Below are 288358 nucleotides of genomic sequence, written 5' to 3'. Positions count from 1 at the left end.
ATTGCAAAGATTTATCATCAGGGTGATCCCCAGTTCTTCAAGAATTCCCTATCTCTTTCGATCCCTTGCATGCATCAAATTTATTATGCACACAAGTATGTCCCTTAGCCCCATTCCGCCCCCCATCCCTTCTTTAAAAAGGAAAACTAGAGGCAGTCAAAAATAAGGCTGAAACATGCATAAAGTAAATAAATACCAGCTCCTACTCACTGTTTGCAGCATGCATATGGCATTACACTACTTACCCAAACAGGAACTCCTTGAGAGAAAGAAACATAAGGGAAAGAAAAGGGGGAAATGGAGAGAGACAAGGAGAAAAGGGGAAAGAGAGAGGAAAAATCCAACAATTAATTTCCAGACAGAGTTTTAAAAAAAATGTTGTGATGTCCAGGTTTTCTTCCACCCGCGCTGGCTTTTTATGCCAGTACAGCCCTCGGTCTATTTCTGGAACACGATCAAACCCTGATGCTATTTTTAGCAAGTACTGAAAAAAAATCTACACACAAAGGCATTTCGCTGGAACGTTACGTCCAAAACATTAAATGTGTATTAAGTCCCCCCCTCCCCAGTTATTTCTGCACCACTATCTACAGTTGTATTATTAGAGAGAAATTTTCTTTTTAAAAGAAAATCACCCAGTGTTTTCTGTATTATCAGCCTACACTAACCCCCATTCACACTTCCATCCCTGTCTCTGCCTGTTGCCATCCTCCCCTAGTCCCTCTCAGGGAGGCTGCTTTCTCTGTCTTGAATAACATGCCTCCATTGACCAGATTAACTGTGTGCTTGGGGAGGGGGGGAGGATTGTTCCCCGTGGTCTTTCTTCAGAGGGGCTTCCGGAGATCCGTGCTGAGAGAGAGAGAGAGAGAGAGAGAGAGAGAGAGAGAGAGAGAGAGAGAGAGAATCCTGCCCACCCTGCCCACCCAACACACCCAAGCTTTGTAAAAACGCTTTGTGTTTGGAGCACAGTGCCTCTGGAAAAATGTATGTTTTTAAGTGTGTGTGTGTGTGTGTGTGTGTGTGTGTGTGTGTGTGTGTTTTGCGTTCTAGTAATTCACTACTGGGGGATTGGAGAAAATAGACTCATTAAGGCGCTGCATAGAAGCCGCCTTGAGTCTCCTTTGCAAGGCTGCGTCAGTTATCAGCTATTGACGTCACGTGCAGATTCTCCTCTTTAGAGGGTCCAATTCAGCAGAGAGGATGCATCTGCCCAGAAAGCTTTGTGCTCTGCAGAATACATTAAACGAGGCGGGAGAGAGCGGCAGCAAACCCCGGGATCGGGGCTGGACAACTGCCTGGAAACAGGCGACCCCTTTTGCAATCTAGATTCTGCAATGTGTGCGGGGGGGGGGCCGGCTAATTGAGCTGCCCCCCCCCCCAGACGCCCCTGCCCCCCCAGAGCACTCCGGCGCTCAGTACGAGACTGCTCGCTCAAGACTTCAGCAGAGTTTCTCCCATCCTGTTGGATTTAGCGACTGTAGCAAAGACAGATATCGATAAAACTCGAATTCATTCCGTTTGTTTGTCAGGCAGATAGCCCCGTCTCCTAGAGTGACGCAAATAACAGATTCTATGGCTCTCTCGCTCCCCCTGGCTCCCCCTCCCTCATCTCCCTCTCTTTCTATTTCCTTCGCCCACGCACCCCGCTTGGTCTCCCACGGAATCAAGCCTGCTACAGCTTCTCGAGAGGAAAGATCCAGGTTCTAGACAGATAGACAGACTGACTCCTAGGGCCCATAATAAATAAACCTGCAAACACCTCACACACACACACAGGCAGAGACATACAGAGAGATACAAAGAGACAAAGACAGAGACAGAAAGAGAGAGAAGAGACAGAGACAGAGAGTTTATAGGCAGGGTTGCACCAAAGCTTTCCATTTACAAGACCAATCCGTTATCTCCAGGAGATTTTGACAAATCACTGGACACAAATGCCAGTAGAGAAGTGAAGAAATACGTGCATGTAAAGTGTGTGTGTGTGTGTGTGTGTGTGTGTGTGTGTGTGTGAAGAATCTGATCCAAAGACCCACTTTTTACTTTGGAGGGCCCAGGAGAATGGAAGGATGAGAGTTCCTGTGGTGTGTTTTTTTCCCTCACATTATTAACCAATAATAAAACACACCTCTCTCTATACCCAACCTAAGGGCATTATTGAGCAAATAATTTTTGTCTGTAGGTGTAGGGAGGGGAGAACACCAACAAAGATATCTCTATAATCTCTTGTAAAATTAGCAGTACTTTTCAAGAAAAGTGAACTGTTTTCTCTTTCCTTTTTTTTTCTTTCTCAAAGGCCAGGGAAATCTTTCTTTTCCTCCTTAAAATAGCCCCCCTAAAAGGCAAGTTCATTGGATTACTGCTCTTTTTAAATTAATCTGAATGGATGTTCTTGTATGTTGGTCGTGACAAGGTTTGGGCCTAATTTTTAAAAATTTAATAATAAAAGAATCATGGGGTTTCCATATCACACACTTAAAGACAAAAGATTTGTGGATTAATGGAAGTGGAAATAGTCTTTCCAGATAGGAAAAATAAGATGAAATCACAAATCACAGATATAGACACTAGCCCTTGTATCCCTCCCTTTCTCCCTCCCTTCTCTTTCTCTCTCTCTCTCTCTCTCTCTCTCTCTCTCTCTCTCTCTCTCTCTCTCTCTCTCTCTCACACACACACACACACACACACACACACACACACACACACCCCTTAGTGTTGCCTAAGTTCCATTTGGCCTCGGAAGGTACACAATTCTTAAATAAATAGAAACCAATATTGTTGTCAATCCACTCTGCTTCTTTTCTTTTATCAGCTAAGCTTATTGTACTAACTTATTTCTCAAGCTGTGATTTTCCTTGAAGCCATTAAACTGCATTCAAGAAAGTCACACTAGAGTTTGGGGAATCCAGCAGAATTTGATTCGGATAGATCCCAAAGCATCAAAACCATGTTCCTTGGAACTTCCTGAGACACCCTGCTCCCTAGTTCTTCCCCTCCTAATCTAGTTCCTTCTTGGCTTTGAGAAAGATAAGTACTAGTTTTTAAAGTCTCCTTCTCTGCCCCAAATTTGGCCACCATTTTCATCATGTTTTTGAGAGCAGAAGGTGGATATCCACACTGAGGTTACCATGAGTGGATTGCGTACAATTCTTTTCTAATCCTCTCTTCTTTCTCTCTTCCCCCTCCCTCCTTCTTTTCCTCCCTCTCTTCTTCCCTCTTTCTCATTCCTGTCTCTTCTTTCATTCCTCTCTCTCTCTCCCCCCTCTCTCTTTTCTCTTCTCTCTGTCTATCTCTCTTTGTCTCTCTCTGTCTCTCTCTCTCTCTTTATGTGTTTGTGGGTGTTTTTATTGAAGTGGAAGATCTTGCACTGGGAGAAATCAATGAGAGGAAGGTGCTTCTAGTACTTGCACTGGTGATGGATTTCACATGGAGTCACCAGATGTAGCTAAACAGCCTGAAAAACATACCACATTCACAGAGTTTCAGTGAAGTCTTTTTGGATTAATGAAAATGCCAGGCAAAGCATGAACTTAAAGGCACAGTGTATGTATGTATATTTTTAAAAATAGATGTGAGTTCATGTATATGCATGTAAGTGCAATCTATACCCAGGCATCCACACAGGAAACAGGATAAAGAATATGAATAATTTTTTTTCTATACAATGAAATACTCTGTATGATCAAGTGAACCAACTTGATGATGCCCATGTTCAAAGAGCAAGGGGAATTTACTCAAGGTCCTGCTGGGATCTGAAGTTCCATAATCAGCAATAATCTTGGGCAACTAAGTAGTACAGTGGATAGAGGATTGGGCCTGGAGTCAGGAAGACTCATCCTCCCGAGTTTAAATCTGGGTTCTAATACTTTAGCTCTGTGACCCTGGACAAATCACACAAAATTAGCTAGAGAAGGAAATAGTAAACCACTCCAGTATCTTTGTCAAGATATCCCCAAATGGGGTCCCAGAGAGTTGGGAACCACTAAACAACAACTTGCAACACTGAGCAAGTCTTTTTGATCTTAACTAAAATTCTAATCCATGGAGAAGTAGTCTGAGACTCACAATCTATGGTTTCAAATGCAGAATCCAAGGTTTGATCTTCCTCTCTTTCTCCTTTTTCATTTTCTTCTTTGCAGAATGGGAATTCCCTTTATCATTAAAACTTCAACATCAGCCCTGATTCCTTTATCCAGTTCCAGACCAGAATGGAGTTGATGATCTTGGTCTTTTCCAAGACACTCTACCACCTCCTGTTCAAAACTGACATACTCAATCTAGTCTATACTGCCCTAAGGTTCAGTCAGGAAAATTAATAACCCTGGAAATTATCCAAAATGGAAACCACTTTGTGAGCTACTAGCCCTTTCTTAGGCATCTTGAGCCTGAAGAAGATTCATTTCCCCTAATGTCCCCCCGGAGTGGTTGGTGGGTTGAGTTAATGTCCCTCGTTGTTTGGAAAGAATTGAACCTCCCTTCCATTTTGGAGACTGTGAAGTCAAGAGATATATTGTGTGGCTCTCCTTTCATCTCCCCAAATGAAAGAGAAGCTCTCTCAAACTTCAGATAAAGTACTGCATCTGAAGAAGGGAAGTTATCTCTGAGTTTTGTTTGTTACTCTAGCAGCCAGCTCACTTCCAAGTTTGCCCTGGGCTACTTGTGGCCACTCCTTTTTTGGAAATGACCTAGCCTGATTCTATTTCGAGTTATTTGGGCTTGGCAACAAGATTTAACCCAATTCTAGAAAATCCCTTGCCCCTAAAATCACCAGATGAGCTCTAGGTTCCATGCCAGAAATCAAGGTCACTGGATTCAGGAGTGTGGCTTCATCAGGGGCATCAAAATCCTTCCAAACTGACCTAAGCTGCAAGTCTGATCTAATTTCTTTGGCTTTTTCCTATCTTTTGGTAATAGTGTCAGACTAGACTTTCCAGAACCACAGACCAAGAGAAAATGTCTTCCCCCTTTCTTCTCTGGAGGAATCCTGGCTAAACCAAGCTGAACCCAAACTCTGGAGATTTGAATGGAACAAGACCAGTTTTGGAATGCAGGGAGTTGAATGTCAAATCTACTTTGTTGCATCAACTGTGTTTTTCACTGGTTCATGAATAAGCAATCATGAGTCCAAAATCTGGGCAACAGAGTTAAACTTCTGATGCTGCTGTCTATGGTGCTGAAAAAATGCTTTTTTATGTTGCTTACCTTCCTAAAATCACCAATGAATAATTGGCTCTAGGATCATTAAGATTTTAGACATAGTGCCATTAACACTTTGGTGGAATGTAGCCTATGGTGTCTCAAATGGAAACAATATCCACATTTTCTTTCCCCTACCGAACATAATTTTTTTTCTCTCTCCCTCAGGCCAAAGAATACAGTTAGTTGAGGGGGGTGGAGTTGAAGCTGGGTTAAATACTTGTTAGTACAAGATCCAGGACTTTGGAAATGTGAATGGGATATTTTTTCAGACAACTCAGATGCAAAATAGAAATCCCTGAGACTCTTCTATTTATTCCTAACCTTTGTCCACCTTCAGGGAACTCCAAATCAACTGATGATCTCTGAAAGAGAATATGGAGATGTATCTGTCCCCAGAAATAATCATTGAGGAGCTGTATTAAAATGTTTGCAGAGCTAAGGACCAAGTTGATGTCATCATCTTGCTCTCCTTTCAAGGCTCCAATTAACAACGGGAAGTTGTCTCTTGAAGGATCAGATGACAAATCTTCCTGCTCTAGCTGGTGTCCTAACAAGGAATTTTAGATTAAAGAGTCATGAAAAACCATCATGGTGCTTGTAGGCTAGTAATTATGCATCCAGTGGGAATGGTTTTAGGTTTAAGGTTAGAAAACAGGAGTTAAAATCTTGCCCCTGACATTTACCATGTCATCTCAGGCAAATCATCTAATTTTTCTGGACTTCAGTTTCCCTGTCTGCAAAATGAGGCTAGACCAGATGATCTTTTAAGATCTCTTCCCCCCTTATTCCAACATTTATAATTCTATGGAATGGTTCCAAGCGAAGCTAGGGCAGCTAGAGCAAGCCATGAAATTGTGACATGGGGTGGGAAGAAGGGGTGGGGTTAGAATTCCTGTTGACTGTAGTTTGTCAAGGAAGGGATGGTGAAGACAAACACAAGGCGTGAAGGATTCAAAACTTGATTAGAAAGGAGCAAACAGATGTCCTTACCATTTGAGGGCTTCTCGGAAGTCAGCTGGAGAAGAAAAGCAGTGATGGTATGGTTAACATGGCATGTACAATTTTCAATTGCTGAATCTTTAAGTGAAAAATTTGAGCACTAGATTGCAAAGTTTGAGTGGCTGATTTTTTCCTTAGCAATAAATTTCCAGTTCAGAATAAAAGGCACTTTTAGGCAGAAGCCACAGACCCATGGAGGGAGGCTCAGCAACCGTCTGGTGGGCCAGCCAGGGACAACATTTATTTTATTCCTAGTCTAATAATACAGGTTAACTATCATGGAGAGATTGTGAAGCAAAAATATATATATGTGCATATATATATTCCAGGCTGGACAATATTTGCATTAATCTACAAGTTCAGTGCACTGAACTCTGGGCTGGCAGTTATCTGCAAGGCTCAGTTAAAGTTCTATATGTGGTTAAATTTAATATTATTCTGGGAACAATGTTTTAGCTTACATGGCTAAAAACTTGGCACATTAAAAGAATTTTAACTTTACTTTGGAAAGTAAAGAAAAAATTGACAAAGAAAGGAAGAACAACAGAGAGAGAGGATAAAAAGCAACTGCATACCAATACACAGTCAAACTCACTGTGTGCCTGACTTTGTGAATGAGGCAAAATACAAGAGGGTGTCAGTGGGTTCTTATTGGACTAGACCTAAAGGTCAGGAGTCCTAGGTCATCGTCTCTGGCCTAATAAATTCCTTTGGTCTTAGCACAGTGGCCGAAACATAGGAGGTGCTATGTAACTGCTTTTTTCATTTTCTCTTCCTGAAGTCTTTCTTACTTATGTTGACAAAGGAGCAGATCAGACCTGAAATTCCCCCAGTTGCTGAAGAGGAGGAAGATGCTACTGGGACCTTTCAGTAATGGCTCCCAATCAATCTGGGGCTCCAGGTTCTCTATAACACTCTGTCTGCTTCCAACTTCATCCCAGGAATTTTTGGACAAAGAGGCACTTGCCTGGTAAACTCTTCTCATTTCTAAACTTTGAGAAAAAAAAGAGTTTTGTGCATTAAATGTTTCAAAACTCTAGAGCAAACCTATTATAATTTGACATCATTGAAAACTGTATATTTAAAAGATGTCTTGAAAGATCTAGGCTACAGTACAAGGCTGTCCCAACTTCTGCTGATTTTTCTATTTTCTTTTCCTTAGCCCCACTCAGTAGCAAGTGAGCTCACTCACTTCCTGGCTGGGATTAAGTGATTTCTGGGTTTCCCATCTGGTTGGAGGGTATGTCACAAATCAGAAGCCTTAGGCCACATCAGTGAGAGAGATCTCTGTGTCTAATAAGCTGTCATCTCTCTCTTGGGAAAAGGGGGAATATTGGCAGAGCTGTTTTTGGCAGGGTCTTCCAGCCCAAGGTACAACTGTTTATTAAGCTTTAAGAATAGGTTGAGTTTCAGGTAAAACAATTTATTCCTTTGAATTTAATTCAAACTAGTACTTCCTACACAGAGACCAAGTCTCAATCTGAAAGCTGGATGGCTTACACGAAGTACTAACTGATGACAATGGAGGTGGAATGAGGGACAGGAATGACAGGAAGGGAAAAGAGTGAAATAAGGGTAAGCTGTGACATTGCAGAAAGCGCCAGGCAAAGGATGAACTGTATTTCCTGGGGGTGTGAGAGCTGGTTTGAAAACTCATCTGGTCTCCTCTTGGTCCTTGGTGCTCCTACAATAGGCAAGAATGAAAGGGACAAGGGGTCAGCAATTCACACAACTGTGGTACACACATTTTGTCAGTCATTTCTCCTTGGAAACTGTGACTTTAATTATTCCCCTTTCCAGAAAGTAGGGGGTTGATTGCAGGTCTTTCTAGCGTCACAGAGGAAACAGATGCCACAAACATTTTGGCTAGTTAAGAGATAGGTTAAATGCTAGGCAATCCTCATCAGCACGTGGCCAGGTACCAAGTCACACCAAAATAGAAGGTCTGAGATCACTACCTATTCAAAAGTCAGACTTTTGGAAAAGCAGGTTCCTTGGAGCTAATATTGGGTTTTAGTTTGAACCTGTAACTTCATGAGTATTGGGAGCTCCCATGGAGGAGACCTTCCAATAATAAGGAGCAGCTCATGTTTGCAATTTAGAGTCTTAAAAGAATTGTGGAGAGCACTGAAAAGAAAAATGAATTGTGCATTCACATAGCCAGTATGGGCTGAGGTAGAATTTGTACCTGGACCTTTCTCACTTCAAGACTGCTTCTCATTCTCTGAAGTAACCAGCTGATCTAAAATAACAGCTTCAGTTGGGAATAGCTAAGAAAAGGGACTCAGACCATGGACTATTCTTCTACTGGAGTCATTCTTTTGAGAGACATTTAATGGGACAACATGTCGTAATGGTTGCTGCACTTGGAGTTAAAAAGATACAGACTGAAATACAACCGCAGATGCTTTCTAGCTCCATGGGCAAGTCACTTAATCAATCAACATTTTATTAACTGCCTTCTACTACCTGTCACTCTCCTACATGCTGAGGATATGCATTTAAAGAAGGAAACAATAATAACTCTAAAGAGCTTATATTCTGAGCCTTTTAACCTCAGTTTCCTCATATGAAAAAATGGGGATAATAATAGCCCCTGTCTCATAAGGTTGTTGCAAAGATCAAATGATAATACAGATAAACCTTTGCAAACTTTAACTCATTATTGAAGTGTTAGTTATCATTACTCCCTTATGAAATATTTCATTTAAAACACACTAAAGAAGTGTTCGATTTGATTCAACAAACCTTTGCGTGGGTCAGCAATGTGACCCAGTAGATAGAAAAATGGCGCTGGAGTCAGGAGGACCTCGGTTCAAATCCAGTCTCAGACATTTGACACTTATTAGTTGTGTGACCCAATTGCCTTGGCCCACCTCCCAACTCCCCCCACTAAAATCTCACGTCAGTTATTGAGCAACTGGTTATATTCAGACTTTGTGCTAATGAGATGCAGTTTTCAGCATTAAGGTCAAGGTTCTAATTTCATTATGATGTCACAATGATAGTTTCAAGCATACAAAAAGGACTCAAGTCCCAATTTTAATACATACAAGATTTGGGACGTTGGGCACATCACTTAACCTCTCAGTGCCTCAAGCAACTATCTAGTACTATAGAAGTTACAGGTAATCATCCATATTGATAGTTTTCCTACCATGAGTGTCAATGAAGTCACAGGCTTAATTTAAAAAAAAAACTTTATACCCAACAAAGGGAAAAAGAGGGAAAAGGAGTGGTTAAAATATGAAGTGGAGGTTAAACTAGCTGGGTTTCACTCAGGATGCTAAAACTTCTCCACTGGGCACCTTTAGGCAAAAGGCCAAATTTGATATGATAATGAGCTAAAAAAGGAATGGGAACCATACAGCTTACCAGGGTCTTGTAGCTGTCCAGTTGGCTAATTAACAAGGGCTTAAATAATCTTGTTTAAATAGTCACCTTGTGGAATGGAATAAACTAATATTTTGAAAGGACCATCTGGCTTGGTTCAATGCTAGACTATCCACTGGGGCAAGTCCATCTTGGGTAAAAGAAATAATTGTATGTTCTCCTATTCCTACTAGTTATAGGCAAATTCAATTAAATATCCTCTTCTCCTTAACTAAGAGTAACCCTAAAACCAAGGAAGCTCCCAGTTTTAAAAACTCTGTATAGTAGATAGGTTAGGCATCCCTCTCCCAGGAAATCTCCTCAATTAGTTTACCTCTCATTTTAAACCAACAGAAAAAGAAACATGAGTAATTTTTTCTAAAGTTTGGGCTAGCTTCCTGGAGGGCCTCGGGGTCAGTCAGAGTCAGGATAAATTAAAGTCCTTGGTCTTTAGGGGGAGAAGTGAAGGAGGCAGACAAGCAAAATCCTGGATTCTGGAGTCCAGAGTCACCAGCCTCTCTCCTCCTTGTCCTGCTACAAAGTGACTCTCACTTCTCTCCCTCCACCCTCCAATCCTTGCCTATGATTATCTTAACACCAAACATTCAGCAAACACCAATGGTGAGAAGAGCCATTTATCCAAATATATGCTAATAGAATAATTGTCTGACATCGAATGGGTAATTAGCTTTAGGTGCTCGGTTGTCTGATTCAAGCACACCTTTTTGGAGCTTCAGCCCTCTACGATTTTTCTCTCTAGAACCCAAGCTAGAAGTTGTGTTAGTCAGCTGTCACTAAACTGCAATGAAGACTCTTACCTATTCACTCAACCATCCAAATTTCCCACCTACAAAATAGGTTTTGACATCTTTCACAGGATGACATAAGAAAACAGATGTGAAAATCAGGAAGGTAAACTCTGTGAGGGCAGAGGCTATTTTTATTTTTTCTGAAGTATCCCCAGTACTTAGTACAATGTTGGGTGTTTAGTAAATGTTTTCTAAATCACTGAGAGTGATAAATAAAAATGGAAAGAGAATAAAAAATAAAAGGAAATAATAAATAAAAATGAAAAGAGGAAAAACTATGTCAATAAAAGTAGCAATCTTCCTCTTACTTATTACTCCTTGTGGACTTTGCATTTGTCCTGAATTGGCACCTAGATGGTTGCCATTTGCCCCTTGATGAATCATTGCTGAATTCACAAGAGAAAATAAGACCCAAATCCTCTGCTATACAAGACAGAACAATCCCTTGGGTCTCAGTGAAGCCAGCCCCATTCTCTGGCCAATTCTTTTTTCCCACTGGGTTGTCTAAGAGGTAGGGGATGGGGACAGATCTCTTGTTTCTGAAGATGCTAGCCGTAAGGGGAAGTATGCCCAAGTTGAAGAGAAGCTGGGGCTTTAAAAGCTTGCCAATGTCTCATTGGCTCCATTTACACTGATTCCTGAAGAGAAACAACAATGACAACCAACAAAACCAACCAAAAACCAGCACTGTTTTTCTATCCACTGGGTCACCTGGCTGCCTATTGAATCAAGTCAAACACTTCTTTAGTATGTTTTAAATGGAATATTTCATAAGGGAGTAATGATAACTAATACTTCAAGCATTATTTAGTAGCTAGAAGTCTGTCATTGATATTAGAAAGATCCAAGTCCAAGCCTTATCTCTGATACCTATTAGCTGTAATCATGGACGGATACTTCACTGAAGTCATTTCACTTTTCAATGTCATGGGTATCTTTTGAATTTTTGACTTATATGGGTAGGAACTTCATCACCCAGTCTTCTCTCTTCTGACAAAATTATAGATCTGGAGCTGATACTAAAAGAAATTATCTTGAGATCTACTCAACTCCATAGATAAATCTTCTTTACTGTAAGAAACAATATGCAAAAAGTATCTTCCAACCAAAGTCCTGAGAAATAGGGACTTGCAGCAAAACTCCAGAGTACAAATGCAGCCAGTACCAGATTAAAATGTAATAAGGAAATGTTAAAAAAAAAAAAAAAGTAAAAATACAATACAACATAGATAATGTTAATTTGTGGTTTTCTAAGTTAATGTTCTGCCCACGAGAATCATTTCTAGTTGAGTCTGACACTGTTGGTCCCAAGGGTGGGAGAGAAAAAGACCAGATTGATGAGAAAGGTAGGGACCATCTTTTGTAGGGAAAATTAATTTAGAATTTCTAACAAAAGCCAGTAGAGGGAGCCCCACAGCAAAATTGCTTTTCCATTGCCCTGCAATCAGTCCTCACTCACTGCCTTTTTTCCTCCTTACCTGTTATATCTGTATAGATGTAAATAAGAGAGATTGAGGGGAAATGAGGGGAAAATAAGAGCAATCTAAGAAAATCAAGAAAATTTTTAAAAAAGAACATCAACCAACTTGAAATAGTGAATCAAACATTTAAGAAAAAAATGATTTCCTGAAAGCTAGAATTGGGCTAAAGCAAGCTAATGACATTCTCAAATACCAAGAAAAAAAATAAAACAAAAATCAAAAGAATGAACAAATAGAAGAGAAAGTGAAAAATCTCATCAGAAAAATAACTAATCTGGAGAATAAAGAAGTAACAATAGTTGGATTACCTGAAAATTACAATAAAAAGAATCTTGATACAATCTTACAAGATATTACCAAGAAAAATTGTTCTAAAATTCTAGAACAAGCAGGCAAAGCAGAAATAGAAAAAAAATCTACCCATCATCACCTAAAAGAGATCCCAGGAGGAAAATTACAGGAATATCATAGCCACATTTCAAAGCTCCCAGGTTATTGGAAGTAACAAGAAAAAAATTTAAATATCATGGAGCTACAATAAAGATTACACAAGACCAAGCACCTACTACATTGAAGGACCATAGGTCTTAGAATACTATATTTCATAGAGTAAAAACGAAAGGATTACAACCAAAGGTTGCTGGTGATTATGACCAAGGTTAACTTACCTAACAAAGTTTAGTATAATCCTGAATGGAAAAAAATGGATATTTAATAAGCTGAAAGACTTTCAGATTTTTAAAACAACAATAGAACTTAAGAGAAATTTTGACATATAACATTCAGGAGAAATATAAGGTAAACATTAAAGATCAAAATTATAAGACAGTCAATAAGGTCAAATTGTTTACTTCTTACATGTGAAAATGCTATCAATACTTTGATGACTGTTGTCATTATTTGAGTAGTCTGAAAAAAGGCTTAGGCTGAGCTGAGTATGATGGGATGATTCTAAAAAAATAAAATTATGTATGCAGAGAGAAAAAGGAGTCTCATACAAATCTCATCATCTCATCTCATCTTATCCAAATGAGTTATAAAAGGAAAAATTGATACGGAAAAAACTAATAGGGGGTAGGGCAGGTAGTACTGGAACCTTATTCTCATTGAAAATGGCCTAAAGAAGAAACAACATATATATCTAGAAGCATATAAAAGTCTTCTAAATTCAGAAAGAAATAAGAGTGCAAAGGGATGGAGGGGAGAGAGGCTAATCCAGGGACTCTTGAAGGAATGAATAGGTTAAGGAATAGAAGGGCAAATTAAAGGATAGAAGTAAAGCAGAGGAAGGAGGAGGAATAGGATAGAGTGGGAAGGATAGTGAGGAAAAATATGAAGGAAAAATACAGAAGTAATTGTAACTCAGAATGTGAATGGGATGAATTTACCCATAAAACAGAAATGGAAAACAGATTAAAAATTTGAATTAAATAATATATTGCTTTCAGGAAACACAATAAAAATGAGAGATACACACAAAGATAAAATAAAGAACAAGAGTAGAATTTATTATGTAAAAAAAAGGCAGGGGTAATAATCATGATCTTAGACAAAGTTAAACCCAACTCAAAAGAGAAAAATGGGGAAACTCTACTGTGTTAGCAATATTATTCAATAGTGCTTTAAACTATTTAAAATAACCAGACAGATAGTATAAAATATATGAAAGTATATCTGCCAAAACAGACATAGGAATTACATAAACACAAACCAAAATGCTTTTTATACAAATAAAGTCAGGTCTAAATAATTGGAATACTATTTATTTTCATGGTAGGTAAAGCCAATAATAAAAAATGACAATTTTACCTAATTAATCTAACACCATACCAATTTAATTACTAAAAATTTATCTTACTGAGGTAGAAAAAATAATAAAGTTCATTTGGAATAAAAAAATATCGGAAACCTCAAAGAAACCAGAGTAAAAAGGAAGCCAAATCAACAATATCAGGTTGTAAACTATAAAATAAGGTGAGAGCATTGTTGAAATGAAAAATGGATAATTTTGATTACTTTAAATTTAAATTTTCTTGTATAAATAAAAACTATGCAGCAAGAATACAAAAAATGCAGAAAATTGGAAGAAAAACTTCCACAGACAATCTCTTAGACAGATGTGATTGGTTAAAATACTACTGGTATAGGAAATGAGGAGTTGGTTGATTTAGAAAAGCATGGAAAGATTTATAAAAATATATAAATACATACATATATGAGTGCACACATGTAATATGTGTATATTTATAAATATTTATATTTGTAAATACATATAATTCACAAATAGACACACATATATCTCCATTAATTGTAGTCTTCTTTAGGATGGAGTAAGGGGGGAAAGAGAAAAAAATAAAGCAAAAACTGCAGAGCAGAGAACAAAAGAAAACCTATAAGGAAGCAAAGAAAAGCTGGGCAGCTTTGAAAACAACGTGTAGAGTTTTTATTAATAGTCTTTCTTGAAATGGTAATTTATTGTTTTATATTGAATGGCAATATTTTTTTCTTTTTTCATTTTGTATTTAAGTTTAAAACAAATAAAAAATTTACCCAAAAAATGATTACCTGTAGGCAGAAAAATAGAGAACCAATGGGATCAGGGCCAAATTATTCTCCTAGTGCCCCTTCCATCCCTTTTCCTTTCTGACCTAACAGTTCAGTGTGGGGAGCCATTTATTAATCATTCTAACAAGACACAGCTCCCCCTCCATTAAAAAAAAAGACTCTCCATATTTTTCCCAGTCGAACTCACATTTAATTGATAAATATTGATACTATTTAATAGTAAATTTTATTTTTTATTTAATTGATACTATTGATATATCACTAGTTCAGAGGAATACCTTTTCAATTATTTTTACATTTTTCATCTGAGCTCACAATCTGATTATCATCATCATCATCACAATCCCTGGCTATCTCTGTGCTATCTCCCACACTCCTGTGCTCTAGCACATTATTCTGACCTTGGACTTGTAGTTGATGAAGATATGTGGAACAAGGAGCCACCATACTATCCCTGGTCATCCTTTATGTCATGTTCCCAACATCTCTCCCTTAAGCTCTCCTCTTTCCTACATTAGCTCTGAGAACCATGATCAAATTAACACTACCAAAATACTCTTCCCTCTGTGTTTTCTTCCTTTGTAAAATATAAGATCCTTGAGGGCAAAAGTTGTCTTTCTTGCCTATAATCGTATCTCCCGCTCTTAATATAGTGCCTGATATAAGGTAAGGACTTAATACTTTCCCATTTTGTGATGTTATCTAGATAATGAATAATTATCGTCTACGATTAAAGTGCAGGCTGGTCTTCCACCTGGAAGAGATGGCAAAGAGCCATCTCTTCACTTTCCAAATTATCAGGGACAATAGAGTGAACTCTTAAGGATGGAAGGTCTTCAGGGAGAAAACAAAGAAGAAATGAGATCTGGATTAGAAGAATAAGGTCCTTACAGGTATGAGGAATTGGAGAGTGGAAAAAAGTGACCCAGAAGAGTAGGGATGGAGGATCATCAATGGTTATAAACTCAGAAGGATAGGGAGCTGTGACTCTCTAAGGATGAACCAGAGGCTTTAGGAACTCCAGGACATCATGATGACATGGGTCCCCAGATGCTCTTAAGGGAGAATTCATCTAGTATGAGCCAGAGGGAGAAAAGACTAGTAATTGGCGACTCCTTGCTCAGGGGGAAGGTGTTTGTTAATCTGATGTAACAATAGGAAGGTCCACTGTTTTCCTGGGGCATGTAACCAAAACCTTCCTAGAACTTGTCAGATCATATGACTATTGACCACTTGTTGACTCAGTCACTTATGTAGGTACAAATGATACTTTCAGAAGAATATGGAAAGCTTGGCTAGAGATTATGAAAGACTGGGCAAGAATTTGAAGGCTGGTGTGATAGTAGTTGATTGTTGCTGTCGATTATGTTGTTGTTGATGATCGTAGTAGTGGTGTATGTGTATGTTATTCCTATGCACTGAAGACAAGGATTTGTATTCCGTACAATGGCTGGAAATAGAGGAAGGACAGGCTCCTGATGAGGAATAGAGTGCAATTAAAAAGGATCAGATTAACCTAAGAAGAGGAAGGGGAGATTGGATTCGGATGGGGGTGGATTTGCCTGATCAACAAGATGAGTTTACAGAAATGAGCTTTATTTGGAACCACTGATGGTCCATACCTTTCAACATTAGAGAATGTGGAAGTGCTCATTGGCCCCTTGTGGAGGGAAGCAATAGCAACTCCTGATTAAGTTTTAATGAGTAAGACAGTTCGATTTAGTGGAGACCCTGCCCCTCTCTCCCCCACACACACAGAGGATATCTCTGAGTAGGGTTTTAATAACTGAGGCTACCCTCAAGATGACTTGATTGAACCAAACTCTTAAATGGACAGATTCTTCATCAAGATTTTGGGGTTTCTCTTTCCTTCTGCTTTCCCTCTGCAGAGAATGAGAAAGGGGAGTTCTCTTCCCCCATTCCTCCACCAGGAACAATTAGTGACTGCCTCAGTGTAGAAAGGTAGATCTGCTTGCCGGAAGATTGCCCCAAGCCTGGAGATCATAAATGAAATCATTCTTGAACTTCTGCTTTATCGTAAGAAGAGGGCCAGTGGGAACCCAGAATCTAAACTTCAAGTCATAGGAAATTGATTTCTCTGGAAGCACCTGCTTTAAAATGTCTCATAACTGACCTCAAGTCTTGAAAATTGGGAAATCTGGTTTTTTTTTTAATCAGAGGAATCTCCTGAGCAGCGTGACTAGAGATGATAGGAAAAGAGATGATAGGAGAGATCTTGGAGAGATGATAAGAAAGTTCAAATGGCCCTGGATGCTGGAGAAGCAGCCAAGCTCCCCTTATTTCCTAAAATCAGGACAAGAGGAAGCAAAATACCTTGACTTTGTCATCGCTGTTTAGTTGTATCTGACACCGTGACCCCAACTTGGGGTTTTCTCGGCAAAGATGCTGGAGTGGTTTGCCATTTCCTTCTCCAGAGGATGAGGGTTCTAACCCAGACTCATTCTCACTATCTCTGGGATCTAAAGATAGCCTCGATTTTTTCATCTGTAAAACCAAGAGGGTTAGACTGGCTGACTTGTGACATCTCTTGTAACTCTAAAGCCATGGAGTTTAGGGATCAACTCATTCAATCACTTAATTTCACAAGGGAGCAGACTGAGGTCCGGGGATGTAGTCAAAAGTCGCAGTTAAGTAATAGGTAGCATAGCCACGACTCACCCCCAGCACTTCTGACTTGCAATCTGCTGCCCTTTTTTCTTGCAGCCTGGAGATCTCTGACCGTTAGCAGGGGCACATTCTGTTTCGACTCTGCTGGCTTCTCTGGGAAGTATACTTCTAGTGGGAGTGATTTTCGGATGCCAGGCAAATCTGGGCAGTGGGACTCCCATCGCTCCCTTGTTAAAGAGCAGCCAATAACCCGGCATCCAAAACAGCTGGTGTTTCTTTTGGGTCCATTTTAATCACAGCCCCGCTAGGGAAAGATAATCTGTCTTTCAGGCAAACAAAATAGGCATTAAGGAGTGAACAGGTCACTTTCTACCTCTCACTGTTGGCATCTAAAGGGTAACTGACTGGCACACATACTCATACAATGAATTTTTTATACCACTGGGAGAATAGCTTTTGACACATATGAAAGAGCTGGGCTGGATGGCTGGAAGTTGGGTTTGTAGCTCAAGGCCAGATTTCTCTGTGCCCTGGGAAGACAGGGTGCACTATGGGGACCTTCTTTATATGAAATCCATTCAGAGTCACCTTTCATCCCTGGATGTGGGGAGCAAGAATGAACTTTCTCAGTGGCTTGCCCTTCATCTCTGTTTCTACTAACTCGACTAAATTCTGTTTATGTTGTTACAGTCAATAAGTAGATGTCATCACTATTAAATAAAGGACTCATAAGGACTGGTGGATTTAGGAGGAAATCGGTTTGAATCCCAGGTGCGCCACTGTGTTACCTGCGTGACACTGGCCAATCATTTTCTGGGAATCAATTTTATAGGATCCTACATTCAGACCCAGATGCCATGTCAGAAAGGAGTGATGATCATCTCCCTCCCTCCTTCAAAGTGTACCAGAAAGAGCACTGATTCTAGAAAAAAAAAGATCTGATTCTGGCCACGGATTACTACTTGGTCGAATCATTTGACCATTTAAAAGCCACCATTTTGGTTTCCAAACCCAAAAGTCAAATTCCTCATTTTAAAGATAATTCAGTCTAAGTAATTTGCCTATAATAATATAATACGACAGAATTTGAACTCAAGACATTTTGACTTTGAGATCAGTGCTTTTATTCACAATACCGCATTGCCTCCCATCTCCCACTGGAGAATATGACTTCTTCAATCCCTTCCAATTCTAAATAAATGACCCTACATGTAGCAGAATGGATTGAATCCAAAGTCATATAATGCTTTCTGGTAAGCAGATACATATCCCATGCTCTTTGGGATCTCTTTCCTGCATCCAGAAAGAGAATATAAGTAGGAATGATGAGGAGGGAAAGTATTCAAAGAAAATCCAAAGTTGTGGGGGAAAATGATTCCCCCGCAAAGTTCCAAGGACTCCTCCCTGTAGTCCTGGTCCACTGTAGCTGCTCCTAACCCGTTATACCTTTTTAGAAGGAAGCAAGAAGCTAAGTTTAGGGAGGCAAATTTTAAAAAAAGAAAATAAAGAGGATTTCACTTGATTTATAGATGTGATGTGCAACAGAATGGGGATTTAGAGACCCAGATGCCAATAGAATGTCAAAAAGGAGAGATGATCATCTTCAAACTTCAGGACCTCCCTCTCTCCTTCAGGGTGTACTAGAAAGAGCACTATTCTAGAAATAAAAGACCTGATTCTGACCATGGATTACTTCTTGGTCAAATCATTTGAACATAGTCTGGCCCCTTTGGCCTTCTATAAAGTGAGAAGTTGGACTAGTGAGACCTCTTCCGATTCTACTTCTCTGATCTTATTGTCCAAATGGCCTTTTTTTTTAAAGATATAGGCACTGAATTCAGGGAATATTCTGATATTATTGTCTGGTTGTAGCTCAAGAATTTAAGAAAATACATGTTGAGTTTGGTTCTAAATGAGAAAAAAGAACAAGGAAAGAAAACAGTTGTCCTGGTTTTTAATTTTTCCAAAATTAAGGGATAGAGATTGAATTTCTGATTTCATTGGTATAGGAAATGTTCTAGATCGAGGTTCTTAAGTTGGGGTCCATTAACTTGATTTTTTAAATTGCTAACTGAATTTCAGTGTATTTGTTCCTTTGTAATCCTAGTTATTTTATGTATTTAACAACATGCCTCTGAGAAGGCTTTACTAGATTGCCATAACACAAAATAGGTAAAGAACCCCTGGTCTGGATGAAGGAACCCCACTTAGCCATAGAAGTCAACATTGGTAGCTTTTGGTTATACCTTATCGGTGGCACCATATTGCAAAGAACCCTGGGGCTGAAGTCAGGAAGACTTATCTTCCTAAATCAAATCTGTCCTCAGACACTACCTGTGGGACCCTGGTCAAATCGCTGAATCCCATTTGCCTCGATTTCCTCCTCTGTCAGATGAGCTGGAGAAAGAAATGGCAAATGTCTTTGCCAAGAAAACCCCAAATGGGGTCGTGGAGAGTTGGACATGATTGAACAACCACCACAGTCTTATAGTCTCTTTGACCACAGTTTTAGAGAGTTCCCTAGAGCACTGAAAGGATGAGTGACATATACAGAATCACTTATGTGTCAGAGGGAGGACTTGAACTCAGGCCATCTTGGTTCTAAGAAGAGCAATTCATCCACTACACTTTGATGTCTCTTTTCTAAAATGACAATTTGGAGCTCAGTAAGTCAGTGAGTCTCTGCCCTGATTTTGGATTGATGGTTCAATTAAATCCCTGGTTGGAATGGACTTCTCCCTTGCTGAATACCTAATTCTCTCCATCTGTTCACATGGTCTTCCTGCCTGGATTCTCCCAGAGGGAAGAACTGCAAAGAAAAGATTCCTATTGACCTTAAATTCCTTCTGCGGAAGACTAAGCTCCTGAGGGGCATCCAAAGAAGTGGGAGATTGGGGATAGTGACTACCTGTTCAAAAACAAGAGCAGTCCAATCTCACAACGGTTAAAATCTCCATCAGTGGCAAAGTTCTATGGATTTTGGGGGAATTCAAGTCTCCCTGAAATCTCTGTCTCCCGAGAAGTCAAGGAATCATATCTTCAGAAACTGTATTGCCTTGAGCCTGGACTGAAACATTAGCAGGATGATAGCTACCAGAGGAATCTAAAAGCCTGTTGCTCAAAAACTTTAGCAGCCCCTGAAAAACCAGCCCTCAGTGTTTTAGCAATGGAAAGTGGTGCCATATGATCTTTCATGCAAAGATCCTGGGAATATCCCATCACAGGAATTAGGTTCATCAATATTGCTCCGGTCCCTTAATATTGCCCTCCAGAATTGCATCAAGTATTCATAGGCAATGATAGGACTCATTGAATTATAGCTTCTCTTTTAAGCATTAGTCAGGGGTCCTCAAACTTTTTAAATAGGGGGCCAGTTGACTGTCCCTCAGACTGTTGGAGGGCCGAACTATAGTAAAAACAAAAACTTTGTTTTGTGGGCCTTTAAATAAAGAAACTTCATAGCCCTGGGTGAGGGGGATAATCGTCCTCAGCTGCCACATCTGGCCCTCGGGCCGTAGTTTGAGAACCCCTGCGATTAGACCATTAATAGACCAGTCTGCAGACTGGTAAAATCAAGATCCAGAGGGCAAAGAGGGCAGCTAACTGGTGCCATAGTGCATAGAGTGCTGGGTCTGGAGTCAGGAAGACTATCTTCCTGAGCTTAAATCTGATGTGATTCTGGGCAAGTCACTTAGCCCTGTCTGTCTTAGTTATCAGTAAATCCTTATCAGTAAAATGAGTGGAAAAGGAAATGACAAATACTCCAGTATCTCTGCCAAAAAAACCCAACAACACCACCTAAATGGGGTCACAAGGAGTCAGACACAATTGAACAACAGCAGAAGGTAGAAGAGAGTAACAATAAACACTTATTTTTCAATTTTAATGAGGGTCACATATGTACAAAAAGATCTGCAGCAGCTCTTTTTATGCTGGTAAACAATTGGAAGCCAAGGGATACCTGTTAACTGGGGAGTGATTGAATAGAAAATGGCATGTGAATGGGATGGAATACTATTGTATCCTAAAAAATGATAAAAGATGTTGCATGGAAACATTTGTTGCAGGGAAGAATTGGATGAAATGATGCAGAGGGAAGTGAGAAGAACCTGGAGGACTATTAATAAGACAACAACATTATAAAGATAAAAACTCCAAAAGAATGAAGAATTCTGGTCAAGGTTTCAGAGGATCTATGATAAAAAATATTCCCTACCTCCTGACCAAGAGTGATAGACTCAAGATGTAAATTGAGACATTTTTAAATATGCACAATATTTGAATGTATTTTGTTTGATTATGTATATTTGTTAAGAGGTATGTTTTTTTTTTTTTATTTGAAGGAAGAAGTGGAAGAGAAAAAAAGATTTTTGTGAAATGGAAAAAAAATTAATTTAAAAATATTCAATTGGGGGCAGCTAGGTGGCGCAGTGGATAGAGCACCAGCCCTGAAGTCAGGAGGACCAGAGTTCAAATTTGATCTCTGACACTTAGTACTTCCTACCTGTGTGACCCTGGACAAGTTACTTAATCCCAATTGCCTCAGCAAAAAAAAAAAAAAGAAGAAAAGAAAAATTAAAAGAATTAAAAAATAATAATATTCAATTAGGATCATCAACCATCATGGGGCCTATGTCAAAGTTTTTCTTTCACTGTATCCCTCCAATTCAAAATGACATTTGGAGATAATAGGTGGATTTATTTGTCCATAAAGAACCACATGAAGTGGGGATTCACAAGTGCACCAGAAGGTGCTCTACTGGGTGTGGAAGTTCCTAAAACCTCTTGGACAGCAGCCATCATGGCCTGCTCTCTTGAAGCCTTTGGGACAAAGTAGCAGAAGACTCAGTTTGGCTCTGAGTTTCTCAGCTGTGTCCACTACAGGGGTCACTCACCAAGCCTAAGCTGCCCATTTCAGAAGCAAGGCTAAGGACTGGATCCTGCTTCATCCTCTCTTCCTGGCCTAGAAGGCATTTTTTTCTGGTTAAGAGCAAACACAGGGAATTAATTCCTTCAGTGAAAAGAGTGCAGGATTTTAAAACGGAGCAACTTGGGTTTAAATTTTTGTTCTGCTAGTTATTGTCTATGCGACTTTAGGCAGGTAACTTCCTCTCATTCTCCATCTATAACATAAGAGAGGATAGACTTGAAAGACCTTTTTAGTGTTGAATCCTCTGACATTTATAATTGAATCAAATCAATCAATTCAAGAAATATTTATGAAGTGCCTACTATGTACAAAAATCTAAAACTCTGTCCTTAGAATAACCTCCCTACGAGGCCCAGAGAAGAGGCAACTAAGGGACTAACAGTCTTCAAAATGCCTCTTCCTCTCTAGTTCAACTCTAATTTTGGAACTGAGAAAACTATCCATATCTATCTTTAAAGAATGGCACTTTCACCACCATTTTAATTCAATTCTAGTTTCTCTCATATCCTTTTTGTGGTCCTCAAAGTCATCAGACAGAAACAAAAGAGAAAAAGAAAGGTTTGTCATGAAAAATAAGTTGAGCAAGAGAAAGTAAGAGAAAGAAAGAAGAAAAATAAAAAGAGTAAGAGAAAAAAGAGAAAGGTCTGATAGAAGAGAGATGAAGGCTTTTTCTCCATGCTTTTTCTTCAGTCAAGCTAAGGATTTAAAGACATTTTAACCCATGACTTTGACTGTCTATATCATTAGCTACATTCAGTGCTCATAGTGTCACCTCTGGGACATTGTCATCCTGGATCTCAAGGGGTTATTGGGCAGCTTTAGGTCTAGTAGAAGAAGAATTTTTGTCAAGTTCTTTTAAATGATCATTAAGTGGAATCAAGATGGTAGCCCTCCTTTACCCTTTGACCAATGGCAGATGACAAAAGCAAAGTTCAGATAACGTAATCGTATTGAAGCATATTGTTAACTACATTGATGATCAGACACAAATTAGACCCCGGATTCTATATCTTTCAGGTCTGGGCTCCATCCTTTGGATTCAGATGGTCCTAGAGGCAAACGTATCTATCTTCTCTGCTTCCTCTCCTCCCCCTCTCCTCCTTATCACTTCTGTGATATCATTACCAAGGAACAGGTAGGACTATTCTTCAGCCAGGACTTAAAAAAGAAGAGAGAAGTTAAAGGAACAAAATTGGGTAATTTTTGGAGAAAGAAAACAAGCATTTATTAAGCACCTACTATGTGACCACCACTGTGTGAAATGTCTTATAAATATTACCTCATTTGATCCTCACAACAACTTTGGAAGGTATCCATTTTGCAACTGAGGAAATTGAGTTAAGCAGAAGCTTAAATGATTTGTCCTGGGTCACACAACTGATTAAGTATTTGAGGCTATATTTGAACTCAGTGCCCTATCCAGTATTCCGTCTAGCTGCCTTGGAGTTCATAGTTTTCTGCATTCATTTAAAGATAAATACACCTGCTTGAAAGAAGAAATGATTGGTAATTTAACAAGCCAGGGCTGGGAAAACAAAGACCAAGCCCTGGTGCCTTATATCCTAACAGTGAGGGGGTGCCATGGTCAGGGAGATCTCAGTGTCAGATATTTATTAGCTCAGAGGCCCTGGCAAGTCACTTACATCTCTGTTTGCCTTTGTCTCCACAGCTGTAAAATGGGAATAATGATCATCTAACTGAGAATTGGTGTGAGGATCAAATGAGAGGATATCTGTAAAGTGCTCAGCCAGATACTAAAAAAAGGCTTATTTTCCTATTCTCCTTCCCCAATAACCTCATATGAAATAAGAAGGGTTTCTGGGCTGCCACAAAGAGACAAAAGGACCTGGTTCCATCAAAATAATAAGAGTTTCTAAGATCATAGATCATATGATCTTCTAAGATCATAGATTGAGAAGGGGCAGAGACCTTGGAGGTCATTTTGTCTGTCTTCAGATGAGCTGATTTGGCTGCAAGATGATGCAGGATATGTGGAAGCCTTGTATGCTTTCCACTGTACCACACATGCATGCTGGGAGCCCAGCTAAATCTTCCTTCACTTTACCCATGAATAGGATGATGAGTGATCCCCCAATTTCCTCATGGGACATACAAAGGGGGAGGAGGTTCAAAGTCCTGAACTGTTGGAGTAAATCCCCAGAAAATTCAGGCTTGTTGCATGACTCAAGTATCTTCGCTCTGCTCCTAATTTTCATGTTATCAGTTACAAATATTACCTCATTTGATCCTTACAACAACTTTGGAAGGTATCCACTATTAGTAATTAACCTCATTTTGCAATTGAGGAAATTGAGTTAAGCAGAAGCTTATCAGTGGCTGCCATCCACAGAAGGTGTGTATGTGTGTGTGTGTGTGTGTGTGTGTGTGTGTGTGTGTGTGTGTGAGAGAGAGAGAGAGAGAGAGAGAGAGAGAAATTGAGAGAGAGAGAGAGAGACAGAGAGAGACAGAGAGAGAAGAGAGAGAGAGAGACAGAGAGAGAGAGATAGAGAGAGACAGAGAGAGAGAGACAGAGAGAGAGAGAGAGAGAAGAGAGAGAGAGAGAGAGAGAGAGAGAGAGAGAGAGAGAGAGAGAGAGAATATGAGAGAGAGCCCATGGATAGAATGTTAAGAGCTAGAATAAATCTTTATGATCCCCTCATTTTAGCAGTGAGATGGAGGCATTTTAGCATGTTAAGATTGAGGAATATTGGATGGAGTGAAAGGTTTTCCATCCCTTCCAGGGGACCTTTGGTGAGCTTAGGGCAAGAATCACACAAAATGTGCAAGAGTGGGGGAATGGATGTAGGACTGAGGTCTCCGACCTCTTGGAGTGTGAAGGTGTGTACCTGTACATGTATGGGATGTGCACATGTGTGGGTGCTTGCATGGACCCAATATACCCATTTCTATGTTTGCATGTATGAGAATGAATCAAGGTTCAGCTCCTGCCCTGAGCCGGTGGCAGGTTTGAATCTAGTAAATGAGGATTTCCAGCCTTACTGATGGCACCTTCAAAACCAGATTAAAAAGGATAGCAAAGCCCTTCTTAAAAAAACAAGTCCCCGAATCACAGGAGCTTAGTCAGTTTTGTTTCTTTTGGGGGGGAGGGAAGAAGTTAAGAAGGGGGAGAAGGTCTAAAGAAAGGTTTTGGGGGTTTGTTTTGTCTTTTTGGCTAGAGCTGTTTGCAGGAAACATCAGAAACCAGAAAAAATGCAAACGAGACTTGGGTTTAGAGAATCCTATCACTCAGATAAATCCCCTCAGGCTCCCGGCACCCCTAGCGGCGATCAGAAGCACTTTCCCCGTGGGAGGGTATGCAGGAATGATGTCATTGCTTCCCAAAGACCCTCAGACTGGTCTAGAGCCTGGCAAAGCAGATGGCAAATGTGGTGAGAGGTCTGAGCAGTGGGAGTCTCCCTTCTCCTCGAGTGAGCCCCTTCATAGAGGATGATGTCAGTCTAGCTCCCTGATTTAACCCCCTGCTGAATAGGGAGATATTGGGAGTCCTCTGCACCAAAACAGGCCTCGAACCAGGGAGGCTCACTTCTCAAACTGAGACCTGCCAGTGGGACTGAGATAAATGAACCTGCTCATTCTGGACCTGCTAGTCTGCTCTTCCTGCCCAGCCCTGTGGACTTCACTTCACTCTGGGGCTATGTCTGATGCCCCTTTATTATCCCTGCCCTCATAACATCATGGTCTTCCCCTGCCTCTCTGATCCTCCTCAGGAGCCATCTGCTCCTCAGCACTGCTCCAAACCTAATCGGTGCTGAAGCAGACCCTGATGTGGTCAGAAAAAGGGTGCAAGAGGTTCCCGGTCCAGCTGTTTCCCCCCTTTACATCACCCCCAACAATCTGGTCCGAAGCTCCCCAAACTAGAAGCCAGCAGAAGTCTTGGGTACCAACATCTATCTCCATCCAAGAGAAGCTGCCCTGCCCACCCCGCCCCACTGCCAGCAGATCCTGATTGTGCCCTCAAATGACTGTTATGCTTTTGGATTACTTCATTTCTCAAATAGACATCATGCTTTTCTCCCACCCCCAGATGTAGCTGCTCCTTGGAGTGGTAGTAGTGATTCAGCTTTCCTAGAAGCCATTGCAGGGGAGAACCCTGCATCAAAGCCCGCTGCCCTGTTTCCCTAGATAAAAAGTAAAATCCTGCTCTCAAGCACATGGAATTCCCTTTGACTTTAAGTCCAAGATAACACAGGGCGCTGGATCCTTTTCCCTGATGGTAAAACTCCCAGTGAAAGGTTCACACACTTAAGTTCTTCCCATTGCCTTGTGCCCTGGATAATCTGTGAATCCCCTGGATAATTTGAACCCAAGTCTCTGGGGTGGAATGATTTTGAGCTTCCTCTCCTTCCCCTGACCCTAACTCCCTCCCCTGACAAAAGTGCAGCTCCTTTTCCTCCTAACACTAACCTCCCTGGCAGATTTACCAGGCTTAGAAAAACCCTTGAAAGTCTGTTACAACTAATCTTCTCAGGAGAAACACTTGTTGATAACCACCTCTCAATGCGAAGCTGCAGTCAAGATTAACAAGAGAGACAGGAGATATTTATTCATAGATTGATTTTCCTTTCAGGCCCACCCACGCTTTATAGGCAACCCTTTGTCTTCTCCCCACTGCCCCCCCCCCCCCCTCCAGCTTCCCCTCCTTTCTCCATAGATCTTTTTTAGCTCCAACCTAAAGATGCCTGGGATCAAACTCCAGAGATTCCCAAATTAGAAAGGACTTTGGCACCCAGCCAGCCCGCCCTCCCCTTTCCCCTGCCATCCTTGCAAATTAGCCCCCACACCCTGCAGAGAGAGCATCTCTTGTCTCAATGCTGCAAAGTTTGCCAGTCACAAATGCAAGCTGTTTTTCCGTTTAAAAACAGCCATAAGAAATCATGCATAAAGATTTCCCTCTACAGGTGGTTGTAGACTGTAGCAGTTTCTGCTTCTGGAAATGGCAGTGGGCTTAATTTTCTGCTAGAGTTAATTGGGGGGGGGATTATTTTGGTTACACCCACTAAGGCCCCAGCATTTCCCCCCAAACGGTGGGAAAATGATCTGTAAGAAATGGCATGTTCATGCTCTTTCCCCCCTCCCAATCCAACTAGTCCTTTCACTCTCTCTTCCTCCTCCTCCCACCTCCTTCTACTTTCCCCACTTTGCTCAGATGCTGCTGACTTGAAGCCTTTTTGAAATTAGATTTTAATGTGCAAGATAATTACAAGTCTGAAGTTGTTCGCTGATTGGGAGCTAATCCAAAATATGGGCAAAGTAAAAAAGTGGCCACACAAGAGATTCCCTCTCCCCAGGAGGCAAACTAGCAGGGAGGAGAGGGAACAGGACCATCTCTTTCCCAGTTTAAGTCCAGAGGATGTGATATCCCCACTGCAAAAAAAACCAAATCCACAGGACACCCAGAACAACCTGTTCCAACATTTTGTAAAAATGCACTTGTTTGATGAGAAAGACAGTGAACATGGCTAGCCACAAAAGTCTACCCCTCCAAACATTTATCAACTGACACCATAAACTTTGCAAAAGCCAAATACAACACACAGTTCACAGTGGAACCTACCTTTGGCAAAAGGCTCCTCACTTTTTTTTTGCAAATGTTTTCCCATCCGCAATCCTTACACAGATTTCTAGGGAAATTTGGAAAGACTGGTGAGGGGATGGGAGAGGTGAGTGAAGCATTTTAAATGCACCACGCAAAACGCTCTGGATTTCACGTAATGTGTCTGTACTCTTCCCGGGAGCAAGGCAAAACAGTTCGCTGTTCAGTGCCAGACTTGGAGAGAGAGAGAGAGAGGGAGGGAGGGGGAGGGAGGGAGAAAGGAGGGGGAGGGGAAGAGGGAGGGGAAGAGAGAGGGAGAGGAGGGGGAGAAGAGATGGAGAAAGAAAGAAAGAAAGAGAGGGAGAGGGGAGGGGACAGAGGGGAGAGAGAGAGAGAGAGAGAGAGAGAGAGAGAGAGAGAGAGAGAGAGCGAGAGAGAGAGAGAGAGAGAGAGAGAAGAGGGGGAGGAAGAGGGAGGGAGAAAGAGAATGTGTGTGTGAGAGAAGGCAGCCCCCTCCCACGCACCCACCCCCACACATCCAAGCACCTCCTGAGTAACTGATCAGAGCCTAAGAACTCATCACACCCACGTTTGAAAAGCCCGTTTGGGGACCAAATTGCAAGGCGCGCATCTCTGGGTCTATTTATAGCCGGAGCCCAATGATATGCATTGCATTCAGAACGTAAATGTGCGCCTATGTGCGTGGATGCATGGATTACATACGGTTGCTTTGACAGGTGTGGGGTTTTTGGACCTGCAGTGCGTCTGATTGCATCTGTTTGGATTTCTCTTGCCCCCCTTTTTTTGCCTTTGAATCACACGCATTAATATTCTTGGGGTTCAGAGGGGGGAGACAGTGGGGGTCTCAGCCTGCAACCCACTCAACCCCCCTCCTCCCCCCGCCGCCCCTGCAAAGCCGGGATATTTGCAGAGTTGGGGCTGTTTGAAAAGCTTCCAAGCTCTGGCTCTGTGTAGCACACTCGGTTCCAGCAGTTTGTGCTATTGACCTGCATTGACGTCAGTGCGTCATTAGGTCTCCCTTAGAAACACTGACTTTCAAAAATAGTATCAAATTAATTCAGTTGGAGCCTGGTGAAGAAAGGCTACTAGCTAGAATCAGCCATAAGCTCCAGAATTTTCAGCCCTAGATCTGTTCTTTTTCCAGAAGCCAAAGAGAAATCAGATTGTATGGAAAATACCATTGATGGGATAAAAAAAAAAGAGAGAGAGATAAAATTAGATCGAAAAACCCAGAACTGCTTCTCTCCCCCCCACCCACCCCTCTTTCCCTTTTTTTTCTGATCTAAAAATAACCCCCTGCTTGAGCTGACTGCAGAATCTTTTGTGCTCTATCTTTCTGTTTTTAGCTGTGTGGTCCACGGGAAAGTGGGGAACAAGAGATCATGGAGGAGAAATTGATCTGTCCAGAGAAAGGGAAAATTGGTATTAATGAAATAGGTGCACCTTGTTGCTATGGGGGAGGGGAGGGGAGAGAAGAGAAGGGGGCAGGGGGAGCTTTAGCTTTGCATCCACCATTCATGATCTGCCATTAATTTTTTTCTCAATTCATTTTTTTAAGTCATAATTCTCCACCCCACGTGTCTCACGTGTTTTCTGGCCAGCACATGCAGCCCCCATTCATACAAACACAATGCACCAGGGCGTTCATAATTTACAGAGACAGTGCATTCATAAACACAAGGTCTGGAAGGCTCCTTTCTGCATGTTTATTTTTGACAGAAAGGTCACAGCAGTCCACCAAAATGGGATTAAGTTTAGTGGAGAGAGGGGTAAAGGGGGGGACGGGACATTAAATCTGTAATCTCCTTATTTGCTCCTTGTTGGGCTGGTGTTCCAGTCAGAAACCTCCACTTCCTTCCCATACACAGGGCAGTCTTTTTTCATTCTCTCTGGCTTTCATTCATTCATTCATGAACACGTGCATTCATTCATTAAACATTTATTAAGCACCTACTATGTGCAATAAACTGATCTTAGTTATAAAAGAGATCGCATGTGGACTGACTAGCTGAAATTACAATCACTTCTCTCCATACACACAGAAAATATGAAGGAAATACATATATGTATATCTCTCCTTTAGCCAGTATTAGGATTGAGCTAAAGGGAATTGTTCTGGATGGGTCAGATTTAAGGGTCTCTGAGGAACCTTTCAATGCTGAGATGGAGGAGGAGAGAGGGAATGGGAGAAGGAATTGACTGGAAGAATTGGGGGGGAGGGTTCAGAGTAGAGATCCTGTCTCTAAAGAAAAAGGTTAATTTTTGGAGAGTTGTCCCTTTGCCTCGTCCTCCCCAGCCCAGCCCCACAAGTGCCCCAAGTATGCTGCAGTCTTGCCCCTGGGGGAATTTTTGAGGCGAGAGGAGGTTAGTCCCTGTAGCTCATTCAGCCTTTGGCCTCTGCTAGGACTGAAAACGAAAAGGCTAATTAGGGTTGTTTTGTGCTAGGACAGGGCTCTGAGGCCATCTTTCTTGGACAAGGGAGGTGGCGAGAGCTGGAGAAAGGAGCGGAGGGCCAGACATTGCTGCATTTTAAGTGGTAGCATCTGATTTTAGATCAAATGAACATCCCCTCCTGCTCCCACCTGCAGCAAGGATTCCCTCTTTCATATACCCAATCGCCTCCGAATCTCAGTATTTTCTAACAGAGAAAAAAAAAAACCCTTTACCTTTCATCTCTAGAAATGTAGCTAGAAGAGAGATGGGGGAGCTGAAAAGATTTTTCTTAACACGCAAGTTGGGAACCATGAATGGAATATGTTTGTTTCCACCTTCCCTGGGGTGACGAAGACTAAAGGTGGGGAAGTCTCCAGTCCCAGCCACTAGGAACTTATTGTCCCTAGTATCAAGGAGTGGAAGTGGGGGGGACCGGGGAACCAGCAGATGATGTGGGCACGGGGGCAGAATACTACTGCCTGAGTTTCCCCGAGTCTAGTCCCTAGTAGTTGGAGGAGAGCCCAAGCAGACTGACCACATGTTTCCCCCCCTCTCTCCACCCTCCCCTTCCCTTTTGGAGTGTCCAAGAAGTGACGGTTGCCAACATCTTGTGCATCACAGGGGCAGCGGCAAGGCAGGTGTTGGGGGCGATGACCCAGCCACACCCCACTTAGAACCGAACAGACTAGGACTCCCCAGAACCCTGCAGCCAGCCAGCCAGTCAGCCACCTGCCCATGGCTGCAAATACATCCACCTTTCATCACAAATGCATTCATTCACAGAAACCTAGAAGCCATTCAAACACCTGCAGACTGCTACACCCATTCATGTTTCAGCCTACAACTGCAGGCAGACATACGATCCCCTGCAAAAGCCTGCCGAGTGTACCGAATGGGAGCATCCCTGGGAAAGGCTGCACACACACACACACACACACACACACACACACACTCCCACTCGAAAAGATGCTCCCCCTGTTTGTCCTCCTGGCTTCCCTTGGGGTTTCGTCTCAGAGCTGTGATGGAAGAGCTGGGAGCAGAGAAGTACCCGGGCCATCCCGGGTGATGTTCTTTTAATGGTCTGGTTCTCCTTGCCTAGCATGCGGGGGAAATAAAAAGGACCATGGCCCAAGACATGACACATGGTTATAGATGGTTTTTCTTGGAGCTGGAAGATCTTGTCCATTCAGGAAGAAGTTAGGAGAAGTTTAAATGCAAAATAAAGCATTCCACAGGAATTGAGATGGAAATAATTCTTATCTACAGCAATAGCGAGGACCCCCAAGTTAACTGAACTTAACTAAATGTCAATATCCCAGAGAAAAGAGCCTTAGAGAAATGCATTAGGGGCTTTGCTGTCCAGCGATGGCTAACTTTGGGGATTCCTGTTTCAATACTCAGGAAGGGGAAAATCAAGAAAAACAGAAAACGAACTTGCAAGTCAGTTACCTTTTGGAGTTCCCTTTGTCCCACTGGGAACCCTTTCTAGAAGAGATTAAACTTATTCTATCCGGCTCAAATTGGCCAAGTTTGCATCAATCTGTAGGTGAAAGGGACAAAGAAAACAGTTGAGGTTGGATGCCAGGAAAGATTCCCAAACAATCACAGCATCTCAAGATGGAATGGACTACCCAGGCAAGTGGGGAGGGGGGGTTATCTCTCATTGGATGTCTTTAAGGAAAGGCTGGGCCATTATTTGTTGGGTTGTGTCTTTCAGATACAGATTGGACTAAGATGGCCATGAAAGTCCCTTCCAAAAATGACTTTTTTTGATATTTTGGTATAATCCAAAATAAATAGACACAATAGGTTAAAAAAAACCCACCAGGAACTGCTTTCTCTCCTCCCTTTCTATCCTTCACTTCATGAAGTGACACCACACTAAAGGCTGGATCTGAGGTCACTGGATACTTATGGATGCACAATTAACGCTAGATTTTTAATTTTTTCCCATCTGCACACTGCATTAGCAAGGCAAAAGCCCTCAAGAACTTCATAGACTATTTTTTCCAACTCGCTACCACAAGAAAAGACTTCCGCAGAAGGTAAGACACGGAGTAAATGATAAACTCTGGCCTGTGAACAGATTTAGTAAGTACTGGAGTCTGGGAGCCCCGAGTTCAAATTCGGTCATGGACCCTACTAGCATTGTGCCCCTGGGCAAAAGTACCTTAACTTTGTTTGCCTCAGTTCCCTCATATGTCAAATCAGCTGGAGAAGGAAATGACCAAACCACTCCAGAATCTCTGCCAAGAAAACCCCAAATGGGATCATGGAGCACGACTTAACTCAATCACCTACTGCGTGCCCGGGACCATTCTAGCACTATGCTTAGTCCTGGAAAAACAAAGACAGATGTGACCCAGGCCCTACATTCAAGGACTTCGCATTCTACGGGAGAGCTGACATTTAATGTAAGAAAATACAGACACGGTTAGATTGCAGATATAAATCCCTTAGGTGACTAGCCTGGGAACCATCCAGGGGCTGCTATAGCATCTTGTGGGAAAGGGGAGTTTATCAAGCCTCCATCCAAAAGAGAATGATGTCTCAATCTCTTCCAGTTAGGAAGGATTGTCTGCACAGCCTGATATGGCTTCCTTCGAAGAAGATCCAAGGGGCGACATTTCTATAATGAACAAAGAATTAGGTTTTCCAATGTAAGGATTAAGCCGCCTTTCTCACCCACCAATCAGAGAAAGTCAAAAACTCTTGCTAGGAAAGTTGAGTCCTCCTCCCTCCAGAGAGAAGTTTGAATACCCATTATGCTGCCAATTTCCTAGCAGCTTTCCCCCCAGAAGCATGAATCAGCATCAGTCCATAGGCCCTCAGTCCTCAATCCTGAGCCTTCTAAGCAAAGAACTCTATATAAATCCACCAGGCTTTGTTGCTTGGGAAAAGGGCTCTCTTATTTCTTCCACAATATCAAATTCTCCCATAGACCCTGTGGGCCTATTCCAGTCATTCTCCCTGACTGCCTTTCCTTTTGTATCTCCCTTTCAAAAAGCTGGCTTGCTTTACTGTTTTGTTGGGACCTCCGTGTTTCCTTGTACTGTGATATTCCCCAAACCTTCTTGAGACTGTTTTAAAACTATTCCTTGATATATAAATGTTATGGAATATTATTGTTCTGTAAGAAACGACCAGCAGGAAGATTTCAGAGAGGCCGGGAGAGACTTATAGGAACTGATGCTGAGTGAAAGAAGGACCAGGAGATCATTATATACCTCAACAACGATACCGTTTGAGGATGTATTCTAACAGAAGTGGATTTCTTCGACAAAAAGAAGATCTAACTCAGTTTCAATTGATCAAGGATGGACAGAAGCAGCTACACCCAAAGAAAGAACACTGGGAAATGAATGTAAACTCTTTGCATTTTTGTTTTTCTTCCCGGGTTATTTTTACTCTCTGAATCCAAGTCTTCCTGTGCAACAAGAGAACTGTTCGGTTCTGTACACATTATATTGCATCTAGGATATACTGTGACATATATTGGAGGGAGGGAGGGGAAAAATCGGAACAGAAGTGAGTGCAAAGGATAATGCTGTAAAAAATGACCCTGGCATGAGTTCTATCAATAAAAAGTTATAATTATTTAAAAAAAAAAGAAAAAAGTCATTGAAAAGCATGGAAAGTCAAGGGCAAAGTCACCAGGTAGAATTCAGGCTCTTCCCAACAATGTCATTGGACTCTGAAGACTGAAGGACAGAGGGAGGCTGGCAGCTCTGCACAGTTCTGCCTTATTTTAATGCAATTCCCTTACACGTCAAGACATGGACAAAGGACGAGAAACCGCCATCCCCAAGCACAAGGCTTCCTCTCCCTTAGTTTTTGCTTTTGTTCTCCGCCCTTTGCTCTGATGACTTTTTGCTTAATGGCCTAGGAGATGCCATGAGATTGTTTAAGCTGTTAGTCAGCACCTAGCTCCTTTGCCACAGAGCTTGGGCTAGTAGAGCTGTGAGAAAAGCAGTGGCAGTGGACACATTGGGAGGGACTTTCCTTATGGGTGGCCTTGAGGCAGTGGGGACTGGCAGGGACTTTGTGAGGAACTGAGGCTCTTTTGACAAGCATGCCCCCTGCCCTTCATTTCTATAGAACAGCTGCTCCTTAAGCTAGGTCCCTGTCCCTAATATGTAACACAGCACAGGAGATGATTGGCAAACACTCATGCTTTAGTTAGTCAACTTGGGGGTCTACTCCCAGCTCACCAGCTCTTGTTTTTTGGCAAATCACTTCACCTAAACTTCAGTTTCCTTGCTTGAAAAACAGGGCTAGGAAGAGAGAGGCTAAATTCTCTTTCAGTTTGAAATTCTGTAATGCTCCCATCTCTGTGGCTGCAGTTGGGTGCTTCTCTCCAAGGTCGATGACACAAGCACATGAGCTTTGCTGGAGTTAGCTTACTTCCCTGGTCCTCTGACCATCCCCCATGTCCCAAATCAGGCTGACTGGGCTCCCCGAATCATGGTAAACTCAAAGCCGTGGCAGTGTCAATCCCAATTCTCCTGGCAGCAGCAAAGATGGCACGAAACCCTTGTAGCAGCACCTGGCATCTTGGGGAAGAAAGGGAATGGGTCATTTAGGGACAAACCAAGCCAGCTTAATAGATGCTGCCATTTTCCCTCCTTTTCTAGGGACATTCGATTTGGTTCGTTTTTTACTATTCTTCCCTGGCTGCACTGGCTCTTCCCAAGCCTCTGTCCCATTCCTCTGGAAGGTCCTAGATCTATCGTGCACATGTTGGGAGCATGGGGAAGAGTGATCCCTATTAAAGGCAGTTTGAAGAGGCAAGGGTCCCACACACCCCAACAGCTGAGCACTTAATCTTCCAAAGGATTTGGCACTGGAAAGGACCTGAGAATCCAACTTAATCCACCCCCCCCCCATATTACTGATGAGGAAATAGCCTTAAAGCAAAGGGATTTCCCAAATACCAGATTTACCCATTGTCCAGCATTTGAACCCAGATCCTGTGACACTAAATTCCAGGAGCCTGGTGAGAACTGGGGTCAGGGTTGGAGGAGTCTTTCATCCTCATAGAGAGAATTAACATGAAAACTTACAGACTTTTCAAAGATCAAAGGACAAATGAGATCATATAACTGAATTTCTTTATTTTACAGTTAAGGACCCAATGTTCAGAGGTTGTGACTGGCTGAAAGTCCTACAAAGTTTCTGTCAAGGCATTTGCCCAGACATCTTGCCCAATTCAGCATTCTCCCTGTTTTGTATGACCTTGTTCCCCATGCAGGGCTTTGGAAGGTGGGAAAATGTGTGAGTAGTGGAGTAGCCGATCCCAGGAGATTTTCTTGGGGGAGGAGGGGGGCTTCTGGCCTCTCTGCTTACAACTTGTGGCCCTTGGGGGAGCACACATCCTTGTACCTGGGACACCAATTTAAATCCTTGCTTCAGAGGAGTGAAGAACTGGAAGAGGCTTCAAGGACCATGAAGTCCAACTCCACTCCATTTTACAGATGAGGAAACTGAGACTCAGACTGGAAGAAACTTGCTCAGGCTACACAAGCAAAGGGAAATTCCAAGTATGACTCCAAATTCACACGACTAGATGGCTGCATTTATGACTTTAATTCCTACCCACCGGGGCGAGGTTTGGGGGAAGGGGAACTTTGTCATTCATTCTAGCCTTCACTATATGGACCCCCCCCCCCCTGCCAATAACTCTGCTCCGGCCCTTTGGTCAGATCTCAGAATTCAAGAGCTTTCCTTGGCTCCAGGATCGGAGGGGTCTCACTGCTTCCACCTTTGCTGTAAATATGGAGGAGTGCTACTACTCGGGAAGCCGAGGCTGGGCTGGGAATGGGAGTCCGGCTGTGGGGGCGGAAGACGGGGACGAAGGGAGACTTCAAAAGAAAGCAGAGGGGGCTGGTTAGTGGGTAAAGGGCTGCAGAGAAAGGGGAGGGAATTGCGGTGAAGGTTGCAGAACGGAGGCAAGGGAGAAGGGAAGGAATGGGCTGCAGGAGGGAAGAGGATAAAAAAGCACAGAAAGGGCTGCAAAAGGGAGGGGGCTGCAGACAGGAGGGAAAGGTAGCAGAGGCAAGGAAGAGGCGTTTCGGAAAAGAGGGAGGAGGCTGACAGGAGAGAGGGGGATAGGGAGAAGGGGGAATCAAAAAGGAGGGAGAGGATGAGAGGGGTTCAGAGGGGAGGACGGAAAGTTTCGGAGAAGTGGAGGGGGTTGCAGAGGGAGGAAGATTGCAGAAGAGAACGAGGGGTTTGCAGAAGGAAGAGGGAAAGTTTCAAAGGAAAGGGAGAAGGATTATAGGGAAGAGGAAGGGGGTTGCAAAGGAGGGGATTACAGAGGGGAAGGAGGAAAGTTTCAGAGGGGGGATGACAGAGGGGCTCGGAAGGTTGCAGAAGAGAACGAGGGTTTGCGGAAGGGAGAGGGAAAGTTTCAGAGGAGAGGGAGAGGGATTATAGGGAAGAGGAAGGGGGTTGCAAAGGAGGGGGTGGGGTTACAGAGGCGGGGGTTGCGGAAAAGAGTAAGGAGTTTGCAGAGGGGAGGGGGGAAAGTTTCAGAGGAGAGGGAAGTTAAAGGGGGAAGAAGGTTGCAGAGGGGAGGGGGAAGGTTGCCCAGGAGAGTGAGGGTTTGCAGAGGGGAGGGGGGAAATTTTCAGAGGAAGAGGAGTTGAAGGGGGAGGAAGGTTGCAGAGGGGAGGGGGGAAATTTTCAGAGGATAGGGGAGTTAAAAGGGGAGGAAGGTTGCGGAGAGGAGAGAGGGTTTGCAGAGGGAGGGGGAAGTTTCAGAGAAAAGGGGAGTTACGAGGGGAGAAAGGTTGCAGAGGGGAGGGGGAAGGTTGCAGAACAGAGCGAGGGGTTTGCAGAGGGGAGGGGGAAGTTTCAGAGGAGAGGGAGAGGGATTAGAGAGGAGAGGGAGGGGGTCGCCGAGAGGAGGCGGATTGCAGAGAGCGGGTTTGCTCAGCTCTGGCGCCCCCTGCCCCCCGCCCCCCTGTGCAGCCTTAGTCGTGCACGATCCTCTCCTCCCCTCCCTCCCTGCTCCCTCCCCAGGCTCTCTCCGTGCCCTTCCCTTTCTCTGCCTCCCACGCGTGGAAGCCAGGCTGCCTGGCCCTAGCGTTCCCAGCCGAGCCCGGCAGTCACGCGGCCGGCATGCGGCCCAGCTCGGGGGGCACGTGAGGGGGCGGGCCCCCCACCCAGGATCCCCCTCTCGCGGCTGCTTACGTAGGAGCCTGCTCCCCCGCCCCCCTCTCTGCGCCGCTGCACCCGGCTCCCATCTCCCTCCCCCCCTCGGCTCCCCAGCCCCGGGGACTGCGTGGGGGCTGTTGGGCTGAACGCAGCAGGCGGGGTTCGGGGACTGGAGGCTTGCACTGCGGTGGGAGGGGGGAGATACACCCTCTGGGGCACCCCTACACCCCAAATCCTTACCCCAGCCTGGTTCCCCACCAAGAACGCCCCCGCTTTTTTCTGAATAGTTGCGGGTATCTGAACCGCACCCTGCCTCCTGGGATGCAGACAAGGCAAGGGAGGTGCCTGAAGCTGGTGCCCCCCAAACTCCTGCTCCTAACGGGGTCCTGTTTTGTCTCCTCTTCTCTCCCCTCATTTGCTAGCGAACCTAATCCTCCGATGTTGCTATTGCAGGGCAGGACCCTCACTCAGGTCTTTCCCACCCCTCCCACCCCCGCTTCAGATTCCTACCTGGCTGTCCCATACCCATTCTCCTGTTGGCAAATGGGATTTCTCTCAGCCCCCCACTCCTCCCCCCTCCAGACGAGGGCTCACTTCTGCCTCTCTCTCCGCCCCTCCCCCAACCTTGACCTCTGCCAGTTCATGCCCTGGGGACCATCTCCCAGGAAAACACTGAGGTGAAGGACCCCCACCCAGCCCTTCTTTCTGACTGCACCAGTTTCTGCAATAAGCCTAAGTCTGGTTACAGGAGCTCTGGAACCTTGTCATCCGCACCATCTCGGGACCCATCAGTGGAAAAACAAACAAGAAACACCTTGGGAGGGAGGAGAAAGAACCCGAGCCCCATCTCCACCCCCTCCTCTGGGCAGTCACCCGGCCAGGGCCACATCCCGGGGTAAACACCGAGATTCCCCCCAGCTTCAGGAGTTGGGAGGGGCGGGAGCCGAGTTGCTGTCCTTGGTAGCTGCACTGAAAGGCGCCTGGCCTGGGCTTGGCTCTCCTGAGGTAGTTGTTCCAGTGACACAGGGTTTGCGATAAGGTGTGAGTGTGTGTGTGTGTGTGTGTGTGTGTGTGTGTGTGTGTGTGTGTGTGTGTGTGTAAGCAAAAGTACTTACCCAGAAATCAATGGGAATGACTTTTTGGATTACAATGGGCAACTTTAGGATCAAACTGGGCGAGGGGAGGGAAAGAAAAGGAGGCATCCAGGAAAGATCCTTCAGGATCAGGCTGAAAGTGATATTTGTGCTTGTTTTTTCAGTGGTGTTTAATTCTTCGGGATCCCATTTGGGTTTTTTGGAGATGATGCAAATAGGGTTAAGTGACCTGTCCAGGATCATACAGCTGGCAAGTGTCTGAGGCCAGGTTTGAACGCAGGGCCTTGGAACTCTGTCCACTGAGAGCCACCTAGTGCCCTGTCAAGGCCCTTGCAGACCCTCCCCCTCCCATGTCATCCCAATTCAGGTCAACTCAACAAGCACTTATGTGGCAAGCTTTGTGTTAGATGCTGAAAATACACAAAGGAAATTGCCTGCCTGTAAGGAGTTTATATTCTACTCTTCTACCTACTTCATGCAAGGCTAGAATATATCTATCTATCTATATCTATATCTATTCTAGCCTTGCATTAAGTAGGGAGGAGTATATGTATATATATATATGTATGTATGTATGTATGTATATTATATATATATATATATATATATATGTGTATATATAGTTGATAAGTAGGTGGTTAGGACAAAATGGGGAAAATTCACAAGAGAAGGTCCATTCAGTACATAGAGAAGATAGAGATGGGGAAGATCTCTACTTTATATGCAAACAGCTATGGGAACCATAGCCATGATGATCAGAATGGTTGCCAGTGGCCTCGAATTTGTAATTGTGAAGATAAGTGGGAAGAACTGAGGAAGAGGAAGGAACTGGAGGAGATGTAGAGAGAGAACTGGTAGCTGTTTGAAGGGTTGTCACATGGAAGGATTGATGTGCGCCTCTTGGTCCTCATTAGAAAGAGCTTGGGGCAATGGGTGAACATTGGAGAGGCAAATTTGGGCTTAATAAAGAACAACTCTCCATCATTAAAGCTGTCTAAAAATGGAATGGGTTTCTTCAGGAGGTAGCTCAAGAAAAGACCAGATTTTTGAATAAATAAAGCATTTACTAGACTTAGGATGAGCAAAGCACTGGGCTAAGCACTGGGGGTACAAATAGAGCAGGTGGTCCCTACTCTCCAGAAGCTCACATTCTAATGATGAGACAACATGAATGTGAGGTTTGGGCTGCAAATCAGTTGGAGAGGCCCATGATCCTAAGATTCAGCAGCAAAAAAGATGGTCATGTCTCTTTTTAATGCCATTTCTACTAATACGGTTTTTGATGTTTAACCATTTGACAGGACCAACCAAGTTGGAGACAAGAACTTTCTTTTCTGGGTCTTCAACATTTGCACAATACTGGTGATATTTATCACTACAAATGTTTCTTCTCAGGCTGACAGCTGTGGACGCTGGTGTGGGAAGCATGGCTATTTCCATGGCTCTTGGATTGAAAGTCCTAGGCTATCCTGTCAAGATTTGAGGAGGGAATGATGGTTGCCTTGCCTGATCCATGATGTCCCTCCCTCAGAGTGCCTCGATTTACACCCTCAGAGTAGCTGTTGGTTGACAGCTAGTGGAGATGGATGGTCCCTTCTCCCCCCTCACCTGGATGATGACTTATTAGGCACATCCACATTCCGTGCCTCTGCATCCAGTCTGTCTTGCTCACTCCCCACTCCTTTGCTAATTGGCTCCTGATCTTATCACTCAACTGAAGCTTCTCCTCCAAACTTACTTTCCTTTATTATTTCAATCATATCTGACTCTCTATGAGCTCATTTGGGGTTTTTCTTGGCAGAGATATTAAAGTCATTCGTCATTTCCTTCTCCAACTCATTTGACAGATGAGGAAACTGAGGCAGAGTTAAGTGACACTTTAGTAGGATGTTTCCCAGTAGTTGAAAGGAAGTCAAGATTCAAACCAGGCTCCCTACCTCAAAAGCAAGAGCTCTTTCCATTATAACAATTCACAATTCACAAAGACATAACCAGTGGCCAAGATGGTGGCTGGGTTCAAGAATTCAATGAAAATATTCGCTCTTTGACTGTGTTTTCACCTATTTTCACCCATTTTCTTGAAAGGCATTATGGTATGGTGTCTAGAGAGTCAGCCTCAGAATCAAGAAGATCCAGACTGAATTCTTCCCCCTGAAGTTTGCCCATCAGGCAGCTTCGTAAATCTCTGAGTCTTAGAGGATGGTAGAGAGGGAATCACAGGCCTGAGCCAAAACCACAACACATTGTTGCCTTATTTAAATAATTGATTCTAATTTGCATTTTCATTTGTATATTTGGGCCTCCCCTCCTAAATTCCAAACTTCCTGAGTTTAGACTATTTACTCCATCTTTGTAGCTTCCGCACTGCATCTTGAATGAGTTGAACAGTTATTAGTTGATGGTTCAGCAAACTTAAGGGGGATGTTTGTAATACACACAAGTGGCCGTACTGTCTAGAGCCACATTCACATTACCTACCAATCTCTGACTTAACTAGTCCTCTGGGGCCCGCTGTATGAGACATTAATGGAAGAAGTCTTGCTAAGCTATGTGACCTTAGGAAAATCATTTTACTTCCAAGGCCCTCCCTGTCCTCATTTGTCAGATCAGGAAGCTGGATCAGAATAACTAACATTTCATGATCTTAAGTATTTTGCCAGTGATTTGGCTCCTTCTTAATCTTCCACCATTCCGTAGCAGACCTTGACTTGATCTGTGCCAGTTAAAGTTTCCCTGCAAGGTCTTTGTAGATTGCAACTCTGGATTTGATCTAGATTTGAATTCTAGGTCTGTTATCCCCTGTGTAAACCTAGACAAGTTATTTAACCAATTTCCTGATTTGTGACCTTAATTCTAACATGTGGCCCAGAACCCTGGCAGTGGGTTTACAAATTAAAAAAAAATCTGGGCTCATTTGTGCCAATCTGAGCTGGCACAGGCAGGATGGTTCTCTCAAGGAGGGTTTCTACTATTTGAAAGGTTCTAGAAGGTAATCCTATTTGGCATCCTACCTTGTAGCTCATAAAGCCCTACTAGTGTGCTTCCTTTTACAATTACCTAATAGATTCAGTTCTTTAAGGACGAATAGCAGTTATAAAGCATTTCCCCCTAAAAACTGAGGGGTTCTCTCCCACAAATACCCACAGAATTAATAGGAGAAAGAGTGAGCTCAAAATTATATTTCATTGGTAGTAATTAGGGAGTATACCTAGCTAGAGCAGCTCATCATTCTAGAATTATAGGACCTCAATGTCCTTTCTTTCTCCAGAGCCTCCTCACTGAAGGTGTATTATTCGTGATGGAGAAATCCTTCATCCCACTGTTCAGCTGGCTGACTCATCACAGGGCACAGTGTCTGAGCATGATGGGTCACTCCGTTGTAGTTTAGAACAAGCCGATTTCTTGGCTGCTCTAGGTCTTCACTGGGCTCCCATAGCTCAGCTGCTGCTGGACTAGGCTCTGCAAATTGCTTAGATGCTGAGTTCTCTCAGGGTAAGAAATCTCTGCTAAACAGGTCAATCTGATGGCTTATTCTTCACTGGACAGCTGCAATCTTTCACTCCCATCAGCCCCTGGCTTGGCTGGATGGCAAAATGCTCTCACCAAACATCATGTTACAATCATCATTTCGGCTGCTGTGTTCTTTTAGCCTGGACAATGTCCCCTTACTTGGGGATTGGTGTGATGGGGGGGGGTCTCAGAAGAAGTAGCGAAACCTTAAAGTAAGCTAAGGATTCTTAGAGGGGAAGGGGTGTGTGTGTGTGTGTGTGTGTGTGTGTGTGTGTGTGTTCTGGGTATGGGGAGCAGCTCATACAAAATCAAGGCCATTTAAATGGGAATAGAATGTAGGTCTTCTGAGGGGGAATAAAGGAGCCAGATTTCTCAGTCTTACTTCCACCAAGGTTAATCTACAGGCTTCTGGAGTACTAACTACGCACTCTCTGGTCAGTACTGCCTCCTCCAGGGACCTGTAGAGGTACCTAGATGTATCATTCTGTCCTAAGGCTTGAGCTTTCCTCCTTATCCACAAAGGAGAAAGAATTGAAGGAGTCACTGTAGCTACTAATATTAGTAGTAGAGGACAAATTCTGGGTTTGCACCTTTATTCCATGACTTTTCTTTATTTCTTAGACACAATCACTTAGTTCTGAAAGTCATGGTTTTTCCAGGAAATCATTCTCCTCTCTTCTGAAGGCTTGATTCAGAAACTCCTTTGCTTTTTCCCCATTAGCACCACCGTTGGGGGTAAGATTTGTAAGATTCTGCTTTTGCCTACAGGGACCCAAGTTGGCTATTTTAGCCCCTGTGTTATTAAGAGTTTTTAACTTTCATTTTTATCTCTTTCCCAATTTATGTCTACTCCCTGAAGAGGTCAAGTCCAATGGCTTTTCTCTGACCCATACTCAAGCAATCATTTTCAATGTGGTGTTTGTAAGCCTTTGTTAAAGATGTCTTCCTATTCAAGGTGCTCAAATCTCCAGTGCTGCCATATTTGAAATTTGAACCTATTTCTTTTATAAGAGTGAACAAGCACTTTTGCCATTGGGTCCACTAGGCCTGCAGAATATCCAGCATCAGAATTATAGAGGATAAGTGCTGACCTTGGGATGACATCCATTCATTCATCCACCTATCCACCCCTCCATCTATTTAGCCACCCACTTACCCATTTATCTATCCATCTATCTATCTATCCACCCATCCATCCATAGACCCACCCACCCACCCATCCACCCCTCCATCCATCCACCCAACTATCCATCCACCCATCCATCCATCCATCTTTCTATCCATCATTCCATCCATTTATCCACCCACCCATCCATCCATCCATCCACCCACCCACCCACCCATTTATCCATCCATCCATCCATCCATCCATCTTTTCATCCATTTTTCCATCTTTCCATCCATTTATCCATTTATCCATCCATCCATCCATTCATCCACCTTCCCTTTTGGGCATCTCCCCAAGAATCTCAAGTTGAAAAACAGGTGCAAATCTACATTGGCAGAGTTTCTTCAACAGAATTGCTTACTCTCCTGAATTTCCAGATAGTCAGGGGCAGGGGAAAGCAGTGTTCTAGGTGCAAGAAGCTGGCCCCTTTGTCTCCCCTTGACCCATGCCATGCCACGCCTTTGGTTGCACTTGATCCTGTTGCTAAATTCCCAGTTTCTGCTCTGCTGGGAGGCCCTGAATGGCTGGCTTAGTGGCTAGGACTTTCTGCATGAAGCCCAGCCCAGCACTGATGCATGATTGCAGGAGCCCCTGCACAACCACATCTCATTAAAGAGTTGGGAAGCCTCATTCCAGACACCTCATCATTGCAAAGCACAAAATGAAAAACAAAATAAAACAGAAACAACCCAAACCCAAATACTCAACAGTTCTATGGGGTGGGGAGAATTCTAGGCTCTTGAGAATGCTAGCATAGACCTGGGCTGCCAGAATGGGAGACTCCCAAACCATTTTTCCCCTATTCCCTTCTCCCGATCTAATTTAGTTCCTAGGCTCTTAGGGAACATGAGGGGGTGTGAGTCAAACCAGTAAGGGTCCCTTACCCATTGCTTTATTTCTCTGGAATAACAAACATTATCATTTCTTTGCTAATGCAGGGAGGGTGGAGTTTTTTTTTAGGGGTGAAGGGAGCCCCCAGTTTCTGCAACCTTTTAATGGAAAGGCATAAAGCTGGTGAGAAATGTACAGGTAACCTCCATTTCGCCCTCCCCCCCTCCCCCAAATCTGTCTCAAACTGCTTGGTCTGTGGTTCATTTTCATCTGGGAAATTCCTTTGACTCCGGTGGAAGGAGGAAGATCTCAGACAAAAGGGTTGGGAGGGGGTGGGGATATGCTTGTGAGGATTTGGCAAAAATAGGGAACTAAATTCATCTATCTATAGTCTGCTTGGAGACAAACAAGTCCCCCCTCCCACGTCAGCCCCTCCACCTTGCCTCCCCCACCCCCTGGAAATAGAAGAGCCAGAGGGGAGAGGGAAAGAGAGAAGAGGAAAGAGGGAATGAGAGGGATTCTGCTCTCCTCGGACAGCAGAGGGTTAATCCCTCTGGGGAGCCCTAAGACGTCAGAGCAGGTTCTCATCTGTGGCAAGGAGAGCTCAACTTGGTTGGAGAGCTTTTATGCCTTGTTATTTTCCCTGATGTCTTTGTTTTTTTATTGAATTTGGATTTCAGGATCTGGCTTTTCTTTTTAATGTTTAAAATATTTAAAGGAGGTAAAGACAATTCATTTCCATGGAAAGGATAGGAAACCATCAAGCCCCAGAGTGGGCTAATGAGGGGGAAATCTTAATTCCTGGTTCAGTTCTAGGACTGGGAAGCAGGGGACCTGGGTTCAAATCCTGGGGCTAGAATGTAAGCCCTGGGAGATCTTGAACTGGTTCCTCTCTCAGCTGTTCCTCAGTTTTTTTTATGTGTAAAATAAGGGGATTGGACTCAGTATTCTCTAAGGTCCTGAAAAGCCTCCATCATCCAACACTGGCTGGTCCTGAAAGGGTTTCCATCCAGGAGAAACCAAAGCCAATATGCTTCTAATGAAGCTCATCGCCCCAAAGGGTGGTCCCATGAAACTCCACAATGCCTTTCTGCTGAATGACTCACCATTGGGCACTCCCAATACATAATGGCTGCAGAAGGCAGAGATTGGATGAGATGTGAATTGTAGGGAAAAGTGGGGAAGAGGACCAAGCTGGCCAGAGTTGTTGGGTGATCGGGGGGAGGGGAGGGGCAACTGGCCAGCCTGCCTCCTGCCTTTTCCCCAGACCATCCAACTTCCATGCAGCTGCTGTTCTCCAACCCAGGTCTGCCATGCTCCTCTCCTGCCAGGGAGCTCCTGTTGTCTCCTGGATAAATGACCTAATTCTCTGGCATTTCAAGCCCTTTAGCTTTTGTCCCAGTCCGTCCTTACAGGTTGATTCCCACATTCTATAGTGTTGGTACTGGTACCCTGAGGACCCACCCAGACTTAGCACTTCAGTGGCAGTGTGAGCCTCGTGGACTATATGGGAAGGGTAGCATTTAACAGAGTGGATGGTTGCCCAGGCCCTCTCGAAAGAGAATGGTTATCTTTTTGATGGCCATTGCATTTACCTGTCAGGTCAACAAGCATTTATTAAGCACTTACTGTGTTCTAGGCCCCATGCTAACAAAGACGCAAAGTCAAAAATAAGTCTCTGATCTCTAATGAAGAAGACAATATGAAAACAACTGTATACACAAGATATAAGCAAGGTAAACTGGAAGTAATTTCCAAGAAAAGGCATTAGCACCTGGGGTATGAGACTAGCAAAGATTTCTTTCTTTCTTTTTATTTAGTATTTTATTTTCCTCAGTTACGTGTAAAATTATTTTCACATTTTGTTTTGAAAACTTTTGAGTTCCAGACTTTTCCCCTTCCCCACTTCTTCTCTTTCTGTCCATCCCCTGCATTGAGAATGCAAACAATTCAATTTAGGTTACGCATGTGTAGGGCATGAAAACCATTTCCATAATAGTCACGTTGTAAAGGAAAACATAGGACCTCCCCCCAAAAAGACCTCAAGAAAAATAACAAAAGTTTTAAAAAAAGATGCTTCAATATGTCTTTAGACACCATTCTTTTTCTGGGAACAGCTGAGCATTTTTCATCACAAGTCCTTTGGAGTTGTCTTGGATCATTGTATTGCCGAGAATACCCAAGTTGTTCACAGCTGATCATCTTACAATATTGTTGTTACTTTGTACACAGTCCATTTCACTTTGCATCAGTTCATGGAAGTCTTCCCAGGTTTTTCTGAGAGCATCCTACTTCTCATTTCTTATAGCACAATAGTGTTCCATCACAATCAGATGCCACAATTATTCAGCCATTCTCCAACTGAAGAGCATTTCCGCAATTTCCAGTTCTTTGTCCCCATAAAAGAGCTGCTATTAATATTTTTGTACACATGGGTCCCTTTCCTTGTTATAAAAAATCTCTTATGGTATATAGATCTAGTAGTGATCTTGCTAGAACAAAGAGTATGCATGGCTTTGTAGCCCTTTGGGCATAGTTCCAAATTGTTCTACAGAATGGTTGAATCAGTTCAAACCTCCTCCAACAGCAATAATGTCGTATTTTGGGGAAAGACTTCTTACAAAATGTAAGATGGGTTCTGAGTCTTGAAGGAAGTTGGGAATCAGAAGGCTCTCTGTATTTTAAAAATTGGGTTGAACCAAACCCTACCATATAAGATGAAGGGTTTTCTCCTGGTCCATAGCCCAAAAGTTTTCTTGACCCCGAATGCCAGTAAATGTATATAAGAAATGTAAGACTTGTGACTGCTGGATTCAAAGGAGAGACCTTGCAGCTCATGTTCAAACCTCCAGAGCTGCTGGGCAGAGGTTTCTTGTCTTTGGATGGGGCCATGTTGTGATGAACCATTTCATCATGTAGCATGAAGGTCTATTCAAGTGGACAACCAAGGACTTCCTCAGGAACCATCATTAACAAGCATTTATTAAGCACTAACCAAGGCTGATCACTGGAGATGAGAAGCAGGGCAAAGACACTGTCCCTGTCCTCAGTAAACTCACAGTCTAAAGGGAGGGGGATGGCATGAAATTATTAAGCACATACAAGATTGATACAGAATAAATAAGAGGACATCTCAGAAGGAACACACTAGGATGGAACCTGGAAAAAAAAGAACCTGCAGAAGGTGAGGTGGGATCAGAGAACTGAAAGAAGCCTGAGAGATCAGGTTCTAGGTGGTCAGGGGATAAGCACTGAGTCAGGAGATGGAGTAACATGGTATGAGGAACAGCAAGGATGGCAATGTCACCGGCCAGAGACTTATGAGCATATAAATTAGCATGTGGTTTGTTAAACAAGGTTACTTCCAATCAGAATTGAGACATGGAGAGCGGGTGGCTCAAGAAAGTAAGCATATATTCAAGAAGAACCATAGGCAGGACATTAGCATTGAGGGCTGTTGACCACGCTGGGGATGCTGAAGTTAGAGGAGGCAGACATGGCTCAGTATCTTGACGGCAACAGGAGTGACCTGGAGGTTTCCTTTGACATTAATGTTGATCTCCAAGCAAAAGTTTTGTCTGCTCGTTTACCTTTGTCCTATAGTCCCAAAGGATGGGGAAGATCCAAAGATTCACAACTGGTGCATCGCTCAAATGAAAGACTAGACCGAAAGATCCATCACCTCTCCTATAGTCCCAGCTTAGAAGCACAAAGCAGGGCAAATGCACAGGGTCGGAATTCCCTCGCAGAAACTTCATTCAGGGAAGAATCCAGCTTCCACATGTTGGTGTCCCAGGAAAATATAAGATAATGGACTCATGGTGAGTGACCCCTGAGAGAGTGTAGTGTAGTGGAATGAGAGATGGATTTTGGGTAGAATTTAGTCAAATTCTAGCTCTGCTACTTAACCACCTTACACAGATTATTTTTCCTTAATTTCCTCATCTGTAAAATAAAGGGCTTGGACTAAATGATCTTGGAGTTCTAGATTTGTTCTAGATTTGTGGTTCTATGATTCCATGAAATCCTTTTGCTTCTCTGGGATTCAGGGTCCTCAATTGTCAAATGAAATTAATAGAATAGATGAGTTATAAGATGCTTTCCACCTCTAAATTATGAACCTATGATGTGGTCAAGAGACAGCATAGTCTACCATTGTATAAACAGCTCCATTCATGGGAAGATGGTATATAGCAACCACTAGATGCTTCCTTGTATCAGGGCCTAAATCCATTCCTTTGAAGACACTGAGTTTCTGAATGAGATGGAAGCTTCTCAGCAGGCTCGGTATTTTTAACTTCCTCTAGGAAAGACATTATTTTGCCAAAAATACCAAAAAACTGGAATCCAATTTAATCTAATTCAACAAGTATTTCTTAAGAACCTACTATGTGTCAGACAGCTTGTTATTGGAGATAGGAAGGCCAGAATGAAAGCAATCTCCTCCCTTGGGGTTCTTTTATTCTATTAACAAAGAAAAGGGGGAGCAGCAAGGCGGTGTAGTAGTTAGAGCACCAGCCCTGAAGTCAGGAGGAACTGAGTTCAACTCTGACCTCAGACATTTCACACTTCCTAGCTGTGTGACCCTGGGCAAGTCACTTGACCCCAATTGCCTCAGCAAAAAAAAAAAAAAAAAAAAAGGAAAGGAAACGTCAATCAATCAAATACTTATTGTGGCCTTCACTTATTATTCAAAAAAGAAATGTTTGCACAAAAAGATTATGAAGAAGGTGCTATCCACCTCCAGAGAAAGAACTAATAAATATGTATTGATTATTAATATTAACTTAATATAAATTATAAGTTAATAATATAAATATATTATTATATAATAATTCAATATAATATAAATATAATATATTATATAATAATATAAAATATAAGTTAATATAAATATTAACTAAAAAGTATGTATAGTATACTATTTTACATACTTATATATAAACATATATGTATATATACACACATATACATAAACAGACATATGTATGTATATATACACACATATATACATAGTTGTATATGTATATACAACTCTATAAGTGTGGGGTAGGGGAAAAAATGACAGCAGAGAACAAAGGAAAAATTGGAAGGAAGCACAGAAAAGCAGGGTAGCTTTGAAAACAATGTGTAATGCTCCTTACATATATTTTTTTAAATAAACAGTGTGAAATAGAAATTCATGGTTTTTTTTTATGTTGATTGGTGTAGATGGAGATGTTCTTTTTTTCTTTATGTATTTAGGTTGAAAATAAATTTAAAAAGAGGTGCTTGTCTACCTAGTGAAGTAAAGGTCTTAGAAAGGAAACAGACACCAGAGGCATAAATGATCTATCATATTTCCTTTTAAAATTAATTATAATTTATAATTAATAAATCAATAATATAATGAATAAATAATATATATTATATATCAATATATAGCAGGCATTTCCAGATGAGCAAGCAAACGCCTCTTAACTTATAAAGTAACAGCTTTATAAAGTGATAACTTTAACTGTGGAGATCTTTAATATGGTGTCAAGTCGAGTCAACAAGCACTAACTATGGGCAGTCACTATCCTAAATTCTGGGCTACAAATAAAAGTAAAATAAAGACAATTCTGGCCTTCAAAGGGATTTCTATTCCAATGGGAAAGATAATGCACAAAAGGGACATGAGAAGTAAGGCATGGGGCGGGAAAAGGTACTGGAAAGGGACCATGGTGACAAAGTCCAGGAAGTCAGAGGCAGTGCCCTAAAAGTCTCCCCCAAGCAGAACTGTGACTGATGGATGGGGAAACACCTTCATCCTGATGTTCGGCCGTAGGTGGGAGAGCGGATTGATATCAAAGGAGCTGGTGAGGAGGAGAAGAATAAGCGAAAACGACTGATGAGAATGACAACGGAGGAGAAATGTAGCATGGCTAATCAGCAGTCTTTATCAGGTTATGTCCCAACAAGCTCCGGATATGGCCCTCCCTGTTACTATTAGTTAACTGAATTCTGTTCTGATCACTCAGCAAAGTGAACTGTGGTTCCCTTGCTAGATGGTGCAGTAAAAAGAGCACTGCTTGGGAAGACCTGACCAAACTGGCATCAAATACTAACTGTGTGACCAAACTGGCATCAAATACTTACTAACTGTGTGACTGGAAAGTTACTTAACTTTTACCTTTCTTAGTGTCTAAAATGGGGATAAAAATCCCTGCTTTTCAGAGTGGCTCTCAGGACAAAATGAGATAATATTTGTAAAATGCTTTGCAAATCTTAGAATATTATATAAATACTAGTTATTGTTGTTCTTATTATTATAATACACTTGTAAGCTATACATAAGTTATTATGTAGTTTACTTTGAGTAGGAATTAATCATATATCCTAAGCCCTAATTCCTATTATTTGTATTGAATATCTTGTTCTTTCCTTATTTTGGAGGAAATCATAGACTAGTGCCCAGATTGGATCAATGAACCAATGAATATGAGAACGAGGGAAACCCGATCCGTTGAGAAGAGAGCCCACTCTCCTAGCAAGGAACTCGTGGGTTCACAACCACATGACTAGGTCACAAAGCAGAAAGGATTGGGAATCCTGTGATCTGTGAGCCATAATAGCAGTTAGTTATCTCTAGCATGTATGGCAAACCACTTTTCTATATTACTCTGAATCTGCCAGATTCTCCATATCTTGGGACACAATAATATTCTATTACATTCATTTAGCACACTTTGTTCAGCCATTCCCTCACTGATGGGTCTCTATTTTGTTTCAAGTCTTCGCCACCATGAAATGAGCTGCTATAAATATTATTAGACATATGGTCTCCTTTCTTCTGTCCTTGGTATATGTGTCTAATATATGTGGGTCAAAGTATATTTACGGCTTAGTGAATTTTTGTGTGCAGGGCCAATTGCTTTCCAGAATGGGGGAACCAATTCCACAGCTCTACTAACTGAAGGCCTGGGTGCCCTTCTAACAGCAAAGTATTGGACGTATTTTTGGCTTCACACACACACACACACACACACACACACACACACACACACACACACAAAATTTCATCTTTTAGAAAGTTGAGAAAGCTATAAAAAGAATAACTATTCTAGTCTTAATTTCGATTAAGAAGAAAAAACTGAATCTGAAGTAGACCGATGAGAAGGGATGTGGCCATTTATTAATGCCTGAGGTTATTTCCTTTAATACTATTACCAATGACTTTGGTTTTATAGCATCATAGATTTGAGAGCTGGAAGGGACTTTAGAGGCCACTGAGTCCAGCTCCTTATTTTCTAGATAATGAAGCTGAGTCCCAGAAAGGTCTAGTGTTCTAGGCTGACGGCTTTTCTCTCTCTCCCTTTCCCTTTCCTTCTTCTTTTCCCTCTCCCTCTCCCTCTTCTTCTCCCTCTCTCTCTCCCTCTCCCTTTCCTTTTTCCTCTCCTTCTCTCTCTCCCTCTCTCTTTCCTTTTTCTTCTCCTTCTCCCTCTCCCTCTCCTTTCCTTTTTCCTCTCTCTCCTTCTCCCTCCCTCTCTCTCTCTCCCTCTCCCTCTCCCTTTCCTTTTTCCTCTCCTTCTCCCTCTCCTTCTCCCTCTCCTTCTCCCTTTATTTCTCCCTCTCCTTTCCTTTTTTCTCTCTTTCTCCCTCTCCCTCTTCCTTTCCTTCTCCCTCTCCTTCTCCCTTTATTTCTCCCTCTCCTTTTCCTTCTCCCTCTCCTTCTCCCTTTCCCTCTCCCTTTCTCTCTCTCCCTCTCTTTCTCTCACCTTTTCTTATAGGACAATTCAAGAGAACAAATGAGGTCTTAAGGTAAAGGCAGAGAAGAAAAACTTCTTTAGGAAAGGAGATGTATGATGGGGCCTGAAGGGTAATGGGGGCAGGTCTGTGATCTTAGCAGAGAAGTGCATCTGGACTCCCTGCCTCAAGCCTCTGCCCACTCTACTCATTTTTTATTCAGCTCACTATGAGATTTTTCTAAAGCATAGGTATGACCACGGCCCCCTCCCTGCTCAAGTGTCTCTAGTAGCTCCCTATTGTCACCAGGACCAAATGTAAATTGCTGTTTGCCATTTAAGGTCCTTCACAAGTTGTTTTTTTCCGACCTTTCCAGCCTCCCTCCCTTTCTCTCATGCTGTGATTTCACTGGGATGCATGGGCTGTTGCAGGACTAGCATCTCTGGCGTGAGTCCTTGCTAAGTCCTTTTCAAAGCTGTCCATCCATCTTTGGTGTCCAACCGGTCACCCAGCTCTCACCTGTGGCTCCACGAAGCTGGGCCACGAGCATTGTAACGGATGGACTCAATCAGGTGGAGGATGCCCTGCGGTGATTTGGAGGATGGGACTGTTCCAATGGCCATGAGGTCTCCAATGGCCACAGGGGCACTTAGAGCTTGGTCAGAGATCAAAGGCAACCGTGATGTCTTTGGTCCTTTCAAGAACGAAGGACAAACAGCAGCAACATGACCTAATTGCACCAACCTAATTGTGGTTCTTCAGATAATCCATTTTCCTTCTCTAGATCATCGAATGGGCTGTCCCCCCACCCGGAATGCTCTGCACTCTCCCAACTCCATCCCTTAGTTTTTCTGGCTTCCCTTTAAGATTTAGCTCAAACTCTACCTTCTGCAGGAGGTCTTTCCGGACCCCAGGCTTAAATGCTATCTCCTTCCTGGTGACCTTCATCTCTTGTGAACATTGCATGTACCTAGATATTTGCAAAAATTCAGATACTACTGCAGATAGTAATATTGGTTCTTAGAATGTGATTCCTTAAGGGCGGAAACCATTTTGGCCTTCCTTTGTACCCCTGTGCTTAGTCCAATACCTGGCAAACAGAAGGTGCTGAATAAATGCTTGACTACAGTAGAGCCAGGATCCCATAAAAGTGGGTGAATTTGCAAACAGGGGAAGTCTGTTCTGATTGGTCCATAGTTCTTAGCTTGGTGGAATGGAAGGAGTGTTATGAAGATATGGGTTCAAATTTTACCTGAGCTGCTCAATAGCAGTGCGCCTACAATTAAACCTATGGAAATATGGGTTCAAATTTTACTTGAGCTACTCAATAGCAGGGTGCTCACAGTTTAATCTGTGGAAATATGAGTTCAAATTTTACCCGAGCTACTCAATAGCAGGGCGCTCGCTCACAGTTTAACCTATAGAGATATGGGTTCAAATTTTACTTGAGCTACTTAATAACAGTGTGCTTACAGTTAAACCTATGGAAATATGGGTTCACATTTTACTACTCAATAACAATTTAATCTGTGGAAATAGGGGTTCAAGTTTTGCTTGAGCTACTCAACAGCAGTGTGCTCAGTTTAACCTACCTGAGTCTCAGTTTCCTTTTTGGTCAATTGCAGAAAATAAGGTAAGTGCTCAGCAAACTTGGAAGAACTCTCCTATTATTTCTTGCATTTCTCTCCTGACCATCACCAGGATTTGGGAATTCCCAGGCTCTGAGTAACATACTGTTTGGTAAACAGGATTTTCTTCCCCTTTGCTTCCACCCCAACGCAGGGGGTGGTCATTAAAAGAATTCGAATTAGCTTCTGCCTACTCTACCCTGGGAGGGAGAAGAAGGTTTGCAGATGGGAGGGCTAAGTTGCTGAGGGATGCAGTGCGAGAAGCCCATTGAAATCATGGTGATGTTACCATGGCAACCACAAGCGGAGGCTTCTTCCTGGGCCTCCAAGCTTTAGAATGAATCCTGACAGACAGTCCTGATGAGAAGGGCTTGGGAGGGTGGGCTTGGTAAGAGATCACCTGCAGATGAGGCTGCCCTGCAGGAAGGAGTCTCCGGCTGCCATGTTGTAAGAGAAAGCATTGCATTCACTTCTGAGTCTTCTTCATCTTCCACTCCCCCTCCCCCCCAAAAATCTTTTGTTTTCACAGAGAAGTAATTTCTGGATACATCCTTTTCACTCATTCCCTAGTGACAAGGAAAAGCAGTTAAGTCAGACCAACTAAATGAGACTGCAGCCTTCCTAGCCCCAGAGATTTAAGAGGTGGGAAAGACCTCAGAGCTATCTCCTAGCTGTCATTGTTGTTTAGTCCTGTAATCCCATTTGTTTTTTGTTTTGTTTTGTTTTGTTTTGTTTTTTGCAGATATTGGAGACGTTGGCCATTTCTTTTTACAGCTCATTTTACAGATGAGGAAACTGAAGCAAATACAATGAAATGGCCTGTCCAGAGTCATATAGTTAGTAGGTGTCTGAGGCTGGATTTGAACTCAGGGAGATGAGTTTTCCTGATTCTGGACCCAATTTTCTATCTACTTTACCATGTAGGTGCCCTGCTTCATTTTACAGATGAGAAAACTGAAGCCGGGAGGAAAAGTGGACTGTTTGAGGTTACAGGGAATAAAGGAGGAAGGATTTGAATTCAGGTCTTTTAACTCCCAAACCACTTTTTAATCTCCCTCCAACAAAAAACAGAAAACACACACACACACACACACACACACACATATATATATATATATATATATATATATATATATATATATATATATATATATATTCTATATTTTACTTCTCATCCAGTGTCAAGACTATTCGTAATAATTATTCATTTTTTTGTGGATTGATAATATTCCATTTCATTTATATGCCACAATTGGTGGGGTCATTCTCTAATTAGACAGGTGTCTGCCTTGTTTTTTTTGGGAAGGCAATCAGAATTAATCCTGTGTGATGAACAGGATCACACAGTCAGTGTCAAGTATCTGAGTCTGGATTTGAATTCAGATCCTCCCGACCCCAAGATCAGTGCTCTATCCATGGTGTCACCCAGCTACCCTGCCCCTCTTTGTAATATTTTTTTTCTGAGGCAATTAGGATTTCTCTTTGTTTTCTAACTTGTTTTCTTCTAGTCCATGGCCAGCCCCAGTCTTGGACTGCTGAAGAGAAGTGGGAGAGTGGAAGACAGAAGGGAGGGACTCCTTGAAGAGGGACTGTTTCTTTTTAAAAATAAATAAATTTATTTGTAGGTTCAGGACTTAGCATAATGCCTGAGTTTTGCTAGATCCTAACTGAAGGAAGTTCAGAAGGCAAACCCAGACAAACAATGGGAACACGATTGGGACCACCATGTGAAATGAGAAATTTACCTGGAAAATGAGCTCTGTATAATGAAGTTCACAGTTTTGTGTTCATGTTTACACAGGGAAATGTTTGTTAATGATTGTCAAATTCCTAATAGTCAGTCAACTTTTATAAAATGCCTACTATGTGCTAACTTTTATAAGATGCCTACTATGTGCTAACTTTTATAAAATGCCTACTATGTGCTAAACACTCGTGCTAACCACTTTTTACAGTATCATTTCATTTGATCTCCCCAACCACCCTGTGAAGTAGGTGCTGTTATTATCCCCATCTTATAGCTGAGAAAACTGAGTCAAACCACAGAGCCTGGGGGACTTGCCCATGGTCAGATGGCTATTAAGTGTCTGAAGCTGGATTTGAAAGCAGCTATTCCCGACTCCAGCCCCAGCAGTCCGTCTACTGCACCAACCACAAAAGGTAACACTTGCTCTCAAGGAGCTTGCAGTCCAAAGGAAGAGAGAGCATGCAAAAAACCGTTGCAAAAACGAGCCCTCTCTCTTTGTCTCTGCCTCTTAGATCCCCCAGCTTCGTTCATGACTCCTTCGAAGCAGTCATTGCTGGCTCCTTGCCTGGGATCCCTCCCCAAACGACTTTCTGTGCATGTGATTTCTGTGTCCATGTTGTTTCCCCCCAGGATTTGTGAGCAGCTAGCTGGGTGACATAATGGAAATTCAGAGCGGACAAGATCTATAGTCAAATCCCACCTCAGACGCTCTCACTGGGTAAGTCACTCAGTTCCCTATCTGTGAAATGGGGATAATAAAGCACCTACTTTCTAGGGTTGATGTAAGAATCAGATGAACTAACACATGGAAAGTGCTTTTCAGACCTTAACTTGCCCTAGAAATGTTAACTAGTATTAAGCCCCTAAAGTACAGGGTTTTTGTTTTTTGTTACTTTGTTTTTTGGGTTTTTCTGTCCTTGTCTCCTTAACACCCAGCACGGTCTAGACACTAAAGGCTACGTTGGAAGTGTGTACCCAACGCTTGGTAAATTGGATTGGGTTCCCACGCGTATACAGATAGTTGGTACTGAAGGCGGGACTAGAACCCAGGGCCTTTAACCCTGACTCCCCATCCCACGCTCTTTCCATTAGACCCCGCTGCCTCCCCGATCTTAGTAGAAAAAGAACAGGATTTTGAGTCAGAGGCTTGGCAGAATCCTCCCTTTTTTGGGCCTCCATTCTCTTAGCTGTCAAAGGCGGGAGGCTGATCCAGGTGACCTCTCTGGTCCTTCTAGACTGAATCTTCTGCTTGAGGATGTGCTCGCCATTGTTTGTATTTACCTGCTGCCCCCTGCCTGGCTTAGCCACTGAGGCTGATCAGCATCCTAGGTGACGTCATCCTAGGATAAGGGGCCAAAGGGAGGAGACAGAATTGCTCAACTATCCCCTTTCTTCCCTTTTCCCAGAGATCCCCTGGGCCTCAGGTTCCCCTCTTTAAAATGACCAACATTGGGGTAAATGACCCCAAAACAAGGAAGCCAAGAAAAAGCAGGGTTCTGGGGGCCTCCAGCCTAGCAGCTTCTCCCTTCTCACCCCTCAAGGCTCTGATCTATGATATAAGACATTCTGGGAACGTGGGACCAGCTGGGGCCCCCATCCCCTCCCCACGGCCGCCGGACTCGAGTCCTGCCCATTCGGAAGCTGGCCGACCTCCTTCTAGTTCAGTCCTTTAAGCTCCCCCTTGTGGCTGTGAAACCGCACGGTTCTTTTTATTAATATTATTATGATTATGATTACCTTCTCTCTCAGTGATGGCTGCTTCCACCACGGTGGGCGTGGGCCCTAAAAACGAGTCTTGGAGCCCGCTCCTCTTGGTCCTCCGCTCTTAGGGGAATCACCGCCGTCCCAGTGCTGCTGAAAGAGCCGGCCAAAGGACCCTGGACATTCAATTCAGTGAACATTAATTAAGCGCCTGCTGTCTATCCAGCACCGGCTAGGTTCCCAAGCCCCTGTCTCCCAGAACTGAGGCATATGATACAGCGTGGCAGTGAGTGAGGGAAACCTTTCTATTTCCTTTCAAAATTTCCTTTTTATTCAAATGGGTCCCAGAGAACCAGAGATTATCATTCCAAGAACCATCAGTAAATCTCCTTCACTGAGTGCCTACTACCTGCTAACGCAGTCCTAGCTTGGGAGGACCCAGAGATGCAGAGTTACCGAGTGTCTGAGCCCCCAAGGACCCCAGAGGCCAGTTAATTAAAACATATCTTACTGATCCTCTCCCAAGGTCTCCGAGTTAGGTGTTTGTATGTGGAGCCCTCCAGGAGGGGGCTAAGGCTGGAGGGGAGGCTCTCTGAGGGCAGCACGTCCAGTGCTGGACAGCTCCAATCGTTAGGAAATGCATAAAAGCTTGCCTTTTACACTTTGTGCATATACACATAGATGTATATTATTAATATATATGTACAAATTAATAAATAGTACTATATATAATATATATCTCTGTGTGTATATAACATATGTGTACACACAATAATATACATATATACCGAGATATGTACATATATACACACATATATACATATATGAATATATACACATATACACACACACATATATACAGACACACATATATATATACATATATAAAAATATCTACACATATATATATACACACACACACACACACACACACATATATATACACATATATATGTGTGTATATATATATATATAAATAGACAGACAGACAGACAGACAGACACACACACACACACATATATTAGTTCTCTCTGGAGCCAGAGAACAGAGCTACTATCCCTGCCATTTCAAACACTGGATCCAGAGGATCTGGAGGAGTCTTTAAGATCATCAGGCTAACCACAATCCCTGCCTTCTTAGGCCTAGAGTCCAGGTAGGGAGACAGACTGAATTTGCAAACAAATTTGGAATGAGATTTCCCTTTCACATCGCCAACTTGAAAGGCCTGACGTTCACCCCGACAACGGCATCCTTTCTTCAGCCGGCCTTAAAATCAGGAAATCTTGACTTCAGTCTCCCTGATTCCACTCGCTACGGATTTTGTTGTTCAGACATTTTCATTCGTGCCGATTCTTGGCAGAGATACTGCGTGGTCTGCATTGCCTTCTCCGGCTCGTTTTTACAGAGGAGGGAACTGAGGCAAACGGGGTTGAGTGACTTGCCCAGGATCACACAGATAGGAAGTGGCTGAGGTTAAATCTGAACTCGGGAAGTGAGCTTTTCTGGTTCTAGGGTCAGCATGCTGCACCCTGTGCTACCTCAGCTGTCTCCTAGGAAAGGAAGACTTAAAATGGCAATCTGAATTAAAGTACCTGGGTGGAAGAGGGGATTGAGTGCTAGACTCGGCATTAGGAAGAACAGAATTCAAATTCTGTCTCATAGACTTGCAATAGTGACTAGCCACTGAGATTTTATAAGCATGAGCCGCTGGTAGAATATCTTCGGTGTGAGGGAATGGGGAGCCTGGTGTATAATCCCGGAGAGACAGATGTGCTGGAACTGGTTGCGGCCCATTTCCCAAGGGGCGAAGAGCATCCTCTGCCAGACTGCCGCTGTGCAGCTAGAATCGAGGGGACGCTCACTGGGATTGTTTGGCTTTTGGTTCTTTCTTCGTGTGATCTCTGCCAGGCTGACAGCGCCATAAGGAGAAAGACCTTGTGCCCCCCCCCTTCCAAGGCCAACAGGAACGTTGGTCTCAGTTCTTTTCTTTGGCTTTTGTTCTCATTTTAGATGGAGGACACAGAAGCTACACCTTGTGAGTTGTGAAAGCACAGGAGCCTGAAGCTGCCGAGGTTCAGGAGAACAGGAGCTGAGAGCCCACCCCGTTCTGCATCCAGCCCAGTGACCTTGGGCATCCACCGCCGTTGACGGCTGAATCTAAGGCTCATCTGGCTGAGATGGAGCATTTGGACATGGATCTGGGTGGAACTAGAGCGTTCTGAGAGTGCTCTTCCCAGAGATGTGGATGGTGCAGGAGACGATGTGCCCCCCAGATGATGGAGAAAGGAATATTTATATTTCTGTCCTTGCTATAAAATAAATATAAAGTCAAGTGGTTAATGGTCAAGTGTGTGTGTGTGTGTGTGTGTGTGTGTGTGTGTGTGTGTGTGTGTGTGTGTGATGGATACACTGAAGTGGGGCTTGAGCCAATGGCACTGAAGAACAAACAGCCCAACCCCAGGGATACCCCATGAACCCTGTAAAAATGGGGGGTGTGGACTAGATGGTGTTGGGGCTCGAGCCTTTTTCAGCTCCAGAGAGGAAGGACTCTTTCTTGGGAGCACAAAGGAGAGAGGGATTTGTAAGTGGGGAGAGGGCAGGGGTGGGTGGGTTGGGAATTTCCCTTTGGAGAGGGCGGATTGAAATGCAGGGGTGACCTTCCGTCTGCCCTGTCAGTTTCTCCATCTGTCATCTCCAGCTTCCTCCCCCCCTGACGTCCCTTGTTTCTTCATCTCTGCTCCTCAAGGACACCGTTCCTGTCAGAACCGAGTCATTACCACCTGGGCCGCCCAGGCTCAGCCCACCGACGTTCAGCCTTAGGTCCAGCTGCCACCTGCAGGATTTTAAAAGCAATGGGCCTCTCCCTGCAAAATGAACCGGGGCCAAGTTTGCCGGGCGCCACCCAGCCCATGCTGATGATGTCTGCTCTCTCAAACCAGCCCCTTTCCAGATGCAGGGACTCGAGCAGCGTGGGAATGAAAGGATGCCCTCCAAAAACTCCAGGCCCTTCACAATCTTGCGGATGAAGCTCCACTATAAGAACTGGGGCTCAGCATCTTTTCTGAGAGCCAAAAAACATCTTCCTGGGTATTTTCAGGATGTAAGACATAAATGGTTTTTAATTAATTGATAATTAAAGGCCCTGATCCTCTGAAAACCAGGATCACTATCAAAGTTTTCTTATGGTGTAGAGGAGGGGAAAAAAAAAGCTTGGCCCTTCCTCCTGGCAAAGCCATGATGTCGGTGGTCTGTAAGTGCCCCCGTTTCACAGAGAAGGACGCAGAGACTCAGAGTGGGTCTTGCCCAGATACTTAGTACCAGAGCAGAGATTCAGATCCCCCTCTCTGTCCATTCCTCCCCACTGCCTCTGGCCAAACTCAGACACAGAACTACCAGGACTGTCTATCCAAAGCTTAGGGCTCCCCAGGAAGAGTTGGGGCCCAACTCAAAAGGAACCCATTTGGTGTACAGAACTGCTGTCAGTTTTGAAAAGAAAGCTCTGCAGGCTTTCAGGCCAGACACCATTGTCTCTGCTAAGAGAGGTGGGCAGGGCTGGCCAGAATTGGGAGCTCAGCTAGTAACAGCCACAGTCTCCCTCCCTCCACGTTCCAGGTGGAGATGGAGATCACTTCCCTGACTCACCTCATCCTCAGCATCCCCTGATGGTCTCTTAGAGGCTCAGTCAGGTCGAGGGCTCCCACCTGGCAGAGCACAGACCACCTGCCAGTCCAGGTAACTCTGACCCGACACAGGTCGGGCTCAAGCCTTCCTCCCAGTCGCCACTTTCCTTGAACAACTTCTTTCCCACTAAATTGTTGAAACAGATCTCTTTGATAGGCATATCTCTACGCTTGCTTGGTCCCTACAGTGCCTACCTGGCTCAGGATGGGACACACAGGTGATGTTTGCTGAGCACGAGGTCACCACATGAGTGCAAACTGCACTGTCACGTGTGTGTGTGTGTGTGTGCGTGCGTGCGGGCGCAGTCGCACTCCAGTCGTGTCTGGCTCTGTGACCCATTTGGGGTTTTCTTGGCAAAGCTATGGAACGGTTTGCCATTTCCTTCTCCAGCTCATTTGAGGAAACTGATGCAAGCCGGGATAAATGACTCGCCCAGCATCACACTGCCAGCAAATGTCCGGGATGGGATCGAATCCAGCGCATCCTCCCACGAGGATACTTACCCAGTGCTTTCTTCTCTATAAAACGAAGGGGTGGATTCCATGGCTTTATGATTCTAGAGCTTACTCCGAGGGCCTCCTAGGTAGCACAGAGGATGGAACACAGGCCCTGGAGTCAGGAGGGTTCAAATTCAGTCTCAGACATTTGACAGGTACTAGATGTGTGATGGTGGGCAAGTTTAACCCCAGGGGGAAAAGCTTACTGTGTTCTAAGCACAAGCCGTACAGATGCAAAAGCCAGGGACCTGTCCTCGAGGGTCTTACATTCTACGGGAAACCCCATTTGGTTGAGGAAGAATCTTGGTCTGGTAGTCACAAAGAAAGTGAATGGAAAACAGAATTATCCAGAAGTATAATCTCATGAAATTTCATGCTTCTCCCTCTCCTAATAACAAAACTGGCATTTATAAAGCACTTCACACTTTGTGAAATACTATACTAAGTGATCCTCATAACAACAATCCTGGGCTATTCTGAGTTTAGAGGGAGAAACTGAGGCAGAGGAAAGCTAAGTAACTTGCCCAGAAGTTATACAACTATTAAGTAGCTGAGGTGAGATCTGGACTCAGGTCCTTCTGATTCCAGAGCCGATGTTTTATTCACTGTGCCCACCATTGATTTTAGCAGCTGTGAAAGAGGGGGATGTTTGTCCTCTTTGGTTAGAAAGGGAAGGATGCAGCAATGGGTTTGGGAGCTACAGGGGCAAATTTAAACTTGTTTCCTAATAATGAGAGTGGCCTCCCAGCGGGAGCCCTTAGAAAACTGGTTATAATCCCTTCCCACTTCCATCAGTCAATCAACAAACATTGATTAAGCACCTACTATGTGCTGGGGCAAAGTACAGAAAGAATAATCTGAGAGAAAGGTGGGAGCCCTTAGAAAACTGGTTATAATCCCTTCCCACTTCCATCAGTCAATCAACAAACATTGATTAAGCGCCTACTATGTGCTAGGGCAGAGTAGAGAAAGAATAATCTGAGAGAAAGCAGTAAAAAAGGTTGGAGGATGGAGAAAGGGCTTTCCCCAAGGTAGAATCTGAGCAGAGTCTGGGTAAACAGAGGAGGTGAAGGGCTCCTTGAGGTCTCCTCATGAGGGTCAGTCAGTACAAAATCAGGGCCCATTTGGAGCATCATGACAGAAGAATCGTAAGAAGGGCAGCGTCTGAAGGCAGGGAGGAAATCTAAGGTCACCAGCGTTCAGGACGGGAGGGTTTCTGTTATGAACAATTTTACATCCAAACTGAGGTTCTATTTGGTCCTGGAGGCAACAGTCCCCTGAGCAAGGGCGCCGACATGGTCAGATTAGAAAAATGGCTTTGATGGTGGAATGAAGATGGATGGAGTGGAGAGAGCTTTGAGACAGGGAAACTCGCTGGAAGGCTCTATTAGTGCATGACCAAGCATGATTCCCGATGAAATATGTTATCTACCTTCTGACGGAGATGGGATGGACTCAAGAGAGCAGACAGATGTATCTGTTTTAGTAACATATTTGTAACACTTTAAAAAAATGTTTTTTCTTTTACTTTTTTCTTTTTTTCACTGGAAGGGAAGAAGGCAGATTTTCACTGACTGAAAAAAATTGCAAATTAATTTTTTAAAAAATTAAAAAATATATAGATTAGGGCTTCCTGGTCATTTTTTATCTGAGAAGTTTTTACGTGATTGCAGGTATATAAAATAGGTGTACAAACCAAATATTTACTGATAACAAATCATAATTTCACAGCTATGAGGCCCCATATGGGATGAAGACCTACAGTTTAAGGAGCTGGGGTCTGGGTGAAAGACAATGATAACCTTAACTTGGGGTTATGTACAGAAGGGAACACACTCACCTTCTCCAAGTCTACATCAAACCTGGCGTTCTCTAGCAGCTGCAAAGACCTTACACCATAATCAATGGCTCTTGACCAAGGACCCGCTCAGTGAAATCCAGACTCATCCAAAGACAGGCCCAGAGTGAGGAAATCTTTGGCCCCAAGAACTCGGAAGAAAGCTGCCTGCTAAGCCCTAGTGGAATTGTTGCTTAGGAGAGGGAAAACTCGGGGACATGACCTCATGTACCCCTTAAGTGAGAGAGAGTGGGTATTTTTTGGAAGGTCTCCCAGAAGCTCGGGATTTTCATCCTGAAAAGAGAACCCAACCAGTGCTGGAGTCACCAAAGACCCCATGGACAGTGACAGCTTATGAGGAAGTGGGAGCGGAAGGGCCTTTCATTTGTGACTTACATGATCCTTTAGTGAAAAACCTCTCAATATCTGCTGACTGGAGGTTGGGGAAAAATCTTTCCCAGCTCCCTGTCACAACGTGAGTCTGTCTACAGGAACTATATCACTGTCTGGCCTGTCTTGGGCAAGGAGGGAGATACTTTAAGTCTCAGAGTTAAAGCAGGGGCTTGCAGGTCCCCAATTAACGCGGGGTTAACAAAAAGATCATCACCACCAGGAGACCCGTATTTTGCTCATGAAACAGCTTTTATTTTTGTTCTCAGTATGTGCCCTTGAAGATTTCACATGGTCTGGAGGTCTGGGTCCTCTCCAGACCGAAGGGAAAAGCTTGATTTAGATTTGAACAGTTCTAGGCAGTTCACTTGGAGTAGCATTAAGTCAGAAGGCCTCAGAGAGAGGGAGTTTACACTTGTACCTTTTTCTGAGATGGGTAATACAGTGAACAAAAAAAAAAATCAATAAAACAGAGATTCAGGTCTGCGGAGGTCTGCAAATATCCACACACACACACATATATACATAGCTGTGGACGTCCATCTCTATGTATATATGTATGTCCATGTATGTATATTTACACACGCACTTAGGTATAAACACCTCCTATGTGAGATTTCAAGTTACTGGCTTCCCTGCGTTTTGTGATCAAAATACAAATGGTTCAGATGTTGTACATCGCTGATTTTCCTCGTCTCAGTCCCTCCCTCCCACCCCACCCCCCAACATAAATAACATTACAAAAGGTTGGATGTTCCTAAGGTTTTTTTTTTCTTTTCAAAGATTTTGTTTTTTTTTAATCACTTTCCCCCCGCCCGCCCCGGCCCCCCCCTGCAAACTACCTCTGGGCTTGTAACACAGCAGCATGAATTGGACAAGACTGGGTAAAAAGCATGGATTTCCAATGGATGGACAGCTGGACATGGTATCTTGTTATCTGGTGTAGGGATGGGGTTTTTGCATTTCCACCAACAGATGCTACAACATTAGGAAGCAGATAATTGTCGGGACTGTCCCAGCGCCCTCCCCGGGCGGTGGGGGGACACTGGTCGGACCGCTGAGAAAACCCGAAAGGTGTTTAGGGATGTGACATCTCCGGGAGTTTCTCAGCTCAGTTATTTACAGTTTTCTTAAGCTACGTTTTCTGTTTGGAACAACTGTTTCCAAAGATGTTTCTTTCTGAGAGGAAGGCAGGGAGGTGAGGGGGTGGGACTGGGGAAAGGAACCAAAGAACCAAACCAAACCCCCTGTTTTAATCCCCCGGCTTATCATCAACACACTTCATTAAGAGTAGATACTGGACAATGATTGGTTTCTTTCTTTAAAAAAAAAAGAGGAGCATGAGAAAGAAAGAGAGGAGAGGGAGGGAGAGAGAAAAAAAAAAACAGAGAGAGAAGAGAGAGAGAGAAAAAGAGAGAGAGAAGAGAGAGAGAGAGAGGAAGGGAGGGAGAAGAGGAGGATTAAGGAGAACGTCGCTCTTTTTTCATAAGTAAATGACACTGGATGGTTCGGATTCGGTTCTTGGCCGGTGCAAATTCAGGCTGCAGTTTTAGTGTTGACTCATACCACATCATGGCCTTTTCAAACTCCTCCTGCATGGGACAGACGACCAAAGGTGAGGAAGAAAACCGTCCCGCCCCCGACTGCCCCAGCCCCAGCCCCCCCTCTGAGGTCCGGCACCGGGACATCCCATCGCCTCAGACGTCGGAGGGAAGCGGGGCAGCTGGAGCTGGAGGCGGCACTTTGGCCTTTCAGAACCTTTGAAGCACGGCCGGCTCGGAGCCCTGAGCTCATGCCCAGCGCTCCAGCCGTCACTCCGCCGGGGTTCTCGCCCGCGAGGCAAACAGGAAGCCCCCGAGGTTCCAGGGGGCCGGTTAGTGGGAATCCCACTCGTGTCTCTCCCGAGCCATGTCTGAAGTGGGGAGTGCCCCCTGCCCCCCTCCCTTCCACCACCAGGGGCAGGTCACACACCCTGGCGCTGGGAGGGGCCTCTTCGCTTTACATGGGAAGAAGATGAACTCGGGGAGCCGGACGGCTGGAGACGGCCCCTCGTGCCCGCTGCTACTCACCATGGCCACGTAGACGTTGGCGAGGGTGAAGTGGTTCACGACAAAGTGCGGCGCGATCTCCACGGCCATGGTGGCCACCACGATGGCGTCCTGCCAGAGCCGGGCGTTGTGCAGGATGTTGGCCAGGCTGATCAGGGGCACATCCTGGCAGAGGGGAAGGAAGTACGCGATGGCTACCCACGCCCCCCGACCCCCCGGAGGCGTCTCGGCGTGGCTGCCCCTGCCCAGCTCCGGGGGCTGCAGCGGGTGACTCGTCCCGGCGGCCCCGGCCATGTGCTGGGGGGACCAGCCGAGGACTCGAGAAGAGTTCGCATCAGGACACAGGAGGGGCCCGCACCCCCCCGGCCCACTCTGGGAGTTAGAAACGCCGCCATCGGGCGGTGGGAGGTAGAGCTGGCGGAGACTAGTGAGCTGCACTACAAACGCCGCCGCGACTCCCTCTCGCATCCATGCGCCATTTTGTGAAGCATCCGGCTCCTTGCTCTGACTTACTCTCCTTCCCCATGGTCGCCGGACTTAAGGAAGAGCACAAAAGGACTCCCCTCCCCTTCCTCTCAGTGTCCCCGAAAGCAGGGTCTCAGTCCCTACATCCCGACCCCCTCCCCGCCCACCAAATTCTGTGCCAGAACCAACGCCCAAGTTCCTTGGCTCCCGAGCACCTCAGGCCCAATCTGTCTCTGCAGCAGCGTCACTGCCAAGTGACCCGTCTGGGTGCCAGGAGCCGGAGGTGGGCCGCAGGGGCTGCACACTCGGGCCTGTTTCTCAGTGCCGAGCACACAGTAGGGCCCATAATACACGTTTGTCGAGGGAAGTGGTGCGAGAGCGAGGGGGAGAGCGGCTGAGTCTGGGCGGGAGCCTCCTCCTGAGCCGACGCTGCTGGCGCGCGGGGACAAGGTGGGGTGAAGCTGGGAGTCAGCGCTAGCCTGGCCCTAAATCTAGACAGATGGATGTGTGTGTATGTGTGTGTGTGTGTATGTATATGTGTGTGTATGTGTGTGTGTATATGTATGTGTGTGTATGTATATGTGTGTGTATGTAGGCATGTATTTGCGTATATAAATATAAATGCATGTATGTGTGTGTGTATATGTGTGTGTGTGTATCTGTATCTAAATTTCTGAATCCAAGCGGAGGAGCTTGGTCCTGTTTCCACCCCAAGTAACGTCACCGAGAGTCGTGAGTCCGTTAAGGAAGCACTAGCTGGCCCAGCTGCACGCCGGGAGCCCCGGACGATGGGTGCAGAGCTGGAGGGGCCAGAGCCGCCACCCTGGGTGCCCTCCCTCCCTCCCAGACGAGGACCCTGGGTCTGCAGAGGCCCCACAGCCCTGAGTCCGGGGCAGGCCCTGACCCTGGAGGCCGTGCCCAGCCAGAGCGGGAGAGGCTGCTGATGCAGACGGAGACTCGCCCTTGCCCTGCGGCGACGTCATACAAGGCAGAGGTCCTGGAACAAAGCGAACCTCGCGCTCGTCTCCCTGACCGACCAATGGGAGCGGCCCCCACCAGCCCCGGCTCTGGGGGCGCCCTGGACAACAACGGACCCTCAGGGGTCTGGGGAAAAGCCAGAGAGGCCTCCCGGGGCGCGGGGGACACAGGGTCTGGGGACTCTGCCAACGTCTGAGCGCGTCCAAGAATAACGGGTCCTGTCTCTCGGGGGATGTTTCCTGCTTCTGGGCGCAGGGGAGGCTGAAAAAGGGGTAACGGACTGTGCAGGGGCCCCACGCTGAGGGGGTCAGAGCCCAGCTCGTCCAGTCCCCTCAGAAAGCCGGCGTGGGCCCTTTGCCCTAAGTTGTGTCAGGCTGAAAGGGGAACGAAGGCGAGACTGAATCTGGGTTTTCCTGACTCCAAAGCCTCACTCTTTTCCTTTCCATTGGTGAAGGGAGTTTTACATGTAGGGAGTAACTCTTAGAGGTTTACAGACACACACACACACACAGTCACACACACACAGTCACACACACACACAGACACACACACACACACAGACACACACACACACAGTCACACACACACACACACAGTCACACACACACACAATCACACACACACAGTCACACACACACAGTCTCACACACACAGACACCCCCCCCCACACACACACACACAGACACACAATCACACACAGACACAGTCACACACACAGACACAGTCACACACACACACAGTCACACACACACACAGTCACACACACACACAGTCACACACACACACATACAGTCACACACAGACACACACAATCACACACACACACACAGTCACACACACACAGTCACACACACACTCACAGTCACACACACACAGTCACACACAGACACACACACACAATCACACACAGACACACACACACAATCACACACACACAGTCACACACACACACAGTCACACACACACAGACACACACACACACAGACAGATACACAGACACAGACAGACACACACACACACACACACACACACACACACCCCCCAGGAGCCGGGAGCTGCCCCGCGGGCGGCACTCACTTTCATGTGATGGGGGGCGTAATGCAGGGCCTGCCTCAGACAGTCGATGGCCTTCTTCCCTTGGCCTTTCACCCGCCAGTAGAGAGCTGCCATACTGGAGAGGACCCAGGAGGTCTGGTTCTGAAAGGGAAGGGTGGCAGAGCTGACGTCTCTGGGACGCTGCCCGCGCCCACGGGCTCTGCGGTTCACGGGGAGCGCGGGGCCGGGTCGTGCTCCGGGGGCCCAGGCCGCAGCTGCCCTCAGCCCTGAGCCCGGCAGGCCGGCGAGCCCCCGGAGGCCTCTGCCTGCTGTGGACGTTAAAGATTTCAGAGGGAAAACCGGAGCTTTACAAGGTCCATCCCCCTGCCTAACGCTGCACGGGTGAGGAGGGTCTGCTCTCCTCCACAAAGCACAACTGTCCCCCGACTGGGGGTTCTTTATGCTTTGTGTGTGTCACGGACCCTTCCGCCAAATTAGCCCATGCACTTCTCCTCAGAACAAGGCTTTTAAATGCATAATATGGAATATGTAGAATTACAAACTCAACTAATTAAACTGAAATAGTTATCAAAATACATATTAAGAGCCCCCCAACACGCTCACAGACCCTGGTTAAGAACCACAACCTCTCTCTTTCTCTCTCCCCCTCCCACAGGAAGTGCCCGTTCTAGGAGAAACAAAAAGGGGCTCAGGGAGGGGCTCACAACCCAAGGTCTCGGAGGTACAAGGGAGAAGAGGTTTTTGACTTCGCCCTTCCAGCCCCGAGACCCCTTGGTGGCTGCTTCCCGGTGGGGGAGTCGGCGGCCCCGGGCCCAGCCCCAGCTTCCTGGACCGGTGACTCACCTTTTCCAAAACTTTGGCGATCCGAGTGCCAATTTGCTCAAACGACTGCTGGGGGTACTTGTCCTTGCCAAGATTCTGTAGCACCTGGAAGGGGGGAGAGAGAGATGGGGCGTCAGAGGAACGGAGATGGGAAAGGGATGCAAAAGCCCCGTGAACCCCGGCAGGGAAAAATGATGGAAAAGGCCCAGAAGCGGAGACAGAGGTTGGGGTCCCAGAGATCTGGATTCGAGTCCTGGCTCTGCTCCTTAGAAGCTGTGGGACCCCAGTTGTAGGAGCCTCGTTAGAAAGTGAGCTCGTACTTTTCCATCTGGGCCCCGAGGGCTTCGCACTCTACCTCTTCACCTGCTGCGTTTGCTCGTTCGTTCTTTCAGACCAATAGTAAGACCATGTGTTAAGGGGTCCCAGGCAAGGCTTACTGAGGCCGGCTTATGGGGATCCATTTGGCCAGAAATGCCCACAGCAGGGCTCCCCGCTGCCGGGCTCCCCACCTTTGGGACCCTCACCGCCAGGTTCCCCACTGCTGGACTCCCCACTTTTGGGCTCCCCCCACTGCCCTGGCCAATGGCTGGGTCGGGGCTCGCCCGCCTTGCTCTCACCACTCACTGGCAGAGACAAGCAGGGCCTGAAACAGGCCGGGGGCCGGGCGAGGGCCCAGGCTTCACGAGCTCCACGGTGAGGAGGCTCCAGGGGGGAGGCCGGGGGCTCCCGCGCCCGCTCACCTCCTTGAGCTGGCTCTCGCCCGTGTAGTGCAGGCTGGCCCGGTTGGCCACCCCGTGCAGGTGGTCCAGGGTGTGCATGCTGGCGGGGAGGTTGCTGTTGCAGAGCGGCTCCATGGCTGGCTCCTGCAGCTGCGTGGCGAAGTCTATGTGTTCTGTGATGCTGAAATGGAGAAAACGCGGTGAGCCGTGGGGGCAAGGCGTCCGTCAATCAGTCGAGAAGCCCTGATTAAACACCGGCTGTATACCGGCACTACGCCAATACTGGGGCTACAGATAAGAGCCGACGTTCCCGGGGCGGCGGGGGGAGACGTGGAGGCGGAGCGGCTGGGAGATCCTTGGGGAAAAAGCACCAGACGCCGGGAACCGGGAAAGGCTCCCCGCCGAGGGGGCGTCTGAGCTGTCTTGGGGGAAGCCAGGGACTCGCCAAGAATAGGTTAGGAGGAGAACTAAAGCAGCCGGAGCTCTCAGCTTTGGTGACGATTCCCAGTGTTATTTTCAGGCTCCAGGGGAGTCTTCAATGAGCTCCTTTTCCTTCCAGCCCTTCATCTTTACGCGGAGCCGGTGAATGGGGACGCCTTCCCCACATCACGTAAGCGTAAGGGGCGGCCGGGGAGCGCCGAGCCTGCAGGCAGGAAGGCTCCCATTCGTGAGTTCAAGTCTGGACTCAGGCTTTTGAGGGAGTCGCTTCCCCATCTGCCTCAGTTTCCTTATCTGTAAAATGAGCTGGAGAAGGAAATGGCCGACCTCTCCAGTGTCTGCCGGGAACAATGTAGTCCCCCCCCTTCCAGACGTCCTTATTTCCTTCACGGGTCGGCTCAAAGCCTCCTTCGGCGGGAGCTCTCCCCGGTCTCCGTGCCCCCACCGGTAAAGCTCCCCGAGGGTAAGCCCTGCTTCTGGGGCTCCCCTCTGTAACTCGGCACCGGGAGCCCGCCTGCCGAGCGGAATCCCCCGCGCCAGCCCAGAGGCTGCCCCCGGTCAGGTGACTGCACAGACACAGTTCCAGCTTTAGAACCGTGGGGTAAGCACTAAAATAACGAAATACATTTTGTAGATCAGTGAGCAGGAGGTTTTGGGACAGTGTCTGCTGTTCTACCGGCTGCCTTAAGTCAGCAAAAAAAAGTCTGGCCCGGCGCCTCCCCAAGGTAGGGCCTGACCTTCAGGAAGTTTCCCTGTTAGTCCAGGGAGGGGGCCGGGAGAGAAAGGGCTGGGGGGACCACAGGCCATTCTGGGCCGGGGGTCAGAGGCAGAGCATCCCCAGGGAGCACGGCCGTCCCCAAGGCCGCAGGCGGCCGTCCCGCGGTGATACTCACTCTATGTTCTTGGCCGAGACCGCGAGCCAGGTGCTGGCCACGGTGGTGAGCTCCACGCGGCGGAGCTTGACGCACTCGTCGGGGCTGGGCCAGCCCAGGCTCTCGTAGTCCCGCTTTTTCCCTGGAGGACACAAGGAGACAAGTCAAGACCTCTCTGAAGGAGCAGGGCTGGAGGGGGGGCCGAACCTCGGGGACGGTCTAGACCAGGGGCCCTCAAACTACGCCCGTGGGCCAGATGCGGCAGCTGAGGATGTTTATCCCTCTCACTCAGGGCTGTGAAGTTTCTTTATTTAAAGGCCCACAAAACAAAGTTTTTGCTTTTACTATAGTCCGGCCTCCAGCAGTCTGAGGGACAGTGAACTGGCCCCCTATTTAAGAAGTTTGAGGACCCCTGGTCTAGAGCCAATGGGAAGTGGAAGGGAAGGATCTCCTGGATCTCCAGCAGCCTCCAAGTCAAGCAAGGCGGGCGGGAAAGCCCAGATTTCCCTGGATTTGATCCCGTGCATCCTCACCAAGTATCACTTAGTCAATAACCTTTAAGAGCCAATTATGTAATTATATATATATTTTATATATTACATGTATATATATTTTATATATGTATATATTATACACATGCACATGTATTATATGTATGTATATATATGTGTATGTGTGTATATATATATATATATGTATGTATTTAATTTCCTAAGTACAATGTTCTCCCAAAGTTCTAACATGATAAATAAGGCACGTTCCCTGCTTTCCATGGGTTTATATTATAGTGAGCAGTGGTGATGTGTCCAGAGAAAAACACGGCCCAAATCAGAATATTAGTGCACATCACAGGAGGAATCTGTGTGTTATGAGGCAGGAGGAAGATGTAGCCAATGCAGCCCTTAACACCGGAAGAGTTGTCTTGTTCCACCTTTTATTCTACAGATATGGGAACCAAGGCCCAGAGATCATAGCGGTATAATAAGAGGTAGAACAAGGATTTGAATCCAAGGCCTCCAAACCTAAATCCTCCTTTTGGTAGCAGAGGAATGAATCATATTTAAAGCTTTGGCTACAGGAAGGTGTTTTTCTAAAGAAGTCTAGCAGAAATTCAGTTTCAATTGATCAAGGATGGACAGAAGCAGCTACACCCAAAGAAAGGACACTGGGAAACGAATGTGAACTATCTGCATTTTTGTTTTTCTTCCCGGATTATTTATACCTTCTGAATTCAATTCTCCCTGTGCAACAAGAGAACTGTTCAGTTCTGCAAACATATATTGTATCTAGGATATACTGTAACCTATTTAACATGTAAAGGACTGCTTGCCATCTGGGGGAAGGGGTGGAGGGAGGGAGAGGAAAAATCGGAACAGAAATGAGTGCAAGGGATAATGTTGTAAAAAATTACCCTGGTATGGGTTCTGTCAATAAAAAGTTATTTAAAAAAAAAAAGAAAAAAAAGAAGTCTAGCAGAATAACAAGGAGGTAATGAGGCTTTTAAATGAAGAGCATGAACACCTCTCACTGGCACCGTTTTGGGAAGCCAGGGTATTTTCCATGGGTCACAGTCTGAACAAATAAAAGAATTAGGCGTTTTTGGAATGGAATTCCAATGAAAACCTAAAAATCTAAGGGAATTTAAATGAGATGGGTGGGAAGCAGGACTTCTGCTTTGTGGAGGGCCTCATTTATTGTAAACATTATGAATACAGCCACGTTGTTACAGGAGGACGGGATGGAGACTAAAGGGGAGCATGGGTAGGATTTAGACTTCATTAACTTTCCTAAAGTCCAAGTGTGACCAGCTTCTCCCATCCTCCCCCTGCCGTACCCTGGTGGTCACCAGCTTGACCCTTAAGGCCCAGTTTTCCAGTGCTCCGTCCCCTGTGCCACGCTCCCTTGGCAGTGTGGAGAGAGGGTGAGGAAAGGGGATGGTGCGTGTGACACGGAAGCCGCAGACCTGTACGCCTGGGAGGATGGGGATGTCCCGGACAAAAAGAAGGCAATTTAGAGAGGGATGGAGTCTGGGGAAAGATACTGAGCTGAGTTGGGATGTGCTCAGTGTGTGATACCTGTGGGACATTCAGGTGAGTAGCTGGGAGGTGGTGGGAGATGGGTCCTAGAGTTGGAGCACGTGGGTTCAATTCCTCCTATATTTACTTCCCACGGGACCTTGGCAAGTTAAACTGCCTCGGTCTCAGTTTCCTCATCTGTAAAATGAGAGGTTGGGATGTGGATGGATTTTGGTTCCTTCCATCTGTGTCTATAATAACATATTTATTAATTATAATAATATAAATAAGATGTGTGATTGATGTCAGCTAAGAGATGAGACCTGGATCTGTAGATTGAGGAGCCAGAAGATGAGAATCTAACTCATGGGAGCTGAGGAGCGGGTCTTGGGCATCCATGGGGTACAGTTCTGCATGTTAGAGTTCACACATGAATGGTGATCCTGGAGACCTTAAGGGAGACCAGTATCAAATAATGCCGAGAGAACAAGGAGGAAGCTGAGGGAAGGCCACTGGATTTAGCCAACAGGGCTCTTATTCATCAGTATGCCTCTTAAAATGTGGTGTGCTAATCAGAATGCAGTTTTCTGGATGTGGTCTGTCCAGCAGAGAGTACCAGAGAGCCACTCTCTCCCTTGGTCTACACTGGAGTTCTTCATTTTTTCTGTGTCATGAATTCTTTGGGAAGTTAGGTAAAACCTACCTCAGAATAATGTTTTACAATAGCTGAATAAAATGCTAAACTTTGTTAGAGGCGAGTGAAAATGAAGATGTAACTTCTTCCCATCCAGTTTCATGGACAAGAGTTTTATGATTGAAGTTTTATTATTTTTAGAAAACTCTATCATAACTTTGGCTCATATAGAGTTTGTGATCAGCTAAAATTCCAGATCTTGACTACATGAACTTCTGTAAATTCAGTTCTCCTACATCTTGTACCAGCTTGCGCGCTTTCTCTCTCTCTGTCTGTCTGTCTGTCTCTTTTTTCTCCCTTCCAGCTCCCTTCCCCATATATATATACATATATACATATATTCATTCATTTATTGTCAGCTATTAATAAAAGAATAACTATAACTTTGCAGGAAGTAAATAATATCTATATTGACACTCTCACTGTAAATGAGTCCAGAAAACATAACAAAGCTACAGCTTAATTGAAAGGACAGATCAAGGTTCTTCATTCATTCAAGAGTTGGAGGAAATGGCTTCATCTTTTGCTCAAAAGTAATAAGAAAGATTATTTCATGGGGTACTTGGGCATTTCTCCTCGCAGGGTTCCTAATGCATAGGTGAATGCAGAAGGCAGACCTAGTTTTACTTTTCTATAAAACCTCAGGCTTAGCAGTGTTTCTGATAAAGTAAGCACTTGATGACTGAGTGATAAGCAAATGGACCATCACAAAGAAAATATTTGCTTGCCTACCAATATCTGCCACAAAGGATGAAGAAGTCGAGAGATTTTTATGAATACCTGAAGAAAATTCTACTAATGATCCATATTTACTGATATTTGGTGACTTCTATGTTCAAGATGAGTATGGGGAAGATGCCAACAAATACTCTGGAAAATCTGGTTCAGAGTTTAAAAATGAAGGAGAAAAGATTCAAAAGCCTCATGACTTCATATTATGAATATTAAATGTTAATATGTGGTTTTCTTTCTTGCTTTCTTTTTTTTTTTTTTTCTAGTTTAACTCTTTAAAAAAAAGTTTTTTTAATTACTTATTTTATCTCCCCTCCCAATTACATGTAAAGATAATTTTAACATGATTTAAAAAAAGAATTTGAATTCCAAATTTTCTCCCTCCTTCTTTTAGATGTTAAACATTTTGATAGAGATATACAGAATATGCCCTTTAATAAGAAAGCTTAAAGATACTGAACTTGACAGGCACTGGACAGCATCACAAAAAATAGAAGCTGATTATCAACAAACAGGAAACCACAAATTATCAACAGAAGTCATTTCAAAATCAATTGTCTCTGTGCAATCAGTCTTAACTACATAGGACAATGGTTACTATTGCAGCGGGCAGTACTGGGGAGTTTTTATAACAGGGGCTGAAAATTAACATATCCTCTACAGACTAAATACTTTGTTTTATATATAGACACAAACATGTATATGTATGTATACCTATATATATATTTGTGTAACTTTTTCAAATAAAAAAGGTAATATGATATAATGGACAGAGATCTGGTATGGAAGCTGGGGGAAAGGGAAAGATAAGGGAAAGACCTTGATCAAGGAGAACAGAAATAATCCCAGAAGACCTCCTGGAAATAGCCATAAATGATCCTGTGAGTGGATGGCTCTTAGAGCTAAGGCTTCAAGTCTGAATTCACAGATTTTAATGGAATCAGTGTTGGAAGGATCTTCCCAGTCATACTTGAGCAAGAATCCTCTCTGAAACATGCCAGATAGGTGGTCATTTTGCTCTAGCTTGAAGCCTTCTGGATATGGAGGAGGAGGGTGAGACCGGAGATACATTACCTTTGGAGGTAACATGTTCCATGTTCCCATAGCTCTAATTTTTAGGGAGTTTTTCCTAATATCAAGTCTAAATGTTTCTCTGAAAATTTTACCCATTCCATAATTATTCCTTGTTCTGCTCTGTGAGGTACAGCAGAACAAAACTAATTCTTTTCCCCCCATGAAAACTCACATTTGGCGTGTCCCGCCTTGAAGTTTTCTTTTCTCCAAACAAAACAATACTGACTTCCTTTGACTAATCCTCATATGAAATGATACTGGGGATTTTGTGTATTCTGTTCTTGGAACCTCTGATCCATTTCTAGCTTGTGGTTGTGTTTCCTTAAAATGCAGGACCACCCAGAACTTTACACAATACTCCAGATATGCTCTGACCAGGGCAAAAAACAGCATGGCCCTCACTTGTCTCATTCTAGACATTATGCCTTAGGTTAGTTTCTATGCAACACTAAAGAAAAGATATGGCCTATAATTTCAACAATCACAACCTGACCTATGGTGTTTCAATAGGTAACAACAAAACATGAGAAACAGATTGAGAAATGGATGCCATCAAAGATGATAACAGTTTCAAAAAGAAGTTTAATTGATGTAAATTAGTTGCTAGAATGAGAAAATCTAGAGCTTAGAAATCGCCTTGGTCAGTAAATGCTGGATTTCTTTGCCAAGCAGAAAGAGATGGCAGCCAAATGTAAAACTAGTTTAGAATATAACCTCCTTTCACAGAGCAGAATGAGAGAAGATTGTGAACTGTACTGGCTTGCAAAACAGTGGAAAAAGGTAGAAGGAAGACTATGCTAATTGAAAAGTTGGGGAAAGGTATAACCAAATAAAATCATCCCTCAAACATTTAAGGATAGAACAAGAAGGATAACAAAACAGACATAAAATAGAAAAGATCTGCAGAAATTTCTATCATAAACTCTTTTTGTCATGAGGGACAGTAAAGTCTCCAACTTTTTAATCTATCATCATAGTCCTGAATATGCTGAGAAAGTAGAAATGAGAAAAAAAATCATGAGATTATATTAATACATGCAGAAAAGGCTTTTAATAAAATTCAACACTAATTTCTGTTTAAAACACTTGAAAATATTGGTATAAATGGATTTTTCCTTAAATTGATGACAACCAATTGGGGAAATGGCTGAATAAGTTGTGGTATATGATTGTGATGGAATACTACTGTGCTATAAGAAATGATGAACACAATGAGTTTTAGAAAAACACGGAAAGATTTGTATGACAATGAAAAGCAAAATGTAGAACCATTGTATACATTATTGTATACGTTATATCCATTGTATTGTATACATTAATAGCAATATGATTTTAAAAATGACTTTAAGTGACTAAGTTATTTTATCTATTATAAATACCCAAATTTACTGTAAAGGATACATGAAGAACTATCTGTATGCAGAGAAAGGACTGATAAATATTAGTATATAAAGAAAAATTTTACACACACACACATATATACATACATATTTTTACATACATATACACAAATGTACACATACACACACATACAATTTATTTCTAAGGATAGCTATGAGAGGGGAAGGAGAAAGAAAAAGGAAACTAAAGCAATTTACATGATAATTTGGTTAAATATTTGAAAGGAATACTAAGTTGTGTATAACAGTTTGGCAGTTTCCTGTATAATCATCTCTTTTAAAAATTGTACTCTGTTATGGAAATGCTTATTTTATTCCATGAATTGAAATTTTAAAAATTTTAAAAGTTTTTCTGAATCTAAGTGTAAGACATGAATTTCTCCTAAATTGTCTTATTAGATTCATCTTACTGTTTTTGCCTACTAAAGTCCTTTGGAGCCTGATTTGGTTACTCAATGTGTTAGCTATTCCTACTCACTTCTTATCATCTGTAAATCTGATAAACATGTCATTTATACTTTTATCCAAGTCACTGCTAAAGTTTAATTATTAATCAGCACAGGGCTAACGACAAATTCGTGCCACACTCTGCCTCCTTCTAAGTTGACTTTAAGTCATTAATAACTATTCCGTGGCGGGGGGTGGGGGTGGGGGTCTAACCCTCCCACCAATTTTTTCCACAAGGACTTTCTGTCAAATACTTTACTAAGATTTAGTTGTGATTTAGCTATAGCAGTTTCCAGTTAAAAATTATCAAAAAAAGAAAAACAGGTTAGTCTTGGTAAAGCCAGGCGGGTTCTTTGGGATTTGTTTCCTTTTCTAGATGCTAATCAATCACATGTTCAATAACACAATCTAGAATTTTGCCAGCAATCAAAGTCAAACTCATTAGCTTGGTTCCTATTCTCTTCTTCTTTTTTTTTTTTAAATAAAAATTGAGACATTTATCCTTTTCCAGTAGGATGCCATTTCTCTTATTCTCTATATTTTTTAAAAGATTACCGATGATAGCTCCATATCTGCTGGTTATTTCAGGACCCTATAATGCAATTCCTTTGGACCTTGTGGTCTGAACTCATAAGGTGTGTGTTTATTAGATTTCCTTCTTATCCTTGGTAAGAATCTACTATTCCGATATTTTAACTTCCACTGGGAAATACATATCTCCTGTTCAGACTCCATATCTGTAATTAGTCAGTCACGTCCCAGATTTTCATTTTTCTTTTAAAGCCTTTGTTTTCTACTGATGGAAATGATGAAGTCACCTGTGTCCCTTAAGGTCCTTAGTTTCTGATGCAAGAATTCTCTTTAATTTTGCTTTCTAGATTTTGTCTGATGGCACTGCTTACTATGTACTGGAAAATAACAGATCTTTCTATGGTTAATATCAGGCTGACCATCAGTCAATTGCCTCAGTATTCTCCAGCACTGAGGTTATCAAATACAACTATAATTTTTCTTCTTCTAATCCTTAAGAATGATCTCCCTCCTGATAGGAAAATATTCACTGGATTTTAGAGTGGGTGGCTAACTGGAAGCTATATGTCCTTTCTGCTCTCTTCAGTTTTGGAGTTATTTTAATAATCCCACTTGTGCTTGAAAACAAAATTTTCACTAAGAGTCTATTCATGTAAGGCTATTTTATCTAAATCTAAAATCTAAAATCAAAATCTAAAGTCTTTAGTCAAAATCTAAATGTCAAATCTAAATTTGACAAAATGAAATCTAAAGTCAAAAATTTAGGACCCTGTGCACTAGGACTTTTAACAGAACACTGGACATTCAGTGATAAAGACAGGTTTTGTGTGTTGCTTTTGTAAGTTGTAAGGGGAAGGGAAATAAATGTAATGTCTATTATGTTCATAATTAAAAAATAATTATTCTCAGCTTTGCGTATTCTGTACATTTGAAAAATGAGTTTTCTATGTTCTTCATCCAAGTCCCTGGTTAAAATTTAAGAGAAGATAACAGAGCTGTCAAGTATAAAGCTCTGTGGAATACTATTGGCCATCTCCCTCCTGGAGGACCCTTATGGGTATGCTTGCTCTGCCAACTGCAAACTCTATCAGCAATAGCACATATTTTCAAGGGTGTCAGGAAATACTTTGGTCAATGTCTTACTGAAATCAAGGTGTACTGCCGATGGCATTGGTATGTACAACAATTACAAAGTCCTAAACCAAGAGAAAAAAAATAAAAAATAGAGTTGGCTTAGCATGATTTATATATTCTTGTTCACCACACTCCTAACCTGCTATTTTTTCTGCTTAAGAAAACTGGTAGAATGGACAGCAGTCCACGAGCACCGTTTCTTACTTCTCTACCCCTTCCTACTTTTCTATGGGGAGAAGGCCGATACCGTTTATTGTTTGCCCTACTACAGAACAGGTAAAGCTTAGAAATGACTCGTTTTTGTGAACTCATTGTAGATATTAATGATCACCCTTCCTTTTCTCCAAGTATTCCCAGTTATTCATCTTTTCTTCTTTGAAGAGATCATTGCCCAGTTTACCAATCTGTAGTTTCTACCTTTCCCATCTTCCATTCATTATGATTTTTCAACCAACGGTGATTTCACTGGCACACTTACAAATGTATTTCTGAATACCTTAAAATGTATTCATTTGGGCTAAGAGACTTGAATTCATTAAACCTAGTTTGATGCTTTTAAAAATTATCCATTCCTCTATCTTTGCTTTCAAATTCATCTTAATGATATTCTTTCTAGTGTAAATAATTTCTTCTTAGAAAAAGTGGAACTAAATTTGGATTTTAAATTCAACCATTTTCCCCAAAGGGTGAGGTTATCTTTCTCTTGCTTTTAACTTAGTGCAATTGTTTCTGTTTTGGCCAGAAATCCTGAGGGTCTTCCCCTGGACGCTAATTGTTTTTTTTTAAATAGGTAAAAGAGGCCATTTTCTACCTTATTTCTTACCTAGCCGTAATCACTGAATGGGTGTTGCCTCAGTCAAACTGAGACCTGTTAAAGCCCTTGGTCTCCCTGATGTCATGGTCCTCTTTGAGAATGAAGGACAAACAACAATAGCCACCGTGCAAACACTGAGCTGGCATTCCCAACTCTACTCCATTTCCTCATTCCTTTTTTATTATGTTTTTGGCATCCCAGCCTTCCTTTCCAAAACCACCGGTACAAATACACATCATCCTTTTATATTTGTTCTTGGATGTCACTCCTTTATACTTGTTCTTGTCACCCAGCAGAGTGGAAAATGACCTATGGTGGCTATTAGGAGATCTAATCTCCCGTCTCTCACTAACTAGCTCCACAACAATTCATCTAATCTCTCTGCTTATCGATCTTTTTATTTACCAAGAAAAAACTGGTTGACCTGGACAATTTCCTTCTAGGTATACAGTTTTTGATTATATCTCCATCTTTCCAGCTTTTGAGCTCTGTTCCCCCTACCCTTAATCTGAATTCTTCACTTTCCTATATATTCATACTGTCATTATCAGATGCGTAATCTGTCTGCCAAATAGAGTATTTCCCAATAAAACACAAAATATAATGGAATTTGATGGTGGTAAATCTAATTTTGAAAGACAAAGATAATGTTTCTTAAGGCAACTCTATCACAGGATCCCTCGCTTAAGGATGAGTGAGACCCCCGTTTCTCCTTCCTTGATTCTAATGCCTTCCCTCTGTTCATTACCTTCCATTTACCCTGTTTGTACAGAGATCCTACATATTGTCTCTTCCATTAGCGTGTAAGTCTCCTGAGGACAGGGAGTCTGCCTTTCTTTGTATTCCCAGCAATTAGTACATTGCCTGGCATGGGGTAGGTACTTAATGTTTGCTGACTGATAGATTTGAAAAAGTAGAGAATACATGAAAAGACATTATTTCAGGTTGTGGGAACAACATGAACATAATCTGGAGGAATGGAAAAAACATAGCACTTAATGGGAAAAGAAAGTCAATTTGTCTTGAGGTCCAAGAGAAAGTGGATGCAAAACGCAGCCAAACAATAAAATGGTGAAAATGTTTGTCGATACAGAAGTGAATTTATTTTTTAAAATCTTAGTTGTCTGCTCAGTTACAGAAAGTAAAATAACGCTTGTTCTCATAGCCTGAAATCTTCCTGTGATGGCTGATTGGACAATACAGATGACGGACGATAACTGAGTCCTAAAGAATGTAGATATTTTTACCTTGTGGTCCAGGCGCCGGTATCTTGGGACCACTAATTTCCAGAGTCTTTTGGAAATGGCGCTCATTTTCTGCTTGAATGTGCTCCTCGTTGTTTTTCCCAGTGGGTTCCTGAGTATCCGAGCTTTCTACTTTGGGTTTCTTTAAACGTTTGACCTGGAATGTGATCTGAGAAGGGAAAACATAAGGAAGAATGAAATCGAGGCTTTGGAGTCTCCTGGATGATGGACACCTGACCTTGGAATAACTATCGAATGCAGGACGCTTGGGCAGTAAAGCAAGGCCTGTGAAACCTGAATAACCGTCCACTGTTTACTTCCCTGAGACCACTCAATAGATGCAAAAGGCAAAAGCAGTGATGACCTGACTAGGTATCGACACTCTTCATTCAAGTTAACCCAAGTCCAAATTTCATCAGGGTCCCATGACCTCTGACAAAAACGTGGCAAAGAGAATGGGGAAAGGCTCAGAGGATGCTATCAAAGACATAGCCGCCCCTGACCTAATGGCCAACTGGAAAGTTAATTTGATTTTAAACACAAGGGGGTTATCCCCCAATCTCAAACCCTCCGTACCAGCCACCCCAAACAAGTCCCGTGTGTTCGGCCCCTGAGTTGGCTGCTTACCCATTCTGTCTCATCATCGTCATCATCTCCACAGTCACCAAAGCAGGAGGAGCTGGCCACTCCATCTTGAAGGCCTTTCTTCAGCACCCGTATCCCCTGCAAGTCCATCCGTCGCCCTTTGACTTCCAATGCTCCTTCAAAGGCTTCGAGAGGCCACGCGTTTTCAAATTCATCCACCAGAGCCAACATCTCTTCTGACATCTGGGCGTCGCTCAAACTCTCCAAACCATCAGAATCATTGCTTTCTGCAACCACTGTACCTGAAACCCAAAGGCCGGCAGGTTATTGCCCAAGTGGACACAATGTTTGACAAGTCTCTGTAGCCTGCGCCCTCTGGCTGGTGCTTGTTCTGCTTCTGGTTCTGCTGGGCTGCTGAGGGACTGCTGACCGATACCGGCTTACACCGCACTGGGGCATGTGTGGCCGCCCTTCTGATGAGGGGGTGAGAGTCCTGGGCACAAGTTTCCTGTCTGAAACATATGTTATTAATTAGGGGGCCTGGGGGAAAGAGGAGGAAAAAAGGAGAGGGGAGAGAAAAGGGAAGATAGGAGAGGGAAGAGGAAGGGAAGGAAGAAGGGAGGAAGGAAGGAACAGAGGGAGAGAAAGAGAGAGAAAAAGATAAGGAGACAGAAACAGAGAGACAGACAGACAAGGAGACAGAGAGAGAATGAGAGAATGAGAATGTATTACTTTAAAGACATCCTAACAAAATGGAAGAAAAACAATTTGAAACCTTATCGAAGATGGACTTAGATAAGAATGTGATTGTTTATTTGCTTATTTAAATGGAAAAACTGTCCTGTGATCCCTCCTCGTGGGATGGCGTTCCCCTGGGTTTCCAAAAGCAACGCCGGCAGAGCTCCAGCTCTGGCAAGCACGACTCCAACACCTGGCATTCATATTGCACAGAAAGTCTCACAATTTGCTTTACACACATTTCCCCATCTGATCCTCACAACCCTGGGAAGCAGGTACTATTATTATCTCCATTTTCCTGAGGAGGAAGCCAAGGGTCAGAGGGCTTCAATGATTTTCCCTAAAGTCACAAATCATGGGGATAATTGGAACCTAGTCCTGTATCTTGTATGTGATGAGACCACAAGTTCTATCAAGCTGGAGAAGCTTCCAGTGTGTGACTGGTAAGATGTATTTATTAAGTGCCTACTATGTGCCAGGTGCTCCAGGAATATCTCAGACAGGTAACAGATGGTAAATCTTCTCAAAGGAACAAAAGTCTGGCCATGGGGTGGCTGGAGGGGAACCACGCTGAAAGCCTCAACTTTGCCAGGGGGGATGCTGCGGGGGCTCCAGGAGTCGGGGTTACTGAGAGCTCGCCCCTGACTTCTAGCTGAGGAATCAGAAGCCTTAAGACTCCTTCATTTCCATCTGGTTTTCCAGGAAAGTGGAAAAAGGCTCGGGCTCTGCAGCCCCTACCAGGTTTTGGAATGCTCCTTCCTGGAGCCCTGGGAGCTGAGCTGGGGGGGGGGGCGACCACCCTGGGAGACTGGCAAGGTGGCTGGCTTTCCCTCACAGAAGTGACTGGCTGGAGAGTATCGATACTGCTTTGCTGCAAAGAATCTTATTGCACTGGTTCCAAGAAGCTAAAGCTGCAGTGTGACCCGCTGACTCTCAAAGTTAAGGAAAAGAATGATCTTTTAGGGGCTGAAAGGCAGACAACTAAAAGACATGGCTGAAAACTTTGGTTCTGCCCATTTTTACTCAGCACCAAGAATCCCAATCTGACCCAGATTTAGGGAAGAGGGGGTCCCTTAAGCTCTGAAACAGCAGGGGGTGGATGAGGGACAAGGGATTTCTGGGGACAGATTTATGATTGCGAGGAAGGGGCCTTCCATCTCTGCCTTCCTTTGTCCAAGTCTGGAAGAGGCAGCGTGGCCAGGTGGGAAATCATCGGCATCAAGAGACGTGGAAGGACACCAGATCTGCTGGAGGACTGGATCGTGCTCAGTCTCTCTAAGTATGTTCTTCTGCTTTAAAGACAGAGAACATTTGCACTACTGAGTCCAGGCTGGTTTAACTGAGTGACAAACCCTGTACCTGGAAGAGGGTGAGCCCGATGAACCTTATCTGCTTGTTCGCCTCCTCTACCTGCGAGCTGGTCTAAGGGGAGCAGTTACAGGGCGGGCGTCATCCTGGCTGGTCCTGGGGGAAAAGCAGCATCGGAGCGGCCATGTGGCCGAGGCAGGGCAGCCAGGCTCTGTACGAGCCTCCTGGGGATCTCCAAGCTCTCAAGCTTGCCTTGTTTCCCCCAGGTACCATGTACCTGAGCAGGTGCTGCTGGCTTCAGCCCTGCCCCAGTCTGTTCTGGCACAGGATGCTGAGACTGGGTGCCTCATTTGCCCCGGGGATTTCTAGAAACCACAGCCAGCAACAGTTTCTAAATGGGAAAGCTTAACAAATTATGTTTCTCTTCAAAATGGGATGAGAGGAGGATGAAATCCATCAGTAAGCGTTTGGACTCTGGCTTACAGCTAAATGTTTTGAGAGGCAGCATAAAGCCCTTAATTTGTAATCAGAAAATCGCAGATTCAAATTTTGCCATAATATTTGAACCCAGGTCCTCTGACTCCATAGATAGATGAATCTTTTGGGGTAGAAGAGGAATTAGCAAAGCAACAAGATACAGACTGGTCAGAAATTAAGAGAGCTACAAAAGTTGTAGTTTCAGAGAAACCAAATGGAATGGAGTTGTCAATTTTGGTTTTTTTCTGAAAAGCTGGGGAAGATGAAGATTGATTAAAGCCTGATGCATGTGACCAGGAGGTAATTTGGGGGGAATCCTTGCCATGTGGCTTCTGTCCCCGAAGCTCTACTATATGGAAGTTGGTCACTCAAAGGTCCCTAAGAGCCAAAGCAGTGGGTGAAGCCCACAGATTGAGGGAGTCTGGCTACAGAAAGGAGAGAGGGTGAGAGTTAAAAAGGAACTAGAATCAAGAGAAAGGGTGATTTTTTTGGCTTTTCTTTTTTAAGATGGAAAAAACCAAAACATGTTGGAAGTTATGAGGAAGGGAAGACCAGGAAGGGCTCACGGGATCATAGATCTGGAGCTAATGGGATCGCAGAGGACAACTTTCCAATAACCTTATTTTACAAAGAAGGAAACAGAAGTTCAGGGAAAGTTTAGTGACATGTCCAGGATCCTGCAGTGATTGAATAAGTAGTGGAGCCAGGGAAAAGTGGAGGCTGCAGCAGGGGAGGGAGGGCGGTGCCATCCCAGAGATGATGGGGGCCATGTAAAGATACAGAACTCAGCTTCAGAGAGAAACCCTTCCTTCTCAGACTGGAGGAAAGGATGATGGAGGGATAACTATGCTAAGGTCCATACGAAGCTGAGATGATGGGGACCACAAAAGATAAAACCCTTTGGAGAGAAACCCTTCTCCAACTGGAGGAAAGGATGAAGGGAGGATAATTACGCTGAGGACCATGCAAAGCTCCCAGCAGATGAGACAAATCTGTTACCCAGAGAACTATCTCCATGTTAAATATGGAATTTCCAATATAAGTCTCCTTGTAACCCCCTCAGCTGCTGTAGAACACGCTTCAGAAATCAATTCCTTCCTTTCCCACCTGATTTATTTAAGTAACTGCTCAAGGCTGCTAAAAGGTAATTAATGCTGCCGAGCATCCATCCCTAATCTTTGAGGATGATGTCATGAAAGGAAAAATAGCACAGTGTCTCAAACTGCATTTGGATACCATTGTCAGAGTGAGAAATTTGGGTCTGGAACAAAGACTGATGGTTTAGACTCATGGTGGAAAAAACCAGGATATGAAATGATCTCCACAGACCCCAAACACAGGATCAAATCTAAAGTGGGAAACTTAATCAGCCAACAAGCATTGGTTGGTAAGTGCCTGTGTACCAGGGACTGTGGTAGGCTTTGAACAAATGCAAAGTGCTGTACCCGGGCTAAAAAATATCAATGTTTATTCCACCTTGGTCTGCCCTGGCCAGTCCCCATCAGGTATCTGTGGTTAGTTCCTGGTATTGTGTTTTAGGAAGGAGGCAGATAAATTGGAACGGGTGCAGAGGAGAGCAAACAGGAGAACTTGTGCAATATGAGAGCGAGCTGAAGGAATGGAGGACATTTAGGTTGGGGAAGAGGCAATTTACTTAGAAGAGAGGGGATGGGTCAGCTAGGTGGTACGGTGGATAGGACACTAGTCCTCGAGTCAGGAGAACCTGAGTTCAAGTTCAGCCTCAGACATGGACTAGCTGTGGGACCCCCGGCAAGTCACTTAACCTTGACTGCCCCTTTCCCCAAAAAGGAGGGAACAGATATCTTCAAATAACTGAAAGGTTATTATATGAGGAAGGGACTAGACTTATTCTGTCTCCAGAGAGTGGGTCTATGACCAATCAAAACTTCCAGATTTGGGTTCAATGGAACATGTTTCTGAGAACGTAAATGAGTTTCCTGTTAGGGGAGGTTTTCAAATGGAAGGCAATGACATTTGTCAGGGATGCTCTAAGTGAAAGCCATGTTCCAGGTAGAGGCTGGAGGAGGTGATCCTTTCAGATCACTGAGATTCTGATTCTATGGAACCATGGGGAATTTATGAAGTACAGACTGCTTGGCACCCTACTAGATGTGGTAGGAGATAAAAAAAAGGAAAAGATAGGATCCCTGGTCTAGAGAAAAGGGGTTCAATTCAATAAATCTTTATTAGAAGCAGCTGGTGGTACAGTAGCTAGAGCTGCTGGATTAGGGGTCTGGAAAGGATGGCTTTAAGTCTGTCTCAGACATTTCTTAGCTGGGTGATTCTGGACCAGTCATTTAACTTCCTTGCCTCTATTTCCTTATCTGTAAAACGGGGAGAAAGATAGCAGCACCTACCTCCCTGGATTGTTATGAGGATAAAATGAAAAACTTTGGCATCCATACAAAAATACCAGCTATTGTTATTATTACCTGAAACTCCATGAAACCAGCTTTAATACAGTAAAGAAACAGGTACATGTCACATGACAGAGCAGAGGTTGGCAAAATACTAATCTGGGGTCCTGCTTTTCTAAGACCCTGAACTGAGAATAATCCGTGTAGTTTTAAATATGATAAAACTTATATGAACATGCAAAAACTATTTTTAACCGGGCTGTACAAAAACAGGTCAAAACTGCTGTGGTTTGCTGATTCTGGTATAGAGAGAAATTGTTTGAATTAAGAATGAAAAATAACAATAATGATAATATTCATATTCATATTATTATTTTTTTTTATTTTGCTGAGGCAATTGGGGTCAAGTGACTTGTCCACAGTCAGAACTGCTAGGACTTGTTAAATGTCTAAGGCCAGATTTGAACAAAGGTTCTCCTGATTTCAGGGCTGGTGCTTTATCCATTGCTCCTAGTAATATTATTAATAAAAAATGGAGAGTAAGGTTAGTCAGAGAAGGTAGTAGATGTTAACTTGGGTTTTGAAAAAGCTGAAGTTGGAGAGGCAGAGGGGAAAAGGAAGGTGTTTCACGTGAGATGTGATCTGGGGCCAGGAATAGGACATGGGAAAAGAGAATTTTGTGGAGGTGGATTTGTCTGTGGAGTTCAGAATGGACTGGCAGAGGGAGACAAGGTAGGGGGTATATCTGCTAATTCTACATGAATCTATGTATGTACACCTGCACAAGTATGTGTCTGTGTAATAAATACACACATTATAAATCTGGACTCTTAAAATCCCTGTGGGTAGGATGTGGGGGTCTTCCATTTCCCCCTTCCTTCCACCCCAAGTGCCGAGTGCAAGATGCCAGCATATGCTATAATCAATGCTGACTCACTGGGAGAGGGAAAGATGGCGGGGTACTTCAGAAATGTAAATGACTGTATTTTACAATAATAATACCATGTGTTTATTAATCACTTTTATGATCATAAAGTATTTTTTCAATCCTCACCCTGATGAAGAAGTCATTATAAATATTACAATTTCTGACAGGGAAGGAGCACGGTATAATAGACAGGCAGATTGCCTGGAGGCACAGGCAGGAAGCCCTAAGTTGAAGTCCTGTCTCTGAACATCCTGGGGGATGTTTGTGCAAGCCTCTTAACTCTCTGAGCTTTAGGCAACTAGATGGTGACAACCTGTGTTGGTAGAGGGAACTATCTCATCAGGGGTTCACTGGGCCAATGTTCCTCAGTGTGGTCTGCAGACCCCTGAAAGTCCCTGAGTGGGTCCTCAAACTCAAAATTATCTTAACAATGATATTAAGATATTATTGGCTTATAAAAATAGTCTCATTTTCAACTATATTTCTGTGTGAAGCTGGATTTTCTTTACATATACTTAAGTCAAAGATTGAATGCAATGATATGAGAATCCAGCTGTCTTCTATTAGGCCAGACATTAAAAACATCTGAAAAACAATGCTAAGGTCACTCATTTTTTGGGGGAAATACTTATTTTTTATGAAAAATATTACATATGTTAATGCTCAATGGTTTTATTACTTTTAAATGAATTAATGTATATTTTAAAAATATATCCATTTTAATTTATATTATATTAAATATTGATAACTATAACCTGAATAAAAAAGCTCTCTGTGGGGAGGAGGGTCCTCAGTTATTTTTAAGAGGATAAACTGAAAGTCTGAGAACCACTGATCTAGCCCAATGAAATCTCAGGACCAAACCCAATCTGCAAACCTTGGTGACTGTGGGATGCTGTGGTGTAAGGGAAATCACTAATGAAGAAGCAGACTGGTAGATATGGAAGGACAACAGTGGAAATCCTTGTATTGTAAAAGCCTTTGGTGCATTGGGCAGAACCCGTCTGTGCAGGGCTTCCTCAGAGAAGAACCACATAGGAGGAGAAGGGGTGCACACAGTGGGGATCCATAAGCTATTTATGCCAGCAGAGAGACTGCCCATGTCCACATCCCAATTTTAGGAACAGAGAAGCTAGATGCTGCACTGGATAGAGTACCAGCCCTGGAGTCAGGAGGACTTGAGTTCAAATATAGCTTCAAAATCTTCAACACTAGCTGTGTGATTCTGGTAAAGTCACTTAACCTGCACAGGGAGGGAACAGTCACACAAAGGAAAAAAGGGAGCAATTTAGAGATTGAGTTCAGAAAATTTAAATCACACAGTTAGCAAATACCAATGCTAGGAGTCAAATCCAGGCCTTTTGTCCCAGGTTAATGTTCTTTCAATTAAACCACATTTTGCAAAATAAACATGCATTTATTAAACAATTACTTTGTGCCAGGCACTATGTTCAGCATCTCACAATTATTATTATCTCCATTTTACAGCTGAGAAAACTAAAGTAGAAAAAAGTTATAAGTGACTTGCTCAGGATCACGCAGCCAGTAATTCTGATTCAAGGCTCAGCCTTGCATGCACCTGAAAAGTCAGGCTCAAGTAGAATTTTTGTTGGGCTGCATCATATTTTTAGAGTACCAAAGGAGCTTTGAATTTTTTTTTTATAGAAAAGAATTATTTTCCACAGGGAATAAATCATCCCTACCTCATCTGGTTTGAGGTCGGGTTTTTCTACAGGAAGTCTTTTTTAAAGTGAGGCACACCTCTTGCAGTGAAATCATTACAAATCTCAGGTTGTGAATTCTTGTCAAGTTCTGTTTAAGTGGATCCTTTAATGTCAAGTTTTCTGAAAAGGGCCACAGACCCTCCAAAAGAAGGCAGCTTGAGTTAAAGGGAAAGTAGGAATAGCTGCAGTTTTGGGCACTGATGAATGCTTAATGAGGAAAAATTTAATTTTTAACATAGATTGCATTATTTGCCATCTAGGAAAGGGGGTGGGAGGGGAAATTTGGAACACAAGGTTTTACAAGGATGAATGCTGAAAAATTATCCATGCATATGCATGTTTTGAAAATAAAAAGCTTTTAATTTAAAAATTTAAGCATTGTATGCAAATTTTAGGCTGTAGATCAAAAAAGGGTTTTTTTTTTTTTTTTTTCCCAGCACAAGCATAAGGAGGCAGAAACGCATGTTATTCTGTTTGCCTCTTTTAATCACACCTAAGGTAAAGTCTAGCTGTTAAGCCACTGGGCTACAAATAAGGCACCATCATCCACGGGAAGGCAACTTTTTTGCAGGGTGTAGCAGGGTGGGGGTGAGGAGGTGAAGGGGAAAGCTGGAAGCAAATTTGCCACATGGCCCAAAGCAAAAAAAACTGCCAAAATAAACAGAGAATTAATTTCTCTCATAAATTCAACTATTCATATTATTAATTTCTCCAAAAAATTTACTAATTATCAATTACATTAATTTCTCTAATAAAAGAACATTTTATTTTTGTTTGCTTGTTTTTAGGATTTCATCTCCACCAATAGAGGTACCTACATTTTTGCATCTGTCTGTTTAACTGACCCCTCATGCACTGTAGTCCCGCAGAACTGGCTTGCTGCTTGTTCCCACTGGGCAGGCTTCTGCCTCCTACTTAGAAGGCTCTTACTTCTCACCTTGACCTGTTCCTCTCTTCCAAGACTTGCTCAAGAGCTGCTTCCTTCAGGACTTCCCCCGATTCCCAAGCTTGTTGGGGATTGAAGTCCGTCTATTGCTCCCTCTGCCCTCTAAAACTACTTGGTCTTTTGTTTATGGGATTTTAGATTTGGAGGCACAAGGAATCTTGGGAGATCTCTGAGTCTGACTCCTCTCATTTTAGAGATGAAGGAAATTAAAGCCCAGGAAGATAGTGGCTTGCCCGGGATGATGGTGGGAAGAGGCTTCAGAGCTGGGATTCATAACTGTCCTTGTCTGTGCTGGGTCTCCTGGAGAAGGATGGAGGCCTCCGAGATCTGTCTCCATTTCAATCCCCACACCTGGCCCATACTGGAGGCTTAATGAAAGCGTGTTGGATTGAATTGCCGAATTTGCCTAACTTTTTCCATGACCTCAGAAAAAGAGAAAGGAGAACTAGTAACTCTGAAAGATAAATGGGCTTTTTTTTTTTTTTTTTTCTCTCTTACAAGTTGCAAGCAAATGGTTAGAATTCATTCGCTTAGAGTCAAAGCTCATGGTATTAGAAAGCCCACAAAGGCTGTTCTTAAGCCCCCAAACAACAGAACCACAGTTCGTGAACATGCTTCATAAAAGTTGGAAAGAGAGAAGGACAGGGGGTGGGTGGGGGATGTTTGTGAAGAAGGGAAGGATTAGATTATCATTCATAACAATTAAAGATTAGTGAGAAAAGTGCCTGACACCTAAATACTTGTATTTTTTTTTAATTGCTTCATAATCTTCTTAGACTTATTATTCTTAAGAGCCTAAAGCAGAGCTCTCTTAAATGAGTTTTATTTTTTTCCAGCACGAGCATAAGGAGGCAGAAACACATGTTATTCTGTTTGCCTCTTTTGATCACACGTAAGGTAAAGTCTAGCTGTTAAGCCACCGGGCTACACACAAGGCACCATCATCCACTGGAAGGCAACTTACCCTCACGGCCGGCCCACTACCTAGAAGGAAACAGACAGCCTTGTGAGTGCTCACTGCAACTGTGCTGATCCGGACATGGCGAGCATCCCGGCTGGGCCTGGGGGGATCTCGGGAGGAGCCCTGGCCAGTTTGGGAACTGCACCTCTTAGTCCATTCAGGTCTAAGTCATTCACTTTCCAGATGAAGCATCTTTAATTAGCCACAATGAAAAGATCTTTAAAAATCTGGTTCAGGAGGGAAGCGTTCTGAAGCCCAGGGTTGCCCTCTAACTTGTCCTACTCTAACAAGAGAGACAGTGAGAAGCAAAGATGGGACATTACAGTATTTTCTGCTTTGCCTTCAGTGGCTCCCTCCTGATTCGCACTGCAAGGTGAGAGACTTCCATTGAGAAACCAGGAACTGACTTTTTCCTACAAGCCCCCTTTGAAATGTGAAGTTCAACTTACTTTGAAGTCTAAGGGAATCTGAGTCTCTCCCTGAATTCTCAATGGAGATCCTGGGCTCCTCTTGTCCATTCTCAGAAGGGTCATCTTCAGTAGCTTCCAGGGCCTCGAGATTGTCAAAATATTTCTCTCTGCCATGGTTAGTCTCATGACAATGACCTCGAGGACAAGAGACACAGACACATTAGAAATGACCCTCTGTTGGGGGCCGAAGGGACGAAGAAGGGATGATCATCTATCAGCAAACACAAACACGTTAAGGAGACGGAGATCCAGCCCAGACTTTAGCACGGCCCAAGTTTCTGCAAAGTTGTTTTGAACAGTTACAGTTAGTCGTCAGGCTGTTGTGTGAAATCAAGCACTCATGGAAAATCTTCTTCCACAAAGTTCTGAGCCCCCAGATCTGATTTTCTTTTCTATTTATAGTGAAATTCTAGGCCAATTTTTTTAAAAGCTGAAAGGTTTTAATAAATTATTTTCCCCTGCTATTTGTCTTTCTCTATTAGAGATGAAAACTCCAAAATTAGCACTGAAGCTACAGAAAGTATGATGGATTATGACAGATAGAGGGTCTATTTTCTCCTAGAACAAGCAATAGAAATCCAGGAAACATGGAACAACAAACCCGGGAATGCATTGTGTTAAGTTACCTGTAGACATGCTGATTAACTTCACGTGTATAATCAATATCATACCTCTTGAGTTCTCAAGGTTAGAAAAGGGGCAGGGAGAGGGAGAGAATTTTAAATTCAAATTTAAAAAGATGTTAATTGGTAAATATTTAACAAAATAAAAATATATTCTAAAAACCACTATTACTGTGAGAAACCCAGGTACCTGTAGTTTTATTAAGAAAGCAGGATCTTTTAAAAATACATATGGAAGTCAAATAATCTAGATAGTGACCATTTTGCATAAAAAACCCAATGTTCTAGGTATAATTCCCACATTCCCATTAATTTATTTTGCTGCTTTCTGTGACTCAATTCCTGCCCCTTTTTCTTCTCCCCTATATCTTAGATGAAGGCTCCTGAAGGGCAAAGGATGTTTACGCTCTCCTTTGTGACACATCAAGGGTGATTCAAATGTGCTTCCTTAGCAAATGCACGCTGTCTGACTTATGATTAAGGTTGATGGAATTGGATAAAGGTATGTTTTAGGGCAAGGAAAACCTGAATTTAAATTCTGCCACATACCAGCTGAGAGGAGGGTTGTGGGAATGCCCTCCTTCCCTGGAGATTGCAACCGGCTTATGCCATCCAGTCTTAGGGAATTCCTGAGGCTGAGTGTTGTGACATGGTCACAAACCTAGGAAGCTTCAGAGCCGGGAAGTGGAACGCAGATCTTCCTCAATCCCCATCCAAAACTCTTATCCATCAAACCCCTGACCCGCACACATGTAAACAGGTACTTGATAGATGTTTGCAGAACTGAATTATAGGAAGGCTGGATCTCATTCTCCTAGGCTAATGGCTAAGGCTCTTAAGTGATAGAAAAAGTGTTGATCTGCTTAGGGGAGGGCATTTCCACAAAGGGAGAGCTTGGCACTGAAAAAAAGTCACAGGCTGGGACCAAAATTAAGTTTTGAGGCTGATTGCTAGGAATGCTCAAGGGCTCTAGAACTCACCTCTTCTATTCCAAGGAGAAGTCCATAGATGGAGACCAATGAAAGGGTAGGATTCAGTGGGCTCTGGGGTCCTTTATAGCTTTAGGTCTATGATCCTAGAGATGATGCCATTTAACCCTTTCTTCACATTTCACAAATGAGGAAACTGAAGTTGGGAAAAGTGTTTGCTCAGAATCACAGTGGTGTTAATGGCCGAGATTTTGATTGATTCTGGTCCAATCTAATTTTCATCATCCCACGACTCTGCCAAGGATTTACCTATCTTACAAAGGTCATGGAGCTGAGACTTAAGTAGTTTGAACCTAATATTGTTAGAACAAGGAGTCATAGCCTGGGGCATGCATGGGGAAGGATGCTTAATTCAGAGGCTATGATGGAAGATGCAAAAGTCTATGCACTTTGATGGGGGTTTTGTGTCAACTGCTTGGGTCAACTCGTCCCAGCAACACACACTGACGTCACGGAATGACTAATCAGGGTATGGGAAGATGAATTCTATAAAATCAGACTTATCAGAGAGAGCACCGAGACAAGCTTCCCATTCATCTTCTGCCATTATTCCACCTCAGGAAGTGGTCCAAGGTTATATGGATAAAAAAGTTCCATGGAAATAGGCTGGGAAAAATTATTTTGGTTAAGAGAACAGGAGAGAGGCTTCTCAAGATAGGTTTTTGTTTATTCCTCGATGAAAATGGCTCATAGAATTCTCAAAATGTAGTAATAGCCCATGAATAGTGATGGTCAATCCTGTTTAGAAGCCCAACTTCCAGCAGAAACTTGAGGAGTCAAGAGAAACTCTATGTTACTTTCTTTGTATTTTGGATTCAGAATTTTTATAGACTTGTTCCATAGTGGGAAGATTGCTGGCAACATGAAGCCTGAATCTAAGAATCCTCAATCTCCAATAACAGGCACTTAATTTTTCCAACATTATTTAGCATGTCACTACAAATCTGGGCTGGTCGGAATATATATCTGTGAGTGTGTGTGTATGTGTGTGTGTGTGTGTGTGTGTGTGTGTATTTGTTTGTTTCTAACTAAAAAATCCCTTTCCCCCCCATTTTTTTATACGTGTATCTTGGTCTACAACTGACAAGAGAAAAAGGCTTTTAAACCTGGTAGTACCAGGAACTAAAGGCTGTTATTTCCACCTATGAATCTCATGCATTTATCTTCTCTAACTGTACTTGAATTTTAAACCAACACTTTAATGGATGTTGTATAAAAAACACATTTCTGTCTTGTGGGAGGTTCTTGCACTAGGTTCACTGAGGGGAGGGATAGTTTGAAACTGCTTTTCTTGCTATGCTGCCTTCACGCACATGTGTGTACATATACACACAGCAAATAGTGGCTGCCTTCCCCCAGAGGAGTTATCATTGTCCCCATCACTGCTGCCACTAATATCACCATCAAACTCATGTGAGCACCCACTATGTGCAGGGCGGTGCTGGAGCTCCAGAATTTTATGACAATCCTTATCCTCAAAAGACCTCATAATCTGGTTGTAGAATCAGGGATGGTCAAGGACTGAGCAATATTTGAAGGCAAAAATGACTTATCATTTCGGTTTCATTTGCCTTGAGCCTAGCACACAGTAGCTGAAGAGGGAGAAATGAATGATCATTTACTAATTTATTATTATAAATCATTATTAAATAATTAATATTATTAATTGTGTCATTATAACACAATGCCTACTATGTTCCAGGTATTATGTTAATAAAGACAAAATTGAAACAGCTTTTGCTTTCAAGGAATTCTCCATAGATCAGGCTCCTATTTGTCTTTCCAGACTGATTTCACACTACATCCCTCCATACACTGACCTCCATACACATCCAATTGGTCTACAAGCTGCTTCCTATTCCCAGAATTCAACATTCCATCTCTGTGATTTTTACCCAAAGGATTCTCCACTCTGGGAATGCCTTCCCTCCTCAGCTTTTGCCCCCTCTCCCCGATCTCTAGTTTCCTTTATAGCTCAGTTCAGGTCTTATTTCCTAGAAGTGCTCAAAATATCTTATGTGAACGTATGTCCCTCTAACGGTTTCTTGAACGCATTTCATTTCTTTGTATTCCCAGCAGCGAGCATGATACTTGGTACATACATATGTCGAATACTGTGGTTTTCCGGTTGTGGGAATGCCCCCCTTCCTTGGAGATCGCAACCTACTTATGTCATACAGTCTCAGAGAATTCCTGAGGCTGAGTTTAACTGTGGTCACCTGCCTAGGAAGCTTCAGGGCTGGGACATGAACCCCTAACTCACACGCATGTAGTGTTTGTGGAATTGACTTACAGGTGAGATTGAGCAAAAAAAAATTAAAAAATAACTTACTGGCCTCAGACACTTAACACTTCCTAGCTGTGTGACCCTGGGCAAGTCACTTAACCCCAATTGCCTCAGGGGAAAAAATTACTTGCATTTCTGAAAAAAGAATTGAAATAGGAATGAACACACCTAGCTCTGCTATTGACTTCTTGTAGGACCTAAGTTACTTAACATTTGGGTTTTTAATTACAAAATGGGGAGGTGGTGATGGGCTAGAAGACCCTTCAAGTTTCTTCCAGCCCTGAACCTAAGATCTGATGAATTCCTTGGGGAGAATTTCACACTCCGCAAAGATAGCTCTTAATGAGGAGAAAATAAAGAGGCTATTACAAATGGAGAGAAAAATAACAAGAATGATAAGACAGATACTGCGCTCAAAAGGAGTGATACCTGCCTTCTAGCGCTAAGAATTTTCCCACGAAACTCTTAACACCCTGACAGGGGTCCAATGAAACCAAAGAGACACAGCCACAAAGGCCCATCACCAACTTTCAGCATTAGCACTCGGTACAAGTCTGGCTGCTTCTAATGTTTGACTCCCTCAGCTTTGCCTCCTCTTCTCACCATGAAAATTTAATTGGTTTCATCTTTAAAAATCTCTGCAGTATGCACAGGCTTCATGGGTAATTTATAAGCTATGATGCGCCAAGGACCCCGAAGCTAAAATTAGCCGTCCTGCCTGACATCAGACCTGGATGCGTTTGGCTGCAGGTCTGCTGCATTCTAAGAATGCTGCCCTGCAGGAGAGGCAACCTCTCCCCTTCCCGTACCTTCCAGAAGGGGGGCAGAACAATTGGCTGGGGTGGGGGACAAGTAGGCAAGGGGGCTGGCCACCCAGTGACTGTGAAATCAATCACTTTAGAGAGCCAAGAAATAGGCAGCCCTAAAATAGAAAAAAAAAAAAAAACCCTTAAAGGGGGAAAAATTTACATGCCCTTAAGATTAGAACAGTTAATATTAACTTTCTTACGTTGACAGCTAAAAAGAGCCTGGGAAAAAGGTCTGGCGTGCTTTGGATGAGCAGAACACTAAATATAGAAAGCCAAATTGCCTAATTCTTTAATTACTCCTTCTCCTTCTTTGTCGGATGAAGCAGTTCCGAGTGCACCGAGGTTCCAGGCTCTTTGGCCATTTTCAGGTCAGGAATAAAGGTGCCTCCCATCAGATGAGATCCCCAGGGTAAGGGATTTAAGGCAATGGAAGGCAGCAGAAGCAGCAAGGACACCCGGAGAGCTAACCATTCATTTCTGAGGCATGTGACTGCTCATTTGCAGACTCAATAGTGAGGGAAATCTGCAGTTTGGGCTCTCCTTTATGCCCTGGACTTTCCAGAATAACTACATGGTTCTAATGAAATGCCCTGGGGAAAAAAACCATCATACTAAAACACCAATTAATGCTCTACCATTATTAGGCTGCAAATAGAAATAAATGCTTGATTATGCATCTTGCATCAGACTTGTCTCAACTCTTGGCAGTTTAGTTTTCCTTGGGAATAAAGTGATATACTGCAATGTCACTCATGTCTGTCTCCAAATTAGGCACTTCTACCTCTGGTTGTGGCACTCTCTTGCTGTATGATCATAAGCACAAAACCAAATGACTCTGTACTTAATATCAGGCATCCCACCAAATGGCCAAAATTTATTTGGGATCCCAGATTTTGATCCAGAGGGGATCTCAGAGATCATCCAGCCCCATTTTTTAAGAGACAGGAAAACTGTCAGAGGATATATCCAAGGTCATTTACCTATCAAGTAGCAGAATCAAATTTTGAGCTAGTTCTCTGGATTTCAATCTGGGGCTTTAAAAAAAATTATTACCATGCTGCTTCTCTTAAAGTACTCCCCTAGTGCACAATGGTCACCATGAGGAGAAAAGCATATGTCCCGTGGCTGAATAGAGAGGCAGTGTGGCCCAACAGTAAGAGAACTAGCTCTAAGTGAGGGCTTTCTTGGATTTCTTTCCTTGTCTACAAAATGAGGGATTTGGTTGGACTGCTGGATCTATGAACCAAGCCTCTAAATAGGCATTTTCAGATTATTTTTGAGTCAAGCAGCTGATAAAATTACCTCAAGAAAGCCCATGCGGGTTGGGACTGTTAAGCCAATTCTCCCACAAAGATTTGGGGAAGACTATTTTCTACGGCCCTGAGTCAAGTATGTTAAATTTACTAAAGAGATCGTTGTTCTTCTGAATCTGTTTAATGGAGGAAAGAATTCTGTAGATTGGACCACAGAATATTAGAGCTGGGAAGTGAATCATTCAGTCTCATTTATCCATTGTGGAGATGCGGACACCGAAGGCCACAGAATGAATGTGTTGTGGTCCATGGTTGTTCAGCTATTAAGTTTTAATTCCAAGTTCCATGTTCTTTCCGGCACATTATGCTTGGTGCCTTGGAATTCTTCAGGGCTGATCTAGTTAGAAAAAGGTCACATACATACTGAAATGCCTTAATTTTTTTAATGAAAAATGTCAAAGGACTCAATTATTGAATTATTAGTATGGTACAGTGGAAACATCACTGGCTCCAAGTGTCAGAGGAGCTGGGATGAAATCCTAGGACTGACACATACTACCTGTGTGATTTTGGGCATTGAGAGCTCTAGGAACTTCAGTTTCCTCCTTTAGAATATAATGGGGTTGGGTTAGATACTCTCTTATATGATTAACATACTTATTCTCTTGCTCTGTCTTCTTGGTAAATCAAGAGCCATACCAAAATGACCCACTTTTAAATGACATTATTTATATCTCACTCAAAATCACTAGGGTGGTCATGGGTTGAATGGGATACCTGATCAATACTTTTTTTCTTTTTTTTAAATATAGAGAATATAAAAGGTTAGACAATGAGGTTCCTCTAGCTGTCCAAATGGTAACCCATCAAAACATTCTTATCCAGCTCCTTCCCCAAACCCAGCATAGTGGTCACTGGTGTGCCTGGGGAAGGGAAATGGTTGTTTTCTAGTTTATATGGCACTGTATAGGTATAGAGATGATAATAAGTTCACTTTATGCTTCTGTGGGGGGTGGAAACGGTTCATGGGAATGAGACAGAATCTTGGGAAATCACTCAGCTCCTCATGTTAAATATGATAAAAATAGGTCTAGAGTAAGTAAATTGATTGGCCTAAGGTCACTCATTATATACTAGCACTAGGAGCTGGAACCAAGCATTCTTCCCTAATACAAATCAAGGTCAAATTGCACCAAAACAACTTGAAATTTCAGAAAGTCTTGTGGTATGCTTTCTGGATATTTTCCAGGATTCCATTTTTGGGGACCAAGGAGGAAGAGAATGGCAATAACCAACAGTGTCAAGTTGGGCAGGGGAGATTCACTGGTCTTCAAGAACAAAAGCTCCTCAAGAGCCAGGACTAATTTTTCATTTTGTCTCTGTGCTAGGCACACAGCAGGTACTTAAATGCTCTCTCATTTATTCATATACTGAAGGCAAGAAAGAGATTGTCTGGTGAACCACTGTTTGTCTACACTACATCTCTGCCATTCCAGATTGCTAAGGTAACTCTTCTTTCAATTACAAAAGTTCATCCCCCATCTATCCTATTCTAGAATGGGGTCCTAGGACAAAGGAGTTAAATTCTTTTGCCGAGAGAATTGGGGCTTGAAATGTTGAAGACAGATGTAGGAAAAGCTTTGCCAGTTGAGCTGGTGTGATGCCAGAACTCTGAATTTCTAGTGGGCAAGTTTGGGTACGAATCCCAATTCAGTTACTTGCTACCTCTCAGACTCTGGGAAAATTACTTGTCTCTGGATCTCAGTATTTTCATTTGCAAAATGATAAGGCTTGGTTCTATGATAAATAATATCCTTTTCAGTTCAAAGCTAAAATCCTAGGTTAAAGGGGGTCCACCTGACAAGGTAAATTTATAAAAGGGTCAGTCTCTTTTAGCCCCGACTTAGGAGGCTTATATTCAATCCTACAGCCTTTTCTCTATTATCTTTTAGAGAATATATCTTAAGAGTAGGCGTTTGGTACATTCAATTAAAAACAAGGCTCAGTGGTGAAAAATACTGGTAGTCTTCCTCCATACATAGTCATGTGTGCCTTTTTATAGTATTTCCCCCTTCCTCCCACCTCCCCTTAACTTACTGTACTCAGATCATGCAGCTCTAAAACTAATTCCTTTTCTAAACAAGAAGGTAACCTAGTAACACTTGATGTTAACATTTCTTTTGTTTTTATAATTTTTAACTTTATTGCAGCGTTCTACTGCATACATCCTACTAGTAAAAATGTTAGTGTCCAAAGCTTTCCAGTCTAGATTTTAGAAGAAATCGAAGAGACCATCTCTTTCTCTTTCCCTTTCTCCTCCTTCCATCTTCTTCCTTCCCTCTCTCTCTCTTCCTTCTATTTTCTTTTCCCTCCCATCCAATGTTCACAATTGTCCCAGGTATCTTTACAGAAGTTACATTAAAAAACTACGAGGGAACTTCTGCTATAAGTGTTTTTGACTTCACAGGGTTAGCAGCAATACCATAAAAACTTCCTCTAGAGCAATTCAATGATACAAAAGGAGACTAAGGCAGAAGGTGAGGAGGTAAAGCTCTCAGAGATGAAAGAAATCTAACTGGGGATCAGTCACATTATAACATGGAGCTTTGTTCAATAGCTTCCTATATACTGCAGTATCAGAGCCCAGTAAGCTATATAACTGGCTAAATATTCCACAGTGTAAATACTAATCTTAAATCGGCTTCTGGGAGATTTTGGGCAGGCCAATCCCACTCCGGCCTCAGTATCTTTATCTGCAATGTTTAAACTCCTGGCCTAACATATAGGATTCTTGGAAACCACCATTAATAAGATCACTGGCAATAATAATAATAACTGCTATTTATATAGTATTTTAAAAATCTGGCAAAGCCTCTGGGAAGAGATATATTTAGAAATGAAGATGATATGAAATTGAGAGCAATAACAATTTCTTTTTAAATTGTTTGACACATGTGAGCTCATTTGATTCTCACAAAGACCCTGAAAGGCAAGTGCTCGGGGTGGTATCTTCCATCCTGCCACATAGCCAGGATCACATAGCCAATATGAAGCTGAGGTTTTCCTGACTCTAGCCACTAGCTTTCCCTACTTCTCTGCCACATGACAACAAGCAGAATCATTTGCTTTTGGATGAAACCTGTCCTAGTGAGGGCTACTATGGTCCTCAATTTAATCAAAAAGGAAAGGTTCTTTTGGTCTTGTGTTCCTCCAACAATTATTGCCACAGAACCTCAGTGGGAAGCTTTCAGCCAATAGTCATATTTTGGCTGACCTTAAAGGTATCATATTAGGGAGAAAATATATCACAGTCAGAACTTGGCACTTGGCTCTCACACCCTCAGTCATGTAAATGACTCAAGAGAGTTAACAAAAAACGAGAAAGACTTGTATGGTTTTAAATTCTGTGCTGGATTTTCTGCCTCTTGCTTTATCTTCTTTGTTAGAGCCCACCCTGAGCAATATCATCCTTACAGCTCACGTTTCTCTGATGTGGCAGTGCCTACAAAGCACACTTTCCACATCAATCAAGAAGCCTGCAATACAAGTATCAATAGTCCCATTTTACAGATGATGAAACTTAAAAGTTCAGTTATTATTTCACATAACAAATAGGAAAGTAAGAACTTGAACTCGAATCCCTGACTCCAAATATAGTTCTTTTTCCCCTGTTACAAGATGGGAAGAGCCCATTGTGCCCAGCCATCTACCCTCCCCAACATAGTTGCACTGCCTTCTGAAAAGCAGTGCAATACAGTGGATATAGTATTTCCATTCAGAATGACCTGAGTTTGAAATCCTGCCTCAGTCTCTTATTAGCTGCCTGACCATGAGCAAGCCTCTCACCTTGTTTCTTCATCTGTAAATTAGGAAAAAATAGCACCTCAGAAAGTCATTTTTGAGGATCAAATGACATGATGTTACATGCTTTGCAAACCCAATGCACTCCAAAGATGCTAATTATCCCTGTCTTTATACTCTTAGATTTGTTTGGAACACAGTAGGCATTTAATGCTTGTTCAATGATTATTCTTCTGTGCTATTCTTTTATTCCATTTCTGCAGTAATGGATGTGAAAGTGAAACAGATGTATAGTTAGGTACTGTGGCAATTTAACTTACTCCTTGCCAATTCCATTGCCCGGTCTCTGAGTAAAACAGAGGGGTAGAATGCATACTGCCACATGCAGTGGAAACTGGCTGTGGAGTCAGAGGCCCCAGACTTAAAACCTGACTCTGAGGTTAATGACCTCTATGACCTTGGACTAAACAACCACTCTGAACCTCAGATTTTTTCACCTGAAAAATCAGAACGCTGAATTAAAGCTCTAAATCTATAATGTTTTAAATAGGTCCAACTGGGAATAGTCTGTGATAGTAAGTAGGTGGTAGATTTAAACCTGATGGAGAGCAAGCCAAGGAACTACTCTGGTGATGGGAATAAAACTGCCTGCTGCTGATTCTGCATCCAGATCAGGCTGTGAAATAGGCAAATTTAAAAGTTAAACAGAAGCTGAGACTCTTTTTCCCCCCCTCTGGGAACATCACATGCTGTAAAAATAAAGGAATCACCTTGCTATTTGCAGGTAGCTAAAGATTTCTGAATTCAAGCTGACTTCAGCACTGAGGACAGTGCACTTACTTCAGGAGTTTCAGAGAAACTTTATTGCTGTTTAGTGAGGGTTCCTTTCTTTATCTACCAAGGCTAGTTTTCTGTGGCATAGTCTGAGAAGAAGAATAGTGTTTCACAATGTGCATCAAAGTCATTGAGAATAATGCAGGCAAAAGGATGCAAATATTTGCCAAGAAAACCTCTGACACTAACACTGTAGTGGGGGGTGATGGTGGTGAGAGGGGGTGAGAAAGGGAGACATTTAGCAACTATCCCCAAACAGAATTCTATACAGATTTAAACACAAGGGAATTCTTTCTTCCTTCCTTTAGGATCACAGAACTATGAAGGACCCAGAAGATCACTTAGTCCAGGGTATTTCAATACAATTAATTTCCTTTGTGATTCTACACTTATAAATTTTCTGAGAAAGGATCCATAGATTTTTTTTACTGGATCAAAAGAGTCCATGATACACACAAAAAATAAAAAAACCTTTGACTTAATTCAAACCCCTCATAGGTAGATTTTACCTAAGAGGTAAAATGACTTGTCCAAAACTACAAAGATAAATGTCAAAGGTGGGATTTGAACCCAGGAATAATGGATGATGTGGAGTTGGATGGTCTGCATTCAAATAGTACCATTACCAATTAATCCTTACTGACCTTGGACAAGCCAATATTAAAGTGGCAACATTTAACCTAAGCAAAGTTAAGTGGCCTTGTTCTCTCTACCCTATACTTTTCTACACTGGACTACATAGCTTGGAGCAGGGAGAGGTGTGGGGCAGAGAAAGAAAATCTAACATCCAGAAGTACTAATAACTATTTGCTTTTCTGTTTTGCAAATGATGATTGTTTGCCACTGAAGCAGTCTAAGCCAGTCTTCCAAAGGAGCTGTTATGCTAGCTAAATATTGTTCAATCTAATTATGATATTTAACTGTTCTGGACCTCAGTTTGCTCATCTGTAAAAAAGGAGGTTGGAAGAACACAGACATACCTGATTCACCCACTCATCCTTTCAGTCAAAGTATTTTATGCTCAGTCCTTGTAGACTGGCTTAGCATAATTACACAAACAGATGAAAAAAAAAAGTTAGCTACCTCCAATTCCTATGGCTTACACAGAGATGGTAGCATGTTGCTATCAGGGGAAGGATGCTGGAGGTGAGCATCAAGGGCTGAGGATCTCTCTATTACCTCTGTTCTGACTTCAGAATTACTATAGGCACAGAGAAGTGGGCAGAGGCAATAGGCTTGTCACTTAGTAGCTCTTTTATGTACAGATACTGTGATCTCACTAGTGAGCATTTCCTCCTCTGGTACAGACAAAAAAAAAATCCCTATGCGATGTGACTTGTCCCAGCCTTCCCATTGTTCCTCCACCTACTGTGCTTGAGAGGGCAGGGGGTGTCTTCCTCTAAATCTTTTCTTCCTGTAATATGTGAACTTGGGGATTGCTTGACAAAGAGTTTATATTTAGAGTCCCAAGAATCAAAGTAGTATCTATAGATGGCTTAAAAAGTATGTTTGGCATGGATCTCACATTTCAAGTTCCAAGAATGAAATTAAAAAAACTGTTGGCAGTCTCTGTCCTATTCCCTATCACTTTGCTACTATCACTGTAGAGAAGAGGATACCATATTGAACTAAGGATCTTTTTTGTTATTTCACTTGTTTCATGAGTTACCATTACTAAAGAATCCATCATGTAATACCCAGACAGATGGTCAAAAGCCAGAAGCCTTTCCACACACTTTGGTAGGCTGATGCTGGGACCGTGTCAAAGCCTTTGTGGTACTGTAGTTTTGGACCTACTGGAGCTTAGACTCCATCAGCATAATCTCTGAAAAACTAGTCACCTTCACCCTATAATGAGACATCAGAACGGGACTTGTAGAACTATCTGGGGAATGTGGAGTCTTTAACTTTTTACCTGACTAGGCTGGTGATACAAATATTTTGGCAGAGACAATCAAACCCGGACCAACTTGGTCCATCTGCCTGGTTGTGAAAAGTGAATTTAAATAATCTCCTATAGAGATTTTCCAAATGAGGATGCAAGAACATCTTAACTGAGTTCAAATTTAGTGATACTTCATAGGTTTTAAAACTCGGTTCATTTTCATAGTGAATATACAGAAAGGTGCCAAAAAAGAGTCTTTTTTGTTTGCAAGAATGGGTATAATACTTAAATTATCACAGCTCCGTCAAAGATGTCCTTTCAATAAGTATCTTTTGGAAGAGGTGAGTGATCAATGCAAACTCCTTTTCTCCAATTAAAGAACAGTGTTTTAAGGGCATGGGACCATAATAAGCACTTTGATCACATCTAATTACCAGGAAAAATATGGCATAGCATTTGTTGATGATCAGCCTAGTTAAATCCGCATCTTGTGTATTTCCTCTCCCGACTTCCTTGAAGCCGCCAAGATTGGGGTTCCCTAAGAATTCTTTGGAAATATATGGCTCAGGTGCTACCCTCAGACATGGTTCTATGCTCTTCCACATCCCACATACTCTAATTCTTGCCATTTGTGGTTTTCAGTCAGAAGAGAGGAGAATTATTCAAACCCAGCATTCCCAATGCGTTTTCTTTAATTGGCTCTTGGCAGAGAGGGGGTTCCAGTACTGCAGGAGCAGCAAGAATTGGGAGGGCTTGCTCAGCACTGGCTGGCTGATCTGATGCTCTCCTTTAAATGCGATTGGCTCATTATTTTTTCATGTTCGTGACTTTGGCTCTTCGTGACCTGCCAGTGCTAGATAAGCAGGGGCTGGCAGTTAATGAAATTTAAGCAGCTTTGAAAAAAACCACTGAAGGGACAATTGGGATGGCAACATTCAGGACTGGTTCTAAAAAAAAAGCACTTAATGAGAAGATGAGACAAAGACTATCTGGAGTTAACATATTCGTAGCCTCTTTGAAAGGATTCTTAAGTTTTTCCTTCAGGGCCATGGTACAAACAAACCAACACAAGAGATCAGAGAAAGGAATTAGACTAAATTTTTTGGGTTCAAAGCTAAAAGCGGGATATGAAAGAAAATGATGACAGCAACAATGAACAGTGTGGGGGAACCCCTTCTCCCCCCGGCAAAGCGTATACATACAGTCTTTCCAAATGTCATTAAGCCAGTTGGACAGAATTTTTTGATGGACCCTTTTAACTAGGCTTAGCTGGTGCTGGTACATTAAGTCATGGAAATGAATATGGATAAATCAGTGCTATCAGAGTGGGCTTCAAGCCTAGTGTTTTGATGAACTTATTAAAAAACATTAATTTCAATTGGGTTCTCAAGGTACACAGTTGTCTGTGTATAAAAATTAATTAGAAATGGCAACCATTTCTATTTGTGTAGATAATGATAATTTTTAAAGCCCTAAAAACCACTTGTGTCATTGCACTAAAAGTAATCCTTTCCTCATCTGAAAGAGTCATGCCTATGGAAGCTATGAGATATCAAGTTCAATTTCTTGTTCCCTTTCGGCAGTACTCCATCTTTATATGATCTGGCAATGCATCCTTCCCCCTCACACAATATCTAAAGTCCAAAACTCAGCTCAAGCATCATCCATGAAACCTTTTTTTAAACACTTCAGCTGAGTGCCTCCCTGGCCCCTCATTGTATTGTAGTTGTGTGTCTGTTATGTGTGCATGAGCACATACACATTCTATCCTGATAAGAATATGAGCTTTTGAAGGTAGAGACTTAGGAAAATAAATTGGATCCCCAGTACTTAGCACATAATAGTTGCTTCAGAGTGACTACATAAAGCTTATACTGATGCCTCCCAATCGCTAGCATCTTCCCTCTTCCAGGAAACTACTTTGTATGAATTTTTCTATATTTTGTTTCCTTTTCTGTGTATATGTATCACCCTTATCCATCAAGAGAATGCAAGATCCTTGTGGGCATTTTTGTCTTTGTATTCACAGCACCTAGCACAGGGTCTAGGTCATGGCAGGCCCTTAATAAATTGAAAAGTATTGACATTCCATAAAAGTAAGTTTCTCTGCATCCCCTGCCTCCAAACAATATTATTCTTAGGGAATGACCCATGAGAAACTGAAGATTAAAGAGAAGGGTTATACTTTTAGTATGTCTCTTGCCTTAAAAATGACAGAAGGTGGATATAATATATAGCATCCCCCCACTTCTGCTCCTATCCTGAGGCAAAGTATACCTGCAGGGGTCAAAAATACTCACGGCAATGCCTAATGGGGGGTCCAGCAATAATAAAGATTGCCTTCATCCCTCCTGCCCCCTTCCTTCTTCTCTCTTGTCAGGAACTACAATGACAGTTTGTCCTTTATGATATGGCTATAGAAACCACGTTGAGCTCCTGGTGCTGTCTGGGAATGGGGCCCAAAAACACAGAGAAAGATATCTAAATTTAACTCTCCAGTCCTGTCAGCAGATAAAAGACTAAAATGTGACTGGAGATGCCTTTTACTGGGTGCCCTGGTGCTACATACAGAGAGGGAGGGCAAGCAGTCCTATGGCCTGAATTTTAATGAAGGTCTTATCGTTAACTTGGGTTTCCTTTTGCAAAACTGAAGGCAGAATGTGTGTCTACGCATTATGAACTTCCCCCCTAGGATGACTGGGCAAATGAACAAGCAAAGATACCTTGAAACACTGTACCTTCATACTTCCTCATCCTCCTGGTGAGTGGTGGCCGCCTCTCACTGACAGGCCAGAGTTCTGGGCCATCCCTGCTGATGACAAGAACCACTTCAAAGCCACCTGACAGTAATCTCTCTCCAGTTTCAAGGTTCTGTTGCCATCTTTGATGGAGGAGCTGTCAATCTCAGTTCTCCCTGGAGTACTGGCTACAAAGCAAGGCCAATGTGAGCCTGGTGAAACAGGTCCAAGTTCAAGAGAACCAAGTGGCTCAAGCTGTTTGGGTTAAACGCTGCGGCTCGCACAATCTACCCACTATCTCCCATCCTTTATTACTAGTGGATCTGCAAAACCTTTCTAATGGGGGATTCTGTTTGAAAAAGGCTTCCATTGGGACTGCAGTCACAAAGACCTGAAATCAAACCCCAGCTCAGATACTGAAAGGAAGCTGAGCAAGTCACTGAAATGTTCTCAGCCTCAGTTTCCTCCTTTGTCAAGGAAGGGGTTGGTGACGGGCTTTAAGGTTTCTTCGAGTGATACATTTACGATTCTGTGATCCTACGGGGCTTCTTTGTGTTAACATAGTCTATAAGGTTGTTGAAACTTGAATTAAAGTAATTTGGATCACAGAGAATGAAGGCAAGTGAATTTTATTTTAGGAATTGGAAAATTTAGGAATTTTATTTTAGGAATTAGGAATTTGTTCCTACAGGCAGATAGAACTTTTTTTTTTTTTTTTAAATTAGGCACTGAATTTAGAAAAAGCACTTATGCAGTTTTAGAGATTATGGCCAATTTTAATGAAACATTAAAAGTGGGTCTGATTTTGCTTTAGGATTCAAAGCAGGAATCTGGGTCTAAGATGTCATGGCTGATATTTTATTGACCTCATATATCACTAGCTTTCGGCTCCAACCACCATTAAGAAATAACATTGATCTGGACCTTTAGTTTCTTTCTAAACTGTCAGTTTCAAATAGTACTTTCCAACACGGTTAAGTAATTATCACTTTTTGGAAAACTCATAATTTTGCTTACCTCACAGACAGCCTTAGGTAAAGTCAAAAAGCAAATACATTGTTAATAGGTATATGAAAAAGCAATATATGATATCCATAGTATGAAGTGCTCTGTGATATCACTCCATGGAAAGATGTCACCTTGAGGCTTTGCCCAGGCCCACACAACCAAAGCCTGAAGAGTTGAAGGTCATTTAGTTTAAACTCTCATTTTATAGAAGAGGAAACTGAATCTGAACCTAGAGTCTGGGCTCTTTTCTAGTACAGATCACCCAATCAAGATCTCCTTTTACAAAAGAAGGCAGTGATGGCCTGCAGAGGTGTGATGGTCAGCCTGAGTTCACAGAGGAAACAAGAAAGCAATCAAATCAAACCAATTAACCATGCTGCTGAACTCTGAATTTCTCATTCTTGTGCCACAAACACATGCTAACAAGAATGGGGAGATATATCAGCAGTGAAGGTCCTGCCTGCATCAATATTATACTCTTGCTATTTCTCTTACTTCATCAGACACTTGTTTTGTGAAAGTCTACAAAAGAATAGCAAGATATGCTAAGTTATTTAAAATGGAGACAGAGGAAGGATATTGTCTTACAATTTTAAATTTTGTGGGGGTAGAGTGACATGTAGGCAGAATTAGGATTAACCACTCCAGGAGCCTAGCCAGGGAATCCCTGCAGAAAATAAATGTGATGATAAGCCCAGAGTGTGAAAGCAGGAAAGGAGCACTGGTGTGCTGCCAACTGTACACTTTAAATATTTCAGGATTTAACAAGGGGATTTTCCATTATTAAAAAACTACCAAAGCCTGCGCTATGAAGGATTCATTCTAGAGAAGATGGGGGCTTTGTAATAAAATATAGCAAGCTATGTTAGCTGAAAAAATTCTAGAAAAAACCTTTTCTGCTTGAGATTCAAGGATGCTGGAAACTCCAATGACAAAAACCCTGTCCAAGGTGCTAAGACACTGGGCTTAAGTTGTTTTTCCAGCAGTGTGGATCCACTTGCTCTGAACTACAAAAGGCAGCAGTGAATGAGGGGTATAGCATGTAGTCAGGAGCATGAGCTCCACATCCAAATCACATACAAGATTCTTTTGCTGCTGGAACTCTGAAATAAGAGATGGGCCTTCTTTTTTCCTCGTGAGACTTTAGGGACAGGAGTGACAAGGAGCTGATGATGAAATGAAGACACTTTCCATTAGATAAAAGAAGTACTTACATGTAATCTTTCATAAAAGGACTCAATTAGTTTTGTTCTTTTAACCCTAGAACTACTGAAATTGATCCGAAATGAGCCATAACTAAATCTAAAGCAGCAACATTTTTGGAAAAACGGGCTTCTCAAAGAGATTGCAATTATTTCTTCAATGGGACTAACTTAATGAGAAATGTGTTCATACTACAGAGTGGGTTACCAAATCGTGGCGAAGACTCTCTGAAGGAAGCTATGGCAGTGGTTGGACTTGGGAGGTTATTCCAGTGGGCTTCTATGTGTCTAAATTTAGTTGTTGTTTTTTTTTTTTTTTAAAGATGGTACTTAAGAGAGACAGTGTGGTCTCATGGCTAGAGAAATGCCCTGGAACCATGAAGGTGTGCATTCAAAATTCATTTCTGGCAACTTCAGGCAAGGTGCTTAGCCCTCAATGCTCTAGGATCGAGGGGGGTCCCCCACAACATGCTCAAGCTCAGCCTGAACCAGATGAAAATGTAGTTCCTGACTTTAATGTGTTGATGTGTTAGTTTAAAAAGAAATGTCCATGCTTCTTGTTTCCCAGTTAATATGCAGCCTGCAGAGATCCTTAATATAGTTCAGTGAACCCTGTTTTAATCTGAATTTGACACCACTGCTCAGAGAAGGTTGTAGAGGGAGTTTCTTTGTTTGGCAGTTCCTCCTTATTCCAAAGAACCCACAGGTCCACTCTATCACATAGGAATTACGTGAAGGTTCTGGTATCTCTGGATGGATTTTAAAGAGGCCAACTAAGTCAGTTGTTTTTTTTTTTTTAAATAAATGATTTGTTAAATAACCTTGTGGAAAAGTACCTTGCTTTAAAGTAAGAGACGGGCAAGAAGACAGTTTCTGGAACAGAATAGCATTTGTGTGGGTTCCACATTTTTTTTGGGCTAGTGGCTCTCCCAGGGAGAGCCTCTGTCCATAAAGCTGGGTATTACCCGCTGCTCTGTAAATGCAAGTCTTAAGAACTGCCAGGGGCCCTAGAGCATTACAAGGCTTGTCCAGAGTCCACTCGTCAGAACAGGGTGGTGCTGGGACTGGCCCGGGAACCTTCACCTTCCCCATTCTACTTCCTATCCACATCTCCACGCTGTCGCTTTAGGGTGGCAATGTCTTCAAAGAGGAAAAAAAGGAGTCACTGAAAAGAAAGAAACGGGTCTGCGAAGACTGTTCGATTCTGCCCAAGACCAGAGGTGGCTGAGTTAATAGTTTGTTCACAGAAGCTAAAGGAGAGGACGGAGGCAGACCTAACACTAAGCCAATCCCAAGGCCAGCTGCTAGGTCCTCAGCATAAAGCCCAGTGGTGTGAAGAGAAGCTTGGAGGTGGTCAAGGTTACATTCCAAATTTTGGGGATTGAATTTCTTAAAAGATGCTTTTGATGAGGCCCCTTCAATCACTTCAATGTCTGCATGTGCTCTAGATGGCCGGAGAGGATCCTTTCACTCTAACCTTGACCTACGAACCCTGCAGTTGCACACAGACCCATCGTGTCGTGTGGTTTGTGCTGAGGGAAGACCTACATTAAATGTTTCCTTCTTCCTACACATCTGCAGGACCCTTGGAGTGAGGTTTTGTGACACTTTTGTGAAAATGATTTACAAGTGCTAGCCAAAGTTAGAAGGCTTCCTAATACAAGAAGCTCTAGGTCTAATCAGAATTCCGCCACTGATGTGCTTCAGTGGCCTTCCTGAACCTCAGTTTCTTCACCTATAAAATGGGATTTTCGCTCACTCTGCTCTGCTGGATATGAGGTGTTTGTGAAGCAAAGAACTGAGAAAGCGCCCTGCGCTCTTGGACCAAAAACGCTGCTGCAGAAACCCAGGACGTGGCAGGTATCGGGCAAAGCAACATCCCAGGAGGGGGAGCGGCTCCGCATGGGACCAGCTGAGTTGTCCCAGCAACTGGCCAAAGGCCCCTTATCGTGGGGTCTGGTGGCAGTGGTGACGCTCTTGTGAAGGGCCACTGGCTGGAGCAACATTCTACGGGCCTCCGCCCAGACCCTCTCCGGTTTGGGGGCGCTGAGACAGCAGCTCGGTGCACCAAACCTGGGGCTGGCAGCAAAGGGAGGTGGGCATGGTGTGCGTGTGCTAACAGGCATGACATCGCTTTTAAAGGAAGCACTAGGATTTATTTTTTTTAAAAGGCAGCTACCTTTATTTGGAAGAATTTGGCAAACAAAGAACTTTGATTGCAGGGAGTGTGTGTTGGTCCACAAGAGGGCACTAGAAGCCAGGAAATTTTTTTCCCCAAAATTTGGATCATTTGCACAAATGCTTTAAGCGGCAAGCACTTTTGGAAATACAGAAACAAAGGCGAAGAACACACAGACTAAAATAATAGGACAGAAGGCAATGAAACGAGTTATAGAAAGAGAAAAGATTTATGTAAACAATAAATTTGAATATGGAAACACTGTGCTATGAGAATACATTTTGATGAAATGCAGACAGGATAAACAAATCACCTGCACACTAGATTGGAAAAAAGCACATGCACATGAACTGGAACAGACTTGTACAATTCAGCAATGAAAGTCCATATGGATACATTTTTACTGGAACCCACACATTACTGAGCGGCACCGGAACGCCCCGGCACCGCAAGCTCTAGAGGAGGTCTGCTGAGGACAGTGAAACATTTACCCACAGAGAGACAGCTCTGGCCCACGAAAAACCAAGGGTCACATGTTCAGTGGGCGAGAAGCCCTGGACTCTGGAGCTTCTGCAGGGCAAACCTGTCAATCGAGAGGCAGGCCTTTCCCCAAGGCCACTTCATCATCTGTTAAAAGCAGATAGCTCAACCTCCCCGACCCAATCGAGGCCAAAAGATGGCAGAAGGGGAGGTGAAAAATCCACACCAGGCTTCGGGCTTACTCACTCCCCGTTTAAATGTTTATCAAAACAGGGCCCTGAAATCAGTCTGGCCTTTCAACCACAGGCAAGAGGTTTTCTTGACTCAAGAAGAGAAGTTGAGTTCCCTTTCAATGCTAATGCTCTAGGGAGAGGCAGGAAGTGCGGGATAGGAAGTGTTCCAGAGCTGCCCAGACTGACTGACATCAGGACACTTTCCAAAAGTGAAATTAAAAGCCAGATTTTCAAAACTGAAACACAAAATACTCAACTGAATGATGGAGCAGTGTGATTATCACTGAGGCAGAACTGCATAAGCTGACGCTTTTAAATAAGGCCTATTAATACAACTGCCCTTTATGTCCTGCATTTTCTAATGCAACAGAAATTGTAAAGTACTTAGAAAATGAAGCAATGATATGCAAATGCTACAAACACGATGAATACCATGGAACACCACAGAGAGAGAGCTTTTTGCCATGGTTGAATCCAATGAAAACATCAAATAATGTTGAATATTGCCAAGTCAGTATTATTATTATCAACTTATGTGTGACTGCTTTTGTTTCTCTATTCTGGCCCTTGCTGACTTCAAATCCTTACTTCTAACTCTCCAAGGACCTGCTACTTCCTGGTGAGGCCCTCCATTGGTGCAGACGCAATTCCTTCACACCCTAAATGGTCTTCATGAGTTTCTGTGGCCAAAAACTTTTATCACTTGGTGGTGATGAGCCCTCAGAACTGCCTAAGCTGGTCTTTGTAAAAGAGAAACCGAGACTACACAGGCTCATGCTTAATACTTCCAGCCCAGTGAGCCCACTCAGGGCTTGTACCCAATTAGCAGAGCCTTATGGCAGAACAAAATTGTTTGTTATACTTATATAATTCTTAAATCATCAATTCTAGATTATAAAAAAAAGTAGGTTACCAGTTTTTTCCTTGATTTTTTGGGTAACAACTTGTCAATCCTCCCTTCCTGCCTCTTAGCAATTTAGTGTAAGGCATCTTGGGTCCTGAAATGTAGCTTTTGCTTGCTGTTAAATAGTACACAGCTTAGTTCATTAAAAAAAAAAAAAAAAAAAAAAAAAAAAAAACAGGGGAAGAGACAATGAATAAGAAAATTTCTGATTTTTTGTTTTGTTTTGTTTTGTTTTACGAAATCTTACACCTAATCCAATGCTAAATTTGGGAAACTAAAAAAGGTACCACATTCCACTGACATTTTTTGGTGTATGTGAATGTGACCAACTCATTTTCATATACATTTTTAATGGAATCGCAAAAAATTTCATCAAATGTAGACAACCAATCTGGCTTTCACGACTGCCAAACTGAATGCTTATCAAAGACAAGGGGAATAAATTCTCACTTTTGCCAAATTTATAGGCTGAACAATTCAAAATGGCTCCACCACATTATTCTTTAAAGGATCCTTGAAATTAAAGCAATGATATGGCTATAAAAACTATCGACACAGGAGAAATTTGGTCTCTGATTAAAGCTGCGAGAGATGAAAACAAACATGTAATTAGACTGTATAGTACAAACACACAATGGAGCTGGACACTGGAACTATCCTCCAAAAACTTTAAACTTGTAAAATAGTTTCAGGAAAGAAAATAATTTTGCATTGATTTGGGCAGATTTATATAAGTAATGTGAATCACTGCTAATTCTGTCATGACATTTTAAGGTCATTTATTTGCATGACGAATGAATTAGTTGCAAAAGCTATTTATGGAGGCTAAATGTACATAATACCCACTTCTCGGGATACTGGTAAAATCTGTGAAAATAATTGATGTGTGAAATCGGTAAAATACACAAATATTTCAAGATCTACTCCCTTTCACTTAAAATACTAACCTTATACTCTCTGAAATGGTATACAATATTCATTTGTTTTAAAAATAAGTATATGTGGGCTATCATAAAAATTTAAGACAAGAGTTTGGAAGACTAACAGTGATTGTTCAAAAGTGGTCCGAAAAACAATTCAAAAATGAATTTCTAAATTTACTTTATAGTCTGGGTCTTAACAATGCTAATCTGACTTACATGGAACATAAAAATAATCTTAAACCCATATACATATATTTATTAGAAAAAACTCTGCTTTTTTAGGGTGAAAGTCTGGCTACAGATTCCATTTGAGTCCTTTTAACTATGCATGAAAGTTATGTTTTTTTCCCAACTCTCATCCAAAGACGATCAAAGCCAAGGGGTTATGTGCATGTACTGGTGTATGTATTCAGATATGAGCGTGTATGTGTGTATGATGTTCTAGATCTGGAATTTGATGTAGACACTAGTGGTAAAGAAATTTCTTCCTTCCTGGCACTGAGTACAGTACCTGGCATCCAGTAGACCCTTAATAAATGTGTATTGACTTGCCCGCTTCACACTGGCAGCCATTGTATACCTTATGAGTCTTAAGAGGCTGCCTGGGGCCCTGAGATTCAGGGTACACAGGAAGGATGTGTCAGAAGCAGGACCTGACCTACATCTTGCTGACCCTGAGGCCAATGTCTGCAAGCAAACATACTAAGTTACTAAATCTTCCAATTAGGTAAAAAATCAAACAATCCCCAGCCTGCCCCCACCCCCCCATCCCCAAAGAAAAAAAGCAGACCAGCTCAGGTAGCCAGGAAACAAATAGAAACATGATTTTTATCATTAAATGACAATGCTGAAATGTTCCTTGCTGCATCTATCCGGTTAATGAGATGTTTAAAAATCACTTAGGATGGCTCAGCCTCTATGTGGGCAGACACACAGAACTGAGTGCACCAGGTACAGAAGGAACTGAAATTCATTCACATGTCACCTATGGGAACCTGGTTTCTTTAAGGCTATTTCACTTTCTTAACTGTTGAAAGAGCATGGTCAGTGGGGTAACTGGAAAAGGGCAAATATTCAGGAAAGGAAAAGCCATAGGCTGAAATAAGTTTCCTGTCAATGATGACAGTCATCGATATCCCTCAAGAATGCAAGAGTGGAGGGCCCTAAAATGTTGGTAGGGCAGGGTCTGGTAGTTTTCCAAAGAGTAGAGTGGAACAGGAAGCCGAGACCTGGGTTCTAGTCTCAGCTCTGCCACTGACCGATGGTGTGACCCTTAAACTTTCTGGGATTCAGTTTTATATGTGAAGAGGATGATCGTCCTTGTCCCATTTCATAGGACTGCTGCAAGTATAGACTTAATGACACACTATCTGTGAAGTCTGGGAAAACTGTCAAGTGCTAAAAGAACATCTGGGATTATCATCATGATCACCCCAAGATTTTAGGTCTGCCAAAACTGAGACTTTTCTTAATGAGCTCAATAAAAGCCTGGTTTCAAAATTCACAAGAGGGCCTGTTACCTACTTACATAAGGCCAATGCACTTCATAAATGGGCTAAGAAATTACCATTCTCATCAAGAGGTTTGCTCTTAATGCCAGAATGCAAATGAAGCATTGTTAGAAACAGGATGTGATTTTTGAAAGATGAACTCCGGGAGAGCTGCTCCTCCTGTTCCTCCTCCTCCTTTTGCGACAGCTCCAACTTAATTCTGACATCAAGGGCTTAGGGACTCAATATATACCTGAGCTGCAATCATTTCCTATGCAATATTTCTCGTATTAGGAAAGAAAAGACTTCATAATATCCTTTAGGGGAAAGTACAAGACCAAAGCACTTCCTTTCTTGACAAAGGAGATATGAATAATTAAGAAGAGATTTCAAACGACTGAAATACTAAGGCAAAAGCATCCCAATCCCTTCCAAAGGGAGATGGCTTTTAGAAAGAAGAGTTACTGGACGGCCCACAGTGGGTGCTTCTTTTCCTCCTGGAGGAATGGTGGCAAGAGAAAACAAGCTGATGGAGAGTACAGAGTCATTCCATGAGCAGCTCAGTGGGAGAGAGGGAGTGACTGTCCACAAGGCTGTTCTTGGGCATCCAAGAAATTTTAAAAGCACAGATTGTATCCGGATCCTAAAATACCTCACATTTTGGCACCCTTATATTCCCAAGTCTTTTGCTTTCTTTGGATGCTTAAAAATATAGTAACATTTAAAAACTCAAATACAGACAGTTCTCACTTTACATACATTCGCACCACATAAAGTGGACTCCTCACAGGCCCCTCTGGCTCGGGTTCCAGCTTGCCCCATTACATGGGTTTTGGCAGGGCCACACAGAGCCCCAAGTGGGGAGGGTGAGGTATGTGGAAAGGTCCACTTAACCTTACAAGAGAACTGGCTGTACTGGACTGGAATAGAGGAACATTGGGGAGGACTGCCTTGAAGAGAGAAGTGTGAAGTCTTCAAGTCAGAAGACTTGGTTTCTACTTCCAATGTTGCCACTCCCTGGAGGTAAGTTCATGGACCAATCACAACTCTTCTGGGACTTGGTTTCCTTATCTGTCAAATGAGAGCTGGCAAGGATGGATGATAACTACAATGGCTTCTAGCTCTAAGATTCTAGGACTACTTGAGAGTGCAGGGATTCTTCATGACTGCCAGTGTATCACACCCTTCCACGCATCCAAGTGATTAAAAGAGTTCTTAATCATTAATATGACATTTGGGTCTGCTTCTAGCCAAGCCTCTTCACCAGCTGTCTATTTCTTTTTCACTCAAATACCCACATACATTTTCAAAATTTAAACTGTGAAAGGCCTCAAAAATAAACAAAGACCAAATGGGCTACTGATTCTAAACAAAAACAATGTACTGACAAATCCATTATTTTCGGATCTCCTATCTGCATCTATCTAAAATTGACTACAAAGAACTCCATGCTCATGAATTCAGAGCCTGCTTCAAGTGTACGAGGAAACTGGTTGCTTGATATTTTTAAGAGGGTCTCCTCAATCATGATTTTTATTGGATGAAGATTAAAGCAATAAATGATTCTTGATCAGTGTGAAAACTAAGAGATTCTGATGAATGAGTGTGCACAAGAGCTCTCCTGTTTACAGGCATTAATTCAAGTTTGGTTGTCTAAGGCACACTGGGCTCTCTCCCTGTCTTTACATATCTCCTTCCCATTGTTGGAAGGAGGAAACACTCTCTTCTCACAACTTCTGATTTTAAAAGCTGCAATGGTAACCTTCAGTCTCACCCTTTAAAGGGCAGGGTTTAAGGTTTTCTAGGTATTTCTTGTTCTAACTAAAAGACTTGGGTTCCAGCCTCACCCCATAGTTTTACAGCATGAAGAGAAACTCTAAGTAGCAAAATTTCTATGACTGTCATATTACGGTCACATGAAGAGCAGGGAACTCTCAGGAGAAACCTCCCCCCGGCCAGTCCTAAGAACTGGCAGGCAGGCCGGCGGCCTCAGCTCGCTTCCTGGCCAGCGCTTGGCAGCTGCTTACCACTGCACGCGGATGAGGGGGTGGCGTACAGAAACGGGTAAAACTGCATGCAGCGGACCAGTTTCAGGCTGCCTTCACACTCCAGACACCTGGTCGTCACGTTCAGAGCCTGCCGAAAGGCCTGAATCGCCCCACTGATGTTCTTCAGAGCAAGATAGGCATTTCCTAGGCTCAGAAAGGTCAGAGGCTGAAAAGAAAGGAAAAAACCCAAAGTAAGAAAGTAGGGAATTCTTATTTTCTTCAAGTTCCAAAACAGCGACTGGGCCTCTGGAAAGCACAGGCTTCCCAACAAAGTTTGGAATCGTTGGCCATTTCACTAGCACTACCTGTTCCTAAAGGCAGGACTGATGAGCAGCCAACAATCTTCATTTGGGAGCCATTGGCCGCTTAAAAAAAATCCACACCCAATGTTCTTGTGATGATGTAGTAAATCACCATTTAAAGAATGGGTTCAGAGAATATATTAAATAAATATATTTATATATTCCTCATTATACACAGCCCTACTAAAGGTAATAAGTACAAACTATTTCAATGGAGTCTACTCTTTCTTCTTAGCTTTGCCCATGGAATGAGAGGTCTGGGGATGGGAAGGGAAGAAAACTGAGACTGAGGGCCATTTAAAATCACATTGGCTACTCAGTGTACCAGATTATGGCATCATTAAAAAATTCCTTACTTGAAGGAAGCACGGTTGAATTTTAACCTGTTCATTTGCTTAATCTCCTCTTCAATTAGTTGGGACAAAAGTGTAATGGGAAAACAGAATTTGTGCTATCAGCAATCCAGCTTAACAACAGTAAAGTAACATTTAACACACTGGTATTAACTCATAGAAAATGTTTCACTGTAACAAGCCAACTGACAGCAGAACTCTCCTAACTTTAGCCCAGCAAGTGAGCACTTTTCTCTTCAGATTACACTTCAAATATTATTTAGTGGCTTAAATCCCAACCCATAAGCAAGTATGACACTTGGATTTTCAAAGCATCTCTAGAGTTTGCTTAAAGACACTAAGTGCTGCAGTTAACACTTAGTCAGAATAATGACCGTGCTAATGGGCTGGGGCAGCCAATTTACTTCATTAAATGGGAATTAGCATTCATGGGTTGCCTTTGCCTTATTATTTTAAGATGCCATTCCATTTGGAGAAAAAAAAAGTTGCCTCACAATTCTCCTAGAGTCATGGTGATGTGACTTTCCCAGGTTACTCATTCACACATGAGGGAAAGGACATAGGGGTTGCTCTGTTCATCTGTAGGCAATTTCTGACCTAGAAAGGAGCCTGTAGTTAACTGACTTGAAACAGTTTTCTTTTTCAAAATAGTCTCTTCAAAGATTATCTATTCTGTCTCAATTGTCATATTGTTTTGATTATTCAATTTATTGGCAATATTTGTGTCCTGTAGAGTTTAATTAATTAAGGCAAAAAAATTAATCCCCAGAGGCTATGTGGGAACTCAGTCTGGCTAAAGAAGCAGCAGTTTTATTTTATACGTTTAATGTTTTATACTCCCCATCACATTTTCCCTGAAGTTTCCCCAGGTAACACCTTATGGAACTGTCAAAGCAAAAGCAATACCATTTTAGTCATTAACTTCACCTACATCTCTAATCAAATCTATGGAGTAATATTGTTCTTTATATCCACTCTTCTCCCCCATTCCTCCTCAAAGAAAACCTTTTCCTTAAAGTCACTGGAGATGGACTTCTACGATTAACACAATGCTGGGCTACTGGAAGGCACAATGAATGGCTGCAGGAGGCCTTCTTTATTGTAAAGTAACTGGAATTTCTGGAGGACCTCTGGATTCAGAAATGTTCTAGAGAAAAAAGGAGAGTGTAAATCCTGGGAAGAATCCAGAATCCAGAACGGTGACTTTGCTCTCCTGTATTCAAGGACAAAGGAAAAGCTATCAGAATATCTATGAGCAAAAGGAAGGCATGAGCTGAGTCAGGGTTCAGTCAAATGAGAGAAATGCAATGTCAACATAAAACCACAATGGTGTCTTTGGGATCCATTAAAAAAAAAAAAAAAGACCCTGCTTTTCCAAGGAAATCTAAGGAGCTAAGCAAAACTATGACCTGGGTCTAAGGCTGGATGTCAGATGAATTAGCAAAAATGGCCAGCAAATTCAAAAGTCAGAGCAAAAGAGGAGCCTAGTCCTAGAAATAGGGGAAAGCCTGGAAGAGACAGATGAAGGTTTGAAATCTGCCCTAAACCAAGTTAACAGTATAATATTTGTGCTGTAGTATACCTCATCTGTAGAGCATTCAAGACTCTGAAATTCCCTTGCACAGCAGTAAAAATGGTCTGTACTCCTGAACTTACATAACATGCATCAAGAATCATTAAAAGCTCATTTGGCTAAAGAAAAACCAAACACATGGCTCAGAGGTTCCTACTAGTGGAAACGTATCCGCCATAGTCCAGACTTCTGGCTTTTGGTTGTCATTCCCAAGAGTTCGAGTTTCAGGTTTCCAAGTAAAAAGATAACAAAGTAGGGGAAGGGCTCCCCTGGAGAAAAGACAGGACAGATGGTAAATCTCATGGTTAAAATCTCTGGAGGAGAATATTGATTTTCCCTCTGGTTCATTCCCCCTCCCTCCTTCCCCCAGGGAGAGTAACTAAGAGTCCCAATTTTGTAAAATTTGTGATTGAGCTAACTTGAATAGTATAGTGGGGAGAAAACTCTCCTCCCATATTAGCTGATTTCTCTTTAACTTAAAAAAAATGGAATCACAGGATGTGGAGTTGGGAGAAGCCTTAAGATATGGTTCAGTCTCAACATACCCATTTAAGGGATGAAAACTGAGACCTGGAGTCAATTAGTAAGCACCAGAGGCAGCATTAAAATTCTAACCCTCTAACTTCAAACCAATTATTTTTTAAGCTATGACATGCTGTCCAGTTGCCATTTTTTACATACCTACTTTATCAGTTTCAGCACTCTTTCACTTATCAAATATCATTTCAGAAGTTGCAGGTCAGAGAATAAGGGACACAGATGAATAAAGATTTCCTTATCTATTCCTGAGCAAACAAGTGGCACAAGTAGTTAGGAAGACCTGAGTTTCCTGAGTTCAAATCCTGTTTTAGACATTTACTGGACATGTTATTTAACTGTTTGCCTTGTTATCTTCATCTGTAAAATAGGCTGGAAAAGGAAATGGCAAACTACTCCAAGTATCTTCTAAATGAGGTCCCGAAAAGCCAAACATGAATGAAATGCCTCCACAACACAACTTCTCTTATGGCCAATCTTGGCTTTACATGGATAAAAGCTTTAAAAGTAGTCTAGGGATTAAGGAGAAGGACACAATGTCTTGTGAAAAAAGGAGCCTCAAATGACGTAGATGTGGGCTCTGAGAGGTGGCAGTCCTCTGCCTCATCTAAACCCATCTTTAACAAACTGTACCAATGTGAGCATCGTACATTTTAAAAAGGAAACAAATGGCCATGCACAAATGCACACAAACATCCTCTGTCTATCCATACAGCTCCTGAAAATCAGAGGCACTGCCTGAAAAAATGCAGCCATGGAGAGGGCAGTAAACCTGATGCAAAGTTCCCAAGAAATAAAAAGTCCTCACCTCAGAGCTATTGATCGCCAAAGCCTGGAGGAGCAGCTTGGTAGCTTCATGGTGAAGGCCGTAGTGCATCAAGAGGTTGGCTAGGTTCACAAGAGGAATGTCTTGGTGCTGAGGGGGAGCCAAATCCAAAGCTCTCTGCAAGCAGGCGATGGCAAATGAGCTGTTGCCCAGGGCTCGCCAGTAGAGTCCAGCTTCATTGAACATGAACCACAAAGGCTCATTCGGCTAAAGAAAAAACCAAACACATGGCCCAAAGATTCCTATTAGTGGAAGCATATCTGCCATGGTCTTTATTATAAAGATCAACTTAGTTTTTGGTTGTCGTTCCCAAGTAAAAAGATAATCTTTACTCACCTTATTGATGGCGTGAAATAAGAGTGTTCCTATTTCATCCTCTGTGATAGTATAGTTATTAATACGGGAAAGCAAAATCTGAAAAGCACAAAGCTGACATTTAAAACGACAAGGAACAAACTTTAAAGGAGCTCCTGGAGATAAAAAATGAAGCAAACTCCCATAATGACTTGGACCACTGACTGAGAGAAGGAAGGAACCTCAGGACGGCTAGATGAACCTTGCCATTTTATAGATGAATAAATTGAGATCCAGAGAGGCTATATTTAGTGTCACAATTGGGATGTGAAGCCAATCCCTTTGATTTCAGAATCGTTATTGTTTCTACCATGCCATTGCAAAGGGACAGTCTACTGAAGCAGGTTTCTCACAAATAGGTGAAAAGAAGGACATAATAGAAAGGTCCCTGAAATCCAGAAACATGATTTCAAGTCTCACTGAGATACTTCCTGGTTCAACATGGGCAGTCATTCTCTGGACTTCACTTTACTCATCTGTAAAATGGAGATAACACTTGAACCTCTTTCCTTGGATTGTAATAAGTTGTGATCAATTCTGATGAACATGACTCTTTCCAATAATGAGATGATTCAGGCCAGTTCCAGTGATCTTGTGATGAAGAGCCATGTACACCCAGAGAGAGGATTATAGGAACTGAATGTGGATCACAACATAACATTCTCACTCTTTTTGTTGTTTGTTTACATTTTGTTTTGTTACTCATTTACTTTCTTTTTTTGATCTGAATTTTTTTGTGCAGCAAGAAAATTGTATAAATGTTTATACATATTGAATTTAATATATATTTTAACATATTTAACATATATTGGATTGTTTGCCATCTGGGGAGGAGATGGGAGGGAAGGAGGAGAAAATCTGAAACAAAAGGCTATGCAAGGGTCAATGTTGTCAAATTACCCATGCATATGTTTTGAAAATAAAGCTTTATTTAAAAAAAATAAAAATAAAAGGTGAATTAAAAAAAAAAGTCATTTTGCAAACCCTAAAAGCAGTGTGTGTGTGTGTGTGTGTGTGTGTGTGAGAGAGAGAGAGAGAGAGAGAGAGAGAGAGAGAGAGAGAGAGAGAGAGAGAGAGAAATAGAGAAAGAGAGAGAGAGAAAGAGTATGTGAGTTGCCTGGAATGCTTACAATGCTGGATTATTGGTAATGGTAAAAGAGTTTCAGATATGGAATCTAAGGGCTCAAAATCATGAGAACTATGGCCCCCAGTTTTTCCATCTGTAGAGTGAAAAGGTAAGTTTTGATTAGCTCTAAGTCTCTTCTGTTTCTAAATCCAATGTTTTTGCTATAACACAAATATCCTAGCAGGAGCATACTTCTTTGCAGCAAGGATGTTAAGGGATATGTTGATTAAAAATGGTTATTTTTAAGAACTCTTCTGATGAGAAATTATCAAACTGTGCAGCTAAATAAATACAACAAAGAAAAATAACATAACTGAAAATGAACATTAGGCATGGGCCCAAGGAAAAGCTATGAAAAGACACAACTCATTCCCCATCTTCTTTGCACATGGATTCAATGAGTGTGAAACACAATGGAGGACAGCAGACCTTATGATGTACTTGATAGTACTGCTGAATTCTTTCTCCTTCCTTAAAAATTTTTTTTTTTTTTTTTGGTAAGTAATAGTTCCTTGGGAAGGTAAGAGAAGCAGGAAAAACTAAGAAAAAGTAGGTGATGGAAAAATATAAGATTATCAGTAAAATTTTACCAAAGAAAGAAATCAATAAGCTGATTGAGCACATCTCTTCTTTTACTGGAACCACAAAATTTGAAGACTAGAAGGGATTCAGATCTAAATCATACCCAACACATCCCAGTCTTGGCCTGAAGACCTCCAGTGAGGGAGAGCCAATTGGCTTCCAAGGCTGCCCATTCTAGTGTTTGACCACTTTCATTGACATTAGTGCTGATGGCAACTCTGTACAAAGGATGAATTCCCCACCTTACTTTTTAGATTTTTTTTCTTTTAATGCAGCATAAAATAGCATTAGCTTTGTAGAAAGCCATATCACATCTACGAATCACATAGGATTTGTACCATATCAACAGTTCCAGGACTTCTTTAGGAACAGCTAGATAACCAAACTTCCCAAATCTCAAGTTGGCAACTTCTGAATGCAAATCTAAGACTTAAGGTTCATTTTTGATTTATTTCAATGCTCTAGTCTGTGGCATTCTTTTGGGGTCCTCTTCCCCTAGTTTTTCCATGCTTGTTTTAGCTGCAAATTTGAACAGTATCCTATCAATGCTTTGATCCATAGATGGCCTGAAAGTCAAGAAGTGACTAATATACAAAACTGCATTCGATACCTGATATGATAAAACTATGTGAAGCTTTTTGGACATTAATCTGAAGCCCACAGTCTAACAGTCATATTCTTAGTTAACATGCATCTATGATTAACATCACTTCCTATCTATTATTCTTTTACTATTACCCACAGTACTTACCTTAAACTATGTTCTATTAATTTGCAATTGCTTCTCTGTTGCTACATAACTCAGATTATGTGGTATCTATCTGGGTGAAGGCTGCGTGTAAATGGATCTTCTCTGACTGAGCAATGCCATGATGCTGGCCAGTCCACCCCCTGCCAGTCAGCGGCGCCCTGGTGCACAGAGCTCTCTTGACACATGACAATATTAATATTTCTTATACCACAGGCTGTCCAGCTGATAGGGAGTCTCCTTACTTCAGGAGCCTATAGACAGTTTCATGTGATTTAGAGAAAACAGTTCTGTTACTTCCCCAAACTTGGGACCTGATGGTGCAAAAGGCTGGGAAAATGGGGACAGACATTTTAGTCCTACTGATGTTTGGGGCCAAAGGGAAGAAGTTTAGGAACCTACACAGGCTACAGCTCCTTGCATCTGTGGGCATTTGTAGAAACGGGCTATTTTGTCTTCCTCCCTTGACTCCCAGGGTTTGTGACCCTCTGCTTCAAGGGCTGCCTACTTAGCATTTGTCCCACCCAAAACTCTACCGCAGAGGATGATAAAGAAAAGCCAGTCAGAATCAAAGCAGCTACTGCCAAACAAAGCCTGCCTTACTTGTCGTGCATAGTCATCTGGCATCTTGAATTTCAGATCCAGATGACTGTCTAGTTCTTTGAATTCAAGATATGGAGTCTGGCTGCTTCGAAGGCCAATTGCAGAGGCGCAGTCTGGGGAATGAACCTCTCCTCCCAAAAGGCCTAAATCCAGCGCTGTTCGAGTCCTGCCACAAGAAAAGGAAACAACATTTATGTCACTAGGGAAACAAATATTTCCTTCTCAAATGAAGGTTGGCAATTCAACGCAATTGCCTGCTTGGGGTCAGATTATCAATCATGCAAAATCAAATGCTTTGACCGATCTTTCATCACTTGCCTGAATCCTCGATTTTCTGGAGGCAAGAAATATGTTGGCAGTTCATCACCAGGAGGGACTGCAGGATAACTTTCTGCACAGTCTGTTCTTTTGGGCCACAGAATATGCTGCTTGTCCTAATAAAGGAAGTTTCCCATCAGTTTATCCCAATAACCTCCTAAAATGAACTAATAAATTAACAAAAATAGAGCTAGATGAAAGAAGACTACTTTTGTGGAACCATATTAATATCACCATGTCAAACTCTTAGTTCATTCTGGGCTGATAGGCATTGTCTGAGCAGAGGTGCTTCAGTCAAATGGATAAAGGCACACAAGCCCTTTGCCAGTTTCAAAATGCTGCATACATAAATGACAGCTGGCATCATTAATATTTTCTATGCTTGAAATGACCATGGGGAGAAATGCATGTTTTCTGACCGAATCATTTTTATGTTTTTGTATCTAAATTCACATTCTGTAACCTTTCCCAAACTTCTGGGAAGAAGCACAGATAAGTACTGGGCTAAATTCATTGGCAAGATGACTAATGATACTCAGAGCTCTGCATGTAGCACTTATCCACTTATCCCCGCACAATGCTTCCTCCTTAGTTTTGGTAACATTGCTCCCTTGGGGTCTTTCTTCTGTATGGTCTTTGCTCTTCATCTTTGCTGGTTCATTATCCTCCTCTGGTTCTCTAGTTGTAGACATCCCCTAAGCTTCTTTGCTCAGCCCTAATACACAATTCCTCTAATTTCATCCACTGTCATGGATTGAATAGAAGAATCTGGATCTTTCTGCACTGAGTTCTCGGGGCCGAATATGCACCAGCAAAGAAACCTTCTGAGCTCCAGGCCCATTGTTCTAAATCTGCCAGATGTCTCTGCCTGGATGTTCTGCTGGTAATTCAAATGCAATGCATCTAAAATGGAATTATTTATCTCTCTGCCCGAAACATATGCTCCCTACTTATTTTTCTTTGTCTGTTGATGAAAATATTCTCCTTTTGGTCACTGAGGTGAAGGCAGGATTTTCCACATCCCTTGGACTGTTGCAAATAGCCCCATAATGATCTTTCTGACTTGTTTTTCCCTTTTCCAAACCTTTTCCAAAGGTGCTTTATACACCTGCAAGTTCTAACAATATCAGCCTCCCTCCCAAAGATCTTCTGGTTCTCTTGTTAGCCTTGTTGAAGTGTACTTCAGGCCCTCCATAATCTGGCTTTAATCAATCTCAGGAACATTAACGTACATTTATCTCCTTTAAAAATCCTCTATCTCTCTTCTGTCAACTTGCGGTTCCTTCTGCCTCTCCTTTCTTCTGTCTATTTCTTATTTCTAATCTCCCTCTTTGCCCGGGCTGGAAGCAGAGCTCCCACTAATAGGCCCAGTACCACTCTGGTATTGACTGGCATAAGAGCTTTGAACTGCTCCATTTTCCAACTTGAGGTCTTGCCCTTCCTTACGCAAACCCATTCCTCCCTCCCGTGTTCCTGAGGGCTCTTCATTTATAGTAATACTATACTTATCAGGGGCAGCCAATTGGTTTAGCCTGGTGCAGCTCAGAACTCTTGAGCTTGAGCTTTGCCATCCCCAGTTTCCTAAGAAGCATGACAAGTAGCCCCAGTGGCTCCTTTCTTCATGTTCTATGTTTGTACAGGCTTCCCTCAAACAACCCTTATTCTTCCCCAGTGTTAGAACACGTTCTTAATATCTCTGACTTTAAAACCTTACTCTTGCTAAGCTCTCTACTGCTGGTGTTTCTGTGAACTGGTCCAACCATTCTGGAAAACAATTTGAAATTATCTTCAGTGAAGTGACTGAAATAGATCTATCTTTCAAGAAGGAAGAAGACAAAAAGGTGCCATATGTACCAAAATATTAAAGGTAACACATTTTCTAACAGCAAAGAACTTAAAATAGATATCCATCAACTAGGAACTGTGGTACATAAATTTGAAAGAATGCTACATTGTATAAAACAAAAACTATAAAGAACTGGGAGAAATACCCAACATTCTATACCAATATAAGGTTGAAATGGTTCATGATTTATACATAAAGGGTGATACTTTAAACAAATTAGGAGAACAAGGAATAGTTTACCTCTGAGATCTGTGGAGAAGGGAGGAATTTATGGCCAAAGAAGAGCTAGAGAGCTCTTATAAAATACAAAGTGGATAATTTTGATCATATTAAACTAAAAAGTTTTTGTATAAGCAAAACCAAGGCAGCCAAGATTAGAAGAGAAGCAGAAAACTGGGGGAGAGGGGAGAGGAGTGGTAATTTTTACATCCAGTGTTTCAGATAAAGGCCTCATTTCTAAAATATATAGAGAACTGAGTTAAATTTATAAGAATATAAGAATACAAGCCGTTTCCCTAGTGGCTTGGGTTCATATCAAAGGACATGAACAATTTTCAAAGAAATTAAAGCCATTTCTTGTCATATGAAAAAAATGCTCTAAATCACTACTGATCAAAGAAATGCAAATTAAGACAACTTTGAGGTATCACTTTACATCTCTCAGAATAGCTAAGATGATAGAAAAAGATAATCATGAATACTGCAAGGGATGTGAGAAAACTGGGATACTAATACCAGGTGGTAGAGTTATGAACTGATCTAGTCATTCTGGAAAGCAATTTGGAACTATACTCAAAGGGCTATAAAATGGTGCATATCTTTTGATCCAGCAGCGTTTCTCCCAGGTCTATATTTCAAAAAGATTATAAAAAAGGGAAAAGGACACACAAGTGGACAAATATTTGTAGTAGCCTTTTTTGTAGTAAGAGGGAAATGGAAACTGAATGGATGTCCATCATTTGGAGAATGGATGAATAAATTATAGTATATGAATGTAATGTAATATCATTATTCTGTAAGAAACAATTAATAAACAGGATGGTTTCAGAAAGATCTGGAGAGACTTGTATGAATTGATGCCAAGTGAAATGAGCAGAATAAAGAAAACATTGTACAAAGAAAAAGAAGATTATGTGATGATCAATTGTAATGGATGTGGCTCTTTTTAACAACAAGGTGATTCAGGCAAATTCTAATAGACTTGTAATGGTGAGAGCCATCTGTACCCAGAGAGAGGACTGTGGGGACTGAGTATGGATCACAGTATAGTATTTTCACTTTTTTTTGGTGGTTTTTTTTTTTTAAATCTTTCTCATTTTTTTCTTTTTGAACCGATTTTTCTTGTGCAGGATGATAAATGTGGAAATATATGTTTAAAAGAATTGCACGTGTTTAATCTATATTGGATTAAATTTGGATTACTGTCCTGAGGAGGGAAGAGGAGAGAAGGAAGGAGAAAAATCTGGAATGAAAGATTCTGCAAAACTATCTTTGTATCTATTGTGAAAAATAAAAAGCTATTATTATTCTTAAAAATGGTCAAACTAATAAATTAGATTTCAAATTCTAAAATAAAGCAATTAAAATGACAAAAATGGAGGAAGTAGGCAGAACCAGGAAAATATTGTAAATGATGATTACAAAGAATTTTGTATAATAATGATCAAGATTAACCAAGAAAAGATGAGAAAATGGACTATCTTTTCTCTTTGCCGAGGTGAGGAACTATGTGGGTGAGGTATGTGACATACACTATCTGACATGAATGATATACTGACTTGGTTAGGCCAAAGTGCTTCCCCTCCCCAAATCTAAACCATACCAAAACAATACAACTTTGCCTCTCCTGGGAAGGAGAGAAGGAAGGGATATACCTATACCTCATATCAATAAGAGTAAAATACATCTCTTTGCCCATGGATAGGAGATCATTGTATACAATATTGCATCTACATTATCAGACAGAGTTGATTTTGTTGAGCTGGGTTTTTTGGTTTTGTTTTGTTTTTTACCTCTTTTAATCTATGTTACAAGAGATGGCTCATTACAAGAGATGGGGGAGGAATATATTTAGAAATGGGAAATGTGATATGAAAATCAAAAGGCATCAATTTTTAAAAATTCTCTTCCTTCTGGAACTGGAAGTACTAATTCTTCTATAGAAAGTAAATGGTCTATTTCTCCAAACACTTTCTTTAGGCCTTTGCTTTGCCATATTGGAGTATATATTGAATCATACTGATTTACATATTGGACTTACTTCATCTCCATCAAGACAGTTATATATTGGTTTTTCTTTTTAATCTTACATGGCTCTCAGAAGACTTTGCAGCTGTGCATTTTATTGTATTGCATTGATTGTCAATAATGCTGCTTTCAGAGGACAGATTTTCTCTGTACTTACCCTATATGCATCTGATTCCATGCCCCAAACCCAGAGAACAGAGTGGGGCACAGGTGACGACTTGGAGGAATGGCTGAGATCACTCTGATTTTCATGAACATCTAAATTCACTGACATCATACTGGAAGTTGATGAATCCTCACCAAACTGGAAAATAAAATAAGAGGTTAAATCAAAACAGAAGAACAGTTATAGAAAGACAGGAACTCTAACGCATTGTTTGCAGAGCTGTGATTTGGTTCAAACCTTCTGAAAAACAATTTGGAATTATGTAAAGAAAGTAACTAAATGTCCACACTTTTGACTCAGAGATATTATTACAACAAATAGGCCTCAAAGAAAAGCTCTATATACACCAAAATAGCTATAGCTGACACTTTTCATAGTAGCAGCAAAGACCTGGAAATAAATTAAATACCCATTGATGCAGGAATGATTAAACAGGTTATAATGTAATAATGCACTAAATATACAATGGAATAAGATGCAATAAGACTGTTACTGTGCTATAAGAAACAATGCATATGAAAAATGTAGAAAAGCACAAGATTTATATAAAATAAGCTGACGTAAAATGAATTGAACTGAAAAAACAATACACAAAACATATTCTTTTCCATGTAAAAGAAAAAGACAAACAAAATAATTGAAATGGAATACTGTGAAATTGTAAAACCAAATTTTACTCAAAGAGCTATGAGAAGGCTTCTCCTAGAGGGGTCTGGAATCCTGGTATATGATGGTTTCCAATGCACTGGTTGGTTACTAAGCTGTTTTTCCTTCTCTTTGTCACTTTTATATTAAGGGATGGCTCTCTGGCACGGTGAAATCACAAATAAAGATATCAGTGAAAATGTATTTTTAAAATCTTTATAGGTGTCTATTTCACAAAGGTGAAGAGACTTTCACAGGCCATGTCTTAAGTTTAAAAGTGATTATTAAAGTGGATGAACATGAAAACTGCAAGAAACCAAATTCAACAAATATAGTCTTTATATATATCTATCTAAAAGGGAATGAATAATGCACATTGCTTCTTTCAGGACATTCCTTAGGAGTGATGCACAGAAAACAAATATGGCTAAATCCTAATTAGAGTCAATTTCCAATCAGCCTTGCTAAAGGGATAAGAGAAAAACAGAATACAGCTGTCCTCTTCTGTTTCCTTCCTATGACTAAGCTTATATCACATTCAATCTCTGGCTAAATGGAAGACTTGGTCCATTATGGAAACCCGGCTGGATGATGGCTGGCTACATATGGCTGCTTTTAAAGTCTCTTCCCCATCTTGAAAGCCTAGAATTTATTCCCTTTTTCACTTTTTGTTTTCATGCCTCCATAGAGCTGGGATCTCATCAATGTGAGGGTCTCTTCCATAGACAGACTGCAATTAGCCACATTTTCTCATCCTGTGTGACTCTTGTCCCTGTACTCCCAGAAATACTTAACATGAAGTCTACACAAATGCAAAGCTTCTTTCTAAAGTTTCATGAATGACTCTATGTGGATGCCAGCAGAGTCCCAGGGGTCTTCCTCTCTCTTACTTTAAGACAAACACACCTCAACTTCCAGTCTCAAATTCTTCTGGGTAATGTAATGCTGTTCCACCGTGAGCCCTTTTCTGGCTCTCTAACATTAATGTTTTCTTTCCTATTCTGCACTGACAGCCTATATTGGTTGGTACACATCAAAAACATGCTTTGTAGACTTTATTCACCTCAACTTTAATTCTTCAGAGACTGCTATTATGCACAGCCATAGACCCTCCCTGAGAAGAATACTCTTACAAAAGATGAGCCTTTGTTCCATGGAGGAGCTGGGGATCATTAGAAGCAATCTGAAATGTCCTCAAGGCAACACAGCCTGCTCTCCTTCGCCTGTGTGATTAGATTCAACTCATAGGTAGTACCTAGGACTGCTGCACGGTTTGCCCATCCAATTGCATATGATAGTCTAAATAACAGGCATTCTTCATCCACTTGATTTTTCTGTGTACACAGTTTAGCTAATTCTTTTGACTGATTATGGATCTCATTTAAGATGCCATGCAGGATTTCAGAATCTAATTCAGTCGACAGAATTTTATTCACAAATAAGATATTGAGAGACCTCATCATCTACAGAAAATTCTTGTTCCATTAACCTCTATGCTGGTCATCCTCTGTGAATGTGGAAAACACTTAGGTTTTCCTTGGTTAATATTAATATCCAGAGGACCAATGTTTTTATCTTTCAAGGAATACTGTATGATTCCAACACTTGCATGGGAGGTATGATACTGGAGAAAAGCCTGAGAACATTCTTTAGATCTTCTGATTGAAGTGCTTTTTTTATCGTCCACAGCATCTGGGATTGCTCACCTTTGAGTAAAAGGTATGATTTGTTACAGAAAAACTTAGCTATACTCTTCTCACACTTTCACAAGCATATATTCCATATATGTAGAGATGGATTATTATGTATCTTAGCTCTATCCTCCCTCATCTTTTCCCATAATAGTAAGACCCAAGATAGTTTCCAAACCTTTGAATTCTCTTTTCATTCACAGTTTGAAAAACAATTCCTTGACCTCCTCACAATTACATAGCTTCCAGCACAGAACCTCTGTGCACAGATCTAGTCCAATTGCTCCTTTCAATTTTTTTTTTCCTAAGTGCAATTTCCACTTGCTTATGTAACACACACTGTGATGGTAGGAGTCTAAATATGGCAAATGCACTGCCAGTAAAAGAAAAAAGAATTTAGTACAGAAATTTTGGCAGATCTTTTCCATTTTCCTTGTTCCTTTTAGTTCTAGTCTTAAAAGTGTCTTCAGGAATATTTCCTAATTGTCTCTCACCAATCTTTCTGAAGACTTGCTTTTTCCTTCACTGCTTTTCACTGTCTTTGAGCTGATGATCCTCACCACTCTATGGTGATCTTCTCCTGTCTACCCCAGGATTTCCCATGTTCTATACGAACTACCTGTTCTAAGTCAGCATTGCCCTTCATCAATATCTCTCTATTGTATGACTGATTTGTATTAAACTTCTTAAGAAATGGTGATAATCTTGGCCAATGTCAATTTATCCGTTGCCCGTACCTTTGGTTCAATAACTTGTTTAAATAGGTCAGATTACACAGAGTTGCTCAGTGCTCTATATCTTCTTACGTATGTTTAGTAACCACTGAGTCTAATCTCTAATGTCAATGATCTTACAGCACAAAGAACCCAAATTCAGAAATGACGTTCTTATCTATTAAAATAAATCCAATTTAATTTTTAGTGCTTGTCATGTCTAGCTTCTCTTGACTTACTTTATGGAGAAAGCATTTATCATATATACTTGGTACTTTGGCATATATTTCACAAGCCCTTGACAATGACAATTTTCATTCTTGACTCACATTAAAAAAGTATACATATTTATTTTCTCCTCTACCTTGCTCTAGAACCACTTTAACATTGAAGACATTGAGTTTTAAAGTACATGTTGATTTAATTTGTAGTCTAATTGAATTCTTCATGAAATTTTTTGAATTCCTTGTGTCTCTAACAGATGTTAGACCATAAGCTACACTGATTTTCATAGTGACTTTATTAAAATGCCCATTGCTACCACTTTAACATGAAATAATTGAAGGCCACTGGAAATTAGTTCTGCTGCTGGGCATATGACAAAATGAACTCCAACTTTTTTATTTGCCTTTCTAAAGAGAAACTTCTACTTCTAATCAGTTATAATTTCCTTCTTCTGCAGTATGACTTAGCTAAATTCTGTTTCTTCAATTAGGTTGTAAATTACAAGAGACACAGAATTTCTCCTACGTTTCTGTACATTTTTTGGGGCAAAGACAACGTCTTGCATGCAGGAGATGTTGGATGAATGCTGACTGATGTTGGTAATGGTTTTGTTGGCTTTTGGGGCTGCAGCAACAGGCTGATGAATTCAGAAAATAGACCTGATGGAAGCTAATTCTGTTTCCAAGTTTGTAATTGATAATTTGCCAGATTAAGAGGAGAAGATGGGGGCTTTACTTAAAAAAAACTGCAACAAACTCCCACTTAGTGCTCATAACAAAGGAGACAAGGATGAAATGAAGAATGAAGTTGATCATGAGAAAGTATTTCTGTACTGAATTTGCAGGCTGCGTAACATGGGTCATGGAGGTCCAACAATATTTGGCATCAAAAATAATCAAACAAATGTCAACGAATAATCAAAATCTGCTGAAGAGTTTACTAAAGTAGCCCTAAACTTCGGAGATGAACACATTCCAATTGAGCTATAAGGAAAGCATGAAAAGGAAGGTGTTCTCAAATTCAGGAAGCTCAGAAGTAGTGAAGAGACTGAGAAGGAACACACCTGAACATAGTCTACATTTTCAAAGATATCTCCACGGTGGTAGCGGACAGGTTGGTCCCACTGGCAATGTAAGCTATGCTGCTGGTTGCCCAGACGACATATCTGATGATTCCCTGGGAGGGGAAAGTAAGGCCACAAATGAAAAAAATATGTCAACAACAGAGAAAATGTTCTTAGTTGGAGGAAATTAATTGTTCTGGGCTCAGTTTCCTCATTTGAAAAATAGGAGATTTGCTCCACATAATCCCTGACAGCCCTAAAACCTCATGATTCTGTGACAGTAAGAGACTGGATATTTCATTGCCTGGCAGTTTCTTTACATACATACATACATACTTTATATACAAATAATCTTAAAAAGCAAAATCAGCGTTCTGAAATACCTAGATTCAAACCATGGGTGTATATTTAACTATATTTAAGTCTGAATTATAATAATGATGATTAACATCTATATGCCACTTTAAGTTTGTAAAGCACTGTTTCATGTGATCTTCACCATAATCCTATACATCAGATACTATTATTGCCCTCTTTTTGCAGCTAAGGAAAGTGAGTCTGAGAAGACATTAAAGGGTCATACAATAAGTAAAAATCTCAAGTAGAAGTTGAATTCAAGTTCCCAACCAGATGCTTTAGACTGAGCACAAAATGCCCTGGAGTCTTTTTCCTTTTGGCCAATTGTCTATAATCCAGGATGTCAAAAAAAAAAAAAAAAAAAAAAAGAATCATTGACAACATTGTATGGTTGAATACACATCTGCAATAACTAAGATGGTTTGCAGTTCAAGGTACTTCTGAAGGGAAAGGAAAATGAAGGCAGGTTTAGGAGTTTCCTCACAATCCAATCAATCTCTACATTTTTTATTTTGTGCTTTCTAGGTGACAAACACTGTGCATGGCCTGGAGGGTACAAAGTGAAAAATGAAACAGAAGCTGCTCTTATGGAGCGTACAGTCTATTGAGGGAGACCACATATACATTTATAAGGCTATAAACATAGACACAAAATAGAAAGGTAGATCTTTTTTTTTGGGGGGGGAGGGGGTAGTCCAGAGTTTGTGGAACAGCACTAGGAACTGGGGAGAATGAAGAAGTAGGAGGTACCACTTGAGGGAGGAAGCTCTGAAGGAAACCATGAATGCTAAGTGGTAGGGATGAGAAGGAAATATAGACTAGGCTTTGGGGAAAGTCTATTAAAAAACCAGAAACAGATAATGGGGAGCAACATGTAAGAAACAGTTAGAAAGCATGGCTGGGCCAGAGACTGTCTAATAGGGCTGGAAGGGTGGTTAGTGCTATAGCCTGTAAACAGAAGAGTTAACAATTTGATCCTGGAGGAAACTGGTAGTCGAGTGACTCTGCCTGATGTGTGCTTCTGGATAATCATTTGGACAACTGTAAGAAGGACAGACTGGAGTAGGGAGAACTTTGAGACAAGGAAACCAATAGGAATTCTCAATTATTCTGAGGTACTAAGGAAGCAGATTTGGGATTGTAGGTTTCACTAGCACCTCCGTGGATGAAGACCCTTGGATAAAATTAGTCTAAGAAGTCCCCTCTGGCCTGGAGGGGCAAGACCAGAGAATAGACCGAGGTGGTCTTGGGTCAATAATACTCTAGTTTTGTTGGAGGAGTACTCCTCTGATTTTGCTATATGGCCATAGGGCACCTCTTCCAAGGGGACCAAAAGTCATAACATCAGCTTCCAATAGACAAAGGTTTTTATTTTAACATAAATCAAAAAAAGAAAGATGGAAGTTTCCTAATATCTTCATTGAGAAGCATCTGGTAGCAATCCTATAGGAGTTGGTTCCTAAGTCAAATCTAGTTTGAGCAATCATATCTAATCAAAAGCTTACCTAACTGGGCCTCTTTTGCTATCTGAGTCTCATGGATGATGTTCCTTAAGATTTGTTCTTCCTGAATCAGCTTGTGCTTCTCCAGGATTTCTTGCTGCCTCAGATAGTGGTCATGTTGCTTCTGGTACTCTTTGAGCTCATTCAAGGTGCGCTGGAGAGATCTTGAAAAGTTTTTACACCAGGAAAAAGTTACAGAGCTTTATAAAGTAGTTTTCTGCCCAATGCTTCTCTCAATTCTCCTCCAATTAAATGTGAATTGTTCTCAGTTCTCAAAAACATTCATTGACTTTTTAAAATTGTGATTCTTATGTAACTTTTATGTTGAAATTACTATGATAATAAACAACTAAAAGTCCAGCTATTCTTTGCACAGAACTGACGTAGACTGAAAATATATAAAATGTCTAATACATGGGATTTGCTGGGTTTCTGAGACATTCTAAATAATACATAATAACGCGGACCTGTAAATCATGTCTCAGTAGACCAAATGTACATAAATTATCTTTGAGAGACTGTGTCATTGTTAGTTTTCTGCCTAAGCCTCTGCTGTTTTGATTTACATGTTACAAGAGTGCACTTTGTGAAGAGGATCGCTCTTCTGAAAAAGAAGGGAAGATCTGACCAGGAATGCGATCAGGAAATGTACTGGAAGCTACTTGAGGCTTGCTCATACAGTTGAATTTCCCCATCTTTTCTCCAATCTGCTTTCTGCAGAGGCCTCCCAGGGTTTAATGGAAATCAAATTCTTAAAACATATTCTTCACTATTCCTAATAACAAATATGACTGAGAAGCATCATGGTCAATCTACACTTGATCCACAGTTCACCTATGGGCCGTGTTGCTCTTTAGTGCTCATATATAGCCCAGAGGAAGTATAATTTCACGAATCTGGATGTAAAAAACACAAAATTCTACTATAATACCATTTGTTAAAACAGAAGTTTAGATATATTATAGATCAAGCAACATATCCCCAAATAATTTTATATAAGAGAAATGACAATTACATCTGGAGTATTTGGGGGAAAGGAAATAGAGAAAAGAAAAAAATTAAAAAAAAAAAAAAAAAACTCATTTCCAAATGACATCAATATACATTAGTCTTATTACCCTTGTATATTCCTGATTTAGCATTTCTGTTGTTCCAAGTTACCTATGCTGAGCCTCTAATTTCTGCTCAAGTTTCTGCTGACATAGGACAGCATGCTTCCGCTTTATAGCTTGTTCAAACCCAGGTTTGGCCTGCAAAGCATGATCGTAACAGAGCACAGAGTGATTGTATTCCCCAAGCATCTAAAAAAGCAAGAAAAAAACACACACACACAGGAAAAAACAAACAAAAAAAAAAAACAAGGAAAGTTAGATTAGACATGGCCCAATTTATCCAAAGTTCAAATGATTAATAAAAATATCTATAATTTGTGAAGATCACTGTATTGATGAGTAACTAGTTTTTTCAACTTGAAGTTATGATGGTTCACTGGGGGGTCAGCTGGAAGGTACTATTCTAAGAGATATGACTTTAAGCTAACCACTTTTTTTTTTTTTTTTTTGGTGGGAGTCAAGGGGTTGGGCAGGAGGGAGGTAAAATAATAGAATTTAATCCACTTAATTAAAATAACTATTATAATACATTAATATGTTGAGCATTTGAAAAGAACAACCTTTTTGTTCCTCTCCACTGTGTGTGTGTGTGTGTGTGTGTGTGTGTGTATGAGTGAGTGTCAAGAGTGGAGGGACAGTAGTGTGAAAAAGAATTAGGGAGAGAGATGTCATAGTGCTAAAAGAAAAGGAAATGACTGCCTTTCTTGTTTTTCATGAATTAAAAAGTTGTATTTACTGCATAGATATTCCCCAAAGTGTAATAGCTGGTAAAGAAGTCACTCTCGTCCAGAGCTGCATGCACCACGATAGCAGCATCCGCAGAAAAGTGGGCCCTATGTAAAACATTTGCCAGGTTCACCAAAGCAACATCTTTATTGTGCCTGAAAGAGAAGAAACAGATAGTTTGAGGGTAAGGTCGACCTTATTTTAATGATGCATGTGGAAAACAAACCAACCAACCAATCAGACCATTTTCTGTAGACAGAGTCTCTTTAAGAATTCAAACTATAAACCAGCCGGAGACATCAGCAAAGACTGCTACTAATGATGACACTGGCTCAAACTGATTCTGTATTTTATAATTCAAATTGCTTCATCACTTGCCCCTACCAGCCTTGTGAAGTACACAATACAGATATCACTGGGCATGTCCCACTCCAGTCTCATACATTGCTGGGTTTCAGAGAAGCTCAATGATATGATAGCCAGCAAAGGACAGAATCAGGACTTAAGCCTCCACAATGTTCCTAGATGTGTCTTGTTAAAGCTCAGAAATGTCACTCAACAGCATTTAGGTTGGCAGTATACAGTGAAAGAGACCAGGTCTGGATTATTGCGTTGGTTGGGTTATTTCCAACTAATAGTAGAGTTTTTAATAGGAAAACTCTAGTGTGTTTTAGTAGGGGGAAAAACTCTTCCTCCCTCTGAAATGAAAATAACTCTACTCTTTAAAAGAGAGCAAGGTTACTTTAGATTAGGATATTCATATGATACTGTAATTTTTTTCCTGATAATTATTACAAAAACTCATGCCAGATTTTGAACTTCTGCTGTAAGTGATGTAAAAGAAGAGGCTTTATCCTGACACTATGTTTATTTCCCAGGCTAAAGCAGGAACCCAGAGAATAAACTTGTTCCAGGGGGTCATTTTTATAATTACACAGACAAGTTAATAAAGGGAGGGTTATGATCTTTTACATGATTTCTGAGTTTCAAACGTCAGCAACACCACCAGTGGCTTTAGTTTCTTAGGTTAGAAGGTCCTCAAAGCAGCGACAAGAGCTTATTCATTTATGTATCTTCCCTAAAACCTGGTACTTTGCATTTAGCAAGGATTTAAGTTTGCTGAATGGAATGGTACAAAATTCAGAATCATCCACCATGAGGTGTAGTCACATTCTATAGTTAAAAAAAAAAATGTGCTATGGATTACCTGCTTGAGGAGAAATTAAACTTGATAGCCTGATCATGATTTCCCCAGGATGGCTGCCAGGACCCCTGGATGGACAAAGCTTAGTCTAAGGAGACAGATTCTGCACTGTGTTCATCTTTCCTTTGGAAATCAAAAGGGGCTGTTTGCATATCATTTTGAACTTTCCATTGTGTGTTTCTGTTCAATTAAATACCATAGAGGGATCCTTCCTTGTGATTTCTAATATATTGTTTCTTTACTGGTCTTGATTAATAGAGAAACAGAAGGGATGCAAATTACCTGGAAGAAAAGTGGAGCGCTCGCATAGCACATTCCACTACCTGATAGGGCACGTTCTTTATTCGCCAGTAGAAAGAGGCCAGGTTATAAAGTACCCAGGAAGAAGAGTTCTAGAATGCAAATAATTGACACTAAAGTTAAAGAATATAGCAAGACAGTTTTCAGTTTACAACAGTCTAAACCAGTGCCCTCTATATAAAGGGGTTTGTGAAGTCCCATGCAAGGCAAGCTGCCAAGGCAGACAATAGAAAGGCTAATTAAACACTGTGTGCCATAAAAAAAGTAGACAACATATATAGATGAGATCTGCCAAGAAATACTCCTGATTGCTAGAAGGGTAGATAAATGTTATGAATTATCTTGAACTTGAAGTAAGATGTGTATCAGGGTTTCACTAAAATATGGTGTGTAATCCATGCCCGACTACATAGGAACGTACTGTTCATTGGAATGGAAGCTTTTCGAGGGCAGAACTATCTCATATTTGTCTTTTGTAAGAACAGTGATTAGCAAAGTTCTTAACACAGATTTAGGAGTTTAAGAAATACATATAGACTTAAATGTTTAGTTATAGAAGAAATTTCATCAGAGGTATGTTTAGAGTCTAATTCAAACCTCATGGCTCTCTTAAAATATATCTTTGAAGCTTCGTGAGAGATGCAGTATTTTAGCAGAACTAAGCTGGTTCACAAAAGCTCATCAAAAGCCAGCTGGCTTTTCCGATTTTAGAACACCAACCATTTAAGATTCATAACACTGAACGACGAAAATCTAATGGATTTATTGTCTTAATAAATCTATAACAGAGACACATAGTATTCCTTCTGCAGTCCCATGTAATAAAGGGATATGCATGGTTTGATAAAGAATAAAGATTTTTTGTCAAGAGAAATTACATTTATACAGCTGTTGTTTATATAGTTTTGTCCCTAGCCTCTTTATCAATGGCCTTAAGGAGTTTTCCTCCAAATCAATAAAACTGTGAGTTCATAGAACACATTTGATTTTTATCTAATTCTTACCCCAAAGAAGGGGTAATATAGAAGAAAAGTAATATAAATAAATATAAAGCAATATAAGCTTAATAATGTAAAGTCCTATATTCGTGTTCAAAATGCTCAGATCTCTCTTTGAATTACTGTATTGGTCTAGATAGGCCAAAAACATAATTCTGAGATTAAAAAGGCAATTTTTAAAAAAAATTCTAAAAATGTATCATTTTGCTGACAGATTTTCCAACAGTTTCTTTCAAAATGTGTTAATGTTATAATGATAAACCTGATAAGAATGGGCATCACTTGTTTAAAGAAATGTAACCAGTTTCACTTCAAATTAAAAGTTTTTCAGACATTTGACAACTGCTATGCTTTGGACCCAGACTAATTCTTTCAGTCTTGGGGTTATGTGCTTATGCTACTTTGCAAGGCTAATCTAAATAGTCCACTCAGCTATATACATGCAATCATCTGAGAAATATTTTCAATTCTGGGCCAATTTCCCCTCATTACCCATCACATTCCTGGGCTCCTGCCAAACTTGGTGTGTTTTCATGGAATGCAAATGAATTTTAATATTAGCTAAAGAAAAACAGAATTAGGAAGTTAAATTCTGTTACAAAAGCAATCATATAATACATTTGAAAGTCAAATAAAATTTCTTTTTACCCTTCTATATTAATGAATTTTATCAAATATCTATGCTTTCCTGAATGCTACATATAAATAACTAAGACCTATTTTACTTTTCTCTTTTGTAGTAGTTCTCACACACAAAAACCAGGAGAAATTTGTATTTATGGAGTTTGTTCTATTTTAGGATATTCTTGTTCCTACATCCTATGTGCAGGAATATGAAAAATTCAATTTTTGAAATGAAAATTCTTTTGTTTTTCTAACTGAAGATAAAAATCTAATCTATAAGTCATATTACTAACTGCAATAAAATTTTGCTTTATGGGTATCAATTTAAGAAATTCAAACAAACCTTTCTTCACCTTCCAATGCCATCTGTGTTAAACAAAATCTGTACTATCAAAACTTTCTACCCTTGGTCTTTAGTTAATCATATGTCCAATAGACATTGGACATACACAAGCAACATTAACAATTATCCTATTTATACAAATGAAAGTGAAATAATTATTTTCCAGAAGACCAATACCAGTTCCAAAAGAGCAAATGTTGAAAGGTAATTGGGCAAAAGAGCTAGTCATTTGGGGTCTGCAATAATTGGGTGGGAACTCGCACCTTCATTAGCCCTTCATGGATGCGGTGACCTATGTCTTCTATACTCCTTCCTAATCGTCTGGATAAGTAAGTGAAAATTGGATCCTCTTTAGGCAATAGAGGTGCAGAAAGATTAACTCTTTCTTGTACACCCTGTAAGAAAGGAAGGGAAAGGATTACAAAATATATAGAAAAAATAGAAAGCAATTTAAAAGCTATGACTTGTTAAAAACTAGTATATGTGGTAGAAGTAATTTAAAAAACAGGCAAGTTATATAAAATTGTTTTGGAAGTAGAAAAAAATGAAATCTGAAATATGATCCTTTTAATACAAGGAATGAGCCTTTTTAAAATGAGCATTGGACAGAAAAGCTTGTCATTTTCTACTTACTCGTAAGTGCTGAAAAGCATGTATGCTATATGGAAGCTCTAGAATTTTTGTACAATCTGGTTTCTTAAGATCTGGAGGAACAGGAGATTCTGTATCTATATAGTCTTCGGGGCTGGAATAAAAAAAAATATGTCAGGCAATCTGAGAAGCGCTTATCAAACAAACACTAAAAGAGCTTTGTTAGCTGACCTTTATCCTTAGTTAAGTTACAACCTTACAACAATTCAACCTCTAATCAGTATGTTCACATTCACGTCTTTTTAACAACACAGCTGTTCTTAGGATCACAGATTGAGAATCTAAAATAAAGATGATGGGCTAAGGATGGCAAAAAATAATATTTGAAATAAAGAACACCAGCAACAGTTTTTGGGAATGTTTACTGGCTAAACTTAATTTATCCTTTTTATATGAGCATTACTGAGAGAAAAATCCAACAAGATCTAGTGGCTATAATTATGGTTTAGCTTTTGGAGAAATGCTGGTTTTATTTGATGATAAGCTTTATTGATATGTTTCATTTTAATATTCCAGTTGCTTGCGCATATCCACAACATACTACAATTCTTCCCCACACTTAAGCTAAAATAGTCTGCCCCTGATGGTGAAGTGAAAAGATAATATGTCCTCAACATCAAGACTGACCCCAAATGCCAAGGGCACTCAATAATATTAGTGGATGTTAGTAAGGACAACAGAAATAGTGATACTTCAGATGGATTTCATATAAATTAACTGCACTGGTATTATTTTGAAACCTAAATTAAATTCTGACTGGCCCCAAAGGTAAAAGCAAAACTGATGATCTGAACTTGGTCAGCCAAAAAAATTTTCCATGTCAACTAAAACAAAATTGAGGCTCTTCAACCTGGGGCTGTGAATTTAAAAAATAAATTTTTGATAGCCATTTTTATAATCAGTTTCCTCTATAAATGTACATATTTTATAAGCACTTAAAAACATAATTTTGTGAAGAAGTTCATGGGCTTCTGCAGACTGTCTGTTAAAGAATCAATGACAGAAAAATGGGTTAAGAGCTCTTATTTTATATGGATAGCTCCAACTTAGGAGAAACTGTCCCATTAGGCTTCGAACAAATCGTCACACTACTTGAAGAGAAAAACCAACCAAGAATGGAGATAAGGGAAGGTCACTTATATGTGTAAGAAACCAATCTGGCCCAAGTACACTATCATGGAAATCTGTGATATAATGTGCTACTTTTAGGTTTTTGAAATTTCAGTGAGAGCAAACATCTGTGACTTAAATAAGGCTTTGATTTCTAATAAAACTGTGGTTTTTAGAGAAAGAATGTTTATCTTTTGACATTCACCCTCCAAGCTGGATGGGTAACTCATTACCTGACATCTTTGCTCTCTAAGGTGATATATGTGCCATCATATAGGTCTAGATCCCCAAGAGGCACCTTGGCTTTTATGCAGTCTGGATCTTCTTTATTATGTCTTTGTTCCAGGCCGGTATCTCTGTCCTCATTCTCTTCTATATGAATCTTTTGAGCTACTAATTGTTTCTGTTGAAATGAAATGAAAATAGAAATGGAATATATTTAGTTGGTACACCACCAGCACAGTACAATGGACTAAAATGAGGAGAAGGTAGCATTTTTACTTACCACTTTTGCTTGGCGAATGCTACTGTTTTTGAATGCACTGAGTTACAATGATTTCCTCAGGCAAGCATATGCCATGATTAGTCCTATTCTCTGATTGCTAAATCAATAACAAATTCTGGTGGGGGAGGGTGGCAACAATACGTAAAATATATACACATAGTTATAGTGCAGGTGCATGTGCAAGTAGATGTGCATATGTATGTACACACACATTACCTTCTCCTCCCCCCCGCCAATTTTATGACAGATTCCGAAGTAGTGGGATCTTACTAAAGGCCCTATGCTCAAGGACAAGATAAATAAACCAGATGAAAGTGATCTTAATTCAAGACAAAAAAATTAAGAAGTCCATAAATACAAATAAAACAGAATTCAGAGATTTTAAAAATGAATATTATCACATGCTTTATAATGGATGGCAGCAACAAATAAATAGCTATGGAAAGGAGGTCTTTATTTCAGAGAAGGGTCAGAAATGTTTATTCTTTGTGCACAGAAAAAGTCCTAAAACAAAAATCTTTTTCCCCTGAGAAATGAAAAAGTTTTTATTGTTTGGTTTACGATCAATATATATGATGATAATATAATCAAATCAGAGCTTTCTTTCTCCTTCTTTCTCCCCCAGTATCATATTTCTGCTCTTAAAATCATGCACTTCATAAAAAGCAATGAGATAATGTCCAGAGATCTCAATTCTGGATCTTGGGCTTCTGCTCCACCTCTTTGGGTTTGGGACATCATTTATAGTTCCAAAATGCAATTCTACTCCAGTCTCCACCATAGATTTGCTTCCTTTTAAAGTTTTTTCTCTACCTTTAGAGAAAAGATCCCTATCTTAAAGTCTGTAGTCCATTTCCTCTGACTGTCAAGGGCACCATCCTCCTTCCCACACTGGAAAGCCTGGGGTCATCCTTTACTCCTCCTACTAACACCAGATTCAATCTAGTTATTGATAACTCCGCAACACCTCTAATATACATTTCCTTCTCTACACTCACACAGCTGTCATCCTAGGATAGATTTTCAACATTTCTCACCTAGACTACTGCAATAGTCTTTTAAATGGTCTCCTGCCTCAAGTCTCTTATCTCTCTAATCCACCATTCATTCACTCAGCTTGCCAACATCATTTCCCTAAAGCATAGACATGACATGTCCCATCCTCCCCACCCTAATGCAATATTACCACCAAGATTCCATGGATAGTTTTGCATTTAAAGCCTTTCCCATTTCAGAGACATTTCCACCTACTCTGCAAAGATCTTGAACCATATCTAGTTATTTACATTAAATATTAACAAAGGAAATCCTTGGAGGAAAGGACAGTGTTTTTTCTTTTCTTTGTGATTCTAGCACTTATCAGAGAGCCTGGCAAATAGCAAGCCCTTAATTAATTATTCCTGTTGTCTGACCCTGTTCTTTCCAAACTAGGATGTTTACCAGAAAACTTATTTGAAATAATCTGATGTTGTACTGTTACTATGAAATAAAATCTTATAGCAAATATCAGTTTCAGAAAATTAACCTCAAAGTTAGCTAAAAAAGGAGCTATAAATAGATCTTAAAAAGCATACTACAGATTTTTGACAGAAACAATAAATTTTGCATTTTCAGGATGCAAAATATTTTATCAAAGAATATCATTTACTTCAAAACAGATCTTCATAATCAATAAGACCTTAGTTTGGTATTTTAGAATTTAAAATCAGTAATCTCTTTTATTTTGAAACTATCTTTTTTTCCAAAGAAATCTTTATTAAGCATTTTATCACTAAACCAAATGCCACCCTGATGAAGTACAAAGGTTACAAACACGTGGACATTCCTGATATTGATGGAGAAATTCAAACGTGGAGAGAATAAATGACCTCCATAGGTTACACCAGGTTAGAGTGAGTCACTGAGTGAGTCAGGTGCAAAACCTAGGTTTCCTAATCATGGATTATGACAACATGCTGTTTTCACTAATTCTCAGATTGGGCTTTGTATTATTAAATTAGCTCCCTTTCTCCTTCTTTCCTCCCACCTTTTCACCTTTGCTTATAGCAAGATCTAAACCTGGAGACCATGAACTTAGTTTTTTTATAACTATATTTCATACATATTTTTATAACTATATTTCATACATATACTTGGTTTCTTTTGTAATCCTATGCATTTTATTTTATGTATTTAAAAATAATACTCTGGGCAGGTACTGAGGCTAAAGGGAAAGGTCTAAGATTTGATATAGTTTATTAATTATATCTTCTGAAAATAAAATGCAACCTGTATAAGGTACAGGTTCTAACTTCCCACATACTCACCTCCAGTTCTCTGAGGTAGTTAACTGTTGTTTCTTGTCTCATTAATATGACCAAGTCATGAGGATGTTTCAAGTTCATTGGTGAATCCACCTAGCAAAAAGAAAGGAAGAAAAGGTGTCCAGCGTGCTGTGAAATTTGTACCTTTCAATGGATGCCCATTCTTAATTCTATTTGAGGGATATTATGGTTATCTATCTATCTATCTATCTAAACATAAAATAATTGTAGGTTATGGGCCAGCCAAGATCTGTTACAACAGATAAGGAAATAGAACATTGCTAAGAACTCAACAAGACCCTTTAAATTAAATCAGCATATACATAAAACATGTAACATCAATGCAAAGGTGGGCACAGGGCAAGATGGCTAAAATATGTTGGAAAGTACAGCACAGAAAAAAGAAACAAAAATGGCCAAAGGCTTAATTAATGCCATAAATATTCTTTTCGGAGAGAGGTAAGAGGCACTGGATATGATAAGCATCTAAAAAGATATAATAAATTTCATTTTTTGGTCATGTTAACAGGCAGTACAGTGATTACAGATTCTGTTAACATCCAAATTAACTTTGTGTACAATCAGATTGAAAACTTGTTAAAAGAAAAGTTTAAAATCATCATTATACTAGAAGAATAAAAATGAGAAGACATTCTGTTCAGTTGAAACAGTTCTAAATAATCTTAAAACAGTTGATGCTAACATATAGGAAATGGATAAAGAAACAGAAACTGATAGACTATCATTGTTTTCTAATTTTTATTCACATAAATTGTCACAAAAAGGTCAAATGAAGTGAGAAATCTATCTCATCAAAATCAAACACATGATTTTCTTGCCAAATAGAGAAATATAATAGTCAAGGACATCACTAGTTTAAAATGTAAACTCATCTGTTAAATCTCATAGAGAATGAGGGTGAAAGAAGATTAAACTTGACTTATAGAATAGTAAGAAGCCATATAAAGAAAAATGCATTTACAGAAAATTTAATGAGAAACACAATCAGCCCAGATTATTTAAGGGTTAAACTGGAAGGAGACTAACAACTCTCAGTCTAGGGTCTTGTAACAGTGACCTAGACCATGAAATTCTAATTCTTGAGAACTCATGACCTTAAAAATTTCAGCCTAACTCATACATGGTACTTTGAGGTACTAACCTGCTTTATTATCTTTCCCCAAAAGTCCAACACAGTCTTAGTAAGAATTAGGCCTTGCTTGTTCCTCAGGAAATACTTTGTCTATGATTGAATTTAACTCTTTCCTCTACCTCTCCTATAACACCCCCCCCCCCAAATTTTTATTTATTTATTTATTTATTTATTTTTATTTATTTTTTTGCTTATTTATTAATGATTAAGAGAAGGCACTTTAAATCATTAAAGCAGCACTGGAACATCTGCCTCTACTAATATCACAGGAACTTTCCTAAGCTCATTTTTACTACTATGAGTACAGTACCTCTCATAGAGAACGTATGAACTTATGTTCCTAATGAACTTATACTCAAATTTCTAAAGTCATTTCCAAATGACACTTCCTGGTCTGAATCTGGAAAATCTTTTGAAATTATTCAAGAAAAGTTACTAAACTGTTCATACTTTTCAACCTAGTGATTTGGCAATGGAATATTTTGCAGCCCAAATAGATCAATGATAGAAAGAAAGATTTTATATGCACTAAAAATGATAGTTGGTGGTGCAGTAGATAGATTTCTGCCTGAAGTCAGGAAGGCTCATTTTCCTGTGTTCAAATCTGGCTTTAGACACTTACTATGTAAGTGCCTGGGGTAAATCACACTCTGTTTGCCTCAGTTCCTCATCCGTAAAATGAGCTGGAGAAGGAAATGGCAAAACCCCTCTAGGATCTTTGCCAAGAAAACCATAAATGGGGTCACTAAAAAGTCAGATACAACTGAGAAATTTCTGAATGCATACCAAAATATTCATAACCACAATATTGCTAAAGTAAACAGCTGGGAAAAAACCCAATGGATGTCTATGCAAATTATGTCATATTACTATAATAGATTATTGCACTATAACTAATGATGACAAAGAATTCAGAGAAACACTTGATAACTTGATCACAGCAAAGAAAGTAGAGCCAAAAGAATATTACTTATAATAGTGACATTAATATTAATGAAGACAACACTAAAAGAAAACAGAAATTTGGGTCGAATACAATGGTCAACCTTTGTTCTATTTAGGATCAAAACACTTTCTGTTAAAAAATGATATAAACAAAGCAATTTATATATGGTATAAGTTGCAATCATTATAAGCTATTTTACTTAATCTTTGAATAAAGTAAAGTATTATGCCTATTGTATAGTGCTGTGACAAAATACAATTTATCAATAAAAATGAATAACTTATATCACAAAAAAAGAAGAAAAAAAATCACTTCCTCCAAGCCCATGACCAAATGTTTCACTTTTTAAGGTGTTAAATTTTCTCCTGTTTCCAGAACTAGAAATTCAGCTCAAAGTTTAAATACTGAATTCTGTAGGTGTATATGCTATGCTTTTTTATCCTTTCCCACATTTATCAAACATGCAAACACCTCAAAGCTTGGGGTAAAAAAGCCAGGTTTGTACTGACTTGAAGAGAAAGACAAAATGCTGCAGTTCTTCTACAGAGCTTATAGGCTCTCACTACTCTTATGTGGTAGGTAAGGCAGGAAAAACTACTGTGTCTAAGCAGCTTGGAAACTTGCTCACTATGTTACCGCCTACACCTTAGTGCCACGTATTTCACAACCCAGAAGGCAAAAAAGCAAGTTCAAGTTTCGTTTTTTAAAAAAAAAAAAGTCACATGTGTAGAACTCTGAGAAAAACTAAGATGGGTTCATTGTACACAGAACAGATTGTACTTTCTCGAGCATCTTCTCAGTATTCCTGAATGAAGCATGGAAAAGAACACAAACCCAAAAAGAGGCTAAAACTCAACTTCACACTGGAGATGTCAAATTCAGGTGTGGGAGTCTGAAAGCCAAAATAGCCTGAAGAACACACGTTTGCTGAGCTATCCATGGGATAAGGTACAAATCACTGATGGGCAACAACAGGAAGCACTTGGGAGAAGGATATTTACAAAGTACTTGAAAAGCAGGGGGCATTTAAAGCAAATTATAGGAGTTACAATCACTAGCTGTATAGTCAGCATGGGCCTTTTAAACTCTTTAATACTTTGATTCCATTTTAACTGCCAAAGTAGGCTTCCTGCTACATCTACTGCAAGTACACACTGTGCTTCTGAATCTGCTCTCTGCTCTCAGAGCTGATTCTTCGAGGTGAGCTAACTAATTTTGGAAGAGTTATTAGAGAAGCAATAGGATTCCTGTGCTTCACTGAGCCAACAGTTGCTGCAATGGTCTCGGTGCTTAGCAGCTGTCAAGTCGGCAGGTGCAAATTCTCCAGAATGCTTTCTCTAAAGTATGCAAGCTGCAAAGACAGCTGAGCTGGCACAGTTCACTTAAAGGCTCTCGGGAACCCCAAGTTCCACTGGATTTGATCAGGAACCCAGAACTCTTGGGATTGTGTTCAGATAAAGCAACAGCTGACATAAGCACAACTGGGGCCTCAGGACTGAATCTTGGTTTGAAAAGAACAGCCTGAGGGTTATCAGATGGCAGGCTCAAACAGAGGTACCAAGTCCAACAGAAGACTTGGTCTGATAAAACTATACCATGATGTTATTTACTGATAATGAGACCCGAGCAGGAAGACATTCCTTTACCGGTGAGGAAAGAGTCAACAATATTCCTTTTTTTAAAAGCTGCTCCAGAGAACTGTCCTGCTGATGGAGATTAAACATCCAGGTACATTATCAAGAGGTCATGTGACAAATGATGTAAGCACGGGGCTGAGAACCTTTCAGAAGGAGAAAGATGTCAAGTTTAGAAACATGGGCATTTTGAATTGGAAAAAAACCTTAAGAGATCACCGAGTGCAATCTACTTTACAAATGAGAAAAATTACTCCGAGGTCTGTTGCTTTGCCCAAGGCCTCCTTGTCAGAGGAAACATCAATCATCTGACTCCAACCCATGAGTGCCCCACCATGTCACACTACTGCTCTAAGGAGCACAGAGCTGATTGAGACAACCCATATATCCCAGGTCCATAAAAGTCTTTCATACATTCCACCAATCAAAAATTAAATTGGGCCAGTAAGATCGTTGAAAATACAAAATACCATAAAAAGATTATGATTGGCAGTCCCTAATTTAGTTTGAAATTACATATAAGAAGACACCAGTCTCTGGTAAAAAGGCCCATAGTGAGACTTTGAACATAGAAGGGGTATAGTAGAAGTCTGAGATGAATGAAGAAAGGGAGGTAGGAAGAACAGATGAAACCTGTTTACTTTGTCATTTTAAGTCCTAGGAGCTAACATTAATGGGAATAATCTCAGATACCATACTATAATATGTGAGCTAAGAGAACTTTAAATTGTTTATATAGCTGCTAAAGGGCAAAATTGTTGCCTTTATTTAGGGTTAGGAAGACCTGGATTTAACTCTTGTACTACTGATTCTTTCTACCCCTTCCATCTTTTCAGCTTCCTCTAAAAATCAAATAAATAAATAATTTCCCCCCATTACAAGTTAAAAACAAGTTTAAAATTTTTTAAAAAGTTTTGAGTTCCAAATTATATCCCTCCCTCTGTTATTCCCTTCCCTGAGATGATAAGCAATCAGATATAGGTTATATGTGTGCAATCATTTTGTGCAAAAACACTTGAATATCAGAAAAAGAATAAAAGTGAATAGCACTCTTCAATTTGTATGCAAACAATATCATATCTCTTTCTCTGGAGACCGTATGTTCCATCATTAGTCCTTTGGGATTGTCTTAGATCACTGTATTGCTGAGAACAGCTGAGTCATTCACAGTTCTTCATCATTCAATATTGCTGTTATTGTGTACACTTTCCTGGTTCTGTTCATTTCACTTTGCATCAGTTCACATAAGTCCAGATTTTTCTGAACTCATCCTGCTTCCCATTTCTTTTTTTTTTTTTTTTAATTAATTTATTTTTTCATAATTACAACTTTTTATTGACAGAACCCATGCCTGGATAATTTTTTACAACATTATCCCTTGCACTCACTTCTGTTCCGACTTTTCCCCTCCCTCCCTCCACCCTCTCCCCAGATGGCAAGCAGTCCTATACATGTTAAATATGGCACAGTATATCCTAGATACAATATAGATGTGCAGAACTGAACAGTTCTCTTGTTGCACAGAAGAGTTGGGTTCAGAAGGTAAAAATAACCCGGGAAGAAAAACAAAAATGCAAACAGTTTACATTCATTTCCCAGTGTTCTTTCTTTGGGTGTAGCTGCTTCTGTCCATCATTGATCAATTGAAACTGAGTTAGATCTTCTCTTTGTCGAAGAAATCCACTTCCTTCAGAATATATCCTCATACAGTATCGTTGTTGAAGTATATAATGATCTCCTGGTCCTGTTCATTTCCTCAGCATCAGTTCATGTAAGTCTCGCCAGGCCTCTCTGTATTCATCCTGCTGATCATTCCTTACAGAACAATAATATTCCATAACATTCATATACCATAGTTTACCCAACCATTCTCCAATTGATGGGCATCCATTCATTTTCCAGTTTCTGGTCACTACAAACAGGGCTGCCACATTTTGGCACATACAGGTCCCTTTCCCTTCTTTAGTAGCTCTTTGGTGTATAAGCCCAGTAGAAACACTGCTGGATCAAAGGGTATGCATAGTTTGATAACTTTTTGAGCAAAGTTCCAAATTACTTTCCAGAATGGCTGGATGTGTTCACAATTCCACCAGCAATGCATTGTGTCCCTGTTTTCCCACATCCCCTCCAACATTCCACATTATCTTTCCCTGTCATTCTAGCCAATCTGACAGGTGTGTAGTGGTATCTCAGAGTTGTCTTAATTTGCATTTCTCTGATTAATAATGACTTGAAGCATCTTTTCATATGGCTAGAAATAGTTTCAATTTCATCATCTGAAAATTATCTGTTCATATCCTTTGACCATTTATCAATTGGAGAATGGCTTGATTTCTTATAAATTAGAGTCAATTCTCTATATATTTTGGAAATGAGGCCTTTATGAGAACCTTTGATTGTAAAAATGTTTTCCCAGTTTATTGCTTCCCTTGCCATTCTTTTAACACAATAATATTCTATCACAATCATATGCCATAGCTTGTTTTAACTATTCATTTCCCAGTTAATGAGCATCCTTTAAATTTCCAATTCTTAGCCACCATAAAAAGCAACTTCCTTTTTTATGTGTTGTTTTCTCCCATCGCTCATGAATCACTTGAAGGCAGAGACTGTATATTTTGGATTCTAATTGTACTCTTAGGGTTAAGAAAAGTGTCTGGTACACAGTAAGAACTTAATAAATGCTTATTGACTTGAACTGGCCCTGGACAGTTCCTGCCACAGTAAACTGGGGACAAACCTAAAATGAATCCAAATCTAGTGTTTTTTTCCATTATACCAAAATCCACCATATGCCAACTATGTGACATGGCTGCCAAAAAACCAAACGCGTTCATAGGCTGTTCTGGTCAGGACACATGGAACCCTGGTTCAGTTCCATGCACTATCTTTTAAAAGGGACATTGACAAGAGGAAACAAGTCTAGAGAAATCTACCATGCAAAGACTGATTGAGGGAATAAGAAATACTTAATGTGAAGAACTGGCAATGATTAATATCTTACAGAAGAATGACACTTAATTCTGCTTGGTGTGGGAGTGCAGAACTAGAAAAAATGGAAAGATGTTGCAGAGAAGAATATTTCAGTTCTATGTATGTCAAATCTTAATAATGAAAGCTGTTCATACATTTAAGGAATAAGGTGTCTTGGTAGGCAATAGGTCCCTTTCCCCATCTCTCTTTCCCCCTTCTTCCCCCCATCACTGTTTTCACTTTTGGTATGACAGAATGAAAAAGCTAGATGACCACTTATTTATGAGGTTATAAGAGGAATCCTGTAGTCATAGACTGGCTAGAACAATGAGATTCTATAAGATCTTGTAATCATTCGTAGGTACCCAAAGGTTTTAGCAAAAAAGAGATCACAGATTCCACAAAAAGTTTCACTCTTCCTTCTATTGTGAAAGTTTTACTGAAATAATAAACTTTACTAAATACTCACTTTTTAAAATTGTAAACTTTTCTAATATGGAATCTTAGGATTGATTCTATTAACTAAAAAACAACCTATCTACATTTTACAATCTAACTTTTTTTGAGGGGGTGGAGGGTGGGGATTGCTTTGTTTGTATCCCTAACACTTAGCAGATTGTTACTGCACTTAAAAAATGTTTATTGACTGCCTATTTAAAACACAGTTGAGTACCAGGAATACTACTGAAGTATAAGTAAACAACCTAGGAAGAACTTCTTATGTCTTCTTTCAAAGTGAATACTATTTTTGACATGATTCTAGAAGTTTGTTAATATGGCTTCCAAATCCATGTCCATATTATATATTTACTTACTGAACACCTTAGAGCAAAGATGTCCATGGACTACTATGAGGAATATAAGTGTTGGAATGGTACTTCAATATCACCAGTATTAAACCAATGGAAACCATTGAACCAATGGAAAATTTCAAGTACGTTGGGTAGACGATCTACATGGTATTCATGGAAAGACACTAGTGAAAATCACAGTGGATGAATTGTGCTATACATACTCATAAGTAGTCAATAACCCTATTAAATCATGGACCCATTCCGATTCTTAATGAAATGAGCTACTTCTAGCTTCTGGAATTTGATACTTCTTCCACATCGGCATAAAACGTATCCCAAGTTTCTTTCTTGTTTTGATATACTTAGCACCTAGCACAGATCATATACAGAATATGTGCTCATCTTTCTTGAGAACTGCTGCTTTTGACACTTGACAAAATGTCTCTTTCTGTATACTGTCTGTTCTTGAAGTCTTCATTAAATTGCTCGTTTTAATTGCTTCGTTAAATTGTTTTCCTAGCTGTCTGATCAATTTTTCTCAACTTTCTTTGCTGTATTTTCATCTGGTCAAGCCCATCAGTGGTGTTCCCCAAAACTCATTTCTGGACCCTTTTGTCTCTCCTATACTATCTTGTTTGTTGATCTCCCATTAACTCCCATGGGTTCAATTATCATCTCTTTGTAGTTGATTCTAATATCTACTTATCTGGTCCTAATCTCTCTCCACATCCAGTGTCATATCATTGACTATTAAATATTCTGAACCCGATATCCCTTACACATCTCCACTTAAATGTGTCCGAATTGAAGTTAATCTCTTTTCTCCTCATTTCCCTCCTCATTTAAGCATCCGGACTTCTTTCAAGATTTAGTTCATCCCCTTTCCTGCCAATGCTGTTGTCCAGGCCTCCTCCATCTATCCTCACTCCCTCCCCCCTCCTCTAGTGCCTGTCCTTTGAGATTACCTTCCATTTCTGCTATGTATATCATATGTAGAAATAATCTTTTACATGTTGTCTCTGCCAGTAGAATGTAAGCTTAAGGGAAAGACCATGTTTTTTACTTTCTTTGTAGTCCTAGCACTTAAGCACAATTCCTGGCACATAACTAGCACTTAAATAATTATTAACCGCTTTCTTCCTGTTCAGGCATATTTATTTAAAAAAAAAAAAAAAGCTTTATTTTAGGTATTTACAATCTGTCCCTCTCATTATGCCCTCCCTCCCTCCCTGAACCAAAAAGAAAACAAAAATAACCCTAAAAACAAGACTGTCATCATAAATATGCAAAGAGCTGCAAAACACATTCTCATATTGGCCATGTCCCAAACTACCCACTTCTCTCTGCATTCTGAGTTTATCACTATTTTGGCAGGAGACAAGTAGTGCGTCTCATCTTCGGTCTCCAGATCAGAGATATATCCCAGTGTTCCTCAGAGTCCAAAGTCCTTTATTTCTGTACAATGTCATTGTTATTGTAGCAAAAATCCTGGTTCTGCTCACTTCTCTTTGCACTGCTTCCGAGGAAGCTTCTTGGCTTCCTCTGACACTATCCATTTCCTAATTTTTAGGACTAATTCTTTAATAATTTGTTAATAATTTGCTGAACTAGTTGACTAGGATCACTGATTCATATACAGAGCTACAAAAAACCTTAGAGATCATCCAGATCAGGGGTGTGAAATTCACATAGAAGTAAGAGTCAATAATCTATACAGAAGGATCTTGTGGGCTGCTTACAGACTTAGTTTGAAAATGGTTTGAGTACATTTTTGTTGATTGGCCCAAGGGCTCAGTTTTTGATATCTCGGCTGAAGGGAAGTGAGCTGCCCAAAGCCCCCAAGTGGAGAGAGGAGGGGACTTCTGATCTAGGCATTTTAATCGCAAGTCCAGTCCTTTTTTATCACTATACCTGAAGATACTATTAAACCATGTGTACATGGCACTGAAGAAAAATAGAGATGAAGACTAATTTCTAATGGAGATAAGTTATAAGAATAATAATTATAGCTAATATTTCCAAAGTGCTTTAGGGCTTACAAAGCAATTGATAAAATATTATCTCATTTGATCCTTAAAACATCCCTTTGAGGTAGATATTATTATAGAGAAAAAGGAAATGAGGCTAAAAAGGATAAGTGGCTTTCCTGCTAGAAAATATCTCAGGTCAGATTCAACTGTAGATGTTTTTGAGTATCTATAACTATTACACAACCTATTAATTGAGGCAGTAATAATTACCAAAATAGCTACAGTAACACGAGAGAGATTATATTGAGTGCATAAAGAAATTGAGCATTTCCAGTGAGATTTTAGAAAACAGCAATCCAGAGAGAGTGGGCCAATGCAGAGTAGGACTTTGAAGGATGAGTAAGATTTCAACAGGTGGAGATGGGGATGGGAAGACAGAGAAACTGAGGAACATTGCCAGATTGCTTGCTCTCAATAGCTTAGAAATTCAACAAAGTCTCATAGGACTCATGAAAATCCATTGTGTTCAATACAGGAAAACAACTATTAAGTCCAATGGAACAGGGGCTCATTTAGAAGGCAAGAAGGGACTCTAACTTAGTAGCTATAGGATCTTGGGAAAGCTACTTAAAATATAAAGTTATAATAGTTTCCTCATTTTTAAAATGGAAAAATATTATTTATTGCTCACCTCAGGACTGTTGAAAAAGAAGTACATTAAATCCTAAGACACAATGTATATCAACTACTTTTCTTTCACATCATGATCTTGAGTCACCAATAAAAAACGATTTATGTTGCATGTATTCTATTTAAGTCAGTATATACACACATGTACATTTATTAAAATTAAACGTGCCTTTATCCAAAATGGTCATAATAAAGTTTTGCTTCTTAAAGGAATTTAAACCTTTAACCATCTGAGAAAAAACTACCTAGAACAATGCATTCCCTAAGGGTTCCAGAGAGCTAACTAAGTTTTCATGTAGTCATGAATCCCATATTGTTTTTGGGGAGTTAGCCTCCAGGGATCTTAAGAGATAATCAGATCCAAGTCCCTCATTTTCCAGGTTGAGACTCTAGAATCCCAGAGAGATTAGATAATCTGCCCAATGTTATGGAGACAACTGGACTCTTCTTAAAAAAAAAAAAAAAAAAACAAAAAAAACACACACACACAGCAGAAAACAGTACAATTTCCTTTTTCTTTTTACACATTATATATTCACACAATTATATATAAAACCGTAAATATTTTACTCAGCAAGCTCACTTTCACATATTTCATGTATCACTAATTAAGCAAGATATTTGTTCTTTAAAGAAGGACTCTCTTGGACCATCTGTACCTCCTACTTGAAACTATACTTCTACAAACTAAGCAAATTTAACATGGTAACAGCTGGAGATGTCACTACAAAAGGATGAGTACTGCAGAATCAGGCAAAGGGCAAACATTTAAAACTTAAAATAATAATCAGAACAAAAGAATATTAGAGTCATCTTAGCTAGAGTAAGACATATCAACTATATTCCAATGTATATTTTCATAGAAATGTTTATTGATGCATTTCATTTTTACACAGCTTTAATTTCTGAACCCTCCTCCTAGTTCCCTTATTCAATGAGTGATTTTTTAAAACAAGGAATAGGAGAAAAAACAATTTAGCAAAATCATACATCAATCAAACATATCTGATATTATATAGTATTTCACACCTATAGTTCACCACCCTTGCAAAGAAGAGTTGGTATATTTTCTGAATTTTTCACTTTGGTCAAACGTGGTCATTATAATTATACAAAGTTCAATATTTTTTGGTTCTACACAGGGTTGAAGTCATTCTGTGTAGTTTCTGTTTTTCTCATTCTATACCTGTGCAAAATGTACTCTATATGGAGTTCTTCCTCTATTTGTTGTTTTTTACTGTCCAATAATATTCCATTGCATTCACATACCACAATTTATGTGACCATTCCCCAACTGATAGGCATCTCTTTTGTTTCCAAGTCTTGTTACCACACACACACAAAAGTGCTATGAATTCATAGTTTATTATGGGACCTTTCTTATTGTCTTTGATTTTTAGGGCTATCAAAATTCACTATTGATGGGAAACTGTACATTTGTTTTCAAATGAATGACTTCAATTTCAATTCCCACTTAAAATTGATTCTTCATATTCAAAGTATTTTATTTACAATTTTAGGCCTAGTAAATTACTTTAAAGTAATGCTAGTATAAATCTATTCCATCCCATGAAATTTCAATCTGATAAATAAAATATTAAATTTCTTGTGCTCATACTATTTTTTTTCTTACATCAGAATACTTTTACCTCTGAAAATTCCTCTTGACAAAATTCTACTCCAAAGCAACATTATCACAGGCTAGGCCAGTGGACTATAAACTCTGATAGTTTCTAATACACTGAGAAGGCTCCTAGTCTTAAAGCAGTGATAAATTATGGGCCTGCTCCCAAAGAACAGCATAGCCCATTATGTTTTTTACCAGCTGGCCTCTAGGAAGTGAATTCTTTGCCTAAGGCAGCCCGGGAACCAAACAAATTTGAAATGAGCATGAGTCCTTTACAGCCAGTCCCTGGCAGTTTCTGTAGGGATGATGGCAGTGGCTGAAAAGGTGAGCAATCAGCATATAAATCATCAATAAGACTTTAGCCAGTAGAATTCCTTATGTGAGAACCCCTTCCAAAGACTAAGGAGTAGACACAACATATCATTATTCTCTCACTGCAATAGAGAAAAGAACATAATGTAGCTGTTGTTAAATGAAAGCATTGCTTGTAGGTATTCCTTACAAAAGTTAAGAGCAAGAGGGCTGCAGCAACTGGTTTTATCTTGTACCCAAAGGCAAGAATATCCATTGGATAGAGACAAGGCTATCTTGCCTTGAAGTACTCAAGATGAGCATAAACAAAAAAGATCATCGTGAAGATAACTGCAGTTTATACACAAACATTTGCTGCAGAAATAGAGAGGCTCTGAAAGTCTATAGAGAGGCTATGGTTTGACAAGATCCTCCAAATATAATCAATGGAAAGGTGGGTAATGAGTGAGCACAATAAAAAATAATGCATTAGAAAATTTGGCTAAAATTTTGATTAAAAATCAAAAATTCAGGGAAGTGTCCTGCCTATGTATCATATATACTTTCTTTAAAAAGAAAGCTGGAAGATGAGGAACATGGCAAACACAAAACCTCTATACACAAAATGAAATTGGCTATGGGTAACAAATGACTAATATAGGACTCATTTCTGAATCAGCTATGATTCTACAGATAGACCACTGACTTGTTAGGACAAAAACACACCCTGAAATCAGAAGCAATCATAAACCTGACAAGATAACTATGAAATTATAAACATCCAAAGTGATCTACTCAAACTACTGATGTAGTCAAAAAAAAAAAAAAAAAAAAACAGAAAAAGAAAAAAAAGAAGGAAAAAAAACAAAAAAAAAGGAAAAAGGAAAAATAATGGGAAAGATATCGACATAGATGATTAAGATTTTCCTCTAGAAAATTAATATAAAATGCTCATTACAATTAAAAGGTCTTACAGAGTACAAACTCTTGATCTTCTTAGTAAGAAAAGGAACTGGGCAGAGAAGAGCAATGTTGATTTAAAATACAAGCCAGTTCATGAACTTAAGAATCTTTTTTCTGAAAACCATATTTTAGTATAAGGGATAGCTTTTGTATTCTATGTATTTTATTTTATGCATTTAAAAATATAATTTTGAGAAAGGTGTCATAGGTTTCACCAAAATGCCCGAGGAGTCTGTGACACAAAAAGATTAAGAAATCCTATAATAAAAATACATTTGTAAAAACTTATAAAGGCAATGAAAATAGTTCCCAAAGACCCAGCCATTTGACAAGAAATAATTGGGAAAATAGGCTGGGAGAAATTCAGGATATATTAATATTTCATACTATCTAACAAGATAAGCTTTCAATGAATAGGTTTTAAACATTGCCATGATAAACAATTAGAGGAACAAAAAGGAAATTACGTTTCATGTCTAAGAATGAGGGAAAAATCTCATGATCAGTTAAAATATTGAGATCGCAGATTACAAAAAGACATTTCTGACGCAGAAATTCAAAGTTCTTACAAACAAAAATTGAAAGGGAAATAAATTACAGGGAACATTTTTTTGGTAGCATTTCTATGATCAGCTTCTCATTTCCAAGATGTATAGGGAACTAATTCATTTTTATAAGACTAAAAACAATTTACCAGTTAATAAATGATCCAAAGAGATGAAAAGGCAGAAAAATTAAGCTATCAACACTCACATGAAAAAAATGTTCCAAATCATTAATAATTAGAAGGCAAATGAAAGCAATCATTAGTTTGAGCTCATACTATTAGACTGACAAACAAACAAACAAAAAAAAATGGAAAATGACAAATGTTGGTAGGACTATGGGAAAACAGGAACATTAATACACTGTTGGTAGAGCTGTAAATTGATCCATCCATTATGGAAAACAATTTGGAATGTGTCCCCAAAATTACTAAATTGTACATATCCTTTGACTATTACAACTATATCTTTTTTAAAAAAATCAAAGATAGAGGAAAAGAATTTACACACACACACACACACACACACACACACACACACACAAAACAACTCTTTTATGATAGTAACTAACTGGACGTTAAAGAATTGACCATCAAATGGAAATGCTGAACAAATTATGATATGTGAATTAATGGAATAGTATTGTACTGTAAGAAATGATGAAGAGAGACAACTAGGTGGTACAGTGGATAGAGCACTGGCCATGGAGTCAGGAGGACCTGAGTTCACTTTTGAACACAGATACTTAACTAGCTGTGTGACCTTGAACAAGTCACTTAATCCTGATTGTCTCAAAAAAGAAAAAAAAAGATTAAAGGGATGTTTTAAAGGAACTTGAGAAAACTTGTATGAACTGATGCAGGATAAAATAAAGCAGAACCTGGAAAATAACAATAATATAAAGATAAACAACTATGAAAGATTTAGGAATACTCATCAATTCAATGACTAACCATGATTCCAGAGGACTGATAAAGCACACTACATACCTCCTAATAAAGAGGTAATGGACTTATATTTTTTGGACCTAACCAATACAGGAATTTGCTTTGCCCAACAATACATATTTTACAAGGGTTTTGTGTTTCTTTCCCTTTTTTAATGGGGAGGCAGGGAAGGAGAGGGAGGAACAGAAGGAGAGAGAAAACAGATTTTCATTAGTTGAAGGTATATAAAAATATGGAGAAAAATAATAATAGCATTTATGTAGCACTTTAAGATTGGCAAATCACTATACAAAACTGTTCCATTGTGATGGGAGGTAGGTACTACTGTTATAGAAGAGGAAACTGAGGCTGAGGTTAGATTTGAACACAGGTTTTTATAACTTCAGGTCCAATGCGCTATTCAGTGTATCATCTAGCTGCCTCACATGAGACAAGTCTACTTTAAAGTGCCATGTGAATGCTAGCTAGAAAGTTATGATTCTGCTTTAAAAAAAGAGTAGTGGAATAAAAACTAAATCTGAAGAGAGCCTTGTGTGAGACTCAATAAAAACTAAATCTGAAGAGAGCCTTGTGTGAGACTCAATTAAATTAGATCAAGATCATTTAAAAATAGAAATAGAAACAAAAAAAAGGTTAGAGTTCTCTCTCTTAATCAATTAAAAATGGAGCCACCATACATGGATGATAAAATCTTGATCTAAAAACCTGGAATCTAAAATGGGCTCTATGGGGAAATGGAAATAGCACCAAAGAAACTGATGACAGGCAGAACAGCTGATTTGACCCAAGTATTTACAACAGAAAAAATCAGCAACATGAGTTGCAGGACATTGAGGGACCATTTCTCAAATCAATTGAAAAAAAAGATGCCAAATGGACCATATTAGTACTAAAATAGGCAAATAATAAGACATGAAGAATTACTGACTCAAATACCTATGTTCTCCTTTTTATAAAATTTTCATGAGAGTAAAATATGTTCATACATACTGAGGTTACCTGTGATAAAAATATGACAAGGAAACTGGCAGGATTTCAGAGATCAATCAAAAAGTATTCATTAAGCACCTGCTATGTGCCAGGGACAGAAGTATTACAAAATGAAGTAATTCCTACTCACATGGATTTTGCAAACATACCCAGAAGAAATATAAAGTATACATGTATTCACATGTATACAAAGTAGTTAACTACTTAAGGCCGTTTGACAGGAAGGACACTAGCAAGTGAGGTGATTAGGAAAGGTTAGAATCCAGAGTATTGTATGAGCTGCATCCAAAAGAAAGAGAGAATCTCTATGGTAGAATAAACGAGGGAATCTAGTCCAGCTAAGTGAGATGGCTCATGGTCAGGAGATGGAGTGCTACATGTGAGAAAAAGAAAGTCAGTTTAGCGAATGATAAGTTGGATCCAGGATGCGAAAGGAGGGCTTTAAGCACTAAATAGAACACTTCTATTTTATTCTAGAAGCAATAGGAATGGATTGAGTAGGGGAATCACTCGGTCAATCTATGCTGAAGGAAAATTATTTTGGCAGCAGTGAGTAAGATAAACTGGGAATGGTGTTAAGACCTGAGGCAAGAAGCCCAATTAAAAGGCTGCTGCAATACATTTAGGTGAGAGATGGATGAAGGTCTGAATCAAGGGGACACTTGAATGAGTAGCTGGAAGGAGTCAATTAAATGTGAAGTTATCTAGTGAAAAAATGGCTAAATCTGATAATTGATTAGTATGTGGGATGAGGGGAGAAAGTGAGGAGTTAAGGATAATTATGAAGTTATAAACCTGGAAGAATGGAAAGACAGTGGGAAAGAAATAAAGTCTGGAAAAGGGGAGGGTTTGGGAGGAAAGGGGATGAGTTCAGTTTTTGATATGCTGAAACCCTATCTCTGAAATTACTCAACTAATAAAGTGTTTTTCTAGTATATATTAAAAATGAATCTCCAATAGATGAAGAGATAACTTCTCTACAATAATCTATTTATTATTCATATCAATTAAAACATAAACTGGGTAAATGTATGCCTCAAAGTTTTTGCCTTTGTTATAATAAGGATTATGATGATGATAATAATAATAATAAGCATTTACAAAGTACTTACTATGTGTCAGGAACTATGCTAAATGCTTTACATATAGCCTCATTTTTAGGCTCCTTTAAGCCTCATAAATATAATCCCCATTTTACAGGAGGAAACTTGAGATAAAAAAAAGCCAAGTGATGATCTACAGTCAGGAAAATCTGAGTCCAAATCTGGCCTCAGACTTTAGCTGTGTTGATAACTTATTCAGTTTCTATCTGCCTCAGTTTCATTAACTTTAAACCAGGAATAATAACAGCATTTACCAGAGTTGCAGTGAGGATTAAATGAGAGAGTATTTGTAAAGCACTTATTAGTGTGGTGCCTGGCACATAGTAAGTGATTAATAAATGCTTGTTTCCTTCCTTTCTTCTTTTCTTTTTGATTTTTCTGGTGATGCTATGGGACTGCAAATCATGGATCCTCATAATCTTCCAAGAATCTAAATGAGAAATGGCAATGGAAAGATATGCGGTGTATGTAAATAGAGCCTATACTGTTTTATCCATGATGACTCATGCAGAAGGAATGCCATAAAATAATATATTCCTTGGAATATGTATGACCACTAAAGGTCAATCACAGATACCTAGACAATGTTAAAAGATAATAAGAGAAAGGCCTTTGGGCATGTTGGACTCCTCTATCCAGGTTTTATGGTAGGACGGTAAAGTCATCCACCAAGAGATGTGGATTAGTGATATTTTATACAATGATTTCCCCCTCAAATTGATGCTTTAACTTATCTTAGCTGCACTGATTGTTAAAATGATCTATTTTATCTTTTTTGATCACTTCTATCTTTTCTTTAGTTAAGAATTTTCCCTTCAATCACAAGAGGTACCAGAATAAGATGGCTTCTATGGTTTTGTTCTTTTCCAAATAATTTATATTCTTGGGTTCATCAGATATTAGGTCATCAAATTCAATTGTTTTGGATTCTTCCTTATGTATCTATTTTATAAATCTATTTTTCTATTTTTAAAATGAGTACAGAACAGCGTCAATGACTTCTGCATGACAATAACTTGAGGTTGAGGAGGTGCTATTTCCACTTTTGTTTTTCATTACTTTCCTTGAAAAGCTAGATCTTTTGTCCCTCTATTAAACGAATTTTCTAATTATTTATATACTACTTTTAATGTTACACATTTCTTTTATATAAGCAACCTTTTTTCTCATCTTGAATGGATTACAAAAAATACTTAAATCCATGTATTTTTACTTTAAGTTCCAACCTAATGATTTCTTACTTTATATTTTCCGGGTCACTGGAAAATACCAGTTAACATTAATAAAACTTTACAAGTACACTGATCAACATTTTTTATAAGGTTGGTCAGTTTAAACAAAATTGATGAATGATCAGACATGTAAGGTCTGAGGCAACATTTGATCCTTGATCACTAAGCTCTCCATTCACTATGCTATGTCACCTCTTAAGTATATTTACCAAATTGAGGAGTAAATTAACAAATTTACCACCATCACCACCACAACAAAAAAGGATGATTTTTTTTTCTCACAAATTTGGGTTACATTTTCTAAATATACTCTACTAGATTCAGATTTATCCTTTTAAAATTATACAAAAAATAGAACTGTTATAAAAATGGTGTATGACTCAATTTTATCAAGATATTCTGGCTGGAATGGGTGAATATTTGCTTATGACACTAAGAAAACCAAAGGCTGGATCAGCACTTAAAAGTGGCTACTTAACTTTGCTCTGGACCTTAAGCCACAGTAGACAATATTCAGCTTCCAATTTATCTTTCTGAAAATAGGCAAAATCAATATGGTTTCTCCAAGGAGAAAGTTTTTGACATATAACTGAAAAATGATTCAGGGATCACTAAGTTGATTGAATTAAACTTTTGAAGAGAGGGAACTTCATCATAATAGGAATATGATGCTAAAATCACTGTTCATAATTGAAATCCTATGCCTTTAAAAGTATAAAATCAGCCTTACTATTTAGGGAATTCAATTGCTGACTAGTAATGGATGTCATCATTTTAAACAGAAACAATGGAAAAGCACCACTTATTCATGGAAGAATGAGAAAGTTTCTATGTAACCACACACTACTATACTCTTTATTAAGTCCTAGCATATGTGAAAGGAGGATTAATAAGAAGAAGCAATGATTATTTTTAACCTGAAAGCGACAAGAATAATTTGCCTTTCCTTTTCCTACTAACAACACTGTGATCTATTTAATTATACATTTGATATGGTTGATACAATGTAGAATCTTACTTGGATAAAGTAAGAAAGGATACTGTTTACTGGGATAACAAATGAACCAGCTTCCTGCCATCCCAAACTAATCACTCTAGTAATCTTGTTTTCCTTTCCCTCTAAATATTCTGGTGGAAATGACTTGCAATCATGACCAGTATTTGAACTATCTCTGGAACTTCAGGCAAACTCCCAGTGCTCGAACCACTAGCCAGGAAGCCCCTAATTGCACAACACTGTGTTTTACTGAGGTCCAGGTTAGCAAGAAGCCAAGTAGCATTAGAGATTAGATCTGAAAGGCATTTTAAAGGCATCATTCCTTGCAGATGAGGAAACTGAGGGCAGTAAAATTAAATGACTTGACCAGGATCACACAACTAGAAAGTGACTAAAGCAGGATTTGGACTAAGCTTTTTCTAACTTGAAATCTAGTGTTCTATTTACCATGCCACACTGCCTCTAAAAGGTAACTTCCCTGAAATGGAGATGACACAATTCTTTTTCTCTCCATCTGGTTGAATTTCAACAAGAGGCAGGTAACAAACATTGATGAAATGACTACAGTGAACTGCAAAGATCTACAGAAAGAATCAATTCTTGATAAGACAAGCTCTTAAGTGGTGGTAAAACTAACTTGTTCCTGATGGCTTCATTGGAGCTCAAGGTAAAATGTGTTCTCTGGAGCACAACATAAGAAAGGTGATTTTTTACCTTCAAGATGGGATAATTTTCCTGGAGCTTTAGTTGAGAAGTCATTTACAAATCAGACATGAGGAAGTATTGTCAAATTCAAGGAGTATGAGAGACATCTGGCAACTCAACAGAGATATTTGAGTGAATATGTCTAAAAGTAGTTTTTAGAGTAAATGGCCTGTGCACTGAGTTTATGTAAAAGCTTCCAGGTCATCTGCTATTACAGTATACAGTAAATGTATCTTCTTGTAAGTTAAACAGCAGATCTAAAGTCTAGGGAAGAGATGGGGCTAGAGATTTCTTTCTTCCTTCCAAACATATACACGCACAGCTTATGCCTTCTATGTATGTATACAAAACATTCAATATCTCTGTGTGTGTGTGTGTGTGTGTGTGTGTGTGTGTGTGTGTGAATCATCTACAAAGAATTGATGGGAGCTATTCAAGAGAACAGAAGAGGAATCAGGAAAGAACCTTGGATGGATAGAGCTGAAACAGTCTGGCTATCGAAATGGTTCAGACGAGAGATGCTGAGAGCCTAAACTAGGAAGGATGGTTGCCACATGAGTGAAAAACATTCTATCACAGTAAAGAATTATGCTTTTAGCCCCTGATTTGGCCTCCCCATTTCCAGACTCTCTTGTACTATTTCATCCTCCAGCCAAAGGCACTCTCCTAAAACACAAGTTTGACCACATCATACCTATCCTCAATAAAATCTGGAAGCTTCCCATAGACTCAGGATCATATCCAAACTCATTCCCCGCAGTGGCACTGAAAGGAAGTCTCCATTTACCCCTCCTTTCTTCCCCCTCCCAGCTGGCTGCTTCTCACACCCAACATTCCAGCTCCCTCCCCATCTCTACCTCTTGGGATCTCCAGTTTCCTTCAAAATCCAACCCAAGTAATCTTCTATAGAAAGCTTTTCCTGACTCCTTCTCCACATCCTGCTCTGGATTCTTTACATACTCTACACACACACACACACACACAGTCTTCCCATTAAATTCCTTGAGGATGAGTTCATTTAAATAAATTAGGAAAATTTCCAAATGTTCATTATGGCATATAAATGAAAATATTGAAGAAAATAATCTGGATAATGGTTATTTTGTTATCCATAAGAAGCCACTAAAAAAGTGTGCAGTGTTTCTAACAGCTAGTGAATCATCACTAAACCCTCTCAACTTCTCTGTAAATCATTGGCAAAGGCAGGTCTTAAAAAGGCAACACACAAGCCAGATTATGATACTTTGTGTATGTTCCTGTAGTTTCCCTTTAAGAATATAAACTCCTCGGGGGCAGGGTCTGATTTTTTTTTTTTCTTTTCTAATTCCAAAGTACAAAGAAAGTGCTTAAAAAATATACAGACTGATCTGAGATAAAACCAAGATAGTTAACCAGACAATAAAATCTAAATTATTGTTATTATTACCATTATAAAGATCTCGAGGGCAGGGACTTAATAAATTGCACTGCAAATAACAAAAGTTGTTAATTGCAGTTTTATATAGTTGATTTTCCCAATCAAAAATAAATTACTTGCAGATAGACCAGATTTGCCTACTGAATTATAAAGTCCTATAGATTTGGTTTACTTACTAAATCTAAATCATGGAGCTCTTATTTTAGTTACGCTATTGAATGAGAGGAAAACCTCAGTTTTTCTCCTTCAAGTTCTATTCACTGTCTTCTGTCTACTTCCAATTATTCTGTATATATTTCAACATTCATTTATATAAGTGGAGCTCAGATTTAGATCGGGACGGGACTTTGGTATTGCTGCTGTTGTTCAGTGGAATCCAACTCTTCATCACCCCAGATGAGTTTTGGCAAAGATACTGGTTTGCTATTTCTTTCTTCAACTCATTTTACAGATGAAGAACTGAGGCAAACAGAGTTAAGTGACTTGCCCAGAGTCACATAGCTAGTAAGTGTCTGAAGTCAAATTTGAACTCAGAAATGAATCTTCCCGACTCCAAAGCCAGCACTCAATCCAAAGTGTCCCCAAAGTGCTCACACGAGAACAAGGTAGGTGCTTAACAGATCTTTTCTGATTCAGATATACATACAGACAATATTTTCAATAACTTAAAACTTTACTAAGACTTTGGGGACAACCTGTATATGTATTATAAATTATCTTAAACATTGCAAAGAGTCAAATAAGAAATAATGATCAAGATGGAAAAGCACTTGTGCTAGAAGAAACAATAAAAAAAAAGTAAATTTAGAGACCTACAAGGAATGACTGCAGAAAGAGGTTTTTCATTACAGAGACAGAAGAATTTCAGTGGAAAACAGTTAGCAGATCACTCTCCATTTGAATTTCCCACTGACTATACAAAAGGAATGTACAATAATGAGCTTGTCAGAGGCAAAGAATTCCTCTTAATATAAATGGAAGTCCCATTAGAAAGAGGTTGAGTCTCAAAAGTTTATTTGTCAGGCCACTGTTTGGAATTGAAACCCATTTCTCCAGAACAAGTTATCAAGTGACATAAGGGGTTGTTGGAGTCCTAGTATATCCCTACAAGGCCGATGAATACTACATGTTTACAGAGTTAAAAAGAAAACCAGGCAAATTTTAAAAATTAAGCTCCAAAGTAAAGGACTGCAGTTTTTGCTCACACATTCAGGTTTAGCTTCTTGTAACTTTATGATCACAGATTTAGAGCTGGAAGGGGTCCTGAAGACAGCAAGTCCAATTCTCTCATTTTCACAAATAAGAGAACTGAGGCAGAGAGAGAGGTGAAGCATCCAAAGCAGGATATGGAATCAGATCTCTCTAGTACTATTGTATGCACTTTGTCACCCAGCTGCCGGTCAATATCATAAATTAGCTAATAGAGAAATGCCTATATTTGCTGTGCTAGGATAAAAACTGACTAGCAAATGCTCTCTTCTGGGGAGGAGAGTGGGAATTGATTACCTCATTGAATGTCTTCATCATTTGAGATTATAGCAGACTGGCTTGTTTAAATCAATGCTTTTGGCAATCCAGTTTTTTTAAATGATGAGCCCTTTAAAAATATATTACAAAAATGATGACCTCCTGCACTTTTAAGACATATTTAAAATATCAGGATGATGATTTCAAAGTTACTATTTACCTAATTTCCTAAAGACAAAGAATACAAGCAGTTATTTCAGACCTTTTTGTAATATTTAGACTAGTTATTTTAAAACCAAATTCAAATTTCTGCTGTCTAGTATTTCAAAAAACAAGCAACTAGAGTCAGATTTGACTACCTAAGATAGGAATATATATCATATAAGAACTTATTAAAAAATCAAAATAAGGAATTTATTGATTTTTTTTTTCTTAAAAACTTATAAGTAGAGGGAACTCTAAGGTGCAACAGAAAGAGCACTGGAATCTGAAGGAGCCAAGTTCAAATCCAACCTTAGACACTTGATACTTATAGTTGTGTGACCTTGGATAGGTCATTTAACCCCACCCCCCCCAAACCTCCCAAACTTGAAAGTCTAGTTTATAACACCTCCTTCACTGAAACTCAGCATGGATCCCACTTCCAACAACCACTGAAGAATTCTTTTTAATATACCAATATATTAAGGCTGCTTATTGTAGGAATCCAAAAATTCAATAGAAACTATACATGTGGGGATTTACAGAGACACAACTCTCTTGTGTAACAGCTTTCTGAGGCTATTAACACATTTCCAGTGGAAAGATTTGGATAGATGACAGAAAAAATTGGGTTTAACTTCTGCTGTGAATGAGCAAACCACTTGGTCCCAATGAACTTCCATTTATCTTTAAAATGAAGGGGTTAGCTTAGCTTCCTTTTTAGCTCCAAAATTCTATGGTGTTTAGACCAGGAATTTATATGGTAAGAGCAATCCTAAAATCAACAGAAAGCAAAGGGGACACAGCCAGAATATATCAAGGGGACTGAAATAAACCTTCCTCAGAGGGACCTCACTGGGATGTTTCATGAAGCCAAGAACAAGGCCCACCCAAATGTGGTCAATCTAGGAATCTGGCTGCTGTCAGAGACAATGGATTCCTTGAAGGCAAGACCTGTTTTATGATGTTTTCTCTGTCCATCTAATACCCAACAGGCACTTAATAAATATTGCTCGAATTTAGCTGAACTGACAGAATGGACAATGGGAGCAAGGGCCAACAGGGGCCCGAACTGTTCAGAGTGTCAGGGCCAGGTCACAGCTCCAACTCCTTGCCTCCACATTGATCTTTTCCCAGTTGAAGCTTATTTACGGTTACATTGTAAACCATTGTATCTGTGTAAAATGTTGTGCCTCCTCCAGGAATGCAACAGTGTAAATATACAGCAGCACTCCTTACTCCCAAAGTCCTGTTGGGAAGAGTTTGCTTTTTCTCCCAGACATTAGTCTGGTCCCCACATTTCGGGAACAGATCAGAAATGCCCTCCAGACTGGTCACTGTGGGCAACAACAAAGGGGAAATTCTCTTCTGCCATTGATTAAAAAAAAAAAAAAAGACATATAGCAAACCACTGTAAATAAAGGCAGGTTCACTCTTTCTTATCCCAAGGATCAGTGGATAGTTTGCATCTTTCTGATAGACCACTTTCTCAGCTCAGCGGCAGGACATGGTCATGAGAGGAACTCAAAGTCACTGAGTATAAACAGTTGTAGCCAAGAACAATATAGCCTAAGAACCAAGGGAAAACTCCCCAAATTACAGTAAGTGTGACAATTCCCCGTCTCATTTCAGAAGGGCCTCAGGGAAAACCAAGACCAGGAAACAAGAATAGGGTGGAGCACAAGTTGCAACAGGCTTTCACATTAAATTTCAAGAACCACGAAGAATGATTTGTAAAGACTGCTTTCTAATGTCTATTTACTTTTTCTTTTATCTTTTTAAGTCTTATGTCAGGATGGCCACTAACTAGGAAACATGGTAACTTTTCCTATTGGGATTGTAAAGATAAGAGTAATGAAACAATCTACATTTAAATGAAAAAAAAAAAAAAACCACACCTTTTCACCAGTTAGACTGGGAAATGCAGACCGTTCTCATCATAAAACCATCAATTCAGATAAAATCTGACACCAAATGGCAAACTCAGATCCAACTGATTCAATGTTCAAAAGTCCGGATTCATCCCGTTGTCAAGATGTAGAACGATAATTATAAAACCTAATTTGGTATAACGGGGCAGGTTCAATAGCTGCTAAGCATTCCTAGATATTTCATTATTCCATTTTATAGGACAAGTGGTTCAGGATAATAAAATAATCTTGATAGCAGAATACTAAGTAAAAGTATTAAGTAACTACTGGAGATCATTCAGTATGCTAGCAATAATAAACAAGTTCTGTCTCTAGGTATGCACATTTTTACTTCTTGAATGACTTCTGAATCAAAAAAATACAGTGTTGGATAATGAATAGAGACAGGAGACCTGTGCCCACTTTGTGATTACCGTTAGTCAGTTCAATTCTCTCTGAGCTATCTACATGCAAGGCGAGGGGGCTTGGCAGTAAGCCCTTTCCTCAGCAGACTCTGAGGACGGGGACGGGGACTCCAGGTGAGGTAAGTACCTGTATCAGAGCAGGTGGGCACCTTCTGGGCAACTGCGAGGGGAATTTAGCTCTCGGAGAGCCTGAGAAGTTGGGACGGGGGCATAGGACATTCAGCCAGAAGTGTTCCAGGAAGGAAACCTATCCATCAAACCCACCCTGGGGATTCTCAAGCCGAGCACAGAGTAAGAGCAAAAGACCTGGTTAATGGATGATTTGCATCCGCGGCGCTCGGCACCGAGGAAGGGATGAGTAAGTGCTCAGGGGCTGGAATGAATGGGCGCCAAGAAGGACCTATCGGCAGCGCTGCCTGCCGCTCCGGGGGTCGGGCTGGGGCCGGGGGTCTTGGGTTTGAATCCTGTCCTGCCCGTCCCAGTCAAACAGATTTGGGACTCTCCCCTTTCCCCGGCAGGGCTGGCTTGCCACAGGGGGCCGCCGCCGCCGGCTTTCTAGAGGAGGGGGCTGAGGAAGCCCCGGCACCCCGGGCTTGGGAGCATCTCCGAGCCCGCCCACCGCTCCTTTACACAGTAGGAAACTGAGGCCCGGCCCACGAGGCGCGGTGTCCTCGGCAGAGGCTGGGGGCGCACGCGCATGTGGACGGGCTCGCGGCCCTACGAGAGCGGAGGAAGGGAGGGAAGGAAGGAGGGAAGAAGGGGAGGAGGGGGCTTAGCGGGGAGCCCGGGCCCAGGGGCGCCGGGGTCAGAGCCCGGGATCCCCCATGAGGGGCCGCCGCCGCCGCTACCTGCTGCTGGATCTTGCCGTCCTCCGTCACGATCCAGTGCGTAGTGGCCGAGGCGCCACGAGCCGCGAAGCCCAGAAAGACGGAGAGGCCGAGGAGCCAGTGGGGCCCCGGGGCAGGCCGCAGCCCCGAGCGGCCGCGGACCCCTGCCGCCACTGCCGCCGCTGCCTCCGCCGCCATTTTTCCCCCCCCAGCTGCGCCGCTCGCGCCGGAAGCGGAAGTACGGCCCCGCGGCCCGCCATCTTGGTAAGGGAGGCGGTGGCGAAGGCGGGGCTTATGGGAACATGCTAGGGGCGGGCGCTGAGGCGGGAGTTCTGACCCTACTCCAACTAGAGATCCCGGGTCCTCGGGACGGCCCGGCACCTCCCTCCCTCCCTCTTCGCCCCTCCACCACCGAAGGGGCGGGGAAACCGTAAGCCCTTCCTCCCCTCGGGAGCTGCTCAGTGGGGCGGGGCTTCCCAGAGATGGGAGGAGGGGCCGGGCACCTGACCACCTGCTTTATCGCGCATCCCCTCGCCCCACAGGATTTCATTTATACATGCATGCGTGCATTCACTCAGTCTTCCTTCTTTCACTCCCTCATTCTTCATGCACTCATTCAGCCATGGACTCACTCATTAATTCTGCTTTTAGGCATTCATTCCTTCATCCAGGCACTCATTCATTCACTCACACATTCATTCATCCATCTATGTCTTGCCACTGGACGCAGGCGTTTCTGTGAGGAGAGAGTGATGCGGGTGACCTTGCCCAGCCCTCCTTCACTTCGATTCACTTTTGTGTTCTGGCATCACCTCTTCGCTATCTCTGCCCTCTTGGAGAACACAGGACAAAACTGCAATGTCGATGCGCCCTGTATTCATCCATGTACTCGTTTATATTCACTCATTTATTCTTCTTTCAGGCACTCATTAATTCCTTCACTCATTCATCCCCATCCTCTGTCTTGCCATTGGACCCAGCAGGGGTCTGGAGGAAAGAGTGAGGCACGTGACCTTGCCCAGCCCTCCCCACTTCGATTCACTTGTGTGTCCTGGCATCACTTCCCTGATGTCCTGGCCCTCTTTGTGAACAAAGGAGAAACAATCATCTCTATGAATGGTGGGAGCTGGACTCGGCTGGAACTCACCAGTTTGGACCAAAGGACATGGCTCCTCTTCCTGTTCCCTCTCCTCAGTCCATGTAGGGTTTCATACCGTCACCTATGGATGCTCTGCTCAAAAGAATGTCAGTTTTGGTTGATAAAACCTTACAAGATCCCTTGGGCTTTGTGGGCTTCATTTCTTTTTTATTTATTTTATTTTATTTTATTTTTTGTGGACTTCATTTCTTAAGGACTCTAAGCCCAAAGCACTTGACCAAATTGACCAACCGTTGATCCCAAGCTCAGCCCTACTTGACCACTGTTTGGGCCCTAATGAGCTCAGAGCAAATGTCAGAAGCAATTATTTCTATTTGGGTCAGAAATCTCTTCCCCTCTCAGGTTGATTTGATTTTATTTTTTTAATAGGTAAAAGAGGCTATTCTCTAGTTCCTGGTCTACCTAGTCTTAATCACCAAATGGGTGTGGCCTCAATCAAATTGAAACCTGTTGAAGACCTTATCTTCAGAAAGCCAAGGTCTCCCCCTTGCATCCAGGGCCATCTCCAATCCTCAAGAGATTGGTAACTTTACACAGCCCTCCCTCTTGCGTATCATGATATCACTTCCCTGACCATTCTCTGTGTCCTTCCCTGATGTGTCCTCTAACAAAGAACAAACATCATCATCCAGGCACTCATTCATTTATCTACTCATTCGCTTGCTCATTAATTCTTCATTCATGCGTTCATTAATTCTTCATTCATGCATTCATTTATTCTTCATTCATGCTTTCATTTATTTTTCATTCATAGTCATTCTTCATTCACTTGTTTATTGATTCTTCATCCATTGTCTTTATTGACTCATTCATCATACACTTCCTCATTGTATTCATTTATTTATACATGAACCCATTCAATCAATCTTTATCCAAATGTTCATTCTTCATTTATTCAAGTAGCAATTCACTCATTCATCCAGGCATTCGTTCATTTATACATTTGTTCATTCACTCGTTCATATTGCATTAATTACCTCATTCATTCTTCATATTTTTTCCACATTATAGATTGTCCTGGTGGATATACATCAGCTAATCAATAAGCATTTATTAAGGAACTGGTGGGAAGAGTTCAAGGCTTTTAATCTGGGTGCCTAGGTTTCAGGGGAAAAAAAGTTCAAGCATTAAGCACTTACTTTGTGCCGGGCAGGCAGAAAAAGCTGCATGGGTTAAGTAGATAGAGCTGAGATTCTCAACCCAGCTGATTAAATGTCAAGGGATCTGCGAATTTGGGTGAGGGAAAACAATTTCAAATCCTGCCTCAGATATTTCATAGTTGTGTAAACCTGGACAAATCTTCTATCTCAATTTCCTCATCTGTAAAATGAGGGGATTGAGCTTAATGGCCTTTTTGATCCTCTGTATAATTACAATTGCTCATACCTAGACAACAAAATAATACCCTAGTCCTCCCCTCCCTCCCGTTTACTTAACCATTTAACTTTACTTCTCCCATCTCAACTTCCCCTCTCAATCTTAAATCATAATTTTAGACTTGCCTAGCTCCTCTAACAATATAAATTAGTTGATGATGGAAAATTTTCAAAATGATTGATAATTCAAATCATGGTAAAACTGTGAATTGCGAAAATGTGTTTGTGATAAGCCAGTCAATAAGCATTAAGTGTCTTAATAAAGAAGCTTTTATTATAATTTATATTTCGAGATCATGCTGTGTTAGGCACTGTGTTAAGCACTGGGGATACAAAGAACGGCAAAGGACAGTCCCAGACCCTCTGTAGCTACAATCTAATAGAAAAGACAACAGGCAAACAAATATATACACAAAAAAGCTATGTATAGGATAAATAGAAATGTCAACAGGAAGAAAGGTATTAGAATTGAGAGTGGGAAAGACATCCTGTAGAAAATGGAATTTTAGCTAGAACTTGAACGTAGAGAAGTTAGGAAGCAGAGGTGAGGAAAATCCTCCCAGGCATATAGAACTGACAGTGAAAATGCCCAAAAAATAAGAAAATGGATGCATTTTGGTACAATGTGGCATGTGATTTGAAATGCCAATATTGTAAATCATCTTTGCAGCTAAATACTTGATTATCACTCCTGAGTGTCCACAGTTGTTCTTGTATGGTGGAGGCTCCCCTCTGGTGAGATCCCATCTTGACTTTATTCAGTTCTAGTTGCCACATTTTAGGAATAGCTATGGAGCAGCCAGGGTGGTGAGGACAAGGGGTAACAAGGGCAAAGGTGACGAAAGTATTCAAGATAATGCCATATGGGAACTGGCTGATGGAGCTGGGAATTTAGATTAGACGAGATTTAGGGTACACAAAAATGGTTTTCAGGATTGTCAAATGGCAGAAAGATTAGATTTCTGCTTGGTTCCAAATAACCCAAGTAGCAACAGGTTAATGGAAGCTTTAGGTTTGAAATTAAGGAAAAGCTTTAAAAAATTTTTAAATTTAATTTAAAAAAATCTAATATTTTAAAAATTTTCCCCAATTACATCTAAAAACATTTTTTTTTCAAATTTTGAGTTTCAAATTCTGTCAACCAGTTTGACATGCAAAACACATTTTCTTCTAAGTCACACTGTGAAAGAAAACAGACAAAAAAAAATAAAGAAAAATTATCTTCAGTCAGCATTCCATTTCCCTCAGTTTTCTCTAGAGATGGGACAGCACCTTTCATTATAAATCCTGCAGAAGCGTCTTGGGTCATTGTATTGCTGGGAATAGCTAAGTTAATCACAGTAGATCATTATACAATCATGCTGTTAACTGTGTACAATTTACTGGTTCTGTTCATTTCACTTTGCATCCATTAATGGAAATGTAGGAAAAGCTTCTTTTGACTATGGCAAAGTAGATCATACCTCCCTGGAATGCCTCAGAGAATGAATAACCCAGCCTCTTGTTTCATATGTTGTAGAGCAGCTTCTTGGAGAGCTATGTATTGAACTAGATGACCCGGTATCCTTTTGAGCTTTGTGATTCTGTGACTTGGGTTCAAATACTATCTGAGGTTTATTACTTGTGTGGTCTGGGGAACTCCTTTAGCTTGTTATCATCTCTGAAATAGAAGTCTGGACCCGATGGCCTCCAAGGTTCCTTCTAATCCCAAATATTTGATAGAAAGCTAGGGATTAGATAATAGGAAAAATAGGATTTCAGAATTACATACTTCTTTACCAGGGCCAGCTTTACATTGAAGTCCAAAGGATCAATAGCTTGAGTCAAAAAACCCCTTTGAAACAGAGCCCTTTATTGAAAAAAATGAACAACAAACAGCTTTCCTCATGAAAGATTCTATAGTGGTGGGGGTGCCAGGGAGCTCCTGATGGCGACATAAGCCTGAAAGTAGCAAAGTACTCCCTCAGGTAGGGGAAAAGTAGAGACTAACAAATTTGTCTAAAGTTTTTCTTTTTGAATCAGACTTGTGATTTCATTAGTTTAGTAAAAATCTATGAACATTAAATAGAGCCAAATATTATTTCTTTGTAATTTATGTATTTATGATACAAACAACTCTGGTTGATGTGAACTCTCAGTATAAAAATTTCCTTTTACCTGTGCAGATCAGTATCTCTTCTGCACCTCAGAATCTTAGAATTTCTAGGGAACCAGTTAGTCATGATTTGCCCAAATGTTCTGGATTTACTTGAAAGCTGGCTTTCTATCTACTCCACTCTGCTTATCCAGCTTAGCAGTCTGCTTATCCTGGTTTCATCAAGGAACATTTTGTGGAATACCATGGAAGCTAGCCTCAAGAAAGGGGACTCATTTCTGTTTAATGATCCTGTATGGATTGATTTATGAATTTATACCTGCTCTTTTTAAACTTTTAAATATTTTTGCCTTGCTTGGGAGAATGACTTTGGTATTTACTAAATATCATTTATAGTTTCTTTAAACTACCTCCTTGAAACTATGATGGGTGCATTTTGGCATTGGGGGCTTCCTGAATACTTAACTATATGCAAAACAATGTGTTTCCATTGATGTGATGTTCTGGCCAGGCCTGCCTGGTGGGACTCTGGCCCATGCTGTCTCTTAAATTCAAGGCTAAATTCCTGCTTGACTTTTCCCTGAAGTTGTAAGGATGTTATTGAAGCATACATTCTTGATATGTGACCAGCATATCATTGTTGATCATCTGTCTTTTTGTGATCTCTAATTTAAGAGAGGACTCCTTTCACCTTTTAATCCAAAGAATATTACTTTTTTTGGATCACACCTTTTTAGTTAGCCATTCTACTCTGTGCTTTTGCTAGCACTGTATCTCAAAGGTGCTGCAACCAGAACTGTGTCATATTCCAAAGTCTGGTTAAGTTTGTTCCCAATGTCTTTTTTGCAAGTTTTGTGTCAAACTTCAAAATTACTGCCTAGAATTAAAAGCAACCTACGCAAATAGGAATTCAAAATTCAGCGCAGAAATATACCAAAGATGGGCCAACATCTAGTTGTACAGTGCTCACTGTTGATGTTCAAATGCATATTCACCACTTTAGGGAATAATTGATAATTTACTCATAATGTTTCCTGAATCTTTACTCCTAAGAGAGGCTGTAACTAATTAAATTTAACAAATACCTATTAAGTGTGTACCCAGGTAAAGTTCTGGGCTATAGGCCAAAATTACATAATTCCCTGTCATTAAAGAACATATATATCTTATGGTAAAAATATAACATTCATAGGAAAATAAAGGTAATTGGAGTCAGGATGATTCATTAGCTGGGAAGATCAGGGAAGACTGGGTACATCCCTAAATTGAACCTTGAAAAAAGATTTAAGATTTTCAGCAATGTAAATAACATAAGAGCTTCATTTGAAGCTCTTTCCCCATCTTGGCCAGGTTTGGGAATAATGTGATGCAATTTGGATTTTTCCAAATAAACCTTTCCTAAAGGAAGGTTTCCTTCCAGCTACTTTATAGGTACCTCCTATGTATACTTTTGTCTGTACCTTCTCCTGCACTGGAATGGAAGCTCCAAGAAGGCGCCTTTTCTTTTTTGTATATCCAGTGTTTAAAACAATGGGTGCATTTTATGCCAAGTTCCTCCTTGGTTCTGCCACCATATATATCTAACACTCTTCCTTCATTTCTCCCCATACATCACTAAATCAGTAGCCAAGGATGTCTGTAATCTTTTACTTGTTTTTATGCTTACCAATGCAATGGCATAGTATTACTCCAGACAGACCGAGTTTTGAGAAGTAACTGTTGTCCTAACAATAGCCTGCATATTGGATTCCCCTGGTGATGGCTTGACTCTTCGCCTACCAATGCTGAGTTTCTCGGGCCATCTGCCTGCTGATGTCCGGCAAAAATGGTTTACATCTTGGCCCCAAGGATTCTTTCTCACAAAGTATCTGTATTTCTTCTGTTAACATGTGTCAATTTTGCCAACTGTTAAGACACTCTTAGCAATGCCAGGGGTTAGCTTTTGCAAGAAAGGTTGTCTCTTCCTGTCTAGAGCAAAGGAAAACAGGCTGGATGTTTTTGTTTCTGCATTCCCTGCATAGAGAAATCTCTGACATAGGAGATATCTTACTTCCTATTTGTGAATGGAGGAGTTCCTAATTTGCTTAAAGGTATACACAAAATGGGTTATCCTCCCATTCCCTGAACTTTCTTTTGAAATCCTTTTGTTACTTCAGGGCTACTGAATACCTTAGCTTAACATGTTTTTCAAAATTACTGTCCCCTTTGAAACCCATGAATTCCCACTTCCATGACTTACCATTCTTGGTCTTTGATTTGGAATGCCCTCCCTTATTGCCACTCAAATACTACCTCAGATGTTAACTTCATGAATGAAGCTCTTCAAGATCTTACTTTATTCTCCACTCATTTCCCATGGCTGCATTCCTTGGAATATCTACAGGCTGGGAAGCCTCATCATCCTGGAAGATATCAGCCTTGATAGTCACGCCTTATCAGTACCCTCTTCCATGGGCTGCCTCTGATTAGAGGATGGAGTCTAATCATATAGGTCTAAAACCTATATGTAAGGAAGATGGCCCAGACTAGCCATCAATTCATTTCCCACTTGGCTGTACTTCTTTGGACTACTCCATCATCAAACTTGCCTCTCTCCTCACCCCCAGCTTCATTTGGTATTAGTTTCTCCTTTGAGGAAGGGATTTTGTATTTGTAAGCCCCCAGAATTTAGCATAGTGCCTGGCACAACATAGGTGTTTAATAAGTATTTATTGAGGGACTCCAGGCAGCAGTGAACTCTTTTCCTTTTACTCTCATATTTTGTCTTGAGGGTATTTCTGTATGTCTTGCGGGTATTTCTGTATATCTTGCCTCTCTTCTTAGATTACAGCTATAAATTTGCAAATTTTAAGTTGAGTAAAATCTTGGAGTGATCCCTTTTTCACCCCCCAAATTTTACAGATTAGAAAGCTAAGAAGTAGAAAGCTTGTGTCAGATTAAGGAGCAGCTCCATGTGTTCAAATGGATTTCAAATTCAATACTTTTTTCACTATGCCACATAAAGAACTAAGATCCCACCCCAAGGGGCAAAATAACTTGCCCAAAGTCACATAGGTAAAACAAAGGGAGGAGGGGAGGGAGAGAAGAAACATCCCACAGAAACTTCAGTGTTCATTTTTATAGTACTTGATCCTATTCTTTGTGTGTGTGTGTGTGTGGGTAATCCTAGGATCTTCTTTGAAGAACCTATCAGACAAATTCTGACAGGTCTGACCAAATTAGCCAAACTCTGAAAGTAAGCCTTCAAGGTCCAGCTTTGAGAGCTACAATCTACAAACAAGACCAAGGAGAATTCTGGGAAGGCAGTCCCCACCAACATCTAAAAGACCCCAGCTTTCTGAATAACCAAGACTGGAGATCTGTCTACAGTTTTTTATAAATAAGGAATGGTTCTAGCTTCCTTAGCTAGATTCTCAACAGAAAGAATGCCTAAAGAAAGTTACTTTTGAGAGGCTGCTTTGTATATTTAGTGCTCAATAGTTCAGAGAGTCATTTTTATAGCTCATCATTTAAAAAAAAAAAAAAGCACTTAAAGGCTTCTTTTATTTTCTTCTGTATTATCTCTCCCCCAATCACCTTAGCAGCCATGATAAAGCCATGGCAAAACAAGTTATACATATATTTACGCACGGCAAGGCATGAATATAAAAGATCTGCCTTTACAACCAAAGCCCACTCAACAGCTAACCCTCTTGGGCTGAGGATGCTGGCTTCCTGGTTCATGAGTGATACTTCTGGTCTATGAGTGACTGGAGGATTCAGACATGGGTCTCTTCTACCTTCCTAAATTATTTTTCCACTGATCATTTTAGGAAAAATAATTATTACTGATTAAGACACAATGTAATTGTATCTAGTTACCCAAATCAGATTTCCACACTGCACTGGGAAGAGGAATGGAATCTGAAACTGACATAAATTACAAAAGAGACACAAACAAAATTACAAAATGAATTTATTCCAAAAGCATAGGGAACATTTACATTTGAACAAGGTGATAAACAGGTGTCTTTATAAAGGGGAAAATAATCACACATGTGATGTTTTCATTCTCAATCTTGAAGCAAAAATAACCCTCCTATAGTATACACTATTGCCTCTGGAAGGACTAAGGGGTAGGGAAACAGTAGCAGTGGAGTAAGAGAATAGAGAGGAAGATAGTAGTTAAATCAACATCAAACTTCAGTGAGCAAAATCACTTATGCTCACTTCTAAGTATCTAAACACGTACTCCAAATCAAAAGAGGAAAATAAGAATTAAAAATGTCCAAATTTACAAAGATGTAGTCCCAATACAGTTTCTACATTCAAAATGGCCTTTAGGCTACCTGCTGGTCTGAAGTCTAAGAGCCAGACTAGCTGGTTACATCTTTCTCAATGGTAAATATTTATTCCTATGTTTGTCCAGATTCCAAGTGAGTTTAGGTTCAATTCAGAAGCTTATGGAATGTTTGAATATTATTGCCACCACTTCAAACTGGTCAATTACCTCTGCTCACTTGTTATCATTATTCTAGCCTTTAAAAAATATTTTTTCCCCATAAGAATGTGCAGTAGAACCAACAAGGGACTATCCTTTTTTCCCAATGCAGTGATAACTACTAAAGCACAACAATGAACATTAATGAAGACACCTGCATTGGAATCACAAACTATTCCCCACAAAGACATGAATAATACCTGGAAAATATCATCCAGGCATTTGATTTTGGGGTGAAAACTAGGGGAAGGAAAGACTAACTGTTGAACCAAAAAAAAAAAATATATATATATACACATATATGAAAAAGCCTATGCTATTAAAAATACCTATGACATTTGAAAACTCCTCATACTCATGTCTGGTGATGTCATCTAAGATTTGCTTCATCCACTTATAACTTATTCTATGTTTAATTTTAATTTTGATTAACCTGAGAAGTTAAAAATTCCAAAAGTGGTAAAGCAAAACTAAGAGAGCATCTTTTCCTTATTATCCACTCTTGAAATATTTTTTCCAGGGAAGCTCTGGTCAACAGAATCCTAGGTTACACCACTCACACTGTGAAGGATGCTACTCAAGTCAGATTTAGTATTTGGTTATATTTTTCCAAAACAGCTCTCCAAAATATGGTTTCTTTTTGTATATATATAGTTTTTACGTGTTTTTATTTTTAAATAACAATAATGTTAAGTGCAAGCTGACTCACAACCCCTCACTGTTGGGGGGAAAACTTGACCAACTTACTCCAAAAGAGGACAATCACTGCAGCACAATACCCAATCCTGGAGTGTTTCTATTCTTTATTGATTTGTTTTGTATAGTAAAGTTTCACAGCATATATATATATGTATATATATATATGTGCACACACATATTTTTATACTGAACATTAAAATCCCATATTCCAAATAAGTTTGCATCACAACACATGGAGAAGAATTATGTAAGCAGTGTAAAAGCAACTTACTTTGCCCCATTAATGTCACTCCCAGATATTAACTAAATTAAGGTCTGCATTTAAGAAAAAGCTGGTAAAAGATTTTCCATTTATGACAAAGAAAGTGGTAGAGCTGCATCAGTGCATGGCAGCTCAGTAAAAGAAATAAAAGCAAAAAGAATGTGAACATTGACAATTACACTCTTCTCCATATATTGGGTAGGAGGAGGATGGAGGGGAGAGGAAAACTAGCAACACATCATAACTGACATGAGCCTTCATGAATGTTCCTTTCTATCATTTATCAGACTCTTACATTATATTACATGGTTTTAGCACAAACAGCTCTCTGGTTAATATATAAACTGTCAAGATGTTTTGAGAGAAACCATATACAATGTGGTTTCCAAGTTTGAATAAACCCTGAAGACACTGCGAAAAATGCAAATTTGCTGACAAAAGCATCCAAATATACAGCTGTGATTTCTCCTTGGACACGTCTGTATTCAGTTAGAAAAGTAGATCAGACATACAAAGGTACAAAGAACACATTGAAGTCTTTACCTGAAGGCAGCAGTCTTTAAAGGGCTATTCCCAGCAACCCAATGAATGGTAGTTTAAGAGTGTTTTTAAGCTTGTGACAGCGCTGAAGAATGTGATGTATTCAGTAGAGTCTTCCCCGACTACGATTTCCTCGTCCTCCCCAACCTCGGCCACCTCTACTTCCCCTGAAGCCCCCTCTCTGCTCTACGAAAAATCGAACAGTGAATTAGCTCTCGTTCAGGAATTTATAGTACAGCAAACAGGGAAGAAACATTGGTTCTGAGTGCAGAACTGGAAGGTAGATCTTATTGGAATAGTGTATTCTTTGTGTAGAATAGCTGTAGCATGCACTCTGATGCACAAGACTGATCTTATTTTTATTCCTATATAATAATAAAGTTGTAATACACACGATGCCACCTGATTTGTGCACAATGGTTGGCCTAACACAGTAGGTAATTAGAAATTGAAATACTTTTGGTACTATAAAATTACTTGTATAATGAATGGGCATCAAAAAACCATTATCCTTTCAGAAAAGATACAGTGGCACATTTTTTAACAGTTTCATGACAGCAAATTAGTAAGAATAGGATTCAATATACACAAAGATCCCCAAGGTAAGAGCAAGAAAATCAGTTGGGATAGTTATCTATTCACATATACTTTATTAAGAATTGCTTTGAGTGGGAACAAGTGAGCTAAAGATATTAGGAAAATGTTCAAACCTCAATGAAAAACTAATCTGCAACCTGATATACTACAATCTCTTAAATGGAAAATGCTTTAAAAAAAGCCTCACATTTCTTCTATTTCAAAGAGGTAGTAGTGTACTGGATAATGGGCTTTGAGTCAGAAAGAACTGGGTTCAAATTCTTTTTCTTACACCTTACTGGTTGAGAGACGAAAGAAAAGTTACATAAGCTCTCAGTATTCCTGGTAAATCTCAAATTACAAAGAAATGCTGGTCCAGATCTGTGTTTGAGAATTCTGATAGGCAGGAAGGGAGGGGTGAATTCCCTATCTGGATGAAATTATTATCCCCCGCTTCTTTCCAATCATGAAATTAAAAAAACTACAAAGGTAACCCACGTTGAAACAAAACTAACTTTGGGTCAGGGAGGAACACAAATCAAATACTTAGCCACCTGACTCTTCTAGAAATACCTTGAGGGGAAAATGAAAAGAATCCTGCTCCCCCAAAAAATACACTTTCCTTATCAGCTACCCTAGGTCAAATCAGTTCATATAAATTCCACTTAAAAGCAAAAATGCTCACTCCCCAAGAATCCTAGGGAATGGTTGTTAATACTAAACATTCTACTCCCCAGGTGAAAAGGAATATACTACCTTGTATATTACCAGTTCCCCTATACAGTATATTAATGTACATTCTCTCAGTGCCTAAATGACTCCTTGATTTTAAAGCTGGTGCCTCTGGTAACTGAACTTTTACATGGCAAGTGTCACCAAAAAAAAAAAAAAAAAAAAAAAAAAAAACAAAACCCAAAAGAAAAATCCATAAATCCCAGTATAATGAAGTGGTAACTCCCTGAACTATATTTTAGAATATCAAAGACTATCCCAACAGGCAGGAAGTTGCCTATTACAACCAAGGAGTCACTCAGGCACTGAGGGTATCTGGGTCACGATATCTAAATATAACACTTGATTTTAAGTGCTATGTTCTCGGCCTAATTCCACGTGTTACTTGTACCCAAACGCCAACGCTCACCATAATTAAAGTTGCCCAGATTGCTGCTGTATTTTCCACTAGGAGGATTATAAATTTGTCTAGCATCCCGTTTTGGTCCTGCTGCAGCTTTTTTGGGTGGTGAACCTGAAGTTGTATCTTCATTTGTCCTTTTTTGACTAGAAGGAAAGTATTTAAAACAAAAAAGAAAAAAAAGAAAAGGTATGAAAATTCTATTCTTTTGCCTATAATCCTCTGATACCTCTGTGTAGAGTCAAGAAGCCAGCATCAAAAATGACAGACCTATGACAGGACAGGCCCTACTGCTTCCATTGGAATCTTTTAGCCAACACGTTTTATGGTACACATAGCACAATGATAATACTTCTTAATTAGGGAATATAAAATATCAGCTGCCTCATAGGCAAAAAAAATGGGATGAAATGCCTTGTGAAAGATATAGATATATTAGTAATATTAATGGATGGAGAAGAAATAAGAATAAGCCTGTATAGAGTTCCCAGACTCTGTGCCAGGCATTCTGCTGAGGGCTTTATAAATTGGATCTCATTCAATTCTCACAACAACCTTTGGAAATAAATCTATTATAATCCTCATTTTAAGATGAGGAAACGGAGGCAAATGGAAGTAAGTGACTTGCTAAGGGTCACACAGTTAGTGGCTGGATTTTAATTCAGGTCTTACTGATTCTAGGTCTAATACTCTATTCATCATGCCATTTAGCTGCCTCCAATATTACTGTGCAATATTCCTTCAAAGACATATATTGATCTATAAAATGAGTTAAATTATTTCATAATGTAACAGACCAGTCAGGAAAACTTCTTTAAAAGTCAAAGAAATGCAATTCTGAATAGTAAATATTAGGAATTCATTTTACAGAAATTTTTATTATAAATACTACAATTTAATTAGGTATTTTAAACTTACTTCTAAGAATATTTAAGTATCCTAGTAACAAGTTTAGAAGGAGTTTTAACAACTTCATCCCGAAGAATTTCCTTACCCCATCTCAGCTTTCTGAACAGGTTTCCAAGACAATGTCACTGTGCTCTTGTAAGAAGGAGGAATGTGAAAGAGATCCTGAAAAGATAAAATGGATGAACAATTTCTTTCAGAAAGTCAACTTCCAAAATCAAAACCTTCCAAGGAACACAGAGAATTCAGAAATCAGCATTTCCCCATGTTTCTTTCTTAAATAGCAACAACATTAACTGACAAGTGCTCAGAGTTTAAGTTTATAAGAGGCTTCTGAGAGAGTTAAGGAGAATCGATCTTTTAAGGATTCATTATCTCTTTAAAAAGGGAGAATTCTACATGAGAATATTTAAATCTGTTGAGCTGAGCAAACTGAAATACAGACTCAAAACCAAAGCATTCAAGAGAAAAGTCATGTTAAGCCAGCAAGCTAGAAGGTCCTCACAAGCTTCTCATATTACAGAGATGGAAATAAGTTCAGAGGACTTTCCCATGGTCAGAGGGAAAAAATATTTGAGGGAGGATTTTGAACCTATATCTTCCTGCATCCAAGCCAGACCATCTTATGGCCTTTCAGAAACTGGATGGTTTTCTCTAAATTGTGTCTCACAATCACATGGGACTCATGACTAAAAAGCACAAGCAATGGTTTCTAACCTGTCCCTTGGGCTTCAGAGCCATGAGCAGCCCCAGACCTTCACACACATATGCTACTCTCGTAAACTTGACAGCTCTTGACAGGCACAAGCAGAGATAAAACTGAGAACATGAGAATCCTGCCTGGCTCTTCCAAGGATGATACTCCGAGGCACTAAAGTTAATTATACTAAAGGCTTTTTCTTCCCCGTCTCTTACTTTTCTGAATATCCCCATCTCCAACAGATTATGAGGCTCTCGATGGCGGAGACTGCCTTTGCCTGTTTACATCCTTAACACTTAACACAGTGCCTGACACGTAGTAGGCACTGCAGATGTTTACTTATCGATTCTCCCCCTCATTCAGGGCCCTTCATTGTAAGAAAGATTGAAAAAAAGAACACACCAAAATAGAGTAGAAAAACCTACCAACACATCAATTCTGTCTTCCAACACATCCAAAAAGAGAGGATTTCATCATCTCTCCAGGAAGCAAGTGCCTGGGGTACACCAATGGGTCCCTCCCTATATGTCCAAGGTGGATGATGGTATATGAGGTCATACTGCCTCTCACTGATGTTCAATGTTGTTTTTAATATGTCATTTAACAAAATTTACTGCTAAAAGGCACATGAGGTCCCCAGATTGGTACAAATTTTATATCATAATTTTTGCTGAATTAAAGATTAGATGCTAAAATCTTTTTTTGGGTGCGTGTGTACATCTAAAACCAAGACGAGTCATTTTCTTGCTAGTATTAGCATATTAGATGCTATGGGTATCACACCAGTCATATGATAAAATATAACTGGCATACACTAACTAGTAATTCACTTAAAAATAAATTCTCATTTTCTCATATTGTGGTGTATGCTCATACAGGGTTTTCTTCCACTGAAGTAGAAATATGAGCATTGAGGGCTTCCTGGAGAGGAGAGCCCTTCCCTGTAAAAGACAAAGCCCCGCTTGGTGGGTAACTGAAGTCTTTTTACCCATTCTGGAAAAAATGATCAAAAAAGAAAAGTTCATTGTGGTTCAGAATAACAAAGCTGGTCAACAGCTACTAATCAAGGCCTATTCCAATGTAAGGGAATGAAGGAAAAGCTGACTAGTGTTGTGTTTCTGTGGGAAGAAAATGGGTGAATACAAGACAGATATCCTGTACTCGCCGGTTAGCAAGACTGGCAGTAAAATATGATGACAGGTTTCAGAAAAGGAAAATTCAGGTTTGAGGCCTTCCATTTCCTACTTGACCAAGGTCAAGCCTTTAAACCAAAACTGAATCTCCTTTGTCTTATCTGTAAAATGGGAATAATCACACTCTAAATAACTGATTTAAAAAATTTGATTACTGTGATTTCCTGTCCCAGAAAGGCAGGTTATTCCCCATAAATGACACAAGCCTTTGGTCTCACATAGAATGAGGCTCCATAAAATAAGAATATTATTTTTACATCATTTAAGTGATGGTTTCTGTGAAGAAAGTGCTTTGTATATTGTAGACCATGTACATAAGGTTTTTATGCAACTGGGTTTTTCCCCCATTATTCAAAATGACAACTAACTTTGGCAAGTATCAACAAAAATTTGGACAACAGACACTCTTTACCTTAACATTCAACAGAAAGAAAAGGGAGAAAAATTACCTTGATTAAAACATTGATGTTGTTCGTTATTTTCAAAGCAACAACTTTAATTTTGTTCTGTAAAGGGAAAACAATGTAAATAACAATTCTAACAGATGCCTTTATATATTTAGTTAAGAAAAAAATAGTAATAATCACATCCATCTTTCTTAACGATTGTTATAATGAGGGTTCTCTGGTTTAAATCTGTAGAGGATTACTTATATTCCTTGGCACTCACTGAAGTCAGTTCTGCCCCACTGAACTTTCATGCAGCATCAGATTAGGATTCTTCTTGTTAACTTGACTAACTTGATCAATAAAGCGTGATGTACAATTTAGATCTAAATTAAGTAGAACAAGGTCATAGGCTCTTAAGAATTGGCAGAAATAAGTGTTTATTATGAAAAAACATAACCTCTTCCCCCCAAAAGTCTTTTGCTTTAATGTCTGTGGCAATGAAGTAGTACTGTGTAGAATAAGAGTGCAGAACACAAGTGGCTATAACCACAATCTCTTTGACATAAAATGTAAACGATAAGTACCTACTATCTGCGTGGCAAACAAACAACAAAAAAAGAACCCAACCAGTCCCTTTAATGAAGTGGTCTTTAAAGAAAGGAGATGACAATGCGACTAACTTTGGATGGGGAGTAGTCCTAGAACAGGTAGCAGCATAAGGACTTTTTTAGTAGGCCCATTCTTAATACTACTTATTCAATTTATTTGAAATTCTCCCCATCTACTGAAAAAGGATTATGAAGGAGAATAACATATATTATTTTATATAAGCAACTTAACATGCGATTATCAATTTTGAGAGAAATTTAAATATGAACGTTTATTTTCAAAACAATCACAAAAAAACACTATTACAGCATTTATATACCTTACTATTATTATTCTTCCAAACTAATATTCATGTTGAACAAGATCAGAATAATAATGTAATTAATGTTAGCATTAATAGTTATATAACAAAATTATCAGCCAACCTAGTATTTCAACAAAATATCCTGCTCATTAGAAGTATCAAAGAGACTATCTGGCAGATATGGCATGAATGACTACTAATTACCTTCTTCTATGCCATTCTGAACATAAGAATGTTATGTTTAAACATGAGTTTGTATGAGTATGTTCAAACATACTCATGTTTAATTTCATGAGATTCTAACAATCTTCTAGCACCATTTCTTGGGCTAAGACAAAATGATAGTAGGATTTACGAAATAAAGTCTATTTGAAAAAAACTCAATAAAGAACTATAAATACGTACTCAGGTATGATCTAAGCTGTATTTTAAAACAGGGTTATAAACACTAGCAGCTTCCTTTATAGGAAGGTACCTAGCGTTCTTACCTCTTCTGTTTTTAAGGCTTCACCTGTTTTCCCCTGGAGAGCCAAACGAAGTTGTCTGATATAAACCTGTAAACCTCGGGCAAAGTACTGCAGCCTAATACAAAAAGGTGGTTGTTAATTCTTGAACTTTCATGGCAGCTTACAAAATTTATAAATCAACGAAATCAGAACAGATAATTTGTACCCACTGGAGTAGTGTGACTGATACAACCAAAAACTTTAGTTTAGTGCTGGGTCCTAAACGTGTCTCCTTCCTTTGTTACAAAGGGCAAAGTAGTCCAATTCATGAAAGATGTCAAACTAGAAGGCCAGAAGCCTGAAGTGTGACCCAAAACAGATTGAAATTCAAAAAGGAAATGATTAACAGAGTCAAATTAAAAACCCAATACAGCATATAATATTAACCTGTGGTTAAGGGTTTGATGCTTCTTAAATAGAATACAAAAAAAGCTTTGTAAAGTGGTGGTATGATGCCTTAAATGGTTTAAAATGACTTGATGAAATCTGTGCAGATTCCTCAAATACTGGCTGTTCAAAAGGATTCTACTTTAGTTTGAAGGCCATACTGCTGTGAAGCAGTGAGAATTCATTTTTGTTCATTCAGTTAATCTTTGGCTTTTAGAAACAAATATCAGTATCATTTTTACCCTTTGAAGAAGAAATTTCAATAAACTCTGCTGAAGCAGAAACGCTAAATCAAAAGAATCATAAGATTCTCCAAAGTTAGAAGGAATCCCAAAGATCATTTTGTTTAATCAGGGACAAGGTAATGGTTTTGTAATCTCATTGGAAGAGAGAACTCCCTCTCCACTGTTGCAAGTCTACACCTTTTCTGCAACTTTTAGGCTTTAGAGAGTTGTTTCGGGTCTTGAGGTTTAGTGCTTTGCCTAGTTACACAGCCAATAAGTGTCAAGGGCAGCACTTGAATTCAGGCCCTTTATGGGTTTAGAGAGCATTATTTGATAAATTCCTAAAACTTTCAATTCTTAATACAAATGCAAATAACCTACAGGTTACCAGGCCAGGGAAGAGGACAGCAAAACTGATATGCTCCTAGTTCCTGACATTCAGACTTCCTTTAATGCCAAGTCCAACTGCATTTGATTTTTGGCCTGCCGTATTCCCACTAATGTTGGGGTAATCTGTAATCCACCCAAACTTGCCTGTTTTTCCCAGAAACACTGTTGATCACCAATATAATTATACTATTGCCTAGGGTACATCTCTCCAACTTGTCTCCAAGAGTGTTTCCTTGATATCTAGGTAAGCTAGCCTGACCACACCCCCCATTCTCCCACTCTCCAACTGAAAGCCTTTTGCCCTGCCCTATTCTGGAAGCCCTGTTGCTTTGTCGGGTCTGTCCAGCTTCTTTTAGGTGCTCACTCTCCCTACAATAGCTCGGTAGACTCCTGGACTATGCTTAGTGATTCCCCCAGCTTTTGTCCTGAAAACCAGAATAGCAATTAACTGGTCTTGCCATGAAGAATAGGAATCTGCTCACTTCTCAGAGATTAAGTAAAGCATAATTATCTTCCTGACTAAGAAGTAGATCCTTTCAGTTAGTTAAAGGTCACCTGATTTTGAAGTCTTTCAGTTTTTCTGCATTTAGCTTGGCTGTCAAGAAATCTGGAAGCTTTCGGCCCAGCTGGTGAAAACTGTACAACAAACATTCTACATAGCTGAACTGTAACTTAGGCTCTTCATTGCCAGCATTCTCCCCATTTTCTGCTTCTTCTGGAGGGAGTGGCATGTATTCCTGATAGATAAAAGTGAGGAAGATGGAAATTGTCAGCATGGTACTGTCTGCTCTTCTTATACTTTTAATAGGAAATACATAGATGAGAAATGTGTAATAAGCACTGTTTGTGGGGAAAAAAAAAAGATCAAGAATTTAGAATCCTGTGTAGTAAGGTTCTTCCAATTAACAGGTCAGCAGCCAATCTCCTTATAGACTGACAATGGCCACAATAGCTTTAGATATTTTCTACTCTAAAAGGTCTGTCCTTTTCAAGTATGACTATCCACAGGTACAAAATTTCTTAATTCATAACTCAGGGATCTATTCAATTTTGTGGCTCTCAGGCCAAGTATGCAACTAACATTAAACAAATGTTTCACATTATTCTGCTGACAAGGTAAGATTTCAAAGAATTTCTCTTATGCATAGGGGACAGATCTTTTATGGGAGATTTATAGGAAGAATGCTCTGAGCTAAGAAAACCCTGATGGGATCAGTAGAGGGAGGTTATTGTTCTCCACAATAAGGTTATTGTTCTATGGAAATATCAAAAAAGAGGTGAATGTGAATCAAGAATTTCCTTTCTGGCTGCTGATTGTACTTGGTGCAGTGCCGGTGATACCCAAACTGGTACTATCACAATAAGGCAAGAAAGTCCTGAGAGCTTACACTATCAATTTCAAGACCACATTACATTCCCAGAAGGATCTGAATTACTTTTTGAAGCCAATCAATAAATATTATGATAATACATTTGATAAAGAAGAATGAGAATGTGATACCATTCTTGTAAACCAGTTATAGAAAAAAATGGCAATGGCATACATACCATGGGAATTTAAAAAAATTGTGTGCATGTGTACATAAAATAAAAAAAAAATTAAATCTTGTTTTAATATCCTAAAAGGAAAGCAAAACTGATAAAAAAATTTTTGATACTATTGAAAATTGCAGTTTAGGAATAAAGGATTAGCCACTGGCAAATCCTTTGTTTAAACTCCATTCAGTTAGCTAAAAGAATATTCAGTTTGAAAACTGATACTAAAACATCAATTTTAGTCATATACTAGCGGGGGGGAAAAGAATTCTTACCAACAATTTATCAAATAGTTTCTTTAAATTTGTTTCTAATTTCTCCATGTCACCACAAAACGAACTCATTTCTGCAAGTAATTTCAAAACCTAAAACAAACATTTCACTGTTAGATAAGAATTTAAATACTTGGTAATAATCCATATTCTCTAATTTTTAAAATATTATAAACAATATTATCAACATAACTAATTACACTTGCTTTGCAACTCTGAATTTAAATAAATGGCAAGGTATTACTTCTGGTATTTCTTGTCAGATTGCTTTATAAAAAAGACTATTAGTTTGCAATTCTACCTGCAATGAAAGAGGTTTCTCTAAAATTCTCCAAACTGAATTTTCTTTATTTTCTATGAAGACTTCCCCTCACCTGATATACACATCCAATTTGTTCATGTCACTAAGTCTTTTCTCTCCTCCTAACCCTTTTAAGTCTTTGTTACAAGAGATAGCTCTCTGGTGAGGGGAAACTTATATTCAGAAAAGGTGATATAAAACAAGAGGAAGAATGGACTTATGATTTAATCAGTAGAGGAAATTCGCAGATAAGGCAACTCTCCCAGATGATTACTACTTTGTAATATGCTTACAGTCAGAGGGCATAAAACTGTATTACATTGTTAAATGATACAAATTTCATTATAATTTGGCTTGTTTTTTACAAAACAAAAAAGCCCCAAACTCATAATATTTAAATTGATATTATATTAAATATGTAAACCAATTCAGTAATATTTTTTCTGGAACATAATAGGCAATAAAGCTTGTTGACTAAATACCATCATTTTTATAATAGTAACATGATTCATTCATGATTATTGAATCTTCTTCCAATTCTTTAGGTTTTTAAAAATTTCTGTTTTTATAGTTTCATTTCTGGTCTTAGACTGGTCATAAATATTTTTAGATAGATTAACATTGTCATTTTAAAAATTGTTGTTGCTAAACATATTGAGTTTGGAAAAGCATACAGATGGCACAATAGCCAGATGATAGTAGTTTTTTTTTTTTTTAAACCCCCTCATTCCTTCTTAAGGAAAAAAAAAATGAAATTCATTGTGATAAAAGAGAGCTCTTTAAGAAGGAGGGAGAAGATTTAAGGAAAATCAAAACCATTTTGAAAAGATAGTCCATGAAAGTGAGGTACATTTAAGTCTTTGCTTTAGCTAATGTCTTTATAGTTAAGTGTAAATGAGAGAATTTACAGAAGTCTGTAATGGGACAGATATTTGTTGTAGCAGCCACCAAATTCATCAGTTAGCAGACAACTTTTTGGTCCCTGACACACAGTTGTTGATTAAGAAATGCCTGTTGCCTGTTTGATGAAAAGATTTTCTGAATTTTCCCACCCATTGCTGAAACAGTACCTGTAACACTATTATGAGAGTACAACAGTACTTGTAATTGAAAAATTACTTGTAACACATTTTTAAAAGAAAAATATTTTCTTGTCTTATAGCTAAGATATAGTAATGCAAAAGCTGTGAACAAAGATAGTGCCCAATAAAAATACTGAAAAATAATTTGACGAGCTGATTTTAGAGAGGCCTGGAAAAATCTACAAACTGATAATGAACGTAACAAGCATAATCAGGAATACATTATACACAATAACAGCAAGAATATGTGATGATCAATTAAAGACTTGATTCTTTTCAGTGGATCAGTGATCCAAAACAATACCAATACCATTTGTAGCCAGAAAAAGAATTGTGGAAACTGAATGTAAATCAATACATGCTATGTTTACTCCTTTTTTTCCTTTCTCTCTTCCCCATGGTTTTTGTCTTTTGTTCTGATTTTTTTCTCTCAACATGACTTATAAAACAACGTGTATTAAAAATTAAAAAAGAAAGAAAAGTCTGCTTAGTACACTGAGAGGTGTAAACACATTCAGCTCCCACAGCCAGTGTTGTATCAATGGTAGGACTAGAACCCAGACTCTGAGATCAGCTCTCTACCTATTGAGTCTTATTACCTCTCTTAATAACTTATTATGATAGATGGTTATTGTGGTTATCATAACAAAACCTGGAGTGATTTATTGTGCATTGTACATTATTACAGAATTACATCAGAGGCAGTGCCTTTTCACTAGTAGATGCTAACTGCCTGATAATGTTGTATGAAGGTTCTCTATATACTAAATTATGGTGCTTTATGACTTAGGAATCGTCTGATTAATTAGGATATTTATATCATTCTGGTAAGCATCAAGAACTATATTCTTATATAAGTATAATTATAAATGATAATTTTAAATTTAGAACCACTAATAAAATGATAATGTATTTCATTAGTAAGCAGAGAAATTTAATTTACCTCTAACTGTATATCAAGGCCTTCCACCGGAGTAGTCAAGGAGCTGAGATTTGGCAGAACATGTTCACAGAAATAAGTCACGAACCTTGTGGAATGAACGTTTTTCTGTAAAAAATGAAAGATAATTTTAGTTATTTATTACCAGCACAACTTTGATTTAAACCATGGTCAAATTCCACTAGGAAAAAAGTAGAAATACAACAGAATATATGTTTGATGATATAATGATAATAAGCAGCAGGAATTATATATTGCCTCCCTACTATGGGTTGGGGTTAAGTGCTTTATAAATGTGTCTCATACTCACAACAACCCTGGAATGCAGATTCTAATATCATTCACATATTACAGCTGAGGAGACTGAAGTATAAAGTACTTGTCCAAATAAAGTCATGTGGCAAGAAATTTCTGAGGCTGAATCTGAACTTGGTTGCTCCCAATTCCCGACCCAGAGCTCTAACTGCTGTGCCACCTAGTGGCCTCAACCCTTCATTTATGGTCATCTCCACAAACACGTCCTTTCTGAGACAATCTCCTGTATATATAAGAGCTATGTCAGAAGCAGAGGAAGAAAGACACATTTAGACACAACATGTTTCCCATTCTTTCAGATGAGTTTTGGGTGACAGTCTACAGAGATATATGAGGATAAAAAATAACAGAACTGGACCTAGACTTGGTCTGGGATAAAGAGGTGGCTTGAGCTTTCAAAGGTATATCCTGTATAAGTTAAGCCCTCCATTAAATTGCTATTGGTAATCCAACATTTGGTCATTGGTCATTTTACTTCACACTTCACTTTGAGCAGAGCTGTATTTTGTTCAGATGAGCTCTATCTGCCCAGACTTTTTGGTGTTCTTAGGGGAGATCATCCTATGCTGCATCTTGTTTTCAGAGGCTTAAAAATTAAATATTTCCTGTGTCCTGGCTCTAGGAAATAGGAATTACAAAACAAAGTAGAAGAGAAAGGAAAGTCAAAGTGGTTTATATTTACTACGGTTCATACTCCATAATAGGCCAAAGGCCACAGGATCATAAGATTTTAAACTGGAATGGATCATGTGTGTCATTTAAGGAGTCCCCCTCTCCATTTCAAAAGAATCAAATCTAAAAAGGTAAATGCACAGGAAAAGAGGAGGAACTGTCCAAGAGAGATCACAAAATCACAGAATCTTAAGACGTGGAAAGGACAGTAGAGACCATCTAGTCTAATCTACAGCAGACCAAAGAATCTCCTCTCTAATATGGGATCTCTAGGTTTGACTGCCAAAGGCAGCCCATTCCACTATGGGATAGCCTAAATTGTTTTGTGTTTGCTGAGGCCATTGGAGTTAAATGACTTGCTCCAGGGTCACACAGATATAAAGTGTTAAGTGTCTGAAACCAGATTTGAACAAAGGTCCTCCTGGCTTCAGAGCTGGTACTCTATCCACTGCACCACCTACCTGTTCTGGGATAACCTAAATTGTAACAAGTTTTCCTTGCATGAAATCAAATCTAAAGCTGCTTCTTCCCAATTATTCCCAATTCCGTTCTTTGGTGTCAGGAATAACGAAGTCAAGCCCCGCCTCCCTCAGGGCAGATTTTCAAATGCTTGAATGTCACATACATCCCCCTTGATACTTCTCCAGACTAAAGATATAAACTTCTTTCACTTGATCTTCAGGGCACCACCTCAAAAGAAATCACCCTTTTCACTGCCTTCCTTGAGACACTGGTCAGCTCACTAACATCCTTTCTGAAATGGGGCACCCAAAACCGAACCCTGAATCTAGATGGGGTCTGACTAGAGCAGAGTAGAGCCTCTTTATCCTTAGTGGGGTTTCATCTCTGAATACAATACAAGACTATATTCACTTCTTGGCCACCATATTATAATGGCAACTATCAAGAATTTACTGAGTTTACTACAATCCACACATTCCACGGATTTTCTCTATCTACAATAATACTTTTTACCTTTCCAATGTAATTCAACTAATTGTTCTGCCTCTACAATATTGTATCTGCGAAGCTGATTTTTGAACCCAAGAGTAAGACTTTTTAATTTCATTCCACTGAACTTAACTCTTACTAAAGTTTGGCCCAATACCCTGGCCTGCCCATATCTTTTTGGTTCCTGATTCGGTCTGTGTCATCTGCAGAGCAGATAAGCAGACCGATGTCTTTCTGCCATCTAAAGTTCAGCCAGAGCTTTTCTCCATCTGTGTCCTTCTGAAAGCTGTCCTTTATACCTGGCATGTACTTTCCTCACTCAATTTTTTACTATCTCCAGTTTCCTTCAAAGTACAATTAAACTCCAGGTTTTAAAACTGCTTTACCTTTTCTTAATTCCTCTATTTTCAGATCCAACCATTAAGCGCACTATCATGAGCCTCTTCCAATTTCTCAGTGCCAGCACCCTCTCCCCGTTGATTAGCTCCTATCTATATGAGAACATCACTTCTTTATGTCTCCAGTGCCAGGCCCATGGTGGGTGCTGAAGAGTTACTGGACTGGACTCTTCCAGTCCTGCTTTCCACAAAGGAGAGAGGTGGGTTTTCAGAGCGCCTTCGGTCCAGCCTTTAATATCATAAACTTCCCCTTCAACCTTCCTGACAAATGAAGATCCAGCCCAGGCATGAAGCTCCTAATGACCGAGGACTTTCTGCCTTTCATGAAGCCCAGAGCCATTGGTGATTGTGTAGCTTAGGAAATCTCCCTGGATAACGAGATAAAAGTGTACTTCCCTAGAATGCCTGACTTTGGGTTCTCCTTCTGCATTCCAAGCCCCAAATGGAAGAAGTTTAATTCTTCTACATGCATTTTTGTCCATCTGTGAGTATGACAACTTATTTAAGAAAAAAACTACCAAAAAGACTTACAGAGAAGAGTGGGACCGCCTGCCTTGTGCACTGTAAAAGTCTGTCCACACAGTCTGGATCAGCTGGGTTGAAAGTCTGCTCCAAATCGGCTTGTTCAGCCACTAACTCCACGAGCTGCTGTCTTCCACTGACTGTCTGTAAGCTTTTTAACCCAGAGAGGATCTTCATGAAGAGAACAAATTCCTCACCTGTCACATCTTCAAGGACCTTTAAAAAATAAATTCAGAACATTAACACACAGCTGCTAAATTAGTTAACAATATCACCTGTCACTGAAAACCCAGAAAAGCCGTTTTGGTAGGAGCATGTGATCCCAGTGGGTAAATCTCAGTCCACGGCCAGCTTCCCAGAGCAAGCTCATCAGGCCACAGCGGGCCCTGCTCTACCTGATTTGACAGCTTCTCTTGGAGAAAACATTATTCTTCTTTATGGGACACTACTTCAATGAAATGGAAAACAAAAGGAATATTCTAATAGATACCAAACAAGACACAAATTCACACATTCTAGGGAAACCCATGGAATTCAGCAAAGCCAAAATCAAGTCATTCTGGGAGGTGGCCTCCAAAAACCTAAATAATCACACAATGTTCTTCAAATACATATAGGCACATGCTTTCAGATGCAGTCTCTGTGCCAGCATCACTTGATGCTGTTTTTCAATGTGAAAAGGATCAATCAAGAATCAACTGCTGTAGAGGACTGGCGAGACTTACATGAACTGATGCTAAGTGAAATGAGCAGAACCAGGAGATCATTATAAACTTCGACAACGATATTGTATGAGGACATATTTTGATGGAAGTGGATTTCTTTGACAAAGAGACTTGAGTTTCAATTGATAAATGACGGACAAAAGCAGCTACACCCAAAGAAAGAACACTGGGAAACGAATGTGAACTATCTGCATTTTTGTTTTTCTTCCCCGGGTTATTTATACCTTCTGAATCCAATTCTCCCTATACAACAAGAGAACTGTTCGGTTCTGCAAACATATATTGTATCTAGGATATACTGCAACATATCCAACATATAAAGGACTGCTTGCCATCTAGGAGAGGGGGTGGAGGGAGGGAGGGAAAAAAAAATCGGAACAGAAACGAGTGTCAATATAAAGTAATTATTAAATAAAAATTAAATTAAAAAAAAAAAGAATCAACTGCTGTAAAAAATGAAAGGGATCCTTTGAAGAGAAAATAAATGTTCGCAATGTGTCTTAAGAATATCATTCTTAAGTGTTTCATTAGAGTATCATCCAATTTAAAAAAAAAATCACCAAAATGAGACTCTAAGTCACTAAATAAGAAAGGACTTTGACACCCTTAGTGAAGGCTGAAAATTTCATCCCCATCTCTTTCAAAGAATTTGAGTCCTTACAAGTTCATAGGTTACAGGCATAAAGGATTGGCACTTACCTTCTTAGACTCTGTTAATATGAGTTCTTCTACTTCCTTTGTTAATACTTCATCTGGCAAAGTCTTCAGTTTTGTGGAAAGGAATTTGATTGCTCGTTCTCGGACAATGTCTTCCCCTTGAAGAATCTGGCTGAACAAGCCTCCCAAAGTCCCTGAAAACACACACAAAAGGAGAAACAAAGCAATACCAATAATGCTATAGTGTTTGCAATAAATCAGAGCTAAACATGATGGAATTCAAAGTATCTACTCCCCAAATAACTGGGTGCCAACTACACCTAATCCCCAGAGTTGCCAATAAAGCCTAGCTCAAAATGAGCTCTGGGATGGGAAAGAAGAACCTGTCTTGTGGATGGTAAAAATGGGAGTATGGTCTTGATGATTTTCAGGTATTCCCTATACCAAATGTAAACCAATTTTTTTTCTAAAACTTTTTAGGTTTATATGTGTTTCTTAAAAGGGGATAAACTTTCATGACAAACCATTAATAAAATTATAAGGAAAAATTTCAATTCTTACTATCTCTATCATCATTTCTAATGATTTTATCAAGATATAAAACTCAACAAATATAATTAAATAGTTTTAAAAATAAATAACGAGGCAGCTAGGTGGTATAGTGGATAGAGCATCAGCCCTGAAGTCAGGAGGATCTGAGTTCAAATCTGGTCTCAGCTACTTAATACTTCACTAGCTGTGTGACCCTGGGAAAGTTACTTAGCAAAAACCAAACCAAACCACCACCAACAACAACTTCCCCCTCCCCCCCAACCACACACACAAGAATAAATAAAAAAAGAAAGCTAGAATTTCCATAAACTTGGAGATAAAATCTTGTTCTGAAGAATAATACTAAATTCTAGATTATGCACTTAGTTCATATAGGGACCTTTAAGGATCATAGATTTAAACATGTGCCTCCCTCTATTAAAAAAGAAAATAATTTTCAACAAAATTTTTATCTATTACCTTTAGCATCCATCTTAAATATACTCAGCAGGGCGTTGTTCACCAGGTTAAATTCTGCAGAATCATCTAGAGAAAAAAATGGCACAAAGTAAAAAAAAAAAAAATATATATATATATATATATAAACCTAGCAAAAGAACTATAAAGAAAAAGTCTATTTTGTTTCTGGATTTTTCAGTAAACATAATCTATGAAAGTCTGAATTTATTGTTTCTATGCAGATGTCTCTTGAGGCTCTTTACACACCCAGACTCTGCCTTCCTCCTGAGCTACAATCCATCACAAATGGATGTCCCAAAGGTATCTCAACTTGTATCCTAAAATGTATCCCAAAAACGTTATCTCCTAGATCCACTCCTTCCCTCCTCCAAACTTCCCTATTAAGTTTAAAGGTACCAAAGTCTTGGCATTCTGAGAGTCAATGGCTCTTCTCCTTCCTCCACCCCCCTCAATTCAATTAGGTGCCAAATCTTTTCCCATTCTACTTCTAAAACCTATTCCTCTCAGTCACTTTTCCTCTAATCACAGGACTACCTTGCTTATTCAAGGCCTCATTCTTTTTCTCAGACTATTGCCTTTGGTCTTTCCTTCCTCTCAAATGTCTTGCCTCTCCCCCTTGCCGCACCCCCCCCCAGCCCCCATACAGCTGTCAAAGTGATAATCCTTAAAGGCAGATCTTACTTATGTTATTCGCTCACTCAATAAACGGCAATAGCTAACAATAACACTCCTCCCCCCCTCAAATATGAAATTCTTTTTGGCTGTTAAAAGTCCTCCCTATGCCCTCACCCCCCGGCCTGGTGCCAATTTATCTGTCCAGTCTCATTATATACATTGCTTGCTGTCCAAACCTAATAGCTGATGCAGTGAGAGTAAGGTTTGGACTAGCTATAAAAATTTCCAAATTACTTAGATTTGTCTTGTTCCTCATCTCCAACCCTCCATCTCGTGCCTGACTTTGAACAGACTGTTCTCAGCTCTGGAATCTATTCCCTCTTATGCTCCAACTCTTCAAAGCTCGGCTCAAATTATGACATTGTACATGAAAGCCGTTCCCAATCCTCCAACCATTTGTGTCCCCACCTCCAGGTCATTTTATACTTTGTACATATTCACTTATGTGCATGTTGTCTTCCTCAGTAGAGTGCAAGTTCCTTGAGAGTGGGAACTATTTCATTTCTTGTCTGTGTCTCAGATGCCCAGGAAAGCTCCTGACATGAAGCCAGTACTTAATAAATGCTTGTCAAAGGCTATGGGAACAAAGGAAGAGTACTAAATATTCTTAATTTGGACTTTGCATAGTTCAAATCAAAGTGTCCCCACAAGAAACAGAAAGCTGCTCCCCAAACAACTGGGTGTCAACTACCCCTAATCCCCAGAGCTGCTAATAAAGCCTAACTCAAAATGAGCTCTGAAAGAAGAACCTGTCTTGTGGATAGTAAAAATGCACTGATAGCAAGCAATATCATAACTGGGCATCCCCAAAGAACAAAACTATCAGCTGGCTGGGATTTTTAAAGGAACAAATGCAACCAGCTAGGTTGAGCCACCAAGCCCACATCTAGAATGAACAGAGGACTTTGTGTCTAACATTGGTAGAGCTTTCAGTAGTGGGGTGCTGGTATTGAATGTTTAATGAATGGTTCTCCAAGAGGAAAAAACATGCACATGAATCACTTTTAAGTTTAATCTGATTAATATTTTTTCTATCGCTTTCTTAAAGTTAAAGAACAAACCTTGATTTGTATCATTTGCTCGTTTCCAAACTATAAATGTTTTACACTAAAATCTTCTAGTTCTATTAGCCACAAAGGTATTGCCTTTCTGAAGGCAGACATATAAAGGCAAAAAGAAAACAAGCAGACATCCCACCTGTCTGCAAAAGCTGAGTCAGAATGTCCGCCACTCGAGGAAGGTTTTCTCCGGTAGCAAATTGGGGTAGTTCTTTAATCGCTTGTCTCCTGATCTTTTGTTAATGAAGGAAAAAAATAACACAAATGCATCAGTTCAAAATTTAATCTTAAAAAAAGAAATAATTCATTCTAAATATTCTTAGATTTTACAGAGATCTTATTTAACCTGTATGTGGTACAACACAACAGGCAAACAACTGAACCAGAGAGAAAATAGACTTCAATGTTTCAAGCCTCAAAGATATTCTTATTCCTAGCTTCTGCTGGTAAGTGGTCACTGAAAAGCTTTCAAGAAAAGTAACTCAACAAAACAAAAGGGAAAGGGATAGGGATAGATATTGTGGGATCTGACATGACAACAGATGCTGACTTCTCTGAATTAACTACTACTTAGTGACCCAAAGGGCTGGAAGATTATATGAACAATTAATTCCAAATGATTGAACAAGACAAAAGCCAAACAAAAACAACCAAACCCAAACTCCATTAGGTCTAAATCTAAGCTGTACGTACTGCTGATGACTCGCTAGTTTCATCTGGAGCCTGAGAAACTGATTTTTTCCATATGAATCTGTGCAAGGTAAGGCATGTAATTTGTTCTAAGAATTACAAGTTCATAAAAATCACTTCTCCTTTACCTTGACTCTTTGTAAGATGAGTAGGTATTTTAAAGATCTATGGTTCAATCAGTATGGCCATTTTTGATCACTGTGAAAAAGTGAGACACTTCCTAAAGCAGCCTTTATGAGGTGATGTGGCTAAAAAGTACTCATTTGTACGTCTTGTAAGAAACCTCAATAAGGTAAGGGAGCTGGCCCTCCACAGAAACGAAGACCATTTTTTTGATGGACCTGCATCTAAAGCCTTTTTAATCTGAGAAGGACCTGCCTAAATCCAATGGCAAAGATTTCCAAAGCCAAAGGTCAAGTACAGATTCTAATGAGGACCAGAGAACGCAAATGCAGACAATTTTTTCCTCCTACAAAGCCTTGGGAGGATTTACTAGATTTAAATTCTGACACAAGCTTAATAACCATTTACCTAAAGTCCTCATATGAGGAGAATTTTCAGAAAGTTGTCAATAGAGCTGTCAGGCCCAACAAGGGTGTAAGTCTTTGAATACAAGTTTAGTGGACTATGTTCCTGTCACCTCCAGATCAGATTAGCTAAATTAGGGTAGACTAACTAGGAAAGCCACAGGGAGCTGAATTTATCTGCCATATTAACTTAAATCCTAGTTACAAAAGGACTGTGATCATCATGGGCAAAAGGAAAAACCAGACTGATGAAACCATGGATTTCAAGAATCCATTCAAGTTGAAGAACCAACTCAAATAGACACACAACATGTGACAATTTTTATGGCAAAACATGTTGCTACCTAATTTTAAGACAACACACCAGTTTTACAGCAATGAGCAGACATACAAAACTCCCAACATCCTACATCCAGCTACATATTGTGCATTTATCTATCCAGAGCAGCAGCCTGCTACCATGGGTCAAGCACTGACTAAATAGTTAGAAGACCTTGGATCATGAGTCAGATTTGCTCCTCACTAGTCATGTGCTCACAGGTAATTCCTTAACATCTCTGAATCCTAATTTCCTCATCTATAAAGAAGGGAAAATAATGATATTGAATCACCTACCTCAGGGGGTTCTTTTAGTAAAGTGCTTTGAAACTTAAAAAGCGCTACAGGAAAAGAGTTGTTAAAATATTAAGATACATGTCTAATTTCCCAATATAGTTCTCAAACTCACTATGTCCATTAAAGTGGCCAACTACAGAAAATCTGTTTGAAGAATGTTTTAAAAATGCAATGTTTAGGTCTTCTTAAAAAGTTTCTAATAAAATACTTACTGACACATCTTCATCTTCACAGAGATCAAGCTGTGCATTAATAGCAGAATCAGCCAATTCTGGGAAATGCTTGAAGAATTTCGGAATAAACTGTGCTGCTAATCTTTTTTCCTTGGTGCCTCCTTTTACACCATCTAAGATCACCTGATAGGCATCTTTGTGCTAGAAAAAAAAAATTAGAGAAAAATGCAGTTTCTGATTAGGAGTTGACAAGTACAGAATGGTATCAAAATTGATTGACTTTTTAAAATCTAGGAATTTTACAGTGTGAAAAAATATGACTATTCTCTGAATTTTCCCATTAAATGAGCACAATCCACAGGAACCATGAATTATACCCACTTTAAGTGTTCTCAATTGAAGTTGAAAAAAATAAAATTAATTTATTAACTAGGAGTAGAAACATTCCCAGCTATTTTAAATGACATCACCCCAATTATCTCAAGCTGTGTCATGAAATTCACGCCTGCAAATGCATAAAAATCAAAATGGATTATGAATGAGGTCATTCTGAAATCAAGCAACTTCAAGGATCTTCAGAAGACTTACTACTACTGGGAACAAGCTTTCCTTTTCTCCAGTCCTGAGGTCTTATGATTCATATGAATCATCTAAGCAGATATAAGACTATTGGTTGGGGACACCCTCTCTTACTTTTCTGAAACAGCTAAACTGACTACTTACTTGCAAAGTTTGGACAAGATTGGTGTCAACAATTCTATTTCTTCCAAAGAAAAGCTAAGAGTACCATTTTTTACCATGTTCCCTGCTATTGTCATCTGTCCTTCATATATAGTCTAAGGCCGTTGGCATCCTTCTTGCCACTGTACCCTTTTTCCACCTGCCCTGCAGCTGATCTCCCTTTTATGTATTATCTCTCCTAGTTAATCTGTGTGCTCCTTGAGATCAGAGCCTGTTTTGCTTATATCCTCAGTGTCTGATAAAGCAAGCTGTTGATAAATGCTTTTTCAATAATTCACTCATTTCAGAATATGAGGGGAAAAACGCAATAACAACAAAAAACAACCAAGAATCAAATGCTTATGTGATATAGTCAATGAATTAACTAACTATAATATAATGTCCCACAAAAATGAACTCAAATGTCATTTTCCTTTAATTTTCCTCCTAGAAAGATGTACTTTGAAACCCCAGAATCTTAGCTAAGGAAGAGACTGCACAGTTTAACCAGTGTTTGAATAAGAATACTAAGCACTAAGCCTCTGCTTAAGTTTTTCCACGGTGGTCAAAATCCTAATGTAGGGAACCTAGATAATTTCAATGAGCCAAGAGATTAAGTTATTGACATCTAATAGTATGTTACTTCTTTACAAAGAAATTGGAACAAAAGTTCTATTACATCTGCATATAAGAGTCAATTATGAAGATAAACAGAAAACAGAATTTTTAAATGTCACTAATGAGTTTTCAATAACAGGCAAGGCACTTGTCTTCTTAAATAACCCAGGATATTCGTCAGTCTCTTTCTCTGTACAATTCTCAGGTAAAAGGTGTATGTACTGTTGATAATGGCATAAATAACCTTTTCATCCAGCTTCTTGATGAATCAATCCAACAAAATGCTGTTACTGTACTTTCATCTACAGATCTCAAAGGTCTTTTGAGGCGACTTTTCACAACACCTCCACAAAGTAGATATTATCTGTACTTGACAAAGTAGGAACCACACCCAAAGGGATGCTTTCTGAGAACTTCTAAGGAAATCAGTGGCAAAGGAAAGATGACAGAAGCAACATGCCCACAATCAGGGCGCTGCACTTTTTTTTGTCTTCTTCCACTTCAATGGATATACTTCAGATATTCAAATAAATTAAGTGCCTCTTTCAGAAACTGCAAATCAGTTTTAGCATTGGAGCAATTAATTATATTTATGCTCTTTCTCCTTGCAAATCAACTGAACAAAGAGCGAAGGCCCAAAGAAAATCCTTAGAGTAAGAGAGGAAATGCCTCATCCCACAAACTGATTCAGGTCTCTTAACCTACCCCAAGAGAAAGGACATTCCTAGATATCTAGCAATGAAACTATACAGTTCCAGTAATTTCCAAAATACCACCAATTTTTAAAAGTGGCTTGCAAATCATCAAGTATTAGGATGAATGGACTGAATTTAGGGACCAGGAAGAATGTTGCTGATGGAAGAAGCATGACTCAACCCATGATTTACTTGGATAATACACTAATAAACATAAAATAATCTAGGTGCTGCTCCCTTATACTGAAAGAAAAATTTACTTTGCAATTCACACAAGTTATTTTTTTTAATAAATTACTCAGGAGTTGAATGCCTTAGAATTTGATTCAATTTTACAAAAACAAAACAAAACAAAAAACTTACAAAAAGGTGACTAATGAATTATAATTACTTCATTTCCAAGCTCTTCCATCCTCTAGAGCAAGTGAAGAAAAAGGGATAGGAATAACAATAGATATAACAGAAATCTCATGGACCAAACACTATGTAGATACATAGATGACTATATACTAAAACCAAAGATGGATGCCTTAAATCCAAGGGAAAAAGCTTTTTCCTTAAAACACACACACACACACACACACACACACCCCTTATAATTAAAAAGCCTTAAAAGAAAGAAACCTAACAAATTCATCACAACTTACACAGGATGTGTATTTCTTTGTATTTATTCACATTAACATATATGTATGGACCTATTGGAGTTGAGCCTAGATTTGTAATTTTATTAGTAGAGGCAATTCCTGGATGAAGAAATCCCATGAACCAATGTAGGTTAACACCTTTTAAAAATTTTTTTAATGTGAGAAGTCTTCAGAGACATGGAAAGGTTTAGCTATCTATCACTTTTCAGTAATTTTTTGAATTTGATGAGTATGAGATTACCTACTTTGGCTCAATAATTCTCACTGCTTTTGAAGAGAATTGTTTTGGGTATGTCTGTGTGTGTTTATTTACAATTTTTGTTATTTTCACCTTTCTTTTCTCTCTCTCTCTTTTTTTTTTGGCGCTGAGGCAATTTGGGGTTAAGTGACTTCTCCAGAGTCACACAGCTAGGAAGTGTGAAGAGTTCCGTGTCTGAGCCATATTTGAACTCAGGTTCTCCTGACTTCAGGGCTGGTGCTCTATCCACGGTGCCACCTAGCTGCCCCTATTCTTCACCTTTCATTATGTGTCTACTAGTGACTAGCATCTTGCTCTTATAAATTCTGTATCAATTATTTGTATAAAATGAATGTTAAATTTTTATAATAGACTACCTTTTTGTTGAGAAGTTTTCTTAGAAATGAACAAATTTATTATTTTCCCACTAAAATATTTAGTTGGTGAATAAGAACTGACCAATCTTTTAACAATAAAATTATTATTTTTTTAACTTAAAAAAAAAATAGTGTACAGGTCCAAGGGGAATTTATTTTGGTATACTATAATACTTAACCTCATTTTTCATTTTGCTACTATCCTTATTTACAAGGTTCCTACCCTTCTTCTCACCTATTTGTCCTTTCCCCTCATTACCAACAAACCATTCTTACCTACTGACTAATGATTTCAATTTCTTCTTAACACCCCATCCTTTGAAAAAAAAATCTGATGATATTAGGGGATCTCTATTCAGTTCCACTAAATTATTTTCCCATGTCTTCCCTGATGGAAAATATTTTGTTTTAAAATTATGACTGGGGAAAAAAAAAAAAAAAAACCTTCATACCTCCACAACCTACTCAATCCCCACAATAATTTTCTTTTTGGTCTTTTAATTATAAATTTTGTTCGACCACATACAAATGTCTAGAATCATTAAAAAAAATAAACAAAGAAGATCCAATAGAGAGGGAGGGCCATTTAGAATGGCATCCATATGGCAGAATCCACTTTTTATAATTTAGACAGCTAACACAGATGGGTCATTCTCAACAGCCACATCTTCTTTCCCTCTTGAGAGAAGCCTTGAATCAGCTGCCAGCTTTGGAACCCCCAAAAGGATGACCACTTGCCTATTTTTCTGCTCTCAGGACGCTCTTTCCCTTGGACAGAGAAGGTCATATACTTACAAGTGGAAAAGCTGCCTATGGTGTGTGAATCATACAATGTACAAATTCTTTGGGCAAGCGACTCCCAGGGATCTCCTCCACCTTCTCCTATCTGTCCTCTTCAGATTCAGATTGGGGGCAAAAAGTAGTTTATAAATTTTTCAATGAAATTCATTATAGATCTGGGAACAAGGATGCAGAAAAAGTTATAAGGTTGAAAATGTCTTAAAAAAAACTTGGTCTGGAATTTGGGGCAAGTTTGATTTTAAGAACAAAATAAATATACAAAGATGTGAATGTAAAAATGGGGAAGGAACAAGGCAGTTTGCCTGGAGCAAAGATTAGATCAAGAGAAGATGCAGATATCCATTTAGAAAGGTTTTGAAATACAGGCTGAGAACTCTACTTGGTACGTGAGAAAGTTTGAAGTGGAGCAGGGACATCATCAGATGTGTACACTCACAGTCCATAAAATGGGCCAGACTAGAGAGAAAGTAGAAGAGAAAACTTTTCATTTCAGGAGGCTAATTCAGGCTTGTGCCTGTTCTAGGAAAAGAATGGAGAGAAATTGTGGAGGGTGCAAAAGTAAGAATTAACAATTGGCTAAGAAAGGTTTAAAAAAAAAAAAAAAGGAAGTATGAAAAATAACCCCAAAATTAAATAGGGTGAATGATTTTTACCAAATGCAGAAAATGTGAAGTCAAAACAACAAACTTGGTTTCAGACTCAATTTATGTATAAGGAAAATAAAACCTAAAAGGTTAAGTCCCTTGCCCTGGTTGTGCCCCTTTGACACTGCTTCACGAGGAGTCTGGACGGCCAGGAAGGCCCTCAGGAGGAGAGGCTTGGTACGCTCTGAAAAGGGGAAGAAAGATGACTGCTGGACGCCAGACTTTTAAGTGTCTGGTGTAGGGTGGGGAAGGGGAACCCAGCTTAGAAAACCAGCCTTCAGGGGCCAGAAGAAGGGAAATTAACTATAAAGTTCTTGGAGTCTGACATCTTGAAGCTGTGGGAGAAGGAGGAGAGGTCATTCTTGATGAGAAGAGAGAAAAAGGCCATTCCACTGTCATGAGACAGTCACTGACAATACTGAGGTTCTTGTCTGTCATGATGAGAACCAAAGTTGATTTGTAAAAGTCTAAAGAGACTGAAGAGGTGAAAAAGAGGTGATGATCATTAGAAGATGAGGTTTTCAGGAAATGTGTGGGTAAGGAGAGGATGGATAGTGAGAGCAAGGGTAAAGGGAACCTTGCTAGTCCTTAGGCAGATTGATCAAAGAGTTTCCAGAGGAGGAAGGATGGATAGAATCAAAAGCGGTTATTTTTCTCCATTAAGCTGCTTTGCCCCCTTCCTCCTTTGGTCAAAAAGCTTCCTACAATTTCAGGATAGTGAAATGAAACTCTACAATCACTTCTTATGTGTGTCTCCCCATCACTCCTTGAGAAGTATTAGAATAAACTCTATGGTTAAATCTCAGTATCACACTCTAATATATATTTTCTTAAAATTCAATTGTGACAAGATCTCTCAGTAACCTGAGACTGTGACTTTATATTTGGAACACCAGAATGGGAATAAGGACACTGAGCATAAAACATTTCCTTATTCAGGACTGAATGATTATATGGTGGGAGCTATATTACATACTATATAAAATAATTTATAGTTTTATAGGTAACGATGCTATAAGAATAATGCTCATTAGTTAATTCACAAGAAATTAATCTTAGGTTAGCTTTTCTTTGCACCTCACATATTTTGGGCTCTTCTTTCTCTAGGTGGTCTATATTTAAGGTAAAATAAACCTTTTTTTTCAGCTGAAGCAAAATATCAAGAAAGTAAAACCACAGTGTGAAGCATGTCCTCATCAAATCTGCATGGTACATTAATGTACCTCCATTAATACAAACAATCCAGGGCTGAGTTCCAGTTTCACAGAATTGAGCTAGATAGGGTCTAAGAGGCCATTAAGTCCAACTCCTTCACTTTATGGATGAGGAAACTGATGATGAAAAAAGTTGTCAGTCACACTGCTAGTAATTGTTCAAGAGAGGGCTTGAACTCATCTTCTTGACTCCCAACACTCTATTCCTCTCTTGAGTTGTTTCTTCCTGTTATTCAAAGACACCTTAGAAATTCTGTCTCATATGTAAGTGTCCTCTAAACACGTACTAGAGATTAATAGAGATTAATCATTACAGTTTTCTGTTTTTGCCTTTCTTTGTATTCTCAGAGCTTAGCAAATTTGTTATTCACTTGTGTCCTATTCTTTCTTGATCTCACTTGAGGTTTTCTTGACAAAGTTATTGAAGTGCTTTGCCATTTCTTTGTCCAGCTTATTTTATTGATGAGAAAACTGAGGCAAGCAAGGTGAAGTGATCTGCCCAGGATTGCACAGCTAGTAAAGTATCTAAAACCACATTTGAACCCATGACTTTGAACTTGGCTACCCCAAAGAGCAAGAGCTAAATAAATGCCTGTTGACCGGATTACAAATAAAATTAATTTGGAAAGGGAGGATGGCATTTTAAACTCATACCTGAAACGGGCACATTTTCACCTGAGGCTTTACCAAAATAAATTTCAAATACTTAAAACAAAAACGATTCTTCCTTTTCAGGAAAGCACTTTCATTTTGAATTACAGCATGTCCTGAGTGAGATGGCAAAAACTGAGTCAGATCCTTCTCAGCCTAAACTCCCACCTGGGAGATGATTTGCAAAAGCACTCCCAGATGCCTTCAATAGTCATAATGATGGTACAATACTGAGATTCAAAAAATAATGCTTGTGATTACTTGGACAGCAGAAATTACATTTAAATTTCCTGGCTTTATTATTACAATCCTGTCCCTTCCTCAGGTAAAGGCCACTACCTATTTTCGAACCCCTTAAGATCTAATTCACTTATATTCTGGATTTCAGTCACAGCTGAACTGCTATAGAGATTTGTGGTGAAGGCAGGTTCTTACTCACCAAATGGGAATATTGAAACAACTTATTGTTTGTTGCCTTAGGAGTCTACTCAGCTTGTCAACTGCAGTTTCAAAATTAATAAATTAATAAAAAAACTATTTCTATGCAAAACAATGTTTAAGTCTCAGCAAAGAAACAAAGTATAGACCTTGGCCCCCAGTGTCTCCTAAAGCAGAAGGACAGACAGCAGGGCTCAGAGAGAGGAGAATCTAGCGCTTACATCTCAACATCTTCCAGAGTAGTGGTGCTGAAATCTCTTAATTTCCAAGCAGGGGGAATACTGAAACAACCTACTGTTGTCTCACAAATTTCTACCCTGTAAAAGACTGCAAATTTCCAAAAATACCATTTATTAAGAATCTACGTCCTGGCAAAAAAAAAAAAAAAACCAAACCAAAACAAAAAAACAGGTTTAGCTAAGACCTTGGCCCCCAGCACCTCCTAAAGCAGACAGTCTAGCGCTCACATCCCAACATCTGAAGCCCAATTTGTGCTGAAATCCCTTAGGAGCTAAGCGGGAAATGCTGAAACAACCCACAGCCTCCGACGTGCGCACCCGGTAAATGACTGACGTTTCTAAATTACGAATGATTTTCTAAGAGACGTATTTATGCAAAACTACGTTAAGTCCCGGTCGGGAAGCGCGGCTTCGTTCCGGGCCAGGCCTGTATTTTGCCCCCTCAGTCCCCGCACGGCGCAGGACGGCGAGGAGGCGGCTGCAGGCTCCCCGGGGAACAGCGCGCAGCCAAGGCCGGATTCAGAACCCGCGGGGCGGCCCGCAGAGGGCTGCCGTTCTATCCCTAAGGATTTCCGCGTAGAAATTACCCCGAGTCAGAAAAAGGTCCCGGGGAGCACAAGGGTGGGGACCCGGCGCTCCAGTTTAGGGACAGTCGTACTAGGATTGGGACCGGGGGGGGTGGGGGCGCGATCGATCTCGTCATATAGCTCAATCGATCGGCGCCAGGTCCAGAGCGACTTCTGCTTTTACAGGGAAGGAAACCAAGGCACAGGGAGGGGGGGAAGCCCCATTCGAAAGGAAAGTGTAGCAGATGAGGAAATCGAGGCCCAGGGAGGCTAAATGCCCAGCGCGGGCCTACGCCAAGGATGACAGACGAGGAGACTGAAGCCCAGGGAGAGGAGGTGAGCTGCCCCAGCATGAGGGATGGGGTACAGAGAGGAAAGCGGGACCCAGGGGCTTAACTGACTTCCCGTGGGCTTCAGCAGCGTTTTACAAAGGAGGAAACTGAGGCCCGAGGGGTTAAGTTTGGCCCGTGCATTGGGGGGATTTTACAGATAGGGAAGCTGAGGCCGGGCGGGAAGGGACTCGCGCAAGATTACACGGGTGAGAGGCGGCAGAGGTGGACTTTCGACTCCAGAAGCCGCCGCCGCCGAGGCCTGCTCCCGCCGCGGCCCGGCTGGGCCCACTCACCTGCCCCACTTGCTCCGTGGCGTCGGCGAGAATGCCGTAGTTACGGTAAAGCTCTTCCACAGTCGGCATGATGGGTGGGTGCCCGCCGGGCTCCGGCGCCGCTTCCGCCGCCGCCGCCGCCGCTGTGCTGGGGCTCCCGCTTCGCCGCCGCAGCCGATAGCTCCCGCCGCTGCTACCCCTGGCGCCGCCGTCGTCGTCGTCGTCGTCACCGCTGTCGCCGCAGCTGCGCACAGGCTCGCCCGGCGTGCCACGCCCCGCGCTCACGGGCCGACGTGACGACGTGATGACGTACGGCCGGACGGCGCCGCGAGCGGCCACAGCTCCAAGCCTCTGCTTTGGCGCGCTGGCTACGCCCCCTAGTGGCGGGAGGAGTGAGAGTGGAGCCGCACGGCCACATGTAGCGCCACGCTGGGAGAGAGGGAGAGAGTCCCTTAACTCAGCCGGCAGACAGGCTAAACCCGTTGGGGGTAACAATCAGACCTGTAGATGAGTGAGGGAGCTATGGATGCCAGGTATAAAAGACTTCTCCCTTTGGAATGGGGGGATGAGAACAATTTGTTCCAACGTCCACGCAGATAGCTGGAGAGCTTAGAGCTTGGTCTGCGATGGGAGAGTGGGAGGCCCAGGTCACCCCCGCCTGCCCTGCATCCCAAGGCCCAGGTCATCCCCTGCATCCCAAGGCCCAGGTCATGCACTGCCTCCCAAAGCCCAGGCCATCCCCTGCCTCCCAAAGCCCAGGTCATGCACTGCCTCCCAAGGCCCAGGTCATCCCCTGCATCCCAAGGCCCAGGTCACCCCCTGCATGCCAAGGCCCAGGTCACCCCCTGCATGCCAAGGCCCAGGTCATCCCCTGCATGCCAACGCCCAGGTCATCCCCTGCATGCCAACGCCCAGGTCATCCCCTGCCTCCCAAGGCCCAGGTCACCCCCTGCATCCCAAAGCCCAGGTCACCCCCTGCATCCCAAAGCCCAGGTCATCCCCTGCCTCCCAAGGCCCAGGTCACCCCCTGCATCCCAAAGCCCAGGTCATCCCCTGCATCCCAAGGCCTAGGCCATGCACTGCATCCCAAGGCCCAGGTCATCCCCTGCATCCCAAGGCCCAGGTCACCCCCTGCATCCCAAGGCCCAGGTCATCCCCTGCATCCCAAGGCCCAGGTCACCCCCTGCATCCCAAGGCCCAGGTCATCCCCTGCATCCCAAAGCCCAGGTCATCCCCTGCATCCCAAGGCCCAGGTCACCCCCTGCATCCCAAAGCCCAGGCCATGCACTGCCTCCCAAGGCCCAGGTCACCCCCTGCATCCCAAAGCCCAGGTCATCCCCTGCATCCCAAGGCCCAGGTCATCCCCTGCATCCCAAGGCCCAGGTCATCCCCTGCATCCCAAGGCCCAGGTCATCCCCTGCATCCCAAGGCCCAGGTCATCCCCTGCATCCCAAGGCCCAGGTCACCCCCTGCATCCCAAAGCCCAGGCCATGCCCTGCATCCCAAGGCCCAGGTCACCCCCTGCATCCCAAGGCCCAGGTCATCCCCTGCATCCCAAGGCCCAGGTCATCCCCTGCATCCCAAGGCCCAGGTCACCCCCTGCATCCCAAGGCCCAGGTCACCCCCTGCATCCCAAGGCCCAGGTCATCCCCTGCATCCCAAGGCCCAGGTCATCCCCTGCATCCCAAGGCCCAGGTCACCCCCTGCATCCCAAGGCCCAGGCCATGCACTGCCTCCCAAGGCCCAGGTCATCCCCTGCATGCCAAGGCCCAGGTCATCCCCTGCATGCCAACGCCCAGGTCATCCCCTGCATCCCAAGGCCCAGGTCACCCCCTGCATCCCAAGGCCCAGGTCACCCCCTGCATCCCAAGGCCCAGGCCATGCACTGCCTCCCAAGGCCCAGGTCATCCCCTGCATGCCAAGGCCCAGGTCATCCCCTGCATGCCAACGCCCAGGTCATCCCCTGCCTCCCAAGGCCCAGGTCACCCCCTGCCTCCCAAGGCCCAGGTCACCCCCTGCCTCCCAAGGCCCAGGTCATCCCCTGCATCCCAAGGCCCAGGTCACCCCCTGCATCCCAAGGCCCAGGTCACCCCCTGCCTCCCAAGGCCCAGGTCACCCCCTGCCTCCCAAGGCCCAGGCCATCCCCTGCATCCCAAGGCCCAGGCCATGCACTGCTCCCAAGGCCCAGGTCACCCCCTGCATCCCAAGGCCCTGCATCCCAAGGCCAGGTCATCCCCTGCATCCCAAGGCCCTGCATCCCAAGGCCAGGTCATCCCCTGCATCCCAAGGCCCAGGTCATCCCCTGCATGCCAACGCCCAGGTCATCCCCTGCATCCCAAGGCCCAGGTCATCCCCTGCATCCCAAGGCCCAGGTCACCCCCTGCATCCCAAGGCCCAGGTCATCCCCTGCATCCCAAGGCCCAGGTCACCCCCTGCATCCCAAGGCCCAGGTCATCCCCTGCATCCCAAGGCCCAGGTCACCCCCTGCATCCCAAGGCCCAGGTCACCCCCTGCATCCCAAGGGCCAGGTCATGCACTGCATCCCAAGGCCCAGGTCACCCCCTGCATCCCAAGGCCCAGGTCATCCCCTGCATGCCAAGGCCCAGGTCATCCCCTGCATCCCAAGGCCTAGGCCATGCACTGCATCCCAAGGCCCAGGTCATCCCCTGCATCCCAAGGCCCAGGCCATGCACTGCCTCCCAAGGCCCAGGTCATCCCCTGCATCCCAAGGCCCAGGTCACCCCCTGCATCCCAAGGCCCAGGCCATCCCCTGCATCCCAAGGCCCAGGTCATCCCCTGCATCCCAAAGCCCAGGCCATGCACTGCATCCCAAGGCCCAGGTCATCCCCTGCATCCCAAGGCCCAGGTCATCCCCTGCATCCCAAGGCCCAGGTCATCCCCTGCATCCCAAGGCCCAGGCCATGCACTGCTCCCAAGGCCCAGGTCATCCCCTGCATGCCAAGGCCCAGGTCATCCCCTGCATCCCAAGGCCCAGGTCACCCCCTGCATCCCAAGGCCCAGGTCATCCCCTGCATGCCAAGGCCCAGGTCATCCCCTGCATCCCAAGGCCTAGGCCATGCACTGCATCCCAAGGCCCAGGCCATCCCCTGCATCCCAATGCCTAGGCCATGCACTGCATCCCAAGGCCCAGGTCACCCCCTGCATCCCAAGGCCCAGGTCATCCCCTGCATGCCAAGGCCCAGGTCATCCCCTGCATCCCAAGGCCTAGGCCATGCACTGCATCCCAAGGCCCAGGTCATCCCCTGCATCCCAAGGCCCAGGCCATGCACTGCCTCCCAAGGCCCAGGTCATCCCCTGCATCCCAAGGCCCAGGTCACCCCCTGCATCCCAAGGCCCAGGCCATCCCCTGCATCCCAAGGCCCAGGTCATCCCCTGCATCCCAAAGCCCAGGCCATGCACTGCATCCCAAGGCCCAGGTCATCCCCTGCATCCCAAGGCCCAGGTCATCCCCTGCATCCCAAGGCCCAGGTCATCCCCTGCATCCCAAGGCCCAGGCCATGCACTGCCTCCCAAGGCCCAGGTCATCCCCTGCATGCCAAGGCCCAGGTCATCCCCTGCATCCCAAGGCCCAGGTCACCCCCTGCATCCCAAGGCCCAGGTCATCCCCTGCATGCCAAGGCCCAGGTCATCCCCTGCATCCCAAGGCCTAGGCCATGCACTGCATCCCAAGGCCCAGGCCATCCCCTGCATCCCAAGGCCTAGGCCATGCACTGCATCCCAAGGCCCAGGCCATCCCCTGCATCCCAAGGCCCAGGTCATCCCCTGCATCCCAAGGCCCAGGTCATGCACTGCATCCCAAGGCCCAGGCCATGCACTGCTCCCAAGGCCCAGGTCATCCCCTGTATCCCAAGGCCCAGGTCTCCCCTGCATGCCAAAGCCCAGGTCATCCCCTGCATGCCAAGGCCCAGGTCATCCCCTGCATCCCAAGGCCCAGGTCATCCCCTGCATCCCAAAGCCCAGGCCATGCACTGCCTCCCAAGGCCCAGGTCATCCCCTGCATGCCAAGGCCCAGGTCATCCCCTGCATCCAAGGCCCAGGTCATCCCCTGCATCCCAAAGCCCAGGCCATGCACTGCCTCCCAAGGCCCAGGTCATCCCCTGCATGCCAAGGCCCAGGTCATCCCCTGCATCCCAAGGCCCAGGTCATCCCCTGCATCCCAAGGCCCAGGTCATGCACTGCATCCCAAGGCCCAGGTCATCCCCTGCATCCCAAGGCCCAGGTCATCCCCTGCATCCCAAAGCCCAGGCCATGCCCTGCATCCCAAAGCCCAGGCCATCCCCTGCATCCCAATGCCTAGGCCATGCACTGCATCCCAAGGCCCAGGTCATCCCCGGCATCCCAAGGCCCAGGTCACCCCCTGCATCCCAAGGCCCAGGTCATCCCCTGCATCCCAAGGCCCAGGCCATGCACTGCCTCCCAAGGCAGGTTAGGGTTAGGGTTAGGGTTAGGGTTAGGGTTAGGGTTAGGGTTAGGGTTAGGGTTAGGGTTAGGGTTAGAGTCGGGAGTCGGGAGGCAGCGCATTTAGGGTTAGAGTCGGGGGTTAGGGTCCCAAGGCCCAGGTCATCCCCTGCATCCCAAGGCCCAGGTCATCCCCTGCATCCAAGGCCCAGGCCATGCACTGCATCCCAAGGCCCAGGTCATCCCCTGCATCCCAAGGCCCAGGTCATCCCCTGCATCCCAAGGCCCAGGTCATCCCCTGCATCCCAAGGCCCAGGCCATGCACTGCATCCCAAGGCCCAGGTCATCCCCTGCATCCCAAGGCCCAGGTCATCCCCTGCATCCCAAGGCCCAGGTCATCCCCTGCATCCCAAAGCCCAGGCCATGCACTACATCCCAAGGCCCAGGTCATCCCCTGCATCCCAAGGCCCAGGTCATCCCCTGCATGCCCTGCATCCCAAGGCCCAGGTCACCCCCTGCATCCCAAGGCCCAGGTCATCCCCTGCATGCCAAGGCCCAGGTCATCCCCTGCATCCCAAGGCCTAGGCCATGCACTGCATCCCAAGGCCCAGGCCATCCCCTGCATCCCAAGGCCTAGGCCATGCACTGCATCCCAAGGCCCAGGCCATCCCCTGCATCCCAAGGCCCAGGTCATCCCCTGCATCCCAAGGCCCAGGTCATGCACTGCATCCCAAGGCCCAGGCCATGCACTGCCTCCCAAGGCCCAGGTCATCCCCTGTATCCCAAGGCCCAGGTCTCCCCTGCATGCCAAAGCCCAGGTCATCCCCTGCATGCCAAGGCCCAGGTCATCCCCTGCATCCCAAGGCCCAGGTCATCCCCTGCATCCCAAAGCCCAGGCCATGCACTGCCTCCCAAGGCCCAGGTCATCCCCTGCATCCCAAGGCCAGGTCATCCCCTGCATCCCAAGGCCCAGGTCATCCCCTGCATCCCAAAGCCCAGGCCATGCACTGCCTCCCAAGGCCCAGGTCATCCCCTGCATGCCAAGGCCCAGGTCATCCCCTGCATCCCAAGGCCCAGGTCATCCCCTGCATCCCAAGGCCCAGGTCATGCACTGCATCCCAAGGCCCAGGTCATCCCCTGCATCCCAAGGCCCAGGTCATCCCCTGCATCCCAAAGCCCAGGCCATGCCCTGCATCCCAAAGCCCAGGCCATCCCCTGCATCCCAATGCCTAGGCCATGCACTGCATCCCAAGGCCCAGGTCATCCCCGGCATCCCAAGGCCCAGGTCACCCCCTGCATCCCAAGGCCCAGGTCATCCCCTGCATCCCAAGGCCCAGGCCATGCACTGCCTCCCAAGGCAGGTTAGGGTTAGGGTTAGGGTTAGGGTTAGGGTTAGGGTTAGGGTTAGGGTTAGGGTTAGGGTTAGGGTTAGAGTCGGGAGTCGGGAGGCAGCGCATTTAGGGTTAGAGTCGGGGGTTAGGGTCCCAAGGCCCAGGTCATCCCCTGCATCCCAAGGCCCAGGTCATCCCCTGCATCCCAAGGCCCAGGCCATGCACTGCATCCCAAGGCCCAGGTCATCCCCTGCATCCCAAGGCCCAGGTCATCCCCTGCATCCCAAGGCCCAGGTCATCCCCTGCATCCCAAGGCCCAGGCCATGCACTGCATCCCAAGGCCCAGGTCATCCCCTGCATCCCAAGGCCCAGGTCATCCCCTGCATCCCAAGGCCCAGGTCATCCCCTGCATCCCAAAGCCCAGGCCATGCACTACATCCCAAGGCCCAGGTCATCCCCTGCATCCCAAGGCCCAGGTCATCCCCTGCATGCCCTGCATCCCAAGGCCCAGGTCATCCCCTGCATCCCAAGGCCCAGGTCATCCCCCGCATCCCAAGGCCCAGGTCATCCCCTGCATCCCAAGGCCCAGGTCATCCCCCGCATCCCAAGGCCCAGGTCATCCCCTGCATCCCAAGGCCCAGGTCATCCCCTGCATCCCAAGGCCCAGGTCATCCCCTGTATCCCAAGGCCCAGGTCATCCCCTGCATGCCAAAGCCCAGGTCATCCCCTGCATGCCAAGGCCCAGGTCATCCCCTGCATCCCAAGGCCCAGGTCATCCCCTGCATCCCAAAGCCCAGGCCATGCACTGCCTCCCAAGGCCCAGGTCATCCCCTGCATGCCAAGGCCCAGGTCATCCCCTGCATCCCAAGGCCCAGGTCATCCCCTGCATCCCAAGGCCCAGGTCATGCACTGCATCCCAAGGCCCAGGCCATGCACTGCCTCCCAAGGCCCAGGTCATCCCCTGCATGCCAAGGCCCAGGTCATCCCCTGCATCCCAAGGCCCAGGTCATCCCCTGCATCCCAAGGCCCAGGTCATGCACTGCATCCCAAGGCCCAGGCCATGCCCTGCCTCCCAAGGCCCAGGCCATGCCCTGCCTCCCAAGGCCCAGGCCATGCCCTGCCTCCCAAAGCCCAGGTCACCCCCTGCATCCCAAGGCCCAGGTCACCCCCTGCATCCCAAGGCCCAGGTCACCCCCTGCATCCCAAGGCCCAGGTCATGCACTGCATCCCAAAGCCCAGGCCATGCACTGCCTCCCAAGCCCAGGTCATCCCCTGCATGCCAAGGCCCAGGTCATCCCCTGCATCCCAAGGCCCAGGTCATCCCCTGCATCCCAATGCCTAGGCCATGCACTGCATCCCAAGGCCCAGGTCATCCCCTGCATCCCAAAGCCCAGGTCATCCCCTGCATCCCAAGGCCCAGGTCACCCCCTGCATCCCAAAGCCCAGGCCATGCACTGCCTCCCAAGGCCCAGGTCACCCCCTGCATCCCAAAGCCCAGGTCATCCCCTGCATCCCAAGGCCCAGGTCATCCCCTGCATCCCAAGGCCCAGGTCATCCCCTGCATCCCAAGGCCCAGGTCATCCCCTGCATCCCAAGGCCCAGGTCATCCCCTGCATCCCAAGGCCCAGGTCACCCCCTGCATCCCAAAGCCCAGGCCATGCCCTGCATCCCAAGGCCCAGGTCACCCCCTGCATCCAAGGCCCAGGTCATCCCCTGCATCCCAAGGCCCAGGTCATCCCCTGCATCCCAAGGCCCAGGTCACCCCCTGCATCCCAAGGCCCAGGTCACCCCCTGCATCCCAAGGCCCAGATCATCCCCTGCATCCCAAGGCCCAGATCATCCCCTGCATCCCAAGGCCCAGGTCACCCCCTGCATCCCAAGGCCCAGGCCATGCACTGCCTCCCAAGGCCCAGGTCATCCCCTGCATGCCAAGGCCCAGGTCATCCCCTGCATGCCAACGCCCAGGTCATCCCCTGCATCCCAAGGCCCAGGTCACCCCCTGCATCCCAAGGCCCAGGTCACCCCCTGCATCCCAAGGCCCAGGCCATGCACTGCCTCCCAAGGCCCAGGTCATCCCCTGCATGCCAAGGCCCAGGTCATCCCCTGCATGCCAACGCCCAGGTCATCCCCTGCCTCCCAAGGCCCAGGTCACCCCCTGCCTCCCAAGGCCCAGGTCACCCCCTGCCTCCCAAGGCTCAGGTCATCCCCTGCATCCCAAGGCCCAGGTCACCCCCTGCATCCCAAGGCCCAGGTCACCCCCTGCCTCCCAAGGCCCAGGTCACCCCCTGCCTCCCAAGGCCCAGGCCATCCCCTGCATCCCAAGGCCCAGGCCATGCACTGCCTCCCAAGGCCCAGGTCATCCCCTGCATCCCAAGGCCCAGGTCATCCCCTGCATCCCAAGGCCCAGGTCATCCCCTGCATCCCAAGGCCCAGGTCATCCCCTGCATGCCAACGCCCAGGTCATCCCCTGCATCCCAAGGCCCAGGTCATCCCCTGCATCCCAAGGCCCAGGTCACCCCCTGCATCCCAAGGCCCAGGTCATCCCCTGCATCCCAAGGCCCAGGTCACCCCCTGCATCCCAAGGCCCAGGTCACCCCCTGCATCCCAAGGCCCAGGTCACCCCCTGCATCCCAAGGGCCAGGTCATGCACTGCATCCCAAGGCCCAGGTCATCCCCTGCATGCCAAGGCCCAGGTCATCCCCTGCATCCCAAGGCCTAGGCCATGCACTGCATCCCAAGGCCCAGGTCATCCCCTGCATCCCAAGGCCCAGGCCATGCACTGCCTCCCAAGGCCCAGGTCATCCCCTGCATCCCAAGGCCCAGGTCACCCCCTGCATCCCAAGGCCCAGGCCATCCCCTGCATCCCAAGGCCCAGGTCATCCCCTGCATCCAAAGCCCAGGCCATGCACTGCATCCCAAGGCCCAGGTCATCCCCTGCATCCCAAGGCCCAGGTCATCCCCTGCATCCCAAGGCCCAGGTCATCCCCTGCATCCCAAGGCCCAGGCCATGCACTGCCTCCCAAGGCCCAGGTCATCCCCTGCATGCCAAGGCCCAGGTCATCCCCTGCATCCCAAGGCCCAGGTCACCCCCTGCATCCCAAGGCCCAGGTCATCCCCTGCATGCCAAGGCCCAGGTCATCCCCTGCATCCCAAGGCCTAGGCCATGCACTGCATCCCAAGGCCCAGGCCATCCCCTGCATCCCAAGGCCTAGGCCATGCACTGCATCCCAAGGCCCAGGCCATCCCCTGCATCCCAAGGCCCAGGTCATCCCCTGCATCCCAAGGCCCAGGTCATGCACTGCATCCCAAGGCCCAGGCCATGCACTGCCTCCCAAGGCCCAGGTCATCCCCTGTATCCCAAGGCCCAGGTCTCCCCTGCATGCCAAAGCCCAGGTCATCCCCTGCATGCCAAGGCCCAGGTCATCCCCTGCATCCCAAGGCCCAGGTCATCCCCTGCATCCCAAAGCCCAGGCCATGCACTGCCTCCCAAGGCCCAGGTCATCCCCTGCATGCCAAGGCCCAGGTCATCCCCTGCATCCCAAGGCCCAGGTCATCCCCTGCATCCCAAAGCCCAGGCCATGCACTGCCTCCCAAGGCCCAGGTCATCCCCTGCATGCCAAGGCCCAGGTCATCCCCTGCATCCCAAGGCCCAGGTCATCCCCTGCATCCCAAGGCCCAGGTCATGCACTGCATCCCAAGGCCCAGGTCATCCCCTGCATCCCAAGGCCCAGGTCATCCCCTGCATCCCAAAGCCCAGGCCATGCCCTGCATCCCAAAGCCCAGGCCATCTCCTGCATCCCAATGCCTAGGCCATGCACTGCATCCCAAGGCCCAGGTCATCCCCTGCATCCCAAGGCCCAGGTCACCCCCTGCATCCCAAGGCCCAGGTCATCCCCTGCATCCCAAGGCCCAGGCCATGCACTGCCTCCCAAGGCAGGTTAGGGTTAGGGTTAGGGTTAGGGTTAGGGTTAGGGTTAGGTTAGGGTTAGGGTTAGGGTTAGGGTTAGAGTCGGGAGTCGGGAGGCAGCGCATTTAGGGTTAGAGTCGGGGGTTAGGGTCCCAAGGCCCAGGTCATCCCCTGCATCCCAAGGCCCAGGTCATCCCCTGCATCCCAAGGCCCAGGCCATGCACTGCATCCCAAGGCCCAGGCCATCCCCTGCATCCCAAGGCCCAGGTCATCCCCTGCATCCCAAGGCCCAGGTCATCCCCTGCATCCCAAGGCCCAGGCCATGCACTGCATCCCAAGGCCCAGGTCATCCCCTGCATCCCAAGGCCCAGGTCATCCCCTGCATCCCAAGGCCCAGGTCATCCCCTGCATCCAAAGCCCAGGCCATGCACTACATCCCAAGGCCCAGGCCATGCACTGCATCCCAAGGCCCAGGTCATCCCCTGCATGCACTGCATCCCAAGGCCCAGGTCATCCCCTGCATCCCAAGGCCCAGGTCATCCCCTGCATCCCAAGGCCCAGGTCATCCCCTGCATCCCAAGGCCCAGGTCATCCCCTGCATCCCAAGGCCCAGGTCATCCCCTGCATCCCAAGGCCCAGGTCATCCCCTGCATCCCAAGGCCCAGGTCATCCCCTGTATCCCAAGGCCCAGGTCATCCCCTGCATGCCAAAGCCCAGGTCATCCCCTGCATGCCAAGGCCCAGGTCATCCCCTGCATCCCAAGGCCCAGGTCATCCCCTGCATCCAAAGCCCAGGCCATGCACTGCCTCCCAAGGCCCAGGTCATCCCCTGCATGCCAAGGCCCAGGTCATCCCCTGCATCCCAAGGCCCAGGTCATCCCCTGCATCCCAAGGCCCAGGCCATGCACTGCATCCCAAGGCCCAGGCCATGCACTGCCTCCCAAGGCCCAGGTCACCCCCTGCATGCCAAGGCCCAGATCATCCCCTGCATCCCAAGGCCCAGGTCATCCCCTGCATCCCAAGGCCCAGGTCATGCACTGCATCCCAAGGCCCAGGCCATGCCCTGCCTCCCAAGGCCCAGGCCATGCCCTGCCTCCCAAGGCCCAGGCCATGCCCTGCCTCCCAAAGCCCAGGTCACCCCCTGCATCCCAAGGCCCAGGTCACCCCCTGCATCCCAAGGCCCAGGTCACCCCCTGCATCCCAAGGCCCAGGTCATGCACTGCATCCCAAAGCCCAGGCCATGCACTGCCTCCCAAGGCCCAGGTCATCCCCTGCATGCCAAGGCCCAGGTCATCCCCTGCATCCCAAGGCCCAGGTCATCCCCTGCATCCCAATGCCTAGGCCATGCACTGCATCCCAAGGCCCAGGTCATCCCCTGCATCCCAAGGCCCAGGTCACCCCCTGCATCCCAAGGCCCAGGTCATCCCCTGCATCCCAAGGCCCAGGCCATGCACTGCCTCCCAAGGCCCAGGTCATCCCCTGCATCCCAAGGCCCAGGTCATCCCCTGCATCCCAAGGCCCAGGTCATCCCCTGCATCCCAAGGCCCAGGTCATCCCCTGCATCCCAAGGCCCAGGCCATGCACTGCATCCCAAGGCCCAGGTCATCCCCTGCATCCCAAGGCCCAGGTCATCCCCTGCATCCCAAGGCCCAGGTCATCCCCTGCATGCACTGCATCCCAAGGCCCAGGTCATCCCCTGCATCCCAAAGCCCAGGCCATGCACTACATCCCAAGGCCCAGGTCATCCCCTGCATCCCAAGGCCCAGGTCATCCCCTGCATCCCAAGGCCCAGGCCATCCCCTGCATCCCAAGGCCCAGGTCATCCCCTGCATCCCAAGGCCCAGGTCACCCCCTGCATCCCAAGGCCCAGGTCATCCCCTGCATCCCAAGGCCCAGGTCACCCCCTGCATCCCAAGGCCCAGGTCATCCCCTGCATCCCAAGGCCCAGGTCATCCCCTGTATCCCAAGGCCCAGGTCATCCCCTGCATCCCAAGGCCCAGGTCACCCCCTGCATCCCAAGGCCCAGGTCACCCCCTGCATCCCAAAGCCCAGGCCATGCCCTGCATCCCAAGGCCCAGGTCATGCCCTGCATCCCAAAGCCCAGGCCATGCACTGCCTCCCAAGGCCCAGGTCATGCCCTGCATCCCAAGGCCCAGGCCATGCACTGCCTCCCAAGGCCCAGGTCATGCACTGTATCCCAAAGCCCAGGTCATCCCCTGCATGCCCTGCATCCCAAGGCCCAGGTCATGCCCTGCATCCCAAAGCCCAGGCCATGCACTGCCTCCCAAGGCCCAGGCCATCCCCTGCATCCCAAGGCCCAGGTCATCCCCTGCATCCCAAGGCCCAAGTCACCCCCTGCATCCTGAGATCCAGATCATCCCCTGCATGCCCTGCATCCCAGAGCCCAGGTCATCCCCTGCATCCCAAGGCCCAGGTCATGCACTATATCCCAAAGCCCAGATCATTCATTGCATCCTAAAGTCCAGGTCATCCACTGCATCCTGAGATCCAGATCATCCCCTGCATGCATTGCATCCCAAAGCCTAGGTCACCTGGTTGGTGATTTTGTGAAACTCTATTTCCTTTCAGTCCAATGCATGGGCAAATCAAGACCAGAAACTGTGCTCCAGTCATTGAGTTAAGCCATTGGGGATTTAAAGTAAAATAAAAGGCAGACCCTACTATCAAGGAACTCAGAGTCTACAGGCATGCAGTGTATACATAGTTGTATACGTACATACATACATACATACAAATGAGCAACAAAAAATACAAAATGAACTGGAATTAAAAAGAATCGAGAAAAGCTTCCCTTCCTGAAGAAGGTGGTTTTTAAATGGGACTGGAAACTGACACGACAGAATGGTAAATTTGCAGTGGATCAAGTCAAAATAGTTGTAGTATTTTCTCCACCTTTGTTCAGTATCATGTGGGAAGGAGCAAAGGCAAAGAATGGTTGGAATATTCCAAGGTAGAGGTTTGAGAGGGTATATTTGAGGGTATGACAAGGGAGCTAGGGAAATCAAGATGGGGAGAAAAGGATTGAGTAGCTTGTGCCAGGGAGATGGCCTGGAAGAGAAGAATTGAGGGGTTGGAAGACTGGAGGTCGGAGTATGGATAGAGTGGGTTTATGTAAGAGAAGGCAGATAGAAAGATGAAAGATCAATCGATTGTGGTTAGAGAAGGGATTTCAGAATTCTTTAACTTGGAGGAGGTAAAAGCTGGGCAGCTTTGAAAATAATATGTAGTATTTAAATGGAAATCTGTTGTTTTATATTGAATCCTCCAATGCTCTGTTGTGTATGGCATTGTGTTTTGTTGTTGTTGTTGTTGTTTTTACTGTACCAAAGAGTCCATGTAGTATCAAGGAATAATTCTAAAAAGATTGGAAAGATAGGATGGGGCTAGGTTATAAAGGGCTTTGAATGTCAAAGAGAGCAGTTTATGTTTGCTCCTGCCAGTGATAGGAAGCCACTAGAGTTTACTGAATTGGGGGATTGGGAGGGAGGTGGAGTCAGAGAGGGATGATATGGGGAGACCTGTATTTTAGGCTAATCATTTTAGCGGCTGAATGAGGGAAAGGACTGAAGTGGAAAAGACATGGCACTAATCCAGGCATTAGGTGATGTGCCAAAGGAGAGACTCTCCAAAAATGAAAATGACAAGCCTTGACTACAACTCATATGTGGGGGAAAGAAGGATTTGAAGGGAATTCCTAGGTTTTGAGTCTGAAGGTCTGGAAGGATTGATACAGTGAACTGATCTCCAGGCTTTCCCCAAAACAGGATCCTCCATTTCTTGACTCTGGGCATTCCCTCTGGCTATCCCACACCTAGACTGTTCTCCCTCTCTCGCTCCAACTACAGATTTCCTTAAGTGCCTTTAACTCCAACTAAAATCACACTTTCTTCGGCCAGCCATTTCCAACTTCTCTTAATTCTATTGTATTCCTTTTGCTAATTATTTCCTATTGTAAATTTTGGCTTGGTCCTGTTTGTTTACATGTTCTCTATTAGATTGTAATCTCTTGGAGGGCTGGGACTATTCCTAGCATCTTTGTATCCTCCGAGCTTTACATAACACGTGGCAAATAGTAGGTAATTAGCAAGTACTGATTGATTAATTAACCAATAGGAAATTGGGAACAGAAAGCGAGATGCACTGAAGATAAACAAGGACTCCAGCAAACACAGAAAAATGACCACCAGATGGGAGAAGGCGCTTCGAGGAATATGATCTTTGTTACAACCAGAGAAAGATAGTAGTTAGGATCTCAAGAATTTAGGAAAGGACCTCTGGTAATTGGAAGTTGTGTATTTACCCTCTGGCTTCCTATGTCCTCTACAGTTAGAACACAAACTTTCATGAGTTTGTGTAGATTTATGACAAAATTGTGCTTTAGACTTTGGGAAGGGAGATAGTTTAACACCATAGTAAAAAGTATCCTTTGCTAAAAAATTAATTGAGCTCTATTAGTTGATTGAACAGGAAAGCACATCCATGGGGACTTGTGAGCCATAGTCCAGGACACCTCAGTCCCTCAGGGTTATCTCTAGATTACTGAGGGAAATAGTAATCAGGTATCTTTTGAAGATCTAATCTGTGAATCTGTGAATCCCAAAGAAAATGCTTCAATGGTATTTATAGAAGCCTAGATTCAGATTTAAAGATAAAGAGACTTTGGAGATCAATGATTCTAACTCTCTTAATTTAGACTTCTAACTGTTCAGACTTCTCTATTGTGAGGAAGTAGCTTTTTGTTTTTATTTACTTTTTTTATTTTGGTAATAGCTTTTTATTCTCAAAATACAGCAAAGATAGTTTTCAATATTCACTCTTGCAAAACCTTATGTTACAAATTTTTCTCCTTCTCTTCCCCCAGACAGCAAATAATCCAATACAGGTTAAACATGTGCAATTCAGGAAGCAACTTTCTTACCCTGGAAGAGTTCTCTGAACCTCAATCCCCTTTTTCTGACTGGTGAGTTATTTTCAAAATCTTCATTTTTGAGGAAAGGCCCAAGCTAACCATGTTCACTTCTTGGTCACTGTTCCAGTTCTTCTTCTGACCCAGGGGTCCTCAAACTTTTTAAATAGGGGGCCAGTTCACTGTCCCTGAGACTGTTGGACTATAGTAAAAACAAAAACTTTGTGGGCCTTTAAATAAAGAAACTTCATAGCCCTGGGTGAGGGGGATAATCGTGCCGCATCTGGCCCACGGGTTGTAATTTGAAGACCCCCATGATCAAGAAGCTAGAAGGTTCTGCTGCACTTGCAACTTTCTCCTTCCATTAGTGAGTTCCCGTCAGGAACTGCCTTTTTGAGGATGTGCTCATGTCAATCAGGTACCTTTCCCAGCTCTGCTCCTGACTCTCCCAACTTTTTCACCCTATCCAAGGGAAAGAAAAGGGAAGTCGTATTATAGAGCCTCCGAACTCCCTTGCAGCCAAGACTTCGGATCAGAACTCTAATCTACCCCCTTGAGTTGCAGAGCAGGTGCCAATTTGCCTTGCCCATCACTGGAAGCTTACCAGATTGAAGTGATGGTCGGTCCCCAAAATGAATAAATGTTCAACCTGACTATGAGTATACATTCTCAACCAGAAGTTCTCTAGGGTTACCCGTTAACTTTGTAACTTTGGGAATCTCCCATACTTGTGAACTCCAATGAGTACTTAACTACTTCTTGCTTATATGAGCTCTCTAAAGGTGTGAGCACAAGCATTGTTTTTATCAGTTGTACTTAGTACCTTGTTTCTTCTGGCTCATAACATCTCCTTGTAAGATCAGATCAGATCAATGATACTAAACCATGCTAAATTAGATAATTATTGTCTCTATCAACTAATGACTTAACATTTTGTAAGGATTCCAACAACCAGAGGCTTGGGATAGATGGCAAATGGACATTGCATGCATCCTCTGTCTAACATGGTGACTTTGGTGAGGAAGAAGAGTAACAACAGAGAAACAGTTTTCAGATGGGATGAAGACAAACATATAAATTGAGAGACTGGCAAAAATTGCAAGGTTATGGAAAAAATCTGAAAGATGGTAAAAAGTAGAGAAAAATGAAGATCTGATGAAATGTTGGTTCTTTTAATTCTCCTAGTCTCATCTTGAAAACTGAAAGGACTTGTAGTCTACTAAATAATCTAAAAAGAGGAGTGACAACTTCAGAGTAAAAGTCAGGAAGTTCTCTTTAAGAGAAATTTTGCTTAATTTTGACAAGCCACTAGGAAGAGTAGAGCCAGGTAAACAGACTTTCAGGAGCTTACAATCTTTTCTTTGTTCTTTCTCAGCAAGAGTGTTGAATATCATATTTCTCAGCAATCTCAGCAATCAGTTTTGAATAAGTCAGACAAATCTTTGAGGGGTAATAGGAGAGATCTTACAGAGCTTTACTGTTAATTGTTCCCTACCTCCAAATCAGTCCAATCCAACAAGTATTTATTGTTTATTATATGCAAAGCACAATATACTTGGTATATATATATACACATATATGTACATACTAGGCATGTATATTTGTACATATATACATATTTGTTATATTCATGTAAATAAATGTATAGACATATACTTGGTATGTATACTTACATGTATACTTGCTATATGTGTGGATGTATATAGACACACACATATACTATTAAAAATCAATTAATCTCTGTCCTTAAAGGACTTATCTTGTATTAAACAGATCAACTTAACAATTATAATAGTTAAACTTTATATAGTCTTAAAGGTTTACAGGGCACTTTGCTCAAGTTGCCTTATTTGATTCTCACCAGAACCCAAAAAGATTGGTGCTATTGTCAGTTACATTTTACAGATGAGGAAACTGGAGCTAAGAAAGGTGATAGGATTTATTTCTGTTAAGTAACTACTTACAGCTAGTAAGTAACTACTTATAGCTAGCAAGCAACTACTTACAGCTAGTAAACATGTGACAGCAATATTTGAAATTTGGTCTTTCTGTTTCCAGGACGCTTTTTCTATCCATTACAATACCTGGTCGCTTCTACACAATATAGTTATACAATATACTATGTAAAAGTTGAGAAGATAAAGAGCCATAACAGATAAGGATATCAGGAAAGGTTTTCTGAGAGAGAATTTCTGAGTTAAAGGTAGAGGGAAGTTTAGGAAGGAATGGAAATGTGTTGGAAGAATATTCTGAATATGCTAGACTGTGGCAAGGAGGCAGCAAATGTAGGGAGATGGGAGTTAGAATACTGAATTTAGGGAATTGCAAGAAGGTCAGTTTAGCTGGATTATTTCATGAATTCGTGAAGGGAAGTAACAGGAAACAAATCTGAAGATATGAATTGGAGTCATACTGTGAAAGACTTGGAATGACAGATTGAACTGTCTGTTTTAATTTGGTGACAATAGGTAGCCACTAAAGATTCTAGAGCAGAGGAGAGACCTTAGACTTGAGCGTAAGAAGATTGTTTTGGCAGCTATTGGATGATAGATTGTAGATGAGAGGGTGGAAATCAGGAGATCAGTTAAGAATCTATTATAACAGTCTAAATTCTAAACTATAGTGTGACCTGACTGAAGAGAAGGGGGTAACTGTGAGATATGTTGTAGAGTCAGAAAAATATTCCCACTGAGCTTTGTGATAAGAACTGCTGCCAAATAACATTATCATAAAGATTCCAGAGTTTAAAACTTAGATTTTATTTTTGTTTAAATGCAGTTTTAGAGCTCAGAAAAATAATTCTGACCCCAATTACAGTTCTAAGCAAGCATATAGATAGCAATTATGAGAGAGAGAGAGAGAGAGAGAGAGAGAGAGAGAGAGAGAGAGAGAGAGAATTTTTGATCACACAAGATTCTTGTATATCCTCTTAAGATATCAAGTTGTCCTTTATTCATAAAGAGGACTGAAATGATAACATTTGTTGGGGTAAAAGGGTACAATGTGTCTATCTGTGGCTGATCAGACCAATATGAGCTTAGAAGTCTCTACTACACAGGTTGGGACAAATATTCCACATGAACATTTAGAATGGAGACAATTCTAAATTTGCACATCTGGTGGTTCTTTTGAGCTGCTACAATTTGGCTTTGCTCATAGAGCACAGTAACCTCCTTTGAAATGACTGCATGCTGGGCAGTCCTGTGCCAGTGTTTTCCATGACAATTGATTCCAAAGGATTTCAGAGAGATCCCGAGAGTGTCCTTGTATTGCTTCTTCTGACTGCCATGTGAGCACTTGCCCTGTTATCTGTAAAATAGTCTTTCAGGCAAACACACATTCGGCATTTGAACAATATAGACAGCCCATTGGAGTTGTACTCTCTGAGTTTCAGCTAGAAATGACCTCAGTGTCTTGTACTTTATCCCGCCAGATGATCTTCAGAATCTTTCCAAGACAATTCAAATGGAAATGATCCAGTTTCCTGGCTTAGCACTGATAGACTTTCCAGGTTTTCAGGCATACAAAAATGAGATCAGCACAGCAACAACTCTGTAGACCTTCTGTTTGGGAGGCAGCCTAATCCCTCTCCCCCCCCCCAATTTTCCTTAGGAACCTCCCAAACACTGAGCTAGCTCTGGCAATGCATTCATCAACCTCACCATCTCTGTGTACACATCGCTGGAAAGGTATACTGCCAAGGAAAGTGAACTTTTCCACAGCATTCAAAATTTCTCCATTTGCTGTAACCAATGGTTCTTCTTATGGAATGGTTCCACCTTTCTGATGCTGGCTGGTGGAGAACTTCTGTTTTCTTGGTGTTGACAGGGCAAAATAAGCACAAATAGCAGAGAATGGATTCATACTCTTGTATCTCAGCTTCAGTGTATAATAATGTTTAACTTGCAGCCTTTTCCAGTTAAATACATTTCCATCAGTGCAGTAGCTGACCTTGATGCTTTTTTCATCCACGCTGAGAACATTATACTAAGAAGCACTGGAGCAAGCACAAAGCTCCGTTTCACTCTATTGGTTATTAGGAAAATACAAGAACATAATCTATTATCCAGAACCGGTATAAGCATGTCATCGTGGAACTGACAAACAATACTGATGAACTTCTCTGGATAACCAATTTCTTCTCTGATTTTCTATGAGATCAACAGTGTCAAAGACCTCGGTCAGATCAATCATTGTTGTATACGGGCCTCTGTTCTGCTCCTGATATTTCTTCTGGAGTTTTTGGGCTGCAAACACTGTATCAATAATTCCTTGGCCCTTCCTGGCTAAGAAAAAGACATCCCCTTAGTGATTAATCACATTTATTCCAATGGGTGGAGTAGATACTACCCTCCCTTACTGACAGGTTTGAGCCCGTTGGCTACTGTCAGCCTGATTTAGCTCATCTCCTACGGGGATTTACTGGGGAGTGTGGCTGCTGTGTGTGCTACAGCTTCTTGGAGTCCATGGTTGGGTGGCAGGTGGACATCAAAGATGGCAAGCAGACCTGAAAAGGGCTTGGGAGCCCTCACACCAGAGGTACTAGTCTTCCCTGGATACTTGTATATTTCATAAAAATTAAATAGATTAATTAAACAGGCTTAATTTTAGTTATATATTAAAAGCTCTGCGGAGCAATGGATAGAATGCCAGATCTGAAGTCAGGAGGAGTTGAGTTCCAATCTGGTCTCAGACACTAGCTGTATCCTGGACAAATCACTAATGCCTCATTTTCCTCATCTGTCAAATGAGCTGGAGAAGGGAATGACAAACTATTTCAGTACCTTTGTCAGTACCTTTGTGTCCCAAATTGGGTCACACCCATGGGACAAGTTTCAGCCAGCTAAATAATGTCCTAATCAGGAAAAATGGCCTGAACCCCAAATAATAAAAACTAACAAAAGGAAATAAAAATTTTCTTATGGCATTCTTAATTGATTAAATATGGATAGTGGGAGAGGCTAAAGAGTCTAGGATGATGCTAATGGTACTATAGCAGGGTGACTGGAAGGATAGTAGCACCCTTGACAGAAATAGAAGGAAAAGGGATGGATATAGGGGAAAACATTGAGTTTTATTTCAAACATGTTGAGTTTGAAATGCCTATGGGAAATTCAGCCCAAAGTTGGTGATGGGTAATTGGAGCTCAGGAGACTAGGTCTGGGGCTTTAGATCTGGGAGTCAACTCTAAAGTGCTAATTGATCCCATAGGAGCAGTGGATTTCCAAGAGAGAGGATGAAGAGAAAAGTGTGTGTATGCGCATGTACAATACACACATCTCATTCCCAGGTTATATTCTTCTCTCTGTGTCTCTGTCTGTCTGTCTATCTGTCTTTCTCTCTCTCTCTCTGTCTCTCTCTCTCCCTCCCTCCTTCCCTTTCTCCCTTTCCCCCCCTCTCTCTGTCTCTGTGTCTGTTTCTCTCCCTCCCTCTCTCTCTCCCCCTCTCTTCTTCCCTCTCTCACTCTCTGTCTGTCTCTGACTCTCTGTCTGTCTGTCTGTCTGTTTCTGTCTCTGACTCTCCTCTTTGTCTCTTTCTCTCTGTTTCTCTCTGTCTCTGACTCTCCTCTTTGTCTCTGTCTCTCTGTCTGTCTCTGTGTGTGTGTGTCTCTGATTCTCTCTCCTCCCTCCCTCTCTCTCACTCTTCTCCCCCCTTCTTCTCCCCTTTCTTCTCCTCTCTCCACCTCTGTTTGTCTCTGTCTCTCTGTCTCTGTCTCTGTGTGTCTCTCTATCTCTCTGTGTTTCTGTCTCTCTCCCATCCCCACTTCCTTTCAGATCTTAGTCTTGTTCTATCCTTGTTCTAACCTCCTTGCCATCTTGCCTACAATGATTCTTCTCAGTCTGCTTTGGAATAGAACTTTTATTTCTACTTTTTTCTAAATCTGCAAGGTAGCAAGGTAGTACTTCATGACAGTGGCATTGACATTCATTAGACACTATAGAATTCTTACCTCTGTACTCAATGCTCAAGGAGAGCTGAGTTTAGATTAAAGTCTGGGTCTCCAAGGAGCTCACTGAAAAATAGGGGAATGATATATCATTGTACATAATACTAATGCACAAGACTACATGATAAGTGCAGTAGAGAAGTTAAAGATACCTCATAATGTCAGTGGGTATGTTTGTAAAGGTTTAACAGCTGAATTATTTGGGGGGGGTTGGTGCAAAATACACTTTTAAGTTTTGTGTGTGTCTTTAACATTTTCTTCATGACTTTCTGAAGTCTAGAAGCAGACAGAACAATAAATCAGACTTTGATTTGTAGTATTTGCCAATCTCCGCGGTACAAATACTCTCACCGCAGGCTGGTTAGAATTGACTCCCATTTACCTTTGGGAACCTATTGTCTGCCACCAAGAGAAGAAAGGGAAGGAAGGAAAATGAATGTCTACTTTTTGCCCATTCACAATGTGTGGTTATCGATAATTCATAAGCTTGGGATAGGTGTCTTGGTTTTTCCTTGTTCCATACCCATCCCTCCACTTGCAAATGATTCTACCCCCAGGTCTAGTTAGCCATGTGTCCTAACCAAATATTTCTTCTTTCCAATGCTGGGAATTTTCTCTCTTTTCTCTTTTATTTGTAAGCATTAAATAAAACCAACATTCAGCTTAGCATTTCTGATAACCAGTAGGGTTTTGTGGAAGGCAAATAAAGTCTAAATTGAAAGTAACTGAAAAACAACAAATAGGCTTGTACACCAATCTAACCTGAAAAAAGACAAATGGCTTTGCTAAAGGTGATAGGGATATCTTTATATCTCTGGAAACATTAGTCTAATGCTCTCCTCCCCTCCCCACTCCTTACCCCATATAGGTTAGGAGAGTTTTTCCTTTAAAAGTATGGGGAGATTTCTGGAGAATTGGTGGGCTTTGGGACAAAGGAAAGAGATCCTTTGTGTTATTTTCTCATTGCCTGAGTACAAGGAAGACCTGAAGAGGCTTTCTGATGCTTGGCTAGTTGATCACTCGGCCCAACTGAATCAAACTCAAGGTGTCCTTGTTGAATGTTTTCCAGCTGTGGTTACATAAATCTTCTTTAATTAACTGTTGAATGGTCTAGAAGTGTCCCATTTTGTTCCAATATTGAAGCCAAACTACCAGGAGATTGACCTCTGTTGGGCCCAATATAGAATATCTGATTCCCAGGCTTTTGCTGTCTTGGGGTGATGGACCCCTTCCCCACCATTTTCCTCTCCTCAATGGTACCTGAATCAGTAAAGCTCTCAAAGGGGATCTTTTAGCCATTGGTCCTGGTAATTGCTCCTAGGTATTCCTTTGCTAGCAATGACTGCTTCTTCCATCTTGTTCACTTTCCCTTCTCCATATTTCTATTTGGTCTGGGTTCCACATTCTCCTACCCACAAGCCCCTTCCTGTCATTTTGTATGATCAGATCTGATGCTCCCTTCATAGTATCCTTTGCTGTGTTATCAGTGCTTTTCTAAAGTTAGCTGGCCTATTATCATATATGCTTTTTTAAAAGGGAAATTTATTGTTACAGATTTTGAATCCTTCCTGATGTTCTGCTGGGCACATGCCAATTTTTAAAAAATTTCTTTTTCTATCTTTTCTTTTTCCATTTTGCTTTTTCTTACTTTATATTTAGTTTTAAAAAAATATACATTAAAGAGAAAAAAAAGAAAACAAACAAACAAAATACAGTTAGCTGGCTTTTCTCTTTCCAAGGGTCTTACTCTGTCAAATCACCACTGTCTTTATATACATCTACATGAGCTTCCTCTGTCACTGGCTGCTTCTTCTACCTTCGTTGGATAGGGATATTGATTTTGGTTATAAGTTTAAATTGTTGAGGTTTCATAAATCCAACCTGGATTTGCTAGTATAATCTAAATGGGGGGTTCAAATCACATATTTAGCAATACCAAGAAATAATAATAATAATTATCATTTATGTAGTGCATTAAGGATTGTAGAACACTTTACAAATACTATCACATTCTATTCCCACAACAGCCTTGGGAAGGGTGTATTATTACTATTATATTATATAAATATTATTATTATTATCTCCATTTTACAGACAAGGAAACTGAGAAAGACAAAGGGAAGACAAATGGTTTGCTCAATGTCACAAAGCTACTAAGGGTGTGAGATGGGATCTGAACCAGTCTTGCTGATTCTAGGTCCAATATTCCATCTACTTTGACACCTAACTTCCTATGACAATACATTAAAGGGCGGATGAGAATAATGTTTGAAGCCAGATTCTTTTTGAGATAAGAAGATAAGCAGAATCATTTGATTTTCAATTTCAAACTGTTGGTGGCTTCTGTTTTAGGTACGGAAGTTTTGTATATTTCTTTTTAAATTATTTATTTTCTTTTATTTTTGAAACTATATCTCCCTATCTCATCCAGGATAGAAGTGCTGTCACGATTCATAGGCTCTATCCCAACAATAATTGACAAGAAAGTTTTTTTTTTTTTAACCTGGGCCAGAGGAGGAAACTGAGGCATGTAACTTGCCCATGCTCATCTATCTCAAAAGATGGATTTGAACTCAGGTCCTTTCCTCTCCCAATTGTCTTTCCTCCCTGTTACTTCCTCCCCATTTCAGCTGGAATGTCATTTTATGGCCTTTCCTAAGGACCATTTTAAAGAAACATACTATGAAATCTGGCCAAGATAGGTAGTTAGTTGGTCTCTGAACAGAAATGATAAGAACCTTAATGCATAGTGTCTGTCTTCTACTAGAAATTACTTGGCCATCTTTATTCCCACTGATGTGCCCTGCTTTTCACAGTGTACAACAGATGGCAATGGAAGATTTTCCTGATGAGAGTGGACTAAAAATATGAACATGTGAATGAATAACTAACACGTCATATTTATATAGAGTTTGGAAGTTAGTAAAATCCTCCACAATAGGTCCACTTTACACATGACAAAATTTGAGATTCGGAGACAGGTGCTTCCTGTCCTACTAATTACAGTCTCCAGACAAAACTGGACTCCCCTCCCTATAGGTCCAGAAACCTTTCTTCTATCCAATGCTGTGTCTACAAGAACTCTTCTTACTCATGATATAGATTTCATAGTAATGAAAACCACACTTGTCATGACAGAAGATACCAGGCTTGGTACTTAGGGACAGGTGCAATTTCAATATTTTAATCCCCACTCCCGAGGTTAAAACGCAAGGAATGACTACTGTCTCTAAAAAAGAAACGGGCTATATTGGAGTCCTAGTGTGTGCTTGGCATTTGGGTTGGGTTGACTTGGAGGGGACGGTGTAAGAACATTACTCAGAATCAAAGAATGTTAAAAAAGAGACTTAGAGATCATCTAATCTAGCCCCTTCATTTCACAAATGAAGAAATTGAGAACTTGCTATAGGAGTCCAGAGAAGTAATTCTGGGAGAGTCATGCTATCTATATATTATAGCCTTAAAGTAGTAAAGGGCTTGAAGAGATCATTTATTCTAATTTTTCCTCCCCTTCTCTGTCTGTCTGGCTTTCTCAGTATCTTTTTGAATTCTTATTTTATCTTTTCCCTCAAAATACATTCCTTAAAAATAAAAATCAATCCACCTAACTAGCCAAACTAACCAATAAATCAAATTGTTCTAACAGTTCATGTAAGGTTCCATATCATCTTCAATGAAGAAAAGGCTGTGAGTTTTCTTATCTCTTCAATGGGGACAAGATTAACCATTATAAGTACAAATGTTCTTTTTATTTACAATGTTGCCATCATTGTGACTATAATTTTCCTGGCTCTGCTTACTTTAGTCCTCATCAGTTTATGTAAATCCTCCCAAGTTTCTCTGATTCACATTCATTATTTTTTTTATAGCACAATAACAGTACAGGAAAGATACTAATATTGATATATTGATACATCGTCAAAAGATATCACTGCTTGCTTAGCTCTTCCCTAATCAATGGGCATTTATCTAGGTCTCTACTATCACAAAAAGCTGCTATAGATATTTTAGCGAATATAGGAATTATCTTTCTGTCTGTTACCTCCTTAGTGTACATACTTAGTCATGGGATTCTGGGTCAAAATGTATTAGACATTTTAATAATTTTTAAAGCGTATTCCCAAATTGCTTTATAGTATAGTCAGACCAATTTACAGCTCCACTAACAATGGATCATTGTGCCTGATTTTCCACTTGGCTGCTTTCATCTCCTGCCAGTTTGTTGGATTTGGGATAAAACTTGAGAATTGTTTTGATTTGCATTTCTGTCATCATTAGTGATTTAGGACAATCTTTCATATGATTGTTAACATTTACAATTCTTTTGAAAACTGTGTGCTTACATACTTTAACCATTTATTCATCAGAGAATGTCCTAGTCAAATGTTTTTCTTATCTCCCTACATATCTTTTATATTAGGCTCTTATAAAAAATAATGTATACAAGATTTTCTCCTCCCTCATTTGGCAACTTCCTTTCTTATTTTGGTTACATTGATCCTGTAGGTACAAAAGCCTTTCAATTTCATGTAATTGAAATGATTTATTTTATCTTTTATCATCTTTATCCTTTATTTGGTTAGTAACTCTCTCCCTAGCCTTAACTATGAAGGTGGCTTCCAATTTCCTTATTTTCATAAAGGGAATGTTGAAGTTTAGAGAGGTTAAATACCTTACCCAAGTTCATATAGCTAGTAAGTGATAGATTTGGAAGTTGAGCACATGTCTTCTAACTGTTTGAAACCCACAATATCAGCATTGGTGTTACTGAAAGGCATTGGACCTTAGAGATCCATTTAATTTTTTATTATATTTAGAAAGTATTATTTTAAAAGTATTTTTATTATATTTAAAATATTATTTTAAAAATATCTATTATATTTAAAAAGTATTATTGCTTTTTAAATGCATCCCACAATTGCTTCCCAATATACTCTTGTTCACTAAATCCTATGTCTGTAGCAAAGAGTTAAATCAACAGTGAATGCATCTGATAGCGAGATATCTTTTGTATCTCACCACTTTACCAAGAGGAGGGAAGTGTGCTTCATCTATTCTCTGGAACCAAGAATGATCATCATATTTAATCCAAGTATAGATGATACAGTGGATAAAGTGCTGGACTTGGCTTCAGAAAAACTTGAATTCGGATCCTTTGATCTTCTTGAGGTTTAAGTTCAATGATGATTCATTGAGCCAAAAGATAAACAATTCCTTACAACTCCCTCATTTTACAGAGTTGAAAAATTGAGGATGAGAATGGAAGAATGTCTCGTTCCTGGTCATGCAAATAGCTTGTCATAGAGGTAAAGTACAAATTTAGTTCTCTTTGACTCTTGGTCAAACAGATGTGGAAAGTCAAATTTCAAGAAATGGTGGGATTTGTCCGGTAGTGTAAGAAACCAATCTGGGATTGGAACCCAAGTCTCTAACCTAGATCTAGCACTTTCTCTTCTATATTGTAAAGAATTCAGCCTTTCCTGTGTTGGGATTCATAGTTTAGATTTAGAGCTCAAAGGGATTATGCAAGAAAGTGAAACACATGGCATCTAAGTAATTTGCCCAAAGTCTTACTAGTGTCAAACAGCATCACTGGGATTTGAACCATTCTTATTTTCTTGTATAGGACTTTCATTTGATCATGAAGTGATGAACAATAGGGTTTAAGGAGTGGTCACAGCTTGGGATGGAGAGATCATGCACAAGTCCTTTCTTTTCTGCAAGAACAAGGATCTTTGTTTCTTGGGAAGATCTTCTAGCTTTGGAAATGGGGACGAAGCCGTGGTGATGGTGATAGGAGCAGAGTAGAGAATAAACAAAGAAATATACAAGATGGGACTTGATGTGCATCTTTGCCTTAGGAGCTATATTCTTTTCTTCCCTATGATGACGTTAGAGGTTTATATTACTCCCCAGTGTGACACTGCCCTCAATATTCCTCATTATGTGAATCTTGGAAGAGCAGAAAGGACACTGAAGAGAGAAACAACTTGAGTGGTTCCTATTGAAACTAAATGATGAATAAAGTGAGTGAACTCATAATATAGGATTTAGAACTGGAAGGAAATGGAGGTTACCTACTTCTATTGTTTTCATTGTACAGAGGAAGAAAGTGAGACTCAGAGAAAAGGAACTTGAGGTTCAGAGAGATTGAAGGATGGTCCTAGTCACCTACGGTTGGGACTTGAATTCAGGTCTCCTGATTCCAAGCTGAATTTTTTTTTTCCATTTGTGATTTTATTTCTCAAAGCTAGAGTTATAACCAGCAATTCTGGTGCCTGGGAAGATCAAAACAAAATGTACCTGAGAACAATCAGAATGAATAATGCCTTCACATCAACTTTTTAAGACAAATTCAATTGTGTGGGAGTTATTGAGGGAGCGAGACTTAGGAAAAGAACTTGGATCTATGTGAGATCATCACTGAAGAAACTATTTTTATTTGGAGAAGAAGTAGGACAAGATTGAATTGGGCTGGGCAACAACTCACCTGGGGTGCAGTTATGGTAGAAGATAATTCTGGCATTGATTTTGGGCTATTGGTTGAGATGACAAATGGAAGGGACAAACATACCAAGTGATAGCTTGCTGTTTGAATTATTTTTCTTAAATAAGTGCAAGATCTGTTGTTTTTTTTAATTCTTGCTGAAGTACAAGTCTTAACATAATCTTCTAAACTTTTGCACCCTAGTTCAAAATACCAGTAGCTCCACCCTAGATATGACTGATCAAAATTTCTTTCAGGTATAAAATTTTGACTTTCTAACATAGTTTTTGTGTGACATCTTAACATATTGATGCTAATGGAAGCAGCTCCTATTTGTTTAGTGCTTTACAATTTAGAAAGGACTTTCTTTAGCCAGGAAAGACTGTATCTGAGACAAGACCATTGCCAGGAATTTGGTCCTTCCCTTTTTAAGGTATTGTTAGAAATAACCTCTGTTTAATTGATTAACCTGTTTAGTTTTCCAGGAGAAAGGTAGGGGAATGGAAAGACAAGGAACAAGGGGACAGGATATTTATCACTGAATTCCAAGTCTCCCTAGTTTAGCAGTGCTGTCATTGGAAAATGTTGACTTGACAAAGGATATGAACAGACAATTCTCAGAAGAAATTAAAACTATTTATAGCCACATGAAAATAGGCTCCAAATCATTATTAATCAGAGAAATGCAAATTAAGACAACTCTGAGATACCACTACACACCTGTCAGATTGGCTAGAGTGACAGGGAAAGATAATGGGGAATGTTGGAGGGGATGTGGGAAAACGGGGACACTGATACATTGTTGGTGGAATTGTGAACACATCCAGCCATTCTGGAGAGCAATTTGGAACTATGCTCAAAAAATGATAAAGCTATGCATATCCTTTGATCCAGCAGTATTTCTACTGGGCTTTTACCCCAAAGAGATACTAAAGAAGGGAAAGGGACCTGTATGTGCCAAAATGTTTGTGGCAGCCCTGTTTGTAGTGGCTAGAAGATGGAAAATGAATGGATGCCCATCAATTGGAGAATGGCTGGATACATTGTGGTATATGAATGTTATGGAATATTATTGTTCTGTAAGAAATGACCAGCAGAATGAATACATAGAGGACTGGTGAGACTTACATGAACTGATGCTAAGTGAAATGAGCAGAACCAGGAGATCATTATACACCTCAACAATGATACTGTTTGAGGATGTATTCTGATGGAAGTGAATCTCTTTGATAAAGAGAGCTAATTCAGTTTCAATTGATCAATGATGTACAGAAGCAGCTACACCCAAAGAAAGAACACTGAGAAATCAATATAAATTGCTTGCATTTTGTTTTTTCTTCCCAGGTTATTTATACCTTCTGAATCCAATTCTCCCTGTGCAACAAAAGAACTGTTCGGTTCTGCACACATATAGTATATCTAGGATATACTGTAACCTATTTAACATGTAAAGGACTGCTTGCCATCTGGAGGGAGGGGGGGAGGGAAGGAGGGGAAAAATCGGAACAGAAGTGAGTGCAAGGGATAATGCTGTAAAAAATTACCCAGGCATGGGTTTTGTCAATAAAAAGTTAAAAAAAAATTAATTATAAATTAAATAATCTTATCCTAGCGAAGAAAAAAAAAAAGAAAATGTTGACTTGAGTAAGGGAGAAACACATTGGAAACTGAGGTCAAGAGTGAGCAAATAGGACTGATTCCCCCTAAACTGGCTGGATACTTGTCTGAATAGTGCTAGTAGGTGATTTTCCTATATACAATACCATGATAAATCTTTGGTCAAAGGGTAGAGATTATGAGAGATAAGTGCACAAAATCAGATTTCAAAAGAACGGAGGTATTGTGAGTACAGGTGAGTTGAAATCAAACATAGATAGTTGAGACTGATTATTCCAGAGAGCTGGTTTTCTGAAGAAAGGTGATGATCACCATCTGCTGGAGAGAAGGAAAACTACAGACGTCAGCAAAGATGCTTAGAAGATGGCTCTAGAACTAATCTAGCACCTATGTGCTAGCCATAGTACTACGTGCTACAGATACAAAATGAGGCAAAAGATTGTTCCTGTTCTCCAGGAACTTACAATCTAGTGGGGGAGACAGTTTGTGAACAAATATATACAAAGCAAACTATGTAAAGGATAAATTTTTGTTTGTCCTTCATTTCCAAAGAGGACAATCCTCTTTGTGGAATCTATCACAAAATAGGTGATATTTTGCCTAGTGAGGGAAATCGATGGAAGTGAGGCAGATTTGTGCAGAATTGTCAGCCTTATGTTTTCTTCCAGAATCATTGAAGTACACTAGCAAGACAAAAGCCAAATGACTAGTGATGGCCCAAGATGTGGTGGATGACCTTGATGTGTTCAATGTCTGACTGGGCTCTAAGCACTGCACAGTACCTGCTTCAGCCACCTTCTTGCTGGAACAGATTGGAACAAATTATTCTCATATACTCATTCCACTAGGGGAAGTCTTTACCTGCTTGGGGCGGGGGTAGATATTTTCCTCCGTCATTATTGGATTTGAGGCTTCTCAGTTAGTTATCTTCAGCTTGGTTTAGCTCGTCTACCAAGATGATTTTACCAGGTGTGGCCATTGCACACACTTTAGCTTCTCGAAGCCATAGGTGAGACCTGGGTGACAAGTGGACACCGAAGATGGATGAGCAGCCCTGAAGAAGGCTTTGCAAGCCCTCTCTTTGGGGGTTTTAGTCCTTCCTCAACGACCCGTACACTCCTACAGGATAAATGGAAAACAATGAACAGAAGAAAAGCACTAGAATTAAGAGGGGTTGGGAAAGAATTCCTGTAAAATGTAGAATCTCAGTTGGGACTTAAAAGAAGTCAAAAAGTCAGTAAATGGAGAACATGGGAGATAAGTATGGGGGACAGAAAAAAAATGCTGAAGCAGAGAGATGGAATAGTTTACAGAAAGCAAAGTTGCTGTGAACAGTAATTGAGGCCTGTAAGGTGAGATTTGCTAGAGAAAAAACAAGGGGGTATAGACAAAGGTACCGTGGAGGGGAATACTGATGTGGAAGAGCAACTCCGGATTCCTCCCCTACTGGAGGCTTAACTAGGACAGTATAAATCAAGTCAAGTTGAAAAGTACCTACTGCATTACTCTTGGACACTAGGTAAGAGGAGATCTACTGGATTCTCATTCCTTGGAGATCTTTAAGCAGAGACTAGATAATGATTTCTTATAAGATCATAAATTATTTTTATGTTCCAACTAAATTTTAGTTTTCGTTTTAAACTAAAAACTAAATTAAACTTAAATTTAGTTTTAGTTGAATTTTTAGGTTCCAATCCTCTCATTTTACTGATGTGGTTCAGAGAAATAAAAGAACTTACTGAGCATATATTAGAAGAAGTCTTCCAATCCAAGTCTTCCGGTTCCAAGTCTAGGAATCTCTTTACTTGAATATTGACATTTGCTAATATGTTATAGCAGGGATTTCTTTGGTATATTGCTAGGGCTATATGACCATTAAGGTCTCTCCCAACTCTTAAATTTTGTAATTCTATGATTCTGGGTTACCGTTGGGGTAAAGATTAAAGCTTGGATGTGAATTTTTCTGCCCTTACTACTTATTTTTACCTTTGTACCTTGTTGGTGGGCTCAGTTGTGAGGACTTTCTTCATTTTCTGCTATTTCCACCTTCACAAGATCTCTTACATTAGTCCCCTTCTTTCCACTTACCTTAGTTCAGGTCTTTACTTAGATTCTTGCAATAGCTTCCGAATTCATTTTCCTGACTCATATCCTCCTACTCCAGCTCATCCTACACACCACTGCCAAAATAGTTTTCCTTGAGAACAGATATGATCACGTGACTCCCATGTTCCAACTCTGATGGTCCCTTATTGCCTCTAGGATAAAAAATAAACTCCTCTGGTTAGCTTTTAGAGTCCAACATGCACCTCCAACATGTGTTTTCAGCGTCATTGAGCTTGATATCCTATACTCTGAGATCCAGTCTTTTCTCTCATTTCTTCACATGTGATATTTCATCCATGTCTTTATAGCATTGTATATATATATATATAATATTATGCCTTTGAAATAGAGAAGTTTGGTTTGATTAGATCTCGAGAGTATAGGATACCACGATGAATGAAGCTGGAAACATAAGTTGGAAATGCATGTATGTTTCTAAAAGCTAACCGGAGGAATTTATTTTTTATCCTAGAAAGATTTTTTCATCCTTTGTACCTGATATCCCATCCCAGACCAGGGCCTGACATAAAGTAGGTGCTTCATTGGTGCTATATATTTTGAACCTAGTAAACTGGTGACTGTATTTGGGGAAGTGCCAAGTGGTGATATTTCTGGGTTCAATCTGGATGAAGGCAACAAACCAAGGATGTGAGAGATTCTCAGACGGTACCTGGGTCATTTTATTAGGAGGTAGCTTCTAAGAGTAGGGAAGCTTTGCATTTTGTCTTTTTCTCCCTAGGGCCTGGCAGAGTACTTGGCTCATAAACATAGTTGGTGATGTGATCTGTGATGTGTTTATCACCAAATGATGGCAGGATAAAAGTTGTGGTTTGATCATGTGAAGAATTCACATTGGCCATTCATAGATCACACAAGTAGGTACTTGTACATGCTTATTGGATTGGATTGATTCAAGAGTTAATTCACAACAAATGTGTGAAGCAATTGGCCCCTTACTTTCCCCCAACACATCACTGTTTCCAGGTATGGAAAAATCTCCATAAAAATCATATTGAGTTTTTGTGAGTCTTCCATACTTGTGAACTCCAATGAGTACTGATGTGAACACAAACATTGTATCAATTAGTTCTACTTAGTACCTTGTTTCACGTTCTGGCCCAAAACATCTCCTTGTAAGATTAGATTAAGGATACTGAACCATGCTAAATTAGATAATTATTGTCTCTATCAACTCTAATGACTTAACAGTTTGTAAAGATTCCAACATTAAGTGACGTAAACAGAGACAAAAAACCAATATGTCAATGGAAAGAATAACTCATAAATCAAAAAATAATGTTGCAAAATTATAAGGGACAAATGTAATATTAAAATAAGGTAAACTAAAAAAAAACCCTAAAATAAACTGACTACAAGAGTCAAAGCATGATTAATTTATTAGTAAAATGTGAACTTAACATTGAATAGGATCTCAACTTCCCCGGTTAGCTAAGACCCTGAATGAAGGAGAATTTTCTTTTATAGATTTTGGGGCTTCAGAACAATGACCAGAACAGATAGGGACCCCAAGGGGGTAGAGGACAAAATGTTTGGTTACATGTTTGAAGCATGAGAACCATGATTGATTGGAATTTGGGGATCAAGGAGGTAGCAATAACTCCTTCCCTCCTATGATTTAAGAAATGTTTGCTGTTTGAGTCCAGAGAGACTGGACCTCTCTGAATAGTAAATGGGACATCCTTGAAAGATAGCTGATGGGAGAGCTACTAGACCAGGCTTCTTGGTATCCACCCACATCTCTAAGGATTGCAGAATTACTTGAGGCAGGAACAGAATAATGATTAGCAGGAGAACTGCATTTAACTCATTGTAGGCCTTCTGATTTTCTGAATTAAGTTCAGAGACCAAAAACCCATTGACTTAAACATTAACAGGACAAAATCAATTATAAATAGGATCAATAAAAAAGATACAGAATCAATCTTTTTTTTTTTTTTTTGATGAGGCAATTGGGATTAAGTGACTTATGCAGGGTCACACACATATTAAGTATTTAGTGTCTGAAACCACATTTGAATTCAGGTCCTCCTGACTCCAGGGCTGGTGCTCTATCCACTGTACCATCAAGAAGCCCCTGGAATCAGCCTTGATCATTTCACAAGAGTGGTTTGCAAGAAGAAATATACAGAGGTGGGAGGTACCACAAATCTTAGAAATGTTGCAAATTGCTAGTATTTGCAGTCTTATTTTGATGTATTGATCAGTTAAAGTGATTTCCTCCTCTCCTTTCCTTTTTTGGGGGTTTTAAATATTATTCATTATAGGGGATGGGCTTCTGGGAGAAGGGAAGGGAAGACACTGGGGGAAACTATAATGATTAAAAAAATCAATAAAACTTTAAAAAAATACATATTTTTCATATCTAAGATATGGAATCTATGAAGCAGGTATTTTTTTTAGATATCATAAGGAACTGCTCTCTTTAACCAGCAGATGGAGGTAAAGATTCATCATTCCTCTTTGTGAACCAAAATTCTTCAAATCAAAATAAAATCCCCAAATCCAAACCACAATAAAAAAATCCCAACAAAAAAGAACTCCCTCTATCCTTCATCCTATTCTTTTCAAAAGTTTGGGGAGGGAAGTGTAATGAGATTCATTGAGCTTCAAATGAAATCATTGGGAACTATTCAAATAAATCTTTTCCTTTGGATCTGTGTTTGTGGAAGGGGATTTGAGGACAGTTGGTTAGAAAATATTGTCAGAAACATTATGAACAATGGAACGTTCCCTGGATTTGGAGTGAGAAGATTTGATTTCAAATTCTTCTTCTAATTAATATTAATCCGTATGATATTCAGCAAATTTCTCACCACTGGTCCAAACCTCATTCAGTACCTTCATCTATAAAATGAAAGGATTGGATTAGGTGATCTCTGAGGTCTTTTCCAGATTAAACTTTGGGACCTTAAGGTAAAAATCACAGAATTTTAGCATTTGGAGGGACCTTAGCAAACACCTGGTCCAACAAAAACCTTTCCTTCCCTCATAATATCATTTTAAATAAATATTGATCCAGCTTTTGTTCAAAGAACCTCCATTGAGGGGCAATTCGCCTTCTGAGGTAGTCCATTCTCTTTTGGGTGGGTGCATGGAATGAGTGGATAGAGTAACACATCTGGAGTCAGGAAGACCTGTATTTGGATCCTATTTCAGACACTGTTGAGGAAGGCACTTAATGTATTTGGGTCTCCATTTCCTTTTCTGTAAAATTAGGGGGTTGGCTTAGATGATTTCTACGGTGTCTTCTCACTCCAAAATTTTGAAATTACAATTTTTCTCGATTCTATCCACTGCTCTTGGTTCAGCCCTCGGCACTACACAGAATACATCTAATCACTCTTCTATAAGGCAGTTCTTCAATCACTTGAAGATGGCTGTTATGTATAGCCTGTCATTTTTCCCACTCTAGGCTAAACATTTCAACTGAGTTGTATTCAATTCAGTTCAGTAAATATTTATCAAGGGTCAGTAAATATTTGTTGGGCCCCTAGGAGGTACAGTGGAGACTTGGAGTCAGGATAAACCTGAGTTCAAATCTGCTCTCAGATTCTTTCTAGCTGTGTGACCCTTAATATTAACTATTTGTCTTAGTTTCCTCATCTATAAAATGAGCTGGAAAAGGAAAACTCCAGTATCATTGCCAAGAAAACCCCAAATGGGGTTAAGAAGAGTCGAACATGACTGAAACAAGTGAACAACAACAACAATAAGAGGTAGTAGTCAGAATAGACCTGAATTCAAAATTCTCCCTCTCATACTGAACAAGTCACTTAACTTGAACTGGTCTTATCTATAAATTGGAGATAACAACATTATCTATCTCAGAAGGTTGTTGTGAGGACCAAAAGATACTTTCAAACTTTAAAAGAGACAACTAGGTGGAACAGTGGATAGAATCCTGGCGCAGGGGATCAGGAGTTATTGAGTTCAAATATAATCTTGGATACTTGCTAACTGAGCTTGGGCAAGTCATTTGACTTCTCTTTGTCACAATTTCTTCCATGTAAAATAGGGATAATAAGAGCACCTACCTCCCAGGATTGTTTGGAAGACAAAATTACACATATATGTATATATATGCATATACATGTTTAAGTGCTTTGCAAACTTTAAAGCTTTATATAAATGCTGGCTGTTATTATTGCTACTAATAAGGATGAACTATTTGAAAAACATTGTGCTAACCAAAAAAATCCCCCCAAACCCCAAATAAAAAAAAAGTCTCTGAGTGTATTACAACCCAAATAAAGATTAATAATAGCTAGCATTTATATCTACTGTGCTATCTAGCTGCTTTTTAGTTAAATACAAGATATATTTGAAATTGTAGAGAACATTAATAAGTGGGATGATGAAGAAAGGCATCTTAGAACAGGTGATCCCTAAGTTAAGCTTTGAACAAAGTTAAAGATTTGGAGACATCCAAGAAATACTATATTCCATGCCTGTGGGACGGGCTATTGAAAATGCATGGAAAAAATAGGGGATATATATGTAGTCTGCTTTGGTCTGGACACAGGACTCATGAAGGAGAACATGAAATAAGGCTGGGCAGATAGATTTGACCTAAATCATGAAGGGCTTCAAATACTGATCTGAGGTGCCTGCGATTTATTATAAAGGAAACAGGGGATCACTAAAGGTTTTTGAGTAGGGAGAAGATATGATCAGAACTGTGTCTTGGGAATAATCTTTTAACAGCCACATAAAAGATGGAATCACAGAATTTCACAGTTGGAAGTGACTTCAGAGGCTATTTTGTTCAACTTATACCTGGATGACAATCTTCTCTTCAATTTCTTTTTATTTTCAGAATTTCTACATTGAGAATTTTGTAACTTTCTTGGACTGTTTTGTGAATCCTGTAATCTGTTTTCAGAAAAATCTGTGCCTGTATTTCTTTTTCTCAATCACAAATTATTAAAAAAATTTTTTGCAAAGCAGTTGAGATTGTGACTTGCCACGGTTCACACAGCTAGTAAGTGTTAAGTGTCTGAGGCCAGATTTGAACTCAAGTCCTCCTGACCTTAGGGCTGGTGTTCTATCAGCTGCATCATCTAGCTGCCCCTTTAATTGTTTTAAATTTTTTTTTATTATGGATTTTGTGATGTACCGTCCATTCTCTTCCAATCTTCTTATTATCCCCTCTTTAGCAACTAGTTACTCCTTGTTGGAAAGAATTCAGGTCAGAAGTTTTTCTCATCGTTTCTCCATCTTTTCAAAGACTGATCTTTGCTAATCATTTTTATTGTTTTATCAAAAAAGAACTTTCCTCAGGTCTACCTTAGAAGGAGCACTGGAGATATGATTGGGTTAAAGGAGAATTTGAGTCTGAGGACAGGTATATGTAAACCAAGTAACAAGTATAAGGGAAGATTTCACCCTTAGGCCCTCCCAATTAATGTTATGTCTCAGAAGGCCCAGAATGTAATCAGTATAAGAAAGGGAATTTCATTCCCTGCATAAGCTGACATAGTTGAAAAAGCAATCAATCAATCATCAGGCCCAAAATGTCATCACAAAGTTTCTAAGGAATTTTCCTGCAGCCTGAGATATGTGAATAAGTTCTTAATCAACTCCAGAGGATTATAGGGCTTTGGTCAGTGGATTAAAAGCAGCAGACATTACACAGTAAACATAGAATCATATGATTGGTTGAAAGAATCAAATATTCTATGTATAAAAATATCAAGTAAGTTTGGGAGTTAATAACATAAATTTTAGTTTGGTATTTGTTGGAGTTGGAGCCATAAGTGGAGGAAAAAGCAGGCTATTGTGAGGGAATCACTTTGAGAAAAAAGACTTTCTTTCCTTCCCACCTTTCTCTCTGATCAAGACACCAGAGAGACTTGACTAGTAGAAGATAATATATCCAATTAGAAGCATAGACATACATTATACTTAGATGATTATGGCGAATCAGTCATCAAGATGAAGAGGTAACTTTAGAGATTTTGACTTCTAGTGGCAAAGACAAGGGTCAGTCATTGACTCAAGAAAGGAGCAGATTTTGTGAGGTCAATTAAGAACACACCCAGGAGAAAGCTGAATCACCAGAGAACTTTTGTGATAATTCTACAAAGGGAGAAAAGACTTCTAATACCAGGGATTGTATTATCCACACATTTGTATCACTACCATATAGCTTCAATTTTAACTCACTCTTTCCCTCAATAATTGTGTAAATAATTGTGGATAACTGTGCTCTAGGCTTTTTGGGGGAATATTTTATACCTAGAGTTTTTATTATAATATCTTAGTAAATGCCTTTGCTTAAAGCTAATCAATCTACTGGCTGATTGTTAATGGTAAGCACACTTGTGGGAGCTTGTGAGAAATTGTGTTAGGCATTTAATATTAAAGGATTATCCCTAGATCTTGAGCTAGCAGTTTATCTTCTGTGGACCCAAACTAGGAATGGGAGAGTTGGGGGGGGAGTATTCTAGAGGAATTATGACAAACAGACATAGCAGCACCATGATTTGGAGAGTTCAGGTACAAAGATGGCATACATTGACAGTTCTATGCCAGTGGTTCCCAACATGGGATCTGTAGCTCCTTGAGGAACCTGTGATATTATAAGAAGATCGGCACCCTAAACACTGTAATTTTGGTGTAATATTTTCTTAATCTCTAGATCCGATTAGTTCAACTACTGGCATTTGAGGTTTTGGAAAACTTGATAAGGTTGAAAATCAGTGTGTTATGTTCTTTCGTATGTTTCTTTCTTTCATTTTTAGATCCCTAGTTTTTAAACATTTCCTCTAGGACATTCATTCTTGCTTATTTTCTAGGGACTGACAACTTTGTTTTAAAAATTTCATTCTTCAATACACAATCCCCAACATGCATATAATTTAGCAATATGATGATTAATGAATATTGCTATCTATTTTTTCCATATCTAGATGATGGCTGACACCATGAAAACCGAATCACATCCTCTCAAAGACAAGTTCATGTTTCTTTCATTTTGCCAGCAGCTTTTTGTGCTTCACATAAAGACTAGAGGGATGCTGCTGTACTGGTGGGCTCACAGCTAAGATCAGGGAAAAGGTGTTAGGTGTCCCTTAGTGTGTGTTTGGGACCTGGCCACCAAATCCACAGTGGGCAGCATTGTGTGGTCCTTGCCGGATCAAGAGATCTGCAGAGATGAATCACCCTCAGCTGGAATATGACCCCATAGACAAGATTGTTATTGTTTGTTCTGTATTCTTGAAGAGACCAATGACATCACTCTGGTGAATGTGAAAGGCATGAAAATCACTCTCCAGAATGTGAAAGTCTCATGACTTGAACATGAATTGGATTTAAGGGAGACAGAACTCTGCAAAGTTATCATCTCACTCTCTCTTCCAGTCATTAAAGTCCAGTGGCAAGACATAAGTCATGAGAAGAATGGTGATGGTCCAGTACACAAGGTCAAGGGAACAGAGTTGTCATTTCATTTGTGTTTCTCTAGTGGGTGGGCTCCTGCTAGTTATATATACTTCTTGAGTCTGTAAAGAAACAGTTTCTTGCTCTCAAAGAATGATGGTCCCAAAATCTGATAGCCGATTGCAGCAGTTATTATATTATATTGCATTATATTGTTATGTCATATTACATCTCATATCATATCATATTATATTATATTGCATATACATATTCTCATCCATAACTGATACTTCTGAATGGCACCTCTGGATCCTGCCGTTGGCTGCTTGCTCACTAGACAGAGCCCCATGAAGAACCCCCTTTGTTTCAGCAGGGTTCTAGAGGATGGACTACAGGTGTGGATGGCACTGAGAATGTCCTCTTCCTGCTCAGATTGTAGCACCTCCATGACGTTGAACATAGCATTACTCTGCTCTGACTCTTCGGAATGGCTTCTATCCAAAAGCGCAGCTCCAACATCCAGCAATCTGACTCAGTCCCTTGCTCTGTGTGATTTCCTAGGCAATGTCTCCCAGCTTATAGATTGTATATGCTGCTTTCTCATCAGAAAGTATTTTCTTTTTGCCTTTTGTATCACTGTTCCCCCACTCCTCCTCTTCACCCCCTCAATTTCCAGGCATGGCTCAGGATCTTTAGTGGGTGTTTGCTACTTGCCCCCCTCAGTGTTCTAGGGATAATCCTAACATTATAGTTCCTGAGCCTCCACTGGACTGTTAGCCATATCAATCAACCAACTGATTTCAGAATTTTTAGAAAAGGGCACTTATTAAGACAGGATAGTAAGAAACATTGTTATAAAGCATTCCCCCAAATCAGGAAATTCACCCTCCCCTTGGATGGGGAGAAAATGAGATCAAACTGATAGTACAATAGCAGTGGGGCACATGTATAGAGAACAGATGTGGTGAAAAGACACTTTTCACTCCTAGTCCTGGAAAGCCTTTCCTCACAAAATTCATTTCACTGGTGATGGACAAGTGGCTCAACTGATTAGCTTGGCTAATTTCTTAGAGGGCACAGTGTCTTCAATGGAGGGATGGCTTAGCTAGGTTTAACTAGGTGTTCTTCAGAGAATGTAGTGTTTCCTCTCGATAGATCAGGTTGTTCCTAGGTTAGAAAGCTTACTTGCCATCCTGAAATCTCTTCAGTTTTTGCACAAGTTTATTGTAGGGAATGCTTTAGGCTGTTGACAGGTCATCTTCTGATATCTCTGGCTATTGCTCCTATCTCTGTTGGAGTCTTACTGAAGGACCTTTGGTAGGACCTTGTTGGAATCCTTACAAACTGTTAAGTCTTTAAAATTGATAGAGACAATAATTATCTAATTTTGCCTGGTTCAGTATGATTGATCTGATCCTACAAGGAGATGTTATGGGCCAGAACTTGAAACAAGGTACTAAGTGGAATTGAGGAGACAATGTTTAAATCTAGTTTAAAATTGATTTAATCCTACAACAAACGATTTCCCAGTGACATAATGATTGGTGTGTACTCAGTGTACAACATATAAGCAAGAAGCTTTCAGGGCCAAAGAGCACTCTGGGAGATACAGAAGCCCACAAGCCCACTCTTGGAGGCTTAGTCAGATTCATTCCAACTTTCACCTTTGTGCTGGCTGGAGGCTGAAGAAAACAGAGGCAAAGGACAAGCTACAAGAGCTCTTAGAACCAAGGAGAGAGATAGGTTTTTATTAAAGCTACCTGGGCCCAAGGAAAGAGACAAGACTTGGAAGGAGAAAATAAACGTTTGGATTTTATCAGCTGGCTGTACTTGAGGTGATTATTACTCTGAACTAAAACTAAGGTTGCCTCCAGAAAACCTCCCCAAGAAACCTGCTCCCAGAGAACCATTATATTTTAAAGAAGAGAACACCACAGGACCTTTGAATTTCTTGATCTTACCAGTTCTCTTGGACATTCCCTCAAAAATACTCATTAACCTAAGATCAAGAAAGGATAATCCCCCAAAAAGCAGAGGCAATGTGGGCTGAAGGACACATGACAGTTCGGTGGAGGAATGAAGCAATCTGCCCTAACCACTTGGCAACTCAAAGCAATCCTCATTTTAAGATGTAATGGAAAAGAAATCGAGGTATGTCTGCTCAATTTCAACTTGGTAGTCCTTGGATCATCAGTGCTTCTGGCTCCTCAGCCAATTAGAAGACTTTATTATATACAACTGATCCTTGCATTGTCATGGATGGAAACCGGCCCAAGTTTCCATATGGTTGAATTGGGAGCAGTAAGAGTGTCTGAGGATGTTTCAGAGACTAAAATCAGGCAGGCAATGTCTATGTATAGTTCAAAGACCGGCCTTCATTGACTAGTCTATTATTATATTTTGTATCCTTAGCATTTAGCACAGAGCCTCATACATAGTAAATGCTTATTAAATGCCTATTGATTGATTGATTCATTCAGGACACCTTTTAGTCAGGAAATAATAGGAGAGTGATGCACAAAAGAGGGAGACATCCCTGTTGTCCTTAGCTAGACAGCCTAGGGGGAAAAAAAACTAAAAAAGTAGTGCTCATTGAATAGAATTGAATGGAAGGAAAATGAAAGGGAAGGAATAGGAAGAGGAAAAGCTTTCCGCCTGACATTGGGGTTCAGCTGAAACTTTAGCCCTGTCCTGTCCCTGTTTTCTCTGGCTCCCATGACAACTGTCCCCTTGCACAAACCTTCCCGCCGGCTGTCACTAGCGAGTTGACAAGGCTTCTTTGTTGGTTTCCTGAGGGAGTGGAAGAAAAACACATTGGGAATTCATCAAAACACCAGGGCTCTAACTGCTCCTGAATGAGATAGAATTAGAAAATGGCTTTAAATTGAAAACTTAATTTTCAATTAGTGTATATTCAGGCAGGAGTGGGAGGGATTAAAGGACCTGCTGCTTGTTTGGGTAATGCACTTTTTAAAGAAATATGCTTGCCAGCTATTAGTTTTCTTCCCCTGCTCTTCTCCCTCTCATCACCCTAAGTGTTTCTTGCCCTATAATTTAGCAGCCACTCACTCCCAAGCCTGCTGGGTATTTGATCCTTTGGCTGACTCAGAAGCTGATACCGGTGGCAGTACTTTTATTCTATAGCCCTCATGACTGCCTTTGGTGAATGTCATTGGGACATCATGTCCTATAGAGATTCAGGTTAGTCTCTCAATCAGTAAACATTTATTTTGCACCTATTGTGTACCGGGTGAGCATCTTCTATGTACTGAGTCACTGGAACAGATATATTATGCCTTTCTGATAGTTTTTGTGTTTAAAGACTAATTTGTTTCTTTTCTATAGTTTAGTTGACTGTCATACATCATAAAGGTAGAATGTGTTTTATATGACTTTTGGGCTTTGGGCTGGCAGATTTAGGGATGCAGAAGGGAATTTTTAAAAAACACACAGAGTCATGAATGAAGTCACTGACGTTTTGTCCTAGGTAGCTTAAATAGTTAAAGGGTGCAATTTAGAGAGCACCAGGCCTGGAATTAGGAAATCCTGAGTTTAAATCCATACTCAGACAATTACTGGCTCTGTGACCCTGGGTAAGTCACTTAACCCTGTTTGCCTCAGTTTCCTCATCTGTATATTGAGCTGGAGAAGGCAATGTCAGACTACTCCCGTTTCTCTGGCAAGAAACCCCAAAATGGAGTCATGAAGACTGAAAAATGGCTGAACCACAGAAGTCTAAATTCTGAGCATGAAGAAAACTCATTAATTCGACCAACAGAGCAATATGTCCATTAGTAGTTTCCTCCTATCATCAAGGTGGCTTGAAAAAATAATCGTGTGTTTAAATCTACTGTTTTAGACGTTAAGACAAAGCAGATGTGCTTGGGGTGCGACTTCATGCCCTCCATTTCAGCTCTGATAAGATGCATGTAAGCTGGCTGAGAGCATTGGGAAGGTCCCATGCCAGCAGCAGTTTCCTGAGTACACATGACTTGGATATTTCTGAGCCCCCTCCCTCTTGACCCTGGCACTTGTCCTGGTCCCGAGCTCTCCCAGACATGTGCCCTCAGCAGCTTCCTAGGGACCAGTGCCAATGTCCCTCACTTAATGCTTACTTAGCTATCTGCCATCTTAGTGGGTGAAATCCGGAGCCAGTGATCATGGATCTGTGCCCAGAGGAGACAAGCTCCCATCAGCCAAACCTTCTGGATGAAAGCCTTCCCAAGGTTAAACTCTTCTCCAGAGAAACAAACACCTTACCGGTGTTCCTTCATTAGTCTTATCACTGAAATGAGCCACTCCAACTAATCCCTTTCCTCTTCCATCCAATCTGGAGCCTTCTGGTCACAGTTTCCAAGCAGTGTAGGATTTAATTATACAAATTTGGAAAGGAGGATGAGGGAGAAAAAATAAAGGACTCAGATGCTAAAGAAAAGATGAGTTTTCCAAGCTCTTCTTGGAAGGGTGATGGCTTGTGTGTGTGTGTGTGTGTGTGTGTGTGTGTGTGTGTGTGTGTGTGTAATGGGAGAAGGGGTGGAGAGAATGTTTTTGGAAAACAGCTTCTTCCTGACAAATGTCAGTGATTCCCAAAAGCACTTGGACTATCCAAGAAATAGAGCTAGAATCATGGAATGTTCAGTCTAGAAGAGACCTTAGAACATAAAATATAGAATGTTAGAACTAAAAGGGGTCTTAGAATATAGAATGTTTAAAGAAAGGAAATTTGATTATAGGATATCTGAGTTTTAAAGGATTTGGAACACAGAACATGGAATATTAGAGTTGAAGGGAATCTGAGAGCATATAGTATTGAAAAGGGAACAAAACAAAATGTCTGTTGTGACATGAAGGATCTTAAGATATAATCACTTAGTTATTAAGTGTTTGTATGTGTTGGGCACTGTGCTAAGCACAGAGGATACAAAGAAAGGTAAAAGACAGTCCCTCATGGAGTACACAGTCTAATGGGGGGACACGGCATGCAAACAACTATGTACAAATAAGACATATAGATGATAATCAGGTAATGTCACAGATAGAAAGAACTAGAATTAAGTTTGGGTGAGACTTCCTATAAAAGGTGGGACTTTGTTGTTGAAGAGGGCCATGATATTCGGAAGGTAGTGCAGGTGAGTTGGGTTTCAACCCGGAGTGCCAAGTCACCAACTTCACTTTCTCCCCCAGAGCCATCAGGTCCAGGAGCCAAACAGAGGTCAGAACGTTGGGGATGGTGTAGCATCTAGCCTTTTAAAGCTAAGGTCTTTAATAGGTCTCAGTTTGACTGAAGCAATGGCTAATCAGTGATTAAGATTAGATAAGAAATGAGGCAGAGAATGGCTTCTTTTACCTAATTAAAAAACCAGTCTGGGAGGGGAAGATTATAAGGGTTTCTGACCTGTTGGAATCCCTACAAAGTGTTAAGTCATTAGAATTGATAGAGACAATAATTATCTAATTTAGCTCGGTTCAGTATGATTGATCTGATGCTACAAGGAGATGTTATGGGCCAGAACTTGAAACAAAGTACTAAGTGGAATTGAGGAAACAATGGTTAAGTCTAGTTTAGAATTGATTTAATCCTACAACAAATAATGGTTTCCCAGTGATATAATGATTGGTGTATACTCAGTGTACAGCATATAAGCAAGAAGCTCTCAGGGCCAGGGGGAGAAGCCCATTCTCAGAGGTAGAGATAGATTCATTCCATATTTCACTTTTGTTCTGACAGGAGACATTTGGAGGGAGCTAGCTAGCTCAAGACTTTGAAGGACACAATAAAGGACTGGATTTTATTTCCTGGCTGCGTTTGAAGTGATTATTACTTGGAACTGAAACTAAGGCTGCCTCCAGAAAACCTCCCCAAGAAACATGCTCCCAGAGAGAACCATTATATTATAAAAAAGAAGAGAACACCACACTGACCCAAATAGAAAAATTGCTATTCCATTCACTCTAAGCTAAGAGACTTGAGGTTTTGTTGAGGAGAGACAGCATTCTAAACATAGGGAAGTATCCAGGGAAGATGCTCAGAACTGAGAGAGAGTATCTTGGTCTGGGATCAACCAGGATCTTTGTGTCAATAGATCAAAGAATACCTGGCAGGATGTAAGGTTTGAGGACCAATGGCATCAGGAAGGTGATGTCTTGACTTGCAAGTGAATTGTATTTGAGTGAAACACAGCTTTGTAGAGTCATGATCCTCACTCTTTCCTCCTGAGTCATTGGAGCCCAGTGGCAAAACACCACTCAGGATGAATGGCAATGGCCTCAGATGTAATGGGAGACCCTGGCTTTTTCAAGCTAGGTCTTTCCCAGGTTTCAGTCTGTCTGAACCAACATCTACTTATTAATTAAAGGTTAGGCAAGAATGGAGGCAAAAGATGTGGAAGAAGACTGGGAAGTGATTGATAAATGGTTAAAAGATATGAACAGACAATTTTCAGATAAAGAAATTCAAGCCATTTCTAGTCCTATGAAAAAATGCTCTAAATCTTCATTGATTAGAGAAATGCAAATTAAGACAACCCTGAGGTACCACTTCACACTTCTCAGACTAAGATGACAGGAAAAGATAATGATGAATGTTGGAGGGGAATGTGGGAAAATTGGAACACTGATGCATTGTTGGTGGAGTTGTGAACTGATCCAACCATTTTGGAGAGCAATTTGGAACTATGCCCAAAGGGCTATCAAACTGTGTATACCTTTTTTTTTTCCATTGAGGCAACTGGGCTTAAGTGACTTGCCCACAAAATCACAGAAAAATCATAAAAGAGGGGAAAGGACCCCACATGTGCAAACATGTTTGTAGCAGTTCTTTTTGTAGTGGAAAGGAACTGCATCTTCTTCCACGTCTTTTGCCTCCATTCTTACCTAACCTTTAATTAATAAGTAGATGTTGGTTCAGACAGACTGAAACCTGGGAAAGACCTAGCTTGAAAAAGCCAGGGTCTCCCATTGCATCTGAGGCCATTGCCATTCATCCTGAGTGGTGTTTTGCCACTGGGCTCCAATGACTCAGGAGTGGATGTTCCTCAGTTGGGAAATGGTTGGATAAGTCATAATATAGGAATGTAATGTAATATTATTTTTCTAGGGGCAACTAGTTGGTGAAGTAGATAGAGCACCAACCCTGAAGTCAGGAGGACCTGAGTTCAAATCTGGCCTCAGACACTTAACACTTCCTGGTTGTGTGACCCTGGGCAATTGCCTCAGAAAATATATAATATTGTTTTATAAGAAATGATGAGCAGGTTGATTTCAGAAAAGCCTGAAAAGACTTACCAAGAAATGAACCAAGAGAACTTTGTACACAGCACCAACAAGATCATGTGGTGATCAACCTTGATGGACTTGGCTCTTTTCAGCAATGAGGTGATTCAATACAGTTCCAATAGACTTGGGATGGAAAGTGCCATCTGCATCCAGAGAGAGAAGTATGGTGAATGAATGTGAATCCAAGCGTAATATTTTCATCTTTTATTATTGTTTGTTTGCTTATTTTTTTCCCTTTCTCGTGGTTTTTTCTTTTGATCTGATTTTTTTTAACAAGACATGATGAATATGGAAACATGTTTAGAAGAATTGCACATGTTTAATCTACATCAATTGCTTGCAGTTTTGGGGAAGGGGAAGGAGAAAAATTTGGAATGCAAGCTTTTTCAAAGGCGAATGTTGAAAACTATCTTTGTATGTATTGGAAAAAATAAAGATTTTAAAATATTAAAATAAAATTAAATTTGTTAAATAAAAATTATTAAAATAAAAAAGAAGCCTGGGAAAGTAGTGAGAGAGGAAGGATCAGATTTTAAAGGGCTTTTAATTCCAAAAGAACAGTAATTAGAGATGGAAAGGAACTTAAGACATAGAATACTAGAGATAGAATCATTCAAAATGTATTTATTAAATGCCTACTATATCCTGTCACTATCCTAGGTATTAGTCATACAAGTACAAAGAATGAGATAATCCCTGCTCACAAGGAGCAAGACCTATACCTTATGGGGAGACAATAAACACATTGAAAACAAATACAAAAGAAATCTGAAGTGAATAAATACAAATATATACAAAACAGTTAAATATAAGGTAGTTTGGGAGGGAGCACTTCCTCAGTTGAGAGAACCAAGAATGGGTGGAGCAGACCAATTTGTTAGACAAAATATTATTTGGGGGTTTGTTTTTATGAAGAAACACAAGCTGGTGGTAGACAAAATATTATTTGAGTGCAAAACACATTTGCACTTACCTTTGAAAAATGCTATTGTCAGTATAATTCCATAAATATGTTCCATAAGTTAACAGCCTTATTTTTAAAGGAGACATTATCGTGGTAGTGTCAAGATGACAAGGCCCAATCTTCTAAGAATGCATTCTAGATACGTGGGTTGACAAATTCAAGAAGGAACCTTAGAATCGATGACAAAGAAAGTCAGAATTTCAAGGGATCTTAAAACATAGGCTGTTACTGGTAGAAAGAACTTTAGAAAAAAAGCCAGCTGAGTTGGGAAGGGTCATAGAACAAAACATGGAAGGAACTTAAAGATCCTCAAATTCAGGAGTTCTAATTTTTTTTTTTTTTGCACCATGGACCCCTTTAATAGTCTTGGTGGTACAGGAACTATGTATTGGACTTGGAATCAGCAAGTCCTGAGTTGAAATCCGGCACCAGACAATTACTAGCTGTGTGATCCCAGACAGGTCATGTAATTTTGATCTGCCTCAGTTTCTGCATCTATAAAATAGGAATAATAATAGCAACTACTTCCTATTTTAAGTTCTGCAACATAATTACACATGTGATCTTATTTGATCTTCATCACTTTGAAAGGCAGGGCCATTATTATGCCCCTTTTATAGGTGAGGAAACTGAAACAAGAAAGATTAAATCACAGCTAGTATCTGAGGCAGGATTTGTACTCAAATACAAGTCCAGGACTGGATACACTGTGTCATATAGTTGCCCACAACTTAATAAACTATGATCCCCTTCCCTGAAAAACTTACAGTTTGATAGGAAAGATAAGTCACATGCAGGTAGCCTGCTCTAATGCTAAGAATTAGGAGTCCTGGATTCTATTCTCAATTATTTATTTACTTATTTAATATTTTCCACCAGTAACACTCAATATAATTTTTCCCATTTGCTTTTAAGATTTTTTGAGTTCCAGCTTCTCTCCCTTATTCCCACCCACAATTAAGATACCACGTGTGAAGTTATGCAAAACATTTCTATAAAAGTCAAATTGTGAAAGAAAACATAGCTCTCCCACCCTAATGAAAATAAAAATCCTCAAGAAAAATTAAGTTAAAAATAAAGAGAGAAATAGATAATACTTAGATCTATATTCAGACTCAATCAGTTCCTTCTCTGGATATGGATAGGATTCCTCATCATAAGCCCTTCAGAGTAGTTGTGGATGATTGTACTACTCAGGATAATAAAGTCTTTTATAGCTGATCATCCTAGAATATTGCTATTACTATGTACACAGTATATTTCACTTTGTTATGGAGGATTTTCCAGGTTTTTTTTTCTCTGAGAGCCTCCTGCTCATCATTTCCCAGACAACAATACTATTTCATCAAAGAAACTTGCTTCGAAATTTTTTTTACAATCACTATTGGTAATTGTATTCGCCGCCCCCCCCATTTATTCTCTCTCTCCTTTCACCCTGTCCCTCCTCAAAAGTGTTCTGCCACTAGCCACCCCCTCCCCCAAGATATCTTCTCCTCCCTCACCTCCCCTTCCCATATCCCATTCCTCTCCTATTTTCCTGCAGGGTAAAATAGATTTCTATACCCCTAATGAGTGTGTATATTATTTCCTATTTGAGCCAGTTCTGATAAGAGTAAGGTTCACTCATTCCCCCTCTCCTTCCTCCTTTTCTTCCCCTTTGATGTAAAAGCTTTTTCTTGCCTTTTTTTATAGCAGATAATTTACACCATTCCACTTCTTGATTTCTCTCAGTACATTCATCTCTCACCTCTAAATTTCATCATTTAAAAAAGATATTATCTCTTCATATTCAACTCATGCCCATGCTCTGTTTTTTGTACTCCTAATTATCATAATAACGAGAACGTTCTAATGAGTTCTTCCATGTAGACTATTCTCAATTCTTTAACAACTTTTGTGGTCTTCAGAAAGTTGCTTGGTTACTGTAGGTCTCAGTGGTTTTTATCTGTCTCCTAACAATGCTATACTGGGGGTGGGTTGGTTGTGGGGTTGCAAAGTCTCTTTAGGCATTTGTCTACTTTATCTGAGTATTATCTCATAGGAAAGGAGAGATTCAGACCAAATGTTCTTGGGAAGTATGAAGAGGAGGAAAAATTTTAGGTTGGGAATCTGGGAAAAGATTATAGACCTAAATGTATGAGGGAAGGAGCTTAGAGAGCAATTAGTCTAAAATCTTCATTGTAGAGGTAAGGAAATTAAGGTAAGTAATGTAAGGGATTCGCTAAAAGTCCAATAGATTATCAGTGATACAGACTGGTTTTGAATTTTGGTTTTCTGACTCTAAATTCAGGCCACATTAGGCTGTCTCACACCTGCATGGTAGCTGTCAATAATCCACTTGTGTCTGAGTCTCAAGTCCAGATGATTCCCCTGTCGCACAGAGGGCAGGAAAATGATGCAGAGTCACTGAGGAAGAGTCAGAGCAACACTGAAAAGGGAAAATATCAGGTCCCAATTATTCTCGCTCTGCTCAGAGGTGTCTAGGTACAGCACATAATTAGAGGCTGGCCTGGTCTCTGCACTGACATGACTAGTGTTATTTAATATAATTACATTACTTTGAAATGATGAGTTTTCCCCTAATTGGGAGTTATAGTATAATTGGTGTCTGTGTGGTAAAGTTTGTGGGACCAACTACTAATGCTTTTGATGCTGAAACTTTCTAGAATGTTGGTTTAAATGAATACCAATCCCATCCCCCAGGGCAGGCAGAGGAATAACTTGTCTCTGGAGTATAGTATATTGATTTTCCTTCCTTCTTTGAGCCTACTCTGGGGTAGACTTTTCCCATCTCTGACTTCCAAGTTGTTTAGTAGACCATGAGCTCCTTGGGATTATAGACAAGGTTTTTTCCCTTTCTTTTTATCTCCATGCTTATCACAGCATCTGGCATATAACAAGTGCTTACCAGATGTCTCTTGACTTGTCTTGTTCATCTCTAAAATGGAGATAATAATTCAGTGAGAAAAGAGCTTGATAAACTTAAAAGTATTTATAGAGATTCTAATGATTATTTTAAGCCATAGTATTTGCCCTCTCTGAGGACATCCAGGCTATTTCTTAGGTTTTATGGCACTTTGCTTGTTTCCCACCCCCGTCAAACCCTCCCACTAATACATCCTTGGTTACTATATTCTTGCTCTCATATAACTTTTATTATTCTTATCAGAGCTTTAACTAGCAAATTTTTGCTCTTGAGGCAAGTGGCACAAAACGTGCCGTCAATTCACATTTGCTTGCATGAAGTACCATGGGGCTTTTGCTGGGGTGAGACCAGAGAGGAGCTGACTCAGGTTGTGGTGGTAATGGAGTGGGGGGAGGGAGGAGAAAAGCATAGCTATCTATTATCAGCAACCATCCTTTGCAAATTCCAAGCTGAGCTTAGTTGTTCTTATAGTGCTGGAGCTATGCAGTCCACACCCTCTAAATTTCAGCACCTTGGACAAAGCCACAGACTACTCACCCTAGTTACAGTTCTAATTTGAGAACTTCTTTCCCTATCTTTCTCACAATATTTTTCAGAGAAGTATATCAGGAGGATATACTGGTACAGGAGAAAGGAGGCTTGATCATGAGTTCAAAAGTCCTAGTTCTAATGCTCAGTACCTGTGTGATTCTGGATAAATTGCCTGCGCTTTCTGGGCTACAGTTTTTCAACTGTAAATGAAAAAAAAAATTGAATTAAATTATCCCTAGGGTCTCTTCTCACTTTTAATTTATGATACTTTTGTAGTGAGGATGTCTCAGTTTGACTCTCAGCATGGCTGGAATAGATATATCTCTAACATTACTTTCCCTTTCCTTTCTCGGAGTGAATTTAATTTCTTCCCCAAAAGGAAGCTGGAGGTTGGGGGCCCAGATATGGATCCCTCTTTGCTCCTCAGAAGGAGGAGGCACAGAGCTAGAATTGTAACTATCTGCTCCTTTAACTATTGTTAATTTAGGAGATGTGCTTTTCAGGTTCAAGTTAAATTCATGATAGCTATTTCTTAGTGGGGAACAGAGCACCCCAAGTTTTATATCCCAGGTGTCTCATTTGTACTTAATGGCAATTCCAGAATGATTGTACACATAGCAAATATCAAAGAAATACATTTATCCAATTTAATAGCAAAATAGAAATTAGAGAATGTGTTTGTTTATGAGAATATATCAGAATGTATCATTATTATTCTATCATTATATATAAATATATATCATTATATAAGTATATATCAGAGAATGTGTATATACACACACACACACACACAACACACACACACACACACACATATATATATATATATATATATATCACATATGTATATATAAAAGAATATGTACCAGACAAGACTGAGCAAGGAGATCATCTATATAGAGCATAGTAACTCATTTCAGTCAAAAGAGAGAACCATATTTCTCTTAAGGGGAAATTCCCTGAAGTCTCTAGGGTAGCAAGCTGGGGATAGGGACATGATGGAGACTGCTGCTTTCTCTCATACCCAATTTTCCCCAGAGTCTTTTTCTCACTTCCACAACCTGAAGTTTCATCCATCTTCTTCTTTGAAGCTGGAAACCAGAAGTACCTGAAGAGAATGTTGAGAGCAAATCTCTTTTCATTCCATTTCTTAAAAAAAATTATGTTCACCCTTCACGCAGGTGCAAGGGATTGAGCAATTAATTCTCATCATTCAGTAGAGAATGGACTTTGGGAATAAACAAATATTCCCTTTCACAAGTCTATTTATGTTTTAACAATGCAAGACCCATTTTTTTGTCAGTCAAGCTGAAATTATACCTCTTCTATGAGGTTTTCACTGATTTTTTTCTATCCCCATGAAGAAGTGATCTTTTTGGCCTTTGAATTCTCATTAAACTTTGAATATGATTTTTCTTTGATGACTTTATAATGAGAGGCAGTATAGTTTAGTGAATAGAGGTCCCTTCCAGCCCTGCCATACCGTGCTCTGAATTCTAAGGTCCTTGAAAACTGTAGCATTTTATATCCAGTCCATCATTTATAAAATCAATTCATGAATCTTCATCACATTTGCCATCATCCTTGTCAATAGATGTAGTGTCCCAAGCATAGAATTTAACACTGAGGCCAAACTGGAAGATTTTCTAAAATTCTTCATTTTTTTTCACGTGGGCAAATTTTTTTTCAAGAGAGTCATTTGCTGTCTCCTAACCATAGCTTAAAAGCATCTGTTTTTGCTGAATGTACGGTAGAATGAACATCTTCCTCTCCATGCTCCATTAACTACCATAAAAATAGGGAGGGGGCCTGGTAACTGTCTTTATATCTAGCTTTGCCTCTTTTAAAGACAGGAAAGTGCTTTTGGATTGAAGTCCAAGGGGATTAAAATCTGTTTCTATTCCATTCTCTTTGGGCAACATGCTTCAGCTCCTTCCTGACCAAATCCAACCACTTTTGAGCTTCCTTGACCCTTGTGTGTGAGAGCTCATATGGGGATGGGGAAGATGAAGAGAAAGTTTATTGCTTTCTCCATGGCACATCTTTAGGGGTTCAAGCCTCAAGTATTATAATATGATGAGTGGGCTTTTTGATTTCCCTTATAAAATGAGTTCATTAGTCAGAAAATATGTAAACCTACATAGGCAGGTATTTAGTGGGGTTTAGGGCATATGGATAGTTCAGCATATAGAATACTAGATCTAGAGTCAGGAAGACCGAGTTGAAATCCAGTCTCAGACACTCATTAGCTGTATGACCCTGGACACTTTAATCTCTGCCTCAGTTTCCCCTCTGTCAATGAGCTAGAAAAGGAAATGACAAATCATTCCAGTATCTCTGCCAAGGAAACCCCAAATGGGGTCACAAAGAGTGAACAACACATGGAAAAACATTCTGATCCATACTCATTTCATTTTATTTATGAGGCCAAATTAGCTCACCCCCCAAGAATCGGGACCTGACTCTGAGAACACTCTTTGGGATAAATCATGGTTCATCACATTCAGAAATTTAAGTAGCCTGACCTCTTTCTGTGCTTTCTTTGGGTGAGAATTTAGTTGGAAAACTGGAGTGGAGGGCAGGATGAAGACAAGACCTGATCACTTCCTCATAGATAGGTTTGTTATGCTGTGGACCCAGCCAGGGGTGTGCTAGTACGTGTTTAACAGCTGGCTCTTAGAAAAAAAAAACAGGCATGTGGGATGTATTAAGTTTAATCTGCATTATTTACATTTTTCCCATAACTTTCTTAAGTCTTAGAAAATCAGTGAAATAAAAAATCAAGCCAGGATTTGTAATGGTTGTTAAGTTTCAGGGTGTAAACGCTAAAATTGAATATTTGACAATCTTTTCTCTCTGCAGGTCCCTGAACAGTTTATATTTATACAGCATTTTACAGTTAAAGATTGCCTTATTAATAGCAAAAGTAGTAGTAATACTATCCATTTGCATAATGTTTTAGAGAATTTACAAGAGTTTCAAATGCATTTGCTCTGATTATTATGATTCATAACATCCCTGGTAGGTGTGCCTTTTCCACAGAGGAGAAGACTGAGATTTGGAGAAGGGAAGGAACTTGTCCATGGTCCACTAACTAATGAACGGTCCAGACTCGTCATGTTTTCTGATCCTTAGAAACAGGATCTGGAGGGGACTTTAAGAGATCAACTAATCCTATGGCTTTTTTTTTTAAACTTTTGTTTTTGTATCATGGACACTTCAGGCAGTCCGGTGTAATTCTTCTGATCATAACAATGTTTTAAAATGCCTGAAATAAAGTATGTAGACTTGTAAAGAGAAAAGATCTTTTATTTTGCAGACTGAGGCCATAAAAGCAAGAAACATCTGAGGCAGGAGGGTTTGAACCTGAATTCTCTAAATGACATTGTTTCCTAGTCTCTCTTTAAAGAGACTTGTCTGTGGTGGAAGTAGCTCAAGTATGCTCTGAGTTGGTTTCTATAATTTTTGAAAAATTTCCAGGAATGGCTCTGAAATTGCTCTATGATTTATTCCTCTGGATCCTAGGATTTTTTCTTAAGAGGATGAGTGATCCTTTATACAGTATTCCCCAACAGTCATAGAAGCTGAAAGAGTCAAGACAGGCCAGATAAAGGGAAAAATTCAGATTCCAAAGAGAAAGTTCTCCTACTTTCCAATTTCAGGCTATCCCTAGCTCTTCCATTCATCCAGCCTCAAGTCCTCTGCTCCAGGGCCAGTTTGGCAGCCCAGAGTCTCAATCTGGATCCTCCCTTCAGTTCTGCTCCCCAGACAGACGGTATTCGATTTCCAGGTCCCAGCTGTTTTCCATTCTCTGTGATTTCGCCATCATTTTTATAGGCTCAGGTATTAAAAATCAGGAAGTTATTAAAGTACTGGCCTGGTAATTCCACTGAATCTGATAGTTCTTTAAAGAGATTCATTCCATATGCCATTCTCCAATTGATAAATGATTAAAGGATATGAACAGACAATTTTCAGATGAAGAAATTAAAACCATTTCTAGGCATATGAAAAAATGCTCTAAATCACTATTGATCAGAGAAATGCAAATTAAGACAACTCTGAATTACCTCTACACATCTCTCAGATTGTCTAAGATGACAGGAGAAGATAATGATAAATGATGGAATAGATGTGGGAAAAGTGGGACACCAATATATTGTTGGTGGAATTGTGAATGGATCTAGCCATTCCACAGAGCAATTTGGGACTATGTCCAAAGAGATATCAAACTGTGCATACCCTTTGATCCAGCAGTGTCTTTACTATGTCTGTATTCCAAAAAAGATTGTAAAAAAGGGAAAAGCACCCACATGTGCAAAAATGTTTGTAGCAGCCCTTTTTGTAGTGGCCAGAAACTAGAAACTGAGAGGATGCTCATGGTTGGGAAATGGCTGAATAAGTTATGTTATATGAGTGTAATGGAATATTATTGTTTGATAAGAAACAATCAGCAGGATGATTTCAGAGAGGCTTGGAGAGACTTACATGAACTGATGCTAAGTGAAGTGAGCAGAACCAGGAGATAATTGTATGCAATAACAAGATTATGCAACATTCATTTCTGATGGATGTGGTTGTTTTCAACAATAAGGTGATTCAGGCCAGTTCCAATAGGCTTGTGATGAAGAGAGCCATCTGCACCCAGAGAAAGGATGGTGGGAACTGAATGTGGATCACAGAATATTTTCACCTTTTTTTAATTGTTGTTCACTTGCATTTTTCTTTTTCATTTTCCCCTTTTGATCTAATTTTTCTTGTGCAGCAAGATAAAAGTGGAAATATAAAGAGAAGAATTGCACATGTTTAAACTATATTGGGCTGCTTGCCATTTAGGAGAAGAGGTGGAGGAAAGGATGGAAAAATTTAAACACAAAGTTTTGTGAGGGTGAATGTTGAAAACTATCTTTGCATGTTTTGAAAATAAAAAGCTAAAAAAGGAGATTCATTCCCATGGTTCTCAGTTCAGACTGAGGCATACTCCACCAACCCTGCAACACACCAGGCAGACCAGCCCTGGATGTTCATTTTACTTCATCTCTGCTGATATGGCTATCTATGCTTCTCTAAACTTGCTTGGATAGAAAAAAAAAATAGAGATTTCCAAAGGATACTAACAAGTTTTTTTTTCAGAAATATAAAATATCCAGTTACATGAGAAAGGGGAAGAGAGGAAGTAGTCATTTACACATAATTTGATTATTATTTGCATATGGTTTATATAAAACTGCTATTTCTTTAGTACTTCTTGGGCTAATATTTTATTGTTTTACTCTTGAAAGTTCTGTGTCTTCATGTTTAACTTACGTTAAATTGCTTACTTTTACAGTGAGGGGGATGGAAGAGAAGAAGAGAATTTGGAACTCAAAATTTAAAACAATAAACATTAAAAATTATTTTTACATGTAATTGGGGGAAAATGAAATGTTAAATAAATTATTAAAAAAGAAAGTTCTGTGCCTTGATTTTGTTTTCTCTTATGTCCCATTCAGCTATTTGCCATGGGGAATCTTAATTCCATATCTCCATCTTTCCTTCCCCACTTACAGTATATTAAATAGAGCTAAGGAACGAGGTAAGATATACTAATCACATATTATCTTATTATCTATAGAACAACCTTTTAAGGTGGGTGATATAGGCTCATTTATCCCCTCTGCTGCCCATTACTTTGTATTTGTTTATTTGTACACACATATTCATGACAGAACATGAGCTCTTTAAGGGCAGGGACTATTTCATTTTGTGTGTGTGTGTGTGTGTGTGTGTGTGTGTGTCCAGCACAAAATATGGTAATAACAGATATTTAAGAAATGTTTGTTGAATTGAAATCTCTGTTTCATAGAAGAAGAAATAGATTCTGAATAAAGTCACTTGGCAATAACATATTTATTAGAAGTTGGATTGTTCAGAATGCTTTCCATTGCGCCATATTACTTTTCTAGAGGGCTGAACAAGAGATCATCTCGTCCAATTCCTTGATTTCACAGCTGGAGAAACTGAGACTGAGAGTTGTAAAATCACTTGGTCAAGGTAACCCTTCTGGTTAGGGACTGAATCAAGACTAGCACTACTTTCCATTTTTGTCCTCATCAAATTGGTCCTATCTATGTAGTAAATCCAATGGGAAAACCATATGCCCTTTAGTCCCTGAAATTTTTGCTCTTCTCAGATCCCTTGAAACTATTCTTGCATCCTTATATTCTATGTATACATGATAAGTATAAATCTCTTCTAGGGATCAACCTTCTCAATTTTTTCTAGTCATCCCCATATAGCATGACTTGAAGACCCTTCACTATTTGGAATACTCTCCAGCTTGTAAATGTCTTTTCTAAAATATAATGCTCAGAATGGAACACAAAGCTTCAGGTTTGTTCTTACTAGAGCGGAAGACAGTGGACTATTGCTTCCCTAAACAAATAATCAACACGATGGGGACTCTAGCAGAGCCAAGATAGGGAAGGATCTTGTTTCATCTCCAGTTTTCACTGTTTAGGTTTGGAGCCAAAAAATCGGTTTATATCTTGGCTTTGCTCTATTCCCCACTGTAAATGAAGCCAAGGATGCAATGATGATTTTTTTTTTGGTTATTTCTTGCAGGTGTGTGAATCTATTCACTTCAATTTAGATCAATCCAATATGCGTTTACAATGAATAAGATTCTGAATTATACTTTGGGGAATAGTTCCTGCCCTCTGAATACTTCATTCAATTATGTCAATAAGCATTTATTAAGCCCTCTCTGAATGCCAGGTTGGGGATTCAGGGTCAAAAACCAGATTGTCCTTGCCCTCGGAAAGTTTATATTCTATTAGAGATAATGACATGTAAGTTTAATGAGGGAATTAGTCACATAAGATTATTCAGTGGTGGAGACTGATTACTAAATACTTCATGTCTGCATAAGGGGAAGAATCGAACAGAGTTTCTGAGGAGAGAAATCCCGGTTTTTTTTGGGCTTCCACCTTTCAGAGAATTTTTTTTGGTACCAAATTCTCCTTAAGGAGAGATCCTTAAAGGGAAAAGTCTCTGGAAAGAAACCGACATGTAGAGAAGTCAGAGTTTTGGTCATGTCATTACCCTCAAGTTACCATACTATCGACTTTGGGAAATTTCCTCTTGGGTGAGATCTGAGATTTTTCTCTCTTGTTTGAGCTGAAATATCATTCCCAGTGGGAGAGCTCATTCACTTTGTGTTTTGGCTGAAATGTTCTCATTTATATACATTTTCTGATTTATGTTTGCTATCAATTTGGATAAATGAGTTTATTTCCTATTTACTATGGGTAGTTTTTGTAGAAAAGTACTGGCTGGAAAAACATCAAGCTTTTGGATATATAGTGTCTTTTGGGGCCTTCCTTCCCCATTAAAGGGATAGTGACCAGGACCTCAAATAGATGAACAACATTTAGAAAAGTGTAAATACTTAATTCTAGTCTGACACTGCTTCTTTGAGGAGAATAAGAAGGGCCAGACTTATAGCTCCAATCTCCCAATTCTCTTCTTGGCAGGAATAAGTCTCCCTTGATAGAGAATCTATTTATGTGAGTCACATCTAGATGAACCCACATATAACTTATATGGGCAAAACACTTTACACAAGTCAACACAAAGCATATACAAAACAGATATAAAATAATTTGAGATGGCAATAGCAGTGAAGGGGGGAAATCACACATATTCACATAAATGTTCAATTGGCAATTTTGATTCCTAACAGGTGGAAATGAAGAAGGTATGAATGAATTATAAGCTTGGGGCGTTACTGATACAAAGGCACATAAATAGAAGATAAAACAACAATCATAATCATTTATACAGTGCTAACTATTGATCTTTATAGCAATCCTACAACAATAGGTGCTTATTATCACATATAATTGTATGTAATATTATCATATTATATAGGAGGAAACTGAGGCAAAAAGAGGTCAAATGACTAACCCAGGTTTATATAGCTGCTAAGTTCCTGAGCCTTGATTTGAACTCAGGTCTTTTAACTCCAAGCCTGGTGTTCAATTTGTTGTGCCATCTAGTTATAAATTATTAAAGGGAATTACATGTTATAAGTCTGGGAAAAGATTGTCTCTATTCACAAGTATATAAAAAAGACCATGGTGGTGACAGTGTGGGATAATGGAGAACTGTTGATTTGGAGTTAAAACACCTAGGATTAATTCCCAGTTCCAGTACTTACCAAAATGAATAAACTTGTCAAGTTTCCTAAGCCTTAATTTTCTCATTTGTCAATAATTAAGAATGACAGAATCTTAGATTTTGAAAAGTCTCAAGGCAATCTAGTCCAACCCATGTCTGATCAGAAATATATCAACTGGAATGGGAATTTCCAGAATGTCTTCCCAATCCTTTCTTGAAAGCCTCCAGTAATGGGGAATACATTATTTTCTGAGGCAATCAACCCATTTTAGACAGCTCTGGTTGTCTATTGTCAAAATGGAGAAAATGTCTACATATTGAATTGAAATCCACTTCTATTCAACTTCCTCTCGATAATTTCTCTGCCATTGGTTGACAACCCTTCAAAAACCCGAAGACAATTACCTTTCTTCTTTAGGCTAAATATCCCTCCTTCCTTCAGCCTATTTCCTGAGACATGATTTAGACTCCCCCCACAGAACTGATTGCTGTCCTTTGGATAAGATAATTTTAGGTGAAGGATAATGAGTTCAGTTTTGGGCTTGTTGAGTCTGTAGAGCCACTGGGAAATGGAAATACAGGATGGAATAATGCTCAGGAGGGAGGCTGAAAAGTGGAGAGAGAAGTTTGGGAGCTGTGATGACCGTGTATTTAAAATCAGCCGGAGTCAGGAATTCAGGTTAAGGGGAAAATCTTTAATCTTTATTCTCAGTAGAGATGAAGAAGGATTGTGATAGCAATATGGGCAGCTGCGACAGGAAGCCAGCTAACAGAGGTGAAGGGGGATTGCAGGTGAAAAGGGGATCGGAGGTGAAGGGCAATGTGAGCAGCTGTGTCAAGACGCCAGCCAGCAGTCTCTCTTTCCTCTTCCTTTTCCACTCCCCTGCCTCCACCCACCAAAATCATCATTTCCTATACAACACATCAGGACTTGCACAAAGAGTGGGCGGGGGCCATTCTTTCTCCAAGCATATATATTAATAGAGTATGGTCCAATTACTATTTAGCCTCACGGTGCTTGGGACCTCAGTGCATCAACTCAAGCCTCAGCCCATTACAGGGAGCTAGCCTTAAAGATGTAATAGTTGAATCTGGGTAGATGAGGCTCTCCAGTCTTGAAGTTAGGTATTTCTACTGGTATCTCACTGAGTCCCATACAAAACCCCATCAATGTCCTTTTGTTATTCTTCATCAAGAACTTCTTTCTGGGGCAGCTAGCTGGTGCAGTGGATAGGACACCAGCCCTGAAGTCAGGAGGACCTGAGTTCAAATCTGCCCTCAGACACTTAACACTTCCTAGCTGCATGAACCAGGGCAAGTCATTTAACCTCAGTTGCCTGAGAAAAAACAGCTTCTTCTCAAATGATGAGGCCCTTTTCCCAGATCAGTAGTTCTTAATCTGGAAGGAGGGGCTTTCCACAAACATTTAAAACAATTGATAAAGGTATTTCAATAGTATTGATTTACTTTATAATTTTATGCATTTAAAAGCATCATTCTGAGAAGGGGTCTATGACTCCAAAAGATGTTGACGATCTTTGCACAATGTCAAGATGACAAATCCATCAAGAATATTTCAAATTCAGCCTGAAGGGAATAAATATAATAGCAATCTTTTATGAGGGAAAGGCAAGCCTTTTAAAGAACAATTACATTTTAAAGCAGTTGAGGAATCCAGATGAATAGTATGACTCCAGAGTTGGCAAAGGGTTTTCAAAAAAACACAATAACAAAATCATGAGCCCTTGTGAGATGGTACTTGGATCAGAAGTATTCAGGGTAAAGCCAGCTTGTAATAGCTTCAGAACTGATGGTTATATTTTCAGCACGAGCATTTAGACCTTGGATTATGGTTAGGTTCATTGTTAGAACTGAATGGAATAATGTATGTAAGACATTTTGCAAACCTTAAGGCTATGGAAATACTCATGATTTTCCCACAATTTCTATGAGCCCCAGAATAGATGACCCTAATCTCTCCCTATGAGGTAATGCACAGAGTGCTGATTTTGAAGTCAGGAAGGCTACTCTTTATGAGTTCCAATGTGATCTCAGACATTTACCAATTGTGTGAACCTGGGCAAGTCAAGTTCCCCTGTTTACCTCAGTTTTCTCATCTGTAAAATGAGCTGGAGAAGGTAATGGCGAACCACTACAGAATCTTTGCCAAGAAAAATCCGAGGGCATCACAAAGTGATGTCCATGACTGAAATGATTCCATAACAACAATAAAAATTGGTCGCTACTATTATTAACCCAACTGCCTTCTTTTATAGATACAGAAACTGACATCTTTACCTGAGTTGAATGACTGGTCTGAAATAGCAGAAGCAGCCAAATGTAAAAGGTGAGAAAGAGGAAAAACACGACTATCCCAGTCTATGCCAGGCAAAGATGCTGGACTAACAGAAGACCATAATGTTGATCCTTTGACTTCGTTAAGTGTTTGAGTCTGTTTCCCCATCTGTAAAATGGAAGTAATGAGAACACTTTCCACACAGATCTCACAGGGTAATTGGGAAGATAATGTGATATACATTCAAATCACTTCAAATCACTTAGTACTCTGCAAAAGTCTATACAAATGTAAGGGGTTATTATCAGTTGGGAGAAGGAGGTGCTCAGAAAGAAAGGAAGATAAAGGCAGAGAGTGATTTAGTTGGCTTGGCTGTTGATAAAAATTATATGCTTGTCAATGAAATCAGAGAAGGGGCTTATCTTTCAAGATGGACAACTGACCAAGACCTATTCGGCCAAGCCGTACCAATCCCTGGACGTTGCCCGTCCAAATGGCCGTGTCCTTATATAACCTCTTCCCTGAGGAACTGGAATCCAGTTCACCACGCACAGTACCCTTTGTAATAGCAAATACTGAGGATTGAATCAACAGCTTCAGCTCAGGGACAAATTGCATTTGGAAATTGTATTTATGTATCAAAAAACTAATTACTACCAAGTTCCACCTCAGTAACACTTGATGATTTCATTATTGGATCTAATTGAACTTCTATTCAGGATAAGGGTGTGCTGTCTTTTAATTGCTAAAGGAGATTGAAGACAGGAGAATATGAGAGGGTTGCTGGGGCCTGAGCATGTCTCGGATCTTCCCACCTCCCAGTCTTTTATGTTTTCTGGCTCCCTTGATTAATTGGCACAGAACTCACCTGAACCCGGGCTAGCGGGACAATGGAAAAGAACATTGGATTTGGAGTGAGACATTTTTTGGCTCAAGGCCCAACGCTGTTACTTAACACTTCTGATCTTAGTCCTGTCTCAACCTTTCTGAACCTCAGTTTCCTCATTTGTAAAATAAGGAGATTGGAATAGTCTTTCAGGTCCCTTCTTCTACTTTGAAATCCATGTACTTGAATTAACCACAATGCTTTTTTCCCCTTTTCACATATAATTTTATGAGACAGAAAAATGTCAGGGAAACAATTTTTATTAGGGGATATTTATTTTTAAGGCAATTTTATTATATAAATTTTCTATGGAAGATTTACAAGAGGTTGTGAACAAAGATTATAGACGATCAGAAGGTGAGAATGAGTTTTACTCAGCAATGATAACGGCAATGCTGCATCAAGGGAATTGTGTATTCATTGAAGCATTGTAATCTAGACAGGGCTTCTCTGGAGCTCTGAGCTGGCCCAGGGTCCATTTGTTTTCTTCTCTTCCAGCCAAAGAATGAAACTGGCATTTCATGCAGATGTGTTGGGAGGGAGTGACATCTTCCTGCCAGCGGTGGAATAAAATGACTCTCTCAACTCTCTTCTTGGTAATTGGTCATAGAAGGTAGAGGTTTGATGGATGTCTTTGACAGGGTTCGTGATCATTCTGAATGGAGAGCCAAGTTTGGGGAGTTAATGGATACTAGGAGCAGTTAGGCAAATTCTGAACATTATGAACCTGAAGTCTTATGGATGCCTGGGGAAATAGGGCTTATCAGAAGGGGAAGGGTCAACTCCAGCTACTTCCAATGTTTTCTCATTTGGGGAATTCTCAACCTATATAATTCTTCAGACTTAGAGTGTTATTTATCCTAAGGTTGAAGTTCACTCAGAAGGGGTTTCTGATTTTGCACTCCTTCTCATAGGATTTGCACAGTCCACACAACTCAGTAATATGGAAGGCAAGGTTCAATTTTGCTTCTTCACAATTTGGCTGTTTCCGTTCTTTTAGCTGCTGAGAAGACAGAGTTGCTTCTCTTCTTTCTAAAAGGCTTGGTTTAGGAACTTGAATAAAACTACTGTTCTTCTCTCCAGAAGGCTGGTTCTGGGAGCATCCAGGGTGAGTGTTTCTCCTCCAAGATCTCCTGGGATATTTGTCCCTGATTTTTCCATGGCTACTATCCCTGGGGAAGAGGCTATATGAATAACCTTATTTAACCATTTTTGGTGTACTTCAAGCCCGGTGTATTTTGTTGTTGTTGTTCAGTAATGTTCAACTCTTTGGGACTCCCATGGATCACATCATGCTAGGCCTTTCTATCTCTCTACTACATCTCTAAATTTGTTCAAGTTCATATTTGTTGTTTACATAATACTGTCCATCTCATCATTTGCTGTCCCCTTTTCCCTTCACTCTTTCCCAACATTGGGATCTTTTTTAGTAAGTTCTGTTTTCTCATCATGTAAACAAAGGATTTAAGTTTCACTTTCAGTATTTGACCTTCCAGTGAATAGCCTGAATTAATTTATTTAGGTATTGACTGATTTGGCCTGTGACTATGTGCCTGGCACATAGCAAATACAATATATGATTTCTGACTTGTCTTTGTTATGTCTTTGCTCTGAATTTGGCTCCTGTTTGTATTCCCTATAAAGATAAAGTCAAAGGGTGACCGCTTATGGGCATTGGGTCTGGTTTCCACAGCCTTGACTAAGTACTAAGTACCCCAATTACTTGGGGTAAAATTACTCTTCTTGCCCCTCCACAGACTATCATCCAAGTCTTAAATAAGGTGTCAATGGGAATATTCCTGTTTAAATAGAGAAAAACAAATTATTAAACTTACTATGTTCTAGAAGCCATGCTGATTCCGGAGAATACAAAAAGATATTCAGGCAAGATGGTCACTGTCTTCAAGGAACTTATAAACTAATATGGGAAAATAGCTGATATAGAGAAAAAGAAAATAGGGGGAAAATGAAAGGTACAAATGCTGCATACAAGGAGAAGGCAGAGTATTCCAGCCAAGAAGTGGAAGATTCGAGAGAGAGTTCAGGTATGAGTGGTCCGAAGCATGGGTCGGACTCTACCTAAAATGGTATCCCCTTAAAGTGGGAGTTTCATATGAGAATAGAAAGGCCATAGGGTTGGAGGGGCAATGTGTCAGAGCAAAGAGGAAGGATTCTGAAGAAGAGGATTCTGGAGAGACTGCGGTAAGAAGACATCATTGGGGTTCTATCTAAAAGAAGAACTTTCTTCAAAAGTACAAAAGCCTTATCTTTTAAATTTGTCAAGTTGGTTAGGTCACTTCACACCCCTTAGTAGTGTGTGTGTGTGTATGTGTATGTGTGTATGTATATATGTGTGTATACATATATATATATATATATACATATACACACATATATGTATATATATGTGTGTATATGTATAAATGTGTATATATGTATGTCTATTTGTAAATGTGTATGTATAGGTATATATGTATATATCCATAAATTTATATGTAAATATATGTGTGCCTACATAGGAATCTTTCTCCCTCTCCCTCTTTGTCTTTTTGTTTCTGTTTCTCTCCATATATTTGTAGTGAGGTTTGCATTGGCGTATACCCCATGGCATTCTGAACATGCATCCTAGCCACTTCCAGGACAGTAACACAGTGCTGAAGGATTTGGGCCCTTTGGGACTATGAAGCAATCCCCTAATTGGTCCCTGATCAGGAAGAGCTACTGGCTCAGTGTGAATCATTTCAGAGCCTGGTCTCTCTCTCTCTCTCTCTCTCTCTCTCTCTCTCTCTCTCTCTCTCTCTCTCTCTTTCACTCTCTCTCTCTCTCTTTCTCTGTGTCTCTCTGTCTGTCTCTCTCTGTCTGTCTGTCTCTGTCTCTGTCTCTGTTTCTGTCTCCGTGTCTCTCTGTCCCTCTCTCTCTCTGTCTTTGTCTCTCTGTCTCTGTCTCTCTTTCTCTCTCCTCTCTTCCATTTGAGAAACATAGATTTTGAGCTTCTCTCTCAGGGCCTCAGTTTCCTCATTTATAAAATAAGGATAATCCTATTGCTTTGGGTTGTTGCAGGAAATCAAATGAGTTGAGTGTGTAGTATTTGAAAACCTTAAAGGAACGCCAGCATGTCAGCTATTATAAGACCCTAATGATACTTATCAATAGTTAGACTTACCTAGTGCTTTAAGGTTTGCAAAGTACATACATGTTTAACATCCTCACAACTACCCTGGAAGATAGGGATTATGATCATCTGCATTTTACAGATGGGCAAACTGAGGTGGATAGAGGATGACTTGCCCAGGGTAATACAGCTAGTAAGTATCTAAGATAAGATTTGAACTTGGGTCTTTCTAATTCCAGGTCTAGTGCTCTATTCATTGAGCCAATTAGCTGCCTATCAGTTATTTGGGCTTTAAAAAATACAACTTCCAGGGCACAACCTGAAGAAAATCCACACTGTTCTGCCTTCTCTGTCTTATCTATATCTAGAGTAGGTTCAGTAAGGTGCTCTGAATGTTCTCTCAGAGTAGACAGTCAATGACATAAGAATAGCAATCAATCTTTTACTTCTTTAGTAATCCATAGTGCTCTGCAAGAAATAGATGTATGACTGATGAATTTCTATTGATTGCTAATGACCCTGGGACACAGCTGCATCCCAAATCATCCAAGAAACTCTAGGTTATGCCTGCTCAATTGTACTTAATTAAGGCAGGGAAGTAGATCAATAGCATTTATTTATACATTTTCCCCCTAATACATTTAAGCACCATCCTCCAAATAAGCAAACAAAATTAAAAAGTGAAACGGTTAAGTCAGGCAGAAAATAGTCAACAAGCATTTATTAGGTACCTATTGTATGCTAAGCACCAGGATCACAGAGAAGGACAGAAGTCTGTCCTTGTCCTTAAGGAATTTACAGCCTAATGAATTTCACCTTTTATTTTGCTTGTTTACTTGCATAAGGACTATATCTGTGATTTCATTAGCATATAGGGTACTCTTGGATGAGGAAACTCCTTTACTATTATAGGTTGGCATTTTCTCTGCAACCTAGAATTTTATAGGGTTTCCTAGAACATTGGGAAATTTAATGACTTGACCAGCATCATCACCCAGTTAGTAAGTGTCTGAGGCCGGATTTGAACTCAGGAAGATGTCTTACCGACTCCAAGTCCAGCACTTTATCCACTATGGTCCTTCCCTCCAGAACTCTGTCTGTTCTGTTCCATTTAGCTGCCCCCTGCTCTATGCACTATGACACCACCTAGCTACCCCTGCTCTCTCCATATTACTTCTCAACTTGTTCTGAGTGTTAAAAAAGAAAGAGCTCAAAACCATCAATGAAATACGAAAACAGTTTATTTCCTTCTCTGCCACCTTCCAATTACTTTTTCTTTGTAGGGATATTGTTATTATGTTTAATACATAATCAGGGTTTATATTGTAATTTTTTCCCTCAATATAACATTATTTCAAGCTATAAAGTACCCCAAAATCATTTAATCAGACCATTTGTTCTAAGTATGCTTCTTTGGGCATTTGAGTGGTGACATAGAATCAGGAAGACTCATCTTCTGAATTCTAATCCGGCCTCAGACACTTCCTAACTGTGTGACTCTGGGCAAGTCACTTAGCCCTGTTTGCCTCAGTTTCCTGATCTATAAAATGACCTAGAAAAGGAAATGACAAACCATTCTTTGCTAAGAAAACCCTCAAAGGGTCCAAAGAGTCAGACAAGAGTGAAAAACGACTGAACACCAATATTGCCTCTTTGCATGGTTATAGTAGCTAGAAGATGTAATGTTCATTTCTTTTACTGTGAATAAATTTCTTCTATCAATGCAAATGAGCACTTCCTTTACAACCTCGAATCATAGAGAGCTACCATTGTAACCTATATCATAGAGATCCGGAGAATTGTACTGACAAATTGGAACTTGCTCAGTATAGGTCAGGGCTTAAAACCAGATCGTCTTCACTCTAGGTCAAAGATCTGTCAAGTCTCTGAATCTCTCATTAAGACAGATTTTTTTTTAACTGAAGCTCGTTGTTGAGGGAGTATTTTTAGTAATTTAATAATAAAGTGATGATGACAATAATAACTAATATTTACATACCACTAATTATTTGCCACACACAGTGCTTAGCACTTTACAATTATTATCTCATTTGTTCTTCATGAGAACAGATAGGGAGAATTATACTGAAAAATGGGAACTTGCTTGATATAGGTCAGAGATAGGACTTAAACCCAGATCTTCCTCACTCTGAGGTTAAGGATTTGTCAAGTCTCTGAACCTCTCATTAAGAAACAGAGCGCAATGGTTTTTCCCTGCAGCTCAGTGTTGAGGGAATTTTTTTTTTTAACAATAACAGAAAATGAGGGAATATTTTTTTAAACAATAATAGAAAATGAAGATGATTTTTATAACCAATATTTATATAGCCCTAATTATGTGCCAAATACAGTGTACTTAGTACTTCACAATTATTATCTCATTTGTTCCTCACAGCAACCCTGGAAGGTAGATGCTATTATTATTTTCACTTTTCAGATGAGGAAACTGAGGTAAATGGAGGTTAAGTGACTTGCCCGGAGCTAGTAAGTTTTTTATTATGGGATGAGGAGAGAAAATATAATTGGGAGGTCTGATAACTGCCAGGGGGAGGCATTATTTCTTGTTTTTTTCCAAATGTATTTAAATTTTAGATTGGGCATTTTCATGTGCATGGCATGAGAAAAGTGCTCTAGCACCATTTTATATTCACTAGGGATGGGAAGAATTCATCAAACATGAGTGAAAAATTCAAATGGACTGATATGTGAAAAAAAATCATGATGGGAAAATGACATTTTCCTCAATTATTGACTACTGAAGTTACCAGAAGCACAATGCTCATGCCAGGTCTTGAATACTTTTGACCAAAGACTGTTAACTGACAGGATGTTGGCTAATGAGATTCCCTACCCCAGGATCAGTAGAAGATGACATTGTGAGAAAAAAAACTCAACCCCCTGGGAATTTTTAGACTTCCCCACTTGAAATTCCCTCATTTGTCCAGACATGGTATTTAAAAAGTGATGAAAATAAGACATAAATCTACACTAAGAAGTTATATTTAAACATAAACATTATAAAAATATACTAAAATTCTTTTAAATGTAGAAATTGAGGCTAATCAATACAAACATTTCTCTTCTTAGTAATCTTTTTCTCATTGGAATTACAGATGTAACTCCAAGACTTGGAGCAGGTCCAGACACCAGCTGATTTCTTTGCTTTGTTTTTATTAGATTGTCAAAATAGCTTCCTGCTTTCTACAATTCAAATTTTTAAATTTAATTTTATGTAGTTAAAGAAGAAAATTTCACATATGATTTTCAACTAATAAATACTTTAAAATATTTTTGGCCATTTAACTTCAAGAGATTTTCATTTAAAAATCAATTGGATTATTTCCTACTTCTGAATGTTTTATTTTTCAACATTGAGAAAGCTAGCAATATTTCTACACAGGATACACTGCCTCCTTCTGGGCCTCTTCTGATCCAGGTCAAAAATAAACTCTGCTCAAAAATAATCAGTGTTGTACCTCTGAATTGATGAAATTAGGTCTCCACAAATAACAACAACAAAACAAAGGAAAAAAAAAGTCAGAGATATAGACGATTTAGCTTTTAAAAACATTTTTATTGTTGGGTGGGCAAATCTGAAATATTTTATTTCCTGTTATTTTTGAAAGCAAAACCAATAGCTCTCAACATTATTGTCTAACTAAAAATGAGATATCCAGCTCAGTTTAATGTAAACACTTTGAAGAAAAGGACTATGCCATTTTTTGGCCTTTTCTCTATAGATAGTACAGAGCATGGCTTTCACAAAGGCTTAATTGCATTTGAATGAATCTAAGTTTCTTTATCTATAAATAGGGACAGTAATATCTCAAGTACCTATGTCACAGGGTTATTGGGAGGCATATTAGACATTTAGACTTTATTGAAGCAACTGATGCTACTCAATATACTTCAGATTGTAAGCCATATTTTATATGTATGTAAAACATATATGTAACTTATATTTTACTTTCAATTTCACTCCAGTAAATTTCATTTAGTTTAATTGTAGAGTGCGCTAATTTTTTGGGTTTCTGCTGAGAACGGAAACAAGATTGGGGACCAACAAGTGATGATAATTGAAACCATTATGATAAATTATTATTTTAGGAATAATTCAAATGTGGATCCAGAGCACTAAAGAGAGACTCATGGTCAATTTACACCTAGCTGTTGTAGTTTAAGTTTGAAGCATAACTTGGTGGCTAGTAGAGAAAGAACATGTGGCTGAAAATCCCAGCTTTACTAGATAATGTATATGTTTGTGATCCCCAGGTGTGTCAATCATACCCAAATGCTGCAATAAGTTCACTTGGGTCTCAGGATCATCCTGCTAGGTAATCACACTCTTATCTTTTTATATGGAGAATTTCTAAATTGTATTATATCTCTTCCTCTTTTATTCTAGACGTTTTCTTTGTTATAATAATAATTTTGAATTGTCCTGTGTCTTCTTGTCTTTAGGGTATGCAAATAAACCTTTTTTTTTGAGTGGCTTTTCTCAGTTTCATGACCCTGAATTATATTTCTTAGTAATAGTAGTAGTACCTTACATTTACAGAGTGTCATTATTTGTAAACCCCTTTTAAATAAAATTTCAAATTTCATCCAGTTATTTATTTGAGTTACCAGACTGACCCAGTTCTGGATCTTTGTGTCTGGTCTTGCCCTGTAGCTATTTGTGACCTGAATCTGATGATAATTTTCCTTATATTTCTTTGATTTTCTTCAATCATGACTTCCATCCTCCTCTGATTCCTTCTTGTGACATGAAGTTGACCCTGAATTCTCAAAGTCTGTACCAAATCTAATTATATCAACAACTAATTACATTGTTTTAATTTTTATCAAAGTCCTAGTAAGATGGAACAGCTTTGAATAGTGGTTTAGAAGATAGTGGCTATCTTCTAAGCATCAGTCTTTGGAGAGCACATTTACACATTGATTTCATGATGATAAATTTTTTTTGAGCCATTAAAATTCTCAATGTTCATTTACTAAGCTAGAATAATAACATATCTTGGTAGAGGGAGCACTCACAAGAATGAAACCATAGATCTTTTTGAAGTACTGAAGTATCGCTAAGATGATAGAATCTAATTCAATAGACTGTCCATGTCCTTAGAACATTTTCCATCAAGTATCTAAAGGAGAGCTTGATTAACAACAGTGTTAAGATACTTTGTTCTTTTCTTTCTTTTTTTTTTTTATTATAGCTTTTTATTTACAAGTTATATGCATGGGTAATTTTTCAGCATTGACAATTGCCAAACCTTTTGTTCCAATTTTTCCCCTCCTTCCCCCCACCCCCTCCCCTAGATGGCAGGATGACCAATACATGTTAAATATATACTTTGCTCTTTTCAAAGTTGCTTAAAAACCAGAGAACTGAATTTTAAGTCAACATTTTTTGCTTCTTTCTTAGCCAATCAACCAATATCTATATTTTTATTTGCAATGATCCTTATTTCTTATTCATTCTTAAACCATGTGAAAAATAATAATACAAATAACGTATTTATATTACACCTTACATGGATTATCTCATTACAGTTTCACAACTATCCTTTGAAGGATGATGGATTTTATTAGGACCTTTTGCATATGAAGACTCTGTGGATCAGGGATGCACAGGGATTTGCCTAGAAGTACATAGCTAGCAGTTTTTGCACCTGGGTCATCCTGACTCCTGGTCTATCTCTCTGTACTCTACTTACTTCCCAGTCATCTTTCCAGCTACCATGCCTTCTAGACCAGAAATGAAATGCTGAAGGACTTCTTTCCTGCCTAGAACTCTTTCAGGGGGAGATCAACATCTCTTGTGCTGAATGTCACCTCAGTTATTCACTGCATCTAAGTCCACCTCCAACTATGATTCACTTCATTAGCCAGCTGTCATCCATGCAGGAGTTTGCCCTCTGTACCTCCCTCCCCACCACACCTCCTAGATCTGGAACCATAATCAAATAAACTTCCCATTGCTCTCGGAATGTTAAACCACTCCCTTCTGGTTCTCCTTAGCATCCTGGTAATTTTCCAAACCCAAATACCCCCTTTTGGCCACTATTCCCTTTTACATGGGCAATCTGTCTCCCCGCCATTAGAACATGAGCTCTTTGAGGGTAGGGATTGTCTTCACTTTTGTTTTTGTATTGCCAATGTTTGTCATATAGTAAGTGCTTAATAAGCACCTTTTTGTTTATCCATTCATTCATTTACTCACACGTTTATTCATTCAATTCGCTTTACCCAGCAGCCTCTCATAACAGTCTATGAGATCCCTAAGTTGTTCATTTTCTAAAGGAACAGAGGCAATTGAGCACAGTTTCTGTACAGTCTGGAGCCTTTAAAAGGATTTGAAACTGAAGTCTTATGCCTGCCTCCAATGGCCCCATTTTAATTGCAATTTATAAGGCAGAAATAAATTGCTTTAACAAATGGCTTTGGGAAGCCCTGCTGCCGTCAAATCAAACTTCCTTCTCTTGTCGGGCTGCCGATGGAGATTTAAGTCAAGTGCAATTCACAGTTTCGTCCTTTTATATCAATTCCCAGAATGCATTGCTAGGTCTGTAGATAATTCCCAGCAGTGGCTGGCATGCAAACCAAGGAGAGGGGAAATTAGCCTGGATATGAGAAAACCCCGCAGGGCATCAACTTGAATCGGATCTTTCTTGCCAGCCAGATAAGTAGATTCCACAGTTCTGTTGGAAGTATGGCTGAACTATGGGGGAAAGTCACTTTTCTTGGCTGAGGTGCAGAGGTCAGCCCTGGAGAGAAGCCCGTCTTCAGTAGGTGAAAGCTGATGAAAGCCAGCTAATTGCTTCCTTTTAGACACTGAAGGGATCCCAGAGAATAGCAGGAGTTTGGCAGAATGAAACTTGTCCAGTGTGTCTGCCTGTGGATGTTTTCTATTTGGAGACTAGAGGTGACATTGGGCCTGATAGAGCAAAATCAGATACTGATATTTCCTGTTAACCTCTCACTAAGTCTGTATTTTAACAGTCCTGCTGCTTACCTGACCATCCCAGCTTGGGGAATACTCACCTTTCTTGCCATTCAGCTGCCTCTAACTCAGAAAGAGTTGGGTTCCAACAGGCAAGTCATTTAAACAACTCGGTCTGCCTCAGTTTCCTCCTTTGTAAAATGGGGACGATAACAGCATCTACTTCCGAGGGTTGCTGTGAAAATCAAATGAGATAATATTTGCAAACTGCTTTGTAAACCTTCGAGAGTTAATAAGTGCTAACTTTTATTATTTTTCTCATTATAAAGCACAGATTCAGATTAGGCTTTGAAACAACTTGTGATATAATAAGACTGCATTATCAAAGGAAGTTATGAAGACTCCAGAAGATTAAAAATAAGATCCTTAATCAACAAGGGCAAATTACTTCAAATTTTTAAGTTTTTGCTTTCTGTTCCTCCTGTAAAGTTGGGAATACACATGTATTATCTACTTTACATGGCAGTTGGAGGCGCCATAGTGCACAGAGTGCCAAGCCTGGAGTTAGGAAGGCTCATCTTCTTGAGTTCAAATCCTGCCTCAGACACTCCCTAGCTGTGTGACCCTATCCAAGTCACTTAACCCTGTTTGCCTCAGTTTCCTGAGTTGGAAAAGGAAATGGCAAACCACTTTAGTATCTTTGCCAAGAAAGCCTGAAATGGAGTCATGAAGAGTCAGATGCGGTTAAAAAATGAGTGAACAACACCCTACTACTACCTTACAGGATTGTTAAGAAGCTCCATTGAAAGTGGATGACTCAGAGGCAGCTAAATGGTGCAGCTAAATGGATAGAGCACTAGTCCTGAAGTCAGGAGGACCTGAGTTCAAATCTGGTCTCAGACACTTAACACTTCTTGGCTGTGTGACCCTGGGCAAATCACTTAACCCCAATTGCCTCAGAAAAAAGAAAAAAGAAAGAAAGTGAAAAAAGTGAATGGATCAATGGGATTAAAGGGGAAAAGTCTCATTCAAGAAATAGACTAAACCTAATTTGCTTTGTGATTTGGGGCAAATTTCTTAAGCATTCTGTGCCATTTAGCTTAGCTAAAAAACATGGATTCCAACATGTTTAATGGGATGGAGAAGAGCTACTTTGGCTTAAAGATAGTGTTGCAAAAGTATCTTAAAAAGACACAAAAAATGAATGCTCGGTTGCTAAATGGTGGAAGGACTGTCAGGGCTGTTTTTTTCTTGACCCAGAATTGGGCTGGGTGGCCTTGCTGGTCCCAAGTGGTAAGTCTGTCTGGCTAGACGCCACCTTCCCTTCACTGGGTCCTGTTATTTTTGGATTGAAATCACTAACATGCATCACAGCTGCCACTGTAAATCAGTTTGACAGTCCATTAGGAGACAGATGATGTGCTCAGAGCAGACCTGATGCAGACTGGCCAGGGCCTTGTATGTGCTTATGCTACTGGAAAACCCATAGCTTGAAGGGCACCTGGCTCCCTTTGGCTCCCTAGAGGCCCAGGCCTGGCTGTCCCAAGGTCACGTGGTTCCCTGAAGACTCCCCAAAATCTCCAAGGAAAGGAAATGTACCCCAAAGTGAATAGCTGACAGCCAAGATTCAATTAATCAAAAAGCAACTATTTAGTGCCTGCTATATACTAGGCACTGCACTAAACTCTGGGGCAAAAATGTTGGATCTCTATAGGATTTAAAGTTTACAAAGCACTTCATGCATTGCATTTTAAAAACTTCTTCAATAACTCTGTAAAGTAGGTACAGAAAATATAATCAATCAATCAATGAGTTAATTTGACAAATATGTATTAAGCTAGTGATTCAATGGATAGAGCACCAGGTCTGGAGTCAGGAGGGCTAAAACTCAACTTTGGCTTCAGATACTTATTATCTGTGTAATACTGGGCAAGTTATTTAATCCTGTTTGCCTCAGTTTCCTCATCTGTAAAATGAGCTGAATAAGGAAATGGCAAATCACACCATTGTGTGTAACCCCCAAATGGGGTTACAGAGAGATGGACATGACTGAAACAACTGACCCACAACAACAAATGTGTCACTAGGGATACACGGACAAAAACAAAATGGAACAATTCCTTCTTTCAAGAATATTCTGTTCTAATAAGGGGGAAATGATAGATTCAAAGATAAACAAATACAAAACAAATTTATTTTGGAGGGATGGGTAGGTGAGGGTTGTCTTAGCAACTAGGGATAAAAAGAATAAGTTCCTTTGAGAGGTTGCACTTGAACTGATCTTTGAATGAAACTAAAGATTCTCAGAGATTGAAATGAGGATGCTTTCCAGGCATGGGAGATAGTGAACAACAAAGGCAAGAAGGTAAAAGATAAAGTATTGCATGTAGGTCATTTTAGTTGAAATTGCAGTGTGTGTGTGTGTGTGTGTGTGTGTGTGCAAAGAAATCATGTGTAATAAGCCTGGACAAGTGGGAGACAAAGGTCTCCCAAAAAGCATTATCCTCATTTTGCAGATAAGTAAACTGAGGTTCAGAAAGACTAAGCAGTGACTAAGAGAAGACAGTTGGGTTATGAAATCTGTTGACTTTAAATTGAATGTTTCCCTATATCATTATTTCAGTGCAAGTCTCATTTTACTACAAATGGCAACCGAGCTCTGATTACCAGTTTTCCAGATGCCTTCCCTAGGGCAAAGGAGCCAAGAAGACCTCTTAAATATACTTTACTGAACTTTGTGCGTATGGTAATTTTACAAAGTGCATATTTATTAAGTGACTACTATGAGCCACACACACAAAGATCAGAATGAAATAATCTCTACTCTCAAGCAGGTTATACAAGAATTTCTTAAATGTTTTCCACCTGGGATCCCTTTGTGTATGAGACATTTTTACATGACCCTGGGATATATAGATATGTAAAATAGGTATAAAAATCAAACTTTTGCTAATAATAAATCATAATTTTGTGAACCCCACATTCAATTATATGTGGATCCCATATGGGTTAACGATCCATAGTTTAGGTAGATTTGTGCTACTTTATGCTAGGGCTTGTATTTTTTTTTTCTTTTTGCATTTATTTATTTTATTTCTTTTGGTTACACCTGTACATTCATTTTTTAACATATTTTTATATGAGTCATATGGGAGAGAAAAAATTAGAACAAAAGGTAGAAACCATGGGAAAAAAAACAGAGGAAAAAAAGATGGAGATAGTATGCTTTGATATATATTCAATTTCCATAGTTCTCTCTCTGGATGAAGACCAAATTTTCCATCCAAAGTTTATTGAAATTGCCTCAAATCACTGAATTACTGAGAAGAGTCAATTCTGTCAAAAATGGTTCTTACACAATTTTGTTATTGCTGTGAATAATGGTTCTTCTTGCTTCACTCAGCATCAGTTCATGTAAATCTTCCAGGCTTTTCTAAAATCAATAGGCGTGCATTCTTAATCTGGGGTCTTGACTTGTTTAAACATTTTTAATAATAGTATTTCAATAGAGTTGGCTTCCTTTGTAACCCTCCACATTTTGTTTTATTCTTTTACAAATATGATTCTGAGAATCATTTATAGAAATGACCAGATTGCCAAAGAGGTCTGTAACACAAGAAAACATTAAGAATCACTGCTTTCGGGAACTGGGACTGAGAATGACACTGAGTACTTTGATTAAAATCTCCAGTCATTTCACTGCAAAATTTGCTCTCTGCTACACAGTGAGTCAATTCAAAATCAGGGTTAGTGGGAGCCTGAGGAAAGGATTCTGACAAACTGGACCCCTTCCAGAAAGATTAACTGTAGGAACTGAGGATGGAGAAGAAAAGACTGGAGGAGATGGCTTCAAGTATTTGAAGGACTACCTTGTGGAAGAAAGATTAGGCTTATTTTTCCTGGCCCAGGAGGGAAAACTGGGAGTGATTAGTAAAAGTGACCAAGAGGCTGATTTTTAACTCTGTGTAAGAAAATATTTCCTAATGAGAGCTTCATCAGAATGCATTGGAACACCATTATGGTTAACCATCTTTGTTCTTTCCGGCAGTTCTTTTTTGCTTGTTCCTTCTCTTTTACTGTGTGACTTGCCTTCCTGTTTAGTAGAATTAAAAGGTGGGTATGAGGTCACACTTTGCAGTATGTTGACATTTCTGCTCAGGAATTCTGTGTTCTAAAGTCATAGAATTATAGAACTGGGAGGGACCATAGAAATTCTCCAATTCATTCCTCTCATTTTACATTTGAGGAAACCAAAGTCAAAGGATTATAAATCTAGGACTAGAAGAAACATCTAGTCAAATCGTCTCATTTTACAAATCAGGAAAGTGAGACCCAGATGAAATGAGCATCCCAGTTGCACAGGAAGTGTCAGATTCAGGGTTTGAACTCAAGTTTTTTGACTTCAGACTATGTCCTTTTTTGGGTCACATAGGTACTGTGGGGTAGAGCTGGGAGTTGAACCCAGATTTCCTAATTCCCTGTTCAATCTCCTTAGTCTCTCCTCTCCTCACTGCTACTGCCTCTATAAGAAAATCCAGATCTCCTGATTCCTATCAAATCTTCTATTCTCTCCTCCTCTTTCTGCTACTGTCTCTAGAAGAAAAGAAAATAAAAACCAAGCTATTATATTTTTGGTGTTATTTAACTTTATTCATCAGATCATTTGATATCATTTCAAATTAATTTTAAAATACCAATCCAAAGTTACCAAAGTTATCTCTAATGTTTGAAGAAAGTCTTAAATGTTTTTTTGAACATATGGTACTAATAAGTTCCTCAATATAGAATAATTCCTCTTCTCTGTACTTTGTGGTCCTGTACATATTTTTTTTAGGGAATCTTGTTTCTAAAACATCTTTTAGATATAGAAAGATTGTTCTAGAGAGGAACAGTGCTAAAATTTATTTCTCTGTGACTATGGAGAGTGTTCCTAGGAAAATGTAAGCTCTCTCAGGACAGGAGCTAATTCATTTTTGTCTTTGTTCCCTCAGCACCCAGCACAGTGCCTTTTACACTGAGGAAATGTTTAATAAATGCTTGATGATTAGTTGCTGTATTTCATCATCTAGAGAAACCTATGGCCTCCTTCTCAGAATCACTTTTGTGAATGGCAAAAAGAAAATATATAGAATTGCAAAGGAAGCTGGTCATATTGAAATACAATTATATGTTGCTTTTTTTTTTTCCTGAGGCAACTGGGGTTAAGTGACTTGCCCAGAGAAACACAGATAGAAAGTGTTAAGTGTCTGAAATCAGATTTGAACTCAGGTCCTCTCAACTTCAGGGCTGGTGCTCTATCCACTGCGCCACCTAGCTGCCCCTTAACTACAATTATAATTTAATATATATATATATGTGAGTGTATACACACACACACACACACACACGCACGCACATACACACACACACAAATAATTGTATATACAAATTGATGGACCTCAGATTAGAAATCCCTATAGTAGAAAGCCTTTGGGAATGATTGAAAAAATCCCCATCCCTCAAGGGCATCTGGTAATGAGTCTCTCTGAATGTATTCAGATTGAACCTCTTATGATCTACAACCCACCATTGAATGCTCAAAACTTTTCTGGTACAACAAAAGCTTGTGCTCTCCAGCCATAGTGTCTAAAAACCCACAGTCACTTGCATTGATTAGACATTAGAGAATGGAGGACCACTTGGGGACAAAGAAGATCTCATTTCCTTAGTCATATCCTGGTATGTTCAATTCCCCTCCTAATGTCTTCATCCTGGCCCTCTCCCGCTAACTTCCCCCACACCCACCCAAGCAGATTCATTATTATTCAACTTACTGAATACATATTTCACTCCAGAGTGATTATCATTCTGAGTATTTATTTGTATTGCTCAGCTCAATCTATCCTTAATATACACGAACAGAAAGGGCCTGCTATTAGCCAAGTACATTATGCAAGCAGCCTTATTGAGATAGAAGTCTCCTGGTGATATAAAATAGAACTAGAAGGACCTGCATTGCCTTCTGAATTGATGACAATATATGATTAATGCTTTTTTAAAAGATGTCAAATGAACCTGTGAAATCATTGCTACTAGTAAATATTAGAAATGAATTACTCTGGAAACTCTGATGGCAGTGGTACTAAGTCATTTGCATGCTGATTTACATATTGGTGAGACTGGAAGCTCTCTTGAAATCACATTGTATTATTTCTTAGATCCTTCCTATGTACTTTAACACGGTAGTTACATAGTCTTTTACATTGTATCCTCTCAATAGAATATAAACTCCTGGAGGACAAGACACGTTTTATTTTCTCTTTCTCTCTCGAGGACTTAGCACAGAGCCTTGTACAAAGTAGTCATTTAATAAATGTTTGTTAAACTGAACTGAACCAGAGTGCATTATTATAATTGATCTGTCCACAATTGCCCTCTTCTGGATTCTTTTATTATCCAGGAGATCTCGCCTGATCTCCTCAGAGCTTCCATTCAAGTAACAAACATTTATTAAGGGTCTACTGTGGAGGAGACAACATGCTAAACCTTGGGATACAAAACCCTCTCTTCCTTAAAGAAACTTCTTTTTTATGGGAAGGAGGTACCACATAGAAAGATAAGGGAAAACGAGGTATAGATAAAACGATTTCAAGAAAGAGAGAAAATGCATAAATTGGGGATCAGGAAGAGTCTCACATGGGAGATAGCATCTAGAATGTGTCATGATACAAATTAGGAGATCCAAGAGTGTGTCACCCAGAGATGAAGAGCACCTGTGCAAAGGTATGGAAATGGCAGATGGAACAGGAGGAATGGGAACAGCCAGTAGGCTTCTTTGTCTAGAAAAGAAAGCTCATGAAAAGGATTAAGATAAGGCTAGATCTCTACAGTCTTTTGAGGGTTTGACATTCTATGAAGCCCCATATTAATCATAGCAGTTGGAGAAATCTGAGACCCCGGGATTACTGTTAGAGACTGAAAAATAAGTGCCACCTGTTTGAAAGCCTTTCTTAATCTTTACCAACTGAATACTGAATCAGGTTCCAGGCAGACTTTGACTAAAAAAGGGATCTGATTTAGGAAAGGCATCCAAACAAGCTGAAGTCAGGGGTTACACGTTGTTTCTCCTGCCTAGAATGGAAAGGAATTCCTTGCTGCCAACAGGTGCAGTTCAGTTCATATTTGATGCCAATTTGAGGTTGACCCATAAGCTAATTGGTGCATTCTTGGGGATGTTAGACAAGTGTTGCTGAAATTACAAATGAACAATAACTTGAGTGTGACTGGTAAGTGAGGGTGAGATTTATTTTGACTCAATCTAAGGCAAACCTTTTTGTATCCTCCTTGCATAATATAAAGCAAAATTCTTTTCCCTCTATTTTTTTCTAGCTAATTTTATAAGTGGTCTTTTTATGGTAGATAGTTTGATGGATCCATGGATTTTACTGATCCTTTTTGTGTTATCATTCATTCAATCATATTTGACTCTTCATGATCTCATAGACCACAATCCTTCCTTTTCTTTAAAGCATAATAATTCCCTGCTTTATGCTTCTCCATTGAACTCT

At 40.9% G+C, this 288358-nt stretch overlaps 2 protein-coding genes across 3 annotated transcripts; both read right to left on the bottom strand.

Moving 5' to 3' along the window:
* Positions 1 to 63170: 63170 nt before the first annotated feature.
* On the bottom strand, positions 63171 to 170279 carry TTC17 (tetratricopeptide repeat domain 17). Its single transcript, XM_051966259.1, has 25 exons — positions 170103 to 170279; positions 144278 to 144367; positions 141700 to 141869; positions 140339 to 140450; positions 139969 to 140100; positions 137723 to 137832; positions 136247 to 136391; positions 135560 to 135699; positions 134402 to 134562; positions 132540 to 132652; positions 128194 to 128340; positions 123944 to 124059; positions 123626 to 123791; positions 120549 to 120626; positions 120195 to 120419; positions 116601 to 116787; positions 90915 to 91070; positions 81048 to 81307; positions 80424 to 80589; positions 70357 to 70477; positions 69047 to 69206; positions 68328 to 68411; positions 67506 to 67625; positions 65007 to 65150; positions 63171 to 64529 (listed from the first exon to the last, which is right to left on the bottom strand). Exons 1-25 carry the CDS (start codon positions 170277 to 170279, stop codon positions 64398 to 64400), a joined length of 3612 nt encoding a protein of 1203 aa, XP_051822219.1. The 3' UTR covers positions 63171 to 64397.
* An 8370-nt stretch (positions 170280 to 178649) lies between these two features.
* On the bottom strand, positions 178650 to 209795 carry API5 (apoptosis inhibitor 5). Of its 2 annotated transcripts, none has more exons than XM_051963814.1 (14): positions 209602 to 209795; positions 201168 to 201329; positions 199263 to 199356; positions 197391 to 197456; positions 196422 to 196573; positions 195007 to 195213; positions 192143 to 192247; positions 189820 to 189909; positions 188564 to 188745; positions 186990 to 187083; positions 185649 to 185705; positions 183395 to 183471; positions 182410 to 182546; positions 178650 to 180878 (listed from the first exon to the last, which is right to left on the bottom strand). In XM_051963814.1, exons 1-14 carry the CDS (start codon positions 209668 to 209670, stop codon positions 180796 to 180798), a joined length of 1575 nt encoding a protein of 524 aa, XP_051819774.1. In that variant the 5' UTR covers positions 209671 to 209795; the 3' UTR covers positions 178650 to 180795. The 2 variants fall into 2 exon arrangements, with proteins under 2 accessions (XP_051819774.1, XP_051819775.1); XM_051963815.1 differs by having other exon boundaries at positions 178650 to 180873.
* Between the last annotated feature and the right edge of the window lie 78563 nt (positions 209796 to 288358).

Source organism: Antechinus flavipes, chromosome 6, assembly GCF_016432865.1.
Source record: "Antechinus flavipes isolate AdamAnt ecotype Samford, QLD, Australia chromosome 6, AdamAnt_v2, whole genome shotgun sequence".
In the NCBI taxonomy this organism is placed as follows: Eukaryota; Metazoa; Chordata; class Mammalia; order Dasyuromorphia; family Dasyuridae; genus Antechinus; species Antechinus flavipes.
Note: the sequence above shows the minus strand (reverse complement) of the source record. Positions and strands in the feature narration are given on the sequence as shown.

Bases quoted from the DNA above. Each gene is read 5' to 3' on its own strand.
- TTC17 (XM_051966259.1), bottom strand. From the start codon at position 170,279: ATGGCGGCGGAGGCAGCGGCGGCAGTGGCGGCAGGGGTCCGCGGCCGC. The intron at 128,341-132,539 runs GTGTGTTCCTTC...TTTATTTTCCAG, and splicing joins AAAATGTAGACTATGTTCAG to TTTGGTGAGGATTCATCAAC. The intron at 68,412-69,046 runs GTGAGCGGGCGC...CCCCCCTTCCAG, and splicing joins GCGAGAGCCAGCTCAAGGAG to GTGCTACAGAATCTTGGCAA.
- API5 (XM_051963814.1), bottom strand. From the start codon at position 209,670: ATGCCGACTGTGGAAGAGCTTTACCGTAACTACGGCATTCTCGCCGAC. The intron at 201,330-209,601 runs GTGAGTGGGCCC...TTTTTTTTCTAG, and splicing joins CCACGGAGCAAGTGGGGCAG to CACAAAGATGCCTATCAGGT. The intron at 189,910-192,142 runs GTAAATTAAATT...TGTTTGTTTTAG, and splicing joins GCCTTGATATACAGTTAGAG to GTTTTGAAATTACTTGCAGA.